Here is a 255616-nt window from a genome sequence, read left to right as displayed (position 1 = left end):
CTGATAGAGAAGACGAACATAATTTTAGAATTGGTGCCCTTGAGGTGAAGCCTGGCTATAACTTTAGCTCTGGTGGAGCTCACGGGACTGTTGAAACCACAGATGATTTGCTGGCTGTATGTGGCTCCAGAAGAACATTATTATGACGATATCACAGAAGCTCATGTGAAATGAAATGGATTGGTACATTGTAGAATTTGCAAGTTCATTGTAGATATTTACAATTCACCTAAATAACAAAGCTGCCACTTTCAGCATGTGTGTCGTTATCTCGGAGGTTATTATTGTTGTTTTCTGTAGCCATTGGCAAGCTCACAGCCATAGTCCACGGTCTACATCTGGTTACTCAGACTACTTTCTTACAGTCATCACAGTAGGAATTACGTCAATTCAGAAAGGTTTGGAGCTGCTGGTTTTTATTCTGAGGTACAGTGTGAGGCATACTGTTGATGTTGCTATGACCATTAATAGTGTGAAGTAGCAAAAATGTGAGGCTTCTGGTGTTAAAGCACATTTTTTTCAGTTATGTGCCTTTCATTGTGTATAATACACTCACATTAAGGACAAAGAGCTGGGGGTCGAAGACAGGCTTCGGTTTGTTACTGAGCAGCTTCACATAAGCAGCTGGAGGCTGAATGCCTTGCTCAGCAGCGTCTCAGAAGACATTACTAGGCTCAGGTATTTTTCTTATTTTTGTCATACATTCTGAGTTTTGTTTTGTACCTCTTGAAGCATTAGAAATCCACAAAAAGTGAGTCACTCCAAGATTGTGCAGGCTTTTGTAGGGATTGTTTTGGCCTAAAATGTAAAATTTCTGGGGCGCTTGGTGGCTCAGTGGATAGAGCGGTGCCCCATATACAGAGGTTTTATCCTTTGGTTTGATTCCGGCCTTGGCCCTTTGCTGCATGTCGCCCCCTCTCGCTCCCCTTTTCACATTCAAGCTGTCCATTAAAGGCAGTAAAAAGCCCCCAAAAATAATCTTTAAAATGCCAAATTTCTAAGAAAAAATTGGCACACGGCAACATTTTCAGGCATTGTCTTGTAACAAATTTGTGGGAGCATCTGAAAATTGCATAAATAGTTGTTTTTTTTCTTCATACAATTAAAAAAATAAAAAAATAAAAAAAAAACTTGTTTAAGTGAGCATAAAACCTTACTGTTCCGAGTTTATACTGCACCAACGTTACTACTAACAATGCATATTTAATCCAGCTCACCTCGAGTCTTTCACCACTTGCAATAGATGTGATTGCAACAGCCTCTGTCATGGTGATTTGACAGCCTTCTTACAGGTGTTTTGTATGAGGAAAGTGTTTGTCAAGCAATGACTTTTGTTTGTATTCCACCAAAATGTTGCTCATGGTGCAAAACAGTTCGCCCTAACTTTTGTGCAGAGCATCAGGATCTTTAGCAGTCATTTTTGTTGGTAAATGTGAAATGTTCATGTCAAACATGTCTGCATCTTTACAACCACAAGTAAGTGAGTTAGTTGACATTGTGTAGGGGACTGCTATGACGCTACACTGTGGATCAAATTCGCCGAAAAAATGCTGTGATCGAACAGAATTTTCAATGTCATGCAGAATTCACCGGTATACGTTGAATTTGAAATAGTCGTTGAGATCACAACATCCTGGAGGGGCATTACTGATTATATTATTACATGATGGACTCATTGGTTTGCTGCAGTGTGTTAGGATTAATAAACTCAAAACTTCAAATCAAAACTTTTTATTCTCAGTCAGTTCAGACACAGGTCATATTTCTTACAGCAAATTATATGACATATTTTGTCCCTGAGCATTTTTTCATTACATGTTTGCTCAGATCCAGCTGCAATATTGATTTTGCCCTTTGTGCCAACCACTGTCTGTGGTGAAGGTCATGCTGCTTATTGATTTTGCATCAAAATGTTGCCACAGGGTATCGGCCAGTGACTCAGATGAAGACATTTATAAACTCTGCTCATTTAAAATTCACTGTTGTGCTGTAAACCTCTAAAATCACCTTTGATGCGGAATCACACAAAGTTTTAATTTCAGGATCATACAAATGTGTGGAACTAGTGTGTTTGCATTCGTGTGTATGTGTGTGTCTGCACTGAGACAGCAGCCATATGAGGCTGTAAAGACACAGCAAAGTTTCGGCCCTCCACAGACATTTTTCATCAGTCTGGGCGAAACGTACCAGAGACCCTGAGTGAGACAGTCCTCGTCAACAAACATATATACTGTATATGTCTCAGCGAGGGAAAAGAATAACACATGACATCACTCCCGAGTCATGACACACAGCCAGGGAGGTCCATCGGACTAAATAGCATTCCTGTATTATGTGTGTGTATCACACCTGCCCTCGACAGCCTGGGCCTCTCCTGAGATGTCTGCCGTGATGCATTCAGATATTTTAGCATTCCCAGACTTAACTCGATCTCAGGACATTTAGCACAAATGACCTGAGGGATGGGATTTCCCCAAGATAATCTCTGAGGCGGTGGTGGAAGGCAGTGGATAAGCATTTGCTGATCTCCACTAACATCAGAAATACCTCAAGTGTCAAAACAATCCACGCTAACAAGGCTGAAATCTCACTTTCTGAAACAGGCACTGTGTCTTTAAATTTAATTATTTTTATGTTAATCTTTTATAATTTTTGCTTCTGAAGAGTTCAAATCACGGTCAATAACCCCTGCATCCAAACCAGTCAGACAATCCCCAAACAGCCGCTCTGATGTTATCACTGTAGCCAGAAAAAAGAAAAAAAGATGAGAACACAGACAAACTCTGATGCAACTTGAATGCAGTGTAGCACCACCATGACCTCTCTCTCCTCTTCCATACCAACAGAGAATGACTGGTTAGAACCAGACAAAGAGGAATTTCAACACTGCGGCCAAAAATCAGAGACCAGAGCAGAGATCACATTGCATGTAGATGTAGTTTTTGAGCTTACACTGATACCAGCCTCACGCTGACTGCAACGTTTCACACGATTGGCTAACAAGTGCTTATGCAACAGGGAGGACAGAAAACATTGACTGCTCTTGGAAATTTAAGAGACTCCTGCTCAAAGTCTGAGTGCTCTGAGTGCTGTTATTTGTACTGCTTACAGGAAAAAAAGAAGTTTACATGATACTTTAACCTTGTGATTTGTTGAGATTGACTTTACTTTCTCAATCAGAAGTGGTACATTAAAAAAAATATGTCAACATCAATTCCATATACAGACATTATCTGTTGTATTTAAACTTGTTTTACAGCTTCTGAAACAATGTTAATTAGTTCAAGTTTTCAAAGGTCGACTCCATCTGCTTTCTTTTCCAGATTTTTAAACGGAAACGCCCACTCAGCCATTAGCAAACAGCAGCGACATAGGTCAGCGGTCTGAAGATAATTATACTAATAATTGAAAGGTTAAGTTTACATTTTTGGAGTGGGGTGTTATGAGGTACTTACGCATTGTCAGTGTAATATTTTCACCACCTTACCTTGCCATCAGACAGCCCTTTCCAACAGGGTTATGACGCTATCGTATCGCCCTCATCAAAGCCACCAGAGTCCTTTGACAAAAACAGGAAACTTGCCTCGCAGAACATAGGATTTTCCTTGATTGCTTACTTTGCTAGTGTTATTGCAGCTTTCAGGTCTTAAATTACTTTGCGTCCACAGCAGTACTTTGCTTAGCTTAAGTGCTAGCTGAGGGTTAAGATCAGTAATACTCAATTTTAGGCAAGAGAGCCAAATCAAGGTCACGACAGGGTGCTGGGTGGCCCGCGGACCATCTGTAAATTACAATAGGATTTTTTTTAATGTTACTGTTAATGTAAATAAGGTGTCAGAGGGCACAAAAAGCATCAAAATGTATCAAAATAGAGCTTTAAAGAAAAAAAGATGGATTCCATGGATCCGAGGGAGGTCCAGGCTAAGCCCTGAAAGTCCTCAAATCCTAGAAATTGACCCCTGACTTTGTGTCACTTTGCAAAAGTGGTCCTCACGCAAGGCAAATTCAATTTCACTGGGTTAGAGGGATATAGCTCATTTGGAAGATTGACAACGCATAATTCTCAAATAAAGGCTTTGCTCAGTCACAAAGGGGCATATTAGGTGGACTAGGGGTTTATATGTAGCAGCGTCATCATGCAGGTTAGGTCCTGTGGGATACGTTTTTACAAAGGGCTTGGGTAAACAAGCATGTTAACTAAAAAAACAAGAAATTAAGTCTGTACAATAATAAATTCATTCATAATCATGTTGTGGTGACAGCACTGCCTGGATTATGTTGAGAGATGTGTCTTTGAATTAATGAAACACTACGTTTATGCACCGTGTGAGCTGATTCCTAGGAGGGTGGTTGGGATGGATGGTGGACATATTAAGTGCAGGACTGTGACACCAGAATCACAGTTTAAAACATCCAGACATGGTTAGGTTTTAGACAACAACAGCACTTTGGTCAAGGTTGGGGAAAAATCATTTCACTTAAATGTAAATAAAAACGTTAATAATAAAAAAAATAATGCTGCAGTCACTACGAGTGGATCATGCAGTGCGAGATTATCTGTTTTTAGAGAAAACAACTGAAACACAGTGAACATTTTTCTTATTTTTTCAGTATCAACATTTTTTCAACTTTCAAAAACATAAATAGGCAATGTAATTGGCAGCATGTTTTCCTCATATACTTATTTGCTGTTTCAAATGAGTTACATATGTAATTTCTAAGAGACATGGCACACTACTAGGAAGCTAAAAAGTGTTATAAAACCCTCAAAAAAAGAGAGAAAATAAAAATGACGGACATGCCCTTTAAGTTACAAGCGGAGAGGAGACATAGGCATCTTGACAGCAACATCCCCGGCAGCCATCTAATTCTGGCTCTGCACCGATCAACACCTAGACGTGACAACCTACAGGTTCATAACAGCACAAGTTCCCATTTTAGAAACTCTTGCCCACTCATTTTCCTTTGCTCTTTTTCCCACACCCTGCACCTCTGTTTTCTGTCTCACACTCTTTCTGTCTGTCCGCTCTCCCCCTCAAGCCTCCCTCTCTCTTTCTTGAACACACATATATACACAGGACTTTTCCTGTACTCAACTCCCCTTCCCAGCAGAGTGATGCAGCTTTGCTTTTATGAGATACCAGAGTTGGGCTTGCGGCAGGATGACTGACTGGCTTGTAGAGAGGACAGAGGAACCATTTTGTGCCCCGCCGCCTCGCTGAATCCCTTTTAAAATATTCATTCATAAACTCCTGGAGCCTTTTACTCCACATCAAACACTAGACCCATAGGAAAAGCATTGAGCTGATGCATCCAGAGAGGAAAACAAAAATACAGGGTAAACAGGACCACGGGTGAAGACCAAAATTAATCTAAATATTTATGCGCTAAATATACTCTGATATATTCATTGTGTTTTTAGGGAAATGATTTGGACCAAAAGTGAGTCAACAGGATTTGAATTTGGGAAAATGTGCAAAAGCTGTGAAAAGTGCTTACTCATTTTGCAGAGCAGCTGTGTTTATCTCTGTGAACATGTCCAAAACAATTAGATGTTTTCTTTCTTTTTTTCACTTTTTAGATGAAATGGCAATAAACGTCTTTAGAGTATATCAAGGTATCAAGAACTAAAGCATTACAAACTGTTTTCTTGAAGATAAAACTGATGAGACATCATCATATTCATCACCAAGATTGAGTTAGAAATCTATCACTTACTGTAGTTAATCTGAAGTTCTTAGAAACAACTGATTTCCAAAAATGAATTGCACCATTAAAAGTTAAGAAATGTTTTGAGGTATGAATAATATTAATATTTGAAATAACTTAATCTAAATGTCTAAAGACCAAGAAAGCAGGTGCTGTATAATCAAAAGCAAACTATATGAAGGAAGTCACAGTAGCGTCACAAACAGTAGTAAAACTGCTTATAAGTTTTTTAACTACTTATCCTTTGTAAATGGAATTACTACTTTTATTTCCATTCATATTTTGAGAAATGGGTGTTTGAGTTAGTAGTTTAATGAGTTGCTTGGTGTTTAATCAAAGTAAAATGTCAGTCATGACCTTTTTTGCTTTTAACTCATTGGGTACGGCATTTCCAAGCCAAGAAAAGTTTCCTTTAGCTGTTAGCTTTGAAGTTGGTAGTTACTAAGTTTAAATAGTGACATCTAAATTCTGTCATCGAAAGCAGTTTGTGCGGTGTGACACCTTGTGAGCTTAAGAACGCACTGAAAGCGATAATTTATTAGATGTTATTGGATGTGCGTCGATTGATGCTGCTGTGATGCACTGCAGGCATCAAATTCAAATGCCAACACTACAGAACAGCAGTGTTTTGGGAAAAGGTTTGTATTTATATAAAGACAGGCACCAGTTTGTAGGGGATCAGCCATCTCATTTCATCTTTTATTTTTTTTTCTAGATGGTTGAAAGTCACCTGAAGCACAGATTATCTTAACTTTATACCGTGTTAATTAACCCTCGAACACCATCAGTGTTCTGACATCAGTTTTCTTGTGCTGCATTTGGATGCCTTCCACTAGCATTTAAACCTCTGAAACCCAAGAAAACTGGTACGATTTGTTTTGGAAACACAGGCAAATGTAACTATTTTTTAGCATCTGACATGTAGCAACGCAACAGTTAAGACCTGTAGCAGCATAGGTTGTTAGTAGTAGTGGTGGTTGTTTTCATACAGCATTGCAGAATTACTGCTGTGTTGTTCATAAAGCTTTGCATGCTTGCCTGTCTGTCTCTCCTCTCATCCTCACTAACTTTGGTTGCTGGGCCCTCATTCAACCTTCCAAAATCGAACCAAGGTCAGAAGAGAGGCGTCAAAGCAATGTGATGTGACTCACAACTCTTTTGGTACATGTTAGGTGTTTTAAAACAAATGGTCGGCCTTTAGAGATGCTCATAGACCGATTTTGTTACCTTTGGACAAAGTTAGGACACTGTCTTTATGCTAAGCTAATGTATGTGGCTACTGGCTCCAGCGACATAAAGACTAGAGTGGTAACAATCTTCTCACCTTACTTACAGGCAAGAAGAGCATTATTAAATTTAGAGAGCTGGTATAACTGGCTCCAGTTTTTTTTGCTTTAGTGGTTAGATGGCATGATGTGTAAATTCCCTCTCAAGCATTTACTTTTTGTTTTTTGCGAGCAGCCATTTAACTTCACTGTAGTAGACTAGAAGTTTAATTAGATGACAAAGTAAAAATATAAAACAAACACCCACTTTCTTTCAAACACAGAATTGCAGTGTTTAATCTTTTTTTCGCACCGTGTCTCCCCACAAATTACTCCTCTTTACAGAGGCTTCTGTGACATCTCGAATGTCACCTAAACTAACTCTTCGGCTGTGCAAGTACAGAGTGCCTGGGCGGCTGTTGGATCCCTTTACAGAAAATATTCCGATTTCTGTACTGAATGTCACAACTAATAGACCCCTGCATGACGGATTTATGAGCATGGGAGCAGGCCAGGCGCAGAGAAAAGAAAGGAGGAAATGGGGAGGAAATCAGGAGTGATTGTGATTAAAGCTCGGCTCAAGATGAAAGGAAGTAATGCATGAGTGTAGGAGGGAGCTCAGTAGGGGGGCTGGGAACCAAATTCAGTTTTAAGCAATTAAATGTATGTGTGCAAATAAGTTTTAAATAAGCTGTGCATATGATGGAGACTTGTTTAGAAGTAAATGTTACACTTTGATGTAGTATTTGAGAAGAGAAAAGGGTGGAGGCAGTAAAAACAATGTCGGAGTTTTGGTGTTTTTTTTTCATAGTTCTGTGTTCCTGAAAGCACCTTGGCCTATTTTTCATCCACGGCGTCAACACAGTTTGTCACGGCAGGGGCACCAAACATGCAGGCTGCCAAAACATCCCATTCTGGATGGGGTGTTAGATTCCCCCCCTCACCCCTTCTCTTTCCTCCTCCTCCCTCCTGCAGACACCATAAATCACCCTACGTCTCTCCGAGGTTGACCTGCTGATGAACCACTCGCTTTTAAAAAAGTCATTTAAATAGCTAAAGCCAGGGCCACACACACATACGTGCACGCACTTCTGTGAGGTCAGAAGTTTAATATTTAATACCACTGTACTTGTGCAGCTACTTAAATAGAGGCAAATAAAAGTTGAAATCTGGCAACAGCAATGATCTGATGGAAATAAAGTGCTTAGAGGCATGTAGTTCATATTTCAATCAGAAAGTCATTTTCCATGCTTGGTTATGGAGACGATGTCTCATCAAATGCTACTCTATATTCAGTTTTTATGTGATGCATTTGACTGTGAGTGAGTATTGTAGTCTGGTGGGCAGGAGAGATTTGGCAAGTTTAGGCGGGTCAGCATCGGGTCGTAGCGGAGAGAGGATCTGAGATGGAAAGGTAGAAACGACAGTGAGTAAAAGTCATAAAAATAGGCACAGCAAGAGAGAAACAAATATCCAGTGAGAAATAGAGAAGGAATAGAAAACCAGAGGAGTGAGAAAGCAGACAAAAGTGTCCTGGGGCGAGGCCTGCAGGAAATGAAGTCAACACTTTTGGAGAAATGAGAATGGGAAAAGCAGCTGCGGGGCCGCAGTCCTCTGCTCCCCCAGTCTGCAAGGCCTCTGAGGGCCAACTTGACACATACCGCATGCCTAATGAGAAAAACCAGAAAATAACACTGTAGCTGATGACAGACTGTAATTAAATGCTAATTAGAGTTTGATTCTAGCTTTCCTTGTGCCGCGAGTGTTATAAACTGTTGATATAAGCTACAGCAAATCAACAGTGCCAGTGTCAAGGACTGCAAGGTGCTCATTGTGATTGAACTTACTGTGGGAAAGATTTTAAAATAGAGGCTTACAAGAGTTGAAATTTAAAAAAAAAAAAATAGATATGCACGCATTGCTGGCCGGGATAATTGGATTATTAGACTTTGTAGCAGTAAATCCTGGCTTAAGAGTTTCCATTAATCACATTCTGAGGTAAACACTTATGCAAATGTCAAATGTTTTCATACTAGATTACAGTAAAGCAGGTTTGCATCCTGTCTCTAGTGTAAAGGATTTTTTGACAACATTTTCTGCCCTTGATTCAAAATGTCCACAATCCAAAGAGGATTAAAAACACTGTTTGTAGCATGAAACAAAAAGACCCGACAAAGAGCAGAAGAATAGAGGGACGGTTAGGGTCTTTTCAGTTGAGGATGAGCCCACACAGATGGTGCTGGGACAGAGGGAGGACTGATTAATGATTAATCTACCTTGGCCACAACAGAGAAGATGCAAACACAGCCCAGGAGGAGAGCCACTTCAAACTCTGTCAGAGAAAGGAGAAACACAGGCAAATATGCCATCATTCAGCGTGCTCACTGGACCTCGTGCACATTGTATCCTTAAGTGATGGACCAGTGAAAGAGAGAGCTATTTAAGGCCATACAGAGACCATGAGAGTGAGCGAGGGGGTGGTGTGTGTGTGTGTGTGTGTGTGTGTGTGTGTGTGTGTATATGTATGTGTATGTGTTTGTGTGTGAGGGACATTGAGAAAAAAATTAGGCTTATGGTAACACAAATAATACAGGAAGAACTACATGTTCTCTGTGTATTCACTTCATTCACTTTTAATTACATTGCATTTCAGTTCAGTCTTACTTTCAAGTGGAAAAATCCCACACAATTATTATTTACTGCTTTAGAGTTCTGTTATTAATGTTCATTTAGCATTGTATTAATCTACAGTAGATGTGTGTCATTTGAGTTGCCCATTCATACCCTCTCACCTCATGATAATTTATTTCCTAAGTGCAGCTATGGTATGGTTGTGCAGTGGTGAGTGAAGCAAGTGCCAACCTGGTTATAGACTGTATGGAAATAATGGACATAGCCGCCAAGACTTCACTCATATGTTTGTGGACTCAGTTGTTTTGAAGCCTTGTGTTTGGAATTTTGTTGTCGCCATTTTTTTTGTACCAGGCTGTAAATGTGTTTATTTCTGCTGTAATTTGGGCATTTTAACATGGTTGTCCATGGGGATTGACTCTGTTTTGGAGCCAGCTTCAAGTGGACATTAGAGGAACTGCAGTTTTTGGCTTGAAAGTTGGCTTCACTTTCTAGCCCCACAGGTTGCTGCTTCAGTCTGATTCGTCACTTCATTGTCAGTAGTAGATCAGTTATCGGCCAGATGTGACAGTGACAAGCCACATTAAATTAAAGCAAAAAACAGTTGACAGAAAATTGATGGGCAGCTATTTTTAAGTTATTTGTTTATTTTTTTTGAGGGCCACCTAATAAGTGTTTGTATTTGACAAGTTGTGAGACTGTGTTGCAGATTTAATTCAATGTTAACAAAACTTGATAAAGGGGAATAACTGGTGGAAAAACGTGCAATTAGCACCAGTCAAAAGTAACAACACTATTTTAGGTATTGGACTCCATATTCATGCACTCTTACCTCCCTTGTGCTTTACAGTCCTGCAGTGGTTTTTGTAGTAAAGAAGATTTTTTCCATGAGAGATTGCAGTCCAGTAACATCAAGAATCGAGGGTTGTTACATTTGCAAATAATCGAAGAGAAACAATTCCCTATGTTCTTCAAGGAGTGAAAACCTAAGCCTAAAGCAATAAAGGTGAAAGGCTCCTTCTTCAGTTGTAGTATAATGAAGCCACAGTGGATTTTTTTCTTGTTACTGCTTCTGTATCATTCATCTGACAGCAGAGTTGCTACAGCAGAGCTGAGGTGATTACTTCTCGAGGAGATGGACAAATACTGAGAACAGATCATGATGTGGCCCTGCCAGGTGAAGACAGCAATATAATCTGGTGGGAGGGAGAGAAAGACTGAGGAAAGCATGCAGCAGTGGGGATATGAGGGTGTTTTGTGTGTGTTTGGATGTCGGGTGCTTGTGCATTTGTGTGTTTGTGTGGTGGTTATGGTGGTGGCGGAGGGGGGGTGTTCATATAACAGATTAAAATCAAAACAGAGAGACATTCAAAATGAAGCCGAAAGGATCAGACTCCAGCCGGCATTTGTGGTTTGATGGACTGTCAAAACAGTTTTGGTGAGATTACCCACCTGTCACAGGAATGCTGTCGTGGACGTTATACAACACTGATAACATAATAGGATTCCTGTTATGAATTTTAGCTGCGCCCTCAAAAAAAGGAGAGACACTTTTCACTATTATTTAGCTTGCTGTGTGTGTCTTAAGTGCACCTGCCAAACCAAGTTCAGCCCTCAGTGTGCAGCCCTGTCAGGACAAGATGCAGCAGAGCCTCTCACTGCTTACCTGCATGAATCCCAACAAATTGCGGTCTATTTTTGCTGATTTATTACACCTTTCCACCACTTATTAGATCATCACAACTCTCAAAATATTACTGCAGTCTTGTTTTTTTCCCCCCTCTCTCTGTCTCCTTCCCTCTCTCTTCTTCCTCTCCCTTTCCATCTGTTCTCACCGGTGGCTTTTGATCAAACGGAAGAAAAAGCTGCTAAAACCAACACACTCGGTCTGTCAGCCCAGCGTGGAAAATGCCAGACGCCGGCATCTCAACTCTCTATCATGTGAGCGTTGCAAGCGACTGTCAGTCATAATAAATTTACCTCAGAACGGTTAAAGAGACAGATGCAAAAAAAAAAACAGCTAATGTATAAATTGTGAAGTTTTATGGCACTTATAAAAGAGTAAACTGAACTTAGTGATCCATTACATGCCCTATTTAAATGATCTATGGCACATGGCATGTCCTACTCCACTTTTGTGTCTTAAACGGCGCAAAATCTGGCTGCACAAGGGGTAAAGGGGTTTGATTTAGTCCCTCAATTAATCATAGGTGTGTTTGGATGGTAACATGAATTCAAGCAGTCTTTCATGTAAGTACTAGCTTTTTCCATTTGTCAAGAATTTACATGTTCTACCTTTATCACTCCCAATACAACATCAGTATTACAACTCTCCTTTTCCTTAATTTAAAAACAGTATTAAGGTATGAGTGCGTGTGTGAGAGCGTTTGATATACTGTATACAAGTGTATTCAGTTTGAAACTAATGCGTATTGTCTCCCTAAATATATACATTTTTGTTTATACAACTGACCGGTTAGAGGCTATGCTTTATTTACAGCTGATCCATTGATGGAACCACTGAGAACTTAATTTAGGTACCATATGTAGCAACACATGATGTGATCTTGAATCAGCTTCTTTCACTTGCAGTATTTTGGAAGCCATGAAGCACATGGGTCTTCATACAGTCCTCTTCCTCGTCTGCGTCTTATCAGTGGGAGGGCAGGATATTAGTCGTGACACAAAGGTGTGTTTGAGTGGTTGCAGGTCATTTTATCGATGTCAGACATGGAGTGAATGAATAGGGAGGCTGACATAGGCCCTTTTGGATCCCTTGTTTGTGGTGTCGATTGGAGATAGAGGTGTACGGCAGATCTATACAGCAATACCAGGCTGTGTGTGTGTGTGTTTGTAGGAAGTTTCGTTAAACTCGAAAAGCCTCTGAGCTCCAGTGGGGTCTGAGAGATCAGACAAAGGAAACCTATGGGTACCCAGGGGACTCTACTAAAGCCACATTTCAAGCACAAGCACACACAAACACACAAAGTGACAGCTCAAACTCAGACTAGTTGCCCCAAATACACACACACCTGCACCTCGCTGTGCACTGGGTTGTGTAAGGGTGCTGGGAGCAGACATGTTGCGTCTGGAGTTCCTCTTTTTTGTGGCAGGTACACTGTAGCAGACACCCTTCTTTTCAGGGCAGTGAACTGTGACAGCACACACACACACACACACACACACACACACAGACAAAATACTGACTTGAACAATATCTTAATCCTCTATCTGAACGCTTAAAAATCCCCTTAATCTTTGCTGGCCAGGCCGACAGCCTATGCAAAGTGTGCCGCTTCACCTAACAAGATTGTGGTTACAAAGTCTGCAGCCAACAAGAACAGGATTTATGGTTTTAGAATCAAACATTCACCTGCAGGTTTTAGAGCAGCTATGATACGTGATTTTTTAATTTAAAAAAAGCCTGACATGAATATTGCACTGTTCAGATATTCGTTCGTTGAGTAGGTATTCGGTTTTTCAGTTTGGGGATTTGGATATTGTTTTTTGTTTTTGTTTGAATAGTTTATTGGATGGGTTAATTGTTTAAAGCAACTTCTTATTTTCATTAAACCAAAATAATATAGGATTTTTGTTCTGCATTGTTACACAGGCACAGAGGATATTTTACAACGCTTGAATGTGCACTTAGTGCACAAGCTGAGACAGTCACAGAACTCGTTGTCAGCTTGCATAACTTATGAAACATGCTTATAACTTAAAGTGCCGTGTCTCTCTAATGCCTGAAATTGAACATTGTTGAAATGGCCGCAGTGCCACACTCAGACTCGACACATACTCTCTGTAGACCTCATATTAGCGTAATAAAAACACAAAAGCCTATTGTAAGACTTGAGGACAATACCCTCCATGCGGTGAACTCATAAGCCACCCCCTCCCGCTGCAGTAAGCCTACATCCCACTGTGGCATGTGGTGGCAGCACACAGATCAAACTGGAGGTTCTCCGTGTTGAAATTCATAGAATCAGTGTCTCCTTCTCTCTCTGTGCTGCACTAATATAAATACACTTTAATCAAAATAAGACGCATTAAGCTTCCCATTGCGACACACAAAAAAAATCTGATCATAAAAAAGCTGCCTTGTAGTGAGGGGGTAAGTCGATGACTCGTGGGTCTGGGGGATTAGATGAGAGGTTCTCTGCTGCTTCAGAGGGGATTAGAGAGCATATATTACAGGTCAGTGATTAGAAACCGATGATCATGTATGAAACATCTGAGACAGACACTGGGGCCTTTACACTCTCCTTCATAACCCTTTGTGCTGTTCAGAGTTTCACCTTCCTGACAGCACTCACCCCTCTGTGATTTACCTCAGTCACCAAAAACGTACCTCACTGCAAAGTTCAGCTCGTGAAATCCAATCCTGCAAATCTCCCCTCTCCTCTGTTGCACGGGGATTATAGTATGCATGTTAGACACAAATGCAAACAGCCACGCATGCACACATGTATGTACACAAGTGTTCACACACAAACACACCTCTTCCATTTCAATCCCACTCGCCCTGTCTCTTTCAGAATATAAGCAGCTTTTACTTATGCAAGATGAATGTTTGCGTCTGATATTCAGATTACCAGCGCTTCTAAATATGCTAACGCCGGTCTATAACGGCCTATTCTTGGTGCTGTTTTCAGCAACCAGCAGCCGACCAACGCCAGGCAGACAGCTCAGAGACAAAACAATCCACTGTTATTAATGAGGACACTTTTCACCTCACTTAAAGAGGTAAATATACCCTCTGAATGTTAAACCATATGGCCTGCTTCACAGAACTCAGATCAGAGAGGATTCAGTTATTCGGTTTGACATCAGGACGGCCCTGAAATAACAACGATCGGACAGATTATAACCACCCGCAAATTGTACTTGACTGTGTCTGGTTAACAAATATCCCGAAGGTATCTGCTAAACTATGTGATTGTTTTAAAAGGGACCATATGAGGATATTAAGCAGACAAACACCTAAATTGTGACTTTTAGGTCCTTTATGCATGGAGCAATTGGTTCTTAGACAAGGTACTAAGGTAATCTGCTGTTGATGTTATTACTTTTAACATCATGAAGTACTGAGGATAATCATTTATATTTTAGCAATAAGCTACTAGAGGCCATAGTTTAAAGTGACTTTACTACATTAACAAACTGTTAACTAACCATATTTAGATATCAGCAATGAAGCACCCACGTTAATTTATTAGCACATCTATGCAACATAAATTAACATACTCATTATCTTACTGTTGAATTACTCGTCAGTCTCGTGCATGTCGGCACAAGATGAAGTCCTTTAGATTCCACCCCATGCATTTGCAGTATAGATTCTGTATGTTTTTTAAATTTAAGCTACACACACACACACACACACACACACACACCTACACCCCCACACCCGCACCCACTCACCCTCACACCCTCAGTTCTTACATGCACACAGTGTACTCTAACCTGTTGTTCTGTACTGAGCTGACTGTCTACTGTCTCAGGGGACAGTAGCAGCACGCCCCAACATTTGACATTGCGTGAGGCAGTGACTGCACACTTGACTGCATCTGATATTTCTGTTATACCCAGAGACCCCAGTGCCGAGGCTATACAGTTTCACATTCAGGTCTCTTTATTGCCTATCGGATTTCCATGAAACACACGTTCATCACAGAAATATGTCTCTCAATAAAATAGAAGCTATAGACAGCACTGGCAAAATGACACCGTAACTGAACTGAAACACAGTAAAAAAGAAAAAGATATTTTACCAGAAGTCAATCTTTACAAAACTGACTGTTGACAGAGGACTTAAAATGCTGACAGAACTCTTCAGAAAGGTGAAAGTTGCAGGGAGGACAAGGTGGTGAATGCATTTTATCCAGAACAAGTCACCTGATCTATTCTGAGGGTTTGCTTCACTGCACAAGTTAGCAGGAAAAAAAGCACAGATCGATTAAGAGTTGTCATACTTGTATTCTCTAAGGCGACTCCAAATGTCTCGCTGTTTGTCAAGGGCAGCGACACATTTAGTTAGCATGTACCCTACTTTTGCTCTGCTGAGTGCTTTGAAGGATAGCAAACTGCTCGGAGCACAATGCTCTCTGAGAATATGTCTTATGGAGAGAGCCATTATGACATGTTTCAACAAAGATATGAAAGACAGTCTTTGATACATTTGCCAATAAATTGTATTCCACTTATTTTTTGATGATGCTATTAAATTTTATATGCAGACTGCAGCTGTTAGCAGGCAAAATAACAATAAATATAACTAAAAAATATGGTTTTGATTTACTCTTAGTGTTCCTACCTGCAGCTACATACTGAGGCAGAGAACCGACAGTGCAGCTCCAGGCCAGGGTGACATTTTCACAGACACATGTTCGAAGATTATATTAACAGCAGATCCATCTTTTCAGCAGCCCACCGTCCCCACTCGCCCAAGGCCACATGGCTTCTTAACAATGAGAGGCCTATTTCAGTGCAGGGATGGTAATAAAACCGTCATAGTTGTTAAATAGGGCTGGGGTGAGGAAGAATAAATGTTGAGAAAAAAGCTGGTAATGATGATGGTTTTCACTGTTTTTATTATGAGCTCCAATAAGTCCTTGTAAATTGAATCAATTGAATTTGACAGTTGTGGACAATTACGTCAATGAGTGTTCCAGTAAAAATGCTGATGGAAAGATCTGCAGAGAAATGCTATGAGGGCAGTTTGAGTCAGATCAGTGTGGTTCTAGGAGGAGATGATAACAGGTTTGTGTTACTGTGAAGTTGGAGTTTGAAAATGTAGATGGTGTGTGTGTGTGTGTGTGTGTGTGTGCACATATTTTACTGCTATGTGATAAAAAGAAAGGATAAGACCATGGTTTGTACACTTCCTCTTTTAGTTAAGGAATTTTTGTACTTGTTTTGAACTTGCAGTGACCTGCACCCATGTGTTAGATGTGCATTTACAGTGAGTCCTTATACTTACAAAATATATTTCTGTCTGTTTCACCTATTTGGTTAAAGCTGCATTAATCAATTTTTTATATCCGCAATATAATGAATGATAACCTCTCAGCTTTAAGGAATGTTTTAGCTTCTTCCAGTTTATGGTTTTGGCTTTCCTGTTTTTGTTAACTGTTTCAACTCTTGTAGTCCAACATGTTCTCATCCGAACTCGTCACATGGTGCCACTATGTCGGTGACTTTCCGTGTCTACTTATAATGTTTGTGGTATTCTTTTGCATCAAATGTTTACGCTCCGGGAAGCCGTTACGGTGATGTCAACAAATGCACATGTGGTGGGATGAAGCAGCACTGTCCTTCTGTTCACACAACAGCGAGGACTGTCACGATGGTTAGGATTAGGCAACAAAGTGAAAGATGGTTAGGTCTAGGCAAAAGAGTTACATGGTATGGTGTAGAAAAAACACACGCATCCATGCGGGAAGCAAACTCGGGACTCCCACACCGAAGTAAGTTTGTGGGACATCCCCTCACCTCCTCACCCACCCTGTAAGCACACTCATGCTCCTTATATTACATAGTTACATAGTTTACATAAAGAAGAAATGATAATAGAATTTGAATATAATGTTTAATATGTGCACAATAAACTAAAAAAGGAAAAAAATAACAGAATATTAGATTATTAACTTTATTCACTAGGTGGTGTAGATAGAAATGAATCTTTTTTTGTTTGTTTGTTTTTCGCCAGAACCCTGCTGCCTTGAAAGTCTGCAAATATTGTACACAAGTTAAACTTAATTTATATAGCACCTTTCAAAACCTAGGTTACAAAGTGCTGTGCAAAAAGAAACAACAATACATCATAATCGGAGAAGCAATAAGCAGTATCAAAACTCAAAATAGAATACATGAATCACACATAAAAGCACTTAGAAAACAGATAACTCTGAAAGGCCTCATACTGTTTAAAATAATATGACGGGGCTGAATGATACATCACACAGCCACAGTCCACATAAATAGCACTTTTCTTGCTCTCTCAAGATCAAATAGAACCACAATCCTCTCATTGCAAGTGATTAGTAATAAATATTATTACCAACAGCTGGTACCAACACAGAGTCAAACATGATGTCATAGAGGTCAGAGTTCAAACTGGCTGGAGCCGAGGAGCCACCCGCAGCCTGGGTCATCATTAGTCACAGCACAGGAAGAACCAATTGACATTACTGAGTCATTATTAGTCTTTAAAGACGGGGTTATTTGAGGATAAATTGGTTAAAAGCACAATCGTCATCGCAGTGATTCGTTATGATGACAGATCAGTCAACCACACGATGATGTCATCCCTCTGGTGTTGGCTAAGAAAAATCCATGAAAAATGTGATGCTAAGGCTATTTTTAAGAGTGAAACATTTTTGCCTCATAAAAGTTTCAGGATGTTGCCACTAACAGCTTTTGTAGTCAGGCCCAACTTCCGTGTTGCAATGATTTGTAAGTTATTTTGGGGCATTATGGTTAAAAATACCTCCAAGTACAGACGCTCTCCTTCACTGTGTAAAGATGTGCCACAGCAAATCCAGCATCCTCTTTTTCCCAAGGCGCTAGCACGAGTTATGTTTAGATCTAAAGTTGAAGTCACACAGAGGTCACGACCTCGAGCAGACAGCGGGTCACAGCCTCGGTGACCTGTCTACATTTTCTCCGTATACATGTTATTATTCAGGTATGCAGGGGGGAGACGGGGATCAGGTTACAGTGAGCTACTCATTCATCAAGGCAGGCAGAGAGAGACAGTGTGGAAACAGAGACCACGGGATGATAAATATCAGCAGGAGCTATCTATGAACCACAATATTAAACACACAATGTGAGGGGAACAAAAAAAAAGATTTTGACAAAAAGTGCCAGGAAATGAGAGAGCGATGTGGTGAAAAAAGGACACGGATACCAGCAGAGAGCCTGTCGGACCTGAGACTTATTGGCACAAATCAGCGCCGTCAGCCCCCTGGCTTACCAACCACAAAACCTGCGAGCTAATTTATAGATCGGTTCAGGTTTTCCGTGACCGACTGGAACCTCTCGCTCTATTTTAAAACCATTTGGGAAACGAGAAGTTGTGTCTGCATAGTTATTAGCCCATTCTTTTTTTGCCATCTGGGTTGTAACCCAACCCTTTTTACTGAGTATTCATATTGAAAAGCCTTTATGGTCTTTTATCCCACTTTGTATGCTTAAGAGAGAAAACCCATGAATGCATCTTTAACTAAGTGGCAGTTTATCTGTAATGATCTCATGAAAATGCATTCACTTGAAGCACTTCTGCAGCAATGCGTTGTTTATTCCAGAGCATCTCTAATGCTTCCTCTCCTCCATACATTCAGCGCCTCTGAAAAGCTCCCAAGCTGCAGATTTAGTTGCAGGTATATGAATATTCAAGATCCCAACAATTTAAGCACTTTATGAATAATGCTGGCTGTATACAAAGCCATTTCCTGACTCACTGCCATTTGTCATACCCCCCCAAACCCCTCTGCCGTGTTTATTTTTCTCTTTCAGTCGTTCTCCATCTGCCTGTAGGGCAGATCCAGAGGACGGCTTCTTCAGGAAGAGAATAGACAGATTTAAACACTGCTCACTGTCCTGGCCGAGCGCCCGAGCCTCAGGATGACTTTAGGGGCTGGAATTTAAATCCCAGGATAAGGACAGAGAGAAAAAGGAAGGGGAGGAGGAATTAATGTCAGGTGAGTTACGAGGTAACGACAAAGATGAGACGCAGCAAGACGGATGACCAAGAGAAGAAATTAGGTGGAAAAGGCTTAAAAGCACTCTTAATGATACTTCTACTGTGTCAGTAGTTTTAGGGATGGCCAGTGAAATAGATATCTATAATTTCACAACTCAGCAGTGTTACTGAACTTATTTTGTGGAGAAAGCTGAGTGAATGAGAGAGAAGTTGAGATAGCCAATACCTGTACTCACTCCTCTTCTTCCTCTCTACTCACTTACCTTCCTCTTTTTTGTCCCCTTGCTTGGTAGTTCACACACTAAGCTTTCCAACCCTCCTCTACCTCTTCTCTCCACCCCTCAATGTCGTACCTCCACTATTACGGTGAATGCCCATCATAAACGACTAGAAATTCCTGCCTATTCATTGAGTATTAAAAGCGACTGATTTGCTGCACAAAGCATGATGGGATACCTGCAATGCGGACCAAGCCGGTGGCTTGACACTATGCACCATAAAGCTGAAAGAATTTTGATTCAGTCAAAATTACCTTTTACCAAAATCACCAGCAGCGTCTCTTTCAAGACCTTACTGTGTCACATTTTTTATGACATCCTAACTTCATACTGTATGTTCTATAATCGTTATTCTGTGCTGTTTTTGCAGTAACTATAAGAAATTAACCCACACATGGATGGATTACTGAATGGGCCTACCAGGCAAAGGCCCATGGGCCTAAAGTTTTTTTGGGGAGTCACTCAAATTAACATGTACTCACCAGATGAGAGACTCAAAATGACCATGACTGTGAACTTGTACCGCCTAGAAAGTGTACATGGGCTCATTTATACTACAGTTTGGGATCTGTGTCAGTCTGGCTTTCCATGCTTGTGCATTTCTTGATCCACACTCTTTCTTCTTCTTCTTTCCTCTACATTTTTTTCTTTTTGTCCCTCCTTTTCCCTTCTCCTTATATGTCTTCTCAAACCAGCTACAAGTGCATACTCCACCAATTAGACTGGAGTGTGAAACAAGAGACTATATTTTTTAACTGGGGCATGCGCTGTTTGGCAAGCCTGTAATGCATACAGCCTGTGCGGTCAAAATTACTGGGCTGCATGTGGACGTCCACATGGGGGTCTGTGCTGACAATGGTGGACGTGGGAATATGCAGGAGCTATAAATTGGGCTGCTGTCAATGTAGACACAGAGACTTTGTAGTTATTTTTTTGTTTTTTGGGTTGTTCCTTTCGCTATCTCACCATTCACAATTAGTTAAAAAAAACATTTTAGTTGTGAGCATCTTCTCCATTACCTCTGAGCACTGCATGGTGGGGGATAAGTGTATATAAACAGCACAATGAGAAATTAACAATTTTTGAGTATATTTACTTTATAACTTAACCCAATGTGCTTGGCTTGTAATAAGTATGACACTCTTTTTCTCACTAGCTCTGATTGTCTCTGCAAAAAGTTTGTAGCTTCCAGTCAGTTCAGTCTGTAGTCATGAAGCAAGAGGAAGCATTGTAGTACTGTAGTAAGGTTGTATTACTTTACATAAACATAGTCTGTGTTATTCTAAATAATCCCGAAAACACATGATTATCATGGGAACTGATTCTTCAGTAGAAAATAGTTCCAAGTATTTTGGGTGAACCAACCCTTTAAATTGATCTCAGACAGAGTTTATGGCTCCATCATCATCTCCACTTTCCCATAATGTCCTAACAGATGTACAGACATGTGTGCATACATACACATATGATGTATTGTACTACAAATACATAAACACACACACACACACAAACTGATATACAAGTGGAACCAAAAAAAGCATATTTACTTATATTCTGCACAAAAAATGTTTACCACTGCACAAGACTGTTTCCCTTTAGAATAATACAAAGCACATGTGGTTGTTTTGCTTGCAAGTGCAGCTTTGTGTTCTTATTTAGATGGTTTAGCTCTGGGATGATAGTATTACATTGTGTATACCCACCTGCTCTATGAATTCTAAAGCAGAATACTTTGCAGTTCCTCTGTGCGCAACGTTTCTATAGTGATGTGCATGCAGCCCCAAGTAATTGTCCTCCGGAGGAATTATGTATACCCTTAATAAATGTGTGTGTGTGTGTGTGTGTGTGTGTGTGTGTGTGCTGTCTCTAGGTAGATTCTTTTTAGCTAGTGGTCCCTTGCAGTCTCATTAAATGCGCTCTCTGGCAGGGAGTGTAGCGCTGCACATTCTCAGGGTGTGGTGGTGCCGGCTTAAATTTCACATTTCTATGAGTGTGTGTGCGCAGCAGTGTGTGTATGTGTGAATGTGTGTAAATGCATGTGTTTGACTGCTTATTAGCTCTATAGATGCCATTCTGCTCTTGGTTTGATCCCATAACCATCCAGTCTTTGGCCTTCCACCAAACTCTGGTTTTAATATCCTCAACATACACAGCACAGTTTTTTGACCTGCATGTGCGTGAATGAGTGTGTGTCTTGTGATGTGTTTATGTGCAGCAGGCACAGGTCTTAAAGTAAAAATGTGCAGCACGTTAAAAGGGAGCCTGGACATCAGTGTAAAGCACAAAGAAATTGAAAAAGCAGCCGAGGTAATTTGAGTCTGGAAGCTTTGTGAAATGTTGGCAATGGGGGAATTATTTAATAAAATCCTCTTCCTGCTTGTGAACCTCTATCCCAACGCTTTTTTCCTTTGTTATTTTCCCGCTCACGTCTGTTGAAAATCTTTCTCTCGTCTTTATCACGTTGTATCCTTCCCTCCTCTCTTTGTCTCTCCCTCTCTGTCTGGTTCACCTCAGTAGAAGTTTGTCTTTTTCAAGTGTCGGTGTGGAGACTGCCACTCTGGCGCTACTTGTTGGGAGCATCTGACAAAATAGAGCCACAGCCGTAGGTGTCAAAGGCCTGTGATGTCTGAAGCAGCAGAGTATAAAGCTCTCAGGGAGCAAGAAATACTTTGGCCCGTGACAGTGACACACTCACGCACTGTTTAGATAGGACAAAGTGACAATGCTCTGCATGCTAAAGCTGATATTCTCTGACAACGCTGGGTTATGAGAAAGTCAAAAAGTCACTCTTTTTCAGCTTTGAGTGTATCTGCAAAAAGTTCACAAAGTCAGTCACTATAGTCTGCAGTCATGAAACAAAAAGAAGGCTTATTATATAACAAGCAGCAGGGTTTTGTTGTGATTTAGAAATAATAAACCTCCCTTCCTAAGTATCATTGAGCAACATGTCAAATCTCTGCCAGAGCTGTAACGTCAAGCAAGTAAATGAGTAATTTATTTTTCTCCCAAACAACGAAGTATCATGTTACCAGCATTTTTATTTTCTTTTTGGAAGAGTTTAACATTATCAAATTAAAGTCAGTGTTCCATAGCATAACTCAGAACATATTACCTCTTTTAACAAGGAAAAATTTAACAAGAAGCGTCTTTTAAAAGGAGAATTATCTTGCCAAATACTCTTTTCATTATTTTAAATCTGAACATACAGTAATGCTTCAAGCAAATTAGAGATGCTCGTATATAATGGAACACTGTGTTTTGCAAAATACTTTTGCTTCCAAACTGTTTTGGCTTGTGAAACCATAAATTGAAGCAATGTCCCCCTTCGACCCATAGTCATCAGCTCTATATGTTTATAGGTTTATGACCAGTGTGTGACCATTTTTATAGGAAAAAAAAGATAGAAAGTATTAAAAATAATAACAATGGTAATATGGTAATAATAATAAAAATAACAATAATAACGTTGAGGAAAAGAACTTATTTTTTTCTGTTTTCTAATCTTCTCAATCAACATACAACTTCACATATCACCGCTTTGTCAGCAGACTTTTGCATCTATATATTACACACTAGGTATAACCCTGCATCTGCTGTTTATGTTTGGGATGACGCATACAATGTTGGGATTTCAACAAAAGCTTGTGGTCAGGTTTAGACAACAGAAGCATGTGGTTAGGTTTAGAGAGAAACATCATGGACTGGCTCTACTTTCATGCAGGAAGCGAACGCTGGCCTCCTAGGTGAAAGTCCAGGGTTAGCTGGACCCAACCACCACCCTTCCCGTCATCCTTATAGGGACCTACGAGCTCCTTATAAATTTCTGTTGTCATTCATTAAAATTTGTATTGTGTTCTTGACAAAATATTGGCATTTATTGAAAAACAGAAATATTTTCTTTCCATATATGCAGGTCTCTCTACAATTTATTACATTATAAGTCACTCTTAATGAATTCAGTGTGGGTGTTTGTGTGTTTGGTTCCCTTGAACTAATATACATATGTCTCATACATACACATGAGATATATCCACTTGTACTTTTGTTAAAGCAGAGAACGTTCTGTATTCAGCCATGTGTTAAATAAAAAACTGGTAGTTTGAATAAAAGCCAATTAATAAAAACATTAGGACCTACAGATGAGCTGGATTTGGTTCTGACCAATGCAAGTTCTCTAAACTAAGTAAATCTAAGCACTTGCAAGCTCATTAGTTTGACAAGGTCATACGTGAGGACTCAAATATGTTTAGAAAAGATAAAGATAGACACTGAAGTGGACTGCATGAGCGCAAGAGTAGTTTCTGCCAACATTTTTTTCAAGATGACGATCATTCTCTTACTACTTGTTTTTGACAGATTTCTGGGAGTATTATTGCAAAGGGATTCAAAGTTTAATGTAAGGATCACTATGTATAAAAGCATACTAAGTTGCAATTGTATTAGATACACTTAGCTAAGATTAATTAGTCTTATTATGGCTACGAAAATAATTCAAATATTATCAAAATTGCAAAATTGCCAAGTGCAATATCCAAATTGCAACAGCTGCAACTTTTTAATAAAGGTAAAATAATTATTGTTATTGAAATTATTATAACTAAATTATTATTATTATTAATGAAGCATTGTGGTGCTGCAGAGATGCCCCAGCCTACAAGTCGTTTTCCAGACAAAATCACTGATTGACATTTCAGCTCAGTGCACAGCTCAATTGTATTTGTTTGTGGTATTGGTGTGAGGTATTTATTGTTAATGCACGGTGAACATCCATTATTCGATCAACATCGAGTGACGACCCACTTCGTATGTATATGTAAATGGTTTATTCTAAGGTAACAAAAAAAACTTCTTATTTTCAGGTGATTATATACGGAAGATAATATCCTTGTTATATTTCATTTCTGCTAATATACATATATCTCCCTAAATCCTACACACTGGACCTATTAAATGTATTAAAATTGTTAAAAACACACATTTTAGATAGATTTCTATTAGATATAAAGCAAAAGTTAACTATGGTGTTATGAGATTAAGACATATACAGTGTCTGTGTGTGTCAGGAAGTGCAGTCTAGGTGAGTTGAGGGGTGCAGAAAAGGTTGGTGTAAACAACCACTGAGCAGCTGTGGCAGAAAGCTAACATGACTAAGAAGGCGAAGCAGTGATGTGGCGAGGCAACAGCAACAGGGCGCAAATACACACACAATTTGACACTCTAACCTTCACAACCACACATACATAAGCACACTTGTACTCGGATGTGAGCACTCACACTCACATACCAGGTGTGCACTTGACACATGGTGATAATGGCGTGCAGGCATGACTAATACACCGAGCCCTCACTGGTGAGAATAGGGGTAAGCCTGGGCATATGGACATCATCACTCACACCTAGAGAGCGAGCGATAGCGGTGGGAGAAGATCTATGGTTTTCGATGAGGACCCGGGCTCTGACCTCTCAGTGCCAGACCACATTACAGGCAATCACTTACTCTAAATAAGCACACCGAGGGCTGATTAAAGGAGAGAGATTGAGCGAGAAAACTCAGATGGATGTCTGAGAGAGAGAGCGAGAGTTTAAACTACATGAATCATTGTGAAGGTTGGGAGGAAAGAAACATCACACCTTCGTTAGTGGTCGCTCACTCATCTGAACCAAGAATCGAAATAAAGCAGGTAGCGCCTGATGGGACCAGAAAGGTGGTGTCCCAATTTATTTGACAGCGCCCTGGGCTGAGTCACCGGCATTTTAAACTCGCCTTTTATCTTCGGATCCGTCCTTTCCACAAAAGGGCCCCATCGCTCAGCGACCTCCCTGAATAAGATAAGCAAAGAAGATCAGAGCGAGATGAGCAGGGGAGAGGGGAGGATGAAAGGATTAAAGGAGGGGAAGTGTTAGATCTATCTCTATAGGAAAGGTGCTGTCATTACACGACGACCCCTACTAGGAATATTCAGGGTGAAGCAGCTCTTGCACCGCGGGGGCGTACAGGTCTAGCTTTGATTTGAAGGTGTGAGATACAACATACTCTAATAAGCACTCTGTATTTGAGAGCATTTTTGTATGCTCACACACCAGTATCATACCCCAAGAGATATGCTCAGATATAAATATTTAGCTACGGGGAGAACATGCTTTGCGCGACACTTACTCCAGCCGTGGATGAACTTTTAATAGTCAGAATCTGCAGATACAGAGTGTGATTTCATATTGATTGTTAACCACAAAGAGCACAGTGCAGCTCTGTGGATGGCAGTGTCAGTCAGTCTGTTGATCAGTTCTCTGCTAGACTGAAGTATCTCAACAACTGTTTGATGGATTGGTATTAACTTTTTAGATTCATGCTCCCCAGAGGACAAACCCCAGAGGACTTTGTCCTCTGGGGTTTGTCCTCTGGAGTCCTTGGGTCCTTTGCAGAAACGTACGCTGTCATCGTACGTTTCTGCAAATAATTGATGTTACATTGATATGTTTCATTGAACAGAATGAAATGCCTTAAGAGCAGCTTCGGACAGGGAATAAATACAAATGAATAAAACGATTAAAACAATTAAATGATCCACCCAACAACTCATACATAAAAACTAAACTTGCAACAGCAGTAAAAAAATATATATAAAGTCATAAATATCAAATTAATGTTTCTAAAGTGACATTGTTTTGGTTACATGTGTATGAGCTGACTTTGTTATCAGGAGGTGAAGAGGCTGTAGCACGAGACCTACATGTAGGTGAAGCAGCTGCCAAGCTGCAGACAACTGTGTGAGACCAACAACAACAAAACAAGTTGTTTGTTAAGTGAGACATTGCTGCATTTCCAAAACTGCAGTTCTGCCCCCAAAACTGAGTATTTCAAAGAAAACACTTTTCCTGCGATAATCAAATGGATTTTGTGCCTAAACATAACCACACATTAACCACAACCTAGCTGAAATGTAAAGAAGATCCAACATATTCTCTACATAATAACATACTAATGTTACATATCAGAAACATATAATGCTAACATTTATTTTGCTGATAGGGTTTGTTGATCTCCTGACTTTACCTCCTTCGTCACTATAAAGTTGACGTGTGTTTTTTTGTGAAATATTTTCCAATCTGTTTGATGAATTACCATGAAATCTCCATGACTTTGGTGATCCTCTGACTCTTCCTTTGGTGCCAACAGCAGGTCAAAGTTCAAGGGTCAAGGTTTCGAGGTTTGTTGTGCAGACTGGAAAATTCAGCAGTCCAAAACAAGACATTACAACAATACAGATTTAAGACATTAAAACAAATACATCGTTGAAATAGTATCAAAGTTAAGAACAGTAAAAGAAGAATTTATAAGAATGTCATAACAAAATACCTTTATACACACACACACACACACACACACACACAGAAAACACACATGCACATACACACACACTTTCGTAAAAGCTTAAGTGCATCTTCTTGTGCACGCTTTGTTTAATAGTGCAATAGCAGCAGGTACAAAAGTATTCCTATACTGTTTAGTCCGGCACCCGGGGGCCACAAACTGATGGCCAGAAGGAAGAAGCTGAAATTCACTTTTTAAGGGATGGGAACAATACGATACAATACAAAGTTTTCACTTATTCGATGAAATTTGTCAACAACTACTTGATGAATGGGCAAATTTTTTTTTTATCGAACACTCATCGTTGATTTCCTGACGCCACCATGACATTGACAGTTGTGTTTAAGTGAAATGTCTTGACTATTTGTGGATGGATGTTGGAGGATTTCAGACATGCTTTTGCATCTCTGGATTAATTGGAATAACTTTTGTCATGTTGCATATGCCAGCATGCTAACATGCCAAAATAAGGTCATGAATATGGTAAACATAATACCTGCTAAACATCTTAGTACATTTAGTATGTATGTTAGTACAGTATACTAAAGCTGAAGTACAGTCTCACGGAACAGCTAGAAAGAAGCCCACTCTTGTTCAGCACTGTGTTTGGCAGAAGAAGAGCACTGTTTGTACAAATTATGACTCGCATGACAGGTTGTGTTTTATATTTTGTATCATGTGCAGGATGACATCTGTGGAGAGGAATGTCACTGATCTGTTGTGGCAGAGAAGTTTGGAGAGAATTTAGACGGCCGTCTTCATCTCAAGCATAAAAAAAAATAGTTTCAGCCGACATCATGAGTTTTGAGTTATGTCAAATCTGCAAAACACCACAGAAAAAAAAGCATCCAAAGCCACTGCAAACAATGTGTGAGGGTGGGGTGTCCAGGGGCCCAATAACTTTCTGTAGATAGAATATTAACATTCAACTTGTTTTTAAATTGGATGTTACATTTCATGACATCTCTTGTCCTCAAACACAACTTTAGCATTACAGCATGACTTAAGCAGTCATGCTGTAATGAGGGTGATTCACTGTTTCCTCATTATCCATTTAGCTTTCTGCTGCTCAACCAATAAGCGCTGGCCTGTAAGTTTTTTTCCAGACAAAAACTAATGGCTTTAGTTTACTTATCACTACTATTATTTCTTGTATATGACACACACTCTTGATTCATGCAGTAAACCAGATTTTAATTTGCAGGGTAAACCTGAGGTTGTCATGGGAGCAGTGTAATAGACGACAGCAGTCCTAATAGGAAACATCATTCTCCTTCCTCGTGTTCAAGGGTGAGTCTTTGTTAGCCAGTCGGGCCTAATAGAGTAATTTCATTACTCTGATTCTCCACAATGCAATTGTGTTGTTAGTAGTTATGATTAAATACTTTCTTTTTTTCTGTGAGATAAAAAAGGCTTGTGCATTAATAGCTACAAATTTTATTATTTGTTGTGACGCATTTGTGAGACGTCAGTTGAAGTTATCACGGTTAACTGAAATCAGCAGCTTGTTTGTGTGTTTCACTCAGCGTTGTGCCTAAAACAGAGTGTGAATGTGCTCCACTGATGCACTGTATCTGCACACTCTAATATGAGGATGCTGTAAATGGCATACTTCTGCTAATGATGTGCCGCCTGGTAATGAGGGTAAACAAAGTGTTTCGTTTTTCACAGTACACCCACCTCCATGCAGTAAATATACACAAAGAGGTGCGTGGTGAGAGGGGGGAAAATAAGCAAAAAATATTAGCTGCTTAGTGGTTTTGTACCTGTTGTTTGCACTCACTTCACTTTATGTTTAAAACCTGTCTTACTTACCCATCTAATGTCACAGACTGTGCTACAATAGCAAATGAAAAGGGTTTTTTTGTTTTGTTTTGTTTAGTTTTACACATACTGTATAAAAGTTTCTGGCATTGTTGCCATGGTAGCTGCACATCTCTATGGCCTTATTATAAACTTCCTTTCATGAATCATTTGTAACGGTTAACAACAACAAAACAGGCATAAAACTATGTCAGTTGGAGTTTAACATAAATAATATACAGTAAATGAAATACATTTGATGAATGACTATCTTTTGTCTTTCGACTCTGAATCAATAATTTCACATGTAGAATTTCTTTTTTAAGAGCTATTGTATTTTGTTTTTACATGTAGTAATAGATTGACCTCTCATTTTCTATCTCACAATTCATTTTCCTACTTTACCATTTGCAGTTTTGGTTTTAAATAGATTGATTAATTAGTAATTAAGTTAAATGAGGTCCAGCGAACAGAGTCGATGTGTGTGGGGTCACTGCTAGCTCAGCCAACTCTCGCTCCCAGAGAGTTATAATACTCCACCTGGGCAGAGTCCCTGGCTTTTATCATCTGTGTGAGATGCACAGAGTTTTTCCAACGAAACCCATCTGCGTCATTGTTATACGCTAAGAGCAACAGACGTAGATTAAAGAGTGTGAAAGTCTCTTCAGGGTGGGTCGGAGGTAAAGTGGATGGAACCAGCAAACACAGAACTTTGACCAAAGAGAGACCGGTATGTGAGACCAGCAAACGCCGCTACCTCTCTGGCCACGTTTGTGGCACTGAAAGCAGGGTGTTTTTTTGCTGACATCCTCTGTGTTTTCCTAACCATAACCAAGTGGTTTTGTTGGCTAAATCTACTTGCTGATCCCTTCTGCACCAATGCAAAAGGCATAATTTTAGTAACACTGGGTTTCTGCCTAAGCAGCAATATATGACGAGTAGGTTTAGAGTTGTTGGTATTTAAAATTTGTTTTAAAATGAAATGTCCGATAAGATTTTAAAGTCAAAGATTCATCATTTACAGGATGTCAAGTTAAAAAAAAACTAGAGTAAAGAAATTGGCAAGGCATTCATATTTTTATTATCTATTTCAGTTTTAATTTTTTTTTCATTGATTGCATATTGTATTCATAAATATGTAAATCCTTGTTGACATACTTTGTACTTTTTAATGTAAGTACATCATTTTTGTGGTCGATATGGAAATATACAGTATAATTCAGTAAATTTATTAATTGAACAGAATTGGACTATGAACAAGTCCATAACTATTTAAGTGGCATGTTTGGACTCAAAATATCTGTACCTGCACTCACCCAACATCCATAACCTGCAGCCAAAATACTGAGCCACACCTCAGGATTAAGTGTCTGTTAACCTATGGGCAGGATTATCAACAGGATTATGTCTGTTGCATTGATTTAAATGTTAAAGAAGTGAAACCTGGAGAAAAGTGTTTCATAGGAGTTAGTGATGGAGACGAAACATCCCAATCTAATTCCAGTAGGTGGCGGGGGGGTCTGATAGTTATATCTGCTTCCACAGGTTTATCATTGCAGACAGAGAGAGGGAAGACAGGGTGGGGTGGCCGGGATTAATGTGCTCATTATGAGGAGGATTCGGCTTATTACAGTTTTGACGCTGATACATGTAATCCAGCATTCTGGTAATGAAGCTGCAGCCGACCTGATTGGCTGTTTTTAATTGCTCTAACAGAACAGAGCAAATACGACGGTCATGTCCTGAAGCTCGGTGCTGTGTGACAGTCCATATCCAGCATCTGTAAACAGTTAGCTGTGAATACAGTGTGTTTACTCCTGACAAAAAGACAATTAATGGGATTAGTTGCAGGGAATTTTGGGCAGTAATGGAATGAATGGGGTCGATTTATGGTCAGAGTTTTAGTTTGAGAAAAAAAGAAAGGAGAACACTGTAAGGGCTGTTTGGTGAATGGGCTGCTATTCTGTCAGTCTAGACGAGTTGAGCACTATGACCCCTTTTCCCCCTTGTTTTAAAATGTGTCTCATATCCAGATTGTAGCTAGATATGATTTACCCTGATTACATTTACACCTGGTGTTAATGTGTGTCCAGTGTCCACATTGAAATCCAAACGCTCTGTAAAGCTCAAACAATCGAACGTCACTCCTCTCATTTGCAAAGACTCAAAAACAAAATAAAAAAAGAAAGACGGTAGCCATCTGTGAAACCGAGCTATTGTACGAGCTTTTGCTCGCTTTTCGAAGCAGGAGAAGGGAACCATCTTTGGCAGCTGGAATGCTGAACAGATGAGTTCTGCTGCGTTGTACTGCTGTTATTTCTGCTGTCATCAGTGTCGCCACTTTCCAGAGGACGATATGGAAATTAGTCAAAACTTGTAGGAGAGGACAGTAATGGCGAGCTTTATGGATGAAGACTTGGTGTCACACCTTAATATATTCATAAGCTTTCTTGTTGGTAGCTTAGCTTGCCAACTGGCTAAAGGCTAGTTGTTGTATGTGGACTGAAAACCAGCGTGGTCTCACTCCCAGGGCGTCAAAATATGCTGCTTCGGCGTTTAGCATCTGTGGTGATGCACCAGGCTTTCCACCAACTCCAATGTACACCCATTAGTGTACTGCTAGACACTCAGAGAAACTGACATAGATGAAACAGCTTGAAAGTCCACTCAGGATGGGTGGGAGGACAGGTGGATGGGTCCAAGAAATAATAGACTTTGACCCAGGAGACCGGTGTTCAATACCAAAAAACAGCAGGTCAATGCCAGGTGTTTTTTAGCAACAAACGCAATATTTTCCCATCATAACCAAGTAGTTTGTTGCCTTTACCCTAAGTGCCAACCTCTTCTTACCGCCACGTTTGTGCCATTCAAAGCCAGGTGATTTTTCTTAGCAAAATCCACAATCTTTGCCTAACCAATACCAAGTAGTTTTGTTGCCATAATCTGAAGCATCAACCTCCTCTCTGCAAAAAGATACAACCCAAAAGGCTGCACCCAGTATCATTTTAGTAACGCCCAGAGCTTCTGCCAAAGACGCAGAATATGACAAGTAGGGATTAGATCACGTTTTCAAAATGCAAATGCATTTACATTTGTGTTCTGTATGGTTGCAATACGGGCCTGACCACCCTTGGAGGGGGTTTATCGATCAGATTACAATCCGTCAACGTATTTTGGGTGCATTTTCATCTGTACTGTCATCTGGTCAAGCACTAACTGATTGCAATCCTATCACCCAAAACACACTTTAATGCAATGTAAAAAGGAGCTCTTTTTCTAAAACTAGGGATCCTACTATTGTTTATAATAAACAAAAGCATTATAGTGACTATACAGTAAAGACATGAAAGGATATCTGTAAGAACCAAAAGTTCTCTTTTTTTTTTAATTACAAAATACTTCATGGAATCTTATTGGCATCACTTTTTGATATTATTATTATTATATCATGTAAGAACATGACACATCGACAGTTACATTGGCCACACACACAAAAAATGAATGCGATGTTGAAGAGAAAGTGCTGCTGCAGCATGTCACATCTGGTAATGCCCTCATGGTGCAGTTTAACAGCAGGGTGATAACAGGGGTGACTGTGGTGAAGGGGAGAGCAGGCAGTAGTTTATCAAATGTTGAGGGGGGAACAGCAGCAGCGATATGAAGGTGGTGCTGAGATTTGGAGGACAGTCGAAGCAGGAGGAGTAAATGTACTGTACAGGCGCATGAAGGCGGCGGAGGAGGAGGAGGAGGTGAGGGAGTGTGTTGAGATAACAGCGGTGATGGTGGGAGCAGGAGAAGAGTTTATCTGAGCTGCTGAATGTCCTCCATTGTTGAGGTCCCGGCTTGCTGGCCTTCACGCAGATGTGCTTCAGAGGACAGAGATGGGGATAGGGGAGGAATTTGACAATCTGCAACGCTATCTCTCAATCTTCACCCGCAGCTGCTACCGCCTCCTCCCTTTGCTCCGCTGGAGTCTGTGAAGCCATTTGAAGTGTCACTCAGTTGACATAGTAAGAACAAAGCACACACAAAAATGCAAAATAAGAACTAAAGATGTTCAAAATGGTTAGAGAGGTATTTCTATCTGTATTTTTGAGACAGATAAATATTTCTTATGAGTCATCCTTTTAAGTGTTTTATAAGTTGTAAATAAGTTCTTTACTAATGTCAATAGACAGCGTAATAGGTTCGGTATACACCTTTGCAAGGTAACCTCTGTATTTTTCAACCTTGGACCCATGTTTTGGAGATAACGTTTTTAACTGACCCAGTATTGAGCAAGACTGCTTCACCTGGCAGGTTTTTTTTTTTTTTTTTTTTTTTTTTTGAGGATCCATTCAAATGAACTGTAATTTTGGCGTGTGTAGAGTCAACACATTTTTACATCGAAGTGTTTCTGTCAACTTTGAAGTGTTTTTCCATTAACTGTTTAAATAGAGTCCGGGCTATCTGTGGTTAAATATAAAGGATCTTACTCTTTTTAAAAAATGGTCAATCCTTTCCACAGTTGTGTCAGATGCTTATAATAAACGAGCCTGTCAGTTTTCAAAAGAAAAGCACTTTTAGAAGATGAAAAAAATTGCTCGCAAGAATCACTCGCTCTCGCTCAACATAGGACTAAATTTTAGAAATTGTTGTTCCCATTAGTGACTTAGACAAAAAAACATGAAAAAAACAGTTAGGACTAGCAGTACGCCAGAAATGACCCCATCATGTTTCAGAAACAAAACTTCATTTTTCAATATCTAGAAAATAATTTGTATTTAAGAAACAAAGCCTAGTCATTTCACTTCAGCTGTCTCAAGTCAAAGTCAAGTATTTTATCATCGGTCGACAAAAAAAAGTTTCATGTCCTTTAATTTGGGTGAGTTCCCCACCTCTGGAAAAAGGTCTGTATGACAGCGAACTGACATCGTATTTCTGATTTTCCGACTTGTTATCAGCACATAAGTCCGTAGATCTCCATTACCGCACAATCATACTGATAAATATTTAAATTTTATTCAAACATGTAATTGGCACTATGTGGTGTCTGTTCAAAATGAGAAATTTATTAGAAAAACGTTTTCTCTTTGGATTGAGCATCAGGAAACAAAACACTTCTGTAACAGAACAAAAGAAAAGTTTAATTTCCTAAAACTGACAGCTTGAACCTCGGACTCACTGCACCTCATATGCTGTCAAACTGTTTGGAGGATATGACAAATCTCATTGAAAACCACCTGCCAGCTGAGCCCCTGTCCTATAATAAGTAACTTATTTTGTCCAGTTGCTATGGACACAGATGGCACGGAGCGGGGCAGCGGTAATAGACAGAGGAGGTTGGTGGGAAAGTGAATCCGTATGTGTGGATAAAGGTCTGTAACTGTGACACTGCAGTCACTGCTTTGGTAATAGGGTGGCTGGCTGGTAGGTAACAGACAGCAAATAAACATCAGTGTCAGTCATGGGGAAAATACATCAAAAATGGGAGGCAAAAAAAATATTTTCCCAGCACCAAAGAAGAAATAACAGTTTAATACAACCTGGTTTTGCCTATAATGCATATGGGTTATTATGAGATTGTACTCACCAAGTTATTTAAACAAATTCTCTGTCTTATTTGAAGAGGAAAATGAAAGGAAAAATATATTATCCCAATAACCTGTTGTAGATTAAGTATAGACTTTGAAGGGTGGATGGTAACACTACCAGTATTATATGTCCAAGTTTCCTTTAGTTTCTTCAAGCGGAATATTCATGTTTTAACAGGAAGTAGAGACTTTTGCCAACTGCAGGGAAGTAATGCTGATGCCATGCAGTAAAGTACTGAAAGACAGTTCCACAAAGTCCTTGTTTGCTATACAAAACAATCAATCCTGTGCAGCGATGGATCTTTATCAATATATTGGCTGAATCCAGATGTCCAGAAACCATGGCAGAGCTGCTGATAGACAGGCCTCAAATCTGTCTTAATTGTTGCTGTGGAAGTGTTCATCATATTTGCCATATTTCTTACGCAGGTTGATGCTCTGCTCATCTGCACCTGCAGATAAAAAGCTACAAATCCTATGTATAGGCTTGTTTTTGTTACTGAACATAATCTATTTCAATACAACCTATAGACTACATACATTCAAAAACAGAATTTTTTGCCAGTTAGAATACAATGCCTCAATATTTGAGACCTTTTTTTGTTTTTCATTCAGCGTTCTTAGCCTGTATACTAACACTGCACAGCCTTTATAGGGTAGGCTGCAATGATAAAATGCCTTTGGCTTCCCTCTATAGCTAATAATTCTACATATGTGGTTAAAAATTATCTCTGGCCTACAGGATTCAAGTAGGGGTTCAATACAATAATTGTTTTAGACATTCATAGTAAGTTTTTGTTTTTTAAAAAAAGCTACAGAGTCACTGCCGTATTGCAATGAAATGCGGGCATTTAAATCAGTGAAATCTGGTGAAGTCTGCATCCCAAGCGGACTCCTTGAAAGTCTACAGAAAGTCTGCTTGAGGTCCCATGTGGACTGGATAAATAGTGGATTTGGACAGCTCTTTGCATTCGTGGTCTTCCTGAAATGCGGCAGCAAAGTTGCCTTTGAGTGCACTCACTTTTGGTGAGTGTTTTGTGCCTTGTAGGACTTTGTTGTTGTCGTGTTTGCAGATCTCAGCAGTCAGTTTTGTGAGTACAAGGTTATTATCAACAGTGCAAAATTACAATCATAATAGCCACAAACCGACCTTCAAAGAAATGAACAAATGCAAATGTAACAGTCAAGCATTTGATTGAATGCCTCCTGGACGACGCTCTGGTAAACAAAAAAGATGTATGAGGAATTCACAGGAAATTGTGAGCGCCCATCGGGAAATCATACTACCTTCTTTGATTTGTTTATTGAATGGTCATATAATACCCTCTTCTCTTTTGGTCCCTATCACCTGCAGTATCTTTTATATTTTTTAATTATCACAGGCTAACTGTGGGTCGCCCCCTGAGAAATAATAAATTCACCGCTGAAGCTTTGTACCTTAAGCAATTAATATAATGAACAAATAGCACTTGATGTTCTCATGCCAGGAGATTTTATTTTGTTTTATCAACTTTTGTTGATCTACTGATGTATTTCTGATGATTTGCATGTCATGTTTGTTTTATCATTGTTGTACAGTACGTCATCATTTTTGCTTATTATTTACTCTGTATTATACACACAAATACATATGTTGTTCTTTATTCTATATTGTAAACATGAATATATACTGTATCTTGTTCTCTCTTCTCTTCTCTTCTCTTCTCTTCTCTTCTCTTCTCTTCTCTTCTCTTCTCTTCTCTTCTCTTCTCTTCTCTTCTCTTCTCTTCTCTTCTCTTCTCTTCTCTTCTCTTCTCTTCTCACTCTTCTCTTCTCAACTCTCTTCTCTTCTCTTCTCTTCTCTACTGTTCTCTACTGTTCTATTCTATTCTGAGCTTTATGTTCATTCACCCTGCACAGGATACAGTGTGGTTACAGCAAAACAAATGACTTTTCAAGGGATTTCACAGTTGCAGACAATTTTACAGATGGGTATATTGTCCCGTATTTAAAAATAAAAAAAAACTTACATGTGCTAGTTTGGGTGAAAAAAGGGTAGTGTATGACTAAAATCACGTAGCGTCTTTAGGTGTGAGACTGTGACTGTAGTCTTTTCAAAGCTGTTTTCAAAGTCCTCTAGTGTATGGTAGGCGGAAGGTGTAACAGAGGGTTATACTGCAGGGATAATAGCGTCTCTCCTTTCTATTATAGATATGAAGTGCTGCTGAGGGGATTGTGAAAAATGGGGAGAGAGTATTGTTAACTATCAACCAGTTTGAACAAAAAATGAATATACATGGAGAGATTCTGTTTTCTTCTTCTTATCCGTGCATTTATGAACATTTTACTGGTTCAACAATGGAGCCATTGTTCCTGATCTATCTGCTGTGATTTAAATGTAAACCAGGAAGCGCTGGTGTTTCGTGGTCCTGTGAGTCTGTCACATGGTGAGCACAGTTGTTCCATTTACACGCTGTGGCCTCAGCGGAGGATTAGCTGTACAATAACAGACCCTGTGTTACGCACACACACACACACACAGACAGAGGCATATCCCATAATGAGAGGAAAGGACAGATGAAGTGTTACCACCTGTTAAAGATCATTTCCAGTCTCAGCCTCATTCTCCCATCAGCTCCTCTTCCTTTTTTTCCTGGTCACACAGAAAAAAACAACTATTACCAAGTCACCTTGAGCTGCGACACTTTCAAAGACTGCCACGTCTTCTCCCACAATGTCAACTCTGACCTCCTGACAGCACGGCTGCTATTGAACTAACCACACAAGCAGGCATGCGGTGGCATACAAGACATACACTAACAATTGGATAACATCCCCAGCTGTCATGTCGCTTTCACCTTCACAGCTGCTCAGCCTTGGTGTGTACGTATTAGGCTAAGCCATGTGAAGCATTGTGCTTATGTCTGTGTGTGTATATGAATATATATATGCACAACCACGTGTGCTTATTGTGCTAGTGGCACATGTTTTTTAGCCTTGTTGCCGCAGCTATCCAAAGCAGATTTAGCAGTTGCCTTTGCGGTCAGGAGAAGCATGTGCAGAGAGTTTATTTGCAGAACACAGAGACACGCTGACCACACACACTAACAGCTAAAACGGGAAGAAAAAGGAAGATATGGAACAAAGAGAGGAGCAGATTGGGTGCTGGAGCAGAGAGGAGCGGGGCTCACTAAGCCACGCCGCTCGGCTCTTTAAGGGATGTGGAAATGAATATGAGTCTGCCACGTAATCAGCTTATCCTGGGACCTTGCTCGGCGCCTCCCTTACGCAACGCTCACACCATCTGAGAGCCTTTCATTTAGTTTTCATTTAGCGGGGCCGAGAGACTGATATACCACATCGACTGGCTCGCCACAGCTGTGCTCAGCCACATACATCCTGCTCTAATCACGCCTGCTGCTGTACGACTGTGTGTGTGTGGGTGGAATTGAGAAAGGCAAGGGGTTATGAGAGGTTGTGTGCGTGTGTGTGAATTTTTGCTCGAGTGTTTTTATTGTTCATCTGGAGATTGTGTGTGTGTGTGCGTATGTGCGTGCGTGCATGTGTGTGTGCTGCATCAGCTGCATCCTGCTGCTACAGCGAGAACGTCTTTCCATCTTCTTGTAAGGACTGAAATACTACATGCTTTTTTGACTGCTTCAGTGCGTCACCAACTTACTGCTTTAATAAATAACGAATAGGTCACGTTTAAATGTTTCTGCCTTTGCATTAATGCATTTATTTAGTTCAAACAATGGCATCATCACCAGCCTTTAAATAAACATGAAGTGGATCATAAGCATGCAAAAAAAACCCCGAAACCTACTGTTAGTTTATTATAGACAGGAGCAGTCAGATTTCCCCAGTTCCCCCTGTATGCATGATGTATAACTGGAAGTCACAAGACATCACAAGTCTGCATTTAGTGTCTTGATTAGAAATGGTTAGTTCTGACTTCGTGACTGTCCACCCGTCACTTCTTTTTGGCAGCAGTGTGGGTAAAAAGCTACTCTCATGGGATCTGATTTATTCTTGGCTCCAGCTGCCTTTTTCACTTTATTTTTTAATGAATTTAACTTTGCAGATACACGGTTTGCTCCTTAACCCACTGAGCAACCATGCTGCTTTGCTTCAGCTGCTTTTATGAAACTACTTAAAAACACATCTTTTCCAGAAGTCCAAATAAGCACTTTGTTCTCTCCATCTTTAACAGTTTGTTCAGCATAGTGTCGTCAACACCGTCTTTTCTATAGTGAACAACAGAGGTAAATTTAGGACAGTTGCAGCAGAAAATCGCACATCTTGGTAAGTGTCTCAACATTTGTTTTTTTTTTCCTTTTTTTATTTTGATGGGAAGGGGTCAACTGTAGTCAATGTGCTGAATCTGAAAGGTTACAATAAAGCTTTTCACTTTTAGTTCTTAATTACCGTATATAGCAACATATTAAAGTGCAGGGAGTGTATGTGCCAAGCCTCTAGATGTTTCTGCTGGGAACAGGCCGTTGAACAAGTCTTGAATGAGAGAGCATTTTATGTTGTAATTGCTGGAGTGGATAGGCAGCATGCTGACGGGGGGAAAGGACCGCTAACTTGTATTTATCCACTTAAAACATCTGAATACACTTTCTGTGCAGTGCTATGATTCATCATTTAAAACCAGCTGCCTCGTACAACCACTGTTTTGTCGACTGGCACAAGTCAAGGTTAGCGTTTTGTTTGGTCTCATTAAAGCGAGAATCTTATGAAAAAGGGAACTACACAATTTTTCTCATATGATGAAAAGTTGAATTAAAACTCTAAGCAATAAAATGTACCCTCGCTCACTGAAATATACTTTAACTTTTCTGCTGCTATTCTTGCTTGGTCTGGTATGACCAGTAGCTTGTGATGACTAATGGTAGAGAAGTTTTTTGGATAGATATTGCTGTGAAAGTGACTGTGAAACTTACAATCTCGTAACTTTCACTCTGTGGCTACTTTTAAGCTAAAATGTCAGTGTCTTGCTTTAAATGTTTGTGCCAAAGATGAATACTGTCTCACAACCCTGTCTCCAAGAGGTTCCATTCATACTAAATCATTTTCCCGATAATGACGAACCTAATCGCTGCAATAAGGCTCCTTTGTGCGGTTAGAATAGTGTGTTTTTAAGACGTACGATTGATGCAGACTTGCCTGGATCCAGACCTTTGAATCTGCCCAATCCACGAAGTTAGATATTAGATATCAGGACCTGAGGACCTAAATTTGACTATAAATGTGTGGTGGCAAATACTTATTGCAAGACCAGATATTTTGCCCAAAATAAAAAGAAAATCATTAACATTTTTCAGCTTGCCAGATATGTTAATTAAATCATTTGAATAGAAAACATAATTTGGCAGCATTACAATTCCTTCAAAATTTAAAAAATTGCAGCTGCAAATTAGCTGTCTATGAATGAAATGACTGGGAGACAGCGATGGCATCTGTATGCAGGAGTGAGTGAAACGAGTACATTTACTCTTTATTTAGCACAGCCTTTGATCATCTGTGGCTTCACACCTGTCAGCTGACAATACAGTACAAGCGCTGACTAATTAAATCACTTGTTATTTTCGTGTTCGTTATTCAGGGTCTGACTTTTTTTTTTTTTAATTGCATATTTTATTCACAGCTGGATTAACCCACTATGACCCCCTGGGCAAAAATGAGCTGTGGGCCTTTCTGCAATTTGTAATCCAGCCTTGTTATTTTGTTTTAAATTACAGGATAGATCTTTCTACCCACTTTCTCTAGACAGTGAGGACATTCAAGCCTGCATCCTTTTTGCCGTAGTCATGCTTTTCTAACAACTGTATTTGACCAAATAATACCATGTAATGTATGTTTGATTTGAAGTGCTTAGTGCATTATAGGAGTTATTTGGGGATATTTGTGATGTTAAAGTTTCTTGGTGTTCCCACTTTCCCTTAACTCACCTCATCTACTTCTACTTAAAGTTACATTTAGCCACATTTCCTAAAATGTCTTGAGAGTCCCAAGAGACGGGGTGTAAACTCACTACATTCAGTGAAACACATAGCCAGCTTACTGTGCTCCTTTCTTAAAAATACAACACATATGTCATATAGCTGCACTGCATTATGGTTATTACATCTGCTGTCAGCAGAGATTTTGGCCTCCGCTGCTTTCACAGTTTGGTGTACTTATCCTGTGGGTAATTGTTTGCAACAGGTGCAAAGGTGTGAAGTGTTTTCTCTTTGATTCTGAGGAGCTGAAACAATCCTACAGTATTTTGGATCGTTGCACAGGACAACGCAACACTTTGTGTTGCATAGCAAGCTATAATGCAGCTGTTATTTTACAAATACACTGAAAAACACTTAAGGAGACACATTTATTTTCAGGTAGTAGCGCTGAAAGGACTCAAAGTGCCTCTCCCTAGACTTTTAACACAATTTTGGAAAATCATTTGACATCTTTGATGATAACTGATGGATAACAGTGAGCTGAGAGAAAGGGACTTTAAGGACATCTTATAATGTCCCTCATTCATTCATTATCTGTAACCTCTTATCTAGGTATAGGGTTGCTTGGGGGTCTGAAGCTGATCCCAGCTAACATTGGGAAGGGGCAAGTTACACTCTGGAGAGGTTGCCAGACAGGGCTGACACATAAGCCAGCTTTACACAGCCTTTTCAAGGCGAGAATATAACACTGTTATGCCGCCTCGTCATTCTGCATATAACGTCTGATCGTGGAAAAGGGGCGACAGGGTTGTCTTGTTTCTGAGCTGGGACTAGACATAGTAATAGGCCTGAGGTCTGTGTAAAAAGTAAAGCCGCAAAGATGTGACCATGGGTGGGGGGGTGTGATGCTTTGATTACGTATTATGATGGCAACCAAACTGCGGGAGATTTCAAAAGCAACTTTTAGCAATTCACAGCTAAGAAGAACCGCAGTCGCAATTTGCCGCAAACTGGGAAAATGATGAGATTCGGTAGCTCCTTACCCTCCGAGCAGAGGACAAGATCAGCTGCCATATAACATAGAATGTATATGATTGTTATTGACGTGTTATGCTTTTGTTATTGTTTAGGCAGCGCTGCCGATGCATTTATCGCACCAGACGCTGACCCTGTTGTGTTAGATGTCACTCCTGTCATAGGTCTTTTTATTGCAGGATGCCACGATGCAGTGTATAATCACACACTGGAGTGAAATGATACCGCTGTCGTTTGGTTCTGTGTAAAAATGCAGCGGCGATACAAAGAGGGGACGTTGAAGTATCTATAGTGCGATGTCTGTGTAAAATTGGCTGTAGAGACAGAATGCCATTCACACAGTCATATTCACACCTACTGGCGATTTAGAGTCGCCAATTAACCTAACCTGCATGCTTTTGGACAGTGGGAGCAAGCTAGCGAACCGAGGGAAAACTCTTGCAGACACAGGGAGAACATGCAAACCCCACACAGAACTGCTGAGCCAGACAGTGGATTTGAACCGTTTGCTGTGAGACGACTAACCACTGCACCACTATTCAGCCAAAAATAATCACACAGATTAGATTTGCTGATGTCAGACTTCATTAGTCCTGTATATTTTCATTTGATCTGAAGTGCAATCACATCCTTCCTCATTAGAAAGCGTCTCTGTGTGACATAACACATGTCACAAATCTGCTGCCCGAGCCCTGCCTGTCACACAGCAGTGATTACAAAATGCTGAGAGTCCACACAGATCTTACTGCCTCCCTGTAAACTGCCACGTGTTTGTGTGTGTGTGTGTGTGCACACACTGTATGTTTATCTTGATTAATGAGTACGCCATCCTCGCATGAAGTCATGAATACCAGCGTTTCTCAATTACACACTTGAAGTCTTCCCTATTACCCGATGTGAAAACACAGCTGTACTTTATGTGAAAGTACACTGATAGATCACATAAACCATTGTTCAGTATGACGCCTCCTCTACCACAAACCACCATCACGCTTCTCTTCCAGTAAATGAAACTACAGCATTTACCATAGGAGATGTATTGCATGTGCATCATATAGCTGATGGCACTTTCCCTTAGATAATAATCTCGCTCTCTATACATGAAGCGCTGACGCAAAGACTCAGATGAAAGAGGATTAATTTGAGTGGAATCTCCCTTTTAAACTCGAAGCAGACACCCAGACTCATCCTCCATCCTCCGCTCCACCTAAGTGTGTCTGAAGCACACCCTTATGGTATGCTGATTGGATGTAATACAAAACCTGAGAGCTTTATTAGGGTTTGTTGGGTGTGCAGCCCAGACGAGGATTGTTTCAAGTGATGGCGCACCCACGTCTTGTCTAGAGGAGAAACAAAGACGCCTTTCTGCTCCCTGGGCAGTTTTCCTCACTCTGGTAACAATAGAGCCGTGCTCCCTGTCTCTGTGTGTGTATATTAGGCCTGTCTCTCAGCAGTGAGCCTCAAACAGATGGTTGAAATGCAGAATGTTGTCTAGTAAAGAGAAAATAGAGAGCAGGTATGCCTACCAAAGAAGCAACAACATAAAGTAGCTGAAGTCATATTATGAAGACTAATAAATATGCAGTCCCACTTTTTTGTTTGTTTTATGGTCCTGCTGATTTGTTTGTGCTTTAATAACAGAATGGAGGTTGAAGTGCATTGTTATTGGGGTTTTACACCAGGGGACTCGTTTAAAGCAAACAGGTTGAAGGTTGTGTTTGTTTGAGAGATCAAAGTACCTGTGACAGACTTTTACAAAAGCAGGAGTCAGGGGAAGAAATATGCAGATATCTTTATATCACCATATATATATATATTTGTTTTCACTGGAAACCGTTTGCAGGTATATTATTTATATGTAATTTTTGTAAAACTAAATAAATTAAAAGAAAATACATAAATAGAAATAGATAAGACTTTTAGAACAAAATAGATTAAAAAAAACTTGATGAGATAAAAATTTTTGTGGAGTTGAACAGTCGAGATAATAATAAACAAGAACTTGTATTTCTGGAGAAGTTTTCCATTTTTCAGGTGGACTCAGATATACACCTACACATTATTTGAGGGCCTGTGGGCACAGGTTGACAATATGTTATACAGACAAGATTGTCCTGGTGTGTATAAATTGGACCAGTCAAGGGTGGGCGTCAAGAGCAAAAGCAAGGCCACAGATTGAGATGAATATCAATTAATCAAAAACCATGGAGATGACCATAGAGAGAGGAGAGATGAAGGTGAAGAGGAATGAAAATAAAAAGATTTCAGTGCAAACACAGCTATGCTCTGTGAACACCATTTACCTGCCTCTAAATGTCAGCTTAGATGCCAAAACTAAATGAGAGTATGGCCTCCCATTTCATAACACTGTGTAAAAGCCTAATTTGGTGCTAATAGGCCACTGTCTGTTTTTATAAGCACTTGCATGCAACCACTAGAACTTTACAAGGGAGTGGTTTTCTCTAAGTGCCTTTGCAAGAAATGCAATTTTCTCCAAGAAGGGTATAGTTAGATGGGTGTGAGGGCAGTGGGGTGAGGGTGAGGTGATTTGGTGCTATGGCTCAGGGTGGAGTCAGTGTCCAATTCTCGACTTAAACTGTAATCTGTAACTAGGCACAAACATAACATTTTAGAACATAAACAGAAACGCGGAGCTTAGTCATGGTGTGAAGTTACTTTAGCACTACAGTTCCATCAGTTCAGGTACAACTCTGGAGAAGATTGTAGATGCAAGTTGTCCTGTGAGTTACTGCAGAGGTCTTTAAACTGTTGAAGCAAATTGTGGCATAAAAACTGTCCTGCCAATCTTGGAAGCCATGGGCTATCAGTCTGTTTCAGCCCACTCATGCAAATAAATGTTGGCATTGTATGTTTCTGCAAACCGCCTGACATTTGTACATTTCATACGTATCATATTGTTCTGAGGTCATGTAGCATATGAGCTATTTTTGTCCTCAGGAGGTGGAGGGTGTGTTAGATGGTGTTTGACCTTAAACAAGACGCTTACCTAGCTGTAAACCACTGTTCGAGAAAAACAAAACTGGTTTGTTTTTAGTGACTCATTGCTGTGTTTCCAGCTGCTTTTTAGTCCTCAAACATGGATGGGTTTTTTGGGGGCTTTTTTTGATGTTTGTCTGCGTTGCAGCAGCCTCCAGTTCCAGTCCGACTGGCGACCCTTTGCTGCATGTCATTCCCACTCTCTCTCAGCCCCCTTTACTGTCATCTCTCTAGCTGTCCTTCAAATAAGCACATAAAAGCCCCCCAAAAAAACATTATAAAAAGAAAAGCTGAATTGTCGTCAGACCTATAGTCAGTAGGTTTCGGCAGCCTCTAGGCCTGACAATCTAACATAGAAGTGCCAAAAACTGCAGTTTCTCTATTGGCCACTTGAGGTTGGCTACAAAAGTGAGTCAGTGCACACAGACCTCCATCGTAAAATGCTCAATAATGCTCCGACGACAAATGAAACCAGAAAACTTCCAAAGCCAAAATCTTGTCTCATTGCCTATCGATTCTGCGTTTATATGCAGATATCGCTTTATGGAGATCAACATACACGTGCAATAATGGATTTTTTGGCAACTGGGGGCAGCAGGAGCAATCAAGTAACATGGACATTCAGTCACAGTGATGTTTGTGTCCACCTGGCAAACTTAAGCCCAATGTTTACTTTTCTTTTTGCTCTGATTTGTCTTTTTCTAACTCCTAAAGGACATATATTGCTTTTAAGGTGCTTAATGCTTCATTAATTCACCTGTTAGGTGCTAACTTGGACTGTCTGTTGGTGGTGTACAGTGGATTTGTAGAACTTTTTGTGCTGGAAACAGCTGGCCTCTGTTGTGGGACGTAAAACCAAATCAATGAGATGAATGATGCCCACACACTTCATAGAGCCAAGGCTTTAGCTGCATGTTCGTTTAGCGCCTTTTTACGCGGAAGTCATTCAATCTGTTGTCAAATTAAAATATTGCTAAATGTAGCTTTAAACAAAAAAAGATGAATTTGTGATGCTTTGTTTCTTGCCCTATGAGAGATCTCATATTAATTCTGAACATTGCTGGTGAGGAAACAGTTCTAGTGCAATCACCAAATTATTAATCACACTGCTGTGATATCACACCGGTAGCTCCTCTTCCCCTGACAGTTCAGACTGCTGCTGGAAGGATTATGCTAAACCAGTCAGTCTGCGTTCTGTATTTATAGTGAAATGTTTTATATATACGAGCACAAATAGATAATGCAACATTATTGCTTTCCTTATCCATCTACGGTGGCATACCTCAGACATTATGAGCAGATAAAAAATGAAATTCATGACAGCAATGCCGTGATTTAACTGCTCGGAGAACAGTCTGGATTTGATTGTCTTATTTTGTGAACTCTGCTGCACAATCCACTGCCAATAAGAGGCTGACATCACAAGTGAGAGGTCTCTACAGTGCTGATCTTTTCTTTGAAGAACTTGGCATCCTAATATAGATGCATGTGATGTGTATTAGACTTGGTAATTCCGCCTTGATTTTACAACTAAAAGAGAGAAGAAGTGGAGGAAGGGAGGGGAAGAGACAAAGAGGAAGGCAGAGCATTAGAAGATTATCTGATGTTCTTGCAAAATGAGAGAAAGAAATATATTCATATTTTCAAGGAAGTAGAGGAATAAAAGATTATTCACATTCTAACACCCACTCTTTCCCACACTACAAATGTGATTTACAGTCAGTCGTTACCACTAGCTTCGGGTTATAAGAGAACTGGGGAACTCAGAAATGCATTATCATAAATAGAAAAGCGCTCTGCACCTGAAAACACAGAGAAGTGCCATTAAAGAACGTGTGAAGTCTCTGACATATCTGAATAACTAGCAATAGAGAAGCCAGCAGCACAATCAACTCTCATTCCTCTTCTTTATGAAATGTGTCATTGCGTACAACCACTGCTGCTCGTCTAAGTAATTGTTGGGAAAAAGGAGTAATATACTCCGACTAGAGGAGAAATGTGCAGAGCCCATCTTCAGCTCTCTGGATTATCAGCAGTCTCAGTCTTGCACAAGAGGTGGACGTATTTATTTTTCATGATGTTTTGGAGGTGAAAAGTGCATCGCAAAGCAATAAGTCAAAACAGGAAAACAGCAAAGCCTTTGAGTGTGTGTGTGTGTGTGTGTGTGTGTGTGTGTGTGTGTGTGTGTGTGTTTGTGTGTGTGTGTGTGCGCAGATGGCACCTTAGATGACGTTTCTTCCTTTACTTCAGTTTGTCAGTTTTTTTTTTCTCTTCCTTCATCTGTGAAATAAGCCGTGTTTCATGGACAATGTAAAGTTTAAAATGATCAAAAAAGTCCATCTGATGAACCTTATTAAGCTTACGAAGTGTTTCTAGCGATGATTGTAATGTAACAAAAAACTTGTGTCCACTCACAGGAGGTTTAGGGCATTTCAAGAAGCTCCAGGACCTGCGAGACAAAATGTATATAATTTTGTAAAGTGACGTCTATAAACTGACTTTGTCATCAGGAGGTGGAGAGGATGGTGGATGGATAACGCCTAAGTGAGATGCCTGCCAGGTGTTTTTTACAGAGACATCAGTGCGTTTCCATCTGAGATAGTGTCACAAAAAGCGGTGGTATTATACTGAAACACTGCTGCCTTTTCAGTAGGGATAGTGCCACGAAAAGCGCCTTTTTTTACTGAGACATTATTGTGTTTTCAGCCGGAATAGTGACATGAAAAGCGGCTGTTTTTTGCTCATTACTGCATTTTTAGCATGTAAAGTGCCACGAAAAGTAGAGGGTCATTCTTTTGGATCATTGCTACTTTTTTAGTTGGGCTAGTGCTAAGAGAAATGGCTATTTTTTACTGAGACATTGCTGCGTTTTCTGCTGGGATAGTGCAACCCAAACTGGGTATTTTAATCCAAAAAGTTGTTCTTATGACTAAACGTCCCAAAGAGAACATCACCTGACACAGAGTTGGAGAACTTACATGGCCCGAGAGGGCACGAAACTCTCCTGGTTGAATCATCAGTGCAGAAGGTCAGCAAAGGTGTTACATCTGGTTCTTTGATAGAAAGCTGAAGATACAACCCAGAGTACAAAAAAACTTTGAGGAGAAAGTAAACTACACTGTGATGCATTGTGAATCATCCATCACCAATCGTGATACTTTAAAAACTTTTGAAATTTTATTTCCAATCTACAGCCTACAATTTGTTTACAACTGCACCAAGGAAGCATTTTAAATTTGTTACAGTCCTGATTTGCACTTCTGCAGCTGATGCACGTGGATATTGTAGAATCTAGATCAGACAAACCTCACCAAACAAAACGTGATTTCTCAGAAACTTCTCAAAAAGTTTAAAAAGTGATATTATAACCCTTTAGGATTATTATATAACCTGGGAGAGTCCAAACTCTTTTGTTTACCAGCTGTTGGCCACAGCCTCTGTTTGGACAAGAGAAGTTCATTGACCTTCTCTCTTAACACTAATCGTCAGTCTCTCATTGCAACGTGAAGCCTCTGACATGCAGACTGCTCCCTGCTCATTTGTAAAATGTAACACCTGCATTTTTCAGAGTGAGGCTCTAAATAAGAAAACCCACCTTTTCATCTATATCATGAATCCTTATTTTCCCCTCACACAGACATCGTAAAACGTGCCTTTATGGCTTCACTTTGTCTTACAGGTCTACACATGTCGGGAGAGTGTGTGTATGTGTGTGTGTGAGGCAGGTAATTGTGTTGTTTGTGCTGAAAGTCCTCTCTTTGACGTCTAACTTCAGTGTGGTCCATAGTTCTGGTGACAGGTACATTAGTGCCCACATACTGGCTGCAGGGTGGGAAACTAAACAAGGAGCAGATCAATCATTTGGTCCTTTTGTGTGGAGCTTTAGAGAAATGGTGTTTCCCAAGTCCCCTTACCCTTTGTAGATTTACCTTTGTAAACCGTCCTTTTCTCTGATGTTTTCCTCAGAGAAACCCCCTGTCAAAATCACGTAAGGTCAAGGCTGCCAACACTGATGCAAGGCTTTTTTTTTTTTTAAACAAGACAAAATAGTATTTGTTAAGTACCGTTAGTGTTTGTTTTTATTCCTTTACAACTCTCATCACCATCAGGGGGGTACTACTGTGCTGTTACCAGCATATAAAAGCATCCACGTGCTGCATGTTTTGATACATTGAGCGGTGAAAAGTAGTTGAACTATCTTGCTAAAGCTGCTGTCACATTGCCATGTAGCAACCACCCTGACATCCGCCTTCCTGTAAGAGCGTACTTCAAAAAGGAAAAGTGTTTTTAATGGTCCAGGGCTGTGACGACAGGTAGGCGCTTTGGTGTGCGTCTAACTCAGTGCTGTGTAAAAAATTCCCCAAGGAAATTGGCATACACAAGACATAAGTAGCTGCATACCAAAGCAAGACAACATAAATCAGTGAAATTTCCATGGATTTATTCATATTTGGACAATAACCAGTAATCTGATGTTTGGTAAAAATGTCATCTCGGGCTCAGTTTTTCTTCTGTTCATATTTATAAGTTTTTAGCCCCGTGTTGAACAACTCCAGGTATTCAGAATATTTTAAGGATAAATGGTTCGGTTTGATACAGTACAATTGTGTCACAGTTTGGTATGTATTGGGCAAAAAAGTAGAAATGTCAGAGATATTTCCTTGATTGAAATATTTTGAATTATTATTATCCGTATTAATGTTATTATAATCAATGTATTTATTTATTTTATTTTTGTTTATTCATAAAGTATGATCTTTTTTGACTTTGAACAATGATGGAGCTAACTTCTTAGCAGCATATAAAACAAAATACACTCCTCATGAAGTATATAATGCAGTATTGTAGTTCTAAATAAATAAAAACAAAAGAAACAATTTTGTTTTTGAAATGCCAGATAAATGTTCTTGCTTTTCAAAAAGTCCAGTGGGGCCCTGACACTGTGGGCCCCTGGGCCTGTACCCGGTAGGCTTCTTCAATAATCCATTTATACCCCTTCTGTTGTGTTCGCTGTTGTGTGAGACACACAGAGCTTTCCCCCAACTCCAGTATAAATTCCATCCTCATCATTATTAGACGATGAACATAGTTTAAAGAGTGTGAAAGTCTACTCAGTGAAGTTATGAGGAGAGGTTTAAACTCCGAACTTTGACCCAGCAGACTGTTGTTTGAGACCAACAAACGACAACATCTGTTACGGCATTTGTACCACTCAGAACATGTTTTTCTCGTGAGAAACTGCTCCTTTCAGGTCTCATTCGTGCCACTGAGAGCTAAGTTTTTTTTTTGTGGCATCTGCAATTCTTTCCAAACCATATCCAAGTGGTTTAGTTGCCATAACCTGACTGCCAACCCCCTCTTACCGCCTACCCCTACATCAAGTTACAGCGCAAAGACTGCCCCGTCATCCTTTAGTAACGCCAGGGCCTCTGCCCAAGTGCCAAAATAAGTAGCAATGAGATCACATTGGGCAGATGGAATTGAGGTGACATTACAGACTAGTTCTGGTGCCTTTTCACAATTATATTTCACTAATAAAACAATTATACACTCAACTTTGGTCAATTTCACTCATCAACATCCAGCAAGGGACCAACATGCTGTATAACAGACGGTATCACTATTCAAATCTCTTGTGTTAAAGCCCCCCGACTTATAAAGGATTAGATATGCACAAAACCAAGGCAGTGAAAATAAATAGCTCACTTGATAAATACATCATTCAAAATGGCTCCAGCCTAAAAATATGATTCATTGAATCATTTATGGGTTAACAATCAAAGTTGTTCTGCAGGCATAAGGCAGCACGGCGGGACTCGAAACCTCAGACAGCCGCCTCAGTGAGCAGCTGAGAGAGAAGAGAGGGAATGTAAAAAGAAAGAAGCATTACAAAGATTGTTGTCTCCAGCCAGCCTGAAGATAGTCTTCTACTCCCTGTGCAGTGTTTTTGCAATTTAGGGTATTAGTGACCTGGTGTTTTATGATCCGAGACATTTGAGATATCGGTTACACAAACTATAGCCAGATAACACTGAAAATTGGTTCCATAACAGATTCTCGAGTAGAGAAAGAGCTGTGAGTTTGTGCTGTGTTTCTTTATAAAATGCAGATTTTTAATGCTTTGATTTGACTATTGGTTGCATAAGTTTGACTATGTATGCAAAATTCCATGTCAAATAGCAGGATTAGCTTCTTATTAAGTAGCGAGACCCGGAGCGGTTGTGATTAAGACGTCCTTCAAAGATCTCCTTCACACTGAAAGACAAGTTCATACGAGGTTTCTGAACTGAAAGGGGTGATGATAGAGTAAGAGAGGGAAGAGAAGGGTGAGGACGGCACGCTCAAGCAGGCAGAAGCAGAGAGGTGAGCGTGAACCATAGCACTGCGCTAATGTTTCCTTTCAACCCATTAATCTCTTGCTGGCCACGCCGCACAAACAGGGCCGGGATGAGAAGGGGGCTGTAATCACACAGACTAAGCTTGCCAGTGGCTGACTGACCGTCCCTGGCCTTCTGTCCGCTCCACGAAATCCAGAGTTGAATTCACGCATGCCAGCGTCTGCCCCGACAAACACAGCAGCACATGACTGCAGGTTCTGTCAGAAAATAACTGAAGTCACATTTTAAACTAGTGAATGGCATGAGGCTGCACCGGAGGATATCTTTTCACGCGTGCAGGCTTACTTGAGTATTCCTATACTTACTTTTACTCATGATAGTTAAAGTATATTTTGCTTATAATAAAGTAACATCTGTTATAGCTCAGCCAAGGAGGACACTGTTAATGTTAACACCTTGTGCTGTCACGAGCGAGAGCCTCTCGTCCATGAGTTAGATGCTTGTTTCCTTCTGCACCGTGATACATTTGGAGGGTGCCGTTAGGTAGAAATACAAACGTTCCTGCATGAAACTGCTTACAGCAAAGACTGTGGATTATCATGATTTCTGGAAAGAGACACTGCTGTTGACTTTTTGAATTTGTTATCGTTATTACTTTTTTAAAATGTTTGTACTCTGGACACTACAGCAGAGTGACATTTGGTTCCATTGTATTTGAGAGAAGGCAGGCATCTCTATGGCTGATATCGCCAACATTTGGCAACACACAACAAAACAGTCTAGACTGATAAGTACTACAGCATGTAAGAGGGAAAATCTGCAGGGTTTGTGTGTGTGTGTGTGTGTGTGTGTGTGTGTGTGTGTGTGTGTGTGTGTGTGTGTGTGTGTGTGTGTGTGTTTGGGGGACTCTAAAGTAACATTTTTAATGCAAGATTTGACAAATATGAATATTGAATATTTCACCACAGATTTTTTTTTTACACATATTTGAGCAATTGCAAAGGCATTTTCTTTATGTCTTGACATCTTTGTTTCCTAGCTAGCTGTCTTTTTACAGGCGCATTGCTATGTTTTTCGGTATATTACTGCCACAAGCTGTGTGACACCACATACACTGAACAAAGATATAATTGTAACTCTTGCTGATGTCAATATTCAAATGTTAAGCTCCCTTAAAACTTGAGTGGCCTTTAATTGTGACCATCCCAAGGCACATCTGTGTGGTGAGGAGGCCGTGTAATCGGCATCTTGATACGTCCCGCCTGTCAGGTGGCTGCATTGCCTGAGAAAAGGAGTGATGCTCACATGGATTCAAAAATTGTTTACATAGAAGAAGTCTCAGATCTTTTATTTCAACTTGTGAAAAACAGAAGCAAAAACAAAATGTTTTGCAAACTGAATTTCACTTCTCCTCAGTTCAAATGTGAACCACATGCAAACCAGTATATATTCCTTTTGATAACACAAGGCCTTAATAGATTGCTTCAGGCAGGAGTCATAGATTGTGTATGGCAGCAGCCCACCACAGAGGAGCACAGATCAATTAGTTGGAGGAGGGGTAAATGGAGAGCCTCTGCAAAGGAGAAAGCTGAAGATGAAGATGACCTGCAGGGAAAAGAGAGGAGAGGAAGAGCGTAGGAGGGTTGGATTGATGGGTGGACAGCGGCGAGATCGCCCACGGAGCCACTTTGTTGAGATAACAGAGTAGTATCAGTGCTGGGGGACGATGGGAGGGGAGGGGGTCATATCTCTTCCTGAATACTGGGGGCTCATGTGTTTCTGAATGTGTCTCTTTGATGCATATTCTGTCGATACATGTACCGTACCTCAGCAACCACGGCGAAACACATGCAAGAAACACGGCCACCACCCACACTCTTCTTTCCATACATGCCACTGTCCTGCAGTTGCGGGCTTCAAAGTCCTGAAGCTAACGGGATGGGACCACCACGGTTAGTTAAGTAGAGACATGATCCATGTCCTGATCACAGAGGAGGACAGGAGGTGCAGGGGGGGTTGGTGGTAAAAGGAGGCAGCTTCAGGAGAGAGAGGAGGTGAGGGTCTCACATGGAATTGACAGAGACAAAAAAAAGGAAATCAAGGGAGAGATGGATGACAGAAAGGGAGAGGAAACGACGGCATGTCTTCGGAGAGATGTTGGTCCCTTTTGAAGAGGACACGGGTGCTGCTCAATCACAGTAAACTTCAAAGCTCTTCATTAAAGCCTTGCCTGGAGACGGGAGCCCTCCCTCCCGTCTCCTCTCCTCTCTCCCCTCCATCCTCATCCTCCTCATCCTTCTTTTCTTCACTGTCTGTCTAACTCACCCTCTCTTCCTCCCCCCCTGCCTCCACTCAGCCATTAAAAACAGCAGGTAGAGAAGCGAGAGAAAGAGAAGAAGAGCGAGGAAGAGACAAAGGAACACAAAGGCAGAAAGATCAGCCATGCAGGCAACAGAAAGCCACGTCTGTAGAGTCGAATGGGCAATGTCTTTTCTTAGAATCTATCCCTCTTTTGTTGTTGCTCAAGCTCAATCAGCGATGTTGTCTTGCTCTTCTTCTTTTACGGCTTGAATGGTTGAGTCGGAGACGGATGAAAAGGTGTGCAAAGGCTTGAGTGAAGAATCAGAATAGAAACAGAGGCAAATGCTTCACAGTGTTTGAAGGCCCGCCGTGGCAGGGTGATGTGTCACATAACTTATCAGCTGTCACATAAAAAGGTGGTGTTCCCAAAAAGTCAATCTCGGGACTTAAGAATTGAGAAATTGATGTGAAGCATAAAAACAATGCAAAACAATCCCAAAAAAAGAGCTGCGTGCAAAGTTAATACCCATGTTTGATACTCTGACTCTGCTTTCAATTAATAATCAGCTGTTTTTTTATTCGATTTTTCAAACATAACCAGCTTGAAGTGTTATGTGTTCGGTGCGTTTGATCATGGCTGTCTTACATGCATTGAACACATCAGGTCTAATCAGTGTCATGATGAAATCTACTCCATGCCGAGAAAAGATTCAGGGAGCAGCACAGCTGATCATTAGGAGGAGGAAGACTGCACATAGAGTGCAATCCTCCTGAGAGCACACACTTCAGTCTGCAGATAGGGAATCCAAAAGAAAAGAAAGTGTCATTTTGCTCTGATTGGACATGCTCGCGTGGACATCTGTCAGGCGGAATAACAAAAAAACAAGCTTCCTTTGCAGGCAGAGACCCTGTCTGTCACAAGTGATGAAAATGCATCAGTAGCCATGATGGAGGTGCTGACAGAGAGATGTAAAAGAGCAGACAAAATCTAATGAGAGGATGATATAGCTGTATTGCCAGTAGCCAATTTTTGCATCACAATGTGGATGTTTGCTCGGGCTCTGCTGTCACATCAGTATTGTTTTGGATATATAAGATTCAAGCTTTTGTTGTCAACGCCGCTCATCAGAAGTACAGAAAGACCAGCATCAAAGCTGTTGTCAGTATATATTATCAATGTAATGCATTACAGCTGCTTCAGGTAACAGTTTTTATTAAAATATATTCACTAGATCTACCTGTATTATCAGCCTATTGTTAAGAAAAGAGCTTTTCAGTAGTTCAGGCAGACACAGAAGTTGTTTTGTAGTCACATTGATCATTTAATCATGTATAACTTCGACCTGTCTCTTAACAGTAGGTAGTCCGTAGAAAAGTTATCATTCTGTCAGCATATTATGATGCTGAGCATTGCTGCTACATGCAGATTTAACTCCCTCCATTTGTATTAAGTCTAAAGATTTATGTGAAGTATTGAACCTTTAGAGTTTTTTTTTTTTTTTTTTCAAATTTGCACAAATGTTCACTTGGACTCAACGATGAACTGATTAAAATTTGGTGGTCAAAGTCACTGTGGCCTTGCATCTGTCTCATTCTATTGAAAACAATACTTAAAAAAAGGTCTTGAGGGAGTTTCCTAAAATTTGCCACAATTGTTCACTTGAACTTGAGAATGAACTGTTTGGAATTTGGTGGTTGAAGGTCAGCACTCGGGGTCTGATCCTGGACTGCCCTGACTCTCCGTTTTATCAGCAAACTTTAGGATGCTGCCTATACACAGATTCACTGGTGAACCATCTCTGGAGCCACTCTCCTCCCAATGAACAATCAGTTCAGCATCAATCTCTATAAACAGATATCTGCATGCGTTATCAGACTGAAAACCGATGGCCTCCAAGATTGGCCTGGTTAGCCAATTTCTGAATCTCACTTCTCAATTCTAAACCTAACCAATCCAGCTACGGAAGACAACAGGAACTAGACAATCAGAATGAGTGTCAGGTGGGTCATGCCTTCACCATCTTAGGGAAAGGAAAATTCGGCACCTGGTTAACACAGCAGCGTCCAACAGAAATGGACATATTTGGACAAGAGGGTGGAGCTGTCGAGGAGCGAGAGGTGACTGACTCAGACTGTAGCGATGCCTTGCAAACATCCTGTCACTTAAGCAGCCCCACCCTTTAATATGTATAAATTTGGGCCTCACTAATATGTAAATGGGTGAGTAATAAAAAAAAAATCACCCATGGTACACTTGTAATAAACTGAAAAATTGGCTATAGAGGCTAACACAGTTTTTTGTACCAGGCTGTAAACATGTTTATTCCTGCTGTAAAGTTTGGCATTTTAACATGGGAGACGACGGGAATTAACTCTTTTTTGGAGCCAGCCTAGCCAGTGGCCATTCGAGGAACTACAGTTTTTGGCATTTCTGCAGTTTCGTCATTTTTCTGCCTCACAGGTTGCCGCTTAGTTCTAACAGAAAGGTCATTTTGATCTGATGGTTTGAATTGACAGATTTGTGCATTCTCAGATGTGTTTGGGGAGAAAGAGAGCGGGAGAGGCGTCTATGAAAGAGGCTCTATTGCCCAATGTCTTGTGGATGGTATTGACTGGTGAAGACGGGAGGTTGGCATCAAAGGAGTGAAGGCTGCGGGAAGTGGTGCGTTGGTCTTAGACTGTTTAAAATAAGGTGGTGGTGGAGCAGGTCAGTGAGGTAGGAGGCCGCCTGGTTATGGAGGGCTTTGTGATTATTGTTGTGAGTTTGTTTTTATAATCATTGGCATGTACCCGGGGTTACACTGCCAAATTTAAATGCTTCTTACTGTTTAAATGAAACGTTAAGAATCCCAACACTAGTTTCAAGACCGAAATGAAAAAAATGTTTGTATTACAGGAAAAGTTGGGGTCACCAACATTGGTGCGATTGTCTGTGGGCCATAGTTATCTGTACAAAGCTCTTGACAACATTAGGATATTTCAGTTTGGACCCACGTGGTGGATCTATATACAAATTTCCATCCCTGGAACAATGCTAGCGCGGCTTATAGAAATAACAGATCTGCAAATGTTTGCCTTGTGAGGTGCAAAAGCAAAAAGCCCCATTTTTGACTGGATCTTGACATGATATCAGCTATGGTAATTTGAATGCTCTAGATCAGGGATACTCAATTTGCTTTGCTTGGGAGCTACTTTGGGGAAATGAGAGAAGGCAGGGGAGCCATTATCAGCAGCCCCATACATGTTTACTTGGATTTTTGGACATTTCTAGCTTTAGGACGTTCCTGGTATTTTGCAGGTTTCTAGGATTTTAGGATGTCTCTAGGATTTCCGGACGTTTTCAGGATTTAAGGACATTAGGGGGCTGCTGTGAGGGGGTGTAGGGGATCCTCCACTGGAACTTATTTTGATAAACAAACTATTTTGATACTGTTTTATGCACCCTGGCACCTTATGTATACTTGAAGTACAAAAGCAATTCTCAGTGTGAATGACTTTATTTTTATTGTGAATTAGAAAATGGTTAGGGGGCCACCCGCCACCTTACGAGGTGCCACATTTGGCCCGTGGGTTGTATGTTCAGTATCACTGTTATAAACACTAGACCTTTAGAAAGCACAGCATCTATGAGGCCCAGCAGCTCCGCATTTCCTCTGCAGCTTTTAACCACAGGGAGGACTGGAGAGATCATTAACAGTCAGGGGGGAGCCCCAGCTGTTAATGATCTGTCCAGTCTGTCCTCACCAAAAACATCCTCGCCTCACAGTAGTAGCTTGTGGTGTGGGACACGCGTCAGTACATCCATCACCAGCAGATTAATGTGACAAAAAAATCCACGGGAGCCCAACTGCCACCAACTGCTGTAATCAGGACGGTGTCTTTACATCACTACAAATTAGTGATTAACATAGTAATTTCGTCATTAACAAATATTTAGTCTGGCTACCGCACAAGTGTACATCATCCCCTGCTGTTCTCCATCTAGATTTGACTTCAAAGACACATCCCCTTCCTTGCCCCCTGGTTTTAACATCCTGTAAAGATGATTTATTTGGAGATATGAGGCTTTCATCAAACAACTGTGCTGTGATTATGAGAACAAAGGCAGCAGTGCAAAGCCAGGTCTTCGAAAAGGTCTGCCGGAGTTCAGTGGCTGAAAAGTGTCTGCTTTCTGGGATGAATATAAAATCAAGCAATAAAAAAGACATAATAAGTGAGATTCGCATGTTATGACTTTCCTGAACCTTTTCATTGAAATGTATGTGTTTTATTATAAAGTTAATCATGCATCTTTCAACATCAAAACTCAACTTTCCTCTTCAGCTTTCATCTTTATGGTAACCATATGGATGCGTCTTAAATCATTTACTAGTCAGTGTGCTGTATATTTTTTGCCACACAGAATACTCAATGAAACGAGTGCAGATGCAGTCTGTGTAACGGAGCCTTAACACCACTAAAAACCATAATTCAAACCATCTACAAAAGTATTTCTGTCACAAAAAACGGAGCGTTCCCATGAGCTCCGAGCACAAATCCATATGACTTTTTGTCCCTGTAGCTTCAGATCTAATTAGTATATAATGGTTATAAACGTTCCCATCACGGGTACTCTAATCAAAAACAAAACCTCCATTTTCCCTCAATGGACCTCCAATGAGCCGGCTGCATTTAAATGAAATGACGGTAATATCATGTTGCAGGCTATAGCCGGGGAAGATGGAAAGTGTGTTGGTGTGTGTGTTGGTGTGTGTTCACACGAGGGTGCTCTGGGAATAGCTTGATTTCCAAATCCTATCAAGAGGAAGCAAGGTGGCACATTGGCATTCATTATCACTCGGCGTTTAATCAAGAAACTCTGTGATTAAGTGGCAAAGTGAGCAGCTTGTCGTTTCTCTAAATTGAGTTTGTCTTGTGTGTGGAAGGTTATATTAAACATTTCTGCTAGTCTGAGTTTTGAAACATACCCCATCAGCAATCATACAGTTTTATGGCAATCACTTTTTTGTTTCTGATAGTTTGTAGAGCACTTTTTTCCAATGTTGGTCGGTTGGTTTGGTCCACTACTGAAATGTCTCAACAGCCATTAGATTGATTGCCATGACATTTTGTCCAGACCAGTTGCCAGGAGGAAGTTTTGGCATGTAGTTTTCTGTAAACCACAAATATGTTACATTCTTACGTTTTACACGTGTCGTGCCAATGTTTGTAAAATGACTTAATAAAGAGGCAAGATGCCTGCCAAGCTTCAGACCAATTTTCCAAACCAAGAAAAAACAGCTGTAATTAAGCGAAACATTACTTGGAATTTCTGGCTTTCTAGGCACCAACATTGGTGTTTTATAGCAACCTTTTGCTGTTTTTTCAGCGGCTTTTAGGCCCAAAATTGTTTTTTACCAAAACATTGCTGCTATTCCTCCAAGGATAGTGGCTTGAAAAGCATTTTTTTACATAGACATCACTGCTTTCCCACTCAGGACTGTGCCCACCAAATGTATTTTAGGGCAAAAAATAATCTTTTTCTAAAACCCTAACCAAGTGATTTTATTGGCCTAAACCTAACCACACATTAGCCACAGCGCTATTGGAACATAAAGAGGCGATTGTATTGAATTTGGTCCCTGGTTCATGGTCCCTGGAGAATGAAAACTAGTGTAGAGATCCCTTTACTGTTCCTGTTGCACCACTATGAGGTTGACTTTTTTAAAATGCTTTTAAACACTCAACAACTGTTTTATGGTTTACGATGAAATTTGGGACAGACATTCATGGTCCCCTGAGTATAAATTCTACTGACAATGATGATCCCTTAACTTCTCATCAAGCACTTTCAGCACATCAACATTTTCACGTATACAGTGATATTTCTTATATCTGTTGATACAGAATTTGTACAGACCCAGTTTCAACATCCAGGACTGAAACATTCAGCCTATAACAAAGTGGCAAAAAGTGCAGTTCCTTAAATGGCCACTTGAAGCCGAGAGTTAACAACCAGTGAGAAGTCACAATGGCTATGTCCATTGTTTTCATACAGTCTGTGGTACACAGGTTTATGGTTCCCATGTATCTTAATGAACTGATGATGACCTGGCTTGACCTCTAGCTCAAACATGAGGCCTCTGAGGTATAGCAAACGTTAATGTACTAAAACACTGGATTAGTATTGTGATTACAATAAACATTGTTAATGTCTTATGTGTCTGCCAACATTAGATATTTGACATGATTTGAGGTTAAATATGTCCTCATTTGTTCGTTCTGAGAAGTTGTTAATAAATGGTACAAGAGGAGTATTTGTTTGGAACTTTTCCACATTCATCCACATAGCCTGTAGTTACACCTCTGACTCGTGCCAATAACTTCAAATCATGTCAGAAAAAGAGGGATAGCTGGATGTTTTGGAGCAGAGTGTTTAGATTTTATTGGCCCTCCATTTTGAGAGCATTGTTGAAATTAATACTTTGATAAACATGTTTTGTTAGAGCTAGGGAGTGGTCATCCTTTGGGATGAAACTATTATTTTACTCACAATATGCTTTGTTCACTCACAAGATGTAAAACTATAACATTTACCTTGATGAATGAATATTAATAATCTCATTATTCCTTATCTAAAGGCTAATTTAGTGTCTTGCGTCAACAAAATATGAGGTTATTAAAATGAATCAGTACTATCATGAAATTTAATTGAGTGTGACATGGGTGAAATTGGTTTCATAAGCACAAAAAAGTTAAATACGACATAAAAAGAGGGCATGAGGCCAATCTTGTGAGCTCACAAAACCATCTTGTTCCTTGTCCTTCATCTAGCCTTATAAATTACACTGACCTGCATGAAAGTGGACCAAAAATGAAACTGAATCAAGACGTAATTCTGCTCTTTGAAAAGTGTGCTTATCAAGCAGGATTAAGTTTTCTGTGTTCTGTTAGAAAGAAAGGAAAAATCTATTGTTAGTCTGTCTTGTATAAATAAAACAAAAACAGAGAAAATGCCTTGATAGTTGTTTGTCATCACCTCATATACAGTGTGTTTTTAAGAATCATGTTTCAGAGAGATGGAGGAGTCTCAAACATGCTGTTTTATGGCTTTTGATTGTTTTCTGCATCATGTTTTTCTGGAACAGAGTGCTGGAAAATCTCTTTTCTCATTATCACAATGTTTTAGCAGCAGCCATTACATTCCTCTTCCATCGCAAATGTGCTGTTCTTTATGGAGCAGCGATGACTTAATTGCTTAATGTTTGAACCAACTCAACAACTAACTTACAATAGCAGCCAGGCGTTGCACTCCTAACCTGAACCGGCTCTGTTTATACTTTCAGCCAAGGAATTAAAATCGTTCAAATTCCCCAGTGGATCATCCAAACTAAGCAAAATTGTTGCATAATTAGTTTATGCTTCCCTGCCTAATGTAAAAAGCATCATTAAGCTTTAAAACCTCAAGACCCAAATTACCTATTTTATACATGACTCAGAGCTTTTAAAGAGTGGGGCGGTAATAAAGGAAATGGAGATTAAGCCCACACAAAATTGGTACAAATTCAACACATTGCAGCAGTTTCTTCACAACATTTAGACATGATTTACCTCAAAAGCATCTTTGAGCACTAAACCTCTGATCCTAAGAAGTGCTCAGCTGAGCTCACCTGCCTCACAGCTCTGAGACTGCTTTGCTTTTGGGAAGGCCAGGAAATACTGCTCATGCCGTTATCTCCACAACCTCCTTTTTGACCGGTCAAACCCTAAATCCAGTCCAACAGAAGGACAGATTAAATCAGACAGGCCAGAGACAGGGGCTGTGAATGCCAAGTGTCTCAACGTGTCCTTATGCAAAGGTTCATATGATTTCTCAAGAAAAGTTTACCACATGGTTTGTATAACCGGAGTCAGTGTGACGTCACATGTTAGTTGGCATCTTCGTTTTGGGGAAAAGGGGATATGGTCTCCACAGTGGAAAATCTTGAGTGAGCTTGTTTTTTTTTTTATTATTTCTGGTTAATTTAACAGCCTTGATTTCCATTTTGATTGAAGAATATTTAGAGCAAAATGGGGTTTGATTATTTTGATGTCCTTTCTGGTGATTCAAAGCCAAGATATAATAGAAAATTCACCCTGATCACCTTGAATCATGCCATAGGTTGTCATTCTTGATACCACTACCTTTATGCTATCTTAAATGGGTAAAGTATGTGTACTTTCAATGAGCCAAGTCTGAGTGTTTTAGTTGACATTCATTTCTGTGTTTTAAGCCCTCTTGATGGACACCAGCCACTTTCTGTTTAATGTCCAGTTAAATGTACTTTACTGAGTGCAGTTACTGCATTTAAAGCTGTAGGGCCCCATACAGACAGCCGGATCTCACTCCAGGGCATCAAAAAACACTGATTGGTCAGTGGACATAGAAATCAGATATGGATGCATAATGCACACTTAAGCATCTGTATGAGATGCACTGGGCTTTCAACCAACTCCAATGTAAACCCGAATGCATCATTATTAGATGTTCAGAGCAGATGGGATATAAAGACTGAGAAAGTCTGCTTAGAGTGCTTGGGAGAGTCGACTCACGTGACTAACATCATCCACAATGTATTCATAATAGTAACCAAGTATCTTTGTTGCCTAAAACCAACCGCTGACCCCTTCTGCAAATGAAATGATGAACAAATCACCAGGCTTGTAGATAATAATTATGCATTGTTTGCTTTTTTTTTTTTTTTTGCATAATGAAGTTTCAGAATTAAAATAAACGGTTCTATACGTTATTCCACTCTTGTTACTGTTAAAAATATATCCATTGTACCCATGTGGGGACATCTTTGTTTTTTGTTTTTTTATTTAAAAAAACTACTTACTGTTCAAAGAAAATGCTTGCTTTTTTTTATACTTGTCAGGCCTTACTAGTCCCAAATTGCTAGGAAAAACTAAAAATGCATACCAAACAAAGGCTTGGGTCTCAGTGATGGAGGGGGCTCTTGCCCAAGCATCAAAATATGACAAGCTGGGATGAGATCATACTAGTACAGAAGTGGCTGCAGCTGTTAGAGTTGAGACTGAGGCTTGTGGCAACGACAGCGATGACCAACGCCAGGCAGGAATAAAGACTTGAGGTCAGAGCTTGGACCAAGACTTTAACTTCATCACACTATAATTATCACAGTTGTGTTTGCCAGGCCTGGCCATGGTGCATTGGCCTGGTGCAGTGCAGTGTTGTGTCTGCTCGCTGTGCTGCTGTACTCTGTGTTTGGGTCAGTGAGGTGCAACGTGTCCACCCCAGCCGGCCCGGGCTTAGTCTCCAGCCATGAGATCTTATGAGGACTGACAGCCTGTTTACCTTGGACGCCATTTCCTTGACGTTTCTGCATGGTTTGGCACTGACTACCAGTTGATGGCCGACAGCTTTATTGAATTAGCTCAGCAGCTACAAAGGCAAGGAAAGAAAAAAAAGAGACAAAGGAAAAGATAGAAACTGAGCAAAGGCGTGAAAGAGAGACGAAAAGGTTACAAAGTAGTCTAAAAGCTGTCCACTTTTATCTTAGACTGAGTGTGTTCTCTCTTCTGACATAAACACATACCAACCCCCTAAACAAAACACAAACTGCATATAAATGCTGGTTGCACTTTGACTCAAACTGGAGACTAAAATGGCAAACACATCAGCTGCACAGAGTGGAACGGGCAGATTGGGAAATGTTGGTTACTGCATCAGCTTCAATATAAATGGCTGCTCCTATTGGTTCCCTGCTGCACCACCCCCATGAATGGCTCCTACCCTGGTGGGACGTCTTGTACAAACTGCCTCTGGGCAAATATCACATACCATATTAGAACATAGTGACCCGAATCCTTGGAAAGAGAGTAGAAAGAGGAGCATTCACTTAAAACAACATATCAAGAACCAGAGGTAGCTTTATCCCATCGCTGATGATCAGCCTCCCCTCAGGTTAGATGCACATGGACACAGTTTGACATGCTAACACACTCATGCAGACACTTTTCGGAATATGCACTGATGCATGTTCAGTCTCTCTCCTCCTTTCTCATCCCCAATGGGGTTTTTGCACACATGTAGGCCTTTTTTTGAGTATGAACAACTCCATTGTGATGAAGCAGCCTGTAAAGTCACAAGTCAGTGTGGATGAAATATCAACAAAGAGAAGCTGATATTTTATGCATGTTACCTTTCCTAAAACAAGCAGCATTGCAACTCCTGAGGGGGATAAACACGTCAACTTCATCAACACGTTAGTGAACAAGCCGTGATGTGTTTTATGTGATAACTAACTCTCCCCGTTGAGAGTTTCTGAGAGCTTCATGTCGGCCTCACTGTTTTTTTTTATTTCACTCAAGTGTGAGATTAATCCCCATCGTTACTCTAATCTGTAACAGGGTGAGATTAGGGCACTAAAATGATACGGTGGAGCTCATAACCACATAAAGATTACTCATCTGCACATTGATAATCCCCTTAGACTTTAAGTAATGTTAAGAGAGCGAATGTGCTGCAGACTATTAAAGGCAGCCCTACATTTTAAATGTCCTATACTCTATTTATAGACACAGAGATGCCCTTTTTTTGAGGGCAGCTTCGCTGTGGGGTGTTTTTGGCTTTAGGGTAACCATAGTAAAAAAAGGCTTACCTTTGAATAATTAACAAAATGAGGCACTTTGTTGAAGACGTTTTTAAAGTAGTTAATGAGCCGTGAAGCAAGGCGTCTGCTTTCAAGTTTTTAGACAAAAACACTCAGTAATACATCCCAGAAGAAATCTCTGCTCAAATGTATTTACAGTATAATAAAATAGAAAGCCACAAACTCCCTGTAATTACAACAGAATGGCATTAGTGACACACTAATTGTGTTTGAAAGGAATAGTTCGACATTTTATGAAATATCATTCTTGTCTCTGTCAGGAGGCGATGAGCTTAGTTTAACGTATAGACTGGAAGCAGGGGAAACAGCCAGCTGTGCAAAGTTTATAGAGTCTGTCTACCACCATCTCTAAAGCTTAATTAACATGTTTTTCTAACCTGTACACAAACAGAGACATAAAAATGAAGTTGTTAATGAACCATGAAGCAAGACGTCTGCTCTCGAGTTTATACAAAAAAAGAAGCTGCCACTAACAGGTCTCCTGGGTCTCTTCTCAAAGCTTTATATACAGGCTAAAACAGAAGATATTTTATACCAGTAACACATAATGATCTTATATATAAAAGAAACCATAACTTATGCAGTGTTTGATAGTCATGCTAATATAAAAACGTTTTCTAGACATTTTGTGGAATATAGTTATTCACTTTCTTGCCAATAATATAACTCTGTTTGTTATGCAAAATGCTGAAAATAAGAGTCAAGCTGGCTTAGCTTGGGTACAGTTTATCATAAAGCCTGGAAATGGGGAATCAGGTAGTATGGCTCTGTCCAAAAATACAAAACCTAAATACTAGCAACAATTTTTAAGACAAAGCCAAGGAAGTTGTTTCCCCATGTTTCATATAAGGTGCCAAGATCCCCAAAAACCAAAATGGGTAAACAAAGTAGTTCACAAGAGTATGTTTGTGTTGGAAACATTTCCAATACTGAGAGGTAGCCCAAGTTTTTTGATATAATATACATTTCTATTCTGCCACCCATCTCCGGTTTGAAATTGAAAAATAAGCTCAGCCTTCACCTGCTTCTAACATTTCGAAGTTGTTTCCCCAGTCTTTGTTGTAGCTGCATTTCTTTTTCTTTGTGGTAGTGTCTGTCATATTCCACTTAAATGTGCATAGCTTGTGACTTTACAGTGAGTCACAATTTTCCCCGTTGCGTGTAGTATATACGATCTTGACAGCTTCAGCTGCACTTGACTAGTGTGCAGTTTGATTGACATCAAATGCAGACCCGTAATGACAGCCATTAGATAGGAGCCAGGGGTCAAATTCACAAATCTTCTCAGTACTAAGGGTTGCTCCTAGTGACAAAATTCTAAGAAAATTCTCAGAATTATATTTTCCAAGAATTTCCCTTCAGAGTTAAGATCCTGAGAAAGATAAGCAATATATATTCATAAAGCATCTTAGCCTGTTAGAAAGCTGCTAAGGTGAATAACTGTTAGGAGCAGGCAGGAGTGTTTTAGAGGGGCTTATGAGTTTCTTTAGCAGAGCAGCAAATTACATAAAGACAAAAAGGTGAGTGAAAAATTCTCCAAACACTGAATGACCATGAAAGATGCTATAGATTCATGCAGGGATAAAGTATGTGGTCTAGCTCATTAGAGATGCGGCCACATCTCCTAACCAATATTATTTAACTATAAAGAAATCGCAACGCTTAGACGTGTGACAACTGAAAAAATGCAACAGTGCAGTAATGATAACGTGGGTCTGTCTCGACCTTCCATCAGCAAACAAATACAGCACATTCACAGTCTCATATTTTGATGCACTTCTTTTAATTTTCACCGTTTCCACAACTTGCAGGTTCACAAAAGGACAACCAATCATATCTGCATCATACCAAGCAACTGGGTCAACTGCACCTCCTCACAAAGGTAAGTTTCTGTCCCTTCCTTGTTCAGAGTTTGTCTGAGGATTACCCTAAATCAATTCAAAGCAAAGACTGCTTTGTAAATTTTTTTGCCTGAATTAGGAGCGCTCTGAGAGTATTCGCAGAATGTTTGTGAAAACTGCCCCAGATTTTAGAAAAGCTGCAGTGGTTTGACTTTTGAAAACTAGAGCCAAAGAGGGACATATATACTCTTTTTTGCATCAATATTGGGATGTACGCAGGCTTTTTAAATATGGGAAAACCTGTAAAAAATGAGGGATAGACTGCTTTGTCACTGCCAGTGCACCAGGGCTGTGTACACGGCTCTGCAGTAGACGAGTACACTTTGTTTTTCTGGTGTTTTTTTTTTCTGGTGTGTTACATACAATATCACAAATGCACAGGGAAACAGGCTAATAAACAGTAGAAAGCAGCGTAGAAGTCTGTTAAAATGTTGCAGTGGATAGTTCTTTTTTATATCTGATACTTTTTCAAACTCAGTACAAACTCGTTTTTGAACATTGTTCGAGCACTGCATGGAAGGAGATGGACTTTTTGTGAGTCGTTGTCCCTGGAGTGAATGACGTTCGTAACCTTTCCGTTAAACAAAAGCCAGATGTTAGTGGGTGTTAGTGTTTTTTTGTCCAGTGCAAAAAGGCTGTAGTGTCACTGTGGGACATGGGACAAAATGCTGTGCAGTCCCACATAAAGCAGGATGCCTGGTAAACCTGGTTCCATATCTGTGTGCTAAGCTGAGCTAATTGCAGCTGCAGTTATACTTTATATTACTTTATACTTTCATCTCTCAGCAAGAAAGTGAATGAGTTGATTTCCAAAAATGTATGACTTATTTGTAATAACCATCCAGCCTGTCCAACCAAATGGGTGCAGTACTTCACCATTTACATGACTCTAAGCCTACAGTTTGTGTTGTCACTAGTTACACTAAAGATATGCTTTGGTAAATAGCCAATGTTAGATGTTACTTAACAGCCTAAAAGAAACAATGCGAGTTCAGCATCAAACCGCATCTTTTTACTCTCCAAGAACTGTCTCCAGTGCTGGAAAGCAACATCAGTATTTACTCTAGTTTTGCTTCTTTTAAAATCACTTCTTTTCTTTGCCGCGGAACATTGATTCTTTCCGAGAGCTTTTGATGGGAATAACGGTCATTTTCCTGGAGCTTCTCCCATCACTGTGTTTCTTACACACTAACTAACTAATTCACTGAGACTGTAACTTTAACACTATATCCATTGACTTCAGTGTGGTTTTGAAGTGTGTTCCCCTGTCAATAGTGTTTCCTCCCTGTTAATGAGTAGCACCCCCCATGTGGTTATGGTTAGGGCTAAGGGTTTGGGTAGGGTTTAGGTGGAAGGGACGCACATACAGATAGCTGGCTTATCTTCTTCATAATCTCCTGCGGCACACTCGAGCCTACAGTGACCACTATCGCCTCTCAGGCCAGGATGTATTATTACAGAGGGGCCTCCCCGTCACCTGGCTGCTTAGTATTGGATTTCTGTACAATACAATACAAAGGCATCGCGTACATGAAGTCAAACATGTCACTTCCTCAAACTCTGTTGATAGGGTTAGTTCATTTTTTGAATTATTTAAACTGAATTATATCCAGATCTTACAAAATGCACCTTTAACCAAACACACAAATGGGGTAAATTCACTCTGAATCACATTAAAGTGGCTGTTTTTTTTTCTAACCAGATAATTTTTTTTTAAAATCAATTTAGTATTTCTTGTAATGTTGGAAAATAGCTGATGTCTTAAAATTGCTTATTTTTTGACCAACAGTCAGAAAACCTCATGTTTGAGAAGCTGATATGAATAAATGTTTTGCGTTTTTTCACACATACCCCCTCACTTTAAAAAATTACACAATCAGCAGAAAAAAATGTTATTTTAAAACAAGAAAACACACATAGTTGGGTATTAGGCCACAATGTTTATTCAGTAGTGTTGTTTCAACTTATAGGTACAATACTGTCAGCTTTTGTAAGACTAAAAAAAAGTTACCATTACAGTCATCCATGCTCACAGAATGCCAGTCAAGTCGTTTACACCCCTCCTGTGTATACACACCCGCCACATGCTCGCCTTGAGCAAGTACATTTCCAAATGGTAGGCACTTTGAAGGTTTAAAACATTTGTGAATATACATTTATATATATTTATATATCTTTTCATATACTAATAAGCAATTGGACTCAAAGGTCAGGTCTCTAATAGAGAGAGAAAGAGAAAGAAAACTAAAAGAGTGAAGAAAAAGAGGAAACAACATGATGTGGCCATGGTGGAGGGGGTCTGAGAGGATGATGGGAGTAGAAATACTGTGAGTCTTTGGGTTTTTCAGTATAGTTCAGTACCTTAGGTGCTATGACACGAGACGGGGAGAAGTCGATGGACAACAAAAGGGTCACAGACTGATTGAAAGAACATGAGGGATGGAGATGTAGTGGGGTGAACAGCTTTATGTGGGTGTGACAGCATCTACTTATCTACTTCACGTTACTGTACAGCTTAAAAAGGCAACTTCACAAACCTGGTCCACAAAACACGTGTGGCTCTTCAGAGCAAGTTCATGTAGACGTAACATAAAAAAAAAACTAACTTGTTTTTGTTGTGAGCGTAACCTTTATTTGATGTAGCTACATGGCTATTTTGCGGCCTTATATTCTGTAAAACGCAGGTTTTAAACCTGGTAAATGACCTCATCTCTCAACTTTTTTAAATACCTGCACTGACCACTAAAAAACATGAGTAGCCCTCAATGTGAGTGTCTTGTCAAAGACAATTCAGGACTTACATTTTGCGTGCAGCTTTATTTATCAATTCCTCCCTCCCTATTGTTGCAGAGGTATGTGCCCTGCATGTGGTTATTTGGCCCTGGCCTAGCGTGTTTGTGTCCAATCAGTAGCAGGCCTTCAGTGAGCAGATTTGTGAGCCTAAAGCGTCAACACTGGGATGGGGACAATAACACCAAGCTACACGGGTGGCTCCATGTAGCTGAGAAAGAGAGTGAGTGGAGGAAGGGGAGGGTTGACAACTCAACTGGCCGTGCTCCAATCTGATTAAAAAGAAGGTGGGAGTGAGGGAGGTTAGGGTAAACAGTGCGAGGGGGAGGAGATGTTAGGGTGCTAGCAGAGTTTGGGTGCAGTCGCTAAACCGTAAGGGACACATCGAGGAGGGAGGCGGTGGCTACGGGCCAAAAACACCACAAGCCACAGAGAAGGAACTTCACCCCACGTACACTCAAAGCTGCAGGACAGCAACGGGAAGCAAAAGCAGTGAATGTCCAATGTGAAAGTGAATGTGTTTAAATAGAAAAAGAAGACAGAAATCAGATGCGAGATTTGTGATTTTTCCTTGAGCCCTGACACGCTTATTTTTATCTTTTAAAGACCTGTTCCTGGTATGTAAATAAAACGCTGTCGAAAAGAGAAAAAAGGCTACACTGAGAAGAGAACAAACAAATAAACAAGACATAATGAAACGCTCACGTTTGACTAAAAAACTGATGTGAGAGCAAATAATAAACATTGTAACCTGAAGGGAGAACATTTACATTGACCGTTAACAGCGTTAATATGAAGACCAAAGAGCTTCATCAAAACTACAAAGGCATTTTTTTTTAACATCAGAGAAAAGATAAATTAATGTAATACACCTTTAGAGATCAACAACAGACATGCTAGGACAAAATAAAAAGAAAAAAATGAAAGTAGGATTGATACAGAATAATTATATTCAATTATTTCCACTTTTAAATTTTTTTCCTTTACAAATAACATACTGCTACACTTAAAAGTAGTCAGCGACTAGAAACAGCTCCTTTTGACAGAAGACAGATGCGAGTAGTTTCTTCGCCTTTACAGATCCTGTTTTTTATTTTTTTCAGCCTTTTGAAATAATACACAAAATGTTTAAATACACTGAGATTTCCATAAAATGAGAAATGCTTGGTTTTCATTTTTTTTAAAAAGAAGAAAGAAAAGGTCTTAATTACAATACTCTATGCAAAAGCTTTCCTTTATGCTATTTTTCCTTAATCAAGAACGTTTTGTTGTTTCTTGTTGGGGTTTGAACAGGTTTGCTGTCGTTGTGGACTGTTTTTTTTCTTTTTGACAGTCACTTGCGATTCTGCCGATCTGATGATGGGAGGGATTTATGCATAAAACTCCTTGGTTGGGGCCTTCTGATAGGCTGCGCCCGAGGGTTTCCTCTCTCCCAGATCATAGCTGCCCTCATCCTTCTTCCTCATGCGGTAGACCAGGAGGAGGATGAGGAAGATGGCAAACAGGAAGCCGATCACGCCGCCTGCAATGACAGCTGCGAGAGGCAGACAGAAAGAGAAGATAACCATCAATACTCAGGAAGTCAAATCAATGTCTTCTGCGTGTCCTCATAAAGAGTTCAACCCTATTACTAATATTACTGAAGTCGTAATAAACATCACAAATGCTTACAATTAAGTTGCAAAAACAGACCAGTATTTCTGCAGGTAATGTTCTGCCGTAATTAACGGTGATTGCTCTAAGTAGCCTCACTTGTATAAGTACAAGAACTGCGAGGAGAGGAAGGAGTGAAACTGTGCCTAGACATGAGTGAGAGTTGTAACCACGTGATTAAGGTTTATAAAAATGCAACACAGATATGATACAGACATTTCAGGGTATGGGGGGCACTGGCGATTATCGCCAAACTGCTTTGATACAGTACTTTTTCACTGGGGTAAAAAAACCAAAAAGCTGACAAGCTGACGTCATCTTGTGACAGATTTCTTTTATCATCATCTGCTCCAGGCACTCAAATATTTGATGTCAACAATATTAATGCAAAGCCCCCAGAAAATTATCAAAATGTGGTAAAACCAAATGACAACTGTCCCATCTGAATGTTGAAATCAAAACAGTTACTTCATGTCATCAGGAAAACCCTCGATTTGTCTTAAGATACCCAAAATCAATCATTTTCTGAGGTCCGTTTACCTTTTCCTAATGCTTGTCCTGTTGGTGAGTTGAAAAGTTAGTGTTACGTTCAGGGGATATTAAGACTCCAATCCTTGATTGGTACACAGAGCTGTTTTGGCCCCAATGGCGGCTGATTCGACACGGTCTGTATTCCAATCAGTGACTGCCGACTGGGGCTTAACAGGAAGAAGCTGATGGCATTGGTTCCATTGCTTAACAGTCGCGCAAATAAATCCAATGGGGACAAACAAACAACAACCAGTCCAGCAAGGCTTGAACTAAATCCTGTTTTCTGCTCATGAACTGGCTGATAAATGTCATTGCGAGACTAAAATATTGACTAACACCCGGCCAAAAGGTCTTTCGTTTTTGATGAGTTCTTCTGGTTGCATGACTGTAAAAATCCTTTTGAAAATGAATGATAGCATAGCATTTTATTTGTAGAGTTTGTGGCAAACAACAAAGTTGTCACGGTATTGTTATATGTAAGAGGTTCTATTCTCATTTGATAGATGTTTCATCACTGTAACAGGAAGAAGAAACAGCACATAGTACTTTCTAGTGGTGCCAAATATTTATAAGTTAGACTTATTGTATGGTTATTCAAATAATCCTGACTTTAACCCTTTGAAACCTGAGCAAATTGGCTTGATTACTCACAAAAACATGGAAAGAAAAGGTGATGAGTGACTGAAAAACAAGTGACCCAAAAAGCAGCAAAAAAAAGTAAAAATCTTCAAATAAATTACATGAAATTAGCACAAAAAACATAAAAGAATAAGAACAGAAAATGACGAGAAAAACATCATAAAGTAAAAAATAATACATACAAATAAATATTTTCTGCACCATAATGTAAATATATAATTATAGTGATTATAAATAGAATTTTCTTGATTTTTTTTCCCGAAGTTGTTTGAACATTTTCTAATGATTATCTCATTTCAAGGTATGGCAAATTATTTTCTCTCACACAACTGCAACACATACGTGCTAGTTGGCAGTTGACTATAGTCTTTACATAGTGTTCAAGCACAACTTTTTGGCAGAGAGTCATACATCATGAGGCGACGCAACTGTTGGCCTCATCATTCTTTGATGTTGGTTTGACGTGTCTGAGCTCTAAAAGGGTTTAGATTCACCAAAGTCAAGAACACAAAAAAAACCTACAAAATGAGGCAGTGGTACATCAGCAGCTCCAGTGTTCAGCGAGGTGGAATTACTGTTTTTGTCAATGGAGTCTGACTTTGAAGAGAGCATAGAAAGGTTTCATATTTGGTTCAGTTTGAAATACTAAGGTCTTTGTGAACAGACGTGTTTGAAAAGCACTGAGCATATGACTGGGAAAATGAGACTTGGAATATACTGCATGAGTTGTGTGAGAGTTTGTAAACAGATGTTTAGATATAGTTATGCTGTTGTTAAACGTGAACCACATGACTTCAATTCATCAAGAATTTTCTGAGTTTTAGGATTTACTTGACAAATTCTACATAACTCGGGGTGAGTAATTGATTGTCAGTTACTCAGGGCGCCCCATTCCCCGCCAGCTTTGACCCTGACTCCCCACATGGGCTTCTTTCATTCTCCATACCAATTATGTCTGTATGCTCTTCTTTATAGCTTCCTAATCTGTTTAAGGTCTCTCCTGGTGCTAAAATCTGCCCTTCTCTCCACTTTATGTGTGCACATGTTGACTGTCTCGGCCTCATGGGTAAAGATTCTGGCACACAACCAGAGTTCTGAGAAGCAAAAACGCAACGTAAAGTGAATAATGAAAATTAGATTATGGGCAATTATTTTTATAGAAGTCATATGGGAGATGAAGAGTGATGGTTATAATCTAGAAGAAGGGTGAAGAGAACAAGGTATAGAAAGCAGAGATGAGTGTTGACCCAGGTATAAAGAGTTTTGCAGGCAATACTCTTTCTATCACAATCCTAGAACAATATGCAAAAGATGAAATGAGACTATCAATAGGCGAGACATGTGAGCTGAGCTCCCATCTAACTGATGCTGTCCTGATTTGTCCTTGTTGATGCTGTTTCTGCATATTGCCAACACCAGATGGATATCACAACAAAGTAAAACTGAGGTGCCAATCAATGTTTGCCTCAGACATGCAGGGAAACAGAGACGGCATCAGAGAGCACAGTGATTTTGAGTCAGATAATTTCCTTTCCAACCTCTTTCATGTATTGAAAGCGAGACACACACACACACACACACACACACACACTTGAAACACCCACAATGCTGTGAACTCTACAAGGTCCCACAGAGGGAAGCAGATGGAGTTTATTAAAAATAATTATTTTTGAGAAGTGGATTAGGTGGGAGACATTAGGGAAAATATTTCCTGGATTTTTCAACAGTGAGATGTTTACCAGAGATATGCTAATATGTAACGTATAAGTAGAAAATTAAAAAAAGAAATAAATTACGAAACATTAGATGTCAAATAAAATAAATGCTCCCAAAATCCATCAAGTAATTAATTGACGGGGTGTCAAAATAAAATGCCACTTTAATTATGCTCTAAAATATTAAATAAATAGTTTTACATTTTGGGAAATATGCTTAGCTAAGCATAAAGACTGGAAACAGGAGGAAACAGCTTGCCTGGCTCTGTCAGAAAGTAACAAAGTTTGCCTGGCAGCACCTCCAAAGTTTCAACGTGTTCTCATCCTTACCTGTCAAATTTTCGTGCACGGGCAGAAGCCCCAGTGTCACTATAATGATGCTGGGGGTAGCCTTTTGCATTATATCTTTAATTTAAATGGTCGGATGTAAGGTTTAGACAACATAACTTCTTTAGGTTTGAAAAAGACCATTTCTGATGCAAGCAACATCAGTTGAGTGACTAACTAATGACTAACGAATAACTTACATGACTTCAGACTGGCATGACAAAACAACTCAACATTTTAGATTCATGTGGGACACAGACACCGGTCTTCTGGGTCAAAGTCATGTGCTGTTTGCCCTCCTCCTACTCCTTCTAAGCAGACTTTCTTGCTCTTTATTCTGTATCTGTTGCTATGAACGTCTAATAATGAGGCAAATAGGTTTACATTGGAGTTTGTTAAAAGCACAGTGCGTCTTATACAGACACTGAAGGCTGCATTGTACATCTGTATCTGCAGCCACGGGCCACTGCCCAAGCAGCATTAATTGACGCCCTGGGAATGAGACCAGGCTGGAAGCTCAAAGCTACTTAACTGTTTCCAATCTTTTCAGCACATTTTCCAAATTGTAGAACTATTTCTTCAAGACAGCCTTCATTGTATCTGCACTCAGCGTCACAGAAAACTGATCTGAGCATTGATTGGAAACCTGCTACACCATCCAACTAATCTCCAAATATGAAAAAAGCACATTTAGAGCGCAAACCGGACTCTCTCTGTAACAAACAGACTCTGTGGTTTAAACTGTGTTTTTCTGATGTTCTGGTCACAGAGGGGCTCCTAACTACGGTGGCAGACACAATTGTGAATGGCCCCATCTAAAGCCAGAGTCTGTTCTAGGCTACTGACATTTCTTATTTTCAGGTGGGTTTACACTAAAGAAAACACACAGGCTTTTATTATATTTCATTTTGGCCAATACATTTCCCTAAATCCTACACACTGGACCTACTTTTTATATTTCCTCTACTCTTTGTTTGTGTATTTGCATGCTTGCGCCAGTGGTCTGGAAGAAATGGCATTTCAATCCCATCTATGTGTTGTATATATGGCAGAATTGAATATAAAGATTACTTTGACTATTTGACTTAACTCACTCTCCAATGTGGTTTGATGTCTGTCAAAGCATATTATGACACATACCTGCCAACACCTCTGTCCTCTGGAAGAGGTTTTCAGTGCGGACTTCAATGGCCTCCTGGGGTGAGCCGGGGGCACTAGTCGTACTAGTCATCTGGTTCCTCTGCATGTCCTCTGTAACTGGCACTGGTGCCTGAATGAAAGAAGAAAGAGTTATAAGAGAGATTGAGGTGCCTTTATTGACAGCTGACTTTCACTTTCTGTTCTCCTGGTATTTCTTTTCCCCGTTCAGAGGACTTTGGTTCTTTCAGATGTTCTGGCATAATCCCTTAACTCCTTCCTGGTACGATCATGACTGTTAATATTTAAGAAAAAGCTTGATATTTTTGGAAAAAATACTTAGTTGCTTTCTTGCTAAGAGTCGGATGAAAAGATTGATAACCACTCTCATATCTGAGAGTTTAATAGGAAAGCTGGTTAATTTAGCTCAGCATAAAGAGTGGAAACAGACTAAAAGCTAGCTTGCCTCTGTCAAAGGTAAATACATCTTCTTAACTACCAGCACCTCTGAAACTAATTTAGTAACATATTGTACCTCATTTGTTTGTACAAAACATCTATGCAAAATTTAGTTAAAAACTTAAAATTTGCACATAAACACAACAAAGTCATGAACACAACGGAAGAACGACTGCCCAACTCAGAAACTCCAACCTTTTGACGTCAAATGAACGCAGTATTAGCTATGCTGCATGAATCTGGCGTTTGTTTTTTTGTGGCTGATAAAGTAAATTCTCTGGGGTCTGGATGAGTTAGCTGATGGTTTCCACTCAGTACAGTATTTTGCTTTGTCAGCTAGCTAGTAATTTGTCCATTTGCTAGCTATTCTTTGTTAAAGAGCAAGACAATGTTAACTAGCATGAGCCAGGTAAAACCACAATGTTTGACATGCCAGTGTTTCCTCTGGGAATTGTCTCTAGCACTGGGACGCACAGACGTTATAATATAGGGCATTATCATTTATTGTCATTATCATCATCATCATTATCATTTCAATGAATTCACTGTTTATCAGACCAGAAGTGAAACAAGAATCAGCTGCAGCACCCCGCTGTGCTTCCACTTCACTCCCTGCTGCTTACAGATTACTTCGCCAGAAGGAAAAAGTGAAGTCCACTTAGTATAATGGTCTAGTGAAAGGAGGTGAAATAGGACCAAAATGGAACCTGGCCAGTGAAACCTATAGAGGCTGGCCAGAGAGAAAATAGGAACAAATCCAGATTGGCCAAAAACATTAGGCAATGAAAACAGCCAGTGGACCTGAGGGTTTTTTTTCTGTGAGTGTAGGAAAAGAAACAAAGTTTCTGAAATGGATCCGGGCCCATGTATCCCTTGCTTTTTCCAATAACACCAGAGAAGGGTGCAAAGGACCAAAATGGAACTGGGCCAGTGCATTTGGCTAAGGGAACAGTGACAGAGGAAAGAGGGGGAAAAAATGGAACTGAGCCAGGTAGGCTTGGCTTAGGGGGTTGAGACCTTGACGACTAATCCCAAACAGATGTAGTATCCAGTACAGTAGAGTAAGAGTGCATCCCACAGAAGTGAGATCTAGGATGGTTCCAGAATATGTGATTATGTCCGAGAGAGATGTAATCCTCCATAATTTGCAATGGAGCGAAAACACTGAGAATTGACGTGAGCACTTGATCTTTATCCTGAGCGCAGCCTCACGGCTCCTGGTATTACAGGGGATTTTGTGACATACTGGGTCAGCTAAAGGGACACTGAGGTACTGTGTTGCTTTCTGTTGAGTCAGGACAGCTACGAACGAGCCGCTGTGATTATAAATGACTATACATTACAATTTGTCTTAATTTATGTAAATGGTTTAGAGCTTGGATTCTCTTCCTGAATCTGGCCCAACCCATCCTGCCGGGTTCAGGTCAGGTCAGACTGTATTGTAGAGGAATTGCTATTCAGTCTCTATTTACTATTTTTGACATATCACAGTTTTTAGGCTGTGCTGGACATTCATTAAGAAAAGGCGCATGTCAGAGATAATGACATAAAAGTCTGTTACCACACTGAATTAATTTGACTATCTTGTATATCTACATCATTGTATTTTAATAGAGAACTTGCAGGAGCCCGGCCGATAAAACTGCATATATTAGCTCAGTGCATGTATACCATACTGCTATATATTTAAAGCAATAGGTAAAGTGGGTGTCAACCTGAACATTCTGGTGTGCGCTGCAACTTTAATTTACTTGATTTGTGAGGCGCTGGCTGGCACCCAGGAGAGAGGATTGGCTGTGCACAGGTTGTGTGTTTTGTTTTTTTTTTTAATTAATTGTGAATGTCAGTTGTTGAGTTGATTAATTATGATAACTATCTGTGGGTTTCAGCAGTCCCATTTCCCATGGCTCCCATTTACAATTCCCATCACAATTTACTAAAAATCAAGTTGCATTTTTAGAATGCTTTAGTCCGATCAGAAGTCCAAAACCCAAATATATTTGTAATTTATAGGAATTTAAAACACATAAAAGCAGAAAATCCTCACATTAGAGAAGCTGGAACACAATTTTGGGGAATGTTTCTTGATAAATGACATCATTAATGAATTAATGATATCAAATGTTGCAAATTAGTTTTCTGTTAATGAAGAAGTGAATCATTTTAGAAATGACATGATTTGATACACTGTCACTGTCACTGTCCACCAGAGAAGAGAAGAGAATTATTTACTCATTTTTTTAATCTGTCCTGCCCAGTCCATTTTGTTCACAGCTGTTTAAAAAAGGAAATGTTATCAAATATGTTTATGTTTTGGGTTGTGTAAGGCCATTTCCTATGGTCCAATATATAATGACATTTTTAAACTTAATTAATTTTTTTCCACTGTACAAAGAGCCCACTAACATCTGGCTTTTTAATGCAATAAGAAAGTGTAGAGTCAACATTCACACCTGGGTCAAATGACTACAGTGGTCATGGGTATTTATCACCTCTGGCTCCCAACAGCATAGATGGAAACACAAACGTGAGTGAGCACGTTCATTTTATGTACATCATGTTCATTTTACGTTCATGCAGAAAGGCATACTCGTCTGATGCAGAGCCGTGTAAACAACTCTGCACTACTGGCAATGAGATCTGTAGCCTATTTTTTGCAGGTTTACCCGTGTTTAAAAAAACCCACGTGCACACGCTTATTTTGGTGGAAAAGGGGTATTAGACATAAAAATCCAGCATCAGCCGGATTGTACTTCTTACCTCTGTTCTGAATGGTTTCCTGGGTGTGCTGTCTCTGGCCTTTTCTCTGACTGTGGCTGTCTCCACCCTGGGGGTGAAATCTTTGGTGGAGTCCTGGGTGGGTTCTGCTGCATTAGGCTCGATATAAACCATACTGACAGTCACTGTTTCCTCCATCACTTCTTCACCTCCACCTGGGAGAGGAAGGATAACGGTAAAATCAATTTAACAGAGTGTAAAATGTCAAACATGTGTGCTTACTTAAATTTAGTATAACAATATATGTGCCGGGACAATACATCACTAAATGCATAAATGCTGTTAAAATGTAAACTGTTGGGCTTACATGTTATCAATATTTCATGCTCACAGTCACATAGTTTGTCTTACTTCACTTCATGCTCTGTGGATTTCATTTTAATGCATTATTTACAGTTTGAATCTCCTATAGAATACAGAGTGGCAGAGCCGAGTAATAGGGTTTACATACAGTATTGGAAAGGCTATTGATCACAGCCGTCTCCTTTTACCGAGCTCGACCTTCTCTCACTGCAGTTATACAGCCCTCCCTGAAAGAAGAGTTACTTTTGACCAATGAATGGGTGGTTGTAAAGGTGCTTAAAGCAAGTAGAGTGAGGAGCTAATAAAAAAAGACATGTAAAATTTGCACACTTGCCCACAGCAGTCTGGCTGACAAGGCAATCTCAATTCAAATCGAGTGAGAGAAAGAGAGAGGTGGCGAAGAAAATAATAGACAAAGAGAGAGGAGAGACATAAAGAGAGAGGAGGGAGGAACTTTAGTGTGCTGGTAAAAGACAGAGAAACTCTGGTCACAAAACTTACCTGCAGCAAACTTGAAAATTAATGTCATCATGCCTCTGGGTAATTGCCTGCTGAGCTTGCAAGTGTGTGTGCGTCACTTCACCCAATCCTGTGCAAGTGTGTGCGAGTGTGTGTGCAAATGTGTCTTACCTGAGCCAGACCCTGAGTTAAAGTCATCATCATCTTCAGGGTAGTAGCCTCCTGAGCCTGTGTCATCCAGGTACAAGTCATCAGCCTGAGAGGAAGTCTTGGCTGCGTCTGCTATCTGCAAAACAACAAGATAACGAGATTTTGAGGACTCGTATCGGTTTCATTACACTTCTATTTATAGAAGTCCACGTGAAAGATTCAATTTTGCACATCATATCAACAGACCTTGACTGTTTCTGCATTTGCTCTTTCTGTATTCAACCACCGACGGCTAAATATGAATCATAAAGTCTAGTGGCTACGTTTTTATTTTAGCCTTAAATCGTTTATCACAACCTCTCTGCTTTGAGACCAGCACTTCACTCTGTGATTATTCCTTTAATGGGCAAACATAAAATCCTCTTGGGTAGCAATGCAAAGCTTGTATTATTAGTACATTTCAGATAGCACAGATCTTCACTAAATTTGATATTCTGAAACCTCAGAGACTGAATCTGTCTGTTGTTTTTGATGTAAAGTAAGAATTAGGGCACAGTGCAGACACAAAAGTTCAGCCTAAGAGATGGCCATCATCAACACGTCAGTCTGGGTTTTACATCTGAGCTATAAGAGCTCCCTGTCAAACAAGACAAAGACTCAACAGCAATGAAGGCAGCTGTATGAAGCTGTACTTAGAGTTCCTACAGTATTAACATCAAATTCAAGGGCTTTTCAAGGACCTTCTATACTCAGTTCCTTCAAATTCAAGGACCTGAGACAGCAGAGTTTGAGACATAGATCAAGATTAATTACTGTTACAACACAAAGATTTTTTAGAATGAGAAGTAGCCAGCAAAGCAGAGGCTCAAAGACAATTTAAAAAAGCAAGAGAGACTTTTCAGTTGTGCTGTGTAGGTGGCAGGTGAAACAATGACGGAACTGCAGGAGACACGTACAGACAGAAAATCAAAGTCTATTCACTAATGTTATGTTAAAAAAATCAAGAGAACTTCAAATTCTGTTCTTGCACAAAATATATAAATTAAAGCACTTGCAGTGACAAACTTTTAAGGCCATGATTATTATTATTATTTTTCATTTCATTCACAACTGAATTGATTTCAAAGATTTCAAAGACCTGTGATGCCTGACTTAGGCACAGTGTTGCTTTGAGCTAAATTCTAACTTTAGCGTGTACACAGTGACAATTGTTGCATTCAAATGGATCTTCCAAACTTATGTTTAGGAGGTCAAGAAAATAGTCTTGTGAACTCAGAGCTCCGAGAAAATGTCGAGAAAATGTTAAAACCACAACAAGGGCGTGTTCATAAGGACTATTCTCGTGAGCACAGTAAACACGACCCTATTTGAGCGCAGTATACGATACCATCAAAATGTTCAGCAGGTATGGTGTTTACCATGTTCACCATGCTAGTTTATTAGTATGATGATGATGACTGCTTATTAGCAATAAACCAACACACAAGTGAGGTTGATGGAATTCGTTTTACAGGTATTTGGTCATAAAAAACAGATCTATTTTTTATTTTTTTGGAAATGATAACATGTTACGTGACACTGCAACACATCTTAAAAGGAGTAATGTGTATCTGTCAGCAGTTCGAAGTCATTGGGCTACATTGTGTGGGAAACTTGAATGTCTGTACATAATTATGTGTCAATCCGTTCTTTAGATGTTGAGATGATTCACTGGATTCACTGGCTGTAGCCTACACTGTTTTGAGCATTTATACTTGTTAGCTGGTGTCTCTTTGTCACTCTGCACTGTAATTACAATGTCAAAACACTAGTTGGTCGTGGGTTTCATATGTTGAGTTTCTTCATGCACTTAAAACAATGGTGACTGAAACTAAAAATATCATCTTGGAGCTAATAAATGTGAAATAACAAGTACTTTACTGTAATTACTATTACTTGGGCATTTGTTCCCCGAATAGGTCTCCGCTCCTCATAGACTCAAACCTTTTTCAGAGGCAACATGTGTAGGAGGAAATGTGATGCTGTATAGCAGCAATTACAGTTGTAGTAGTCTGCATTGCCGCAGTTACATTTCCACGGAGGTATATTGCCCCATCAGCCAAAATGCTATTGGAATATACAGTATAAGATTGTATACTCACTTTTTCCTTAATACTTCCATAATCTACCAAGAAATACACCAACGTCTTCAACTACTACTACACCAAAAAGCGTACTTACTGAATACCTACAGTGAAGATACAACACAGAAGTATAAAATTGCCTTAATTGTGAACTTTGACTTGCTGTTGGAGCTGGAGAAAAAGTCAGGGCTTCCCCTGAAGTCATTAGGATTTATCCTTTGGGACCATGAATGACTTTATGACATTTAACGGCACTGAATCCAATATTTGTTGAGATATTTCAGTCGGGACCAAACCTGTGAGCAGGCCCACACATCAGCATTGCCACCCCCAGAGGGTGACTCAAAACAAAGTCATCACTATATGACTTAAATGATGTGTGGATAGCTGTCCAATCACAACGTGTCGCCCCTCCCACAGCATCATCGTCTTGACAACAAGCCTGAGTGGTGGGAATGTTTGTGTTCCGGCTTAATGGAGTGATTGGCTGAGAAGCCCACGGTTTAACAGAGCCTGTTTGTTTAAAAAGCGCCACCTCACATGGTGTGCAAATTAAGATTTTAACAAGAAATAAGATAAGGATTTTTTTTTTATTTTATTTTTGGGGTTTTTTTTGTCTCTTAAAGTGGATTGTGGAGTCTGACGCATGTTCGACATGTAAATATAAAACATGTAATATATAAAACAGCTGCCATACAACGTGTGTGTTTGGTACATGTAACTATTTATATGTTGTGTTGAGTGTGTGTGACTGGAATAGCTATAAACGCATCCATGGCAACATCTATTCAGCTCCTTTTCACCAATCTGTGGTCAGCTGTGCTGCCCCTTCTATACTGATAGTCCTGCTTTAGAGAAAGAGAGTACAAAAGAGAGACCCCACAATATATCATTCCTGTGTGTGTGTCTGTGTGTGTGTGTTGCACCTATTAAGCTGGTGGCTACAGTTCCAGGTCTGCTGTGAGGATGTTGTGCTGATAAACCCCGGGCTGAATGAAGTTGGATTGGAGAATATAACCAATTGGCATGACAGGAAATAAGTGTTTTTTGTCAACAGCAAAGGATAGACATGCTGTAAGAAAGGCAAAAAAAAAAAAAAAAAAAAATAGGGCTAAGAGAAATTGGCAGAAATTATGTTTGGGCAGTCTGTGTTTGGTCAGGAAAGAAGGACTGCAACTATCAGATATTTATAAAAAAGTCCAGAGAAATCCATAAACAAGATTTTTTGCCTTGAGATACAAATCTGATGACTTTAGACTCGACTTGGCAAATCAAAAAGGATTGTAACTCAACTTGAACCTAAACACCAATTACTCGTGACTTGGATATGAGCCTTGAATAGGTATGAAGTATAACTTGAATATACTTCACACCTTTCCTCAATCTCAAAGATTAAAAAGGATTTTTCTTTTTAAAATGTTACACAAATCAATTAATTTCCCTTCATTTTCTGAATCAACTAGCATTAAGACTTTTCATTCCCAGCAATTTGAGACTTCTAATTTCTTAGATCCACTTTATTTGAACCAAGGCAACAACCAGTCAAGTTGCAGGAGAGAACTTTGTAGAACAAAATCTGTTGCTGAATGTCAATTGGTAAAAAATTCAATCAGACTATGCGCTGTTTCTGGTTTAAAAGAGCCAGACTGTTCTGACTAACTGTTAATAAATTTTACAGAAAATAATGCTTCCTAATTTGTACATTTCCCACATTATCATGAGCCAGTAATTCGTGCATAACCCACATGACTTGGGACTTGAGTGTAAAGACTTGAGACTTAATTGACTTGCAAAACAACAACTTATTCCTACCTCTGCTATAAATTATGTAAACCGTCTTGGTTTTGCATTCCCATTTCACAAGGTTGCAGTTTCAAATTCCCATCCCAAACTTCCCAAGAGAATATCTTCAGATTGCTTGTTTTGTCTGACCAGCAGTCCAACATCCAGCTATATTAAGCTTTTAGAAATATTAACACATAAAAGTGGCAAATCTTCATAGTTGAAAAGCTGGAGCGAGCAAGTTTGTATGGCAATTTTGTTTGATTAATGACTCCAATAATGGATTGATTATACGAGTTGTTGCAGATTAGTTTTCTGTTCAATCACTTGATGAAGCAACAAATCATTTAAAACCTAGTGAAGAGAAAACAAAAAACGCCTTCTTTCAACTAACGTCCCTGCCGCATCCCAGCATTTCCAATTACACTCAGTATTCCACTGCAAGTGTGTTCAGCAATGCTTTTAAGTCATTGTATGTGCATATGTGTGTTTGTGCGGAGTAATGAAAGAGAGGCTTGGCACTCTCCATAACAAAGAGGCAGCGAGTACACACAGCTAACAACAGTGTGAAAGAGCGGAAAGAAAGACAGAGGCGAGATGAAACGGAACAATATCTCCGTCTCTCCTCTCTCAACTGGCTCTGACTTGTGGAAGAAAGGCCTTTCACCCCGAGCCGCCTGATCAAAGAGAGAATTTGTTCAAAGCAACTTTATCTTAACCTTTCTAGCCTTCTTGTCCTCCCAACCCCCCCCCCCCCCCCCCCCCCCCTTTTTACTGCATCAGCCTGGTGAGCCAATTCACCGGTCCATGCGCTCCACAGGTCTTTATGCATTAGTGATGTCAGCACAATGGACCAAAAGGAGGCAGATCAAATGGTCACAAAGAGCATTAATGAGATAGAGAGCCACACACACACACACACGCACATATGCATGACTGGACATGTTTTACAAATGTATGCATGCATCACTGATTCATTGATTATACTTACATTACAGTGAGCAATTAAGCACATAACTCCACACCACACACAGGAAATGCATAAAGAGTATTAACAGTGGAACTGCACCTCCCCTAGGGCCTTTAAAGATAGATTTCAAAGACATTATAATTATAATTAAAACACTTTCACCTGATTTGTTAAATGAATAAATGGATGATATGCATAGCAATGCACAAGCAGGTAGCTAATTATAGGTTTCTTTTTCTTTTTTTTTAAACCAGAAATCCTCTAAAAGCTGCAAGTAAAGATAACTTTCATTATCAATTAATGTCGTGATTATTTTCTCGAGAGATCAGTTAATCATGTGGTGTTTGTATAGATTGCAGCCAATAGTGAAAAATGCATATCACAAGCTCCCAAAGGCCATGATAATGTCTTAAAGGGATATATCGGATTTTTTTTAATGGGGTTGTATGGGGTTATTATTCATAGTCAGTGTATTACATATAGTCAATGTCGGTCGGCACATTCAGGAGTTTCGAGAAGTAGGCAGGATACCGCCATCGAAGTGAAGTAATTAACTGCTGTGGACATATTTTAGCCTCCTAAAATGTTCCACCTAAAAAATAGCAATTTAGTTCAAGTATATGCTATATTTAGAATATTTTCATGACTTTAGCTTGCTGTCAGACAGCTATATCCGACGAGGAACTAAAGGCATTACATCACTCTCTTTAAAACCAGACTCCATTGAGAGAAAAAGTAATTTAACGTCGCTGAACGTAGGAGCTGCTGGTCTAATGCTGCCTTGATCAGCTAGTTTTTTGTGTTTTTGTGTGACTTTGGCATTTAAAAGGTTTAGTTCAGTTTCACCAAAGTTACACAATAACATAAACAAACTATCTGATCAAGGCAGCAGGAGGCCAGCAGCTTCCATGTTTTGCAAGCTGAAATTAGTGATTTTTCGAATGGAGTCTGGTGGCTTTCATGAGAGCATAGATGGCAGCTGTTAATGGCTTCACCATCGAAAAGGGCCGTCTGATGGCAAAGTGATGAAAGTGATGTGATGAAAATATTCTCAATATAGAAAAAACTTTAACTGTTTTTTTTTTTTTTTTAAGTTTTTTCTCTCTATTAGAAAGGACAAATAGATAGACACTAAAAAAATTTGAACTTTTCCTTTTAAATATCTTGTTTTGTTCAGTCTATATTTGAAAACCTGAAGATATCCAGTTTATGAACATAGACTACAAACAAGGCCAGAAAACTCTGTCGTGAAGGAAACAAGATCCACCTACCAGTCCTCTAAAGCCCACAAATAACACATATTTAGTTGGTTTAAACCTTAAGACCTACGAAAGAACAAGTTTGCTGTTTTAATTTGAGAGATTTAGAGGTGCTGAATTTTGTAACCTCTGGAAAGAGTCAGGCTTGCTGTTTCCACCTGTTTTCAGTCGTTGTGCTAAGCTAAGCTAACCAGCTCCTTTTATTTACCATACGGACATGACAGTGGTATCAATATTATTTTCTAACTAAGTGAGTAAACCTATTTCCCTCAATGTCAGACTTATCCATTAATAATGACTATCAGGACAAGTCCCACCTTTTGTGTAACCCTTCAGTTGAGCACTGAGGTACAGAGATGTCTCTGTTTATTTCAGACTTAAAATCTGCTGACTCCTCTGTAATCTTCGTGTTTCAACACTTTGAACAAAGCGTTTGGATTAGAGAGGTTCTACTGTTTGACTTAAGCTGCAACACCAAATCAGCGCAGATCTGAGGCGAGGAAATGGTCTGTTTGACCTCAATAAACTTCACTGACTTTATCTGACACACAGGAACACACACAAAACTAGCAATACAAATTTCTTTCTGTCACTTATACATACCCACACACACACACACACACAGGCACACACTAACACAGCAGCCGATAAACGTTTCTCTCTTTATCAATCTGGTGACATTTACAGGTAGTCTCTGCTTTCAGCTCTTATCACAGACTCTGAGCTGAACCAGACATCAAGCAACTGACAAGAAAAGCAGAGTGGACCCGGAAACCAGTTCACTGACAGATGCACAAGTCCCAAGTTCGCTTCACTATGTCAGTTCTAGTCCTATAGGAGCAATTATTTGAAAAAAAAAATCCTGCAGGGTTACTTGTACAACAGATTCAGGGCAGGCAGCTTGTAAAATGGATTCAGTTGGAAATATCTAATTTAGCAACCTATCTTTTTATTTTTTGGTATGAATGTTAGATTTCCCATGATGGAGAACACTTTCTGAGTCCCATCAATTAAACAGCACAAGTCTATCGACTCTTCTCTCTAAAGGAACACAAACAGTGCTCCTTTCCTCACTGTCTATGTTCTTGCTCACTAAATCTTAAAGCTAATATGATGTTAAAGTTTTGTGAACCAGTGAAAAATAAAAACTTTAAGACCTGCAGTAACTTTATGTTTAATCTTAAGAAGTAAACAATTTTTAAAGCAGCCAACGATCAATGTAGTATAATGACAGCAGTGAAGGGATCCTTGAAAAAGCCCTCTGAAGGCTGTGTTGATGGTAAATTTAGCTTTGTTAGCTGCATGTACAGCATGTTATGATTACATTAACATGTACAGTGTTTTCTCCTCTGTATGCCTGCTTATGAACTAAACTTTATCAGTGAAAAATGCACACAGAAATCTAATAATTCACTGTTTTTTGCTAGTTTGCCTCCATTTTAAAATCATCTAAAACCAACAGGGTAGAGTAGAAGAGGCTAACAAATACTTCACTACAGCCTGTGTTCAATACAGAACGCTTTGCATCCTTGGAGCTCAAGCAGTCCGCCTTGCAGTGGACTAAATAAAAAAAGAAGGACTGAACCTTCAGAGAGAAGAGGCCTTGGAGCAGTGTAGCAGATGAAGGAGGAGACAAACATCAATGTTCAATGCAGTGCAGTATACATACACTAAAGCGCTCATTCTATATTAGCTCTGGTAGTTCATGGATGACTTTTGCACAACAGAAGTAAACAGTGGTAGCAAGATGGTAGACTGCATGGATTACCTGCATGCTTTTGTTCTGTTATTATACACGCCATACACCTCTCTCTGTCCTGTCAAATAAAGGCAAAAAAAAGACCAAAAATAATAATAATAGTATTTTTTTTTAGAAAAACAACAACAAACAAGCATGGCGCAACTATTAGTGAGACCACTTGAGCTTCTTTTTTCTGACGATTTCTCATGTGACTTCTTCATTTTTGTCCTCTCCATTCCCCTCTTTTCGATCATGTAGAATATGGTGTTGTCACATTTAGCTCTTCAGGTTGAGGAAAACTTGTGTTTTTGGTTTTAGCTGGGAAACCAACTTTTCGAAGTCCAAACCAATTTTTTCTTGGTCAAAATGCTCAGAATGGTTCAAAATGAGGTGCATGAACCGATATCCTTTCCTCTTTGTGTTATAGCAGTATCAAAAAAACAGTGATCCTCAGGTACCTAAATTAATAAGCGCGGGTGGGTACTGACCACATTCATAATGACAGTTAGCACTGTATGAAAAATCACAGCATACACATTCAGTTGAGTGATGCCTCTACCTGAACATTTTCCACCACGCAATGCACTACTTTGGCCATCCAAACTGGTACATCACTATCTAATAATAATGCTATACTTTTACTGTTTACATGGCAATCAGACTTTCAGGATTGTATTTTTATTGTGTCACCAGTACCTACAGCAACACACATTCATTAACGTAGCTCCTTACACTTATATTAAACAGACACATCGCCAATCTCTTGAACCCTAAAATAACACAATGTAACGTGGCCCTCTCATGTCAAAAATGCAAAATTTGCTGTCTGTCCCTCTCACCTGCCTTAAGACCCAGATTGATCGAGCGTTTGAGGCCGTAGCACCTTAAATTATGGAGTGCTCTGCCTGCATCCTTATGGTCTGCTGACTCTGGTTTCTTTTAAAAGCCAGCGACAGACACACCTGTTTAGACAGGCGCTGGTGTAACCTCTATGCACTAGGTCCGTATTTAATTCAGAATTTTTGTATTTTTTTGCGTATTGTGTTTTTTCGTCATGATTTGTTTTTCTTGTATATTGTACTGCCCTGCGATGGCACCACAAAGTCAACAAAGCAATGATACTGGATTGGATATTGGATGATTTTTTTTTTTAAAATGAGGAAAAAAAACAAGAAAAAAAAACTAACAAAAGACAATGAAAACAAATAAACAAACTGACCATTGATGACTTGGGTGTAGTAACATTTCTTTACTTTCTCTTACATTGTAAGAGCTTTAAAAGATGGGTTTGGTTTGGTGTTATTAATTCTTTCTGCTCATGCCTATGCACGTGTAATTATATAGAAAAAAATTGAATAACTTAAATTTGAAAGAATCTTCCTTTTACACATGAAGAGTAACTCATAAGAATGTAATTACGAAGTTAAATCATATTTCATAGACCTAACCTTAGAGCTCCTGAATCTTAGACTTTATTTAACATTTTTATTCTAGTTTAAGTCGGCTTTGGCATGGCCTTGTTGGAGCTATCCGACTCTTTTCATCATTAGGGGGAATAACTGGTAAATCCTTCCCAAGCACAGTCACACTCAAGGACACATATGGATGGGTATTTTGCACACACACACACACACACACACACACACACACACACACACACACACAGACAGCCTCATCTAACAAGCCGATCCTACACCGTCTGACTAAGCTCGGAGACGGTGAAAGGAGAGACACACAGAGAGAGCAAGTGAATGCGAGCGAGAAGGAGGGCGAGCTGCCATAATGAGCTAGTAGCGAGCGATGTATGCCCTCTATTAGCTGTGAGAGGAGCTGCTGTTACTGGCATGTCTGCCTGCTAATGAACTAATACACCAGTGAGAAAGGCAGCTTCCACACTGTCTGTCCGTCCGTCTGTGTCTCCCTGTCACTCTCTCCGTTTGACCCGTTGACCCGGAGAAGACATGAACACAACTAAGATTGGACAAAATGTAGATGACCGAGAGGAGGCAGTGAAGGACGGACTGAGGAGAGGAGAGTGTGAGATAAAAGAGAGAGTGGGGGTGGACAAAAAGTGTGAGGATGAGCAAAGAGAGAGGGGAGGAGGGGGGAGATATCCCACTGCTGCAGACAATCCTCTAGCCTGGAGGTTGCTCTGCTAAAAGCCTGTCAGAATCACCATGTCCATGCCTAGCAGGGCTTGAAAGGCGCTGGGGCTGCATGTGCTTACAGTGTGTGTGTGTGTGTGTGTGTGTGTGTGTGTGTGTGTGTGTGTGTGTGTGTGTGTGTGTGTGTGTGTGTGTGTGTGTGTGTGTGTGTAATATTTTGCATCTCCCTCTCCGTTCTGTACGAGATGAACGGAGGTGATGAGGGGATACATATGGAGGAAAAATGAACTAACCCAGGGCTCCTGACTTCCTACTGTTGACACTCCGCTCTCACTTCTAACACAACAAATATTAGCTCAACTCCAAGTCAGGCCAGGGGAAATAGTGTTCCTCAAAGGAATGCAGACACACACACACACACACACACACACACACACACACACGCGCACACACACACACACACACACACTTGAACATCTGCATGTCTATGAAAGCACCCACAGAACACACATATGTGCCAACACAGACACACACACACAAACCCTTATCCAACTCTCATATCTCAGAGGTGTGAGACGAATACACAGACACACATCATAACGCCGACTTCAGAGAGAAGAAAAAGGGGAAAATAAGTGCACGGGGGCTGGCAGACAGACAGGCACACAGACAGCGTCTCAGATCCTCCTTCGTTTCTGGTTCTTAACTATTTCCTTAAGTCTACCTCAGAACTGCAATGAGCTTAGGAAGAACCACAACAGAGAAACGCTCCTCTCTGTTTTCTAAGCACATTTACTTATAGTGAATATAAGGCGTTGTGCTTTACAACCAGGTCTGCTAATTCTCTATAATTAACAGGAAAATCTACTGCAAATCACTTGCAAACATGCCTCCTCTTTTCTTATATTTAATCAAACACGCTTACACTCCAATAATTGACGAGATTAATTGAGATGACAGCAGTTCAACGAGAAATTTCATAACTGATTTATCATTTGACTCAGTTATTGAGCCAATATTCAAAATATTCTCTGATTCCCAGTTTCTTTGCTGCTTAAGCAATATGTCAGCGTTTTGGGAGATGTACTTATTTGACTTCCTGTCAAGTGTGTGAGGAGAAGATCAATACCACTCTCATATCTGTATGCTAAGCAATGGTGGAATGAAGCGTTGGGGCGTAATTAGTTACATCCACCTCCACTGAACATCAGCTTCAGTTTGCATTTAGTCATAAGAATATCTATACTTACCCTCAGTTTCTGAGCCCTTTTTAAGAAATATTTGATTACGTTTTTAGATCAGACAGAACTTACCGAACACATATGACAGCAATATCACATATATTATAAGGGCTGAAATAATAATAAATAAAATAAAAAACAAACAAACGATAAAAAAGCTGCATGGTATACATACATAATGCAATACTACATAGGACCTTACATGTATATATTTCTCTCAGGGCTCTTAAATATTTCACATGTATCAGGGAATACATGCCCCATTTTAGCTGCACATTTTGCCGCCCCGTATATCCCTAACCAAAGCAAAAACAATCCATACTGATTGTTTGACGTTTTACCGCGTCATTGCAGCGAGCCAGGTCGGCTTTATTTTGTTGAGCGTCACACCCGTCAGCAGCGGCAAGTGTCGGGCGTCAGTTCATGTCACCGGCTTCCATTTAAAACGTATTGTAGTCTGTTGCTTGTAAAACTTGTAGTATGAGTGCAGCATTAGATTCACTGAGGTAAAAGATCTAAATACGGCTTCCATCACTGATGCATTACTAAGTATGAAGCCACAGCCAGGAGATGTTTCACTTATCTCAGCACGAAGGCTGGGAGCAGGAGAAAATAGATAGCATATCCTATCAGCACTTGTAAAGCTCATTTATTTAATATTTAAATGACAAGTGGTGTTTTTTTACAGGATGTTGTGTGTGCAGAGTCTTACTGTTTATTTGCCTCTACTCCTGGTCTTAATGCTACACTAAGCCATCCATCTTTAGGCCATGACAGCCAATAGGCATATTTCCAAAATGTCAGACTAAATGTGCTGCCGTCTCTGTTTTTTATCCAGCACTGGACCTAGCACATTTACGCCTTAGGCGAACTTCTCCTGGTAGTCAAAACAAGCTATTTGAAGATGTAACACTGACTAAATGATGAACTGATCATCAACACAAAAACTATGGTGAGGTGCAGCCCTTGGATCTACTTTACTACAGTCAGTTTTGGCGGCATGCAACCGGCTCTTTGCCTCTGTACTTGTTCAGTAGTAATATGAGAATTCGACATATGCAGTGCATGCTGTGGAAGCCTGACTCTGCGGAGAAATCAGTCCTCATTATCACATCCAGGCAAACAAATATCTGCATCTATGAGAGAACTCAATAATATGTGAAGGGGAGGGTGTGTGTGTCTGAGAGAGATGGAGAGAGCCTGTTAATCCCTAATTAACAAAGTAAAGGTGGCAGATTTGCCTGCTGTCTTTCACTTTATCTGTTCCACTTGGCCTGCCCGCAGATCCATACACAAGGTCAATACAGCAACACAGTCTAGCAGGCAGCGACTGTGCTCTGCCCCGTTTCACTCTGCCGTCCACAAACCAAACTTCCTCCACAAACCCACTACTCTCTTCCTCCAACTGCCTCTATCATGACCTGGACTTTATCACTGCGCAACAGACGGGACAAAACAGTAGAAAGGCAGAGAGGTCATGGACTGAAAGGGACATAAAGGATGTCCTCCTACTACAGCTGGAAGGATAAGGAGTAGAAAAGGGGGCAGAGAGAAGCATACGCTGTGTCCATAATTGCATATTATCCATTATACTTACCCGATATGTGCACCATTCAACATAATTTTGTGTACATGGGTAGTAGTAGCCTATCGCTGCTGTGCAGCGCAAACCTCCTATCTCCAAAATTGTTTTTTTTTTTTAAAAAAAAACACTGTGTTTTTAAAAGGATCCAATGGAGATAGGAGGTTTAGTCATAAGCTTTTTAAATACATTTCTTTAGTTGAGAAATGGTAACATCCACAGACGTAGAGGGCAACCGAAAGAATTAATTTATAAGAAAAAAAAGAAAGAAATAGTGGAATATGGAGATACGAGGTTTGCACCCAACATAACGTTACGTATTTTTTCAGACACTCTTAACTGTAATTACCATGTAACTTCCTGAGAGCCTCTGAGATACGTGACTGTGGTACCCCTTACCAACCCTCAGCTCTACCGGCAATTTAAAAAGAATTTATAAAAAATGCATTACTTGTAGGAAAGTGATATCTTCTACTTACACTCGAATTAAAGAGTTATCGAAGTTACAGATCTGTCTTGGTCTGTTATGAATGTTGTGGTCCACTGCAAGTCATTGCATAGAGTCCAATGTTTGCATACTGTATTATACCACTGAAAATTGTATATAATTAAGGTACTGTTGTCTCCATACTTAAGTTTCATACATGTTAAAAAATCTCACATACTTAATTTCAAAGTCAAGTCAAAGTCAGCTTTATTTTATATATTTATATATATATATATATATATATATATATATATATATATATATATATATATATATATATATGTAGTGTAGCAAAGGGGAGATGTAAAGTTGCAAAGTGAGCCAAGCTGCAGTTTCTGAAAATACTTGCTGTCACTCTTCATTTTCATTAAATGTTTTCTTTTAATGATGTCACGTTGCTTAACATAGAAACACGAGAGTCTCCAAGATAAGTGATCCTATAGTTTTGTGTTACTGCCACCAGTTTAAATAATTTCAATTTAAGCCGGGCTGTGATTTTAACTATCAGTTTTCATATATGTCAACAGTTGTCTCCCAGCTAAAGTTAGCCTCAAAGACTAGAACGTTTACTGTTGGTTTGCTTAAGTGCTAATCATCACCGTAATCATTCAGATTTTAAATCTTAAACACTAAATATGTCTGAAATTATTGGGGTGGCCCCTGGATCTGAGAACCTCTCTCACATTACCAGATAATCAACAGATATCTCTTCTGATTGTTGGGAGGGGTGAATCAGGGTGAGACTGACCCAGGACTCTGGTAGTCTGAGCCCGTCTTTAATTTCTGAAATATGCTGTTTTCCTATCAGTGTTTTATGGCAGCAATACAACCATATCCATAAGCCTACGGCGCGGTTGCTGTGCAGAAGAAGCCATCGCAGCTGCGTTAATCCAAAATTAAGCCAGAACACTAAATGATCATTGATAATACATTTAGCAATTTAGCAATCTTAATTGATGTTTGATTAATGTAGCAATGCTGTATCAAATGTCCTCTGGCTGGATTTTTCACCATAGCTATACACCGGTGGAGGTTTATTAGTATGACCTTTAGAGCAATCGTACCAAACTGACAAAAGACACACTTTCTCAGAAACAAAGTTGAAGTCATTAAAATTGATTGGCATAACATCAAGTTGTCCTGGAGACTGAGTTTTCTGTTGAGAAACACTGAACATATCATGTGGACAAAACTTCAAATGGAAATTGTTTAAAAAAACAAAAAAAGTTCTGCCTCTTTGCAATTCTATTGTGTCTCCCTGATGTTTGGAGAAGTGGACAGTAGGAGAGGAGTTACTGGAGAAGAGTTTGGTGGCTATATAGGGTGACAAATTGGCTCCCTGAATTCATGCAGCATCAGCCATCAACAGAGCAGACAGCTGCTGCCTTCACGGAAGAAGTATTATTAACAGCTGGAAACTCGATGGTGTTGTTATTAGAGTCAAAAAACAGGACAGGAGGGGCTGCCGACATCCAAACATTAAATTTTTTCCCACAGCACCTGCTGATGACTGTAAAAATTGGCTGGCAAGACAGACAGAAAAAAGGTCTCTGTGAGTCATGTATGTGGGCAGTGAGCATTGTTTGGAGAATGTAAATAAGAGCGGAGCAGGCACTAACAGCCACCTACAGGAGAGGATGTCCAAACTGTAACTCTGACAGGCCCGAAAAAAGTTAGTGTGTGTGTCTGCCTTTGTGCTCTTTGAACCCACTCTAACTTTTATTGCCCTCCCAGGGATCATAATAAGGAACTAATTGATAGTCTTTGAGCCGCGGGCAGAGGAGAGGGGGAGTTCCTGCAGGAAGTCAACACAAATCAAACTCTCTCTGAGCCCTTAAGGTCTGGAGCTACTCCAGCTGAGTTGTGGTGGGTAACAGTCGCTGTGTGCACGAGTGTGTGTGTGTGTGTGTGTGGGCGGGAGACAGAGACAGACAGAGAGCAAGAGAGAGGAAGTACGAACGAGAGCGCGACTGAGATAAAGAGAGAGCCATAGTCTGGGGCTGACATTTACGGTTTACACACCTACTTCTCTGGATGTCGCCTCCTCACTTAACCACATGAGTTATGCTTTTGAACTAATAACTCAAGACAGTTCAAACAGTGAGTTTCAGCTCAATGCAACATGCCAATATCCTGCCTATCTTACATGTTGACTTATAAATAGCTGGTGGTTATTGCTCTAAAATGACACATTTAATTTAGAGGCTCAGCACTGTACAATATCTTGTGGAAATTTCATCCTACCTCCCTCCTGAGTCTTTTCATTTTCTCTCATCCCCTGAAGGATTATATCACATTGTCTCTGTAGGTGAAAGCCCCCCCCCCATCTCAACAACCTGAGCACAAACTGGGCATGTGGGTGCATTCGGCTCAGATTCATATCGTCTCCTATTCCAAAACAAACGGCCGTCTGACATAGAAAGGCATACGCCACATTCCACAGGGCTCAAGCCCCTCCATAAGGGGGTTGGCAGGAGCCGGAGGGGTTTCCAACTCAAGCTTCCAGGGGTGTCTGCAACATACTGGACTGTGTGCAACTTACAGCCTTCCTAAGTCCTCATCCACACTAATACTCTCTCATTTTATAACAGCGTTTTTTAAATGAACATGATCTTGGTACACGCAAGCGTTTCAGCGCCATTTTAGTATTAAACTTTGTCTCTACTAATACACCTGAAAATGCAGATCACATGACCATTCATGTACACCATGTATGTTTGCACCAGTGTATACAAGAAGAGGATCGTCTACTTTGTGATTGGTTGCTTAGTTTCAGAAAGTACTATGGAAATGGTTAAAAGTCAGACCAGAGGCCAGATGCATAAAGTATGTGTATGCATAAAATACATGTATACGCCTCTTCTACACATATTCTGGTCTTTATGCATTTTGGGGAGGGCTGACATGCAGCAAAGGGCTGAGGTGGAATCGAATCCTGTTGCCCCATTAACTGGTATTTACGGAGGAAGAATATGCAGTGAGAATGTGCACCTCACCGCACCAGGCACACAAGCGGTTTTCGATGAAATAGCTGCGGCTGAAATGATAAGGATGGGATGAAATATAAATTGAGAAATGGATAAACTAGTTTTTTGTTTGCTACTTTCACTGATTCTGTTATTATTTTTGCAGGCTAAACTGCGCTCTGCTAACTGTCAAAGCGCTGTCCATCATCTGGAGGACGCCATGGCAAAAAGAAAGGAGAACCCACACAAGGAGGATGAAGTCACAAAAGGTATGCAGACATACCTATATTAGTTTGGCTTAACATGCTGTGGCTGATGAGACCCAGTCTAAAAAACTAAAGAAGGTGTCCGTGCTATTGTTTCCAAAATTCTCCGTTTTCACCTGCTCGGATTAAAACACAGCCCCGGAGTTCTCAAACTGAAACTGGGCTAGCCACGTTCTCATAGGTCTCTGTTTTAGGGGAGCCAAAATGCTGGAGTAGTGTGTGGACTTTAGGCATAAATGAAGCAATAATTGTGCGTTTTACAACAAAAACATATTAACGTGGATGTAGCCTAAAACTGAAGGTGGACCACAGTTAAAAAACAAATCTAGTGACAGTGTAGTCAATATTTTCAGTATGTTATTGTCACTGAATCCCATGAAAAGACCAAAACTAATAATACATTTATATGAACACAAAGTGCCTGCGTAGCTAAAACCTGATATAGCTTATTGGTCTCTACCACAGCACCTCATTGTTGGCCAAAAGCTATTACAAACACATCAATGAACCACACATTACAATAAACATGGGTTCTGTAGTTTATTTTGAGTCCTCCCCACATACGCCATCCTGCTGCTGTAAATACTCACAAGCACACCAAATGTGTATTTATCCACAGCTGAAAATAGTCACTGACAAAAACTCTGTTTACTCCTGAAATGTTTGCTAAAAACTACAGTACCAGCTGTTAAAGAAAAGCCTGGTTAAAAATAAAAAAAATATTGTTGACCAGTGAACCACAGACACGTAGAAGTCAAAAAGTCTTGAGTCTTGATTTTGGTCGAAAAAAGTCACAAACTTGTAGTAACAGATCAACTTATTAACTTCTTCCTAAATTCAATCCTAAATACTTCCTCAGTGTCACTCAGACATCCATCAGAAACAGAGCAGCGTGGGCTTTGCGTATAAATCCTCTTTTATTTCCCGTCAAATGGAAGTCCAACAGTAACTAAGCTACTGAGTTTCTTGGGCTCCTGACTGTTTTTGCACTGAGCAGGTGGCACACAGTCAGCTTTCATGCTGGGAGGTGTAGTTTTATATTGCAGGGCAGTTCTTGTGATTGCAAAAAACCTTAAATACTATCAGTTATTTCTCATTAACTACATAAAATGGAAATTCTCGCTAAAACATTTCTCTTTTTTTAATTTCCCAAATATCATTCAGAGAACTTTTTATTTGGGCGAAAGGTGAAAAGATGAGTTACTCTTTTGTTCCTCGTACTCTGCCCTCCGCACTATTATCGAAATGATGGGAGCAGCCTCTTACGGGTGCATTAAAACAACTTTATGTCCCCATAAAGATTAAGTAAGCGGTCTGAGACTGCAGGACAATCAAACGCAGCAGACCTTCATTCTGCTGCTCAGCGGACTCAACGTGTCGGCTGACTGACTCAGCCTGTCACTGCTGAGCTAATCCATCGACTCTGAAATATGACAGATCAGCTACCAATCCTCACTGTGCCGACATTTTCTGCCCACAGAGAGAGCATCAAAAGTAAAACTGGTGGCTGTGGATTTTTGGCTGACAGACAGAGCAGATGATGAAGGCACTAAAATGATGAACCATCATCCACATATTTTTTAGCCATGCTTGCGTCTTGGCTCCGGGGATGACAATGTGAGGTGGTCGGTTCATCATTTTGCTCCAGACTGAAATATCTCAACAACTTTTGGATGGATGACCATTAAATTTTGTGCAGACATTACTGTTACCATGAAGAGGAATCCCACAGGTTTTGGTGCTCCTGTGGCTTTTCTCTAGATTGACGGTGAGGTTGCCATTTGTGGTTTTATGGACTATCATAAAAATTTGGCACAGACTCTCATCTACCCCTCTGGATTAATTGCAATAACATCCGTGACTGGTATAATGCAATAATCAGCTCAAAAATATCCAATACTAAAGTTTATGACCAGATTCCTGCTGATTAGCAAACACTAGCATGATAATCCCATATATCACACCAAAAACACACAAGCATATTATATGAGCTCCTCAACCTGATACCATATTACAGATTACATATGAGCAAAAAATTAACATGCAATATGGAATTTATAAGAAATTTCTTATGATCAGCCAAACATTTACTTTAGTCCACCATTATTCTGCATATATGATTTCAACTTGGCAACTCCTGTATGAACATTTTTGTTGACTTTTTGAGTTGTTGTTGCAACATGAGGGGGGTGTTTACATGAATTTTCTCTGCTGTAAATGTATTTTTCTGATTATTCCAACACCACATGATTATCATTGTCATTGAGAGCATGCAACGTGCCAAACTAGAGCCTCACAAATCCACTGGTGAGTCTGTTGACTCTTTACCTGTAGTAAAAATTGTGTGCTTTTCTCTTTTATTAGTTTATTGTTGCATTGAGAATGCATAAAATCAGGACATACTACTTCATCATGACACTACGCCTTGAACTTTGACCCTCAACCTTAACTTAGACACACTAAAACCATTTGACAAGCTCATCAGAGAGGGAGGTCACCCTGGAGAGCTCTGCTATTGTTACTTTTACATGTATGTGGTTTTAACTTACATACAAAGTAGCTTCTAGCATATTCATAAAAGTATACATGCATTTCTAGGTCATTGTTTTTTCATAGCTGTCCATTTGTTGTTTGTTACCTCTCTGATTATTTGGTTTACTTCAAGAGTTCCTATTGCTATTAGCCTATATCTATATCTGGTCATCAGTCACTTGAATGCGCTGTCATCTGTCACTGTGGTTTCTGACAGCTGTCAATGAACTGTGTTTGTGGCTCAGTCCATGTGACAGATCTGCCACTATACAGAGGATTGTGGGTCAGTATAACCAGAAAACCATGCTGGCCTGTGTACTGCAAAATGTGAGCAGATCCAGTAGAACATCCTGGTGTTTTCGGCACACTGCATTTGAAAAACTATGTATCAGAACTTATTTTTTCTGGCATACTAAAGTGCATGGTAGTATGAGTATTGGAATGCACAATTAGTTTAGTTTCGTCTGTTTTCCAAAGAAAAGCAGCATGTCAAAGTCCAGTTTAAAAACTAAATCCATACATGAGGTGAACACTAGGAGCGGATTGGGGATTTAATTGTTACTTCACAGCTAACAAACGAGTAAACACAAATACCATGTAAACAGTACAAGCGGGTAGAACCATAACCCTGCCGACCGTAGCGTGCTTGTGAAACAGCACCACATGCTCCTCTGTTTTTTCCATCCCACAGACCAGTAAGACACAACATGGAGCTGCTATGATTTCCTCCTCCCTTGCTGTATTGCTTCCCAACAGGAAGAAAGTCAATTTCATGGTTTCCAAGAAAAACAGACACATGCTGACAGACCACTGACCGGCAGAGAGGGAACAATGGTGCCTGCCTCTCTCACCCCTACCTGTCCACTTCTGATTAAGCTAATGTGCCTAACAATAAAACATGCACCCACCACTGAAAATAAGTTAAACAAAAAAGTGCAACAGTCTTATCTCAAAGCAGCTTTTTATATGTTGTGAGTGCGTCAATGTAAATATCTGCAGTTTCTCATGTGCTGCAAAACTTTACATCTGATTTACTTCATCGCAGACCACTAAATACTTCACCACTCTAATTAAAGGCTGTCCGATTCTGTCAAGTGGCTCTCCGGAGGCCCCGATCAGATTTAACGTAAAGTTAATGTAAACCTTCTTCCTATGAAACTTCTCCCTGCGCGTTGCCAGAACTCATAAAGACGAGAACAATGTGGAGCTCATGTGGCTTCAACATGGCCCCTATTTAGAGAATACCTCAGCGCTGCGGTATCCAGCTTCATGGACCGTAACTGGCTTTCTTTCTGCCTCCTGCACAAGAAGGAGCTCTACAGATTCCCAGGCCTATGGCTCGGACCGATCCCTCCCTCTTCTCCTCCCTCCTGTACGCCTCCCTGCTTGCCGTCTACCGTTGGGAATTGGGGAAATTCCTCAGCTCCGTTAAACGGTCTCTGATACGCACGGGAAAGCCTAGATTCTTTGTCAGCTGTGAAACTCTAGACACTGGGAAATTGGCTTCACCTTCCAGTCATCTGTGATGCTGAGGAGGGGGAAACAGACAGATTTGCAGGAGCACGGCAGCTTTCTTCCCTCCAGACAGGAGAGAAATACGAAGCTTAGAGAGAAAAGCTTGAGCTGAGCGGTGTAGAGGAAGCGCAAACGCGGTAAGAGAGAGAGAGATTTAAGTGCGTTATATAAAAAACAGGTCTCATATTCGGTATCTCAAAGACTCCAGTAACCCAGAAGCACTAAGGCACAGTGTGGAAACAATCTGAAGTTTCTCCATATGGCTGGAAGTGATAGCATGGCCCATATCACGAATACCACATATCAGAGGCTCAAACCACTCGCAGGGACTCAAAATGGAGTCGAGTCATGTGCACACATGTGAGCAGCTGTTTGAATGAGAAACAAGAGCTGTTAAATGGAAGGAAGTTTTACAAACAGCTCAACTCCCAGCTGGAAGTAGAGATCCCAAACTGACCAATCACTAGTTGAATCTCAAAACAAGTGTCTTATTATTTGGAAAATAATTCTCCAAGTCACTAATTTAAAGGTTGCTGCAGTTTAAGGCAGCTTAGATTCAAGACTTTTTTAAATGTTGCTCAAGATTAAATTTAAGTCCAATTTTACAATAAACAAAGATGAAGAAAAAATACAGCATGAACAAACATGAATTAGCCAAATTTAATTACTTAAAAGGATGAGGACAGAACATAACTGAAATGTACCTCCCGCTTAATGACGAGATTTCTCTGCGACTTCGTGTTTCTGACTCTGCTTGTGTAATTTTACTGCCTTGATACCCATCATGCTACAAGAAGTAGTTTTTGCATAAAATACACCGAGCCTTGTATGCATTGCCTTGTACCAGTTGCAGATATGCCAGGAAATCCTGATAAATAGTCAAATTATTTATTTATTTTTTTAAAATAGATGTTACCAATTTTTTTTTTCTTAGCATTTTTAGGACTGTTGAAAGACTGATTTAAGACATCCAAATTTAATTAAGGTCTTAAGCATGCTTTTGAGCTGTTGCCCTCGTTTATGCAGAGTGTCCCACACTGCTGGCACTATTTAGCCATTGTCAACTGTTTACTGGCTGATTCAGCATGTTGAATTGGTGGTGAAGCTCGTGGGTGAGAGAAATCACTGATTGGCAGTTCAGCTGAGTGCACAAGAGGTAGAGAAGTGAGGAAAGCAAACAAACTTGTACTATTCAGTAATTTTTTAAAAATATATTATATTTATTTAGATTTATTTTTTTGGCTATTGAGCTCAGAAACAGTTGGTAATTGTTTGTGTTAATGTTCACTGGCACACAGTATATATAATTTCTTAATAACGAATACAGATGATCGCCACTTTCTGGTATGGAGTGTTATTTTCTTCCAGGCAGGTGCAGAACATGCGTCCTGGTTGACCGTTGGTCTTTGCAGTGTGTTCAAATGCAACTTTTTGGCTGAGACACAGGCGATGGCTGGTGACAGAACTGTCAGCCTTCTTCACCACCATTTCTTTGATGTGGGTTTGGTGTGTTTGGGTTTTATGACTTTCAAAAGATCCCCGGGAACCCTGTTTTTAGATATTCAAACCATGCCTACTCCAGATTCTGGTTTATGAGTAGTGTGTAGATGATCTTCCCACAAGATTTTATTCTGACATTTTTTTTTTGTTTTTTTAGGAAAAAGCAATCACCGTGATATCCCGCCTCTTAATTACACTTGTAGCCCTTTGCACTTAAAATATTTACTATTTTTGCATGCAAAATGACTGAAACAATTGTCAAATTAGTTGCTGGTTAGTTTTCTCTTGATCAATAACTATTAATCATTTCAACTCTAATTCAGTGTTTCTTCAAATAAGACAAATGAAAGCTTTCACTATGTTTTCATGAAAAAATACTTCATTTACCAACAAAAATACTGGCCAATTATTTTTGTGGGGAACCGTTTTAGCTCTAACATTAACTTTATTTCATGGCCATCCATTTAAGTTTACGAGGATGTTGAGGGCCCAGGGGAACCTGTGTTTGTATGTCATTCTTCAAAGCAGCTCACAGACTGAGCGATGGAGAAAATCATGCTAACAATAAAAAGAGCCAACATTTGAGAGCCCCAGGTAAAGGCAATTACAGCTGACACAAACAGAAACACACACAAACACACTCTGAGACCAAATTCTCATCAGTTTCCTCCTTTAATTAATCGCCACCTCCGGTGTCATGGAAAAACCTTTAGCCGGACTAAAGAGGTCCTGTTTCTCTCTCGCTCATATCCCAACGAATTATGTCTGGAAATGACAAACCCTGCAGTGCCCACTTAACCTGGGGAGACCATTAGCATCGTGACAAAAGCATGTTCTGTCACAAAGGTCTGGTCGACCCTCCTCCATTCAAATTCACTCTGAATATAACGTGAAACTAAGCGGGCGTCTGGCCCTCTATCGGCGCAGTATTCTCATTTCTCTCTTGGCCCCAGATTGAGCAGATTTCTGCCCTTCACCTGCATCTCATTAATACTCACTTAGCTTCGCTTTTGGCCCACAGGTGCACCGTATAGCTTTTCGTCTATGCAGAAGCAGGAAATTAATAGTTATGCTGCTAACTGAGCAGGTATTCTCCCAGGAGCTGCAGTGTATATTAGAGAAAGCAGAATAAAAGAGGCTGTATAACATCCCCCCATCGCTGCCTGTACAGAAGCTCTCATCTTTCAGGCCTGCTGTATGTATACTCGCCTCAGTGGGCAGGAATGTGTACATATGCATCCACCTCTATTTAAATGCATGTGTGGCTGTTATCTACCTCTCTGCTGCGCCAACAGGCTGCTCGCTCCCTCGGTGCAAGCGTGCGGGAGTTTGGTTGAGTAGCATGTGGCCCAGAACTGAAGCTCTGCTGTGCTCAGCGGCTGTCAGCAGCCGACACACAGACTCTCCTGGTTTAAAAGCCGGGAAGGAGGAATACTTAGAAAGGGTGCCAAGACCATCTGTAAGGGAGTGCGAGAGAGAAAACAGGTCTCTCTTTATCTCGTGTCCTTGGAACGGCCTGCTAAGAGGACAGGGGGCGGATGGATGGAAAATCTTTCAACAATTATTTGTGGAGGCTTAACCTCAAGCTTATAGTACAGTATATCTCACAGAATGAGTCGACAGATAATTAATTGCCAACCATTTTAATAACTGAGTAATCTTTAAGACATTTTTCACACATTTTCTGGATCTGTCTTTACAAAATGTGACAATTTGCTGCGTTTTTGCTGTTTTATAACTTTATAAGTTGAATACTTTTTTGGTTTTGGAGTGTTGGTTGCACAAAACTAGTAATTTAAAGGCATCACACTGGGCTCCAGGAAGTTTTGATGGATATTTATCACAATTTTTGGACATTTTGGAGTCCTTCATCGGATGCATTCATTTTCAGGAACTGAACTGGACATCCACCATTAGGACAAAGCATGGATGTATAAAGAGAACTGGACATAAAGTTTCATAAAGTTTTCTCAGTGGTGCATCAAGCCAAGACAAGTTAGACTTCTGAGCATAAAATTTTCTGGATGGATCTTCCTTCTATGGGCCTATAGAGCGAGCGCACTCCCAACTGCTTGGTTTCGGCCTCACTCAATGAATGACAGTAGAAAAAAAAAACTCTGGATTCTTTTAGCAGATACTGATTTAATTAACCGCTATCTAAGTGTTCACACAGGGAGGGTTTTGTGAAAAAAATATATGCACTAAATTACACTGTAAAAAGAAGTTAAACCAATTAGTGGTTTAACTTTACTAGTGTATAGGCAGCCTTAAAATTTTAAGTTGATTGAATTGGAGAAGGTGTGTTGAGGTAATTTTGTAATGATTCAACTTGTCTTCTCAAATTCAGTCAACTTAAAAAATTAAGGCAGCCTGGAAACTACAAATAGCTGTGTTTACAGTGTACAGCCGTCTCTTTCAATGCAAAAACACAAGTCTTGAAACAGACCTGGAAGCTGTAATTACACCGTTTGGCCAGTATGTCAAATTGGCTTTAAAGCCAAGCTCCAGTCCTGAGGGCTTGGAGAAAAAGGCCCAGCGGAGGATGTACTTCCTGCACCAGCTCGGGTAGTTCAGCCCGCCTCAGGAGCTGCTGATACAATAATACACTGCAATATTGCAGTCTGTTCTCTGCACGGCCATCACTTTGTGGTTTGCATCAGCTACCAAATGGGGCTGGAACAACGGACAGTCAGGACTGTAGGAAGGATAATTGATTCCAGCCTGCTCTTGATTCAGGACTTATACTCCTTCAGAGTCAGGAGACAGGCAGGAAACTTCAGTGCAGACTCTTCATACCCTGAACACAACATGTTCAAAGTTATCTCTCTGGGACCCACTACAGAACACTGTGCATCAAAAAAGCTTGACACGAGAGCAATTTCTTTGATAGGCCGTTAATGTGATGAAGAGTCAAATCAATCATACACTCTTAATACCATGCAATACCAAAACTGCCCCCTTTATAGACTAATGTAGACCAGAATTTGTCTTCACATACACAGACACATTTTTATTTTATTATCATAGTTGGTCCTCAGTGCTTTATATTCCATTTTCACCACATACTTGTGTTTTTTTCGGTATAGTACATTGAGAGATATTTAAAAAAAAAAAAAAAAAGTCTTAGCTGTGTGCACATGGCCATTAAAGTTGATTCTGATTTATATATGATTGATCAAAAAATAATTTGCCAGATTATTCAGTCATAAAATGATAATTAGCTGCAGCCCTTGCGCATATTAGTGCATAACATTTGCAAATGTTCAGAAAATTCTTTAAATAACTTAACTAATTTTTGCTTTAGCTTTGGTTACAGTATTTGCTTTATACACCCTTTGGTTAATGTTAGGATGCAGAAAACAAGGGGTGTTTTTTATATTCATTTGTGTTTGCACAAAAAAAACAGTTGTGCACCTGCAAAGTTTGGGATGTATCTTAACAAAGTTGACATGCAGATGTGCATAACTCTACAATAACGTGGATGCATGTATACAAACCCCTCACACTGTGGGAGGACTTGAATAAATAAAATCATATGTCACGTGTGTCAGAGCTTTTCCCAAACAAATATCTAGATCTAAACAGAGAGTTTTTTGTCAGACGTGCCACATGAGGTTTATAAACAGCCAGTGAAATGTGTGTAAAAAGAAGTAAAGCAGGGACTCTGAGATCTGTGTCTCTGCGGATGAGGAAGCCTCCAATTATAGACGGCAGACGCTCGTGTCCTCTGACCCCAAACTGCGACACTGATGCTTCACTGGTGAACATGTCTGCACTTGCTGGCATTTGACTTTGATATCTGACCACTTCCTCTTCATTTCTGGGAATGTCCAGCTCTACAAGCTGGCAGCATTAACTACTGTTGCAGTAAAATGTTGCCAAAATTATCCTTTAACAGCAGAACTATGAACACGTCAGCCTGCCTCCATCTTATTTCAGCCTCTGTGCAGGTCCTTTCCTTGAATTTGAGGTCAGACCTTTTGTCATTTTGCAACCAAGACTTTTTTGCCAACAAACAACTAAATGACTGGGTGATTTAAATCGATAAAAAATATGAAAATTGTGTGTTTTATTACCGATTTTTACATACAAGTCACAGGTAAAAAAGGTTGGAATCCTGGCTGCTGTATATGAACATTTCAAGTTTAGTGTTATTAATGCGTGTTTTGGATGCTTTTACGTTCAGGATATCACATGGATTGACTGTTTAGGTAAATAATATTTCACTTGCAGTAGAGAACACATTCCTATATAAATATAGCCACCATTATTCAACAGAAAAATACTACAAAAGCTTCACAGGGCTCCCGCCTGAGATCAATCAAGCTGTGTGTTATGTAAACCTCTGCTGTGCATACATACACCTGTGCCACAGGAAAACTGCCTTTTTCAGTAGTGTGCCTTGGATACACACACACAGACACACATCAGATAAACATGTACACAATCACACATGCGCTCCCACATGTTCATGAGCACACAAACATACAGACCAGGGAGCTTTGACCTGTGCATTGACCTGTCTTCATACAGTGTGCACATACATGGCCCTCTCGCCTTCTCACATACACATACTCACACACACACACACACACACACACACACACACACACACACACACAGTTCCATCAGGTTGTCAGTGTGTCAGTCAGTGCTCTGGAAAGGGATGAATGCAGTCTTTCAAGCCGCAGCAGGCCTGCAATATCAACCATTCCTGCACTAACACAGGTGCTGCTGCTGCTGGACGAGTCAACTGAAATGAATATTTGTGTGCACATGCAAATATAAAAGGTCTGTGTGTGTGTGTGTTTGTGTGTGTGTGCATCTGTGTGTCTGTGTGAGCTAGAGATAGGCAGCATTGGTTCCTTGGAAATGTGTCGAACCTTTTTGATAGTTTTGATATCCTTTGCAAAATACAGTGTCAGTCTCTCTGTTTTCTCGCATGCACATTCGACAGCTCGCCCGCCTCACAAATCTTGTGTCTTAAATGCATTCATCATTTATCATATATATGTTTATATGGATAAAGATAAAATAGTGAGTCCAATGTAATTGGTCCTAACTCACTCATTCTGTGCCGTTGTTGCACAACGTTACAATCCGTAACGATTCGACAGGCTGATCTCGTACATACTGAGCACTAAAAAAGAGTCACTCAAAAAAATTTGTGTGGTAATTTTGGCCCATCACTTGAGAGAGTGTGTGTGTGTGTGTGTGTGTGTGTGTGTGTGTGTGTGTGTGTGTGTGTGTGTGTGTGTGTGTGTGTGTTTTACCTCTGGAGCTGCAACAATTAGTCAATAGATCAGTTGGTCAATTGAAGAAAACAGCAAGCGTATTGAAGTTGTCAGTTTGATATTTTAAGACAAAAATGATTAATCAATTAATCTTGGAAACAATCTGCAGATTAGTTAATGCTGAAAATAATTGTTAATTGCAGGCAAAGTCATCTCCATGTGCTTCACAATTAATACCCACAAACATACAAGTACAGTATCATAATCACGTGAGAGGCACATGGGGTCAGTCAGAGCCCCATGTTCTGCACTGCTGACTGCTCTTTGTCAACAAAGTGCACATACAAACACACACACACACACACTACAAGAATGTGTTTTGTTTGAACCCTATCACTATAATTAGGTTGTGTGTATGTGTGCACATTTGTTCCATGATGCCTGTGGATGCTTTGTACTTGCACTCTTTGTTCTTGAACTGAACAGTTGTTGCAAGTATTGCCAAATGCCGCTCATGTAAATTACATGCTGAGGACTGCATGTCGACCAAACGTCTCGAGTTCAACTTAATGGGGAAAAAAGGTACAGCGTGGTACTTCAGACGTTCTGTCCTCAAGTCTCCCATTAGCTGCTCTACCTCTGGCATGCACATAATGTCTAGCGTAAAGGGGGGACAGCTAAGTGTTTTAAACTCAGTGCCCTTAATCTTGGAAACAATGGCATGCACATAAGGCTCAAGAGGGGGTCAAAATCATTAATCACTGATCATGTGCTCCAGACTTACAGCTAAGCTAATCAACTTGTCTTATGATAATCAAGGTGCAGGGTCAATTCACTTTTAGCCTAGTTGGGTAAATGAAAAACAGTTTGTTCCCTATAAGAGGCCAATTAATCAATCACTTGTCAGGAATATTCAGAACTTTTTTTTTTCCTTCCAAGATAACCTGCTATGAATTTTTTTTCTCAGTGGTTTCTGTTTTTCAGGGACTTCTAGTGTTCGGTGTCACAAAACGAGTCTCCCACACCTCACAGAGTCTGGTTTTCTCTATCACTTTCTCAATGGACAGGCATGGTTTCCATCAACTCTGCCTTTTAAAAGCGACACTGGTGTTATAAAAATCCCTGGGGCGAGGTGTGTGTGATTGTGTGTTTAGCATCATGTGTCTGCATTTGTGCTCACATACTGTGTTACATGAAAGCGCGTGTGCATGTGTTTGTTTGATGGATGAACTCCATAACCACTTTTGAAATGATACAGAGAAGCTTTTTTTCACATTTTAACGTCTCCTGGTCTGTTGTTGTGTGTCTCTAACCAATCTGTTGCCCCCCAAAAAACCCTGAACTCTTCATTGCCAGATCATTAACACCACAACATAAAAGCTCTCTGGAGGACTGAAGGGGTCAAAGTTTGCCACATGTCTTCCTCACCACATAAAATACAACATATATAGAGGATGGATTGGAGAAGGAGGGGAAGGCAGTTTGGCTATGAAAGCTCAACTGCTTGTATGTAAACTGCAAGATAATATGTTAGGAACGTTATATTTTTTGTGATGTAGAAGACAATGCTTTAGCAATGTCAATAAAACAAATAAAAGATACAAGCGCATTTCATGAGACATAATAAATATCTGAAAAGGGACACCCTGATAAGCTATCCAATGGCCAGACACAAAGCAAATAGTATTTAAAGTATGTTTTCTCGGTTTAAGAAAAAGAGAAAATCTTATCTACCCAAATGATAACAACAAAATGGTCCCAAAATATTCATTCTATCAGTCTAAGATTGGTTGTATTGAGTCTTATGGCAAGTGAAAGTAACAGTGCAGTGTAAATGGATTTTGAGGAAGAAGATCTCATACCCATATTTTTACTCGTTTTGGAATAAACTGAGTCTGCTTGCCGTTTCTATATTTGCATTTTATGGTGCTGTGTCTGCGTTTTTTTGTGCTGCTGCTACCTGGTTACTAACTTTTTATAAAGTCCTGACCTCATCCGCATGCTGCTTTTTGCTAGGTACTACAATTGTCCCAACCATAGCAAAATAATAAGAAAATTCAGGCAGAGGGCAGAGTCTCTGCAGATAAATGCACCGCCACAAACATCTGGTGAGTCATATGTGATATTTGAAAGAGATTACTCTTGTATGAGCCTGTATTGTTTTTTAGGAAAATTCTGCATAGTATAGAAGACATGCAAACAGACAAAACACGAGCAAGTAAGGACATCTTCACCAGTTTGACAGCACAAACACACATGCAGCATTTAACAGAAAAAGAAGGAAATAAATGACAACAAATACAGGAACAGAAACTTGTAGCAGTTCTGTTTATGGATGTGTTTTCTCACATTTAAGCATTTCTATTCTAAATGCTGGGCATGTGTTGTCCAAATGATAATGTCTTCTTCAGTTATGCTCTTTTTTATGTTACAGTAAACATTGAGCTCTCAGGGCCATAATGTAAGAGACAAACTGGGAGTTTTAAGTCAGATAAATTTGTTCCAGTTAATTTTTGATAAGAAGGTTTGGTTATTTGACATTCAGAGCATTAATAGAGCAACAAACCACCATTTGCTATGTAAAGATATGGTGGAGTGATGGCGTCCAGAGCAGAGAATGAAGTCATGCTCCCTGTGTGTGTTGTAAGCCGAGCTTCTCTGTGGTTTGTTGACAGTCCAGCAACGTGTGCATGTTAGTGCATGTGAGTCCTGTGTGTGTGTCTGACTGGCTAGCTCACATGGCGGCATCGTCCAATTGCATGATACCCAACATAGCTGCTATGTTGGGTGCAGAAAACAGCCACAACTCTGTTCTGTACATAACATCCGATCACAGAAAGGGGAGGCAGAGTGGTCTTGCCTCTGAGCCGAGACAGGTAACAGCCCTGAAACTGGGCCTGTGTAAAACGAAAAGATGTGACCATGGGTGGCACGAGTGTGACGTTTTATCAACGTGTTTATTGCGTGCAACAGGATTTAAAAAGCAGGTGTTAGCATAGCAGCTAAGTCAAAGAAGAAGATTAGTGGCTGTAAATATCCGCAAACTGGTAAAACAATGAGGTTCAGGAGCTCCTTACCCTCGGAGCAGAGGACGAGATCAGCCACCATATAACAGAGACAGTAAATGATTGTTATTGACATGTTAGGCCTTTGCTATTGTTTAGAAAGTGCTGTTGACACATATGTTTCATTTCATGCTAGAGGCGGACGCTTGTGTGTCACGCCCGTCATACCTCCCTTGATTGTGCAGTGTATAATCACACACTGGAGTGCAATGATGCTGCCGTCGGTTGGTTCTGTGTAAAAGTGCAGGGGCAGTATAAATAGAGACTTTGTTGCAGCCATATAGCGCCATCTCTGTGTAAAAGCAGCTAAAGATAGTCACATACAGCTCCTTCAACCAAAAACGTGAACTAGTTTGCCTGTTTCCAGTTACAATCTGATCTTATCAATTCCCATCATGTATTTCAGATGACATGAATAGATGGTTGGATTATAAATGTATGGAAATCCAGATAACCAAGCCATATTTCCATGCATGTTAATACATGTGTCAATTTATGCAGTTATCAGCATGCAGAAAAAAAAAAGATGATGTGCCACATTCCTCCATCCAGGACGCCAATCTCTCACTGCCAGCTCTGACAAATAGGCCTTTATCACCTGAGATGAAAGCCAGAGGGGAGAGAGAGAGAGAGAGAGAGAGAGAGAGAGAGAAGCAGATGGGGCAGAGGCATGTGAGGAGGAGGGAGGGGGGGTGAGAGGGAGGAGAGCGATTTTGCCGCTTTGTTGGCTGATCTGGTTCAATCCTTGTGGTGCAGCGATTGAATTCCCTTCCAAGCCTTTTCCTTAAGAGGATTTGGACTCAAGGGAGTAGGCAGGCCATAGGACTACAGTGTGAGGGGAGGAACCCGTGAGGGGATGATGGGCATGATGTGGGAGACAGGCATGGGTGCAGGGAGACAGAGAGAAGATTGGGAAACTGCAGAAAAATAAATAAGAATCAGGATAAAAAATAGTCAAGGATAAATCCTGCTCTGAGTTGAGGCAAACGTGTTATCACTTCTAGCAGGGATAATGTGTTGGCTATTTAAAGACGGGATGGAGGCAGAGATGTTGAGAAAGGTTAATGAAAGAAGTCACACACATTATAACTGTCAGGAAGAGGGGGAGCGTGAAAGAGAAAGGGGACAGTGATGATTTAAGGAGCAGATAAACAGAAGGAATAGAGGAGCAGAGGAAGGATGAGATGACGGGAGAGGAGCGGCAGGTGGTGATCTCTGATCCCATTATCCAGGGCTAATCCTGAACAGCAGTGAGCGTGTTTGCATGTGTGGTGGTGAACAAGTGTGTGTGCGTTGTTTTTGTTGTTGGCATGACACTCACTGACACATCAGGTCTGTCAGTCAAACTGAAGCCAGAAAAATTAGGAGCGAGATCTGTTCAAATGGGGCAAAGGTTCATTAAAAAAATGCGAAAAAGAGTGTGCAGAAAGTATCGCAATTGTCACTAATAGGCATCTATTCAGGGACACAAATTAGCAATTTAGCTCTACCAGTACTGTGAATCTTAACAGAAGTTTGGCAGTAGTTTTCGTACAACATACGCTTTTATTATGTTTTAACAAGCTATTTGTCTTCTCTTGCTGCTTTTTTTCCTCTCGTGTCTGTCTGCTCTCCATCTCACCCTCACTCACAAAGCAACAGACTTCTGACAGCTCGCTGCTCGTCAGATGAAGCGGAGTACGTCTCGGCTTTCGTCCACAAAATAATAAAACTTGGATGCAAACTTTTCAGAGTTTGAGAGACTGCAGATGCAGCCTGATTGGGCGAGCTGAGAGTGAGTGAGAGTTTGGAAGCCCTCGGTGCGAGTCCAAAGTGCCGTCACCTTCAGCACAGTGTGCACAGGGTATATTAATAGTCAGCTCGCCAGTATGTCTGCGGCACAATGTGTTTGTGTAACAAAATGTGCAGACTGATTCATAAACACACTGGTGAAATCTGAGTTTTTGCGTGGTTATGTTTATGTGAATAATAACCACAGAATTACAGTCTAAATAATTCAATTCTGGATTCAATTTTGATCTTTCCTGTTATGTTATGTTCACAGTAAAACAAACACTGTTATATAAAGAGCCCAAGTGAAATCGGAGCCTCCTGGTTCTGTTACAGAGATAAAAACACCTAAACACTATTTGTAATAATGTAAATAACTAAAAGTCCAGACTTAGAATAGCTTTACTCATGTGGTTCAGTCAATATGTTGAGATAAAGAGGGAAGTTTGTATAGATGCAATATATTATCTTTGTTTTACAGAGGCCCATTTCTAATTTGTATCTGCTTTTGAAGGGTTGCTCATCCCAAAATCAGAAATACACATTTTTCCTTTTACCTGCAGTACTATTCAGAAGTCTATATAGTTTTGGTGTGAGTTGCAGAGTGTTATATCAGCCATAGAGATGTCAACCTTCTCTCCAATATAATGGAACTAGATAGCACTTGCATGGTGGTGCTCAGAGCCTTAAATAAAATAATTGTGAAAAACTCAATAGCAATGCCTCTTTCCAAAAATCATGACCCAGTTACTTAAGAAAATCCACAGACTTTGTTGTGCGCAGTTTTGTGTATTTTCTTATAAAGAACCTACAACATCAGCCGTATCACTCTGCAGAGGGAAGTGTGCATCTACTGTCAGCTCACCTAGCAGCAGTGAGCTAGCTAACATGCTCAGCCAAGGAGGATGCCATTAATGTTTACATGTCACGCTGTCATGAGCCTCTCTTCCATTAGTAGATCCACAATTCCTTCTGTGCTATGATTTTGGGTCGAACTTTCCCTTTATTGTTCACTATTTCCCAAAAGAGGCACATCCATGGATGAGTTCAGTATTTTAGACAGCAGAGATTATAACTAAGTAGTTAGGAAATGCCTTTAGAGGGGAGTGTTGGTGGATACTATGATTATGGACATGAGTTACGCTGCCAAGCTAGTATAATGTCACCTGGGGTATAGTTTTTGTATACAAACAATGTATATGTATATGAAGTACCAGGTGGCCCACCACGGATTCACAATGAAAATATATTGATTTACACTGGGGATTATCCTGTACTTGAACAATGTAAGGGGTCAGAGTGCATAAAAAGTAGAGGTCCTCAGATCATCAGCCGGCTGATTACTGGGACCAATATTTGGCATTTAGCAGATTATCTGTATTCTTTTTTGTTGTAATTATTGACCACAAAATTAATAAAGTAAAAAAAAGTGTCAGCATGGGAGGAACTTTTACTTTGTAAAACCTTGCGGAGCTATTTGTATTTATTTATTTTTTAATTTAAATTTTCACTTGACGTTATGAAAGATGCGTTGCTGGGAACTTACTGCGTATGATGATTAACAATATGATGATCAATTTGCATTTAACATTTTCTTAAGGCATTTGAACAAAGTTTTGTGTTGGAGTTTGCTATATTCTGTGAGACTCCTAAAATCCTCCTTCGACTCAAAAAGATGTAGCAGGATTTAAGGACAAATCATTAGTCATTCAGTATCCGTATCGGCCATGAAAAACCAATATCGTCGACCCCTGATAAAAATCATGAAAGCAACACTTGTTTGTCAAACATAATTAAGACAGAAAGATCCTCAGACCGCAGAAAGACTAAGCCCCAAATGTTCCTGCGTACACTAGACTTGACTGGATTTGCCTCTTGGTAAAAATGACGAAGGAAAGCAAATGTCAAAAGGTTGAGAATAGGCAATGGATTTATTACACTGATAAACAGTATTAATAATTGTGAATTAACTGACACCCTGGCCTTCTGTCATTTTGCAAAAATGCCCAGCAGGCAAAGCAAGTTGAGTATCCCTGAGTTAGAGGATATCCCAGACGTGTTGTCAGGATTTCTGGCACAAAATGACAAAAAACAGAAGGCCATAAATCAACTCACGTACATACTGGTTCACGACCTAAGCAGTGTGTATCACTGCATTAATGATCAAATGAGGACTCCTGCCATCAGTGCATTGTCATGTTTGAAGAGGGTTTATCTTCTGGCTCTAATCCAGTCTGGGCCACTGGTGTCACATGATAATGTCAGATGACTGCTGTTGCAGATGTAGACATGCAGGTCATTATTAGTGTCATGCTTATATGTTAAGCCTCAGGGGAAATAAAAGAAAGCGAGTCCCCCTTTATTCAAACCAAAAATGTGATAGTGTAATTAGTGACACATTATCACAAAAGTTTAAAAACTTAAACTGTAAAGTGCTTTTTCTTAAAGGTCAGGAGCTAACTTCATTTTCAAGTCAACACGGCAGACAGCAGATTATTCTTCATTTATTCTTTGTCGAAACTGCTGGTGCAGAGGTGTTAAAAACAGACTGAGTGCTCCTCTGGGGCGATGCTCTGAATACAAGCAGTGCTGTAAAGACGTGACACATGCTTGAGGTGTTAAATGGTGTTATGGCCCGAAAATAGTTTGGATATCCACAATGATCCTGAAACAACAGGCATGCAGACTTCACGACTCAAGTGATGTTTAACTTATTTCAGTAGCTCCCTAACTATTGCAGCCTGTAGAAATGGAGCAATGTGGGCAAGTTGAAAAGCATGACAAAAAAGGGCAGCTCTCAGTGGGCTCGAATTCAAACAGTGACTAGATACAACGTGGGCTAAGCATGACTCATGTAATTGCACATTAATGATGTCTAATTATGGGTGCATGAGCCTGAGCTGTGTGCCGAACTCAGTGTAGGGTCCAGAACCACACAGGTTTTTTAATCTCTGGTCTCCATCAATGAAAACTTGAACCTAAAATATCTTCAAAAAAACACAGACATAAGAACTCCTTTCAATGTAAGGCTTTCTTGGCAGTTTCATTGGAGTGTTGGTTTGATTCCCACAAAGAGTTTTAAGTACTAAACAGCCCACCAACATAGAACCAAGAGCCAAAACTAAAGTCGATTATAGCAGCAATAATTTGCCCTGATTTGAACCTTGTAAAACCATGATTAGCTTAAACAATGCAGCCACTGAACTTCATTTATAACTTAAGCACTCATGGTATAGTCACACTTGTGTACCTATATGTACAACCTAAACTCCCGCTTTGGACAAAAACTTCACATTTCAGGCAGCGTGAAGCCACTGACCGCTTTCCACCGTAACACGGTCACCTATGTGGATTAACGGTGCTGTCGAGTCACCTGAGGTCCAGCTGGCAGATGCTGACGATTAGCCTGCTGTTGGCTGAGGAGCGCCTCAGACCTCTTAGCTGTGTTGTCCAAACTTAATGGAACTTGGCATGCAAACACTCACTGCTGCGACACAAGGTCTGTTCATTTAATGGTGTCAATACCAGTTTAACTTGCTTTTGTGTTACAGTATGAGCAGGCACGGCTTGCAGGTAGAGCTAAAACAATTAGCTGATTAATCTATTAGTCATACTACAGAAAAATAACACTTAACGGAATACTTCACCCCAGAAATGATCGTCTACATATCACCTACTTACCAAATGTAATGTCGAATAAGTCAACAAATCTATTTTATTCCTCCACCATGAACAAAGATCAAAAACAAGGGACAGTTCCTGATGAATTTTAATAAAAGAGGGCAATGTTTAACCACAGCAAAAGTATATCAAAACAGTTTGTAAACTGATGTTTTGATGTAGTTTTTCTGCTGTTAGATTTGGACACTTTTTTCTTCAGTTCATCAGAAATTCGCACCATTTTTGGATTGTGTTATCATTTATCATGTAACCACGCAAGAAAAACAACGTTATCTTCAGAAATTCAAGGTTAGACCCTAATGTGCAGGATTTAGATTGAAATATTGGCAGAATTGGAATGTAATATCATTTGAAAATGAGAATCTTTATACTTTCGTTACCTTAAAATGAGCTGTTTATATCTACATAGGGAGCAGGTCCCTGTCCACGGAGTCTGCCATGTTTCTACCGTAGCCCAGATAGGACAAACCACACACTGGCTGTAGACAGGGCCATTTCCATTTTCCCATAGGCTTCTATTGTTAGCGTCTACTCCACAAGAGCGGCGGAAAAACATGGATTTGTGATGTGTAACTGCTTTATTCAGTGTTTTTCCAGGTTTAAATCACTGAATGTGTTCGTTTTGCAGAGGAAGAGACGTCTGTGGATAATTCAGCTCCCGGTGAAAACCTCCTGGACGAAGAACACTGATGGAGTCCTAACGTAGAGTTCCTGCTTTCCACGCGGGAGAAGTTTCAGCTGAATGCAATTTGAAACCCTCACCGCTAAATGCCACGAAATCCTACACACTGCTCCTTTGAGACAGGGTAAGTAATTTATATACAAATGTTTATTTTTGGGGTAAGTAATTCCTGTAATCAACAGCAGATGAATTTTTAAAAAATGCTGTTTTCACCCCCCTTTTTCAAAATAAGTCATAACCATATACTAGACATAGTAAAACTCCTATGTTGACCAGTGATATATTATCTCGTAGACTGTTGTGAACATTAAGTTTGACTGCACAGGCCGCAGAAATCTAGGCAAAACTATTGAACTTCCCTCAGCTCATACACACGCCATTTCACCCATGCAAAGCAAATGTGATTTTGTTTGAAGAATGCAGCCCGCCTTTAGGGATCAAACACCAATCACACAAAGAGGACGCCATTATAATGTACATCTGTGTGTGTGTGTGTGTTTGTGTGTGTATGTATATGAGTGATGTTTGACAGGAACACCACAGCTCCGTCTGCTCAGTTTCTGTGTTGTTGAAACAAACAACAAAAACGCTTCCATGTTTTACATATGCAGACCAGCTGCTTGATGCTAAATGCATTCTTCTCTTATCAACAGAACAACAGAGAGCCCACAAGTAAGCTCCAAAATATGAGTAAACAGCTCACATCACTGTGGACGATATCCCCCAGGGTGCATTACACGTTGCAGCTCAGCTTTGATTAGCTTCTATTGGAAAGACTCTTCTGAGGAAGGCCTGCTTTTTATATTCCGTTAAATTAAAATAAGTTCGCACTTTTAAGAATGAGGTGTGCATCCCTAATGTCGAAGCCAAGACCATCTTGTCTTGGTTTCTTGGGAATATTTTGTGTGACTTTTTTTTTTTTTTTTTCAAAGAAGTCTTCTAGCCTCTGGCTCGTACTTGGAAATGATGGGGCAAAATTCTTATTCATGTTCCATCCAATGTAAATAATTGAATTCTGGCAACCAAAATAGGCCCAGTGCTCCAACCACAGCTCGGCTGCATTTTCAATCTTTAATGACTTTGTGGAAGAATAAGCTGAGACTTTAAAAGAGTGCCAATTTATCAAGACAGAAAACACACTTTCAACCAAGAGAACACACAATTAGCAAGAGCCCAGTGAGCGATTTTTTTGTGCCCCCTCCTTTAGATGCAGAAAAGATATCACTAACATAACTCCTGCAGCTAAAAATGGCTTTTAATGTGTTCGCCAAACCTCTGCTCCCTTGCTCACTACATAGCCTTTCCCAATTCTTTCCCTGTGCTGTAATTCTGCAGAAATGTGTGGTTTCTGAAGACTGAAGTCTGGCTTTCCTGAAAGGTCCTGAAACAACACAAGATACTGGCCGACTGGCGCTCCACCCTGTGCTGCAGGTTTTACTTTACTGTTGGGCTGAGCACGCTGGGGTCTCAAGAGAGCCATCATGAGTGGTTGTGAGAAGAGAAATCAAAAGACATGATCATAGACAGCATTTTTTAAAAACAATAAGAGACGGTGATCTCTGCTCCATGGTATGTGCATAAAACTTTGAAGACCGATCTCTCAAGTAAAAACAGACCGAGAAGTGCTGTGAAAGCTGGAGGGCCAGAGGTTGCGGTGGTACATCCCACACTAAAGAGGAGCCACTATCAAAAACCCGCCAGGCAACAGATGTTTCCAGCAGCTCTTGCACTGCAGGTCTAACAAAACGTGTCATGAAGCCGCCTGCGGTCAGCGAGTCGCACATAGCGCAGTGCAGCCACACTAAACAAGAGTGAAGGCTGCAACAGAAAGCAATCATCTTCAAAAAGGCATCTTCAATAGACTCTTCAGAGCCGTGTGTTGATGCAGTGAATGTGTAGGCAGCTCTGTCTGCTGAACGCAGATGTGGTGAGGTCAGTGGGGTTCATTAGATGCATGCTGTGAAAGCGGGATGCCACAATGTCACGAAAAAAGGAGCATGTGAAGCAGGAGAGAGCTGACATAACCACAGTTATAGGTTGCTGTGTTGCTGTTGTGCATTGCTTCCATCATATGATAAAAGCAGTCATTGTTTACAGCTTATTAAGCTTTGGCTGTAGACTGTGAGAGAGACCTTTTCATCAGAACATTCAGACCTTTGGTTAAAAGAGAATTCAGCAATTGATACGACTCATAAGACAAAGATTAAAAGAAAATTAACAGTCAAGCCAAGGCAGCTGAGGCCAAAATATTCTGGCTTTTCTTCTTAAAATGCAACTCAACAGCATTGTTTTCTCAGACTTTTCCTAGACTCAAACATTCATGCCCCTTGTTTCAAACACTTCCAAGCCCAAGATATTTTCCCAGACTTGGCAAAACTCCTTCAGAGCTGCTTTCTACAACTGTTTTCCTTGTTGTGCTTGTTTGTGATTTATGACACCTAACTGGGACCTTCTCATAAAAACAATCAACATAAGGCCTCATGTGTGAATGTGTTCTTGTTTTTCTTTTATATTTGTTTTTGCACAAAGCAAAAAGAGGAAAACAAGAACGCCCTACATGGGATTCATGAAACGTTTGCTTAAAAGCCACCTGAGTATATTGATGACATGCTTGATCTTAAATTTGGTGTGTGACAGGGAATGTGCAATTAGCATAGAGAAATATCCCAATAAAACCATATAAGGGCTGCAGATTTTAGGGCTGTGTGCAAACCAGAAACCAAAAAGTCACATTTGACAGCTGACATTAAAACCAGACAAAAGAAGAGAAGAAGTCAGCATCTGGTTATCAGCCACATCCTGCTGGGTCTGTGGGTTAAAAAGCAGCAGCGTGTCGGATTTAGTGGCATCTAGCGGTGAGGATCGCAGATTACAACCAGCTGAAACTTCTCCCATGTGCCAAGCGTGAACTTCCCTGTTCATTGTTCAGGAGGCTTTCACCAGGAGCCCAATTACCCGCAGACTTCTCTTCCTCTCCAAAGCAAATAGCCCAGGTGATTAAACCCAGTCAAAAAACCTGGATAAAACAGTTTCCCTTTATAAATCACTGTGTCTTTGATGATGTTAGGCATGTTGGAGATGGGCTGCTAGCCCAGCACCTGCTAATGTGTCTGGCTGTCTCCTCCGTGCTCCAGCTGAACTGAATTGACTGAATACTTATGATAAAGTGCATTTGCGAGTAACAAGTGATCTGAGGTAAAATCTAATGTGTGAGAGACATCATTATACACACGGTATAATGATTTCTTTACATTTAATTTATTCAATATGACTTCAGTTCATCACCATAACATCTTCGTTGCCAATTTCCCCTGTCTCAACACTGCTGGTGTGCATGAGTCAGAGTTTTTTTTTTTTTGTTTTGTTTTTATAGATCTCAACTTTTGCATGGAAGGATGCCTCTTTCAGGCCTCATTTTGTGTGTACACAATAGTTATAAATTAGATGCTAGGTGATTAAAACAGTAAAAGCAGTGACTAAAGCAGTTTCACATTTAAAAAATCAGTGTGTTTCTGATGCTCTGGTTGCGGAGCGGCTGGTAACAACAGTGGCAGACACAAAAATGCTATCTAGAGCCAGTGTTTGGTTTGTCCGTTCTATAAAAACATTGCAACATGGCAGTCTCTGTTTGTTTTATGTAGATACAAACTGCTCATTCTTAGGTAACGAAAAACAAAGACATTCTTATTTTCAGGTGATTTTACCCCAAAGAAAACATTACATTATATTCCGTTTTCTACCAATATATCCCCCTGAATCCTCCACACTGGACCTTTAAAATCAGGTCTGTAAGCATGCAGGATTCATGCATAAAGCCCAATGTCTCCATACTAACTGTCAGAAACTCCAGTGAGTCTGAGTTTGGCTTCAACTTCAACTATGACACTTAGAAAATGAAGAAAGCGTTTGTTTAAAAACTGTTTTAATGGTTAATTGAGCAGTACTACAGGATGAATGAGACGATCACTGAAGGAAACCAAAATGTTATGAGGCTATAATGCTTAAAGCTGCTTAAAGCTCCTCAAGATCCCTCGTTCTCTCTACATCCACTATTTAATTCTTTGTGATGAATCTGAAAAGCCCCACAGAGACTGAGCAGGGAAAGCCAGGAGCCTCCCGGACAGAGAGGATATCCTGCTGAGTCTGGAGGAGAGCGGTCACGCAGCCATTCCACTCACCCACCCAATCACTTGATTAAACAAATTATCATCATCAAAGTAATCAAGCTCAGCACCCTGCCTGCCTGCCTCCATTACACCATGAAAACGGGTTTAAGCGTAGCATGGAAACGATACGGATTAGAAGTGAAGCTATGACCTTGGATGGTGTCACTGTCGAGAGGGCTTATGTCTTTTCGGTGGGGTGGAAGTAAGAAAGAGAGGAAGGGTAAAAGCAAGAGACAGCCCAAGATGTAAAAAAAACTAAAAAGAGAGAAGCAGAGGAAAGCATAAAAAACTATTTTTTATTTGACACTAAATGTCTTTAATTGTTTTGGGAATATTCAGTGTCAAATTTCCAAACCCCAAGAATAATAAAGCCTGCAAACTAAACACAGTCAACCATGCAAAAATAGATTTCCAGTAAACAGGTCAAGGGGTCAGCCGTGTACCTGGCTGCAGACATGACACCCTCTGACTGGCAGCCTCTGTTTGTTTAAAGACCTCTCCCTGAAATTTTCCACCCATCAAGAGGGCTGTGTGGTCTCGCCCGTGAGGAGAGCGCCGGCAATGAGCGTGTCAGCGGTATTTGCATTTAAAATCAAAATGGATTCCATCTGACACGGTTTCTCTGGTCTAAAGCCTCTCTGGGCTGAATAATAAACCCAATCCCTTGGCGTAATGGAGGACTGACTGCTGGGGCGCTGAATGCAGCATCATGCTCTGCTGAAAGGGTTTACAGTCGCAGTTGAGATCACAGATGGCTGTTAACAGAATGCATTAGTAAAGATTAACTCGCCTGGTAGAATCGCCACATTAGTGCCTCTGATCATGTTAACAGCCACGGCACAGAGACACTGGGTGGTATGATAAGGCATGCAATTTGTCCCGGGGCTGCACACTTAATTGTGTGTGTCAAATTAACTGCCAGACATGATTTTTTTGGGAATATTGGCAATATTACAATGTCATGGAACATCCAATTAAGTTGCACATTGCAGATGTTGAAAAGATGCCAACTAAAGCAAGTAATGTAATTCTTAGAATATACTTTATTTTTCAGTCAAGACCCTGTTTTTCATGTTTTTGTGTCTAAGTGACCACAGGTGAAAACATTTTTAAGTTGGTCCATTATGGGGCCAGAGTGCTGCAGATAGAAGTAGCAAAGCGGTTGCAATGTAACCACTCTGGGCATGTTCCTGAGGTCAGTTTATGTCCATTAAAAGTTTTTGTTTTTGCCACTGACTGGCTCAGATTATTATTATAGGTTTCTGGCAACATTACTTTTTTTAAAGATTAAAATCCTTTTCGTTTTACCTGAAAACTCACCAAAACCACCAGACTCCATTTAAATAAATTGTAATTTTATCATTGTAAAACACAGTTCATTTAAAGCTGACAGAAAAAAATAAAACTTCTGAAAACTGCCTTGGTTCATCTTTCCTTTTTCCAACAAAAACCAAATTTGGTTTGGTTGATACAAGCACTTTTAGTGGACCTACATTTATGGTGGCTTTGCAGCCTGTTTCACCAGTTTTAAAAACAGTTGTCTCCATTAGTCACTTATACACAAAAACATGGTAAAACAGGGTTCAAGTTGACAAAATATTGAAATATTAGCCCATTGAATCATGCATGTTATCTCTAGTTTCCATTTCTGCAAGACAGCTAGTGAGCTGGAACAGTAAAATATTTAACAGATCAACGGAAAATTAATCAGCAACTGCTATTTTGTCATTTTTGCTGAAAAACTGAAGACAAATATTTGATGTTTTCAGCTGCTGAAAACAAAAATACTCAGTAAACTGAGTATTTTTGGCTTTTGGTCAGGCAAGCAAGACATTTAAAAGATAGTTCAGGAGGGCATTTTTCCGTAAGCGAAAAATCGTGAAAATAATTGGCAGATCAATCAAGATCCTAATGGTGCATTTAAAATTCTTGCTAGACAATGACAAAAAAAGAGAGTAGCATAAAAGAATAAAGGAATAGAAACAACATTAGTAGTTTACGGCTCCATTCACAGAGCACTGGAGAAGCAAAGTTCACAAGTTTGACTTTTTTCCACTGCAAATCATTTGGGGAAAAAAGTATTAATATATGCAGAAATCGCACCTGTTTTTACAGATTACAGACTATAAATTAGTTTCAGACTTGGTGTTAAAAGGGTTCTCAGTCTGATCCTCAGTAGCAAATGAAACTCCACTCCAAGTGTTTTCTTTAATTTAGAGCCCAGCAACGTGCTTTTATATATTTGCCCTCCTTTTGACCACCACTCTGTCTAACAGTGTGAGTCACTGTCTGGACTGTTTTGATGATGTGGTCACAGTTTAGACTTTCAAACATCGGATGTCTGCCACAACAGTACACAGGAACATCTGGACACAGATCTAGGTCTTTACATCATGGTTCCTCCAAATCAAAATAAGGAAATGAAGCAAACCTCAGCATAGTCAGTGCTCGCCATCGCCTTTGAAATTAAACTAGGATTAAAAACGAGGATATGAAAGCTCTGCTGAAGATGTTTGTTTTTGCCAGGAATATGGAGCGTTGGAGACAGATGCGCATTTTCCTGAGCGTATAATAAACCATCTTATTATTAAATTACAGGTTATGTGCTCATAAGGAAGTTATTAAAAGCTGGGAGTGTTCAGGAGTCTACTGAGACTCCCCACGTGGAGACAGGGATGGAAACACATCCACTTCCTGTTTTTTTGTAATCCATTACAATGGCAAACACATCTCAATGCTGAATATTCATGAGCGCTCAATTGCAGCCTTTAAAGCCACTGCTTTTAACTAAAACGAGATGAGTTTGCATGCATTTAGAGGAAGAAGCACCGTCCTGTGAGGGGAGTTCACTAATGAATTCCCCTCTCCAGCTCATCAGCTTCCCCAAATACCCTCCGGAGTCTCCCAGTTTTCTCATGAAAACAGCTCTAAATTAAGTGACTGCATGGAGTATAATTTGCGGTCGGTGATACACCCTGCATAGAAAGCATGATTTACACGCTTAAGTTCTTTCTGCGCTGTTTTGACTCGAGCTGGGGGGAAATAATGGAAACACCAGACATTAGAAGTACATTTTTTCTGCTCGGAGGAACGCCAGTGCAGATATCAATTTGGCGCCTTTTAGAGACGATAAAGCGTGCTCGTAAATATGTGTGAGCACAGATGTGTTAAATGTGCCGTGCCGTTTTCCACAGCAATCTTGGGAGTAAGATGGAAAAAAACCTAGTTGACGTCATGGCTTCAAATGTCTGCCATTTTTTTGGGTTAGTGTACAGATGGAACACATTTGGCCTTATGATCGTTGTCTCTTCAGCAGAACAAAGTCAAGCGAGAAAGTTTCACAAGCCGCGTTTGATTTCACTTCATCCTCTAACGAGACGACCAACAAAACCTGAACTGACCACAAGCCACGCTAATGATATTTAATACAGGAATTGTTTTTTTTTCTTAGTTAAAGTAACTTCAGCTTTACAATAAATTGCAGTGACCCCACAATGTACAATTCATCTGAAGATTTTTATGTGCTTTTACATCTCTTAACAGTATAAAATCCACCAAATAGAGCAACAGTAAGATTTAAAATTCAACACAGTAGAGCTGAAACTCTTGTCTACCAAAGAGGAATAACACTGACAAACTCAATATTGTTGATCTCTCATGGCGTACCTTCTCTTTACCTTGCTCATCTTTGAGAAATAATCTCTCTGAATGGCAAGAAGTGGAATATTTACAACTATTTGATCAAATCACTAGGTAACCTAACAAAGGCTGGTCTCACCCCCAGGGCTTCAAAATACACTCTTTGAGCAATGCCCCCAGCATCATTATAGTGATGCCTGAGGCGCCATTTAGCATCTGTGTGAGGCTTTCAACCAACTCCAACATCATCCCACCCATGTCATTATTAGGCGCTCAGAGCAACAGACATAGTTCTACAAACACAAAAGTTTGCTAATGGTGGGAGAATCTGTGTCACTCAAAACCAGGTTTTCCTCTCCACACACCACTGGCATATAGGGACATATTGGCATGAATGAAATACAATATAATAAGTGTTGTTTTCTTTAGTGTATAATAACCAAAAAATAAGAACCGTTTTGTTCTCCTTAACTTAGAATGAGCCATTTTTATCTGCATAGGGAGCGGCTCCCAAGATTATGGAGCTCGACATGTTGTTTCTACAGTAGCCCAGAACGGTCAAACCAAACACTGGCTCCAGATATAGTCATTCACATTTTTGCGTTTTTGCATCGCCCATCGTAGTAAGAAGCCCAACTGCAATGAGCAGCATCAGAGTTACGCCGTTATTTTGGATAGCAAGTGATCTTTGGAGAAAAACTCCTGAAAGTTTGGATCTAAAGTTATCAGAGAAAAAAAGATGACTTCACATTAGCAGGTGTTGGACTAGCCGCCCGCAGCGGCATGCCAAAGTGCATTGGAAATGCAAGGATTTTTAAGCTGCAACTGCTTTATTTGGTTTTTGATCAGTTTAAATCACCAGGTGTGTTTGTTTTGGAAAGGAAGAGACCTTTATAGATAATTTGGTTCACTGTTTAAAACTTCCTGAACATCTGGGTCAGACAAAAGTTAGCATTTATTAACTTATAAGAGAAAAGTGGTGAGCCTGTTGTGGACTAGCAGCCCATCCCCGAGATGCCAAACCGCATTGGGATTCACTGATATTAACATAAAACAGCTTTATTCTGTGTTTATAGCTCTTTTAATCGCCTGTTTATCGACCTCTGTGGATAATTCACCTCCCGATAAAAACCTCCTGAATGATGAGAGCTGAAGGAATGCTAGCCAGGAGAAGTTTTCGCTGGCTGCAATCTACAATTCATCACTAGACAACCCTATACCCCCCTAAACACACTTCACCTTTAAAAAAGTGTGAGCACTAAGTATTTATCACACTAACTATAGAGTGGAAAGTATGGGCACATTCCTCCAACTTTCACAAACTGTTCCCAAAGCAGTACAGTACTCACATACCAAACACCACTAGCAGCGCTCTGTTTACCACATGGCCTCGTCCCTTTCATTTCACCCCCTGCCAAGTTAGACACTTTTCACACCTCACACAGCAGAGCTCCAGACAGGTCCTGCCCGTCTTGGGAAAACCTGAACACCAAAAGGGAGGCAGGGTTCACACTCTTCCCCCACTTCTTTTTCCTTCATTGCCCTTTTCTTTTTCCTCCTACCAACTAAAACTGGAGGCAGTAAAAAAAGAGAAGAAGAAAACAGACGTACTGACACAGGGTTTTCCCCATTTCTCTTTGTCACAACCACAATCCCCTCCGCAGCACTCCTGCCAAGGAAGTTTCCATTTGCTAAGCTAATTAAATAGAAGAAAAAGGGGGAAGAAAGAGGGTGGGAATAGAGAAAGAGTAATGTTCCAGGTCTACTATGTCTAAATATTTTCATCTAAATTGCCACAAGCACATGCACAGGCTTTTATTGTCCACTGTTGCAGCCTCTGACAGTCTGTTCTAGCTATGGTGGCTGTGGCCCAACATAAACCAGTGCTGCTGTCGCCATTTTTTTTTTGCTGCAGCCACATCTCCCTAATGTGTTTTCCCTATGCCATGGTGGCTGAGATGACAGCGTATTTTATACACGTGGCTATAAACTCGCGCATACCCAGAGGGACATAAAAAGGCACGGATGCACAAACCAACGCATGCACAGTCAACAGAGTTTGACTGTTTGTGAGTCTTTACTAGTGTGCACAAGTTCCTGCCAAAGTGAGAGCCTCTTCCAACTCGTCGACAAGAGAAGAAGAGGAGGAGGAGGGGAGAGGAAAGCAGCTCCTTTTTAAACACACATACGACCTGCAGATGTTGGCAAATTCAATGCAAGCACTCACATCTTAAGGGAAGGGAAAAAATGGGGAGTATCTTGTGTGAAAAAAAAGAGAAATCTACTCTTTTCCCTTCATTCCTTCCAGATGCCTTGGAGGGAAATATAATGCCACTGTTCTCAGTATTGACAGGTAGCATCTTGACCAGAGAGATGTGGCAAGGGGGGTGCAATGTAGAGAGGGACAGAGAAAAAAACAACACGGGGGAGGCATGTGTGTGTTTATGTGTGTGCCTGCATGGTGACAAAACAGGAGTTCATGCGTGGACACAGATGGATTCAGGGAAAGAAGAGGAGGGGTGGTTTCTGTTGTGCTTTCAGTGGTCCAGCAGCCCCTGCCTGCTGCCTTCTGTAGAGTCCATTAGCGATTGCATAATGCTTGGCAGACAGGGACCGAGTGAATGCAACCCCCTGAAGGGTCGGACACCAGCGAGGAGGTAGGTCGCTCTGCAGAGCAAGAAAACTCGCTGTTCCCATGTGTGTCAGCGGCGGTATTTATTACGAAAATAAAAAAAGAAAGCTGTGGCTTTTTCACAGTTAGACAAAACGCAAGCATGCAGGGGAGCTCCTTGTGTGTCTTCAGTTTGAGGAATTCTAGGTTAATGCAAAATAAAAGAGCATCATTAAATATACAGCAGGGGAAGCTGCAGTCGCAGCGCAGCATCTGGCCTCTGCTTCTGTGTGGCACTACATCTTTTCATGCCTCTGCTCCGTCATTACCCTCTTATACCTCTGCTTTTATTAAACTCTTTATTTGGCCATTTGTATCCTTGCATATGATTCTTCACTTCTCTTATCCTTCTCTTTAATACAGAATGACAGAGAAGAGGGTAAATATTTTGTCCACTCACTGAAAACAGGCTTTTTATTTATCCAACATGAAGTATGCTGGAAATGAAGTGCTTTAAATGAAGCGTATTGCTTTTATCAGCAGAGAATGAGGAGAAAATTTCTGACGTACGCGCCTTATTCAGGCAGCAGAAGCTTTGTGTTGTGAAACAAACAGTGATGGGTTGCGTTGCCTTGGAGAGGGTGTCAGGAGGATTAAAAAAACATTAGGAGGAGAGTAACATGCTTTTAGGATCCATATAGCTCAGAGATCAGTCTACAGAAACAGAAATAATAGTGTGGGTTATTCATTGAATCTGTGAGTGAATGATGTGTATGGATTTTCGGGTTTTGGAGTATTTGTCTGGAAAAATGCACGAGGCGGCCTTCAGTTGAGAGGAAGGTCAGCGTTTGCGCCCGTGCCTTTCATTTCATTCCCACCAAATCAGCAGATAGAACGCCAGAAAATAAAACTGGAATATTGCTGTCGGATGGAGATAATACATCACTTACAATGCGCAGCCCTGCACCTTTACCCCTCCCTCGAAAAGCCATCAAAGGCTTCAAGTTGAAGTCTTGTATTTGCTGCTGTGGCCTTTTCACCCTTGAAATACTATAAAGGATTTTCAAAGGCTTAGCAGGTCTTCTTTTTGACCATTTCGGGGTAGTTTATCATAGCAATATGACCTCACTTGCCCTTATGAGAGAAGACTAAGACAGCTTTCACCCTGCATCATCTTCATGGATGGGATGAGCCCATAACAAATGTCCTAGACAAAAAAAACATGTGAAATCTTCTTTCTCCATTAGACATTACGTGTGATTTTGAGTCCTATTTCTCTCTGCCTCTCTCTCCTCTGCACGTCCTCAGAGGCAGCGCTCACCCAGCTCAAACCCTGCCCTCCTCTGAAGTGATTCTTTTGAGTCCAGCATCAGAGTGTGAGACAGCACTCAGAACCCCCTTGTAAATCACAGATGTAAAGGGAGGTGAACAACACCCACGCTTCCCACCAAAACATGACACAAATTACAGACCACAGCATCTGGTGAGTGGCGCGCACTAAAAACACGGCGGAGTGGGCTGAGCTATAAGCTCGGCCAAACTCGTTCACAAAAGTTCTTGGAAGCAGAGGAGTGGAAAACGTGACAAAAACGAAGACGAGTTTTAGAGGAGAGCAGAACTTTACAGTTCCACATGTTGACCTCATCTAATGAGAGCCATGATAACAGCACACCAGCGTGGCTCCACGGAGCTTTGCATCCTGCAAAACAATATTTTCCTTTAACTAGAGGCTTCAGCATGTGCAGAGACCTCACATGTTGCATTACTGTCAAAGCATTACTTTTAAGCAGGTGAGCAAACTGATGGGAAAAAGCGAAAACGAGGAACATAAATGGTTTCTAAACAACCGCTCCACTGTTTATATGACAATATAGCACAGGTGTGGTAAAGTCATTGTATTACAAGTCACAGTTCAGTCTCAAATGTTTGCAATCAAGTCCCAAATCAAAATGGGCACGTCTCAAGTCAAATCCCAACTCAAGACCGTTAAGTCCCGATTCAAGTCCCAAGACCTAAACATTGAGTTCAGGTCCTGAACACATTAGAATGGGCTGTTCACCAAATGTATTGCCTTTTAACAACACAGTAATAGTATATAAAATACACAAAAATTTTGAATTCCCTTTAAAATTTGTAGGGTGGTACCAAACTCCAAATTTTGCAAGTCAAATCAGATTTGGCTGTTCAATACGAATATTCGACAATTCTGTTTTTTGGGGGGTTCATATAAAGTTTGCAAGTTTGAATGAGGTTCAGCTGGACACTCAGTGTGACAGCGTATTTATGTAATAGAGTAAACAAGTTAGCAGCACGAATGACGGGTAATAAGTGCACAACAATTTTTTGCCAACACTAGATATTAACCAAAAGCCAGAGACTGTCTTTCTGAGTTGCTGTGAGATGTAAGTTCACCATTTCTGAGAAGAAGAGAGAAGATAATGTTATCTCAGAGCATTACAGTGCAGGGAGTCTCTTCCTCAGTATCATAAAAGTAAAGAGCGTTTTCTCTGCAGCAAAATCTGGGGACCAAAATTTCCCCAGAAGTACACACAGCACACTGACTAGCATAAAAAACCTGTAATGAAACATTAGTTTTTCGTGGTTCTCTCCTGAATATTTGATTGGATGCTGTGGGTTTTGTTCAAACCAAGTCAACCTTTTTAAATAAGTGTTGACTTGCTATTACTTAATAGCATTTATTGTTAGTTGATTCAGGTAATGGGGGAAAATGAATTGATTATTGGGACACTTTTTAATAACATACTATTTCATCTCGAAGTACTATCAAGTCAGAAGGCTCAAGTCCAAGTTAAGTCATTGGTGTTGTGTTGCAAGTCCTTTTGATTTTGTCAAGTTTTGGCTAAAGTCTTCATAATTGTGACTTGAGTCTGATTCGAGTCCAAGTCACATGACTCCAGTCCACACCTCTGCCATATAGGATTGTGGGTGACAGAAAAACAGTTACTTTATTGTGAAACAGTTAATTTTTTCACTGCCAAGAGCAGTGAATTTTATCTCATAATAATAATAATCATGCATGTTATGTGTATAGCCCTACAAAGATAGTTAAAGGCTCTTTACATGCTAATAATGAGGTCAGAAAAGCATTAACAGTATGAAAACAACTACAACAATGAAAATGGATGGGTGGGACTAATGGATCACAGATTACAGGCAGATTTGGGTGGGTTTTAAGTGCAGGTTGTGAAAGAAGGAAGTCTGAATGTTGTCAAAAGCAGAGTGTTACACAGTATCCCAGTGATGCGATGTGATAATTAAAACACACAGCTGTGCCTAAAGCAGGTTATCAACCACTTATCAACCCCAGTGCCAATAGTGAGAATCAATGGCACGTGTCAGGTTCTACTGAGGCCTTCAGGGTACGCAGATAAAGGGGAGGTAGATATCGATCCGGTTCAAGCGTGTGTGTGTGTGTGTGTGTGTGTGTGTCTGTGTTTGTTTTTGGAAAGTCATGGTCAAGCATCCCATGTTCATGTAATGGATTATCCTGTTTTTGGCCAAAATAAGGAGGATTTGGGGATATTATACTTGATGTGACCAGAACATTATCACCCTGTACTGTAATTCAATGCAGTATTGTAGTAACCGCTGCGTCCGTAAAACTTTTAATAGTGGACACTTACATAAAGATGTTTTATTTAATTGTTAAAGGCTGTGATTTTCTGGCATTATACTCCTGTAAATCCAGTTTCATGTATGCTCTATGGATATTGGGCCATATATAATTAGTCAGATAAACAGCCCATTTGTAGTGTACAGAAACACAGCTCTGGTGTGAAAAAATATCCTAGAAAACATGTAAAAAATGTACCCTGAGGGTGACCTCGTACAAAACAATGAGTCATTAAAACAACAGTGTCTGAATCAGCTAATCAGCGGCTTCAACAGAGGAGGAGGCACTGCGCCAAGCGACAAGTCACAACCCACAGAGAAACAACAGGAGGGGACAATAATGACAGGGGCTGCACATGAAAGTGCCAAAATCTGTCATTCCAACAGCTCGGCCAATTTGCAGGGTGATGCACACTCAGCGAGGAGGCACGACACTGATTTGAACCTGAAAGTAGATCAAGGAAGCAACAGCAACAGGAGACTTTTTCTAAGGCAATAGCCTTAGAAAAAGGCTGTTACTGATTATAAAAAGGGAGAGATTTTGCATTAAAGTTAGAATATAGCTTAAATGCACCCTATTATTTAAAATGTCAAAACTTTTCAATGCTTGCTACCGAAAAGAAAACTAAAGAGTGATACAATAATGATACAATTTATGCAATAATGCATCTATTCCAGTAGCTTGGCTTGTTCATAGCTGTCATAGGAATCAGATCACTGCACTGCTGCAGCTATAATGCTCATGTAGAGACGTTTTGTTCCCTAATGGTCAGTGTGGTGATTCTCTCCTTCATTTCAGATTTGATGTTTTAAAAGCGTCCCTCCAAATATGTCTTGCAATTATTTTGAAGCTTTAAAAGAAATGTTTGGGCAGCAAAACAAGCTCTTTGGATAAACTTTGTCCATAAAGGTCCCTTTAAAGTCTTGCTCCATGTTGCAAAAAAAAAAAAAAAGGAACACCTACAGGCAGAGAAAGAAGCATATTTACCTCCATAGGCTCCATTTATGTCATATGATTTAAAGAAAACTGTTTTAGGCTCAAGTCTCGTGCAAAGTGTCAGCAATAGGCCTGTCTTGCTTAGTTGTCAAACGCAGAGATTCAGACAGACATGACGACAAACTACAAATTAAACCGCTCTCGTCGTTTATTTCATCTTATTTTGGCAACGTTTTTGCACAACGTGGAAAAACACACATAGAAAGCAGCGAATGCGAGTGTTTTCGCAAACAAACAGCCAAAAAAAAGCAGCGAGTGGTCCATACGTGGACCCGAGTTTCTCCCCCACAGCTATTACCCCGTTTTAAGTTTGCTCTCCAACAACTTACCCTTTCCCCGGAGAGGAAGACGGTCAGCCCGAGGGTCAAAATTATCCAAACGTTCCTCATTATTCCTCTTTATTAATTAAAAACCGCCTTCTTGCGCGCTAAACGACAAGTCTTTCCCCCTCTTCTTCTTCTTCCCTCTCGCTTTCCTTGCACCCTTCGCTCCAACTCCTGCCGCTTCTCTCTCTCAGGAGTGGGATCCCACCGGATACGTGTTGCGTTTTGGTTATTCCTCCCCCCTCCTCTCTCTCCAGGCACTTCTTTTTTTCTTTTTTTTTTTTCTAGTGTAAATCGGACAAAATATATACAAATAAAAGCACGGCTTAATTTGCAAAGTCCCCCTCGCGCGCGCCTTATGCCAGTAAAAAACAATTCCGCACGAGACACCTAGCTCGCTCTCCTCTCTCCCTCAGCGCTCACTTGAAATAACGAGGACAAAGCGTTAAAGCAGCGCGAGCACGACTGACGCTCTGGGTGAGTGCGTGCGCTCTTTTCGGCCATGTCACCGCGAGACGGAGAGAGAACTTGCGACAAAAGTAGCCCCCTCAAAAAAAGGAAGCCGGTAATTACAGAGCAATCATAACAAAGCAATTATGTTGTGTATTGACGTGTTGTAAGTCCTTCTACAGATTAATATCAATTATTGTATTTTTTTTCTGCCGGGGAGGTCGGATAACAGACTAATTGAGCCATTTATCTCCACGTCTAGATAACGATCATTAATTGCGCCCTAATGAGGATTTCACAATTCCGCTCAGTCACTGCACTACATTACAATCAAGTCTCCTGTTTATTATGCAGCTATGGTATTATGAACACATCTGATTAGATGTGTTGTAGCTATCAAGACATCATGAAAGCAGTGCACCAGTCTCTATATATGAATTAAAAAGGCATAAAACATCATGTTAGAAATAAACTACACAAGAGAGTTAAACACTAAAAGAGTTACATCAGTTTTATGACCAGGAAGCCCCCCAGTCCCACTGAGTTTAGCCATTTATGGGCAAAGTCTCCCCCTGCTGGTATAAATGACTAACTCCCCCAATAATTTTACACCATTCCAAAAGGTGTGCTGAAATAGAGTTGAATAATATAGTAGTTATTTAATATATGTTTTATTTTTTCTCAGTTTCAATTTGTATTTGCAAACTAGCTGCAAGCTTTATATTATTAGGATTTAGGATTAGTTTTATCCTGATTTGCGAGTTTGTGCCTTTAGATAAATGTGTATCCTCTGTTCACCTTTTACAGTGGTGCATCCAAGGGGGGTGGCAGAGGGGTCAAGTGCCCTCCTGAAACAATTGCTGCCAAAAATTTGCAGATATGACCCAGAAGTCAGCAAGAAATCTCTGAAAAGAACAAGAAAATGACCTGAAAATTTGCCCCCCCCAAAAATCCAACCAAAACAAAACAAAAACAACAAAAAATGAGAGTGAAACAAAACAAAAAACATACAAACAAAAATACAAAGTAAGAAATGACCTGAAATAAATGCTTAAAAATGATCATCATAATTCTGTAAAATGATTTTAGATATATAATTATGAGAAGTATGAGTGCAGTTCACTGGACATTTTTCCTTAGTTTAAAAAAAACGTTTCTACAGCTACCAGCTATCTCTCTTTGTTGCTTCTCTCTTGTTCAGCGTGCCAATAATACCGTCTTCTTTGGTGCTCATGTTTTCAGTAAAATTAACTGAATGATGGAATTGTAGAGGATCTTACCAAGCTAACAATGTGAGAATTATGTCCATCTTGACAAAAATTTAAACATATATACATATTAGTATGCACAATCCAAACAGCTAACTAACATTAACTCCAGCAGGTAGCCAACTACTCGTTTATACAACCAAGGAACTTGGATTGTAACCGGGCCTCTAATTGAGACAAGCCTTTATTTAGCAAAATGTGTTTTCACACCGGGCTAGTAAAAGGAACTGGACGTTTAATTGGGACTAGTCTTTTATTTGAAGTTTTACGGTACATATAGTAACACAGTAGAACAGGACTGTACTGGTATCAGCTTATGCTCATCAGATAACTGGTAATATTAACTGTAAATTAAGAAACCAAAGCATACGAGTAAGCGATTCCTTAAACCTCATTTTGACATAGTTTTCAACTTCCATATATATGTGTGTGTGTGTGTGTGTGTGTGTGTGTATGTATGTATGTATGTATGTATGTATGTATGTATATTCCCTATATAGTATAGTAACAGTGTTTAGTTTTAAAGTGCCACCACAAGAATCCAGTGGCCCCATCTGGCCACCTCTACAAAAAAATTCTGGGGGCCTCACTGCACCTTTAATAATGCTTAAGTGTTTCTAGGTAAAAGATGAGGTCATTTTAATTGCTTTTTTTTTTTAACCCATTACTCAAAGCTAGCTGTCTCACTGTTACTGGTTGTAGCAGCTCCAGAGAAACCTATTCGTCAGAGGTTGAGTATTCTTCCCTCTCTCTTAAGAATCCACCATTTTCTTAATAAAACTCTGCGCACGTGATCTATAAAATGTCTGTAAGCGTGCACTCACATACCCCATTACGCTCCACAGTTAAGCTTTAAAACATGTGCAACCAATGCACGTTTTAGTGGCAATTTTGTAATTATCCAATTAATTAAAAAAAGGTGTGATTTCTTTTCCACATAGCAGCCTTCAAATGGTCCACTGATGACAAGCTCTGCCAGCACAATCTCCCACCTCGCAGTGAAATTTCCAGATCACTAAAATCCATTCAGAACAGTGGAAAACAGCATTTTCCCAGAACCTTTTGAAAACCACTAATCCTGCCCGATAACAGTCTGCCCTTTGTGCACAGTAAACCCTACAACTCCCCTGATCACAAGTACAGCCAAACTACATTCCTCAGGCACCATGTTAGCCACACATAGTGCAAGCCAGTTGTGCATTGGTGGTGCTCTCCCAAAATCTTAAATGTACCCATAATAATTTGGCTGAAATGTGAATACTCTACTTGTATTGGTGCTGTGGACTCAGGTATGTGCAGACACTAACTTCATGCTCAACTCAACTGCTGAGTTCAACCTCATATCACACCTCTGACATGGTTCAACTCATTAACCTTTAACACTCAGATGGAAAGAGATGTGAGTCGCAGCCAAATTAGAAAGCTCTGCTAATTAGTGTCAACGCTGGATTTCTCATTTTTAAAAAGATAAACTTTTAAGGATTTAAAAAAAAAGAAGCAATTTGAACCATTCTGACTGATTATCAAGAATATAAAGTATGCAGTGAGTTATCATTGTGCAGTTTTTATGTGGAAAATCAACTGTTATTCACCATTTGCAGAACTTCAGTTTCTAAGCAGATATTTTTAAATGGCACTTTAAATAACTTCAGTTTGATTTGTCCTTTGTTGGATTGTGTTTTTCACAGCAGAGTGTGATTGCAATCACTGTATAATGACCCTCACTGATGTTGTTCCTTTCCTGTCATGTTCTGAAACTGAGCTTTTGTAAGTTTCAGGGACAAAATGAGGTGGCACCATCATGTACGAGAACAGTCTATTGAGTATTTACTGAGAATTAAATGATGCTGTATTTAAAGAGAGGAGTGGTGCATTTTTTTAGAAAGATAACACTTTACACCACTGATCATTGGAGACAATCCAACTTGAAGTCACCCCATTTTGGGAAACTTATTTGCTTTCTTGCTGAGAGTTAGATGAGAAGATAGGTACCACTCTCACATTTGTTCGGTAAATATAAGTGGGTTTCCATTATTTTTCGAAATGTCAATAAAACCCAGTAATGAAATGACTGCCTTATCCAGTGAGTGATGTTATGCGACTTCTCCTCTGATAACTCTTAAGAAGCATGGCGATGGATGTTCAAAACGTGAGCAGGTTTATTTCTATTGCAGCCACCACACTGGCCGTCATTATTTCCAGTCGAAGGCGATGTAGGCGTGTTATGCGTGGGAGCGGAAACATATAAGGGATTTCTGAGAGGTGATAATCCACGTTTTTTCAGAGGAATTGTGGATTCAAAACTTCAGGATGATTCGCTCAACTTTTGAAGAGTTATGCGATGCGGTAACACCTCTTGTGGTGCCTGCTGCGCAATTGAGGGTTAATGAAAACCTGCCTTATGCTGGCTTATGCAGTGGTTAGTTAAGTTTAGTGTAAAAACTGATAATAGAAGAACAGCTAGCCTGGCGCTGTCTAAAGATAAAACACCCGACTACTGTCAGCACTTCTGAACTTGCATCTTATTTTTTATGTCTTATTTGTTAAATTCATACTAAAGTGTAAAAGCAATTCAGCATTATATGAGGTATTATGTGCAAGGCTTTTCTTTAGCCTTGACAAGTAATTTTCTGGAGTTACTACTGGTTGCCTGGTAAGTGGTTTTTGCCAACAAGTTGTCTGGCATAAAGGTCCCCATATATTTTGAAGCAGCTCATAAGAGTTTTGCAAATCTAGGGTTACCATCTAGCCATGACCCTATTTCCTGATAAGGAAAAAACTGAGCGTACGTCCCAGAACATTAAACTATTTCTTTAAATTGAGATTACGTCCAGCTTTTTGCTGTAATTTATATCGATTACAGATGTAGTCTGTGCTCCACAGACTCTAAACCCCTTTGATTATTCAGTCAGGCCAGCGAAAATGATCTGCTAACTAATACCCACGGCAAAGTGAAAGTAGCCACCAGGGGATGAAGACAAGATAAAAGAAGAGGAGGAGGGAAAGTAACAAGTCCCATTTGATTTTAATAATTTTCTTTGTCCTAATCAAAGTGTTCATCCTCTGTGACCACAACATAAACAAACAACAGAAGAAAAACTAAGCAAAAAAGACAAAAAAGAGGAGTAATTATGTAGTTATTTAGAATATATTTTGGAAACCATCCCCCACCCTAATACATAAGACTCTCAGGCCTGTTCCCTCTCCACCTCAGAGGGCTTAACTCCACTCCTGGTGTCCCAGATTAAGCAGCCAATTAGGGCGAGGCAAAGCCCCTTCTGCTAGCAAGCCTGGTCTGAGAGTGGTGTGTAAGTGTGTGTGTGTGTGTGTGTCATGTTACTGTCAGCCTGTTGCAGCACAAGGACTCACAATGACTCAGTGGTCTAAGGGACGCCTTCAATGATCTACAGTAACCACAAAAAAGGTGAACACTGATCAGGACGACAAATAAACTCTGTGTAAAGACTGCATAATTTGATTTCCCAAATACATATCATCCGACATGAATAATGCATGCAATGTGCTGGACTTCCTTCATTTTCATATGTGAAGTGAATATATTTCAGACTGTACTGAAAGTGCAGACCTTCAAAGTTGTTATGGATTTCATTATATTTTATTCAACAGCACCACCAGCTGGCAAATAAGAAACTGATTTAAATTCAGAGGCCAATCCCGACGTGTGTGTGTGTGTGTGTGGCACACAGGCAGGCAGGAAGGTGCTTCTGTAAATGAGCCACACATGAGCTACCTGAGTCTTTCTCTCTGTTTTTGACCCTGTGCTGAGGAAAGCATTTGGAGGACACACGCAGTGTCTGTGTTATTATCACGCACACAACAAACAATCTGCTACTCTCACACATCCACATCATTCAGTATCGGAGGTCACTGCTTCAATGGTAGCTGCAGAGCTTTTAGCGTTTGCGTGAGTGGTGCTGCTATGTCTGGTAAGGCCTGTTAACTTGTTACACATTAAAGATGACCTGCTACCTCGAATGTAGATGCCACGATGATCCTCACTATTGTTATTAACATCACTCTGTGGCTCATGGTCGTCATCCTCATTTCAGTTGTTTTTCTGTTCTTCGTAAGGTGTCAAGGTACTGTGATTGAACTGGCTCGATGGCTTGCCAAGAATCCCAAAGCTGATTCAAGAAAGAAAGAAAGAGAGAAAAAGAATGTAAGTAAGTCAGACAACCGAGTCATTTCTCTATGGAAACTTGGCACAAAAACATACATGAAATTAACACCATATCTCTACATATGAACAAAGAATTAGTCTAGGACTTGCTCTGCTCTTTTAGTTGATTAAAGATCTGGTTACATGGCAATATAGAATCCTGTTTCATACAAAATCCAAGATTATTTAGTTAAAACCAGACAGCGTCCTTTCACACAATATGACTCCTTGGAGACAGTGTTAATGGAGTCACGGAGAGTGAGTATCACTGCACATAATCACTCAAGTGTTCAGTTTTTCAAACAACTTACAAATTTCTAAGAAGTTGGGAAAAAAGGTAGGAGAAAACAGAAATGTTTCGTATGAAAGCAAAGAAATACTGCATCATTACAGGTAAATGTCAATACAAGTAGCTATTAGAAACACTCAAATATATCTTTAAAGCTCCACTATTCCTTACATTAATGCAGAATCAAATCACTGTAGTACCTGACCCACAAGTTGCTGAAAAGCATGCAGTTCAATAAAAACCTTGATATTATTCTTTTACAACATCAATAGGATCCTCATGGGAGTCTTTGTCTGCTGAATAACTAAGTGGAGAGCTTTTTGTTAACAAGTTAGCGTGTAGCACTGGGTCCTGACCTTTGAATCCATCCACTTCACTGAATTTGAGTTGACTGATTCTTCTGACATTGTGACATAAAACAGCAGTTGCTTGGTTAAAATAAAAATGACCAATAAGCACTGCTTATACCAAAAATGGAAAGCATCACAGAAAAAGAAGTAGATGCTGCTATCCAGGCTTTTCTAAAATAATATGTATTCTCTCACCCTACAGCATAGTTTGTTTATACTTTACTCTGCTCCGCTCTTAAAATCCCGGCAAAACAGGTACAGTACAATAGCATGGCTATGCATTAATGTGGACTCCTAAATACAATGTAACCTTTAAATTATTAATGTCTGTATGACAATATTATATGTATATCCTAGTGAGAGCAGTATTTACAGATAGTTGCAAGAAAGTTGCATTTATACGTAGCAGTTTTGATAGCAAACACAGCACGGTGTTGCACATGCTTAGTGAGTCAGCATTGATGAAGAAACACTGTTGGAGGGTTTTGTAACATTTACACTCCCTGACAATCTGTTTGGAATGGCACTTAATGTCATGGACCCTCCACGTGAACACGTAAATGGATGTGGGTAGGGCATGGTTCGAGAAAGGCCCGATGTCTCTGACATCATTAAGATAAGATAAGATAAGAAAGGATAAGATAAGATAAGATAAGAGATAAGATAATCATTTATTAGTCCCGCAATGGGGAAATCTGCATTGTTACAGCAGCAAGGTGTGTACAGGATAAGTAAGAAAAAAGAACATAAATGGTAAAAAATAAGGTGCCAAACTCAACAGCCAATTGCACATAGAAAATAATAATAACTGCACTTGTGAAAAATTGCACTTTAGTATAAGTCCAGTTGGTGTGTGTTGTCTATTGAGAGCAGTGCATGTTGTACATTAATACATGTAGCAGTAAATGTTGTTTTGGGTACGGTATTCATGGAACAGATACATCATATCCTTGTTAAAATTAAGTCACATCCTTCTGAGTGTCATATGTGACATATTGTGTGATGTTTTACATCACCTGACACTGGCCAGCTGCTGGTCGAGCTCCTCCGTCAGGGCCTTGGTGTCGCAGCACTCAGCCTGCAGTGGGCTCTGTCTCCTGACCCGGCTGCCGAGGAACAGATGGGGTGAGCGTTCTTGGGGCGAGGGCAGCAGAGATACCATCAGTGGGGATCGCTGATTAACTAAACTGCTGAGGGCCGGACGACTCTGTGACATTCTGGGGGAAGAGTCAGATCAAAGAGCAGGGCACAAAAAAGTCACAAATTTATGAACGCCATAGGGAAACATGCAAATAAAAAAAAGTATTTGTATTATACAGATATTTGTATGTATGTACTTTTTGCAATGTATACAGATGGCAAAAAGTGTCTTAGTGCATGAGGGTGTACAAATTCTTACAGAATTTACTTACTTTTGAACCTTAACTGCACATTTTTACATTAAATATTACAATTCTAAAGTACAGTAGTTTATTCATGCACTGCAGCTGTATAAGCATTTTGACTCATCCCCATAGTGCCATACATAACTATATTATTCATAGTGAAAGCTTAAACAAGTACCCACAACTAATTTATAAGTAAAGCTGCTATGGTAACCAAATTCTCAGTATACAGGTGCAAATACAAAAAAATATTCAATGTAATGGATTTCTTTTATTATCTTTTCCACATCTACAAGACTGCTGCAAGCAGTGATGACAGTACCCCAAATCATGTTGTGTACACCCTCCCTCGGGAGGAGAGTAAGCTCTGAGTCCAGCTTTTGATCACTGGGTCTGAACCTGACAGCAGGAAAAGAGCACTGGGCCTCTGACAGCTTACACAACTGCCAATCTCATGTCAGACACAGCAAAGCAACATAAAACAGGCTGTCAGAGAGCGTCCCTCCTATCGGACAAAGCTATGAATCTGTCGACATCAATCATCATATTCCAGCTGGAGGTTTGACATGACATCCGTCAAACAGACAACTCTACTGCCGCAGCCACTGAGTTATTTACTCTGTAAAATGACGAATCAGGGTCAGACTGGTTGAACATATTGATAGTTATAACAATAGAAAATATTAGTTAAGCTGGCTTCAATCAATATTTTTAAATTAACAACCTGTTGAACCAACAGAGAACTGATCCAAAGTGACACCGGTCCAGTTCAGCAGGGGACTGCAGTGCGCATTACATAGTTTCTGGGTGTCAGGCAATGTAACTTAAAGCAGCCAACAGCAAAGACTACAGTGTGAGGTGGAAGAATATATTTACAATGGGATGCTTAATTTATTAAGTAGTAGTCTTCGTGCCCTGACACACCAAGCTGACAGTCATCCATTGGTCAATGTTGGACTATTTTTGAGCATCTGTCACCATAGTTTTTGTGGTGTGTAGCGCACTAGTCGGCCCTTGACTCCTAAATTATGACTCCTAATGAATTAAATCACACTGATTGGCAGTTCAGTTCAGTGAACAAGAAAAACAGAAGTGATCAAAGCAAACATACTTGCTAGTTTGCTGTTTGCTGCAGCAACTTTTTTGGCTGAGACACTGTCCCCAATAGTTCTCTGATATAAGTTTGGTGTGTCTGGGCCTTTGGAGAGATAATATAAACAAAGGAAAGTTAGCCTTGATCTTTTCTAGTTAATTATAATTCATGTCATCTCAAAAACATGTCAGCAACCAACCTATCTGTTCTTCTCCACATCTTTTTAACATTACCTCAGAAATAATGAGGACAGAAGCTTGCTGATGTTGAAGATTGGATGTTTGGCTAACTCCTCTTGATGTAGCTATAGCTATGTTAGTTAGCGTCTTGCTAACATTAGCTAACTTTCAATGTGACTATATACAGCATAATGTGTCCATGAAAATTGTGACAACAATGTAATATGTTTCTTTTCAACTTAAACAAGCCTAGCCTGTAGCATATGTAGCTAAGGTTAAAGTAGAAGGGGAAGGTTGACTGAGCATTTTGGAGCACGGAGCGAAAAGTAGCGGACTTATGAGGGTCAAGTTTTGAGTGACTGTAGTTACCTAAAGCTCGATAGTTTTGTTTAGGTCGTTGTCTTGGTTTTTAAGTCTGCAAGTTTACTGTTTTCGTTCACCACTCTCATCAGAAATGTATTCACCAGCAGCACTTTTCAGCAAAAAAAGCTCTAAAAAACCCACCTGCCCGACCTTTGCTGCGCCTTAACGTGCCTGAGTGTGCTATTACGTCCCGTCTCCTTGGGGTCACCCTCTCCCGTCTTCACTGAACCATTAACATCAGCGAAGGTCACTTCTGAGTCCTCATCAGTTCTTCTCCTCACTGCCGTGTTGAAGGTGTCGGAGTACAAAAGACGCCCCACCTCCTCTTGTATGTCCCTCAAGTCCTTCCTGCCAAACGTCACCCAGGCCACAAAGCAGAAAAAGCTGTACAAGCACTAGAAGGGGAAGAAAGGACAAGAAGTGTCGCTTGGGGTTCTCTATACTCATAGTTAGACATCCGTCCATTTTGTTTAAGGAGTCATTCAATAATTATTTGACATGTTTTCTTTTTTACAGCCACTTATTCTTCTGTGTTTTCACAAGGTCACAACAGTTATTTCTATCCTAAAAAAGGTCACATACAGAGCAGGCAGTCAGCTGCTGCTGTTGGTGTGATATTTCTCTCCCCGTCCACCCACCTGGCTAAATACTGGGGGGAGCCTGTCAAAGCAAAGCACCTGTGTTGAGTCAACATCTCCTCCCACTAACTAATTCATTAAGGCCACCAGGCATAACCTGCACTCAATGTCGTTCTGTTCTGCTCACTGCCGTCTGTATTCGCAGATGGTGAACTGGCCTTCACTCTGGCCAGTTGAAGGCTTCATTTTTTACCGTGCAGATGAGGCAATGCAGTTTCGGTTGTTAAAACATGCTGGTTTTGCAAGGGAAGACTTTTCAGGTCAGTTACAATGCAATTTATCAAGTTTCTAAAAAAATGAGAGGATTAATTGGGCCAGTCCATTTGCAGTAAAGGCGATGATTTGTAGCTTGTTGTAGGAGTCTTAATGCACCTACCGCATGCAGCAGCCATTCTGTCCTGTTTGACAGCGTCCGGCCCCTGGGAAAACACACAAGAGACTATTATGTTGTGGCAAACTGTAATTGGATTTTATTGGTGGATGACATGACAATTTTAGATCTAACATTTTGGATCAGAATCTATGCTTTTGAGCAGAGAGCTATATTTCAACAGTTTTCAAAACTTTTTCAAGGGAGACCTGAGAGCAAAGCACAGAGCCAAGATACAACTGCAGAACCTATGTAGAAGACAGCAGGCCCGACCAAATATGATTCAGAAAATCAAGAAGCTAAAGAAATGATAAGAATAATTGTAAAGGACATAAAAAACATCCAGTTATAGGGTCCAAAGCCAATGAAAGAATATAACCAGAGACCATGTTTGCAGTTTTTTCAAAAGGTGCATAATATCCAAATCCAGTTCTAGATAGCGAGTACATCTTGGTATCTGGGATTAAGGTCCCTCAGATGCATCAAGACAAGAAGACACTTTCTGGGGAAGCACAAATTTGATACTAAAAAACCTGTGACTTTGGAAGATAACTATTTTCTTTAACTCAGACTGCTGATGCAACGTACTGTACTTATCATGTGAAAATCAGATGTTTATCAACCCATGTTAATGAGATTGTCCTTACATCTGCAAAACACAATGATGCATTATGGATATTTGTTCAATTTGTTTAAAAAAAAAAAATTAAAATGAAAATTAAATTTGCGGTAGAAAATGTATTAGTATTAGATGGTTCTTCACAGATCTTTCTTTGTGCTAAAACTGACAGCTGAGTGTTGGTGACAGCTTTTGTACCTTGCCTCACCTTGCAAACATGTAATAAAGATTAATTCCAAAAATCAACCCAATCAAATTAATATAAATCCTCCCTTATTGGTGATTTCCAGCATAAAGGTAGCTTTAAAGTGAAAATATCACAGAAGGACCAGTACTCGCTGTGTACCACGTGTTCTGAGTCTGAACAAATACTTGCTTGTGATATGACGTGTGTTCATGCTGTTCCATCCTCAGGTCCATGATTAGGCTGAAGTAGCAAACAGCCAGCTTCTTTTGAGCCATCGCTTTTTTGGCAGAGGCCCCTGTCATCAGCTTGTACTCTGTGGTGACGTCTGCACTGGATGGTTGGTTAGAAAGGGAGTGAGGATGTAGAAATACAGAACACAGGATGGAGAAAAGTGGATTGGGAGGAAAAAAAATTTAAAGAAACAGAGGTCACAGACAACAACAGCTTCTAATCGTGATTTTAAAAAAAAAGTAATACCATGACATTACAATGTAAGCAGTTATCACCAGCCTATACAACATATGATTGCAATATATAGTATAATAAGCAACACTCTTTAATTCTTAGCGTACTTACGCCATTAAAGACTTTGGTGTGTTCTCCAGAGATTTGTGTTCAAAGAAACAACTCAGATAAAGCAGAAGAGCAGTCAGGACTTCATCGAGCTCTTTACTCCTGGACACAGAAAAGCAGTTAGTATCAGTGCATGACTCATCGTACAATGCACAACACTGGGAACATTATGTATGTTTAAAATCATGTCTTTGTGTCGCTTACTTCAATACAGCCAAGAAGCAGAAGGGAATGGGAAGCGAATAATTCTCCTGTAGCAAACTGACGGCGACCTCTACAACACAGAGAGCTTTGTCAGAACAGGGTCAAAGGTCATCTACAAGCGGCACTCACTGGGTATAGATAAATGTCATTCTTTAAAAAAGTCTGCCGACATTACCGAAGTTTAGTTTTATTTTTATTCCATAATTTGGAATGATGATTGGTCACTTTACTCGTTATATACTTTGCATATTGTTTTGCATATGTTTTATTCTGTTTAATTTTCTCATTATGCATATAGATTCATAATATTCATCATAACATTTAGTTTATGCATTCGCAGTTACTGTCCACCACACATATTTTATCTCTATATTTTAATTCCACTAATTTATGTCTTAGCTTCTCTCTCTTGCTCTCTCTTTTTTTGTTTGTTTTGTTTTTTTGCATGATGTTTTTTGTGAATGTTCGATAAGCATTGTTGGAGTGAGCTTGAGATGCAAGATTTTCCATGCCAAATGTTTTTTCACACCTGGTTTCAATTTTTAGTTTCTTTTTAGATTAATATGATAACCTTAATCTTTTCAGCAATTACCGCTGCTCTGACAGGAGACAGGGAGGAGTACCTGACTTAGGTCATGCAGCATTTTCGTCATGAGTTCAACAACATAGTGACACTTGCGTTTAACATCGTCAATGGTGATGTGGTCCCTTTGCCTCTTCATCACTGAGGCCCTGTAAGCACTCAGATGAGCAGGACTCAGATGAGCAGGACTCGGATGAGCAGGACTCGGATGAGCATGACTCAGGCACTTTGTGATGCTTTGGCGCCCTCTACGGTTGACTGTGCAGATCTCAGCTAACCTGAGGAAAACAGCAGTGATGAACATGTGTAGGTCCATCTGTCAATGTGAGTAGCAAAACATCACGTGCAAGTTAAAAAAAAAAAAAAAAAAAGACTGGTGATTATAGGGATACGTTTCTCCTGCCTTTTGAGTGATCACAAACACAGATGAATAATGTAAGCGTATATTTGTATTTAACCCTTAGGGACTGTTTGGTGTGTTTTATGTGCTTCTCATTCTTCATTTTTCTACTATAAATCTAAAACAAAATTACTACATTCATACTGTTAAGTGTAAAAAAAAATTGCCATATAAACCCATTCAAACTGCAATTTTTGATCCCACAGCCGTCAAAGCAAAAAAAACATCATTTGTATTATTTCTGGATGTCATTCTGGGCTTTTGCCTTGGAATTTTAAGTTTTTGCTATTTTCCACTTGATGATGTCATCTTTACCATATTTGGCATATGGAGAAAAAACATGCTATTTCCACTTGGCACACTGACACAATCAATGTCTCTGCAAAGCTTTGACATATCACAGGCTGTGATAATTTAAATGATTTAATTTGCATGCAGTACATTAAAAATTTTCATCTTAAAACATTGTGGCACCACGAAAACAAAATTGGCATTTAAAGGGTTAAAATTCTAAAACAAAATTAATGAATTTTTGATATTTATGATTAGGACTGATGTCGGTTAAATTAACTCAATGACTGTAGAAAATGATATTAAGGGATAATAATTTTATGCTTTATTTTGAAAAGCACATTTTGTGTGCAGCGCATGTATGCAGACCCAGCCCTACCACTCTGATCGCTGTTGAAGATCGTTGAAATTGACATTAGTGTTCCTCCTTTTCCTCAAAACACCCTCCTCTGCTGGACCAGAACTGGAAAAAAAAGTTTTAAAAAAATTAACTGAAAACAGTTTCAAACTTGAGAACATGGCATTGTAAGATTCCCTTTGTATTTTCTGTTAAAATGTTTGTAGCTGACACAAGGACACTACTGACCTGTAATGGTTAACAAGGACTAGTGCACTAAATTAAACATTTCTAAAAGGCTCTGGCTTTGACAAGGACCACAGTTGTTGCCCTAGCAACAGTGGCATAGGGAATTTAGAAAGGGCCCCAGTGCGTGTAATTATGATGAGCCCTTGTGTGTGCTTGTTTGTAGTTATGCACAAAGTGGCTATAATCTTATTGTCCCAGCACAGGATCAAATAGAGACATGACCATGGATAACATCAACAAACATAGTGCCCAGAACTCATCATTGCATACATGTATATAACAGAAATAGCTAAGGAAAATACAAGTGTATTTGTTTGAATTATTAGTTTTTGTAGCTTACTTATAGTTTATGTAGAATGAGCATCTGTTTAAAAACATATTTTGTGATAGGTTGCTATTGACTTTTTTTTAAGGTAAATGGCAATCTTTGACAATTTGAAACCTGAATAGATTGGCTTTAAAACATGGAAAGAAGGCAGTGAGCAACTTAACAGGAAATCACCCAAAAAACTAGCACTTAAAATGGTAAAAAGTTACAAGAAAATAACCTGAAAATTTAGAAGAACAAACAAGGAAAATACAAGAATGAAAAATGAAAAAAGTGCTTAAAATTGAACAGTACAGACATATATATATTTATTCTGTGACATAATCTAAGTATATGATTATAATAATTGTAAATATATATATTTTTGGACATTTCTCCTTTAAAAAATCCTTTTCTCTCTTTTAAAAACTAATTTCTGAAGTCATTCAGTTTTTTTGCTCATTGTCTTTTCTTTCAGGTTTTTAAAGAAGCCAAACGTATTAGCTCAGGTTAAAAAGTTTTAAATGATTATGAAAGGCACCTGAATGCAGCACAAGAAAACTTACGTCGTCCAGGTTTCAAAGGGTTAAATTTATTGTGAACACAGGTATACTTTTGAGGTGATAAACTGAATGACTGCTGTACTGTCAGTAGTTTCTGCCCAAAATATTGTTGAAGGACCCACTCTCTATGGGCCCCAGTGGCCTGCGGCCTATAATTACTGCCTAGCAACATAACGTCTCGTGGTTGTTTGCAGGTGCAGCACGCGAGCTCGTAATTAGTTCCAGCCGCACTCACCTGAGAAACTCCACGGACCGAGTTTCATCACTCCACACCCAGCGAGCAGGAGGGGGTACACTCACCTGAAAGGTATGCCAACCAGAGCTTTGTTTGAGTAACTTTGAGATTTAAAATGTATATTTCTCACTGATAAACTACTACGACAGTTAACGTCAATGGATTTAAAATGGCAGCACAAACACAGGTAGTAGGTTAGCTAGCAGCTAGTTTGTCACCAAACAGAAAACTAAACTAAACGATATTGAACATTTTATTTTTGTTACACAATGTCTTCAAAGGTTTTGAAGGTGGTCCGTATTAATGGGTTAACTCACGTTTCTCTGTTCCTCCGGATATTTCGGCATTTTTGAAGTTAGCTCGTGCAGCTTCCTCCTGCCGTTGCTAATGTTGTAGTGTATCCAGGCAACAGCAGATGGAGAGGGAAGCAGCTGCCTTCCTGATACTTCAAGACGTCCCCTAAATTTATGAGAGTTGCTTACAGCATAATCATTTTCCTCCACAAAAACGGTGACACATTACTGCTGTTTGGGTGTCAGAAATCTCAGCAGTAACACATGGTTGAATACAGTGGATTTTATATGCTTTATATAAGTACTTCTGACTGTATGCAGATCCCAAGTGACTGTATTAGGATTAATGTTACTACAAGTACTGCAGTTAGGTATAAACTGGTGTACTTTTCTGGCCTTCTTGTAGAAGGTATACAACTTTGGTTAATCTGTTTTGGGACTGCACTCACAAAGAAATTTGAAAAAAAGAAAAAAGAAACTTCAATACGAAGCCTAAAAAAATATCGGTTTTAAATAGCACATCTGATTATAATTGGGAAAAAAACAGCATTGAGGCCATACAAGTTAAAATTTGTATTAAAAGAGCAAGGCTATTGAAACCATTTCATATATTCAGAATTGAAACGTTTTGATAAATTGTTTTTTTTTTTCTTTTTTGACAATACTACTTTTGAGATAAACTTGTCGGCTGTTTGGAGTAAGGAAGGCTGATTTCAAAGATTGTGATGTGTTCTGCATTATAAACCTGTTTCTGATTTTTACATGCAAATCAATACCCATACCAGTTTATTCTGAAACGGACAAAAGAAACATTGGATTCAATTAATGTCTCTTTTAATGTCGATCTTAAAAACCCTAAAACTTAAAATTGGAAGGCCATAAGAACTGTATGTGTGCTATATCAATCTATCTATTACATCCATATATCTGCCTAACTCTTATGACTTCAACTCTTGAGCAACATAACACTTTTCCTCCCCTTGCTTTGATTTTTGAATTTTTCAGCTTCTATCTTTTTTTGGTATCTCTGATGTAAATTCAGTTGGATCAATTAAGATTTATTTCTAAAAAATAAACAAAATTTTAGTATGTAAGAAGTGCATATTATCAACTGCTAATATTGTCAGTAATACACGTCTACTGTTTCAAAAAGGCCATGAACAGACATCTTGTTACAAAATAGATTTTATTTGGTCACGCATTTAAAACTTCATATGTTACAGTTCTTAGAGGCTTTATGAAAAATCATGAGTTTTAAAATGGTTAATTTTATTTCAACAGACCTTAATTAACCCCCAAAATGCAACTTTATCAAAAAAGATGTCTAAGCATTAAAAAATTGCCTCATACATGATGTGTTTGCAGTAAATGTCGAGGATCTGCTTCTCTAAGCTCTCTAAACTTGCAAGTTAGTTTTTAAATGCTCTTGGAGTGATGAGGTGTACATTTTCAGTCAGGTAGTCCAGCCCCCAGGCTCGCTGCCTGTCTGTCAGGGCGTCCTTCGACTGCAGCAGCTCTATATCAAAGCTTTTGCCTGAGGAGAAGCAATGCACCATTAAACATTGCAAATTAATCTCAGCCTTCATAGTCTAACATGTTTTCAAATATCACTCTCTAGGGTACCATATGCTGTCCGTATTTGGTGGTTAAGTTAAGGTTTTATGACAGTACAGAAACACACACTCAGCCTCAGCCATAATTGTTTACAACACTCACCAAACAGGCTCTTGACTTGCTCATCGGGCACGAAAAAGGGAGGACCTGAAAGACAAATGTAGTCTTAAATGTATTTTTTTCCCATCAAACTCATACAAACACACTGACTGACACAGTTATTTTAACATGCAAAATCGCTAATTATTTTAGTTTGTTTTAAAACCATGTTTTATATATATAAATATATATGGATATATATATATATATATATATATGTCTCACTATAAAGAATAAAATATAAGAACCTTAAAAAGTCTTAACAGGAACTGAATTCATTAATATAAAAATACAGCCTGCATTGGTATTGAATTGACTTAAATTACTCTTTTCCTAAAATTGTCATACATGGAAAATGGGCTTTCATTGATCTTTTTTTCTGATGTTGCATTATAAACTCTCTCAAATAATTGGTAACCTCTTTTTTTAAAAAAAAATAATTTCATAAATCCCTTTTCTGCAGATTGATAAACACAAAATCATCCAGAAGACAGGCCAGATATTTCCCACTTATGCTAGTAAACTAAAAAGATACTTTTATTATAATATTGTATTGTATGTTCATTATCTTCTATGTGTTATTTTTCCAAATATTGATGTAGATAATCTAACTTTTTAACTGGGCAAAAAAGTCATGTTTTAGTTACAATGAACATCTGGGCAAAATAAAATTGTCCTTGTTTTGTTTTGGTTGTTACAAAATTGGTCTTAAAATTAATTCTGAGTGGCATTAAAAAAGTCCTTAAAAGTCCTAAATCTAACTTGCCTTAAGCTGTAGGAACCCTCATAAAATATCTGATGTTTTAATACAATATGGACAGTTACCTTTGTATAAGTCAGGATTGTACAACAACGTGTCCAAAAGGTATTTGCAGTCTTTAGCCATCAGAGAAGTGATGAGAGCAGCATACCTGTGGTATCATGAGAGAGAAGGTCTTTAATTATTCATTGAAATAGATAATTCAAGAGGTTATAATTTCATTTTAGGGTGATAAGGTGTCACATTTTTCCAAATGATGAATATTATGTTTGAGTCTTCAAAAATTAATTTAAATGGAGGGTTCAGTCTCATCTTACTTTTCTCTGTCTCTTGGGTTAATGGCCACAAGAGATCCTCTGTCCCAAATTGCCCCAAACTGATCCTCAATGGCACTGAAAAATGGAAAAACCGAGTGTGTTAAACATTAACTTGTGCACTTTGACATTGTTAAAAAGGGATATAAACATGCACAGTTAGCGAACCTGGAGAAGTTGAACAGGTCACATTGATATAGGGAGATATTTCTCTCTGAGCTCTGTGGATCAAAAAAACATGGATTAACAATTTTGCCCATAAATATGTAAACACAACATGTTTTCCAGCTATTGTTCCAACATGCGAGTCCCAATAAACTGGACTTAATACATGAGATACTTATACTGCCATTTGAAAGTTATAACTCTGTCATGCGGTTATGCAGTGCAGGTATTTGTCAACCAAGCTGCTCCTCAGGATCAAATGTAGGTATCATTTAAATAGAGAAGTTTTGATACTACTTGGTGCTGGTTTATGTCAGTAGATACCTTAAAGGTACTGATACCCAGCCTTAGTATTCGGTCTGGATAGGCAAGGGAGTAGGAGGCTCATCTTTGCAGACCTGTAATGAACTCCACTTCTCCCTTACAATGTTTCCCAGTAAATCTGTGTTTCTTAGAAACTTTGATCCAGATTGATCAGTTTGATGTGGCTCCTACCTTGTAAACCTTTGCTCCAGGTAGTGCAGGGACAGGCTCCTCGCTGTAGGTCATGTTGTTCTCCTCAAAGAACTGTTTGATAGCCTTCTCGCTTATCTCCACCCCAACCACTGAATGGCCCATGTCTGCTAGCCTGTGATTCACACAGCAGAAGGAATTTAGGAGCACGCTGAGCAAATGTTTCATTACAGTATGTGTGTACATTTTTAATAGGAGTGCCATTGATATAGTTTGTGTGTTTTCATACCACTTCATGTCTACAGCTTTTCCACAGAGAGGGAAAAAGAAACGAACTCCTGTGCGTCCAGCAAGAACTTTATCAATGTTGTTCTCAAGCATCCTGTCAGAAAAAGAAAAACACACCCGTCATACCATGTAGTTTTAATAGTTAGTGTTACATCATTCCTCAATTTTCAACTCTTTAAAAAACACAAACACAGCTACTCTGACATTTTTGAGTGGTAATGTGCCTTTGCAGTTAACATAGTCTTGATTAAACAGTCATACATTTGGATTTTTTTTTTTTCCTTTATCCCACTGGGGAGGTTAATAGAAGTAGGGCCTTTACTTGTGTACATGAAGCTGATGGAAACCAATTCTTTCCTCCTGCCAGCGTTCCTCCCATTCTCCGAGATCCATGACACGATCTGCCTGCGGTGCCAGCATGCTGGTTAAGTTTGCCTGACCCCAACTACTGGAGGATAACACGGGGCAGAGAGACAGAGAGAAAGCAGAAAATGGAGAGAACAACGTTCATATATGTAGCTGGAGACAGAGGTGAGAACACGTTTCTGCACACATTCACGTATGAAACAGCTGCACAATTAATGCATGTGTGAAAACAATAACAGGCAAAAACACAAGGCTTTAGGGCACTGGTCCCTAACCTGAGGGTCCCAGCCCCCACTAGGGGTTGCCAAAGCTTCATGGGAAGGTTGCAAGGCCACTTTGATTTGTTGTTACAATATTACACAATTAGTATTTTTATCAGATATAATTAGCCTTAAGGGAATAAAAACAGAAGCTTTTGGTTGGACAAAGATTTTATTATAATTGAAACTGGAGACTTTTTTTTAAAAATGGAAGTATGAGTAAAAAGGTAGTTGAGGGGGAAAGGAGATGCGCAAAATGATTCCCCATCTAATGACCTTTTTTGAAGAAAAAAACACAAGTTAATGTACACCATACAATAACTGGTCATTTACGTAGAACCAGATGTAGCCATAGCAGACGGGACTGAGGATAAAGGTCGCGTGTGTGTAAACCGAGTCATCTGTGTCCCCTAATGTGGAAACACAATGCAAAACTGTAAAGTTAACTTTAAGTCTACATAATTAAGTCGGGAAGAACTGGTCCAACTTCAAAATATAAAAGCATTTGTATTAGTCAAGTGAGAAATCAAACTATGACGTCAAGGGGAAATTATCAAATAGATTACATAACAAGAAAAGAACTCTTAAAAATGTGAATACATGTGATTGCTGATATGCTGTTGAGATTTAAATCAATCAAATGAGTTACATTGTGCCCACAAGTGATAATATTTGTGACACATGAATGTGTCACGCTCGCGCCCGTTCACGCTACCTCGCGGGAGTCTGGCACAAAACCAACCACAGTACCTTTAAAAGAAACCCTGAACCCCGCATGTTTGTCAAACACACAGCCAGAAGCGTACCTTTCCTGAATGAAGACAGCTAATATTTGATCAGCAACACTCCAGCAGCAGCGTCGATCATGCAACTGTTTTAGTCGATACACGATCATGGAAATGGGTATTTATTTTCCTGAGCAGAGTCTGTCAGGCAGAACGTTTGCGTTACTTTTAGGCTGATGGGAGACGTTTGCCTTCATTTTTGTTTTTTTTACATAAAACTCTTTCTTGGTTAGGTATAGGGCAAATATTGTGGTTTGGGGTAAAATGACAAGATTTGCAGAAAGCTCTGACGGCTAATGTTTCCAGTAGGTTGATGAAAGTGGCAGAACAGTTTAGACGGCGTTGCCTGATAGGCGAAACTCGGGGAAAAAAGTACCACGTTACCCGGTTTTACTTCTGGTTTGGGAGGAGCCTGATGCTGCGTTCAGGTACATCGAGTTTATGGTAGATAATAACAATCGATATTACAACATCACCTGACTGAGACGCTTTCCTTGGGTTTAACGGTTATTTATATGAGCACACTGATAGCTTCAACCAGGAAAATAAAAGCACGCCGCTGCTCTATGAATGTTGCCTTTTATTGGCAAGTTTTTTCTAAGGGGGGACTAATTGTCTGCGAAGGGGGCCCTTTCCATGCAAAGTTATTAGGCTAATTTGATTTCAGACTTTATTTTACACGCAAAGTAATAGCAGTCAATCAATGAATCAGTCAGTTTATTTGTATAGCACTTTTCGTACAAACAGACTGAGACACAAAGTGACATGAATAAAAACAAGACTTTGTGATTAAGTAAAGCCCTAAAAAAATAGGAATAGTCATTAAAGCCAGGAAATGGGGAAATGCAGAGTCACCAGTGGCAGAAACCTAGAAATAGAAAGAAAAAATAATAATAAATAAGTAAATATAAAATGATAATAATAATAAAAGATAGATATGTAAAATGCTGTATATAAGAAGAGTAAATAAAGGGATAACAGTGACAAATAAAATAATAAATAGATATGTTAAAAATAATAAAATAATATATGAAGTAGTAAAACTGTGAAACAAACTAAAATGTATAAATAAATAGTCAACAGATAAATTAATAAAGTTCCATTAAAAGCCAAACCAAAGAGGTAGGTCATCACCTTACAATGCCACCTACTTGGTTGATTATAACTAACTACCAGGCTTAATTTTGGCCCCGTGGTCGTCCCTTAACCAAATTCCATCATTGTTCTTTCCATAACATAATTCCTAATAAAATGCTGTTAATGATCTGCCTGCGTGTTTGGATACATTACCACACACCTTTTGGGCTTTTATCTATGTAGGCCTAGCCTATATTGTACCTACATATTCTATTTATATATCATACTTACCCCTGTTTAATATCTTTTGCCCAGAAACCGGATTCTGATTCTGATTAATCCATAATTTGCAATAGGAGTTAGCAAATCAATGTAGAATCACCTCAGTTATCCTCGTATGACCTTGTCCAAATTTAACTGCTCTAAAAACAAATTCTGGAGCATGGTAATCTTGTTAAAGCTTGAGAGATCACTCTCAATTGGTAACTAGTTTTATTAAAGAAGAAAATTCAAATTTATGGTCCATTGATCTTTTTAATTGAATTATTTTTTAGCAGTTATTCCATTTTGATACTTGATGCAATCTTGCTTTCTTTCCCTTTTCTTTAAGTATGTTGAAACCACAGTCAGCCTGTGACAGCTGTCGCTAATCCCCAGAGAGGCGCCGGGGCTCAGTGATTAGTCTCGCGTGCACAGTCTCTGCTTGTCTTCACACCCGATTCGGTTCAGCTGAGCTGAAGCCAGGAGACGGATCCAGAGATAAGATATTCTTCCGTGGAGAGACAATGTGAAATCAGAGGGCAGGACAGGGAAGAAGTTGACTTAATCCGTCCACAAAACGGCGCAAGAGTCTCAGATATGCCGGCAGCATCACTGTGGCAGTAAGGCGCTCTGACACTGAGCTCTGTTTCCCGTCATATCATCATGTTGTACCCCATTAAACGTGCATAGGCATGGTAACTGGGGACTCACATAGCATGTGGAAGACACTCTCGACATTAACACGATATGTAATAAGAAAAAACTGCTGCCCAACATCGACTCTTTTCCTCGATTTATCTCTATGTGGCCTCCCCGTGCAGATCCCTAATGTGTGGAGCGCGTGTGCGTTTGCTAAAATAATGAAGGCTATTACTACATTGTACTTTATTTTATTTTATCCTGCGTTACATGGGTTATTACCATCTCTGCTGGCCTACAGCTGATAAGTCTTGTATAGAATTCAGCTGCTAAAGATAAAATATCCTCCTACATTGGAGTCCCTCATACAAAACTATCAACATAATGGTGGCCCATTATTTACACTGATATATCTGAAGTCATATTTTCCGCAGAGGTGACAAGATTGCTATCTTCAGCCACGATGAACAGCAGACTGTATTTAAAGGGGCCTTGAGAAATGTGACGCCCCTCCATGTCTGTTCAATTCCTGTGCGTAATTCGGTGTTTCCAAAGCGCTCCAGTTGCGCGGGGTCGCATCCAGATGTGTGTGTTTTTCTTTACGGTGCGACGAAGACGTCGAGGAGCCTCTGAACCAATCGCCGCCGCCTGGGGGCGGGTCGTGTGTGGACTGTTGTGGATATGGAAAATGGACAATTTAACACGCACATTCATCATTCATAACCCGACGGGGAGACTTTCTCTTGCACGCTGAATTGATTCGCAAATGCCCGGTCGTGGTGTGAAAAGGAAAATTACCAGAGAGGGGAAGAGCCTGGTTCGCCACCCGGTAAGGGCGAGCTCTCTGTCGGGGAGAAGTCAGAGCGCAGCGGGGATCGTACTGGGTGATTTCTGCTGTCTGTGTTCATAGGCTATGTGTTCATTGTAGATGCATCTGAGTGAAAACGGATGGACCGATGTGTCTGTTGAGGTTATAGCTTACATTCATTGTAGTTGGAGTTAGATTACACCTCATTTGGCTCTTATGGCTCTTATCATTTGGTCTAAAGGCATCAGTCACAACTGCAAGCTCATGTTCATAAAATAGGCTACAACGAGGCGCTTAACTATCCCCTGACATATGGTAACGGCACAGGTTGCGACGGTAATATTAGGAATGTGCTTTTGTAAAGTGCGTTTCCTCCCTTAAGGCAGCTACCAGCTCCTGGTGTATTGTTTGCATACGCTCAGCTGCGCACCTTTGTCACTCAGGCTGCTCAGATGTTGGACCGTAAGTGTTGGAGGCAGTCCTCGTTATCATACAAAGAAGCAAAACTAGGAGACCTTTTGTTGTACTGTAGCGACTGTGTAGAGATGAAATATCGCTATAAAGTCTCTATAACCTCAACTCACTGGAAGTGCAACAGGGACACTTTAATTCACCACTGGATTATCATGAGACTACCAGCCTTTAGCCTATTTGACAGGCGCAGCCTGTTTCAGTAAATCCAGGTGGCTGTTGGAGCAGCAGGGACAGATGATGTGCGGTTCATGGTGCTCTGAGTGAGAGAGGTGCATGCTGGATAATAAAGGAGAGCCCGGCATATCGGCGAATGAGAGACCTGGGAAATTTGGAGGACAGGCACGAGGGGGCGGCGGGACACTCCGCCTCATTATTTTTATAGACGGTGCGCATGTTTGCGCTGTGTCAGCCGTGTAACTTAATCATATTATAAATCGAGAGCGGGGTCTTCCCGCGAGGAGGAGAAGTTGGTGTTTTGAGCCTCTTGTGTCACTGGCGGACTGAGCTGTCAGCGCCGCCGGAGCAGGACGCTCAACAGTTCAGTGCGCAACTGTAGTGTTTGTGCTTGAAGGGGGACTGGAGGGTCTGAACCTCCCAGCTCAGAACCGGATGAACCTGCTGCACCACCTGCAACGGATCTCTATGTGATTCAGTTACAGGTAGGCTGAATAGGCGGCATGTTTTGAGGGTGAGACTGCGATATGTTAGACTAAGTAGCGTTCAAATACTGTAGCTGTGTCAGTGTGTGAAGGATGCGTTTGTGGACCTAAATAATTAACTTCAATTCTTATTCAGTTGTAGATAATTACGCATGATCTGAGTCATTTCTGTGCCTTATGTCAGCTCTCTGAGATTTGGGAAAATGTTGAGCACACGTTGAGATCTTTTGGCAGATGATATTTATCCCACTGCTCAGATGGGCTGTGGGCTGCACATTACTGTGCCACATCCAAGATTATTAAATAATTTTGTCACTTGTTCAGCTGTCATACTGTGTCTGAATGCAAGATAGTGTGAAGTAACATCACTTTAATTTTAAAGTACACTGTAAAGTATTAATATGCTTCACAGACATACAGATTGTACTGATGAAGATGAAGTGAACAAATCACAGACACAGTGACAGTACAAGGCATCTTCTCTTCAAGTCCTCAACCAGGCAGCACAACAAAATCAATTCTGAAAATATAAATTAAGTCTTTCTTAAGAGCTGTAGGGAATTTTCCATTTACATGAAAGGTATTTTGAAACACCTGACTAACGCCTTACATTAAACAGAAATACACCACAAGGCCGTGTCTTCTCAGTGTGGTCCAAATAAAGAATGCTTTGTTCTGGCTTCTGTTTGCCTTGGATACCTTGGATCATTCAAGCTATATTAGCTACCAGCTCAGGAAATAGCAGAACATTACCTGCTTTCACATCCTCCTAAGTGCTCCATGTATTAATGAATCCCAAAGAAACAAACAAGGCAGCAAGAGTTCATTGCAGCAATTAATTACAACTCTCTAGCTATTTAGTTTTTATGAAAAAAGACAGCGACTTCAGTGATCCCAAATAAAGTGCTGTCATTATCATGGATGCCCAGAAAAGGCTCTCTGGGGAGGCTGGATCCTGATGGCAAGCTGTACATGAATTTCATCTGATTTATGAAATGACTTTATTATAATGGCAACCCCCTCGTCTTAATGGGATTTTGCATTCACAATGGTTCAGTAATACCCTCCCTGCAGATTAAGAGGAGCACAAATCTTGTCTTGTCGAAGCATTGGCCAATACTGACAATATTCATATTCCAGATGTGGGCATATCCATAACCGCAGCATTCATTAGGAGGGCTGGGAGGATCAGCGTGTGACCTCTGACAGCTATTAACCCTGATAGGTCACTATGCATAGTAATCATGTATTCACATGCGCTTTTTTTTTTTTTACTGTGCCTGTGTAAAAATATGTAAAGTTGGAGAGTAAAAGAAGAGCATTAAGGATGAAAGTGATTAGTGTTTATTAGGGCTGTCGGCATTAACGCATTAATTGCAATGATAAAGATAAAGATCTGTATAATGCGTTATTCTTTTATAATCACGTTAATCGCCACTGACATTCTTGTTTTAAGAGGCTGTACCTGGCTGAGTTTTAAAGCTACAGTGATGATATTGGTATCATGTGAAACTAGAAGACCTACGTCACTGTACCAGCCATGTCATGCTAGCCTCTCGGGAAGGGGGCTAAACAACACTCCAGAGTTAGGCTAAATTTTGACAATGGGAAAACAGCATGGCCATTCCATAGGGGTCGCTTGACCTCTGACCATGATATCTGGATGGAAATGGGTCTTATGGGTACCCATGAGTCTCTCATTTACAGACTTGCCCACTTTATGCTAGTTACATGCAGTTTTTTGTTGTCATCTGATTATTAATCAAGAAAATCTGGTTAGAATTGCTTTAACCAGTCAATATGTTCTTCATAACTGTTTTGAAATGCAAAATAATGGAATCGAAAACGTCATCAAAAAATTCAATTTATTCAGATTACCTAATAAAATTCTGCAATAAATCTTAATTTTAAAAATTAATCATTTGACAGCCCTGGTGTTTATACAACTAGTGTTATACATAATGTGATTATAGAGAGGAAAAGCTTTGAAATCAATTTATTTTCCTCCTTAATCTTTTAAAGCTAAATACTGCAAAAACTCCTGCTTTGATCTCAGATGTCAGAGACGCTCTACTAATTGAAGCCCTGTCTGGAATGTGCCCCCTCTTCCTTATCCCAGGGTCAGATCGTATATCATCCCGTGTTGTCAAGGTCAGATTGTTTATAGGCCGATCTGATCTGAGTCCTGCGATAGGAATGCCTTCAGGCCGACGCCGCAGAGATAAGATGAGTTGCGGGTACACGATGCACTGCGAGCAGGACCAGTTAATAAGGCAGATGGATTTCACTACACGCTGTGTGTGTTGTCAGGTGCACAGCCGGGCACACTGAACACAGTGCAGTGCACTTGCTGTATCAGTGTCTTTTCCACTATATGCTTGGAGCTGCGTGCCAGTGTTAGCTATGATCTTCGTCCGTGTGATACAGCCCGGTCCACATGTCTTGTGTCGCGGTGTCTTGGACTGTACACAGCTTTGCCAAATCCAGAGCGCGAGCTTGAACCTCCTAATAACTGCTCCTACCCATCTTGTTCATTCTGTTAATTAGCCCTTGTGGCGTTGGAGTGCAGCATATTGTTGAGACATAATTAATCAACCCGGCTTGTAATTATGCTGGGTTTGGAATGTGTGCGCGGTTGGGAGCCTGGTTGCGTCGCAGGGCGTTCAGCTTGAGGTAAACATCTTATTAACCGTGTCAGAGTCCCTCAGCCCACGCAGAGCAAGTATTTTATTGTGTTTTATTAAGGTGGAGGAGAATGTGCTGGTATCCACATTATGAAAATGGCCCTGTAAAAGAACCAAGTTTATGGTCATTACGATTCCAAGGTGGTCGATCTAATGGAAAAATACCTCAGTTGCTGCTTGTGGACAGAGAGATTCTTTTTTTTTATCCAGTAAAAAGCTATTTTCTCAGCACAGACCAATATGCGTGTGTGTGTGTGTGTGTGTGTGTGTGTGTGTGTGTGTGTGAGAGTTAATGTGTCTGCTTATATATGCATATGGTGTGTGGGAGTGTAAAGAGCATCTCAATTTCAAAGGGCAACTAGTAGGTGAGGACAGAAAATAGAACATGGATCACATCCCTGTTGTAAGCTTTTAATGCAGGTTTGTCAGCAGAGACAGACCCTTTTTTTTTTCTTTTACCGCAGCAGGGTTTTCTTTGGTTTCGCCACAGAATGACTGATATGACTACAGACAGGCAGGCAAACTTTATATACCCAGTGACTCCTGCTCAGGTTGTCAGAAAGAAATAGAAATGCAACCCCGCTATTATGCAGCCATTTACATTCATGCCAATAAAAACACACAGGGCAAATGCACAAGTTCCTGGCTAGAGTCGCCATCTGGCCACCAAAGTAAGGTTCTCAACCGGAGGGTGGGGACACCCCAAGAAGTCAAGAGATGACAAAAGGGGAAGGAAAATGTAAAACAAGCTATGTCTCCTACAAAAGCTATTTTTTCTAATATTAGCCTTTTGCTTGCGAAGTATATAATTCCGTATCTTTAAGTCCTTAAAGTTATTATCTGTAAGATTTTCATGAAATCATACCCTATTTTTGATACAGTTTTTGTATATACTAGATTTTGTTGGATGTGGCGGAGTTCGCCATTAGTTAGATTAGAATCAAAGCACTATTAAAGGGCAACTTTTTCAGCTTGGACCTTATTTACAGATGTTTTTGTGTCTAAGTAACAGATGGAGACATTTTCTCTTTTTAAACTGGTCCAGTATTCAGCAAGGGGCAAAATTGGCCACACTATATTGTCAACTGCACTGTCAGTTTCTGTCCACTAAAAGTGCTCATTTTTGCCACTGACAGGCTCAGATTAGTATTAGAAGTGTCTGGCATTATGGCATATGACACCGACCCCACAGAGATAGGCCTTGTTGTTAAAGAGTAAGATTATTGTCTTTTTAACCAGAAATAGCCTTGAAATTGTTGTTGCCAAACCCACCAGACTCTGTTTAAATAAAAACTAATTTTATCATAAAAAACCCACTTCGTTCGAAGTCAACAGAAACTAGATAAAATACAAAACTGTCTTGGTTTGTCTTTCCACTGCTCCAACAATCACCATCTCAGGTTCAGTCAAAATAAAACCTTTATGCAGCTAGATGGATGAGAAGTAAAGCTGGCTCTTTTTACCCCGAAATTACTGTTTATTTAAATGGAGTCTGGTGGGTTTAGCAATGGCAATTTCAGGACAATTTCTTGTTAATAAAGAATGAACTTGCTCTTTAACAAAAAGATCTATCTTTGTAGCAACACTTTTCATGATGTTGTCAGACACTAAGATAAAGGTAGAAGGCAGAATAATAATAACCTGAGCCTGTCAGTGGCAAAAATAGTGGCACTTTTACTGGATGCACATTGGCCAGTACACAAATGCCCCAACTGGATATATTGCAGCCTGTTTTGCTGCTGACGGCTGCAGTACTCTCGCTCAACACAGGACCAAATTAAACAATTGTTGTCTCCATTAGTTACCTGTACATAAAAACACAGGGGGAAAGGATCCCGGTTTAAAATTACCAAAGTTAACCTTTAATTTACCATTGATGCAAATCCCAAATTTCTTACTGCTGGTACTTCACATTAAAAGCATTCAGCTGGTGAAATGAGGGTTGAGTTGATTAAAACAAAATAAATTTGTTTGGCTGCACTGTAAACAGATGCACAGTGATGCTTCTGCTGTATTTTACAATGAGCATTTCCTGTTTCCATAAATCTGGGACTTGTAGTATTAATATGCGCCTGACTCTTTAATCACACTAGCCACAATTCAGTGATATATTCAACCTGTATTGAGCAGTCCCAGCCAGAATGAGCTTCATTTCAAGGGGTCAGAGAGCAAAAAAAGATTTCTGCAATAACACAACGCAGTGCGGCTATCTTCTGGTCCACAGTCACACTGTCACATCTCTCAGGCCTGTAATGACAGACTCCAGGGTTTAATTTTAGCTCGACCGAGCCTTTCACCTCACCACAAGATTTGTGTTTTCTTCAGAACACTTCATTTTACTGAACTAATATGTCGCCAGCTTTAGGCCTGCAAAAACACACAAGCCAGATGTGTGTATAAGTATAGTTCAGACACACTCAGGCACACACAGCCACAAATAGTCACTGAAAGGACTGCCACCACTGAACACTAGTATTTGTACAGTGCAATCACTGAGGATTTGTGTCAGTGTATGGAAGTCTTCCATCATTCAGGTGTACTGTCATTATAAGCTAACTATACCATTTTGGAAATAATGGAAATATCATTTTAGAAGGCATTTGGCCCATCCAGCGTCAATTTACAACCTGCTCTATGTCAGTAGCCAAATCATTTCAGATATAATAATGCTGCTGCTGCTGCTGCTTCTCTTACAGTGGCAATGTCTACTAGCCGGAGAATGACTGTAATGATAGTGGATTTCATTTTGAGCGTTTACAATGTCAGTTGTGCTCAGCGCTGGTGCAGTGGCCAGAGAACAGCAAATTGAACAAATAAGGGAAAAGCCAATCTGTCCCTGAAAGGCAGACATCTCTTTATGAGAAATCTCCCATTTGGTGGAAGAAAAACACACACTGACAAACACTGAATTTCCTGCAGAAGGCCATCATTGGTGACATCCATTTCAGAGCACGTCAGTTTTCATTTTCTGTCAAAGCCTGCATAACCTCAGTTGAATAAGCTGTTGTGTAAACACAATTTAAGGGAGACAGATGGGATGACAAATTTCAATTCCATCTCCCTGAATGACTTAATAGTGCGCTTCTGTGGAAACCTCGCAGCAGGTAGAAACAGTTGAGGGAAGCCCGCTGGGCCCTCAGAGAGGAAGAGATCGAGGACAGGAAGTGAAGGGATTGGGTCCAGCTGTCATCCATGAAAAATATCGATCATTATGTCTCCCTCTTGTCATTCTCTTCACCCATGCTACTTTACTGTCCTTCATCTTCGCCTTTTATTCCCCTTCACTTGTTCCTTTCCGGTCCTTTAAAGCACTGACCTTCCCATGTCCTTCAAATGGGACTATATTCAACAGGAAGTCCAACTTGAGAGTAAAATTACATTCAGTAAAGAGGCTGAGCCCATTAAAGCTGTAACGTAACATGTCAGTCCTGTTTGATTTGGCAGCACCTGAGGGTTCTTGTTGTATCAGCAAGGTCCGCCCATAAGAGGGGAAACGAGGGAAAGCTTTCAGGGGCCCAGCAGCTAAAGGGCCCCATTGAGACCAGCAAAAATCATGTTCATCCTAAATATAAGCAATAATTAAAACATTATATTTCTGGACAAAATGTTAACCTTTACCTTTAGAAAAATAAACATATTTATTATTACTTTATAGAGTTGCAACAGTAAGACTTTCACAGTATGATGATGTCGAAAAATATCAGGGTATCATGGTATTACAGAATTCTTCTTATTATCAGTTACAATGACCCTTAAATTACTGAAAATGGAAGTTTTTTTAATTAATGTTTTATTGCTATAATTGAAACTTAAAACCATTTTTTAAAAATAAAGTGTGTAAAAAGTCTCCCTTTTGAAAATAACTGAAGTAAGGGTGAGATTCTCTGTCCAGTTGCATTTTTTCCAGTACCGTAGACAATCGAACATACACAGTATGATGTTTGTTTGCATACCACAGTATACCATGGAACTGGTATATCGCTGCAACCCTGTTATTTAAGCTTGATAGTAAATAATATGGTAATCACATATTAAAATAGTAGGAATAAAATGCCTGTTTCATAATGAAATCCCCCTTTCCTGAAAATGATGTCTTTTTTTGTATGGAACCTTTGTGGTAAAATACCCAAACAAACTGATCTAAACCAGGAGAGATCGGGCATGCACATGCATTGATATGAGTACAGCAGACATGGGTAGGACCATTTCTGTGGTCGGACCTGATATCAGCAAATGTGATAAGGCCGTGTCTCACCAAGCCGACATCAGAGAACTAGCGGCAACGAAAGCCCCCTAATGCATCGCCCTCATGTCGGCGTGTCTCAGCCAAAAAGTGGCACAAGAACACACCAAGCTGACAGCCAACCAGCACGTATGTTCTGTGCCTGCCTTAGAGGAAATACACTTCCATACCAGCAGATGGCGGTCATCTGTAATAGTCATTCAAATAGGGAAACGGGAAGACTGCCATTTCGCAAGTTAGCCAGTTAGCACATTAACAACACAACCCAACACTGAAAGAACAAAGCATATTTACTGTGCACCAGTGAACAACAACATAACAATTAGGAAATGTTTCTGTTAAGACCTAAATAGTAAAAGAAAAATAATCTTACGTTTCTCTTCTCATGCACTGAGCTTAATGGCCAGAGTGATTTCACTGGCTCCACAGCTAACGCTGATTCAACATGCCGATTCGCAGAGAAAAAAAAGCAGACGAGTTGACAGACAACGGGGGCCAATGGCGCGGGACACACTGCAGCGACGAGGGTCATAGACGCTCGCTGTCGGCCCAATGTGGGCAGGCGGACAGCCGACCATGGGCTTTGCGTGTCACAGTTTTTAAGGCTTTATAGAAAACACTCATTGAGCAGCTACTCTTTTTTTTTAAATAAGTACAACTAAAGAGCAACTTGAGTATCCGTTTACAGCACCGCCAAACAAACTCAGCATATTTTAATAAAGTCAGTCAATGATAATTGTAACAGTGATCTGATTTCATGCTGCACACAGCATGAGGAGTTCTCCATACAACAGCAGGGCAGGGAGAAGTTGGTTAGGTTGCTGAGAGATGTGCAGCCTGGCTATCACTGGAGTCTAATTCCATGGAAATCCAGAGGATTATGATTATGATTATGAGTCTGTTCAGCAGGAGAGTACCTAAAACTGTACTGTTGTTAAGGAGATGAGGTGAGGTGAGAGAGTTTAGTTAGTCCTGCTCTGAAGGTACGTGATCCACCTGCCACTTCCTATTAGCTGATTTTAATACAGTGTGCATTGTTACTTTTTTTCTCTTTGCAGTGTTGACACAATTTCTTTGCTTGCTCAGTAGACTCTAAATGAACCTATCTGGAAGTTTCTTTGCACTCAAGGCGAGAGTAGGATCAAAGAATTGTTGGCCTTGCTCATGTCTGTTATTAAGTGTTTTGTGCCCACCTCCTCCAGCCTATTTTTTTGAGGATGAAGCAGGAATAATTGAAAAGAGAAAAACAGTGCAAAAAAAGGTATTGTTTGTATGTGAATACCTCCGGTCGGCTTAGGTAGGTGAGGAAAAGGAGGAGGAGAAAGTAGAAGGGAGGAATGATGGAGTGCAGGACGAGTAGGCATTGAGGGTACAGATAGGTAACAAATGAAGGGAGGTGGAGCTGTAGAGCTCTGAATCTTGCTCTCACCTTTCCTTGAACCTTGTCCTTGCACCTCCAGGCCCCTCTATTCAATGAGCCTTGTGGCTTTTTTCCAGTGGTAGTCACCCAACCATGATGATCCATCATTGATCTGTGACAGAGGGACCTCTCTCATCACTTAAAGCCACTTATGTGTGTATGTGTGCATCCATACGTGTGTGTCTCCTTGCTGATTTGCAGCTCTAAGGATGTTGTCAGGCCCGGTCAGGTCCAAGCATGCCCTGGAGTTTCACTGGCTTGCATTCATCATTATTGCGCCTTGTCAGTGGCCACACACTGCCATTGTACGGTTTGTCCTTGCACACAAAAGTCAGATGGCAGGGACGAACACAGGCTTTCATGCACCTGGATCTGCCGGGCAATAAGATGATTTCTTTAAAAAGTATTTTTAAAAATGAGTAGTTTCATGCTCCAGTATTCTTTAATATTATCTTCAATGATTATGTTTAATTCTCATCTTCCTCTAAACCTATTACTCTTCATTGCCTCAGAAATGTCCCCTTGTCTTGTAATTTTAAAATCAATTCAAGTTTGAGCTGCTATTATCTGATCAGTTAAATCATGTAAAGGCTGTCAAGTGAAGGTTTAAAATAAATAAATGATGATAATCGTGTCTTATTGTAAAATAGCAGTTAAAGCATGGAAGTAGACACTCCTATTTTCTATCCAGCGGTAATTGAGAGACCTCACTGCACTTAAATCAGTGTAAATATCCTCGGTAGACTGCTATTTTTACAAGACAACTGCAGGAAGATGAACAAAAGCAACTGCGTTCAATGGCATTAGATTATATAAGGCAACGGAATAAATTCTTCACGCCCATCATCATTACCATCATCATAATGATACCCTCCATCACTTTTCTATTACACCTTCTTGCCATCACCATCAATTATCCCCACAACCACAAATCATCGAGACACAGCTCAAGCAGATTTCTCACCGGAGTGTATCCTGAAGAAGATTGAGGTCTAATTGTGTGCGTTGGTGGCAGGGGATATAAAGCACAGGGAAAAAAAATAAAGAAAGGAAAATCAATGCCTTAACTAAAGGAGCAAGTGAATTATTGATGAGAAGTATGTAATGGGATCCCAAGTGTCTATTTCTCCCCAACTTGGACTGTTTGCTGCTTAGGCTGCTACAGCAGTAGAAACATGGAAGGTGCCAAAAACCACCCACGAACATCTAAACAGGCAGATTAGCTAACCTGAATTATCTGGTGCAGTTTGGCTGACACTACCAACCGTGGTGGAGTTTGAATGAACTGGAACTTATATGAGAATATCAGAATAAATCCCACGCAGCTAAACTCCGCAAATGTTGCTCCATTCATTGGTTGTTTCTGCCTCTTGTGAGTGACAGGCTACTGTTAGCAGTGAGGCAGCTGCATTTTAAGTCCACAAACAATTCTACCTTTAATCAAAATTTTTCATCCGAGGTGTCACATCCAACAAGCTTCACCACATTAATTCTCAAATGGTTTGGTGTCATAACTATCTGTTCAGCACAGCTCGCAAGTCTTCTCTGTGTCCTGATAGCAAAGAGAACAACAACCCATCAGTGTTGGAGAACAAGGCACAGCTTGTTGTACACTGAGAATTTTTTCCACTTTCACAGGTTCGTCTCGATTTCAATTTTTTAAGGTGACAGCCCTGCAAAGTGCATGGATGTAGGGCTGCAGGCTTTTCTTTACTAATCAAATATGAATTAGGTTTTTGATTCATCTGGATTGTTTTCGATTTATCAAAAACTTTTGAAAATGGCATGATGGTAAATGTGACTTTTTAGATTTCTTGAATTGTCCAACAAGTGAAAACGAAAATAAAAGATATTATGCAGGATTTTCCCACAAATAATCCCTCTCAGTCATCACTTATGACCCACTAAAAGTGTGTGGTAGTGTATTTCTCTGCAGAGACTCTGCTCTCTGCCTGTATTTTCTTATTTTCTTCTTATTTTCTGTGTTTGGGATATTTATGGGAAGTGAGGTCAGGGCTTTATAAAAAGATAGCAACCAGGTGCCAGACTGTTAGCAACAGGCAGCCAAGAGGAACATCACTAAAAAATGCAAATATATTGACACTAAACGCCAAATACGAGTCTCTGACTCTGTGACTTTTACTTTCACTTTTGATGGTGAGCATGTTTTCATACGGTAATTGGCAATCCTACATAGGCTCGTGCACCTTTAAGTTTGCAACTATTTAAAAGACAAAAAGTCCTTACATTCGAGCACCAAGAATCTGCAAATGTTTGTCATATTTGATCTGTAAAGGACCTGTTTATCGATTCATTTTCTGTCGATTTTTTTCTGTGCAACAACAGCACACACACTTCATGTTTTTCCATACAGAGATGGCGCACAAATTTAATGCTGTTGTCATAACTCTACATTTTAACTATAGTTGTAGGATTTTTTTGTAGGATTAGTTGTAGCTAATTTTCAATTACAAGTTCTTAGTTTGTCACTTGATTCCTTTAGGCCCAAAAAATCTTTTTTTTCCACAGACTTGTATTGTGAAAAAGACATCTATAAATGGTGGCTACATTAATTTTTGCATCACAAACCATTCAAAATTACTTGTTTCACTATCAGGATTTGATGGATTCAGTTCGATTACATTTGGAAAGTCTAGAAGAGCCGCAGTATTAAATCATTTTGTGTTCACTCAACTTAGCCGAGCACTAAACCGGAAGTAGTGCGCTTGCTCTATGGGCCCAATGATGCGGAAGCAGTGCCCATTACCTAGGTAATTTTATATGTGGCAGTTGAGTGTTTTTGGCTTTATGCGCCACTGAGCAACTTTCATGGGAATGAACGGAAACCAGCTATAGCAGATAAACAGCGGTCAAGCTAAAAACAACACTCACTACGCATCATACAGTACATAGCTACAGTATACAGTCGAGTAAAAGCAGTTCAATTCACACATAAACCCTTATTTCCTCCAGTCCTTTGAGGTGGGGAAATCAGATGATGCATTGTTTACCCACAGCACCAGTGAGCTGTTTGTTTTTTGCAAGCAGAGAAGGCAGGCATCACTTCTGCCTGACTGGAGAGGAGGCAGACACGGGGAATGTGAATGAGAGGTAGAGGGAGAGAGAGCGGCCAGGTGAGACCTGAAAGCTGCCTTTGTGTGGCAGCTGGCAGTACGAACACTGCCCTTCACTGTGAGCCATTCTCCACACACACACACACACACACACACACACAGCAGTATACTGTACATGTTGGGGAGTTATGGGGGGATGTTTGGCTCAAAAAATACGAGGCTAAAAAACCGTTGCGAGTTTGCAGATGTAACAAAAAAAGCCTTCACTCATTCCCTCCAAGGTGAACGGACGTTTCAGAGCCATAGAGTTGCTCTGTTTTCCTTCTACGTTTCCAAATCTCCATTTCAGATGCTAAACACTCTCTTATTTTCTCCTTCACTTCACCTCAACTGTATCTGGCGCAGTTCAACTGGAGCTTGAAGAGCATGATAATATCTGGTCCTGCCTTAGACTATTCCAGAAGTCAGAGCACATCTCATATGAGCCTGTAGATATCCAGCTTTTTCACAGGAATGTGGAGGCCGAAGAGGGACAGAGATAGAGAAGAGGTGGACTTAATGAAGAGAGGGTTTTGATGTGTAGCTAATCAGGGATGGATGCCTTTTTGACAGTGCACCGAGTTGTACTTTTTCCTCACTTATCTCCTTATGAGCGTGAGCTGCAGAGAAAATTTGACAGTTTAAAATCCTTTACTGCCTGTAAAACATTACCCTGCAGTGCAACTTTATTGCCATTTGATTATATGTGTATTAAATGTTATTAGGGTTGCAGATTACACGTGGTTGTCCAGAATGAAAAGCAAATAAAAGCTTATACCCTTTGGACAATCAGAGGTGTTAGTTATAGCATCTCTTGAGAGAGCAGTTCCACAGCTAATCCTCTTGCATGTCTCTGTGTTGCGGCAACTCTGTCTGTGTACTGATCTGTATTCTTGTTTGTTTACTTCTCCCCAGGAGGGGCCCTGCAGACGGCAGTCGCGCCAGGCACCATGAGGCAGCAAGCTTGGCCTGAGAGAGCGGAGAAATCACCCTTCATCACTCTCAACCGGGCTGGGCAGCGGAGGAAATGCACACAGAAGCAGCAGCAGCACATGCCACAGCAGACACAGGCTAACACACACATCTGAGAGTACAGCAGAGAGCAAATGGGGAAGGCAGAAAGAGACTGAGAGAGAAGGGTGTCAGTAACTCAGATTGCGTCATTCTAAATGGCAAAGTGGACCGGGCCACCCTCAGAGGCAGTGATGTCCTTGTTAACGCATTGTCCTTCGTTAGAACCTCCTTGTTAGAAATCACAAGTCAGTCCCCCGCCCCTGTGAGGCTACAGAGCTGAGGGGCAGAGGAGAGCAAAACCAGAGGACGAGAGAGAGAGACAGAGCGGAAAAAAGAGACTGTGACAGGCCCCCATGCAGGCCCGTAAGAAGTATGTTCTGCTGGGCTTGTGTGCGTGCTGCTGGCTGGTCCTCTTTTACTGGGGTGGAGGAGTCCAGCTACGTCTGCTCCGCCTGCTGACACGCCACCGGGGTGAAGTGGTGCGCCCCTGGCCCAACTGGACCGACAGGGCCTTCCTGCCCCGCTATGCCCACCTGGATGAGCTTCAGACGGACCCCGGGACGGCTGAGTCGCCCCGCCAGCGCAGACAGGCGTGGTCCGCCATTTATAAGGACAGTCGCTGCCGCATGGAGACCTGTTTTGACTTCTCGCGGTGTCGCCGCAGAGGAAGGGAAGGGTTCAGGGTGTATATATATCCATCAGAGAAAAATGACCGCGTGTCGGAAAGCTACAGGAAGATCCTGACGTCCATAGGCGAGTCCCGGTACTACACATCAGACCCCCGTGAGGCATGCCTGTTCGTGCTCGGGATAGACACCTTAGATCGGGACCAGCTGTCAGGACAGTTTGTGCCCAATGTGGACGAACGTATCCGTGGTTACCCGCTGTGGAATGACGGGCGTAACCACCTGATCTTCAACCTGTACTCAGGCACGTGGCCTAACTACACAGAGGACCTGGGCTTCAACATCGGCCAGGCCATCTTAGCCAAAGCCAGCCTCAACACGGAACATTTCAGGCCAGGCTTTGACGTCTCCATCCCGCTGTTCTCAAAGGATCACCCGCAGAAGGGTGGAGAGCGGGGCTGGCTGGTGAGGAACACCATACCGCCGCGAAGGAAGTACCTGCTGATGTTCAAGGGGAAGCGTTATCTGACGGGCATCGGCTCAGACACCAGAAACGCTCTTCATCACATCCACAACGGGAAGGACATTGTGTCTTTGACCACGTGCCGCCACGGGAAGGACTGGGAGAAGCACAAGGATGCCCGCTGTGACCACGACAACCTGGAATATGAGAGGTAAGACGGGGGTTACATGGCCGGTGGGAAGGGCAGTAATGAGGTGATGTTAAACTGAGAAGCGAGGTGTGAGGGAGTGTGGCGCTATGCAGGGAGTTATAGGAAACAGCGTGTCAAGTGTTACGTTTTCATGGGAAATACACAGTGGTGTTGTTCCGTTTGACTTTGTATTTGAACTTTACATGCTGTTTTATTGGTCCTTTAGATGTCACTGATTTTCTACAAGCAGTGTAGCTTTTGGGTCCCACTGGCTATTTTTGTCTCTTTTTTTTTTTTTAACAGCTGCACAAGTTTTGCACTGTTTGGGTTTATGATGGTTGGCAGTTGCTTGTGAGATCAAAGATTTGAGAAGTCTCTGGAAATTTAGATTCAGGTCACTATTTACAGCAATTCTTGTGTTAGTGCTGTTAAAAGTACAGCTGAACAGTGGTTGCAATGTGCTCCACTTGTAATAGCTGACCTTGAGCTCCTCTGTTATTCAGAGTGTAAATAAATCATACAGTTTGTTAGACAAATAAGAGCATTGTGAAGAAAATGCAGTCATTTACATTGTGTATTTGGGTGTGTTTTCTGGTACAAGACCGAGGAATAAACAGCTGCAGCTAATTAATTACAACTGAAACTACACTGCATAAAGAGCTGAAGCAAAGGTCACCACAGAGAATGGCTTTGTGAAATCTCTGATTACCTCAGAGAATAAACCACTGATGGGTGTGTGAGGAGTGAATGATTATTCTTTTTTTTTTAATCAGACCAAGGTTTCTTGCTGTTGTTGTTGCATAGGGGATGAGCTTAACATTTGCACTTTGGTTTTAAATTAGTTTACTGATTAGATGGGGGATGGAGTGGATCAAATACATGGGGGGTGAGAGTCCAGCTACTTTTGCAACACTTGGGAGCAATGATTAATTATTAAACTCAACTAATCTGAGGAGAGCTAGATGAGGAGGAGTTACTCCTCCTCTCCAAAATAAACAGGCCTAGTGATACAAACCAGTAAAAACACTGAATAAAGCAGTTTCATGTTATAAATCAGCGTTTCTCAGACACTGTTTTGCATGTTGGAGACGGGCCGATAGCCTAGCACCTGATGTGTGCTCACCCTTTTTCTCTGATAACTTAAGATTCAGACGTTCAGGAATTTTTACCATGAGCCAAATGATCCGCAGAGGTCTTCTTCTCTTTAAAACTGACAGACAGTTTTTACTGGTGTGATATAAACCAGTAAAAGTACTGAATGAAGTCGTTTCATGTTAAAAATTCAGTGTTTTTCCGCAGCTCTCATTGCAAAGGAGCTTCCAATTACAGTGGCCTGTATGGAAATTGCGAGCATTTTAGGCTGTTGTAGAAACATTGCAATGCAACATGACAATCTCTGCAGATGAGGACTTGCTCCATATATAGATATAGAGGGTACGCGTTGACATCACTTCCCCCCGGAACATGCGCCCCTCAGTCGCACTGACAAACATCCGTCAACCTTGCAAAGTTTAGCAATGGAAACAGCAAAACCGGGTGTAAAGCATACCAGAATTGCAGCAATCCAATCGCTTCTCTTTTCTTCTCTTTTGAGCAGTCTGTAAAACTGCTTGTTGGATCTATTTGTACAGTCAGTTGCACAACAGCTCCTTCCCCATTTTAGATGGCATTCCAGCTAACACTGCCACTCGTCCTTCACTCAGTGGGCGTACCTGCAGTGATTTTCGCGTGCTGTGACGTCACGTGCATACCCTTTATAACCGACTAATTCTAAGGTAACGAAAACACAACAATTCTTATTTTCAGACGATATTTCACAAAAGAAAATATTCTTATTATATTATATTATATTACCAATATATCCCCTCTAAGTCCTACACACTGCTCCTTTAAGCATATGACCTTTTGCCAGGGTTTCAAACAGATTGTACAAAAGTATATACTGTACTGTACAATGTTTATTCCCACTTGAGCCCTGTGTTCTATACAGGCCTTTTCAAAGAGTGGTTTTCAAGTATAGGAGCACCATTGTTGAGTTAATAATGAAAAGCTTTAGGAAACACACCCATCTGCCTAATACATGTTGCAGAAGCAGCTTGGTAAACATGTCTCATCTTCCGAGTGCTTTCCTCCTACGGGCTTATTGGAGCTCAGACAGTGATTTAAAAACAGATGGAAAATAGATGCATGCACACAATAGGAACTTTTCTAGAGTAAAAATTGTCATTTACATTCTCTGGAAATTAATTGTAGAGGTAAATACAGAGGAGGAGGATAAAGAAAAGGGATTAGTTTAGTTTTATGCAAAGTCATCGTCTTCTATTATTCTATGCTGTGGTCTTTACATAGTTGATATACAGTAGAGGAGCTATACCGGCCTGTAACACAGCCCCTCTGTTTCACTCCTACTTACTTAACTTACACTTTGCAATGAAAGTCTCTGAAGCTGAAGTGCTGACAGAGCTCCTCATTATAAAGTCTGTGCCTGTCCGTTCGTACACAGATACCAAGGATAGTCTGATGGTGCAGAACACTCGGAGACAGGAGAAGATGGATTTCAGTGAAAGGGAGACTGAGAAAAAGGAGTTAGAGCCACACCGAAATGTCTATTAAAGTTTGAGTCGACTCCTCTGCAGTTTTACTGCAAAGCAAGAGCGATCAACATAGTCATTATTCCGTTATAAGACTATGAATAGAAAAGGGTAATTTAAGTGTTCAGAAGTTTGGGAGGGGATTAATTTATTGTCTAGTTCATAGTCTGAAAAACAGAATAAAGGGAAGTGAAAAGCAGCAGAGAATCGAGACAGATTTGGCTGATTAAAATTCTTCTATCTTTTCAGTCGTTTTTCTAACAGGGATACTTTTCCCTTGAAAGTTGTCTGAACATCTATAGCTTTCTCTCACCACCATATTCCACAAAACCCCAACTAAGTTTGCCCATGTGTCCTTGCAAATACGGTGGTGGGGAAAGTTTGGTGATGTGGTGACTTTTCACAGGTCTAGTCAGTGAACTTCTCAAACCCCTGACATGCCAGCTAGCTGAGAACATGCTTGCACTGGTCAGTCACAAAGCTCTTAGAGCTATCTAGTTAGTGACAGTTATTTAGTTGGCTTGTTAGCTTTGTTACTAACGGACCAATAATTGTACACATATTTGTACCGTCAGGTATTTGTACCACAACTGTCCAACCTCTTGGAACTTTTTTTGTGGAAAATTTCTTTCTCAAGTTTGCTACTGCAAGCTAATTGATTCGTAAGGGCCCGTGAAAATGCTGCATGTCTATTGTAAATTCATTGTTGTTCATTGTTGTTGTCAGTGTAGTCACATGGGAGGTGTGCTCAAAAGCGAGAGCGATGCTGTCACAACGTATGAGGTTTCCCAAGTGCCGGTTTTTCAGGGCGTGATGGCTGCTCCCTGAGAAAAACAAAGTTCAACCTTAAGGACACACACCTTATGTCATGTGATGAGGAACAACCCTTCACAGCTTCATAAACAGCAGTCTTTGATAAGTATGGAAGAGAAGTTGATTATTTCAGTGCAAGAGTTTTACATCTGACCCACGGACAACCTTTAGGTCCGATACACACTTAAAAAAACAACGGCTGAAAGTAGCTCCAAACTCTGGATTTCCGGTAGGTAGGCTGATACAGTGCTAGTTATGATGTCTTAGCAACATGAGATGCAACCTTCCTCTGTGCCCTTAAAAGTTGGCAGAGAGTCGGCAAGAGTAGCATCCAGCGTCCAACCTCGGGGTTTTCCAGGCAGTCAAAGACGCAGCATGTGACCCAGCCCAAAGTGTCCTAATTTGATCACTCGGGTGAACACTCAGCAGGAGGGCTGCAGCTCAGAATTATTTCATTATCAACTAATTTGCTGATCTTGACTAAAAGTTCATTACAGGAATGAAAATAATGAAAAATCAGAGCTTTTGGTGGTATTTCAAACAGCTTTCATCCCTTTTTCTGTCCCAAACTCCATCAAATGTCTTGCACGTTTGCTTGAAAAGTGGCCGAAATGATTAATGGATTGTCAAAATAATTGACGATTAATGTTCTGTCAATTGACAGATTGATTATTTGATGAATAGCTCCTCTAAGTGCTGTACATTCATTTAAGTCATAACTTCAACACAGGACCTCAAGTAAAGGCAATTCACATGTACAGTATATGCTTATATGCTAGAAAGTTTATGTTAAATTTGCTTAAATGTAATTAAACATTAATGATAAACGATCAGTCCTTTTTTAAATCAAGTCCTGTACAATCTTTTATTATTTTTTTAACCGCATCTTCATCACTGAAAGGCTTCTCCTTTGTTAAACAGACCAAAATTTTTTTGGCATTACTGCTAAACCCCAGTTTAAATCAAAGCCCCTGGGAGGTGGAAGTTGTTTTCTTGTGCTATCAAATGAATGCTCAAAGCAATAGGACTTTTCAAATATCGTTTACCCCGGGAACAGCGGTTCTGTGATGGTTCGGATCCGAGCACACTCTTTGCTCTTGTGGCCTGTAACTAGCTACCTTAGGCTTGTTTACATTGGGCTGGGCAGCAAAGGGATAGAGCTGCTCAACACTGTATGAATGAGCTCATTTATTCCACACAGCCCGCTACTCAGACACCCGGGTGGGCAGGGGGTGTACGGGGTGGGGAGGATAGTGGGGGAGGTCCCATGTGGCACTTTGCGGTAGATTTGCACTTGGCTCTGAGGGTGTAAGGGTGTGAATGGGGGAGGCAGTGAGAGGGACAGCTGCCGTTTGTAAGAAAAACACAAAAAACGGGGATGATTTTTTTTCCCTTCTCTCCTCTTTTGTATGAAGTCGCTTTTCTGTGGAAACAGGAGGCTTTAAGCCCCAGAGAGAGAGGTGTGAAGGAGGAATATGGGGTGGGAAAGAGACGGAAGGTGAGGGATCCATCTCTCTTTGAATCTCCCTTTGGGAAGAGAAGAAGTTGGTTTGGAGACTGTTGAAACCAAATGCACAAAAAGAAAGGAGGACAATAAACAAACTGTATGAGCAAGGTGTCTGTTTGAAAACCATATGAGACACACCCTCGCCTCTCCATCTGTCTGCTGACATATTCTCCCTCTCTCTTATGTCTTCCCTTCAGTCCTTCTATCCTTTTCTTTCACGCTTCTTTCTTCTTTTGCCAAAAATCCTGCACCTGAAAAAGCGGTATGCTAATAATAACAGTCCATGTCACAGAGCGGAGCGCGTGTGTTTTTGTGTGTGCGTGGCCATCACTGCTATAAATGCATGAGATTGTGTCTGTGTGTGAGAGACTGTCACGATCAATGAGGCTCTTAGAAGGTGGCACCAGGTTAATGAGCGCATGCATCTGGTACACCAGCAGATTAGCCCCGAGGGACCTGGACAACACAGCAACCAACGGACAAAGGGCACAAGAGGGGGGAGGAGGAGGAGGTAGGAGGGAGGGACTCTTGGTCAGACAGATCAATAGACCGTCGTGACATAATTTGAACATCCCACCCCCACTTCTTGCAACAAAATTAACAAGAGTTGTAAATTAAATTCTAGTAAAAACACAAACTGTTCTTACAAGACTTTTAAACAGTGAACTTATTTTCACAAAAATGATAGACTGACTAAAATTTCATCATAATATGATTATAAGAATAATAATAATAGTTTATTTTTATTAAGTTTGAGGTTTGGGTCACTGCAAATATGTTCTTCCCTTTGGAAGACAGTGTAACACCAGCATTGTGTGGGGAAAAAACAGCTACCTCAGTCATTTTCAGTCTGCAACTAATGATTGTTTTCAATATCAATTAATATGTTGATAATTTCTCCAGTTATTCATTTAATTGTAAAGTCAGAAAACCCCAATATATTAAGTTTACTATAATACCAGCAGAGGAAAGCAGCAGATTCTCACGTCAGAGAAGCAGTTTAACTGATGAGATAAACAAGAAAAATGGAGGGTCGTCCAACAAAAAAGTTGAGCTTGGCTCATCTTTTGCTGCAACATCATCCAGCCTCCTTTGGGTAATCAAATGTGAGCAAGTGCACATTCTTGGTTGATTAGATATACTAAGAGCAGCTTATTTCTGCTGTTCTGCTGATTGTCACAATGGAGATTAACATGACTACCTTTTTTAGAGTTGTAAAATTATATTTCCATTATTATACAACTCATTAAATAATTATTAAATGGTGCTGGGTGATACTAAGACCATTAAATGTCTTTTTTTGACTAAATACCTCAATATCAATATCATACCTATATTGTAGGTATAACCAGTGGTACCTCCACAAAATATTTACACAAAGTCATTTTTGATGTATAATCATCCGTGATGTGGATTTGATGACTAGGTAAGTTCAGAAAGCTGCATCACTTCACATAAATGCAGCCTTAAAAACCAGTAAAAGACAACACTTATGATATTACGATATCTAAAACTAAGAAGATATCTAGTCTCATATAAAGATATCTATATATCAGTGATGCCATGCGCAGTGTTTTTCAGCCTGAGAAGCCTTCAATCTCATGGAGTTTTACTCAAAATGGTCTTACTGGACTGTAATTTCGTAGTCTGTCGACAGTAAAACACTGGTCTGCTGACCACACACACCTTTAACCATCATATGAACGAGACTGCTGTCATACTGTAGTTTAATATCTAGTTGTCACCATTCACAGACTTTAATTTGCCATTGTAGTTCCTTACATATCACTGCTGAACAATAAGGCTGTAACTAACAATCATTTTCATTGTCGCTCCAACTGTTGATTTTTTTTTCTCCATGTATTCATAAATGTTTGGGCAATAAGTGTTTCCTAAAGTCCAGGGTGAAGTCCTCAAATTTCAAATATATTCAGTTTATTGTAACAGAGGAGTGTTAATTAATAAAAAAAAAAATACTTAATTGATTATCAAATTAGTTGCATATTGATTTAATAGTTAACTAATAGATTATTTGATTAATATTTACCACCATTAACAAACAATTAAAGAGTTGGTGAAAAAAACCCACATTGTCTTACTTACCTTTCTAGCCATGTGTTTACAAATAGCTGGATCCATGTGCCCAGATTTTGTGGTATTTTATAATTCATATTTCTGCCTTTACTCAAATACAGTGGAGAAGAATGGGATGTCTTTGTGGCCCTCACTGAAAACTCAGGAGCACATTTCTTTCTAGAAACAGCATCCCAGTCCCTCTCTGATCCGCAGACCATCCTATCACTAGGTTTCACAATTCATTGTTTGAAAAAAGCTTATATGAAATGTGTTCACAGTGGGGGTCTGCGGATTATCTTGAATTATCCTCAACAAAGACGCCTGTTCACCAAAACAAAGTAGTCTGCAACCCATGTTCAACCCATGCTGAGAAGACACACATTTACACATTCAGACTGACTGTTGGTGCAGGTTTAAACGGTGCCCGTCACCAACAAAAGACAGCACTGAAAAGCTGCCCTTCTATGTTTTTTTGCTGGACTGCTGAATTGTTGCATAATGCCCACTTTTGGCCTTATGAAACAATGATAATATCTCCATGGCTTTCAGCAGAATAGTTTTAAAAAACGGATTAAGTTTAAATACCTTTGTCCCCGCCATTTCTATTAACACAATTTTGCTCTTTTTAAAGCACGGAATGATTGGTAAATGGCACCCAAAAATCCCATTAAAATGTGCCATAGGGGAAAAAGAAATCTGAATAGGAACAGAAGGTGCCTGGAAATACTTTTCGGGGTCTATTGAATTTGGTGTGTAAGTCTGAGCGTGCGCGTGTGCATGGATTATGGATGATAGGAGAGAAAACAGAAACGAAGTCGCAAAGAGACAAGTTGGAGGTAGGACACAGTGGTACCCAAGGCAATAAGAGCAGCAAGACAGAAGGGGAGAAAAGGAGAATGTCATGTGATAAAGATTACAAAAAAAGAGGGGGGGAAGAGCGATGGATACCGCAGGCAACTTAAGGAAAAAAGCGAGAATGAAACGGGGCAGGAGGGAGGGTGACAAAGTGGGAGAGAAAGACAGAAAAAGAGGGGATACTTGAAGCGAGGGAGAAGCTGTGCTGCAGCCTAATGGCCTAGTTTCCCTCACTTTAGAGAATTCTCTAAGAAAGGGAGGAGAAACGTGCATTGTACAGTGAATGTAAATGAGCAAGAGTGTGAAAAACAGAGAGGGGAGGAAGAAAGAGAGGGATACTTAGGAGATACAAAAGGTACCACAGAAAACGCAAAGTTCTCAGGTTCCTTTTGGACCAACTGAGAACCAAGTGTGTGTTTTGGGGGTTGAACAGAGATGGACAGGAAGGGAGAGATTATAGTGACAGCGAGGACGTGTAATGGCAAAACGCTGTACCTCTCTGTTTGTCTAAACGGCCTTGGTGTTGGAAACTGATGGGTCATTATTCATGACCCTCCTTGAAGGAACTCAAGGTTGCTGAAAGAGAAAGTGTGAGCAATCAGACTTTAAAACCTGGGTAACAGTTCAGGATGAATGCAGAATGCTAATCAGACAGACTGCATGAGAGACCGATTTAATAATATATCGGCTAAAAGTTTGAGGGAAATGCTTGAGAAATGCTCTCATGCATGTGAAATTTGAACAGGAAATTTGCAGACTTCTCTGCTGTCATGTGCACGTAAAAGCAGGATAACAATTCTGATTTTAATACGGTGCTTGAAAACTGAATCAGAATTGGAAAGGAAAACAGCGTCATTGTTATCTGCTGGAAGACATAAAAAAGCCCTCCATTGCTGTGTAGTTAGTTCTTCCACACATGCACATTTTGAATTAATATGTGGGTGTGTGCATGCACAGTTGTGTGTGTCTTGGTCTGTGAACGCTATACGAAAGTGTGTGCAATTTGAGATTTTGGCCAACCAAATAAAAAAAACGCTGCAGCCCACTGTAATTAGGGCCTGTGAAATTGTACCTCTGAAGATGCTGTGGTCTTAGTGTGTGTGTGTGTGTGTGTGTGTGTGTGTGTGTGTGTGTGTGTGTGTGTATATGTGTGTGTGCGTGTGGTTTGTGCGGCCCGTCTCTGCTGTCTCTGTTTAGAATACTTGGAAATGAGAGGCAGCCTTGTGATTCTCTGGCACTTGTACACTCCTTCCTCCGCTCTTTTTCCTCCTCTCCAGCTCGTATCTCTCTAATCCCTCACATCAGTCTTCCCTGCTTCCACTGTGCTTTTGTGAAGTCTGGTCAAATATATTTATAAAGTCACAGAGTGCTCCAACAGTGCAGCAAAGGTTGTCCAGGGGGCATGAAATTAACCTGCTTTCTTGCTGGCCAATGAAGCTGATTGATTTTGGTTTCCTTTAAAGCTGCCATGATCAGCAGTGTCCAACATAATATTTTTCCCTCCATTGGCCCCCCCGGGCCACTAGATTAGAGTTATACTGGCCCCTTGTATATTTTCACAGGCCCGGCAGCCAAAAAATGGAAGAAAAAAGAACATTCTTTTCCACAGAAATGCTAGAGGGCTTTTCATTTGAAACAGAGACAGGAAGTGTTTCTGTTTCAAAGTGAAAAATAAATATCTTTTCACATCTGTGACGTGTTCTACAAATGTAGACATTGAAACTGTTGTGAAAGGTGAAATGTTTCTGCTATGATATCTATATGATGATCAACAGATTATATACATTGTCTTGTTTTGGCTGAGAACCGCACGTGTTACATCATAAAAATGGGGGACATGCCCAGTCTCCAGAGGAGTCAAAGATGAGTCACGCTGCTAACGAAGGCTGTGTGGCTGCTCTAACATGTTAACATGCCTGGCAAAATGAGAAGCAAGAAGTGCTGCGTCACACATGCGCTGCACAGGTAGGCAGTGTGACCCTTTTGGTGACGTTTCTTTGAGTTTTTAGGATGTTAATAAGACATCCATGACACGGCTACGCCTTGACAGACCAAGCTGATGGTCTGCTTTGGTCAGTCTCAGGCCGTTGATGAGCATCTGTTGCCCTATTTTTTTCGCTGTGCTCTGCATCGTTTGCACTAGTTGACCATTGTCGGCAATTTTTTTCTCCAGCTGGTTCCGCGTGTTGAATTGGCGGAGCCCGTTTGAGGGAAATCATTCTGATGGACAGTTCAGCTCACTGCACAAGAGCAGAAACAAAAGCAAGGAAGTAAGCAAATGACTTCAATAAAGAGGTGAGATTATTATTTTTTTAAGAAGAAAGAAAAAACAAGTTCTAATTGTTTGCGTTATTGTTCATTCATTGTTCATGCTGGTATGAAGAGTTTTTTCCTCACACACAGATACAAAGCGATCTGGTTACAATATCCTGTTTGGTCTCTTGTAGTCTCTGTGGTGTGTTCAAATGCAACTTTTTGGTGGAGACACAGGTGATGTGTGTCCGCCTATTGTGCCACTAGGTCTTTGATGTCAGTTTAATATGTCTTGGCCTTAAGAGACACATCCCATAATGCATTTTTTCCCCACGTGTATATCAGAAGTTTACTATACATTTCATCAAGCGTCTTGAAAATGCTGAATCTTGAATGAATGAAAGAATGAATGCACATGTGCTTACGTGACAGTGACTGGGCAGTCATCCTGCTAGGCATTAACTTTTACCGGCCCCAGACCATCAGTTACTTAGGACTCTAATCAATATTAACAATGGATCAAATGACATATCATGTTGGAAGGGTTGCTCATAGATATGAAACCTCAGAGAATTATCATGTGACACTGCAGTTTCCCTGAACTCTGTGTAACATTTTAGCATCTTTCATATTTTGAGCGTTTTGGTTTTACTGCCTGAAATCAAAAAATATTTGATGTTCATCACAGTGGGTGCAAGATCTTAAAGGGTTAAATATGGTCACAGGAGTCAAGGCAATATAACTGAATTCATTTTAAGACCTGCATCAATGCGGATTAGGTTGATTACAGAGTAAATTTGTATCTGTTTAGTACGTCCAGACTACAGTTTTATGTAGGCCATTTTATTTTATTTCTGCAAGGGATCTTATCGTACACTGTTATCGGTTTTCCATAAATTTTGTAAGGTGGACAGATAAAACTTAAGCCAAGGAATAATTTGTTAGGTTTGGGGTTGACCTAATCTGAAATTCCAGCATTTTCATTATCATTTTAGCCACAGCTATGGAAGAGACTTGATCTCAGATCCAAAAGGCATGTTTGCAAGGTCACTGAATCAATTTAACTCTCAGCTGATGGGAATGATTTCTTTGGCTGAAACGTTATCTTGGAGGAGTGCTCAGTATTGGCCGAGGTCTGCGCTCTCTGAGAGTCTTCCTCTGCAAGCTCCGCAGACTGCCACAGCTTTCATTTCTTAGTCTTGTGAAATGTTGTATTCTTGGTCACACGCAAGCCAGTCACAACCTGCCTGTCATTTCTCATTACATGTTTGTAAATCTTCATCCCCTCATTGTTCTCTCAACCACTGCTCACTCTTAGGAAACTTGAGTCATATTTCTAACCTCCGACTTCCGAAATGCTGCTATTTCTTTTGGAGTTTCTCGTCAGGCTCACGCCTTCCTTTTTTTTTTTTTTTTTTAATTATAGTTTGTCCGTCTATTCAGAGGGCATTCAATGTGTCAAAGGCTTGTTGTTTACAAGTCGCACTGGCAGAATCAGTGACATTGGAGCCACACCACCTCATGAGCTAATCAGTGACTTTGTTTTGTACAAGCTCTGGATAAAACACTGTTTGTTAGATCAGAAAATATATGACAAAATGCCTTGTGGACATATTTGCCACACCTTGGCTTTACCAACATTTGGGAAGCCTTAATTTTTATCCCTGCATTAAAAGTAACTGCAAATCTAGTTGCTGTAATGGACTCAGTGTGGCATTGTTGCACATTTATATGCACATGTAAGGGTTTTGGAGCATATGATAATTATAACTATATATACTATATACTATAACTAAGTCACACCTTCTTAGCATGTATCTCCTGCACATCCTCAACTCCCAACATCTTGTCCTCCTACTCTCACTTTTTTTGTCAAACTGTACTTTACCAAGTCCTCCTACAGTTGAGTGCAAGCCTCATACTATATTTCTGAGCTCCAGTATGTATAATTCATCAGCAGAGCCCTGCTTCTCTGTGAAGGCGAACTTTTTTGAAAGCACAGCTTTGTTTGTAGTGTTACACACAATTGTCTCGCACGCCATTGTGTTGCACATGGATGCACATATGCATGGTCACAGACAGTCCCCTTTTTTGCTCTGCCTTGCTAATGTATGCATTCCTGCTCCGACATCATATTCCCCATCCCCCCGACGCTCACCCTTCATGCATGTTTTGATGAGTCGGACAGCATGTGGAGGGTTAGGAGAGGAGAGATCTCACAGTAGATGAGACTCAAAGTGTCAAACAAGGTTTCATCTAATCCGCTCCATAAGAAGTGACATTCAGGAGCCTTGACCACCGAATCTGCGTAAGCATGTTGGCCTTTACAAACACCTGCACTTGTGATTCAGTCTCTGAACCGTGTAGTGATCGATTGAATTCATAACCATAAAAATGTAACAATTTCCAGTAAGGCACCTTAGTTAACATTACATAAATCATTTTGTAAAGCATTATATATAAGGTATTAATAGGAACATTTTTTATGTTTCCATTTGGTGAAAAAATCCCTTTGACTACTTGGACCATTCAACCACTTTCTCTGGGGAAAGGGTTGCAAGAGCTCTGGACAAAAATATGTTTAACAGTAATTTCCTTTTTTTAATGGTCCAACATTTTTAACTGCATTATTATAAAGTAGAACAGAAAAACACCATCCAAAGAGTTTTTGTTTGGGAATATTGGACTTAGCCCCTGTGTCCAACTAATTGTTTTCCCCGTGCTGAAAATGCCAGGCGCTCATTAGGAAACGCCCAGCTCAGAGCACATGAGAGCGTTTTGGAGGTGCACGGTTTTTTCAGCTGAGACGCTTTGTTTGTGTCTGGTTGTTAAGATAAGGAATATCCACGGAAGTTAAAATGTCTGCACATGGTAGAGTACTTACTAAAGGGAAGGCTGAAGCAAGTATGAGGAGGGCGAACCAACCGGCCAAGGGTTCATGAGAGGAAACATATGTTAATATGTAAAGTATGTTGACATATTTCTCCTCTATTGATGTTGTTCAGCACTTGTACGTTTAAGATGTGATGGTTTGTCTTGGTGGTATTGTGGTGGGTGACCCACCTTTTTTTAAAAATTGCTTATAACTGACCTACAAATGATTTATTTATCATTAACAAAGACATTGCACCAATTTTCTACAACTAATGCTTACATACCAATAAATATGACATACAGTTGTTAAGCTGCATAATAGTTAACATCTGATTTGTCAGTAGAGGCTGGCCTTCATTTTTGAAGTCTTTCCGTCCTAAAAATCATAAAGTCTAGTCATATAGTGCAGCTAACACAGTCCAGCTGCTTCAAAGGAGATCACCTTACCTGTAATATCCTCTGTCTGTCGGTTGACCTCGCTGTGTTCACTTATTATAGACATATGTGAAAACAGTGATGATTTAAAAATGCATCTCTTTGCGACTGATCTTCTCAAAGAATTTGGAAGCAATAGCAGCTCACAGGTCACAGAGGTATAAACCATGACTAGTGGAAAATCCTGGCAGGCATAAAATCCATTTATTTCAAATGATTTAAAGATCCGTTTAATCTAGGTAGACTACTGTGCAGTTACAGTCAGGGCTTTGAGTCTCACTGATAATGTGAGAGATTTGGCTCAAAGTTATGACTGTAGTTATGGCAGTATGTGTGAGTATTTGCATTTTTCACCAGAAACAGGGCACCATAAGGCTAACCAGAGCCAAATGTAATAACATGCAGTAACGCAGTGATGAGATTAAAACATTTTTGTACAATGCATCATTTTGGGGATCAAATCAGATTTAAAAAAAATGTTTTGACATCCTGAAGTATAACATTTGTGTTCTGAGTTTTTGCAAAAAAAGAGAATTTGCAAAGGTTCAAATCTGGTTTGTGAGGCTGTGAGGGTAAACGTTCTGAAAGGACGTCTGCACCCAATGGTCTTGACATATTTGGGTTGGTTTTGGGCAGCTGTGACTCAGGAGGTAGAGTGGGTTATCCACTATTCAAAAGATTGCTGGTTCGAGCCCTGACTCCTCCAGTCCGCATGTCAAAGTTTGCATGGGCAAAATAAACACACGTAACCACATTTGTTAGTTGTGTGTGAATGAGTGTTGAATTGAGTAGCAGGTGGCACCTTGTATCATAGCCTCGGCCACCAGCGTGTAAATGTGTGTGTGAATGGTTGGATGTGGCATGTGAATGGGTGAATATAGAGTGTAGTGTAAAAGCACTCTGAATGGTGTAAGGACTAGAAAAGCGCCATACAAATGTGAGTCCATCCATTTACCATTTTCATGTGCATACTGGGGGTTTATGGAGAACCAGTCTCTGAACCTATCATTTATCTTCTGACAACAATAAAGCCTCTGGGGACAGCGGCCAATATTTCGGGAGATCCAGCATAGCCAGTGAATATCTGGGCCAACACTTCCTCTTCCGTGTGCTGCTCATTTCAGATAATCTCTATAAATAAATCTGCATATGATTGCAGATACATTAGGGGAAAAAAGCTAATTAAATGCTAAATCTTCCAAGATTGTAGATCTGCCTCTTTTGCTCTCCACACGAACTGTTTACCTGCAGTCAAATGTATGTGGTCAATACTATGGCTGCCCCTTGAAAGTCAGAGACCCACAGTTGAATGAGATTTTTCCTGTGGATCCCAATTTTTGGGATGTTTTGGTCCCCACATATTGCTGCGGAGTGAGTCTTCTTGACTTCTACCCTACTCTTTGCAGATGCAGACATACAGGCTGCGGCACAGAGGGAGAGAGAGACCACACCGTAAGGTGAAGAAGTGCTGAATTTACAGCTCACAGTCTCTGGCTTTTGTTTGATGTCTAGTGTTGGCAAAAAAGGTTGTTACACATTTGTGATCCATTGTTAGCGCTGTTAGCTTGTTTAGTATCTTCCATGAATGCCGCTGTCACACTGAACATCCCAAGGAGCCTTTAAAGGAGACTGGCATAATTCTGAATCAGGGACAACACTGGTCAATACTACTCGAACTACAAATGTAAATCATAACACTTCTGATACCGAAATCTTGCACCGTTATCTACAGTTTCTGTGCACATATGCAGATATCCGCTCTCTTGTTTTCCACCACGATTCCAGTCACTGCAGTAAAGGCTTGTGCTGTTGGTAGGCCATGCTCACATGGGATACTGAGGACATAAAATGCTGAAATAAGACAGTAGTCTACTATATCTACAAAAACTTAGCAATAATTTATAAGTATCCAGGAGCCGCTGTTAATGGTTTCTAATGCCAGAAAAACAAGATTATCAGAAAAAAAAAAAAATGCAAAGGCGCGAGCAAGCAACAGAGCACCTGCTCTGTAAGAAAGCAGGGAGCATAAGAACAAAGTACATACGAATGGAAACGACTTTAGGAAACATTTAATAGTTTCCAGTTGATGAGGGTCTGGTCGTTCTGTTCCTTCCAGGTATATCTGGTTTGTGAAGATTTGCAGAACATTTTATAAATTTGCTTTTTGTCATTGTGTTCTTGTCACACAGTGTAGAATCATGGGTTGATTTTGATGGTTAATTGTTATGATTGCGTCCACTTGTATAAAAAACATTGGCGTCATGCTTCATACTAGCTGTTGGCTGAAAAGTTTTGTTCGCTATGATGACTCATGCTGGGCCAGTCTCAAGGCACCACCTTCTAATGTTGAAATTAAGGGGCTTAGTCGGAAAATTTATGACTGACAACTCGACATTTGCTTAATGCCACGTGCAGACGATATAAAATTCTCATTAAGACATTTTTTTCCTTTACTTATACCCAGGCTAAAATTTCTGAACCACACAGTAATTTTCAAGTAATGTAATATATTACTAAAGTCATCATTTTACAGACCTCACACGGGGAACAATTGTTCAGTCATTCTGCCTGTTTGGGAGTCTGAGGTTTGGATAAGGTTGTGCTGTACTATTTGCTGACTGCACTGCTTATAAGTAACACGAGTTTCATGTGTTTTTCACCACCAGCTCCTCATTTCTCAGTCACCTCAGCTCATGCTTTGTTTTATCTTTTAAATGGCGGTATATATTGAGTGGGCGGCTCCGATCTGTCAGGTGCCGATCAGGTTTCTTAAGGAAGGCCGTTTGGCCCCGGGGCTCCCTCACTAGTGTGGATGTCCTCTTAATGGGTGCCCATTCAGCGCCCTAATGGGCCCTTTATCAACCCCGACTAACACCACAGCGATCATAGCAGGAAAAGCCTCTGGCGACCTTGCTCGCTTTTGTCCGGGCCAACTGGAGCGTAAAAGCTTTGACAATGACAATGCAGTTTGGAAAAAGAAAGAGAGAAGGGAGACATTTCTCGTTCCTTATGCAGTTAAGGAGCTGAACCTCTGCTCAGTGGCCTGGATTTCAGTTGTTTACTTCTTTTTGATAGCATCTATTTGACCTTTGACCTCACCACATGCTGTAAGAGTCTGTGGTTTAGAGATTATGGAGGCAAGAAAGATGAGAGATGACTGATATCTCTGTCTATTTTGGTTTGTCAATGTTTGAGACATTCTGTGATATCTAGAAATGATAATAAATACAGAGGAAAAGTGGAACGCACATTTGTTTATAGATAATTACGTTTTTGAATAATGTTTTAAAAAACCTTACCAGTGTTAAAGATATTCAGAAACTCTCTGGGGTTATAGAAGTTCAAACCATAAATGTGGAGAAGAAGCCAGCAGCCAAATCATTACTTACAGACACACAGCACTCAGACCAGATTTTGCCTCAATTAGGCTGTCCCAAACACACTCTGAAGATTTTTTTCAAGCACTTCCTCACAGGACCCCTAAATTGCCTGAGATATATGGTGAAAAATTAGGTCAGAAAATATTGTGTAGTAAGTTTGCAATGAGATGAAAAGGCTTTTTAATAACAGCTTCTTTTTTTTCACACTCTTTGATGTTGAACTAAGCGCTCTGATTGGCCAGTCTCGAGATGAATGACTGATACATATTGATAATCCAGACCACTGGAGGGTTCAAAGGACTCTCTAATATATGCTGCAGCATCAGTGTTAAAATGATCTATGTACCCTGGTTTTTAATAACACACTGGGGTATTGGGGTTAAACCAGGATTTGGGTGAGTGCGTCTAAGCAACATCTAGTACTTTTAATTCAAACTATTTCTTAACCCTCCATGTCTCGAATGGAGTATTTGTAGCACTGTTTATTTAACCTCTTAACACCACCTCTCTCCCCATTTTTGTCTTTTTTAGGGGGGGGCAGGGGATCTTTATGGGGAGAAAGCAGGTCAACAGTATATGTTAAATGGAAGTGCTGTACATAAGCTGAATTCTGGGAACATGAAGATTAATTTAAGATGCAGTTCACTGTGTGTTTTTCTTGTCATAAATATGTAACAGCCATTGTGTTTTGGTAAGGCGCCTGTTTAAACTTTGTCAGTTTAGAGAGTAGCGGTTTGGAATATTATGATGAAAGTATATGATGACCATTCCCAAGCTTAATTATCTCTCATTAGTGGTTAGAGCCATTTTTGTGTTGATATCATTTGTTAGATGTTTTTTTTTTTTAAATGGTCAACTAGTGCCCATCTTGCAATAGGATCACTCCAGCTGCCATACACACCTGTAAAGTTTCGTGACGGCATTGCATGGTTGTGACATTTTTGAGTTAACAAAATCTGTCTGCAGACAGACGAACAGATGTATAAACACATGGCAAAATACTATAAATAGCTTTCATGGTAGTTCCCGCTACCATTGGTGTCACCAGGACCACATTTTGCCATGATGACAAAAACACACACACACACACACACTCACAAAGTGAAAACAATACCAGACATTGTCATGGTTGGCAAAACATCTCTGCAAAATACCACATAAAGACAAAAAGACTTTGAGGAACATAATAGAAAAAACATGCTGTGATTATGGTATCAAAAACTTTTGAGATTTGGAGATTTTTGTTCGAACTGCATTTTTCAGCATTTTGATGGTAAGCATTTCTACTCTGGAAACAGATCAGAAAACCCTTATTGTCAATATACCTATGAAAGCCACACATCATCTGAATACCTGATGTTTATTAGTTTGCGGTTGTAAAGTTTCATGAGGTCATTTTATACAGGGATATCTGTTTAAACAAATTGGTCTCACTACAATGAAATGACTATGAGGGCAAACATTGTCACACATAAATATAATTGAGCTCAGCTCGAGTCTCAGCTTTCCAGTCATACCATATTTATGCAATTCCAAAATCTGTTTAGGGACTCAAGGATGCAGAAGTATTCAAATACAATTGGTAAAAATAACACAGATGTACTGCATGCAAGAAAAATGAATGACAATAGCATACAGTGGGCCTGTAAAGGGGGGCCTCTTGAGTACCCATATTCTTTCACATATCTTGAGATGAAAATAGCCAGTCCATTTTTCCCTCCCCAGATTTAGGTTTCGTTTACATGGCAGTTCTTGCATAAAATGTTAAACTTTTGCTGCGGTTCGGCCTTTGGTTCATGCGACAACATCGTTTTGGGGGCAAATCTTTTGAAAACACAACCCCTTCTGTCGCCTTGTAAAATGGCAATGCGCAGATCCTGTGAGAACAGTGATGTTATGGCTCTACTTAGCACATGCGTGTGCTGTTATTCTGTGGTGTGTCAAGTTACACTGCCAGCTGCTGGCCTGGCATGCATACTACAGCATTTTTGGATGTTTTTGCAGATCCATGTACACAAGGCTCATTCTCACAATGTCAGATTTTTTTTTTTTTTAAAGCAAAGGAAATACATTTCTGTTTTTAGTAGGGCCAGTCTTGTCTAAACCTAGCCTAAGCCTGACCTTGGAGCATTAATCAAAGCCCCCTCTCAACAGGCTAGCATGGCATGGTTGGTACCAACAGATTCCTTACATCTTCTAGTTTCATGTGATGCTACTCAGTCCGCTACAGGCTCTGAAGGACATTCAGCCTCTGAAAGACTCCAGCGTCCTCGAGGAGCAGAAGAGGTTAATGAATGTGTGTTTCTCCTGATTTGTGAGGCATGTATCTGTATTTGTATTAGTAACACAAGCATGTGTTTCTATCTGAGTTCATTGTGTGCTTCTTCAGAATCTATTTGGGCTGACAGTACAGGCTGTCTTCTGCTTTCTCACCCACACTTGAGTAAATAGTTCAGTTCCACTTCATTGTCACTTTGAGTGAAATTGCGTTAGTATTGGATAACAGGCTTTTTGGAACCTGACCCGTCTTTCATGCCATTATCTGAGGAGTACTTATTGTACTTCTTGTGCTAGTATTAAAGGAGTACTTTGGGTGCATTTTTTAATTAATAAGTGAACGTCTTGGAAAGGGCACCTGTTGTAGCAGCCTGTGCATAAGTGGAGCACACAGTTTCTCTGAACCTCTTGACTTGTGCAATGTCAGGGAGGTTTTGAAATCAGACTTAAGGTACTGCTCCTGTTGTGCTGTTTAGCCAACACCTCTTTGTCCAACACTGCTGCTCAGAGAGAGGGTGGAAACCACTAAACTGTACAAAGTGGGCCTTACAGATGATAAAATCCTTATCATATTTCTTCTTTTCACTTCTACTTTTACTAAATTGCATGACAGAGAAAGAATAATATTTTTTCAGGAGCCTCACCTGCTTTCTTGCTCCCTTTTGTAATGTAGTAAGTTCATCACAAGTTGGAAAAGTGCGTGCATGAGTGTGCATGTGTGCGTCACTGTTGCCAAGCCTAACAGCAGACAATACGGTATGTGTGCCCCAGATAAGGGCTTTTATTCTGCTACCTAGCAAATGAAGAATGTGTAGAAGATCATGAATTACTCATGAGTTCTGGTGTTGAACTCTTATTTAATGATAGCCGTGCTGGGACCGCTCTGTACCTCTCGCCTGTCTCCCTCCTCATCACCTTTGATGAATGAGAAACAAGTCGAGAGGGAAGGAGTCAAAACTTCCCCTTAGTTGCTCTCAAAATGTCTTTTGCGCTGTAGTCTCTCTGAAACTGCACCATAGACACAAACCCTACAAGCCACTGTCGCACCTCAGAGTGTATGATGTATGGCCTGCTGTACCTCAGATGGCCTACTACACTGAACACTCACCTACAGCACACTACAAAACAGTCTTCCTGCAAATGGCACCGCGCCGAATATACACACACTTTGTCAGGTCCGCGTGTCGTGTGAAAAATGGGCTTTATGTTGCCTCCGCCTGCTCAACCTAAAAGTCTCTTCTCCAGATTAAAACCTCGGCACACTGAGCTCCTTCACACTACAGCGGGCCCTGACTCATTCCAATCCACCGCTCATTTCAGTCCTCATTTCCTTTACATTATACACGCCATTAAGCATATTAAGTTCAATGCCTGCCATTGCACTGTTCTATGCTCCTAATGATACAGACATCTGTGTGCATCTCCATTCTTCAGGATGCAGGTGCCTCAAGGCAGGTTAGGGGGAAAAGGAGACTGTCCTCCTTTAAAATATAACCATACTGTTAATATGTACAAGCAGCTTATTACGACCCATATTTACGTTTATTGGTAGGTGGTAACCTCTATGACAGGAGCAAAGGCAGAAGTCAGAGGACGTAGAATAAAGAGCAAGACCCCAGGAAGTGAAGTGAAGTGAAGGAAATTTTCATAGTGGCCAAAAGTGGAATTACACCATCCGAGTTTGTCACGAGGTGCCCACAGGCCCAGAAAGACTTTTTCCAAATGTAATTACATTGGGAAAGGGACATCTGTAAATCAGTAAATGATTTTTTGTGAACGTCAAACCCGTGTGAAACGACTCACTTCACTATCTAGATTTAAGCCATCCTGCTGGATAACATTTCAGAAAGTTAAAAGCTGCATGATTACATTTTTTTCGACCTTTACATGAGCCATCCTGTCATCCAGACTACAGACTGCAGTCATGCTAGCAGCTCTGTGTGGTTCAGCTGTGTTTTGAGCAAAATACATGCTCATTGCTCAAAATGGCAATGCTAAAACACTGATGTTTAGCAGGAATAATGATTGCTATGTTTGCATCTTGTCATGCTGACAACTGCTAATTAGGACAAAACACAAAGTACAGTGGAGGATGATGGAGTCGTTGGTTTTGCAGATTTAAAAAAAATTAAAATGCAACCTGATGGTCCAGCAAAATGAAAAGTTAAGGTTTGACTTGGGGTGAGGATCTTTTGTTGCACGTCATTCCTGCTCTCTCTTTTCTCTCTGTATCTCTTCTGTTACTATTGAATCAAGGTGAAATGCTCAGTTATTAGGACAGATGATCTTGGAACCATGAATTTTGGTATTAAAGTTTGAGCAAATAGATGTTGGCTAGTGAAGCAAGATAACAAATTCAGGGGAGCAGCAAAGTCACTGGGAATCATCCTCTGGGGACATGGAGTGTCTATATACAATTTCATGGCAATGTACAAAGCTGAGAGATATTTCAGTCTGGACCAAAGTGGCAGACTGACAGACCAAAACTGCTATTCTTAGAGCTACGTTGCTAAAAAATGAAACTGAATAAAAATGATATATTATGTATTGCTGCACCTCACACTCCACCACTTTTTTTTGGACTCGTTCATCTTAAGCCTGGTGTATTTATTGACCACTGTGACATGTTTATACCATAACTACTATTAGCTTGCTGCTGGCATCTACTATAACGACCTCTAACAGTCTGGTAGTGGCATTCAGTGTCACTCCCAACCTTTCACCCAGTGCCAAGCACCAGATTACACACATACACACCCCTCAGATGCCCCTACACTCTCTATTTCCTGTCTTTGCCGCCGCTCTTTCTTTCTCTCAACACAAGATGCATGTAGTCACACACGCCCCTGCTCATGTTTCTCGCTGTGTGCCCAGCCGGCAGTGCCCTGCGCGCCGAGCCCTGCCTCTATGTTTCCAGCTGTCCCCTGGTTATCACTCTCTCTGTCTCTGTGTCCACTGGCAGCCAGTAACCAGAGCACTCTGTCTCTGTCTCCATGTACTGACCTTCCCTCTCTTCACTGTAAGATGAGTCTCCACATGCTTCCCTTTTTTCCTTCGCTATGTTCTCTCGCCTTCCACTGTTTAATATCCTTTAGGAAAAGAGATTTTCTGCATCTTTTATTTTTATTGCTCAAATTTATTCTGTTGCTCCACTGTTGACTTTCATGCTGCTGCTCCCCCATCCCCCTTGACTTTCTGCCCATGAGGATGTAATGTGATCAGGTGCAGTGTGTGTGCGTGAACCATCTTGACTATTATTCACTTAAACAAGCAGAATATGTCTGTGTCCTCTCCCTTTTCTTCCTCTTTTCCTCATGTGATTTCCTCTTCATTCCTTAATCGCTCAATTGTGGGCCAGGTGATAAAAGCAGTATTTGAATCCTTTACTTAAGTAGAAGTACCACTACCACAAAATTAAAGTATATCATTAAATATCAAGAATTAGTAAGCATTGTGGCGAAAAATGTCTGTCGTGAGTGATAATTGTGTTTTTAATTCTTACATTGTTATTATTACAGATACATTAATACATAAGTTGCATTTTATTGTTGCAGCTGGTTAATTTGGAGCATATACTGAAGTAGTTAAGTTGAGTGGTTCCCAGTCTAGGGCAGGGTTGGAAATTAGCACCAGCCAAATGATGGTAAATTATACAATTGCCTGCTAGATTTGCTGCACTCACCAGCCAACAATGCTAATCTACTGAGTGGCTGCTAGATTTCTGAATTTGCAGGCCACAGTGGGGAGTGGACAAAAAAGTTCATTTCCAACCCCGATCTAGGGGTTAGGCCCCCTCCAGAGATAAATATAAGGCCGTGTCTACATGTATACAGATATTTTTTAAATGGATATTTTCACCTCTGTTTTTCAAAAGCAGTCTGTCTACAAGACCTTCATTTCACAGAATATCTCCATCCACACTAAAATGCAAAAATAACTCTAAACAGAGCACCCTATAGCTCACCTGGTAGAACAGGTGCCCCATGTACAAAGGCTGTGTCCTTTAGGTTCAATTCCACCCCGCCCCTTTGCTGCATGGGATCTCCTCTCTCCCCCTTTAACTCTAGTGCTATACTATTAATCAAATAAAGGTGAAAAAGCCACACAAAAAATCTTTAAAAGAAATTCAACAAGAAACACTCCCCAGCGTTACCTGTCTTCAGCAGTCTCCGCTCATCACAAAGGTAGTTCAGGGTGCAGTCTGACGTTACATTTCTCAAAACATAGACAGGAAGTCTCCTTACCGTGGATTCCCGTTTGGTACAAAAATGACTCAAAGATATGAGTGATGCTCTGGATGCGCGGAGGTTTCCCGTCTACTCCTCATCGACAACAATCAATGGTGGACTTTAAACTGCAGACGCTGAGGTTGACTAAATACCATTGGGCACAGCAGAGGGCTCCGTTCTTTGGTGAAGAGGTGCAGCAAAACTGAGTTTAAGTTTTAAGTAGATGTTAGTTAAAGCAGTTCTAACATAACACAGTTAGCTATTTGTTGTTATTTGCTCTTGTACATGATCGTTATACAAAGCAACAATGGACACATATTGAGGGAATGACATTTGACATCTATTTTACATATCCACACGGCTACTAAGTAACCAGAGTTCTCAAAAAATCTGTACCTTAGAAGATGTTTTGATAAATCTGTTTGAGTGACCTAAAAGTCAGTCATGAGATGATGAATGGGTGAGGAAAGAAGAAAGAAACAAAGTTCTGATACACATTTTTTTGACTTATTCTTTTTTCTTTTACTTTTGTTTACCTCTGTCTAATCTTTACTTTTTGTAAAATATTGAGTGCTTTTACTTCTTTTTGCCTTGAAAGCTACATAAATTATACCACTAAACAGCCATGCGGCCGTGTAATTCACTAACACATAGTTTAAAAATCGAAGTACTATCCCCTTTTCTCTCTTTATGATGCAAAGGGGGTGAATTTAGGTAAAATACAACATTGATTTCTCAATAACAATAAGGAGCAGAGAGAAAATGTGGATGGCATAAAGAAGCACATTGCACAAATGCGGTTGCAGCGGGAAAGATGTTTCTAATATTTTGTATGTCCAGTGCATAATGTTTCCTTTACCCGCACCCCCCCAGCCTCTGCTCGCTTACTATGCACATGCAAGCACTTACACACACTCTGTCACACTCCATCATGGCCTCTAATAGGGTAAAGGCTGATGGAGCAGCCAGGCCTGCTCAGCAGACAGTGGTGGAGTGAATCTATATTCAGTCTCTGCACTCTTCTCTCCTCCTCTGGAGCCTGATGAACTCAAGGGAATCCATGGAGCCAATAAACGTACCGTGATCTATTGAGGCACCCTCCCTTGAATGCAATCCATACTCCACAGGGCATGGACTGTTTTCTGTGTAGGCTCAGTGTCCAGTGGTGAACAAGGTCCAGCAGTTTTGTGGAGGTTTAGTGCATGTGTGCATGCATTAGTAGTTGTGTGTGTAACGGAGAGCCACTAAGTGAAAGCGACAGAGTCAGAGAGAGAAAAGAGAGAATAGATTAGAGTCTCTGTTTTCTCCATGTTGCAGCTATCGGTTTACCACAGAGCGACTGCAGCAGATGAGCAAGACAGAGTAACGACGTTAGTGTCCCATAAAATGCAACTTCCCATGAGAGTGCCCTCACTGCCACATCGCCTCTTAGGTTAATGCAATGATGATTAAACATGCGGCGCTTTATTGATCCCCGTAGAAACATTCTCTTCATTCAGAGGTCAATAAGAGTTACAGGACAGGTGTCAGAGCTGGCAGGATCTTCTCTCAGCACGGTGACAGCAGTGATTGCTACACCGCCGTGGACATTTCTACTTGATAGAAAAAGTCCTATTTTTGACAGGTTGTAAGGTTGTACAGTAACCCCTTTTTGAGGTATATTTCCGAGTTTCATGGATTTTCATTCCCCCTGTGGCTGTGAGGTGACTGACAGTGAGTAGTGAGTGTCATTTGCACATTGATGAAAACTCTCATCCCAGGTGCAATGGAATAACAATGAGAATGGAAACTATAAAAACTAAATTAAAATCGTGTGTAGTGGATTATCTAGCTTTGGCAGTTTTAATGCGTGTGGAAGTCAGTGAAGGGCTTCTTATTCGGATGTGATGAGAAGAAAAACTGGAAATGAGATGAGCATGCTAGGCACGAACAAGCACCAACCCTCAGGACTGAAAAATGAAGTCAACAGGAAAATGCCAAGAACTGTAGTTCCTGTAATGACCACGTGAGGCTGGCTCAGAGAGCGAGTGCATACCCCCAGATCCCCATATTAAACCTCACAGCAGAAATAAGCATGTTTACAGCCTGGTACAAAAAACAGTTGTGGTCTCAGTTTCTAATTTCCTGTATATGGGGGTGAATTTTTACATAACTCACCCGTTTAAATTAAGACTTAAAGTTGTGCATAATTTTAAGTGCCAGGTCAGGACCATCTGTTTACAAGCACAGCAACAATGTTGGTGAGGTCAGCGATTCCTAATCATGGGTCTGGGGACCCTCAGGAGTCCTTGAGGGAGTTCTAAGGGGTCCCCAGATTAATGGGGGAAAGCCTAGTTTATAGTCACCGTTTAATTCACTGTAGAAATGAACCCAGTGTGAGTAAGAGTCACAACAATGACTATTCTGATTACTTCCTTCACAGTTGTCTCCGCGACTGTCGCTGACAACTATATAATTCTGTTCTTAATCACATCTAACTACCAGACTCTCTCGAACGGGAGTCTGATATTTATTGTGTATTAATTTAGGGCTTCTTGACACAAAAAAGAACAACTGGGTTATGTAATGAAAGCATTGCACAACCCCGATTCACACAGTGTAGGCGCAGCCACAGCTGTCGCTATTTCAGTGTATTTTCAGTTCATGATAGTTAATTGTAAAGTTTTGGTTGCCTAAAAGCACTTTGTTCAGCCTTTGGTTGTACAAAAAGATTCTAAGGAGTTGGATATTCAGTTATTTTTTTCCAGTAAGTACATTTTGTTTTAGTTTGTTGTTTTGTTTTTTCTGCTAGGGTATCAATGGGTAATGTCACGGATGCTACGTGCATCATTTCATATAATCTGTTGGCTCAAACCTAAAGATACATTTTCTCTTGTGATGTCCAAACCATTGTGGCCACAGAATCGTGCAATTGAAGATGTTATACTCGCACTTAATTAAACTGTGGACCAGTTCAGCGGTTTGAGCTCAGTGTGAGCTCAGCCAAAAGACAGCAAAAAAAGCCTGAGAGGGTTTCGGTTGCAGTTTTGACACAAAATGTCCGGATTTCACTGGAAATCAGGCTACGATTGTGCAGAATGACATTTGATTTTGTGTGTGTGTGTGTGTGTGTGTGTGTGTGTGTGTGCGCGCGCGCGCGTGCGTGTGCGTGTGTGTGTATGTGGGCTACTTGGCAGTGGGTGAATAAATACTGCTATTAGCCATGGAGTACCCTCTTCATTCATTAAGCATATCATCAGACCTTCGTTTGTAGTGAAATGGTTTTGTTCAGTGATTATTGGCTGGAAACCTGCCATCGTGGTGCTGTGATTTTTCTTTTTGATTGGAGGTATCACTGGTGGGATTTGAAATTGAAAGAGAGAACCACAGAGAGAAGAAGCGTGCTCGAGGCAGAGACAAATTATTAGTTTGTTACTGTCTTTCTCTCTGTCTGTTCCCTCCCTCTGCTCCACCATTCCTCTCTCTTTCCATCTCCCCTTCTGTCTTACGGTAATGCTCCATTGATCTATGCTGGGAAAAGATATTGCTAATTCACTGAACCCTGCTCAGCCTCTGCTCTGCCTTGGGCTGATTGCTCTAGTTCATCCCTAATGTTCCCTTTCTCTCTGCTGAGCTTCTCTCTGCTCTAAACCGGCGTCCCAACCGGACACGTTTAACCCCTCAGCCTTGGAGTGCTGCGGGGTGGCTGCCGGCTAATGGCGAGGCGGACTCGTCTCTGCAGCAAGTGGCGCTAATGATGACAGCGCCAGAGAACAAGTGCCAAGTGAACTGAGTTGGTAAAAGTGATGATTTGATGAGCAGTGCTCTCAGCAGTGTGTGTGCATTGTGAAAGTTGTAGAGAGAAAACTTCTGCAGCAGTTTAACTTTCAGAAATGATTAACTACAGACAAATTAAATTTAACGATGACTCCAAACTTTGCTGCTTTTTTCAAAGTTTTTTATTCTCCGCCTCATTCTTTGGTGCTTTCATCCAGGGAACCATATAAGTGTATAAATATCAAATGAGGTCTGGGTTCAATCATGAAGCTGCTCATTAAGTCACAGGTAGCTCTTGATTAGAATCTGTCAGCTGCAACAAAGCTGTGATTGATGCGGCAAATCGTAAAAAATGCACAGAAGTGGAGAATGGAGGTTATTATTGCTGTGTTAATTTGAAACCAGCGACTCACGGGGAAATGGAAAAACAGCCAACTAGACAATAAGTACAGGTAAGAGAAGCAGTAACAACAAAAAATAATATGTTTCATAGATAAAAGAAAGAATATAATGAATGTCCAGGGGGGAAAAAAGTTTATTTTGTAGGCAAACATTAATTTTTTTGGTTTGTATGTGTCTGTACTTTTCTGCATTGAGGTCTCTTTATCTCTTACACACAAACGTGCACACACCAGCTTTAGGTTGTGATGCTCCCTCACCCTCTCAGATGTCTCCTGTCCCTTGCTCCCTCACTGCAACATAAGGATGCTCATTTCTACCCTCATTCATCATCTGAATGCCAGGTGGGGCATCCTCTGAAGCACAGTGGATACAATTAAACTAAACCCATTAGAATTGAGCCTGTGGTAACTTTGCCAAGGGCAGAGAATTAAAAAAGCATCTTACTTCGGAAAGCTGGTTTTCAGGTTTTTGCAGATCTAAAAAATAAAGGACATTTTTCTGTAGACCTTAAAGCCTTGGGTACCATCTGTTTGGGTTGTATTGATATTTGCTTTAAAGAAAAATGAAAATCTGTACACAAAGTACTGAGGGTACAAAAAAAACGAATAAATTAGGCTATATTGTTTCTGCCAGAATTCTTCATTGCAATGTACAAGGCTTATTGTGTTTGCATCAGTGTAGTACATCATGGCCTGATTTTCATCATATTCTCTCCAGCTGCCCTCGTGCCATGTAAAACATTATGTTCAGGGCTTCCACGGACATGAAAACCAGGAAAAGTCACGGATTTCCCACTCTTATTTTCCAGGCCGGGAAAAGTCAGAGTTAAAATCATTGAAAGATTCTGGAAAAGTCATGGAAGTGTGTTGTGTGCAATTAAAGTGACACAGTGATCTTCCATGCATAGCTTTTCACGTATTGTAACAAATGTGTTTGTGCATATTTTCTGAAATACGCTCATGTACCTTACCGCAAAGAGTGAGATGAAAAGATCGATACCTCTCTCATGGCTGTCTGCTAAATATGAAGCTGTAGTGCATCACCAAGACAGGAAACGGAGGCAAACAGCCAAAAGTAACAAAATCCACCTACATATTTTGGATATTTCTCCAAATGTCCAACTATTACTAAAATTGAGTGAAAATTAAATGTCAGAATATTTAATGTTTTTTGGTGTACAGTAAAAGTGGACCAAGAAGAACAAAATGGAAAATAATTTCATTGTCATGAGCTTAGTCAGAGCAAACCTTCAGTTGCCGGCGCTTTTGATGCGATTTCCATGACCCATTTGATGCTATTGAAGAGCTATTTAAATGTCTTTCAAAAGCAGGAAGTTGTCTTTGATGGAGCTATCAAAGGGGAAAGCTGTAGTGTTTATGTGAAGTGGTCGGTGTGTGGTTGGACTTTGCCCCCCCCCTCCCCAGAGAAATACTGAGATTCTTCTGTGCGTGTGTTTGGCGAGGTCAGAGAATGGTGTTTATGGTCCTACGGAGGCGTGACATTTTAAAAATGCTCCATGCAAATCTCTTTTCCTCTCTGTCTGTCATTCCTCTCCTCTTTCATTCAGTCCTCTCAAGTCTCACACACTGTATCTTCCTCCCCTCTTCTCCTCTCATCGTCTTTTTTGCTTCCTTCTGCACCTGAAAATGTAAATTTACATGGCTTTAAATATGCACATAGCGAGCGAGGTGTCAATCACCATTTTGTTTTCATTACATGTTCCTTATCTAGCCTCTCCAGATGTGCGAGGAGGATGACAAACTGGGGAGTCAGGAAGTATTCGTGCTGCTTTTGGCTACACTCTAGTTTCTTCCAGTGAGCTCTCCCCAGAGGCTGCGGTAGTTCTGCTCTTGTTTTCCGACCAAACGAAAACTGTGATTGGCTCGAGGGCTGTTCCCCGCATGCCAGTCAACTCGTCTGACTTAATTAACCACTAATCTCTCAGCTGTCAGATTCTGAGGCGGGAGCTGGAGTGACTTCAATCTCCCGCTCCTCTCTGTACCTTTTCCCAAGAGCTTAAGGGTCCCTGTGGAGAGCACCCCAACCCAGCCTGCCCCGCTCAATCCCAGACAACACCGACATCAAATACCCGCCGTCAGCCCGCTTCGACAGCCAGCAGACGTCAGCCACCCACAGGAAATTGAAAGCTGGGTTGGAGAGTAAAAAGGCACTGTAATTTTTTTCGCTAACATGAAAAAAAATAATGCAAGACAAGTCACCCGTGCCAGGAGGGAGTGGTTGATGGACAGCTGGAGAGCAATGTAATGAATTTCTCTCGGATGCAATGATGGGGGAGGGGTATTGATGTCAGCAATTGTTGCAGGGGTAGGATAGTTAGTCTAAACGTCATCCGAAATCTGAATCCATGACTTTTCCGTTTTTCTGTTGCTTTCAGCAAATTTTGCACAAAATAAGTGTAACTGATGTTTTTTTTTTTACTCCTCAAAGATTTCTGTTAACTCAAATTTTCCACTAGCTGAAAGATGAATGATGTTTTGCTGGTTAAATTAGGGCGCAGCACTGTGTTTACATGTTGCTCTCGGGCCAAAACAACTTCGGTTTGGACAAATTGTGCTGCTGTGTTTGACTTCAGAATAACAGCACAATGGATGCACTAACATTCTTTGGTCTCCACTTCACCTTCAAATTTAACTTTATTGTCCCTCAGGGGAAAGTTGTCTTGCAGCCAGGTGAAACATAGACCCAAACTTTACATAATTCATACTAAAATATATTTGAAAAAACATGGTAGAATTGTGTAAAACTCGTGTGAAAACCTACTTCTCAAGCTGACACAAAACGATGTATATCAAGTGACAGCAAACTTGTCATCCAGCCATCATCATCTAACTCTATCATCAGTGGTTAATTGGGCAATAAGCCATGAGAGGCTGTGGTTTACTGTGAATTTAGAACAGCTCAGGGGATTTAGATACTGTGCCACATGGCTCATTGTTTTTAAAAAAGAGTAAATACATGCAGTACAAATGTTTAATTTTAAAAAACACGACAAAATATTGAGTACTTCATTGATAAATCATTTTTTTCCACAATAAGCAATGTAGTTCAACAATATTTAGCAGAATGGTTGCCAACCAAAGCACATATGCAGTGGAAAGTGCCGCCAGCTCTACAAATCTGTTGCAACATGGAGCCTAAGAAGTTCACCCTCCAGGGCTCGAGTATACCTAATGACAGAAGAAAGAAAAATAAGTTCTCATCAGATTGCAGTTGCATCATAACCACACTTGTATTTATTATTGGCAACTATTGTGCTCACTTTGCCTGAGCTGTTGTCACTTGCCTGTGATAACATATTTGTTGCAGTGTAGCCCGAGTTACTAAGTTGCTAAGTAACAAAGCTGCACTGTGGCAAAAATAGAGTGACTGAATGTGTCCTAAAACACTGAAATGAGTTGGCATTTTAGCACTTCTGCTTCCTTCGTCCTGAAATCTATGGGTTTTTTGAATGTTTTTTTTTTATTTGATGTCTGAAGTAGTGTCTGTGGTTAACACAGGCCTAAGAGAAAGAGTAAGTAAATACCTCCCTGAAGCTTTTATGATGCTAAAAAGTGGCTTAATGAGACTAGAGAACATAATCACGCCGACCACGGCATACAGCCTTCTTGTAGGTGGCTACGATAAGTTGTGCGACCAAAGTATAGTTAGTTCATATCCTAACATTGAGTTTTTACTTGTAGCATTTGAATTTCAAGAGGCTCGAGTCCATGTAAAGTCAAGAGTCATTGGTGTTAAAGTCCAAGTCAAGTTGCAAATCTTTTTTTGATTTAGTCAAGTCGAGTCTAAATTAATTGAATTAGTGACTCGTGTGACTTGAGTCCACACCTCTGGTCACAGCTTTTAAACACAGCTCAGATAATAATAATGAAAGACTGGAACTATCTGTTTCATAAAAAAAGACTTTAACATCACCTGCTACTATGCCTGCTACAGTTACAACAGTATGTAAACTAATTATTCGCTCACATGGTCTGTTTCAAACTGGCGACAGTCAGACAGGAGGATGCCTTTCAGATCATGCCACAGACTGACGGTCATCAGCACCGATTTCAGGAGGTCACACTGAGACCAAAACATTCCCACAAGTTTTATTGACTGTACACAGCACTGAGTGCTGCCTCGCTTTTTCTCCAGTACAAACTTTATCTGTATAAGTTCATTTCATGCAACTGCCTCCTTTTTAAAATTCCTTGCTCGACTTTTTTTGTCCATTTCGTCGCTGACTTTGATCTTAGCATTCGCATCAGTCCTCTAGCTTCAGGCGATTCACTAGCAATGCACTAAAACATATTTGCATATTTGTTGGATATGCCCTTTTATGTGTGCTTGTACATAACTTCTACACCTTATGAGCCCACTAGGCAAGTTCAGTGAGAATGTTCGCTCCAATATGTTGCTCTAATTAGATGCAATGTGTCATTTTGAGTGCTCTCCGTGGGGAGTAGTATAAGGACTTTTGTAGTGTAGGCCACACATGCTGCACAAGTCTAGTTGTTTGTTTACTGGGTATCACTTCCCTTGAGGTCCCACTGCTGTTCCTTTAATTCCTCACACTTTCAGCGCCTCTTCCTCAGTCCCATCCTTGATATTCTCTCCCACACCCTCGTTTGCTTCCTCCTTCTTTACTTCCTCTGCCTGTTATTTCAAACCCCACAACTGCTCGTCATTTCTCCTCCACAGCTATTCCCTGTCTCCTTCCCTCCCCTCATGCTCGTCTCCTCCTTCCTTCTGGATAGACTGTTATCTGAGATGGCCGCTAGCTCATCTGTGGCCCAATTAGGCATAAACAAACATTTGGACATCTCCCTCCTGAGCCCCTCCCCTGTTGCTCTATTCTTTTCCTTCCATTTTTGTACTCGTACAAGGACAACACATGCGTTTCTTTTCTCCATTATAATCAGTGTTCTCGGTGACCCTGACCATCTGAGTGTTCGACAAAGTGAGCGGTATAGAAATAAAATTAGACAGTTAAAAGAGACTGAAATAAAGAGGTGGAACAAGGGAAAACGTGCAGTTTTACATAAGAAAGTTTTGGCAGAGGAGGAATAAAGTAGAAGACAATAAGGAGGGATTGAAGAGGAGAGAGATTTATCAGCAGAAACAGTGTCTCAGGAGCAGATGGCAATTGCAGTCTCATAAGTTTGCTTTTTTTCTTTATTTTTCCCATTTGTCTGGTGAATTTTACATACTGCAGTTACATAAACAACTTCATTTTTTCATTGAGACTTCAGGAAGCTCTGTGTGTTTGTGCTTAGTTATGATAGATGTGCGTGCCTTTTAAAGTATACACACATACAATATCTACTTTTTTAAAATTATTTGCCTAAACAGGGGGGCTCTGGAGTTTTAAGCAAACATTATTCGTACAGAAGCAAAGTTTGGGAACTGTTTTCACCTAATACATATTTGCCGCTCTACAACAATAGTGCAGTATAGCTGGGAGTTTATTTGTAACATACAGAAGTAATATGTAATGTGAAACACAAAGAGGCGTGAGGGCTGTCTGCAACCAGAGCACAAATTAAAACGCTAACGACGTGAGCATCCACACTATAGCATTCTGTAAACAGAGTCACTAAGCACACATTACAGCTTTGGATAATTCATGGAACTCACTGTTAACTGTCTTAATTTAAGGTTAACTGTGAGGGACTGTTAAGGGACCATTTCTTCTGTTCTTTTGCTGAAAACATATTACAGTGATGACTGTGGGTTATCCTGAGCATTAGAACGTTGTTTCTAATGCTCAATGTTTTGTGTAACACAAATGAAAGTCCATTCACTTCAGATGTATTGGGGTGGAGGCAGAAATCACACACACACATACACACACAAAGAGGGTAGTGGGATATGTGGACGTAAGGAAGCTGCTCTGAATTCAAAGACTGGCCGAGCTGAGGCTGCACTCAGCTGGGAAGAGCAGGGTAAACAAAGGAAGATCACTAGACAGCACTTCTGAGGAATTGTGTGTGCGTGCATGCTCAAATTCAACCAGGACGTTGTTGGACAATCCTGCTGTGGTCTCACTTCATCTTGATTCACAGAAAGACAAAACGGGTGGGAGAGAAGGAGGTAGAGAAAGTCAGGGGAGTTAGTCAGTGGGATTTCTTCTCTGCAATGTTTATGTATCATCTGAGAGCAGTTTATGAAGTCTGAATGCTGTGATCTAGGTAGTTTCCCAGCAGTGGACTGAGACACTAAATCATTGTGTTTTTCTTTGAAAGTGAGTGTGTTTATCTGTCTGAGTGTGTACTGATTTATATTTATGTTTCTGTGTACATTTAGATGTGCATTTAGATGTATATAAGCTTGTGTGTGGGTGTATTTGTGTGTATATTAAGGCACAAACACACAAACATACTCTGCGCCCCTCTCTCCCCCAGAGGTGCTGCGAAGATGATTGTGTCACAGCAGGAAGAGGCTCTCTCTCAGCTCCATGTCTAATTAACTTTACGCCTCATTTTGTGTGTGTTTGTGTTGCGCGCTTGTGTGGGCTAGATCGGCTGCGCATTGTGGCGTTTGCCAGTGCTAAAAATGAGAGCGAATTATTTAAAATGAATGTGAAATATTTAAAAGGAGACTGTAATATTGGCCTGGTATTGCTGCAGAAGATGGTAGGCGGAGGATTCAGCAGAAAAAGGAGCGATGGAGCTGTGACGAGTGTGTGAACCTCTGGGTTCAGAGAGGGAGAGAGTGAATTGGGGTGGTGTTATTTTTGTGGGGTGTTGATGTGCATCTCAAAGTGAACTTGCAGAGAATCACTGATGAAAGCTGTTGTTACTGTGTGTGTGTGTGTGTGTGTGTGTGTGTGTGTGTGTGTGTGTGTGTCAGTTTTTCAGTATACCAGATGTGTGTGCTTTGCTTTTAAATAATAAATCAGGTTTATTACAATCTTTACCCTTAAATTAGTAGTGTTGGCCATCATGCCTGTCTATACCAGTAACATTTTATTTAGAAAGTTGAACACAAAGTTCACATTTCAGGGTCAAATATATATAGTCCAAAACAGAAGTAGACATGCACGCAGTTCTGCTCCTATATTGGTTGGTTCACATATGTTTTTTGGCCCAATTAATATTTTCCATATATGCATGTTGAGAAGTTCCCCGTGAGGTAATTTTGTCGCCTGCCCATTTCCACAAAGGGCTGTGTGGTCACAAGTTTTGGGCCGTAGGAAAATTTAAATGTGACTTTTGCTTATTTTTGTTGGCCTGTGAACAATGTTGTGAATACATCGTTGTATACACACCCAGTTTATTATAGTAGCCTATAAATTGGACTTTTCCTTGGATGTTTCTGGTCGATTCGACTGTAAACTGGGAGTTTCTGTAGCAAATGGAACTTTCTCAGGGATCAGCTCAAAAGTTTATGACAACAGACCCATACAAAGCCACCTGCATGGCCAAAATCCTGCATTTCAGTCACATGCAAGGGGTTATATCCAGGTCTGGAAGTGAAGCCAATGCGAAAGTGCCTCAGAGCTGCTATATTTGTATTGGTTGATCAGGGGTGTCTCTACTGGTTACAAAAACAAGACAGATTGTATTCAATTCTACTTAAAAAAAAACAACATTAAAAAAACATTACTTCTCACTTGATGTATTACCTCAGTAAACATTACCCTAATGAGTTTGTCTCAATCACTAGTTTTCCTCAATACAGCTAAACATGAGAAAATAACAGCACTTTAATAGTCACATGACAATAACACAAAAACAAACAAATGACCAGAGCAGGTACAGTGGCCACAATCCTTACCGGCGCCATCGGATGTTCATTTTATACATTTTGGTCCCATTTAAAGAAAAATCTAAAAACGCAGGGTATGCTTTAGGGTGTGGCTACCTTGTGATTGAAAAGTCACTGTCACACCAGTGACCTCAGGTTCTCAGTCAGGTCCACCCCTCACCTCTCCACAGTGCCACCCTCCAGTTCAAATATGCTCAATTCTGACTCCAAATAACCAAAATGATGACAGACAAAATGCCAATTCAAAACAGTCGTCCACAAATCAGTGGGTGACGTCAGTGGCTACATCCGCTTCTTATAAACAGTGTATGGTCACCTGACAAGAACTGTTCCATTTGCTGAGGACAGCCTTGGGAAACTGTCAAACCTGAACCAAATAAAGTCTGTGTGGTCATGTTTGCTACTCTATTACACAACTGTAGTTTTGGTTCAAAGCCGTTTGCAAAGCAACGCATTACATAAAATGAGCACAACAGAAACTTCAGATAAGTCAGACCATTATGTTTAAGTCTATACCTTTATATATTACAAGAACAACAAAGTTAGCTGATTTTCATATATCTCCCATATTCAAAACAGTAGCCAGTTTTCTACCAGGGAGTGACTTTTGTTGTTAGCGCAACATCACAGTGATTTGGTTTATACTCGACTGTATATAATTCACACCTTCACTAAAAAGGGTCTTGGGGTTGCAGCTAAGCTGTCAGGCACCATATAGGGACAGATGTTTTAAAAAACGATGATAACCAGAAGGGAGCGTTAATGTGTTCATAATGGTGAACGCATGTGTCTGTGAGTGTGTGTGCATTTGTGGTAAGGCAAGTGGGAGGTCTGTCGATAGAGGGCTCACGCTGAGTGGGATTATATCCTCAGTGTTACTTACTGAGACACACACACACACACACACACATACACAGGCTTTACAATAACAACAGCAAACTCAGTAGGGTTCAATCATTCTGTAGGGCCTCCTGTTGTCACCGGTATATTTACTCATTAATCACATGTCCATTATGAATTCACAGTGCACCTCAAACCCCGAGTCTGTAACACAACACCAGCGTGGGTAACACGCACACAGCTTGCTCATTCTGATGAGACGCACACACACACACACATACACACACAAACACACACACACACACACACACACAGACACACACACACACACTTTCTCTGGGACACACAAAAGTAAAAACGGACAGAAATGCAAACACACACTTCCAAACACAAATAAACACACATTAGACTAAAAATACACAACTTCACATCTACATTCATCTAGGAAAGAGAGACAGACACACTTTCATGCATTTTTATACACACAGCACATACACACATACATATGTGCATTTATACAGCACATACATACTAATGCACAGAAGCTTTACAGGAAACATACTGTATAAATAATAATTAATAATATTATTAAAAAAAAACACTAACAGGTATAAACCCACATTGACAAAGGCATAATAATAACACTAATGAATGTGCATACTCACAAACTCACTTAGAAGGCTGGGCATTCACATGCACCGCACTCCTCTCGCTCAGGGGCTGCTGAATCAATAAAAGTAAGATTCAATCGCTCTTAACTTTCTGTCAGTGTTAAATCGTTCTGTTTTCTGCAGCAGAAGTCGAGTCGAGTAATGCTGCTGCGGCTGCTGTGCAGCAGCATTACAACTCGACATGCCGGCTCTACACTGATGTTATTCAGCCACATCTCGGGAGAATAACACATTAGGTCACAGTCAGTTTTCGCTGCGTGTGTTCCTGTCCACCCACACTGTACAGTTTAGTGTTCACCAGCACTTTATTATCATTATTAATGATGTTTTCAGTGCATATGTTACAAATATCACTTAGAAATTAGAAATGATGATAATTTCCTGTAGTATTTGAATGTGTAATCTGATCAATACCATTGATTGTCTGTGTTCGGTCGGTTCTGTGCATTGTCATGGATACGTTGTACAAAAACCAACTCATCAACCATTTGCAAGGCTGTGGGGTAGAGATGGATGCAAAAGTAAATCCTACATTTCTGGTCAGAAGGAGAAACAAACTTTGTTTTAAACTTTATGAGATTTGGATATCAACAGGTTTTTGGATACGTGTAAAAATCGCAGCACCATGCGTTCAAAGAGGGTGAAGGAAGGAAGGAGGGAGTCCAACAAGTCCACCACCGCTCGTAAACTTGGAAAAAAAAATCCTATTTTGATGCAAAGAGGCAAATGACAAGCAGCTCCAGCTGTTCTACTATGTACAATCTACAATGTAATATCTTTGTTTATTTAATATTGATGTTTTTAGCAGCATTTAACAAACACAATTTCCCATGAGCCCTAGACCGTAAGTATTGTGCAGATTAAATAAACAAGATATAACATAATAATTGCTTTAGAGGTACTGGCGAGGTGCAGGTGGCTCAGGGGTTAGAGCGGGTCAGACATCCACTAATCAGATGATTAGTGGTTTGATCTTCGGCTCCTCCAGTCCTCATGTCAAAGTATCCCTGGGCAACATACTGAACCTCAAATTGCTCTTTGTGAGGTAGCCTCTGCCACTGAATGTGTGTGTGAATGGCTCTATCAGACATGCAGTGTTTAAGCATTTAAATGGTCAGAAGACTAGAAAGGTGCTATTTGAGTCAGTCTGTAGGCTATTTTTAAGTAACCAGCTGCTAGCTGTAGCTTCAGATTTAACGTACAGAAATCGGTGGTACAGTCTTTTATGTAAGTCTCTGCAAGACAGCAAAGCAAACTTGTTGCCCAATATGTCTAAATATTGTTTAAATTAAAATGTGGTGCATAAGTCTTAACAACCACCTGTAAACCCTTTTACCCGTAGAATAACTTTGCCACCCTCCCTTGCTGATCTTCAATTTCACATTGCCTATACAGTAACCCCATGTGCTCCCAGTATATCTACACTCCACATAAAATAGATTTTTCTGTAGTGGAAAATCAAAGTGTTACTTACATGCTTTTTAGCAAAGTGCACAGCGATTTAGCCACATTATTTTTCCAGGTTGAAATGACTGTCGGCACTCTCCACCCACTCTGTGCTGTTTCAGCATGTAGTGACATGATTGATGTGTGTGGACTAGCAGCGGTTGGCATGGAGCTCCATTCAGTCAGATGCTGTCAATCGCGCAGAGGTCAGCTAAACCACAAGTGAATGGGCAAGTCTTTGTCTCTAAGGGTCGTCTGGTTTCCTGATTAGTTTAATCTGTTGAGATTTTGCAAAAATCCGCTGACTGTAGAACAATAACAGGCTGTTACTTACACCACGCCAGTTATTTTTTTGAAGGGTATTAATTGCTTGCTGTGCTCATTAGGTCTTTTTAAGTGAACCTGCATTTGTCACAAAAGCTGTCACTGCTGTCACTACTGCAGGCTGCTGTGAACCCTGCTAACTCTGAGCTCCCTACAAAACAACTCCTCATTTAACTCCTGCTGCTATACCATCAAGTTATCAAACAGACTCGCAAGAATTGCTTGCATTTAAAAACACAAACTTAATATTAAAGAAGAAGCTGACTGGGAAGATGCTGTCTGGTCGACAGCTGGCGCTTTTGGAAAACACTGATAATTTATTCTGTTAGTGGCCGCGTTTAACAGCCTTTCTGACAGGAATTCAGCTGTACGACATGCTCTGCATTTCCAAGTATTGTGTCGCTAGAGTGAAAATCCACCACATAGTGGAGGTTTAACATTAAAACAAGCATTACATTCATTACAATGCTTATGGTAGGGAACCATAAAATGAACACTTATCCCTGTAAAATTACCCCAAATACTGTAATAGAATCAGCCGAGCTGCTCTCCACTGATAGCATAATCGAGCCTTTGAAAGCAGGCCTTTTTTTTCCGTATTTACAAATTGAGGCAGAATTGTCCGAGATCACAGGAATAATATGAGATGGGTTAATCCCCTTTCAGAGTGGATTTTTTTTCCTCTCTGTAGGAATTATGTAGAGCCGGTGTTGTTGTTTGTTGTTTAGCTTGTTTACCAGCAACCATCCTGTCTGCCAACCAGCGGTCTCTCAATGGAATGTTCTGGAGAGTTACTGGAGCGGGGCCAGTCTCTCCACACTGCACCCACTGTCTCCTCGTCTCACTGCACCGAGAGCTGCACAAGCTGAGGATGGCACGGCCAATAAGGAAGCCTGAGAGGGTGTGGGACTCCTGAAGTGTCTGTGCTTGTTTGAATGTTGCTCTCTCAAAACCACTCGTCAAAACATTGTGCTTGCTTTGTCTATTGTGTTCAGTGGAGGAGAAGAAGTCACGCATTAGAGTTGTCACTTGACTGAAAGTACATATTTATTACTAGAATGTACCTAAAGCGGCTTTAATGAGCCAGAATTTAAATGGAAATGTTGAAGTTCAAGGTCAGTGCTTGAAAACCTGAGCTCACTCAGATGGCCGTTTCTAATAACCCTTTGAAACCTCTGCAAATTGGCTTGATTTCTTTAAAAGATAAAAAGTAAAAAAAAAAAAAAAAAACATGGAAAGAGGGCAATTGGCAACTAAAGAAGAAATTACCCAAAAATTAGCAAGAAAAGTAACTTTGCCCATTGTATGCTACTTTTAATGTTTTTTTTTAATTCCCCAGTATTAATATATGATCACTGTGTTGTTTGCTTTTTTTTGTTTTATTGCTGCCTTGTTCTTAAATGTTGCTTTTCTGAAAACCTTTCTGTAAAGTTGTTAAGAAAAGTGCTATATAAATAAAGTTTATTTATTTATTTTTATTATGAAAGAAAAACTATTACAACTAAAAAATTTTTAAAAAGAACATAAATGACCTTGATTATGTAATTATGAAAATTATAAATGTATAGTATATATAGTTTTTCCCAGGCTTTTTAAAAATCATTATCTAAATCTACTAATTTCTTGCAGTTTGTGAAACATTTCTTGCCAAGTTGCTTTTTGCCTTTTTCCCACATATTTGAAAGAAAATCGCTCCATTTGCTGGGAGTTCAAAGGTTTAAATACTTGTGAAAAGCGTCTGGAAGCAATGGAAAGTAATGTCACTCCAGGTTTCAAATGGTTAATACTTTCACCTCTTCATATCAACTTCAAATGAAACAATCTGAGAAGGAAAAATCACTCTTTGATTGAACTGCTTATAACGTGTGTCCACACCAAAGCCATCATCTGTGGCAGGAGGCCATATGTACTGTAGACTCTCAAACAGGGGTCCCAGGGGGTCCCCAGAAAAAATGCTACTAATTTATTTTCACTATATTCTTCACTATAGATATGAGCCCAATGTAAGTACCCAAGTAAGAGTCAAACGCATATGATTTTAGGAGAGATGCAGGAGACACACCCTCTCAGTATTTATAATGTGCATTTGTACCCCCAAGTAAATACATTAAAGTAGTTGTTGTTCTTTTATTTTGACAAAGTGCTAGAACATGACTCATGGATGCAACAATTTCTCCAGTAAAGTGGATGGTGGCAGTAACGATGCACAGATGTATAAGTAAGTACCATGACATTTCCACCATAAACTGATGCTGAAAAGGCACAAATTGTTGCACGAAATTTAACCAGAATGCATAAAATGAAGTGCTTGTCGCCCATCATTTCTTTGGAGATAAACTGATCTTTGGTGTAATATGTCCCACCAAGTGTTAAAACAAGAGTGTCTATTCTGATCACTTCCTCTGTGGTTATTTCCACAACTGTAGTTTGCAACAATAGAATTCAGTTCTTAATCAAATCAGAATCCAAAATCTTTTTAGATGGAGGTCCCTGAAGCAAAATCTTATCAAACTGGGTTCTGTGACCAAATGTGTATCACTTAAGGGGTCCTTGACACAAAGAAGATCGAAAACCACTGCAGTTGACTGCACTATGTTGAGGGCAAGTGCCTTCAAAAGTAGCTGAAGTGAAGTGTTAGACTTTTTCTGAATCCATAGAAGAAAAATAGTTTGCTAGAGGTAACTAGATGAGTAGAGAGTGAGAAAAATGTGGATTTCTGAGTATTTGGTGAGGACTGGCTGACACTAAGTGCTTCTAAAAGTAGAGAAAGGATCCTTAAATGGCTGCATCTCAAGAATGCTTCATCGAATCCCACAGCAATATTCATCAGATGTGTAGGATTGTTCAAACTTTACCAAGGATAGATTCCTTCATTTTGAGAATCTTCAAGGATGCCTGTGTGATCCTCAGCGCTCCTAACGGCACAATGCATTGGTCCCGTCCACTGACTTGGAACAAGAAAAAAATGCTGGTAAACTTTCAGTTATTTCACATGAGCAGTTCACCAAAATCTGTTTCTGAAAAGGAATTTGAGTCTGAATATAGACATCCGGTTGCTGAATCTTCACTTGTATTGGATTGGACTTTCTTAAAGCAAGGGCACTGATGCATTGCTTGTTCTTGGTCGTGCTTGTCTTTTGAAAATTGTGCAGAACAAGAGAGAAACAGTCATGTTGTTGAAGGAACAATATAATTTAAATGTAAGTATCTTCAGTGTACTCCATAAAACTAAAGCAAAATGAGCTAATGTCAGTACATAAATTGCTGTTCATCGCATAGGAAAGTTGAAGTTTTCATTGCATGGGCTAAATTTGTTAGCTTGCCTGCTGTTCTGTTACGTGTCCTCGTAATGCTCGTAAAGAAATATTGCTGAGCCTGTTAGAAGGACCCGACTTGGAGGCAGCCATCCTTCAGAAGAAGGATCCTTGACTTTGAGAAGCACCTCCTGTCTGAGCCTGATGTGGCAGAGTGCTGGTGTTTTGTATGAAGAGAGACTTTGAGTGCAGTGGAAACAATAGTCTGCAGTTAGGGAGCACAAACACTGTGACATGATGTTTTTTTTCTCCCTACACCACTTTTTTATGACTGCTGGTGTAAAATAGAATTTATTTTATAGATATCTGAGTTTCAAACACCCTCAGCAAGATGATACAGAAATACATACAAACCTAGAAGACATGAAAGGGTTTATTTCCAAAATGCTGTGCAGAAAATTGATTTTCATACAAAAAATGTCTGATCAGATCAGTATCTCTAAAGAAAAGTGAATCCAGATTCTAAATTTGCAAGTGAGTCTTAAAAACATTAATATTCATTTAAATTTTTTCCTGTCAATCTTTTTCTTTGACATCCTGTCTGTTTTTTAGTATTAACTTGTATTTTGAAAAAAAAAATAAATTCATCCAACATTCTTTCTTTCAAATAAGTAGTACTATAATATGTTTGTGTGTGACTCAGTGTTTGAAAAAATCCTTTCAGGAGGTAATAAGTGCAATGTTGCTGCTATTCTCGGAGGTCCTGAGGAGGAAGCGGGAGCATATGGTTGTGTTAGCACCAGGCTCAGTGTACGTCCAGGGAACTGACCTTTTGCTGTCCTCCAGGAGACAACATGCTCGTACAAAACCTCAAAGGCAGAGTGATCGCGTCGCACCAGGGAGCTGGTTAACCTTCGTTGTCTCTCATGAGCCACTGATGCTGACAGAGTTTCTTAAGGAGAAAGTCCACCATGAATCTGAATTTACTCTACCTCTGTGATCACAGATGGTTCATCAGAGCTCAATTTAAGAGAGATTTTGCTCTCTATGACGGGACGGACACTCAGAGAGATTGGTGCTGGACTGGGGACCGAAGGTTCAGTCAGCTGGCAGGAGGTGACCCTAACATGAAAGTGACGTGACAGAAAATAGCAGACTTATGAAACGACTGTGCAGTAATCTGTGTGGGCAGATGAGGGACTGTATGCAAATTGTTGTTGGTAGAAAGCAGAGAGGCTATTCTTTAAAGGTATATTATTGAGGCATTGTTGCTTACCATTTGTAGTCAGTAGAAGTAAAATAGAATCCCAGATTCACTGTTGTCTTGGGATGAGCTTTGTGCAAAAGTCATTTGCTTTGTTTGCATTTCTTTGGTGCCGTGTCCATGAATTTCATAGCTTCCTTTGGCATGTGTGCTGCCTACAGTCAGTTTCTACCTTCTTATAAAGTCCCATCTTCATGTGCACGCTGTAAATGTTGAGGACACAGAAAATCAGAGGAAAACAGAAAAACACAAGCAGAAGGTAGAGTCTCTGTACATAGATACATTTCCACATACTATCAGAGAATCATAAGTGATAACTGAAAGGGATAATGTTGGTAGTTTAAACATTGTTTCTTAGGAAAATTCTGCGTAATATAGGCAGCAGTTCCCAACGTTTTTGGCTTTTGAACCATTCAAATCAAAACAAATTTTGCTTGAGACCAATGCATGTCAGCCCAAAAGTGATTATCAGGGTAGTACTGAGTTGCAAATGTGTCATCCTCAACTGGTACATACCCAGTAAAAACTGAAACTTGTTCCTTTTAACCTTTGACAGAGAATAGTCAACTGTTTCCCCACCTTACACTCTTTATGCAAAGCTAAATAACCTTCTCCTGGCTTCAGCTTTTAATTTGTCACACAGACACGAGTGGTGTGGTATCGATCTCCTCATCTAACCCTGGGAAGGCAAAAAGCACATTTCCAAGAGTGTCACACCACTACTTTAAAATATCTCAGGCTCCTCAAACAATTTACACACATTGTTACCGAAAAAAAACCAACGTATAAACAACCTTAAACAGATTACACAAACACAATCAAACACACAGGAAGACAATACATCGGAGACATTCTCAGAGATTTGATGAGAAATTCCACGGAAATGCCGTCTGCAGGCAAATTCTCGACATTCCACAAATACCTCCCATAAAAACCTGTGTGTGTGTGTGTGTGTGTGTGTGTGTGTGGAGGCTGGTGATGTATGGTTGGGTCATTGCAAAACAAGTGAGGTCACAGAGCTGGACTGTGTGTCCAGCTCAATCGAGGTCATATGCTTCTTAGTTTACTTCATAACATGTCTGTGTGTGTCTGTGTGTCTGTGTGTGTGTGTATTGTTTGGTCAAGCTGTTTTGAGCTTCTGCGTGTGTGTGTGTGTTTTGTTGTGATCTAGATAAGCTGGCGACTCCGTAAGAGTCAGTAGTCGATAGTGTTTGTGCCTGGAAGCTGTAAAACTGTCTGAGTGAGCATGAATGCCATTAGACACATGCACATACCTATCACTGTTGCCCTCCAGCACACACACACACACACACACACACACACACACACACACACACACACACAGACACACTGACGCACACTCACAAATACAACTGGCTCCACTGACATGAGCTCTTGTGTCTGCTATTTTTCTGAGCAACCTGTGTTTACGCAGGTGTCACATACACAGTCACACAGACTCCACATGTCCATGCTTACATATGCATGTACACGCACACACAAACACACACAAACACACACACACACACACACACACACACACACACACACACACACAGATTTCAGCGCTCTTCGTCCGATCCCCAAGAATGCCTAAATTTTATTGAGACAAACATGAAGATGAACTGCAGTCTTTTCAGAGTGCATCACTGGATTTACTGCATTTTCTGACAATCATCTACTTCAGTGGTTCCCAACCAGGGGTCGGGACTCCCACAAGGGGTCACAAGATAAATCAGAGGGGTCTCAAAACACATTCCAGGATAGGAGAGTAGAAAAAAATGTTATACCAACAACACAAAGGGAAAATAAGTCTTCATTTGGCAAAGACTGAACAATAAGCATCATTGGTTCGCTTCTACACTGTCTGAACCACTCACACATAAGCCCAAATCCACACATTTCCTGTAGTAATCAGAGTAATTGAAAAGCCTAGCAATAGGCACGCTCTCCTCACCTCACGCTGAGCCATTTCTTAAAGGTCTTGGCCTCCTTCAACCCCTGACTACCACAGGTAATCACCTCCTTAACCTGCTGTCTGAGCCTGAAAACACACGTATGGGCTCATGTTCATGCACACATACTCTCTTGGAGTATTTCTCTGCTGCTGTCACGATTATACTTCATGGCAGAAACTTAGGCAGAGTAGTTTGAAATAAAGTTTTTCCTGGAACTTGTGGTCAATGAACGGGCTTACAGTCAACAACTTGGTGGCTGTCAGAATTAGGGGAATTATTCCAAAGGGGGGAAAGCAGGAAGGCAGGTGTGGAGAATACAGGTTTCAAGATTTAGGCGGCGGGATTAAGGATTCAGGATGGATTGTGATGGCTACAAAGCAGCACATGAACATGAGTAATTTTTCTAACATCGATCTAATTTGACGTGAAGGTGGTGTAAGACATGTCTTCCACCGGGAAAAATTGCTAAGCTAAAGTAGGCTGCTGTCATTCAGTGTTCTTACTTACACCTACGAAAAGTAATGCATTAAAAATCTTTTCTAATCCATGCAATTGTTAGCCAGAAGGCTCTGTTACATGACAGGAGCAAAGGAGGAAATCATGTCATGTAGTGTAAAGAGAGACAAAGTCTGTGTAGAGCCCAAAATCTGGGTTATGGACAGGTCAAACAAACACAGGACTTTGACCTATTAGACCAGGGTTCATTTGCTGTTTGAAACCAAAAGACGTTATTTTAAGTTGCATAAGTGCATCACATCATCATGTCCCGTCGTCACGATACATTAAAAATATATGTGATGATACCTAATCATCATGGTATTACTAATTTAACCAGTAGGGGCGCTATTTTTTAAGATATCATACGAATCATGTGCATAACTTTCCCTAAAATATTATTTGAACTGTTGTATGAGGATGTGTTGAATCAAATATACCCAGAAGTAGGACATGTTCATAACCCTCTGAGATGTACCATCTTCTTTTGTCAAATATGACAAAAAAACAGCCAAAAATGACAATAAAAAGACAAAATGCAAACAACAAAAAACAAAACAATAAATATCAAGTAACAGGACCCACAAAGTCAAGAGATCATATTCCAAACAGAGGTGGAAATGTGTCATTCAAGATTGTAGGAAATTGTTAGTGTCAGTGACAGTATTAAGAAATTATGTTATGACACATAATTAGACAAAATTATTGAAGTTTTATTCAGGAAAATAGGAAAACTTTATGTGCACTATTGTCTGAAAGTGCATTACACAAAAGAAATGGGGACGTCACTCAAAGCTAAAAAAAAGTAAGATAAGCACTAATCTTTTTTAAAAACATTTAGCTTTTTAAATAACAAATGTGGCTCCAACATCACAGTTTGACTGACGTAAGTTTTCACGTTTTTTTTGTTCCCGCTAGTACAAAATGGTGGAGTGCAGAGATATTTCTGTAGAATAACTGCAAAAGCAGAAAACTATGACTAATAATATTAAGTACTTACTGTACATTATAAGTAGTTAGTATGGAATTAGGACACAGCAATTATCTGGAATAATAAATACTGTGCTCAGGGGGAAGACAGACTCTGAGAATAAGCAGGGAGAAAGTGTCATTACAACACTGGCACTTTGAACGGAGGCTTTCATATAGGTTGAATTGTCTGTGTTAGTTTCTGTGGATTAAGAGCACATGTAGCAGCTTACAGGAGTTGGCCATTTATAGATCTATATTTTATGATGTTTCTGCTTCGTTCTGCTTGTTGGAGAGTTTCTGGACCAGTAGGAGAGTGAAACACTGATTTGTAGCTTTTACTCTTGTAACCAAAACATGCTTTTGCATTCTGATTACAAGACAAGTACAGTAGAAAATGTGAAAAAGATTATTTTCTGCCAACAGGAGTTATCACCGCTGCTGGTACAAAGAATTAAAAGTGGCCACATTTGATCTTAAGACACATACACAATGGTAAGGCATTTTCTTCTGAGCTGTAACTCTGCAGTTTTGCAGCCCCACCACTTGTATTTGTGGCCTAAATAAACACCCATGGGAGTTTCTTTGGGAAATATTGCTGCTGTCCTTAGAGCATGAAGAATTAGTGTTTGAAATACAAACCGCTAGGAGCTGCAAGGCCTGCACCACAAAGAAAAATATAATCCGCCACACTAGAGAATAAAAAAAAATAAAAAAATCCTGGGTTGCCTCACACTGAGGTTCTTATGTAGATTACTTGAGTATTTTAAGGATTTAATCAGGGGACGACAATGCTGCCATGTCTCGTTTTTTAGCGTCTAGCTTGCTAATCTGTAAGATCTCAACAGCGCATCACTCTCTACACAGCAACATACAGGTAGAGACAAACAAGTGTGAGCTCGCACACACACGCACGCACACAGATATGCAGATGCACCGATCTCCTCGCCCACACATTTGCCTGTTCATGTGCGACTCCCCAAGGTGGTGTCAGGGCCCTGACTGATGAAAACATAGCAGCGGTGGCGGTGTCAACGCCATAAAACAAAGGCTGCAGTGTAGATGAGCTGCCAGCCGTACCTCCAGTGATGGATTTTACCGCGAGCACATTTGCTGTTGAAAACAGACCATTTAGTCTCCCTACCACTCTTTCTTCTTCCCTCCCTGCTCTCTTAATTCTCCCACTTCTGCCTTGTTTTCTCACTTCCTCCATCACGGAGCCTTTTATTTGTCTTTTGCATTCGCCGGCCTCCTGTTGCCGCACCGTGTTTCCCCCCCCTTTTCCTCCTCTCTTCACACTTTTCTTTACAATTGCCTGTGCCCTTCAGCCATCTCCAGAGTTGAATGACTTGTGTTTATGACCCTTACAAAGGAACACATCTGTTCTCCGCCCATCCCACGCTGTCTGTTTCACTGTTGTTGGTCCTCTCTTCTCCCTGCTCCACTTGTCTGCACACGTCTGCAGCCAACCCGCCTCAGACTGTCTTTTGTCCATTCAATATCCTTCACAGGTGAAAGGGTCACCGCAAGCTCCAATATCCTCTAAACCCTCTCCAAAATAAGGGCTGTGTGTATCTAGCGAATATCATCCACAGGTGAAAAGTGTCAGGCAGAAAATTGTCAGATTTGGGCTTTATTTCAACAAAAATATTTTTTCGTCTAGTGTGGCTATAATATCCATTCTAGTCGGAGAAGGTCATTCAAAGTTTCCGCCACCCTGGAATAGTTGCAGATTGTGTTGTTATTTTCTGCTTTCATATCCAAACTTCACGCTCGTGCATTAGTCAGACAGATTGCTTAGTAATAACAGTCCGCATCGACAGATCGGTGTTAAGCCAGGCTTGATCATGACTCAGAGCTTCCCAATGGTTCTGAGTGCAGAATGCGGCTCTGTGAAATATGCAAAACCTCCTAAACCGTGTGACTATTAATAGAAGATGAAATATCACGGAGAAAGATTATGTTCACACCAGGGAGTCTCAGCAGAGAATTTTCCGCAACGATCTTTTGTAGCCCCACTCAACAATGCATAACAACCCCCAACCCCCCCCCTCTCTTACCCCCTTACAACAATCTGGGTTAATATCATGCAATTACAGTGCATATGTTTCATTTTGGTGTTTTGCAAGCAGAAGAACACAGAAAACGACTATGAATGTGGTGCATCATGAGGTTTCCATTCCTGTATACAGTACATTATTTCTAAAATGTTAAATATCTTTGCAGTCTTACAGAGTGCCTTCATAGCAGTGCAAAATTGACAATTATATAATGAGGAAACTAAAATATAAAAAAATGAAGTGATATAACAAGATCAGCAAAGGTATAGGTAAAAAAGGTATAAAGGTATAGGCGGATTTTGGTAGTTACGTTGATTTGCTTTCTTGCCAAATGTTTGCTAAACATGTACCTCTCTCAGGTCAGTGATAAATATAACAAGCTGATTTAAAGAAAAAGTAAATGTAATGTAGTAAATGTAAAATAATAATAAGAATCGTAATAACTTTATCTATAGTTATTTATTTATTCTTTATCTTCTCCAAAGATGTTAATATTTTCCTCTAAATTAGTATTAATTAATGATTGATGAATGATGATTGATGTGGTTAAAATGTTAGTCCTTTTACACATCCACCTAATGAAAGTACTCACCAACCGTAAGACCTCTACAAATCTTCCCAATGAAAAACTTTTGTTTCAGACTTTGTTTCCTGAATTCTGTTGACTTTTAAAGAGTGAAATAACAAAATAGGGTCAGAGTGGGTGTGAAGGGGAGGGGGGGGGGGACAGCAAGAGTCAAAGGGCGTGTGGACTCTGTGCCAGAGGCAGGTTGTGATGACGAATAGGCAAAAAAAAGATGTGGAAATTTGTCATATATCAAGGGTTGCATGTCTTCAGTCCAATAACCACTCCTTTTAGGTCTATTTTATTCCTCACCAACTTCTGAGAAAAGCATCTGACTCTTTTTGATTTTTTTTTTCTTAAACACTATTTTTATTTGCAAATTGTGAGGACATACATCAAGACACAAACACTTTTAAGCACAGTCACACACACCCAGACATACACACACATTCAGGAGGAGAGTTACCGGCAACCAAACAAAGTTCACGGAAACCATGTGTCTGAAGGACACAAGCTCATAACAGTACACAACATCCACTGTAGCCAGGGTCGGTGTAAACAAAATAAATAAAGAAATACAGGATTAAAATACATAAAGAAAAATCCTGATCCATATATACATACAGATGGAGTCAGACTGAGTCAAAGTCTTGCAAGAAGGGGCCCCAGGATTTTTCCCATTTATCTTGACATTTAAATGATTGAATTGCAGCCTCTCCATGTGCATAGCTGGAATAACCTCCTGCATCCATTTTCAAAAGCATAGTAGGATAGATGTCTTCCAGTCTTTGAAGAGGACTTTTTTTTCTATCACTATTATGGCCTTCATCAGGGTTGTTTGAATGTGTAAAAGGAGAATTTATGAGTCCTCGGAGCATCCAAAGAGAGAAAAAAAAATATACATATATATGGCTGTTTAGTTGCAAAATGCTCCATTATGTTTCCCAGCTATTGGCTAGCTTTGTCTGTATGCCATTTGGTGCTGTTCAGGTAGCATATATTGCGTTTAACAGAGGAAAACAATGGAAACAATTCTGATAAGAGCAATGAGAGTGAATCAGAACAGTGAAGTTATAGGCTCAAAAGTCCACAGTGCCGAGGCAAGCTGGAGAGTTGGATGATAATTCTGGGTGGCTTCATCATATTACGCAAAGTTTGATCCATTTTAATGTAAAGATGTTGATTACAGTAGCTTTAAATATTTTTTTTATTTTTATTTTTTACAAATTTGAACTGCTAAAATAGCCATATCCCATTTCTAGTTTGCAGGAAAGTTCCCAAAGAAATCACATTGCCTTTTGCAGAAAACAAAAACTTATTTGCGGGACACCTACCAGCGACATTCAATCATAAGTTTAGTCAATCCAGTTGGAAGACTCAACCCCGCTCATTTGACCGTGAAGGTTTATGATAAATGGGCACACTTTATGAATAGCGGCTCTATTTAGAGATGGCTCCATAAAACAAGCAGCCGTCCACTGTTTTATGTTTCGTCATAAAACCTAAGGTCAGTGCCGTTTGAAGTCCCAAAATGAGATTCATTCTCTATTTTAGCAGGGTGGCAGTTAATCTCTTATGACATAACGTTCATTAAGGTAGAATATAAGAAGCACCAGTGTTTAACCTGAGTCTGGGAACTTTACTGGGTGTGCTGGTTGTTTTAACATTAGGGGCAGAGAACATACAGTGGCGTGGCCTTTATGTTAACAGAAGAGCTATTTAGGTCTTTGTGAGGACATGAAAGGTGGGTTTTAAATTTATGACTGATGACTGCTCTAATGATCCTGCAAAATGCTCTCTCTGACTTTCCCTTTTGCTCGACTTCAAAGGGAGTCGCCACATGACAGCAATACCTATTGTGGACCCACCTGTGGATGGGCGTTTCAAGCACTATTAGTACAGCTGCTTGTCTATATGTAGCAGTATTTGTTCAGAGCTAAAATAGCTTTAATGACTGTGTGTGTGACACCGTGCTTCTAAAAGCAGCCCTATTGTCTCTGATGTAATGTCTGTTGTTGTCTGCTTGGCATAGAGGCCCATAGGTGGTCCAGCAATGACAGTGGTGCAGTTGATTGGATTTGTATGCCACTGTGTGTGTGTGTGTGTGTGCGTTTGTGTGTGTGTGTGTGTGTGTGTGTGTGTGTGTGTGTGTGTGTGTCTGTGCGTGTGTGCGTGTGCGTGAGTGTGCGATTTGTTGTTAATAGACTTCCCGGTGAGCTGCCAGTTGGCTTGTCTCATCACGAGGACAAAAATCTGGCAATTCTGAGGCAGCCAGGAAACAAACAAAACATTTGTTGGCACGTTCCTGTGGTTAAACAATTAAAGGCACACAATGACACATGAACACACATTCTGCATGTCTCTCGTACGTACACATGTGCGTCCTCACAGATGCAGCATTTCGTATGAGTTCCCAACACATTTTATTTTGAGCATGCAGCAGCGAAATCATAAGGGGGGGAAAACTGTCATTGATGTGTAAATTCACTATAAATAATTCCTCTCCCGTCTCACCCAAAAGACCGTCTTGGCGTGTGTTCGCTGCTCCTGCTTTCAGCTTACGCCTCTCTCTCTCTCTCTCTCTCTCTCTCTCTCTCTCTCCCTCCCTCTCATATCCACCCCCCCCCCCCCCCCCAACATCATTACTTATGAAGCACAGTAATGAAAGACTCTCATTTCCAGTGTTTTCTGAGACCCTCCGTCATCCGTCCTCCCTCGCTCTGCGATGGGCATATCGGATGAAGTATCCAGCCGTAATGGAAAATGAAAGCAAGGTTGTGGCCTACGCGCTCGCGCGGTGTGAAAAACAGGGGAAGTGGAAGAGTCCTCGCCTTGCTCTGCTCTATATTTATAGGCAGAAAACCTGATTTCAGATCAGTCACGCTAGACTTGCAGCAGACACCTACTGCACATCAGGGGAGGCGGGCAGGCAGACAGTCACTGAGCCTTTTCTAGTTGTTTCTTTCTATCCTCTCTTGCAAAAAGTGCATGCTGTGTTTTATATTCCGACTCCATAAACCTTTGCTTTCTCTCCCTGTTTTCATGTGCCCTTATTTATCTCTTGCTCGATTGTTATTTCCTCTTCAACGACGCAGAGTGCACTTTCCTCACACAGCAAAAGTGTTATCAAGTCATTTTGTTTACTACCTAATGGTCTTATTTTCTTGAGACAAATAGAAAAGATCTCTCAGCGTGATGAGATCAATGATGTAAATAGCGACAGGGCAATCGGTGCAGCATATATGGGCCCAGCAGCTGTCAGGGGGCCATGTAGGAAGGCGATTTTTTTCCCCATCATTTTGCACAATCGTAGCTTGATTTCAAATGAAATCCAGACATTTTGTGTCAACCAACAGTCTCTCAGGATGATTTTGCTATCTTTTAGCGAGGCTGCACACCACTGAATTGGCCTATAGAGCCCTACAAATGGTGTCATCACTTAGCATACTTAACAGGAAGCTACGTAGCTTTAGGCAAGTTTAGTAACGTATAGCTCACAAATTGGAAGTTAGCACCAGCCACCAGCCAAATTCTGGTAAAATATGTAATGATTCACCTATGATTTCCTTAACTCACCTGCTAAAAAAAAAAAAGGTAATCTATTGAGTGGCTGGTAAATTTTGGAATCCACAAGCCACAGTGGCAGGTGGAGAAAAAAGTTGATTTTAGATTTGGGAAAAGAAACATGGTAATGACGTACCTTAAAAGAACTCAGTGTTTAATGGGTTTCACACAGGACACAAACATAGGTCTCCTTGATGAAGGTCCTGTGTTTGTTTGACTCATCCATCACCCCAACCTGCCTCTTTATGCAGACTTTCGCTCTTAATACTACTTTCTTTTGTAATCACGTCAGTGCATTGGCCACGCGATCGCAGCCTTCCCAATGACGTCAGTTATTCACAAATTTCCATGCCATACTTGTCATAGTTAGTGGTGGGGTGTAATCCCTGACTGCTGCAACTCTCCACCAAATCAGCAAAATTTCTGTTGATGCTTTTACACAGGTTAGACCCATGGCTGCTGCTCACCACCAGAGACCACCAGGCCGCTGTGAAAATTAGAATTTGGATTTATCTGAGCGGGACGCCCAAGTAGAGCCTCTGTGCCATGGCCCAATAAAAAATGCTTGCACTGGCACTAATTTCAGTTATTTTACATTGCTGGATGGCATACGTTTTACTTGAAAGTTTTTTGGGATCATGTGTCATTTATTGATCATTCACTGTGGTTTCCCTCTCTCCACCTACATCCACAAAGCAGATGGCTTTGTGCACAGCATTCCCAGAGATGCTTTCTCAGTGTTTACAACAGCAGGACTCACATGACAGCAAAAAAATAAAAAAATAAGAGCAACAACTTGTTTTTATCACTTTCATATCTGTCCATTAAAAGCTACAGCCAGTAGACACTAAAGCTCACTAATTAACACATTATATCTTGTTTGATTCATCCATTAAAAAGTGCTAAGCTAAGCCAACCCACCGCTGGCTGCAGATTTATATTCCCTGTACAGACATTTTTTCTCTTTATCAGTTTTCTCATCTTACTCTCAGCAAAGTAGCTTAAATAAGTATGTCACCAATTTATGTGAAGCTCCTCACATAAAAGTAGGTTATATATGCAGTAGAAAGATGCAAATACTTTGAAATTAGTGCTCCATGATCAGAGAAAAAAAGAGAAAAAAGAACTGTGGCATCACTTTTATTCAAGAGAACGAAAACCAACAAAAACCAGAATGCAGTACGCCGCATCAGACCAGTAAACAACATCCAGGCACTGGTTAGATTGAGGGAAGTTTGTCACAGTCCATTTACACACACTACTCATGTTGTTGTGATAGTACGCTGGTTGAAAATAGACAGTGTCCCTTTAAGTAATAATGCATAAACGTGCAATTAATGAAATGACCAAAAGTCTGTTGACATGCAGGGAGGCTGTGGCTTTTTGGGCCTCAGGGATCTTGGCCTGCGCAGTGGTTGCCCACTTTGCATGAATGCTAAATCAGACTGTTTTTTTTTTGCAGTGTATCACGATGACTCAGTCAAGGCTCCTGGTAAACATCAAAATATCATTTACCAACTTGCCAAACACTTGAAGAAGAATCATGTTATGATTTCCACTTTTGTTTTTTTTACTTTTATTTTTTTCTTATCCTTGTTGTACCCTTTTTGCCTGCAGTACATCCAATCAAACCTCTGTCCACTGTCCTTAGTGTGCATCATTTCTCTGTCCTCCCTCCCTGTTCTAAGTCCTCTTAGGATCTATTTTATCCGTCTTTCTCCTCCCCATCTCTGTCTTGTCATACAGAGGCTTCATGGTTGTGTTCCTGTGCTGCTGTGCTTTTAGCCTAATGGACAGACAGCTGTGCTCCCATTTCTATATATAACTAACAACCCCACATGATGAAGTCTGTCACACCCTCTCTCGGGCTACAACATGTAGATGGAGCTGACCACTGTGTTAATGCCCAAGGAAAACTGTATGAGTGAGGATATGTGCTGCTCATGTGGGTTTTTGCTGTGATGACGCCTTAAGTACCCAAATTTATTGGGTAAAGTATTTATGTTTTCTTGAGGTTTTATGCTAAAAAAAAACCTGTGTTTTTTTTGTGATGTTACATCTTATGTAATCATTTTTAGCAAAACATGAAAAAAAAAAAAAAAAAGCTACATTAAATAGATTTAGCGAAAAGCATTTTGATAAGCCTAGCTGGAATTACTTAAAATACGGTATTTAATGTAGCCTTAATCTGCATAAAGCCTCAATTTTGTTATTACATGGATGCAAGACACAAAAAAAGCCTTTTCAGTCTCTGAAATTTCAGGTAATTTTCAAGGAAAAAAAGCAGAAAATTGAGACATATCTTTCTTCTCTCTGAAACATTCATATCAGACTTGAATCCAGAGTTGTTTACAGGCCTTGAAACCCATAAACTGAAATTTGTTACCTTCCCTGTATGCCTATCAGTTTTGTTTAACGATATGAACATGATTGGATGGAAGATGGAAATCAACTTTATTTTTTAATGTATTTACGTATGTCTGCTTTGCTGCAGCTCTGTATGTGTGTGTGTGTGTGTGAGTGTTTGCAGGAGCTGGATTGAGGTATAAGTAACAGTGTTAAGGGATCAGCTGGCGGTGGGGTCGTATCCGTTCAGATTAGAGAGCTTAGTCCTCCCGTCTCTGTGTAATTAACGAGAGACGGAGGGGAAAGAAACAGATAAAGACAAAGAGGCAGAGAGGAGAGTATGCATAGAGAGAGGTATTAAAAGAAACCTGCACACACACACACACAGGAACACACTCAGCAGAGGAGGGATTGTGTGTAATGACAGGGTGCCCGGCGGTCAGTGTATTTGTGTACATGATGAGCGTGTGTGCAGCAGAGCACTGAGTCCAGAACCAACAGCAGATAGGATATAAAAGGGTTGGACTGGATCTGCGGTTTGTCTAGCAGAGTTCAGGACCTCTATAATGTCAACATGGATAATATAACTGCAGGATGTCAGGAATGCAGCCACAAAAATCTGCATGGGTGCAAGGGTACACATTTGTAACATTTCAGTAGCAGAACAGTTGTTTTTAGATAAAAGGGGCCAGTTGATTTTGTTATAGTTGTATGTAAGTGGTTTCCAATCCTTTGGCCTTTGACCCCTAAGAACAAAGCAATGTCTAGTAGCAACCAGGGCTCTGTATTATTTTTAAGTGCCACAAAAAATGACCTGAATATAGATAAAACATCCAAACTATATTCATTAAATAATTCTTACATGTAGTTTTAGAAACATTTTTTTTCATTTTTCTTCAGAATAAGAAAAATATATTAAAATACTTTTTTATAACATGAAAAGGACTTTTAGATATTAGTATTTTGTCTTTCTAAAACTGTAATCGTAGTAGGATTTTATTTTTCAGGGCAGAAGTAGGCAGCACAGTGGTGTGGTGGTTTGCACTCGTGCCTGGCAGTGGGAGGTTCCCCGGTTGGGCACAGTTCGGATCTTGGGTGGGCGGGCCCCTCTGTGCGGCATTTGTGTGTTTTACCCGTGTCAGCGCAGGTTCTCCGGCTTCCTCTCACATTCCAGAGACATGCAGGTTAGGTGAATTGGGAGGAGTGAGGTGTTAGGTGTGAATGGCAGTGTGAACGGTTGTCTGTATATGTGTCAGCCCTGCGATAGTCTGGGGTGTACCCTGCCTCTCGCCCAGTGACGACTGGGATGGACTCCAGCCCCCCCGCAACCCTTACCAGGACAATAAATGAATGGCAGTAATACTTTTTCACACTTGTACAGAAGGCCCCAGCACCAGCGTCATGCGTTGTATCTTGACACAGAAGGGGTCGGCAGTTAAGTCTATGCAACAACACCTTTTGGTTAGGGTTAGGACAAGATTGTTGTTGATGTTAGTCATGTGAGTTGTTTGCAAGTTAGCTTGACTAAGTCCTTGCTTGTTGGATCCATCCCCCTTTCTTTAGACCTTCCCTAAGTGGATTTTATCACTTTTTATACTGTGCAATTGCTCTGAACGTCTGATTATGAGGCAGAGGGCTTTTTTGAAACCCTGGTGTGTCTCATAAGGACACTAAAGGGTTTATTGTGCAGAGTAAGACCAGGCTGCTGCCGCTGTCCAAGAACTTTGCCTGAGCAAAAAAATACACTTAAGAGAAATAACGTAGGGGGCGGCTGTGGCTCAGAGGTAGAGCGGGTTGTCCTCTAATTGGAAGGTTCTATCCCCTGAGATGTTGGAGTATCCTTAGGCAAGATACTGAACCCGAAATTGCTCCCAATGCTGCGCCATCGGAGTGTGAGTGCGTATGAATGGTTACTGAGTAACAGGTGGCATCTTGTGCTGCAGCATCGGCCACCAGTGTGTGAATGTGTGTGTGAATGGGTGAATGTGACGCACTGTGAAGGCACTTTGAGTGGTCGTAAGACTCGAAAGACGCTATGCAAGTGCAGTCCATTTCCCATCAGGAATTATCTGATCAAAGAATAAGCAAAAAAGGCTGTCCGATGAAGCATTAGCTGTCAAATTTCGATGTCGGCCAGTTTTCCATACATGAGCACTAATTGTAACACACTTGATACAGGCTGCATATTATGGTGATCTGAGTGCAGATAAACCTAAAAAGGTGGATTTCACTTCTTGGATAGTTTTATTTCAATTATTTACTGCCTGAATAGAGAAAAGTTAGATAGAAAACAGTTATTTATCCAAAAAATAAACCATTTTCTTGTTCATATTCTTCTTTTCTCTCCTTGCAATCATCCGTTGGCCACTGAGATTTATCTCTCCCCTCCTCGGGCTTTGCTGTATAAGGTGATAAGAGCAGATAGACACGGAAGGTGCGGCGCCTGGCGGCTCAGTGGGTAGAGCGGCGCCCCATATACAGAGGCTGTATCCTCGCCACAGCGGCCGTGGGTTCAAATCCGGCCTCAACACTTTGCTGCCCCCCCCCCTTCACACTTAAACTTTCCTCTCCATTACAGGCAATAAAAGCCCAAAAAATAATCTTTAAAAAAAAAAAAAAAGATAGACGTGAGAGGTAAATTGTGAAAAGTACATGGTGATAAAAGTTGAGCCTGAACTCATGAAGCAGGTGTGCATCAAGGGATTTCAGTGCTGTTTATGCAATGGTGCTAATGTAATTAGTGTTAATTTAAAAAGCTGACAATATGAGTTGCTGCCAGCATAATGACACTGTTGACAGATACAATACCAGAGAGTTTCACATGGAGCGAGGCAGCTGCATTAACACAATCCCGTCCGCTTGTTATAGTCACATGCCATGTGCTAATTGTATGTTCCCAGCTCATGAATAGTGTATGTTTCTCTTATTAACAACCATTTTTTGAATTAGCTTATACGACATCTTTAACATGTCATTGGGGAACAGGGTGAAAAAAAAGTAAATAGAGATGTCAAAGCAGGTTATGAAAGGAAAATACATATCTACAGAATTATTATTGTAACCGAAGCTTTTAATTGTCACTCCCGAGGAAACGACGACTCACTGTCGCAAAGGGGAAACAACAATCGGATCCAAATGCAAAGGGAGAAAAAAAAATCACTCCTTTTTAGCCCAGCACTCGAGCCCTCAACAGTAATGACTCTTGGTAAGCCGCGTGGCAGAAAATCCATTAGTGAGTCTGCTGCTAGATAGCAAAGAGACACAGAGGAATGGTGGCTTTTGATACAGCGAGGTCGACTGCACTGAAGGCATCAGACATAACTGCCTTGTCTTTTTTTTTCTCTGCAAGCCTGAGAAAGCTGGCAGAAGTTAGCCCTCCCTTTCTGATGATTAAAATCTGAAAGACTCTTGTGGAGCTCCAGGTGTGTGTTAGGGTCAGAGCATGGCTGTAGCTGCGACGAACAGGAAGCCAAGAAGTAAACGGGGACCAAAACTGTTGCCGTAGCAGCAGAATAGCAATGAAATGGTCCAAATGCCAGTAAGTCTCAGTCTGTGACATTTTAAAGCCTACTTTTAGCTTCAAATAAATATAAATGCATTGCATCTTTTAGTATTTTAAGATAAGCAGGGCTATTTAAAAATGAAAAAAAAGCATTTGATATGAATAATTGCTGTTGTTTCTTTCCCCTGCTAAAGAGAAGGCAGCAATGAGCTGACAGAAAGTCAGTGGAGAGAAAGATTAAGAACCAAATGCAACACAGGGTCCCCTACAGTTCTCTCTAACATTAAACATTCATGACTAAATGAGTAATAATAGAAAGTAAAGAAAACATATTAAGATAGTTTTTATAGATACAAAAAAATCTTTAAACCAGTGAGATGAGCTCAGACGAAAACACTAACAAAGAAATCTCTTGCAAAAAAAACAAAAAACAAATAAAGAAAGTGATGGCCTCTATCCAACAGGAGTATAGGGATGAAAAACACACATGGATAACTTAATTTCATACTGTGTCATCTTTCAGTGAAACCTATTCAACTTTACATCCTGAAAGCAGCAGTCCTCGCTGTCCATTTTACATTTCTTTGCTGTGCCCATGTCTGATGCGAAGCAGGAAATGTCAGCTGTTCAGTTTGCTTTTTGCTGTTTCTTTATTAAAACACTGTACTGTGTTATAGTGCTCTCAGTGTGAGGTGAATGGAAAGACTGCAAAGTGATCATGCTGGATTATGCAATATTGTGTGGCAGACCGCAGTATATTTTGAAAATCAACCCGATGGCTATTTAAAATTGGTCCGAGAGTCACGATTGGCCCCTGGCTGGACTTTGGATGTGCCTGTTATTGGACAATTGATGTGCAGATTGACAGTGACATCGGTTCATGTGAAAGCCTCATTAAAAGAGTGAGCAGAGCCCCGAGGATCTGGGCCGACAGTTTGAAGTTTAATACCATTTCAATGACAGTGTAGTACAATCCCATTGAAATGTCTCGCTGCAGTTACTCGTGTTACTTGTCCTGAGTTGGTCTTCAGACTCTTTGCTGGATCTATAAGCAGGAGAGCTCCTTATTTCCTTCTAAAAATAAATCTCATTTACCAGTTTAGGTGCGCTGGGACAGAATTCAAGATGTGTGTAATTTCATGCTGGCTCCTGTGAATAACACACTGCAGCTCTGTCCGTTTTTGGTCTCTCTAATTTTATATTTTTGGAAGCACCGTCTGAAAATACAGTAATCTACATCCTCCTCAGATGTCATTTAATCATGAAATCATCCTCGTGAAAGAACTGTAGTTTTTGTGATAGTCACACTAGATCGTCATCAAGGTGCTGAAAGATGAGGAAACGGAGAGGAAGAGTGAGAGAATAGAAGATGAATAAGGAGTGGTTGGAGGAGATGGCTTATCTGTCCATCTGTTATTAAGACAGTCGATGAGGTTGTGTGTGTGTGTGTGTGTGTGTGTGTGCGTGTGCGTAGGAGAGACAGCTATAACAGTGCAACAGCTGCAGGATAGGATTTAACATCTGGATGCACCTTCTCTTTCTCTTGTTGACTCTCCTCCCACACACACAAACAGCAGTTCATTTTCTTTATTGACTCCGGTATTACTGAAATAAGTTGAAAGATGAAGACAAAAGGGATGATGAGGTGGAGAAAAAGTCAAGATTATGGGCAGTGTTTCCTCTGTGTGACATCACCGAGACATCCTTCACAGTCATCCCTCTTTTAGATCCTCTCTCCCTATTTAATGTAAGTGGATACGAGAAGACGTCATTCCTCCGCACACTGAAACCTGAACTGTCTACTTAGCCTCCTGCCTTCCTCTCCATCTTGTTTTTCTAATTCTCTGCATCTCTTGTTCCTCTTTTTCCCTTCTATACCCTGTAATCTATAATTTGGTCTTCTTATTTTTCTCTCGTCTCATCCCTTAAACCAGTGCAGTGATCGCTGGAATTGCTTTCTGGAGAACCAAACAACTTAACACTCGACGCTGTGCTTCCTTGGGTCTTGTAAATCACTCCTCATATAACAGTGTTGCATCCCCTCATGTTTGGGTACAACAGCTCACACAAACATTTTGTGGCCTCAAGGACGTTCAGGTCTGACTGTTTCCTGAAACAAAGGCCTTCACTGTCGAAGCTGCATCGATAATGCTTGAAATGCTAGTTTGCTACAGTTTAACATCTCGGGTCCTTCATCATCTGTTTTTGAATGGAGCGAGTGACGGAGAGCGAGCTGTACCCAGCAGGCTGTTTTGCTGTGTAACAGTTACAAAGGGTCCCCCTGCAATATTCTTTTCATTTTATTCATTCATTCATGTATTTTTTTGCACTATTAAAAACAGAAAACAGGTAAAAAAGAATATAGTAAAACAGGTGCCGGAGAGGTTAGAAACCCAAATGGGCTTTAAGAAAAAGCTCACTGAAGGTAAAGCAATAAATTACAAAACTTTGATCCAAGCAATATACAACAGGGTTTGCAATAAACAAAAAATAATCAGTGATATTGAATTCATGGCCTGCGGACTAAATCTAGCCCATGATAGGGTAACATCCATTTTCTAATTCACAGTGAAAGAAATGTTGATTCATACCGAGAACGCTCTATTTTGAGTGTAAATGTGATGCCATAAAAAGCATGAAAATAGAGCTTGTTTGTAAAAAAAAAAAATGACCCTTGGGCTCCCCAACATAGGCAATTCATTTATTATGTAAACTAATAAATATTATTGGGTTTTTTTTTTGTTTTGTTTTCCTTCGTTTTTTTGCAAAAGTGGCCCCCAGGCACAGCGAGTTGAGTATCTGTGCACTACACGGTGTGTACATGAAACACTACTAATAAATATGTCCTGTAGAGCTCAAGTGCTCACACTTGTGCACTGCTTTGAGTCCTCAGCAATACACTCAGCAAGTGTCAATCAAATGACTGGTTGTCAAGGAAATCAAAGGACAGACAGAGACTCCTTGTGCTATACTGTCCAAATAATACTTCACTCACTGTAAAATACAGGAATAATATGTTTCTTTTTACCCCTCTGCTCCTGCCGCTGTATGACGGCATGTTTAGTGTAGCTTGCGGTCCAGCGTCTGACCCACCGCCTGCAGACAGAGCTGTAGTTTTGTGACTCTCTTCCAACCGTCCCTTCCCCCTGAGACCCAGAGGCTGCAGCAGCAGCTGGCTTCATACATATTTCTTCCTCTCTATTTATTCATCATTTTTCTGTCCTTTTTCCCTTTAGTACTGGTCTTTTATTTTAAAGCCGGGGAGAAACCATGTTATGTTATTTCTGTGGCCATGAATCATACTGTAGAAACAGTGTCATATTTCAAACTTGTTCTAAGTTGCTCTGGATAATGGCATCAGCAAAATAATGTAAAAAAAAAAAAAAAAGGAAATAGAGTTAAATAGAGTGTGCTCCATTATTTTAAAAATAGTCGTCAGAATCACGTGAAGCAGGTAGCATCAAGATCACTTTCCAATATATTTTTGGCCAGTGTGTGATTATTGGATAAGAAACAATTGACCTCCACCGACGCTGGCATGTAGGAAGGACTGTGGAGAAGTTTGGTGAACCAGCAGGAGTGAGTGAGCAGAACATAGAAGAATACACTTTTGCAGTCGAGCCAGGATGTGATGAAGGCCGTTTTCAGCAGCACAGAAGGACAGGGCTCTATTTTCTAGTAGAAAAAGTCAGTTTTTGTGACATGATTTACATACTGTTTGAATAAGAGATGGCGTTCTTCCCACTTGATTTATTTTTGACATTTGCATGGTTTCAGGCTAAGAGGGTTTCCCATATTTTAAATTAAAAAATCATATAAGTAGATTTTAAATCTACGAATCGAATAGCTGTGGGTGATGCTGCTGTAACTGTAGTAATTTTCTTATATGTTTTGAGTGTTTTTTAAACCAGTTTGTGGATTACAGTTTTGAAGCCTTTAATTTAGGGCTGTTGTGGTGAATACATTTCCTCTGCGATGATTAATGTTGGTTTAAGAGCACCATATGAGGTATTAGTGGTATTTTGGAAATATGGATTACTTCATTTATCCTGATTTTAGTGCCATATTAACAAGAGTTATTATTTGGCTTTATTACTTGTATTGCTGCTTTTTAAATGACAAAGTTTGACACAGTTTCAAAACAAATTCACATTTTTATTGTTGAATGTCGAACACAGAAGGGCAATGAGGCACAATAAGGGGTGCAGCGTGTTTTCAGCTGCGAGGCTTTGCTTGCCTGTGGTTGCTATGATACAGAATATCTCTGGAAGTAAAAATGTCAACACAAGGTAGAGTACCTGCTCTGGCCCTTGAAAATAATGTAAAAAATCAAAAACATGAACATAGTGGTTGTAGCAGGTTCTTGCCATCCCCCGGCTTGTCAGCAGTGGGGTATTGCAATATAGTGCCTACTCGAGTTTGGCATTTTGTTTGTCATTTTCTTGTTTTTTGGAGCCAATAGTGACCATATTTAGATAAGAGTGTGGCGCTGTGGAGGTGTGACGTATTTGTTCTGACTGAGAACCCGAGGACACTGCCATGGTAACAATTTGCCAATCATGCCATTAAGAATACCCTGCTTTATCGTTTTTGACTCTTAATGTCAGATGTCTTGATGTCTTGTAGACTTGTATCTACAATCTGACTTCTTTTTGCAACCAGTAAAATTGCTCCGTAATCCTTGGAAAGAGTGCAGCTTTAAGGAACTTCTGCATTGGCTTAATTTTTCAGACCTAGAAAAACCCCCATGCATACAACAGGTTCCTCGCCAGAATTAAAGCTGAGACCTTGCAATCACAGTATATTATACGCATCTTAAAGAGGCTGTAAGGTGAGCTGTGATATAAATCAGTTACTTCATTTCCATAGATTTCCTTGTGATTCTTAATTTATTCAATCAAAGGGTGAAAATAAAGCAATGGTCTCGTACATGATACACAGCGCAATTTCATTTCACTTTAAAGTGGCAGTGATGGTTATCGGAGAAGCTTATTGCTTTGGCCATGATTACCCGTACACGGATGTGTGTGCCTGCGTCATTATTACCGAGACAGTCGCTTCTGTCATTCAGGTCTTGTTGTGCTTGATGAGGTGTGCATGAGAATGAAAAGTATTGACAGATGCCTGTTAGCGCCGTGGCGGCTAATCTATAACCTTGGTCAACCACACACTTGTGTTCACGAACGGAAACACACACATGCATGCGCACACATAGCTGGAGCACACACACTCTCACTGACACCTGACCTTTACAGGAAGCAGAGCGGAGATCAACTGACCAGAAGCTGCTGTCAGTCAGGGAGCATCCACCCTCCCAGCTGCCTCCCCTCCATCCCTCACCTCTCCACTTTCACTTAGTCGATACTCATTAAATGGTCAGTGTTTAGTGCACACCAGGAATGAGTGTAACGTAAGTGGATAAGCAGAAAGAGAGGAAACAGGGAAACACTGAGTGAAAAGCAGTTTTGTTAGTAGAGATAAATAAGAGTCACACATACAGACAAAATGGAGGGTGAGAAGAACGGAGAAACAAGTCAGGGAGGGTGAAGCTGAAGAGAGGAAGGGCTCGGGACACGATGGGGTCGAGGGGAAGCAGATTTACTTATCAGACAATACAAAACGCACACACACATATAAGCAGTCGGTGACTCGGGACGGTGCCATCTTCGTAAACACCGCTTTGATGATAGTAGTATCCTGCTGAGCCTAATGCCTCGACATGAAGAGAAAGAGCCTGCTGTGCAGTGTGTGTGTGTGTGTGTGTGTGTGTGTGTGTGTGTGTGTGTGTGTGTGTGTGGGAGACACTGGGTGGGTGTGAGAAACTCCGTGGCCTGTGTCTCTATTTATGTCTCAGTATGAGACTCCAGCTATCTGAGACATAAATAGGAAAAAAAGGATAGCAATATGAAGACATCGAATCTGTGTGTGAGCGTCGATCCTGACTACAACTTCTCTTATCACTCCGCATAGATTGGCTCCATATTGGATGTTTAATATTTAACTATATCTGTCCTCCTGGGGGATCAGGGGATTGGAAAAAGGTGGGAGGAAACAGCATGTGCACAGATGTGCGCACACACACACACACACACACACACACACACACACACACACACACACACATACACAGAAAGCTGTGCTGACTTGTACAGATATAAGTGTAATCAGTCTTTCATCAAAAAACAAGATGTGCAATCAGAAGTACTCAAATGAGATGAAAATGTATTCAGACAACACCTAGTGTCAAAATATGATGTTTCTACAGCTTGTACACATGTTCCAAAAATAACTACATAAGAAACATTTAGTCCATTAATAGAGTAGATTCGTAGTCAGTTCGTCATGTTGTAGAAATGATAAATTATTGGTGGTTCCATCTTCTTTAATCTGCATTAACTATATTTTTAGCCACTTGGAGGCCACAAAAAAACAGCTGTAAACACAACAGTGACACATTTGTCGTGCCCAGCTTGTCAGCAAACAGTTATTTACACGTGTAGCAGGCACAGAGCAACATTAGCATTCATCAGGAGTCATGTTTGGTGCTCAGCAGATAGTGTACAGTGGGTTTAGAGCTTTTCCACTGAAAACAGCTTCCTGCTGCGCCTGGAAACAATGCTGATGAGGCTGTAAAACCAAAACAATGAGCTGAAAGAAAGCTATGTTGCTTCATCGCTAAGAGCAACCCTTTTCACATGCAGTCATTTTATCCATTGTGAATAGTACAATAATGATTTCAGTAGCTTTAAAGTTACAGTCCTCCTCCTCTCAAATATGTGTATTTCTTCTTTTTATGCCCTTTAAAATGAATGATCTTGACTTTATTTACTTGTACCTGTGCAAAGTTTTACAGAGGGTGATTTCTGTGCATTTCCCTAAAATCTGAGATTCAAACACATAGTGCGCAAGGTTGGTATGCCACTAATAAGAAAGCCCATCTCTGTCTAATACACGAAAGGATGGCAGATTCAGGGTTTTTCACTTAGGGAGAGTACATCTGCTTCAGGATTTTTTTTAGACTTTTTAGTCGGGAAAATCTTGTTAAACAGAATATTCATAAATTAGTATGTATTAAACATACTTTAAAATGTGTCTGAAGGGGGAGTTTATGGATTTGCTGATTTTTACATCAGTGTAGATTGAGTATCAATGAGTTAAGACTTTTCGAACAAAAACAAATTGATTCACAGATGTCTCTTGGAAGTTGCGATTGCCATTTTCAGTATTTCCTACAGATCTACAAATTCATTAAAGGGGAACAAAGTTGCACACTATAGAGTATATTACATTCTTAGATGCATGCTTACATCATAAATCAGCTGTTTTCATTCAAATATGCTGTTTGACACAACAATAATCTACCGGTATATCTGTTTTGTAATGTAATCTAATGTAATCCACACAATGCAGATATGGGCACATTCACAGTGAGGGCTAAAAGATAACAGTGATGTAAACTTCCATCCAGCGCACATAGCTTTCATTTAAACACCTCTTTATTATGCTGTAAGTACAGGTCCATGCGTGTACAATACAGCACTTAATACTGTATGCATGCTTTCCCACATTAATATGCAGGGAGTCTGGTGCGCTACATTCTTTGCCACGCACGATATGAAATGACATGCATGCAATCACATCCACATGAATACACAGTGAGTCATTGCTATTTAGCTGGGTTTACCTACGAGCCAAACCCCAATCACAGACACAGTGACTCAGTTATTCACTCATGCACATGCAAATGCTCCGATTTTTCTTGCAGATAAGCTGAAGAGGCATTTAAAGGGCAAGTTCACCCACCCACCTAGCTTGTAGAGAATAATATAACATCTGCAGAATCTTTTATGAAAACAAAGAAATTCAGTTTACTGTCATACTATCATACCAAGAAAATGTGGACATTTTCATATTTTAGAGGCTGGAATATGCAAATTCTTGGTTTTTGCTTGAAAATGACAGTTACAAATGAATTTTCTACCGACTTCAGCTCTCATGTGGATAAAACCAGTTCTCTAACACCCCAAAAACGTAGGCGCAGACACTTCCAGTCCACTCTCGCCAAAATTGTGCTAAATGTATGCTCTTATGTCTATCTTTCAAGTGTTGGTGGTGCTTTTGGTTGTTGGCGTTGGACACTGGTAATGTGTGGCTGAGTCACTCATCAAGATTATTCTTTGAGCAAAGCAAAGAATAAATACACAAGATTATTTTACCCAAAGTTGGAGAGCCTTGGGTTTTTTTTCCATGGTTGTCTGCATAAATTGGACAATCTCCACGCCCACATCAGTTTCCAACAGGATATCAGAAAATGTAATATCCTTATTTTTACTGAGACTTGGCAAAATCCTGGACAGCGCCACACATCCAGGTGACTCTTTTCTATACGCTGATCTGACAGAGCAGAGGGAGAGTGGAAGTGTGCTTTATGGTGAACAGCGATGGGTGTGACAGCAGGAATGTGAGATGCTGTCCCAGTCCTGCCCGCCCTGCACCACAGGGGGAATAAACACCCTGAAATCTTATTGAGTTAAAGATATTTAAACAAACCATTAGGCATCCGCCCAGTACCGTGAAAGATGGAGTGAGTAAGAGGTTAGAGGACATACGAGGACACCACCGTTAACGTCAGCAATGACATCAGTTCATTTACTCAGTTTTTGCCATATTTCATTTGCAAAACAGCAGAAGCGACTGTACCCAAAACTATAGTTAAATCACTCTACAGCTGGAGACCATGGATTACCAGAACCACCTGGGATGCCATAAACACACACACACTGCAGCCAGACTGGAGACGTGCGATTATAACACAATGCACAAGTTGAAGGAGCTGACATAGTCGTATTTCAGTGGAGTTGTACCCTTTCATGTGAGAAATTAATGATAGACTGTGGTGTGATTGTGGTGAACAGTGGTGGTTGAAGTACCTGAAAGCCATGCTTGAGTAAAAATACAAATTTCTCACCAGAAAAGACTTTGGTAGAAGTCAAAGTTAGAAATTAGAATATTACTTGAGTAAAATTTTTAAAGTATCTGATATATAAAAGCACTGATGTATCAAAAGTAATTTCATGATATTCAATTTAATGAAAGTCAAAGCACAACAATATCCTGTTAATAGAAGAGGAAGCTGTCAAAATTTTGATAATTATGAAGAACATTTTTGACACCTCCTTAAAAAACTTTTCCTTCCTTCCATTCCTTTGTTCATCTGTCCGTTCCCTCCTCTCTTGTTCACTTTGTAGTCAGTAACTTAAATGCTTAGGCGAAATGTATTGAAGTAAAAGTATACATTTTATTCAGGACATGTAGTGAAGAAAAAGTAAAGGCTGATTGAAATATTTAAAAATCAAATAAAGTACAGATACTCCCAAAATATACTTATGTATGGTAACAAAGTATCATTCCTTTGTTACATTACACCACTGGAGTTGTACCTTGTATAAGTACATGTGACAATCAAAGGATTGATTGATATACACAGACACATTCACACATAGACATGGTCATTTGAACTAGTGTAATAATACAACACATCGATAAGCATACAGACATCTACACTACAGTGTTTTAACTGTTTCCTGCAGAATCTATATGACGCACGACAGCAACAAACAAGCACGCTGAAAGGCGAGAAGATAACAAGACGAGAGGGGCCGAGTGAAGAGAGTCACAGCAGGCCTGGTTGTTTGTTGTTGGAAACAAAACACTGTTAAATGATGTACTTGTTCCCTGATTTAAGTACATTCTCTCATTAAGGAACAGCAGCCAGCAGGCTGGTCGGCTAGACAGACCAACTCGTGCACATGCACACTCCATGCACGAGTTGACTCCTAGTTATACACCGTCAAACACGCACAAATGCATTATGCACGAACACACAAACAGCAGGAACAGAGAGCGAATGTGGGTCAGACTAACCAGCTCAGTCTCACTACATTTGCAACGTACAAGAGGTCCCCACTGTCTCATATTAGATGCTGTGCATGCAAACACAGAGCTCTTGCATGCACAAACATAACCAGAAAAACATTAATGTATTCTCACTCCAGTGCGCCTAAACAAAATGTATTTGCTCAAGGAGAGGTAAATATATTTACTTTTGAATGCACTCTCAGTTGCTCATTTATCTACTCCCTCGGCTCAAACACATGAATACACAGAGGACTTGTACATCCTTACAGAAGCAATCTACAAAAATCATTTACTCATGCATAACTAAATGCATGTGTTAACCTAAATCGAAATCTCAGAACAAGATTTGGACACAAAATCCCTCCGAAATACATTGTGTAAATCTCTTTAACGGTCGTGACTGATGTTTTGGCTCAGAGATTCATTTCAAATATGCTTCAACGCTCCGTGCTGGAGATTTATACTGCCGCAGATGCACACAGATCCATCCCACGCACACGTGTACATGTACAGCAGTGGCAAAGCTCTGTCAACAGGTGGAGAAATATCAGCAGAACCATAGCCAAATAAGGCCGCCTTTTAGTAAACTGATGCTAGTGTTGTGTACAGTATGTGTGTGTCCGTTTGGCGTGTTTTGACACACGCTCAAACAGGAACATCCATTCAGATCTTGAGAGTGTAGCAGTGTTAATTGACGCCAACATCAGCAATGAAATCTCCAATTTTCTCATCCAAGGAGCAAAGAGAGGCCTGCGTCTCTTGACTCGAGGAGGGTTAAATAAATGAGTAAGTGAGTGAGAAGATTAATGGCAGGCATATTTTACACTGACGTCCCTTTTCTGTAAATAAACAAGCAGAGAGTTGGATGCAGAGTTGAGGGAGAGCTGAGGAGGAAGAAGAGGAGAGAGCAGGACCTAGAGGAGGGGGTGAGGAGCAGAGTGAACTCTCCCATAAGAGCCTGTTTGTTCTCCATCTGTTTACTCCACTGTGCAGTTCTTTACCATGAGACCGTTACACCACCCGTCCGTTGCTGTTCCACTCGGCCGATGAAGGCGAGCATTGATGCAGAGGTTTCCATTTGGCTTCTTTTTCATACAGTATGAAATATGAGTGCAAAGTGGCGTAGCTCAGCGAGGGTGACGTACAGCAGCAGCCAGTGGGAGCAGCGCACTCAAAATTTCTTACTTTGGCACCAGTTCAAACCTCCTTGTCTACAACACAAATCAATAGAGAACAGAGATTAGAGCATATTTACTCATGAGCTCAGTGATGGATATATTTTCCATTATACAGTAGCTATCTGTAGCCGTGCCAACGTGTCAGAAAAGGAGGGAGGGGGGACTTGGAAGATTTATTACTGCGCATAATCAGAGCTATTATGACTAAATATCAAAAATGGAAAGCCACAAAAGTCCTGGTTTATTTTATGTGTGACAGATGTTAAATATCATTTATCAAAAGAGTTGTGTGCCACCTAAGAGGCAGGCTGTTTATTTGATCTGTTGCTATCGTTTAGTTATCGCAGGAGTTCGGGGCTGGGGCTTTTCTGCTGCCATCTTCCACACATCAGTATATTGATTGTTGACATTTCAGTGGATGCTGCTCAATTTTTCTTGAAACTTCTCCTTCTTTTTTTTCCTCCTCTTTCTGCTTTTTTTTCTTCTCCTTCTTCAACAAACTCTCTTCTGCTGTATTGCTTTTTTAACTGGGTTCAGACACACCACCCGATGATTATTTGTTTTAAAAAAAAAAGAAATGACAGGTATTTCCATTCTCACAGAAAACTTGCATCTATGTTTTAACCTATAGTTTTGGGCTCACTGTTGGCAGCAATTTCTTATATCTTGGGTCAAGGGAGTAGGTTTTGTATTACCATTTGGGGGGGCAGGTATGAAACGGGGAGTCTGGGGACCTCTGGCAGAAAATATCTTTGTCAACCATTCAATTTCCTGCATTTTGGTGAAATTTCATGCATCAATTTGTGCCTTTTCTTCGTCATGTTATGGTGCAAATGTCTCGAGGTCATGGATGTATTAAAAAGATATGGATACAGCACAGTGGCGGGGCCCAGTTCATTCCTTCCCCCCAGTATGAGAGCACACACATCTTCCGCATTACTAGGCCCACGAGGCCTGCGCACTAGCAACTTACGGTGGTCGAGCATGACCAAGTGTACCCGAGCGGGTAACTTTGGCTCTTAAATCTACGCCTCTAGAGCTGACTAAACACATATGACATATGTATTCAGAGACATATCAGAGAGTTTAATGAGAAAATATATCTTTACAGTCAGAGGAGGTTGGTGTTAACTAAGACTACTAAGTCAAGACGATGATGAGATGGAACCCACTTCATTTCACACAAACTGTGACTAAATCAACATGTTATGAATTTAAAGATTTAAAGAATTTATATTGTAGTTATATTGTAAATAAAAAAAGACGAGTCCAAAATGTAGTTTGAAAAATGAAAACTGTACTTAAATCTTTTTGATTTTGACAAAAAGAGGAGATGAAATATTATAGACCTTTTTTTGTCAGTACTCGGTTGTAGCTCTTACTGTGGTTTGAAAGCACAGGACTCACTCTCACTCCAGAGCTAACCTCCGTCACTCCACTCAGCAGCCAGGAAACAAGACTCAGACAAGACCGAATAAAAAAGTAAAATTAGCACAAGATCAGGTCACATTTCACTCTGCTTCTAGTACATATTTCCGTGCACTTCAAGTGTACTTGAACATAACTATCGTGTTGAGTCAATTTTTTAGCTCTTCAGAAGAACTTGAGAGATTCATCTTAAACTTTAACCCTGTACCTGCTTTTAATAACAACTATGCCTCAAGATCTTTTTGCTGTATTCTGTTGAGTCCTGTTTTCTTTTTGCTGAGTGTAGACTTTTGAATATAAGACTGTTGTTCCACCGTTACATCGGCTGTGCTGTTTTTCCTGTTATAATGAAATTACATGTATAACTAAATGTTTTGTAATTGTTCTTCTCTTTCTCTAGGTTTGATTACCAGGAGCTCCTCCACAACTCCACTTTCTGTTTGGTGCCTCGAGGTCGACGCCTGGGCTCCTTTCGCTTCCTGGAGTCGCTACAGGTAATTATATATTATTCAATGTGATAAACACCACCAGCAATATTCATTACTGACGTCTGGTTAGCCTTGTTATCATGCTGTGCACCTGCACTCCTCAATGTTTGAGGCCCTGTAAATCTATCAGCTTCTTACCACATTTCTGCTTCCACTGTCAGTGTGAATAAGTTTAGTTTGTGTCTGCCACCGAAATAATGGCTCAACGTTTGAGAGTCCAGCACATAAATCAACCACCTCATTTGCACATATATAATATTATTGTGCACACTCAATATTTAAACAAAGTGTAAAGGGGCTATATCAGGACAATTTAATTAAAAATCAAAAATACATAACTGAAAAACTAATGAATTTAAAAAAATCTATTTTTAATCAGTTTTTTTAATCAAAAATACATAACTAAGAAATTAATAAAAAAATAGAAAATATATATTTTCCTCTCACCTGTAGCACTGTTATCAATCCAGATTGTTTTGGTGTGAGTGTTAGAGCTTTATCGGCCTTCTCTCCAATACAGTGGAACTAGATGAAACTCAGTTTGTGGTGCTCAAAGTGCCAAAACATAAATTTGAAAATCTCTTTACAGACATCATGACTTCCACCTTGTAGACAGCAGCTACATTTAGGAACTATCATCGGCCAACTGTATCACTGCTATGAAGGAAGTGATCATCTCCTGCTAGCTCACATAGCACCGCTGTGTTAGCTTATGTTACAGCCATAGACTGTGTATTTAAAGATAGACGAGGGTCAGAGTCTGCGCAGTAACGAGTCCCTGCCTTCTGACCAGTCGCCAGCAGCACTGCTAAATGCGAGCACACTGACGGGCACACACAGCTGTCAATTATGTCATCAAATCCCACTTTTATAGCAACAAATAACTGATTAGGACCAAACTTACCTGAAGAACGATCATTTGAACAAAAACCAGGGTGATGAGAACGACCTCAAGGGACAAAAAACGACTTTTTCTTTGAGTTTGGCCCTTCCCACATGGAGGCTGCTGGGTTTGTGATTTATACGGCTGTCACCGGGGGGGGGGTCAAGATGTTTTGGCCTCACTTTGGGGGAATTGTCATGTCGTCCATCGTTATATACAGCTCAGGTGAGGAGGACACCATTAATAATTACATCTCCTGCTGTCACAATCACGAGCCTCTCGTCCATGAGTAGATTCACGCTTCCCTTCACATGGTGTGTAGTTTGGTAGAAAGAGAGTAGTTCCTACATGAAACTGCTCAGAACACAGTCTGTGGATTATCTTGACTAACCCCACCGTGATTTAAGTAAAGAGAAACTGTTGTTCAGATTTACAAATGCTCTTTTCGGTGCTTTGAGCTCCACATGCAGTAAGTTCAATTATAGAGAGGAAGACATCTGTACTCGGCAACTCACATCAAAACTATGTAGACTGATAAATAGTGCTACAGGTAAGAGGAAAAACATGAATTTTTTAAGGTGATATTAACTGTCCTTTTAAGTTGCAAAAGCCTGACTAGCGCTTCCAAAGACTGCACATAAAAATTGATGTTATATAATACTGTGTGTTTGAAAGTGTAAATCATTCATTTCCACACAAGCATACAGTGTCAAATACAGTAACATAACACTGACAAGTGATGTTGATTTATATTCGTTGTAAAACTGAGTTCCTGTCTGAGCACTTCACGACTCTCTGGTTTCTCTGCAGTCCACATAAACAAACAGCCGAAATCTCCACATACTACATGCCAACACAGCAATCATCTTAACAACATTAGCTGCAGCATTTTCCTCTGCTTAACACTGTTAGCGACCAAATTACATGTTTCCAGGAAACAGCTCTGATTCAATGAGCTCGTATACAGTTCGGTCAACAAGGAAGTGCAGAGGATGCAGAATGTTTATGTTCCAGAGCCGCGGTTTATGTGGTCTTTTGGTTATCAACACCTTAATGGTCACATCTGCAAGTGGTTTCCCCCAGACCATTGTGTCGTGTTGAGTGCACATCTAACCATAAAGGCTTTATTTGCTATTTGCTCGGCCTTTTAAAGTAAAATGGGTCCATTAACACACACACACACACTCACACAAACACTGGATTCGCTTAAGTCCATCAGTGAAAATGTGCAAGTACACAAACAATGAAGAAACCACAAAGGCAGCAGAGCGAAAGGACAGTTTAAACCGGCCCGTCTGTTGTAGCTCTCTCGCTGCCACCCAAGTCGACAGTCTCACACCAGTGCAGGAAGCAGTAGTGGCTGTTTTTAGATTTGCCGTACACTGAACTCTCTGGCTGCTACAATGTTCCCTGGCCGCACTGCTCTCCAGTGTGTGTGTGTGTGTGTGTGTGTGTGTGTGTGTGTGTGTGTGAATGGTCCGGAAGCATCCGTAGGAGTGGCAGCCTGCCCCACCGCTGATGTCTGCTGAATGGACAAATCCACACACACAACCCACTTGGCTTGGCAGCAGGCAGCAGTCATGGTCCCTTTCTCCTCCTGTCTTCTTTCTTTGTCCTCTCTTTCTCTCTCCTCTCTGCCGTCCTCTCCCTCTTTTCCGTTCGAGGCACTTTTCGAGATTTTTCAGTTGTGTATTTTTTTTAATTTGGTGCCAGGCGAACCCACAAAAGAACTGGCAATTACCAGTACCAGTGTGGTAGGAAACTTGCTGCCAGCTTTCCACACAGACACACATTTGCACACACACGTTTACTCAAACTCCCCCTTTCTCTATCTCCCAATGCAAACAAACCAAAAACAACTACACAGCACACACAGGCGTTCTTATTACCCTACCTTCAGGCACGGAGGGCTTTAAATGTTTGAAACTCACCCTCAGAGTGCCTCATCTCTCGGGGAGAAGACTCAGGCGAGCCTTGGGCTGCATTTCAAATTTAGAGGCCTTGGATTATCACTCTGGGAGTCTTTGCGTGACCTCGTTGTAACCTGCGGCTCATTCTGACACATACACACACACATACAGGCCTGCCTATTTGTTCAAGTGTCCTTCAGCAGGTTTATTCTCGGATGAAATGCAGGAGCGTGGAAGCCCCGGTGGGCCACAGAGAGTGTTTGATCTCCACCAATTTCTGCTGCCGCTGCTGCTGTTCTCTGGTGATTTAATTAAAAAAAAAAGTGAAGAAAAAAATAACTCTGACCTATCAACAGTCCAGACCACAGTGAGTAGCAAAAGGAAGAGAGTAGGGATGGGATGAGAGTGCAGTGGAGAGAAATGGAAAAAAAGGAGTACAGAGAGAGAAACCGAGAGTGAGAAGGGGGAGACCAAAGGAGGGCTTGGAAAGCAAAAAAAAAAAAAGTGGAACAACATCAAAAACCTGTCAGCGAGCGAGGGGATAAGGCAACATCAAAAATCGACTTTAATAAAGCATGATGCCTCCACGTGCAACCGGTTCCTTCTTCTTCTCCTCCCAACCCCTCATCTCCTCTCTTTTACTTTACCTCCCTCCCTGCATATGTCCCCTCAGTGGTTGTACCCAATTAGCACACAAAGCGTCAGCCACATCTGTGTTTGCATGTGTATGAGTGACAGTCTTTAACAAACCTCTAGGGCTTCCTGGGAAAGGAGAGATACCAGCTATTACTCATTTCAGCCACCATATAGGAGTCCCACACACACATTCAGCTGCTCATACATTTGCACACAAGGGTATTGATCACATTGCCTGGGATATCGCAGTGCCAAGCAGCTGGGACTGAACTCATACAGATTGTATTATACTCATGCAGCTGTAGTTTGTCATGTTATGCTGTTTACTGCCAAAGACGAGCTGGCGGTTATCGAGAAGCCCAGAAACACTGCAGCTGATCACAGTTAAAGGAATATATGGAATTGTTTAGTTTGTTCTGCATGTTATTGGATTATCTGCTTCACTGTCTCTTTAAGACTCCCTAAATTTTACATGTGTGTCCAGGCGGCGTGCATCCCAGTGCTGCTGAGTAACGGTTGGGAGCTGCCGTTCTCTGATGTCATACAGTGGAACCAGGCGGTCATTGAGGGCGATGAGCGATTACTACTACAGGTAACACACAGGGGTCTTGCTCACGCTTATTTACAGGTGCACAGTAAGACAGACACACAGTGAGGATATCCTAATGGCCGGATTTGCCTTTAGGATATCTAGAGGTTAATTTATTAAAGAGAGGACAAGCAGGTTTTATTTCGGCACGCATCCAAACGTTGTGTTTCATTTGTTTTACAATAAATTAGGTCATCTTGAATTGAGAAAACCCCTCGAAATGCTTCTAGAAATGCAAAGAATTTCACAGAAAATGCAAATGAGCTGCTGACCCTGCAACCAAGTACCTAAAGTGAATTTAAAGAATCAATAAGTAATCATCATTCAGCCGTGTTTTTCAGTGGTTCAGTCTCACATGCATCTAACAAAACAGATTAGCCTCTATCTCCAACCAATACAATGTCCTCTTCACTAGACAGACTTCAAGTTTCACTCGCCCTACATGCCTGTAACTGTGACATGAAGCATATTTTATAAGCTTCAAGACATTTTATTCCTTTGTTTTATGCATAACTATAGTTATTACAGTGATACTGCCCTGAGCGCTGCCAAAACACAGATGACCTAAACTCATCGCTGTGCCTGAATGCATCCTGTGGAGCAGCTTACTCAGAGGTTGCATTATGCTCTCTTGTTTCCGTCACAACGTATCATTTTAACTGACATTTTTTAAAGTTACATTATTCAGGATTTTCCACAAAATAATGTATAGACGCATACATAAGTAATCATCACCCACTCTCAGTGTATGTGATGTATTCTGCAGAGACTCTGCCCTCTGTCTGCATTTTCTTATTTTATTCGTATTTTTTGTGTTCACAACATTTACAGATGTGTACCCCCACAGTGCTCAGGTGAGATCAGAGCTGTATAAAAAAAGTAGTGACCAGGTGCCAGACCATAAGCAGCACGAATCCAAGAGACACAGCGGCTACAAAAAATCACAAATGTAGAGAAGTGAAACGCCAAACCAGAGTGAAATCTGGGAATGGCTTTTACTTTGACTGTCTCTGGCGAGCGTCTTTACAAATAGTAACCGACAATCCTGCATACCGTTTACTGTGATCTGAAAAATATTTTATATTCTTTATATAAGTTATTTTCTTCTATTTAATGCATGTCACTACAGTCATTACAGTGATACAGCCCTGAGAGCAGACAAAACACTGATTACCTACACCCAAGTCAATGTAGACTCTGACTCATCTATTAATAATTAATACACAAAAGAAGGTTATAGATTACACATTTATAAGGGCATGGAGATAAATGATTAACAGAAACATCTAGCATGATGTCATTTTTAATGTTAACACTAAAAGAAGCACGTGAATGTTTTGGTTTTTTTGCCGTATCAATTCTCTTTTTCACCTTTTTTATCAACGCCATCCCAATTATTCAGCTTTTTAAAGAAATGCAGACACTTAGCTGCCATGAAATTTTTCAATGATAGGTAGCGCAATAGCCCACCTGTGCAATGGCTAAAGCCAGCTAGGCACAAATTCATGAGTGTGAAATAAGACGTTAGCCTATACCAATTTAAAATTCACTAACTAAACTACGGTCTCAAAACGCAAACAGCCTTCAAATGTTTCTGTCATTGTTAAAAATATTCACTCAGTGATGGAAAATCTTCCATTAGCATGACCTCTACATTGACTATGCAAGCAAAGTCAAGAGTTTTATAGCTGTTAAAGTACGGTGAGTAGCAACTTTTAAAAATTTTGTACATTTTTTAATCTAATCTTAATTTTTTTTTGTTGAACAATCAAAATAAACAAAGACAAATGTATGGATTTTTAAGGGAAAAACCAAAACTAATAATAATTACTGCTAATTGGCAAACATTGGTTACATTCCAACACAGGGGTCATACAGATGTGAAGTAGGAAGGGTGGCAGGTCCTCTGCCTGAAAATATTTAACATCAAACATTTCATTTCCTGCATTCTGGTGAAAATTCATGCACCAATTTGTGCTTTTCCTGCATCAATTTATGGTGCAATCGGTGCACCCCCCCAAAATTACACCAGTGTTAATGGGATAATTTTACTCTAAATTAAGGTAATTGTGTTTTTCTTTCATCTTCGTAGAGGTTTGATCTCAAATGTGCGCACAGTCAAAGCGATACATCCACTATGAAGGGCTACAAAGCAGGTAGAAAGAGTTAAAGTGAATTAGATGTGTACTTACAAAAATAATTCTTAACTTTGTTAAAACTGCTTAATGACAGATATGAGCAATGAGTGACAGACACTAGCCCAGATGTGGCTTCATCGCTTTGGCTCTCGATAACCTGTATCAAACGGTGTGGTTTCAGGTTGGAGCCCTCTCAGATTAAACACACATAGAGACCTTAATCCAGCTTCAGTTCAACAGCACTCACTCACTCCTCCTCTGTGTCTCTGCACAAATAAACACAATGAGCAAAGCCGGCTCACCCTCAGCTACAACCTTTATCTCTCCCTCACACAGAGTACATCGTGTCTCTTCTGCATTGATCTCGACCCATAGAGGACATGAATCGGCATTCAGCTAATGAACACCAACGAACAAGCCCCCGAGAGCTCCAAGCAGGGGAGACATTTTCAAATTAGGGCCGAATTGCACTGAACGAGCTGACCTCATCAGTGGCATTTCTGCATACCTGCAAAACTCTATAATATGCTCACAAATTTTCAAACTAGCTATGATCTGAGGTTAAGGAGTGTGCGATTTTCGCAGAGGAGGCTGAGTGGGGGCAGACACTTGAGACAACCTGACGACGACGCTATAGCGAGGCTGTCCTTCAGATGTACTTTGGGAAAGAAAGGGAGAACGTTCAGGATGGGGAGAAAGTGGGAGCAAGGTGAAGTAGTGGAATGTGGAGGAAGGTGTGCGAAGAGAAACCGAGAGACCAAGGACAAGAATTTAAGAAAAATAAGAGAGAAAAAGAGATTTATCGGCCTCTCAGCTTCTTTAACCGGCGCTCATTAGAAAATGTTAGCTGTGTGAAGACAAAAGGGTTTAAAGGAGTCAACCGTTCCCACTTTTCTCAGTTCAACATGGCTCTCTTCCACTTTGATTGAGCCGCTGAGCTTAACTCTCTAAGTGATTAAATCAATTTTGGTGATTCACTTGAAACCCCCGAATGTGGTCCTTACTAATTAAGGTCCAATTATCTGAACAACAGACCCCAAATCAGCTCTGTGTCAAATGTGTTTTTTTTAGGGGGGCAGATTAGGCAAGCACTCGATTACGTTCTGATCACTTAAATGCTTTTTCCTCCTTTTTCTCTTTTCTAGTCTATTTTAGGAGACACGGCTTACTTTAAAAAAAACAAAGTAAAGCTCTTTGTGGCTGTTATTCTCTGTACTTTTAATTCTGTCCACTGTCTGGATGTTTTACTTTTTTCATCTTTTGTTTTCAGGTGCCATCCACAGTGAGAGCAGTAGGGAATGAGAGAGTCCTGGCCCTCCGACAGAGGACTCAGATGCTGTGGGAAGCCTACTTTTCCTCAGTGGACAAGATAGTCCTCACCACACTGGAGGTTAGACTCAGCTTTAACACACAAAGGTCCCAATTCTTTGGGAAGTATGTGGCTGTAGAAACTTTATTGACACAGTGACAACTCGCAGTGTTAGTTATCAAACTGCTATAGCTGGTGAGTCAAACTATAAGCAGATTGGAACATGCTTGTACTATGTTTTCTGTACTGTGCTGTGTCTCATCTCTGGCATTTAATATTAGTCATCGAAGAAGGTGACGAAAAGACACTGAGCTGATAAATCTGCCACCAGTTAGCTCAGTCTGTTACTAACAGGACAGTAAGTTGGCACAGTTTATTCCAAAGACATATCAGCAGCCAAGTTGGAAATAATATTCCCACTGGCCTCCTACTTGTAGTTTCAATTGGCGGTATCAGAGATTTCTGACAGCTACAGTATTTCCCATTTGGTATAGAAGAGCCAGCAAATGTGGCAGAATGGCTCCAATGTCGCTACTGCACTGTCAAGATAGCTTGCTGTTGGTCAAAAGTCCACCTGTCAATGTTAACCAAAACTGACTCATTACAAAAATATTCATTGCAATTAATTTTTGCTTCAAAATCTAGGGATATTAAATGCTGGTGTTATTATGCTTCACCCCACCAAACGATAATTTCCATATGCTTACTTGCTACATTGAGTTTGTGAAGAAAACTCTTTTCTTTTGCATGCTTCAGCAGCGAATGAAGAATCAAAACTGGAAAAAAAAATCTTGATATATTGAAGTCACAGGCGACCACTTTTACTTTTTAACTCTCACACAACTCGTGCAGCGTAATCCAAGTCTCATTCACTGGAGAGAGCATAGACACCTGTCTGTGAGGAAATACTGAGCATATATATTATATATTATTATACTGCACAAGTTGTGTGAGGGTTTTTAAACAGATGTTTTGATACCGTTTATGCTGTTGTCAAACGCGGACCCCTATGACTTCACTTCATCAAGACTTTTCTCCTGTTTTTGGAGGCATGCGGGAAAAAAAAACAATTCACAGTAACACAGGGTAACTAATACTTATACTGATATACAAGCGGCCATTCGGGGAATGCAGAATTCCTTTTAATCTAATAATACCATCAAATCTTAACTTTGACCCCCCCTTGTGCCACCACTAGGACTGCTGTCTCCATTTCCCACAAATACTTTGGGATAATGTTGTTTTTGGCATCCGAGTATCGAAAAGAAACCTGATTGAAATGTTGTATAGCTCTGAATACTTTTCCCTTCTGCTACCATACAATTCTGCTCAGGAATGTGCAGCAACATCCAGTGAAAACATCTACAAAAAGAAGCTGTAAACACAGGTTTTCTGTTGAGCACAGCCATAGTTGCTACCTCTCTGCGGTTTACTGCCCGTGTGCTGTCATCAGTCCTCTTTCAGAAAGGCTTTTCACATTTGAATCAAACCACCCTTCTATCATTATGATTATGGGGTTGGACCTTGGCCCTGCTCTACATTTCTGCTCTTTTACTATCTAAGCTCTATGTTGAACTGCAGGTCTGTAGGGAGCATTTCAAAGCAGTCCACATCCGATCTGCCTGAAGTCTAACAGAAATCCCCTAATATATAGAAATGATATATCATTACCTTGCAAATATCAGTCTCAACCTGCCAGTTTCTGCCTCACTGCTCGCTATTATCAGACTGCAAGAAATCATCCTTTTTCACCGCTACAGGTCAGGTTAAAAAAAAGTTTCATCTTTGAAGGAGTCGTTACAACATAAAAAAGAAATAGAAAGCAGCTTGGGTTATTTTCCCTTATTTTTACAGCTCTAGCATCCAGTCTTGCTCATACATGCATCTCTCTCTGTCCGTCTTTTGTTTTTACCTTTCTGTCTTTGAAAAAGAGAAGAAATGTACTTCAAAGGTGCTCCAGCTAAGAGAATGTCATCTGAAGGTTAGCCCAAGGGTTAGACAACGCATGAAAAGGAATAAAAACCTCCTTGTGTGAGCAGTTTTTTGCACACACACTGCCAGCATCAATTTTAGTGCTTGAAAAATGTGGGGAAACAACAGAATTAACCCCTCTGAAATCTGAAGAAATCACACAGAGCGGTAGGCTGTGCACTCTGATGATCTTAAAGGCAAGTCTGGCAGCCCCCTAGTGTATTTGCTGCTGGGGATTTATGCTAGAGATAATAAAGGAGAGGTTCTGGAGGTTGGTGATAAGCTGCTTATATACATACAGCATGCAGAGGGGAACCTCTCCCCATGGGAGACAGCTGTGCAGTCAGCCTGAGGTCAGTGAGGCAGAGGGCTTCAGCAGCGTGGATGCTGCTGTTGCTGCGTGGACACCTCCTGTTGGTGCAAAATGGGAAGTGCACGGAGCATTTCATTTGGGATTGCTGTAATATGCAAACACAAGTGTGTCAGGTCTCAAATTGCAGTTTACATTAAGCTCCAAGACTCTCATCCAGCGGCTTAGAGGGGAGAAGTGAATGTGGTGCAGGCTTATACTAGATGAGCACAACAGCCACTTAACAACACAAACATGTTCTCTCTGCTTCTCACATGCAAGCCTCATCCAACGTTTTTTTTTTCCTCCACAGATCATTAAGGACCGCGTGTTCTCTCACATATCGAGGAACAAGTACATGTGGAACTCCCTGCCAGGAGGCCTGCTGGTCCTGCCAGAGTACTCCACTCACCTCGCACATTTCCCCTTCTACTACCTGGGATTAGGTAAACAAACACAACTTAATTTAAATGAGTCTGCACAACATGCAAATCCTGATTGCACATGGAGGATGTTGATGAGACTATTATGCAAGAACTGTGGAGGAAGAGAGATGAGCAATCAACACTCAACCAGCAAATCATAATCAAATATTTAGTCCTCATCTCTATTAGTTTTCATTTTGCAATCATGCTAAAAGACTATGCTACAAATGAAGGTTTGTTATTCCAGGGTCCCTACACATGTTTTTACCAATGACTTTTCAAAACTTTTCTATAATATTTTACTCTATTTCTATGACTGCATTTAAGTAGTTTAAAATGGATAGGCCTTTAAAGATGCATTATGTAACACTCACTTCCCGGGCATCTGCGGATTAGCAAACTACTAGCACTTGCTCACTAGATTTACAATGATTAATCAATTATTTGTCAACTAATGCTTTAATCACCAACTAATTTGAGAACCCATTAATCAGAATTCTGTGATTCAAGCTTCTTAAATATTTTCTGGTTTCTTTACTCCACTGTGACAGTAAACTGAAAATTTAATAACAAGACATTTTAGGATGTCATCTTAGGCTTTGGGAAACACTGAACGACAATTTTTACCATTTTCTTACATTTTATAGACCAAACAATCAATTAGTTGCAAAAATAATCATCAGATTAATCATTAGTTGCAGCCCTATTGCTAACTTTGCTCACTTGTGATATGCTTGAATTATAATTCTGACAAGTTTGTATTGCTTTATTCCTTACATGCATGTTTTTTACAAACATGTATAGATGCTGGATTTATCATATTTGATTGAATCACCGTATATTGATAGGCTCAGTGTTGTATTTAAATAGCCAACCTGTTAACAGCCAACTGTTTGATCTTCGGGCTGAGATTTAGTTGGAGACGACAGTCCGGTGTTGTTATACTGTATGACTGTGCTGCAGCAGCCTCCCACTCGAGCTAATGTTAGCTATCCATCAGCTGTAACTGTCATTGGCATCATTTAGTGATTTACCACACTGACAGTTAATATTCAGTATCTTCTGTGCCTCAGATCCCAGCGTGAAAGCTGGTAAATTCTCTCTAGACATGTATTAGGATTGCCAAAACAATATATATTCAAAACTTTTCCAAAACATCCTGTTAATCCAAACAGTATTCAGCCCTGGGAAAGGTTTTTCTGATTTTGTAACTTTTTGAAGAATTTCATAATTGTGGCAATCCTATTTAATTTTCCACTTCATTTAGAGCCACTCAGTGTACATTTTTGACGTTTTTCAGCCAACTCCAGCAAGGTTTGTACAGAAATTCGAAATCAAGGTACTTTTTTCAGCACTCATTTTATTTTCCCCACAACCATCTATTGAGAATTGTGCAAATTTGTCAATGGAGCAGCCATGTTACCAGGATCTAGTGTAGACTTATAACTAATAACTGGCTTAATAATTTAGTTTCATAAAAAAAAGAATAATTCTGTTCTCCTCTCTATTATATTGAAGTACATTTTCATGGAGCAAGTTTAAAAATGTCTGTTTTTTTTAAGGTTTTCTAGGCCTGAAATTACTGAGTGAAATTTAAGTACTTCAAGCACCTCAGGCACCCTGTTACTTAAATTTTTGTTTGTAAAAAATAGAGACAATCCTGATTAAATTTGATGCAATCTATATTGCCCCTTTTCTACCAAAATGTACGCATGTATTCAGATTCAAACACTGAAAAACCCACAAAAATAGGCGATAGTGTATGGAGCGTGGAGGCCAGTGAAATAATTGGTGATAACCTTTTTTAAATATCTGTCACTTATTCTGTCTCTCTCTCAAACTCAGGGTGTGTAGGAGCGTGTCCGCCCAGGTGATATGTTTCCATCGCTGCCAATCGGAGTTGGCGCCGATAAATACCTACGACTACTGCAGAGTCATTTGTCCCAAGAATTAATGCCATTGTAACTTTGCTCACTAAAGACAGAGTGTACATTAGTGGGTTTCTAGTCCAGTGGAAATGGGGCTTTGGATGCTTTTAGCAGCATCCGTCAATGTCGTTTCTTGATACCACCAGTGGGCAGCGCCAGAAATATGAATTTCCACAAACTACATAAGTCGTTTTAAATTGTTTTTATGATCCTTGATGGACAGATACAGATCATTTTATGTTTTTCTCATAACCAAGAACACCTAATAAATAAAAATAATAATAAACACGTAATGAACTCTCTTTTACCCTCATATTTTTTTTTCTTTGACCTTGTCCAGGGGTCAGTCCGGGTCAAGAGTTTACTGCTGTCATCCATGCTGTTTCCCCACTGATCTCCCAGTCTCAGCCAATCATGAAGCTGATTCAGGTGGTCTCCAAGTCAAAATACTGCTCACAGGTAAAGAATAAAATATTTTATTTATTTATTTATTTATATAGAGAGTTTAATTGATAGGGACAATGCAAATCGACATAGTACAACTTCAGCCTGTTAAGAACAAGCTGTAGTAACTGATGTTTCACACACAGAGATTATAGCTATTGCTAGTTTCCAACTCCTGTCCCTAATTAAGTAAAGAAAAAGAAAAAAAAGGTTATCGAGGTTACATACAATAACAGTTATGGTTAAAAAAAGAAGACAAAAAAGTATCAACATTTACATCAAGGTTACATAGAATTACAACATACAGGTACAGTAAAAAGGACAAAAGCACACAAAACGAAGATATCAAGGTTATTTAGCCACAAATTTAAAAAAAGCATACTATTGCCAAACCCATCAATTGATTGATGTCAGCAGCTAGTTCTGATCACTTTAATGCGTCTTAATCTTTTCCCCTGCCGCTCCAGATCATCATTCTCTGGAACAGCGAGAAGCCGCCACCCAGTCGGAGCAAATGGCCTCCCATGCCCGTCCCCCTCACTGTGACAGACGGCAGGAGGAAGGTGAGAGCCAGAGCCCCTCACCGCTCACACTAAAGCTGGCTCTGACGCCTGAGTGACAGCATGACAAACTGTCAGCCGCTCAGTCTGTTTATGTATCTCTTTCTCTCACTCTCTATCTCCGTTACTCCGCTCCTTCTCCTTGATGTCTATTTTTCTCTGTCTTTCTTCCTATCCATGTACATCTGACATGTCCACCGATCCGTGTGGCGTTCGGTTTCATAAATGTCACTCAGCATTTTCATCTCCATTTCAACCTCTGTCTTTTTTTTTCTTTTTTTTTTTACTTACTCCCAGGGCAAAATCTATAAAGATCCACTCATCTCAGTCACTCCACATGATCTAATGTAACATGATCATCTCTCACTCATTCTCATCATCTCTCCAAGCACAGGCCAGACAACACGCACCCTACAGTACGACCGTTAACTACTGTATTTCTCTCTCAGACCACCAGTCGGTTCCTACCTCACGTTGCCATAGAGACAGAAGCAGTGCTGAGTCTGGACGAGGATACAGTGCTGCTGACCAGTGAGGTGTGTGTGTGTTAGTAATAAACACACAGCAGAACTGCACACACATATGAAAAATCGATATTTCTGAAAAAGCACAACAGTATATAAGTGCTCCGTGTGTATTCGTAGGTGAACTTTGCCTTCTTGGTGTGGCGGAGCTTCCCTGAACGGATTGTGGGCTACCCTCCCAGGAGCCACTTCTGGGATCCCCTGAAGCGTGCCTGGGGCTACACCTCTAAATGGACCAATGACTACTCCATCGTCCTGACTGGAGCTGCCTTCTACCACAGGTACACCAACACACTGTAGCAAAGTATGGAGAAAAGGCCATTTAGAGCGTGTTTTTTTCTTATTTTGCCGTTTATTTTTTTTCATTATTATCTGAGAGGACCAGTGTGTGAGATTTAGAGGGATTTAGTGGCATCTAGCTGTGAGGATTGCAGATTTTAACCAGCTGAAATTTCTCCCAGTTAGTATTTTTTCAGTGTTCTTTGTCCAGGAGGTTTTTACCGGGGGCTGAATTATTTATTTAGCCAATCAGTAAACAGAGTCCTGTGACTCCTGTAACATGTTGATCTACGCTGCAAAGAATTTCATGTTTGATGCTTTTATTCTATGCAGACATTACGCAGATAATTGATGAACTTATATAACATAAGTAACGACATAATCATTTGATTAGTAACTATATTGTGATGTAATTTCTGTGTTACAAATGTAATGTGATTGCAGTAACCTGTACTGTAATGCGTGACTCCCAAGACTGTTTATAAATTGCAACAGCAACAGCAAACAATGACATTAATCTCAACATGAAAAGCAAAAAAGAAAAATCAAACAGAAAGAAACAGTATCGTGGATAATTATGGGTATGGTCGAGTGAGAGAAGAGGAAAAGGAGAGGGTGAATTACTCAGGGATTACTCAAGCTATTTGATTAATTCGAAAAGCCTGAAGTCGATACGTGCAGTGGCAGAGGGATGTGAGCTCTTATACAATATGAATGAAATTACTCCACAGGCAGGGTTCTTAAACAGCTATGAAAGCTTTGCCACATTTAGAGACAAGCTGGTCATTTTTTGTTAGCAGTTTCTATGAAGAACACATTTTTTTCTGACTTTAATGAGTCTTTACAGCCCATAGGTTAGGCCCACTGTTATCTACAAGACCCATCTGCATTGCCTCAAATGCCTGTTTGACCACTTAAACAGAGAAATGACGACGAGTTAATTGTTAGTCCGTTAAAACCCTAAATTTAGTCTTTTGCAGGCAAATGCTCTAATATTGTATCAGTAATTTGATAGCACAGCAAATGGATTTTTCTCAGTGGAGCTGCTTTGCGAAGGAAAAAACATTAAATCCAATAGGAAAAAGCAGCAACTTCCCAGAATCAACTGCAACAACTTACATAAAGTTACAGGGTTAATTTTAGCTCCTTAGCCCAATTAAAACACATTTTAAAATGAGGCAGTGACAGGTGCTAAATCTGACAAAATGTAACGCATAATTACCAGCTGAATAGTGAGCGCTGCACTAAAACCTCCTGTCTTAAAAACTGGAGGAATGGAGAACATATGCAATTGTACCACAGGGGTTGAGTTTGTTGTGCACTATAAATATCAAATCCCACTGGCGGTGAAACGGTTAACTTGTCCCAGATACATATCATCAACATACATCACACCATCTACTGCTTTCTGTTCCCAGACCTTGTTACCGCACAGGTGCAGGTTAGCTGGCCTCCACCTGTGATAAATTAGACCGTAGATCTCTTCATTGTGTGTGATGCATTTTTATTTTAGGTGTTTGGCTGATGTGCTTGTCTGAAAAGATTTATTGTCATATGAGCGCAAAAAAGTGGCTGAAATTGTATTAATGAGACAAAACATCGGGTTTGGCACATCGATGACAGATGGGACAAAATGTTCCTGCAAGATGAATAACAGAACAATGTTTAATACAACACAGGTGAGAAAAAACAGCTTC

The 255616-nt window shown here is 40.3% G+C and overlaps 4 protein-coding genes across 9 annotated transcripts; 1 reads left to right on the top strand and 3 right to left on the bottom strand.

The window, feature by feature from the left end:
• Nucleotides 1–67414: 67414 nt before the first annotated feature.
• sdc2 (syndecan 2) lies at nt 67415–130773 on the bottom strand. Its single transcript, XM_042506687.1, has 5 exons — nt 130312–130773; nt 78457–78571; nt 77506–77678; nt 74290–74419; nt 67415–69818 (listed from the first exon to the last, which is right to left on the bottom strand). The coding sequence occupies exons 1-5, from the start codon at nt 130369–130371 to the stop codon at nt 69655–69657; spliced, it is 642 nt and encodes a 213-aa protein (XP_042362621.1). The 5' UTR covers nt 130372–130773; the 3' UTR covers nt 67415–69654.
• Nucleotides 130774–135337: 4564 nt separating this feature from the next.
• On the bottom strand, nt 135338–145782 carry LOC121958278 (protein phosphatase 1 regulatory subunit 36). The gene is given in 11 exon segments (XM_042507166.1): nt 135338–136168; nt 137859–138059; nt 140013–140257; nt 140877–140919; nt 141866–142006; nt 142253–142351; nt 142454–142523; nt 143133–143314; nt 144107–144190; nt 145419–145483; nt 145736–145782. Coding segments are annotated over 11 exon segments (1437 nt in total). The 5' UTR covers nt 145766–145782; the 3' UTR covers nt 135338–135891.
• A 1098-nt stretch (nt 145783–146880) lies between these two features.
• Nucleotides 146881–150914, bottom strand: LOC121958039 (probable thiopurine S-methyltransferase). 4 transcript variants are annotated; one of them, XM_042506890.1, is made up of 9 exons: nt 150837–150914; nt 149727–149849; nt 149406–149498; nt 149159–149291; nt 148667–148719; nt 148502–148576; nt 148250–148335; nt 147428–147472; nt 146881–147245 (listed from the first exon to the last, which is right to left on the bottom strand). In XM_042506890.1, the coding sequence occupies exons 2-9, from the start codon at nt 149822–149824 to the stop codon at nt 147121–147123; spliced, it is 708 nt and encodes a 235-aa protein (XP_042362824.1). In that variant the 5' UTR covers nt 149825–149849; nt 150837–150914; the 3' UTR covers nt 146881–147120. The 4 variants fall into 4 exon arrangements, with proteins under 4 accessions (XP_042362824.1, XP_042362825.1, XP_042362822.1 ...); XM_042506891.1 differs by having other exon boundaries at nt 149727–149852; nt 150837–150909; XM_042506888.1 differs by lacking the exon at nt 150837–150914 and adding an exon at nt 150746–150815 and having other exon boundaries at nt 149727–149852.
• On the top strand, nt 149862–253968 carry LOC121958038 (exostosin-1c). 3 transcript variants are annotated; one of them, XM_042506887.1, is made up of 10 exons: nt 149862–149935; nt 167109–168507; nt 239887–239980; nt 243888–243995; nt 247401–247520; nt 250073–250205; nt 252453–252571; nt 253024–253119; nt 253566–253652; nt 253761–253968. In XM_042506887.1, the coding sequence occupies exons 2-10, from the start codon at nt 167561–167563 to the stop codon at nt 253938–253940; spliced, it is 1884 nt and encodes a 627-aa protein (XP_042362821.1). In that variant the 5' UTR covers nt 149862–149935; nt 167109–167560; the 3' UTR covers nt 253941–253968. The 3 variants fall into 3 exon arrangements, with proteins under 3 accessions (XP_042362821.1, XP_042362819.1, XP_042362820.1); XM_042506885.1 differs by lacking the exon at nt 149862–149935 and adding an exon at nt 153491–153621; XM_042506886.1 differs by lacking the exon at nt 149862–149935 and adding an exon at nt 154524–154733.
• The last annotated feature ends 1648 nt before the right edge of the window (nt 253969–255616 follow it).

The sequence above is a fragment of the Plectropomus leopardus genome, chromosome 18, assembly GCF_008729295.1.
Source record: "Plectropomus leopardus isolate mb chromosome 18, YSFRI_Pleo_2.0, whole genome shotgun sequence".
NCBI lineage: Eukaryota > Metazoa > Chordata > Actinopteri > Perciformes > Serranidae > Plectropomus > Plectropomus leopardus.
Note: the sequence above shows the minus strand (reverse complement) of the source record. Positions and strands in the feature narration are given on the sequence as shown.

Coding starts and splice junctions, on each gene's coding strand:
- LOC121958038 (XM_042506887.1), top strand. CDS start 167,561: ATGCAGGCCCGTAAGAAGTATGTTCTGCTGGGCTTGTGTGCGTGCTGC. Junction 168,508..239,886: donor GACAACCTGGAATATGAGAG/GTAAGACGGGGG, acceptor CTCTTTCTCTAG/GTTTGATTACCAGGAGCTCC. Junction 247,521..250,072: donor TAGTCCTCACCACACTGGAG/GTTAGACTCAGC, acceptor TTTCCTCCACAG/ATCATTAAGGACCGCGTGTT.
- sdc2 (XM_042506687.1), bottom strand. CDS start 130,371: ATGAGGAACGTTTGGATAATTTTGACCCTCGGGCTGACCGTCTTCCTC. Junction 78,572..130,311: donor TCTTCCTCTCCGGGGAAAGG/GTAAGTTGTTGG, acceptor GTTGTTTTGCAG/ATAGCAGACGCAGCCAAGAC. Junction 74,420..77,505: donor GGAAACCATTCAGAACAGAG/GTAAGAAGTACA, acceptor TCTTTCATTCAG/GCACCAGTGCCAGTTACAGA.
- LOC121958039 (XM_042506888.1), bottom strand. CDS start 150,807: ATGCGGGGTTCAGGGTTTCTTTTAAAGGTACTGTGGTTGGTTTTGTGC. Junction 149,499..149,726: donor CATCAGCTTCATGTACACAA/GTAAAGGCCCTA, acceptor TTTTTCTGACAG/GATGCTTGAGAACAACATTG. Junction 147,473..148,249: donor CAATCCTGACTTATACAAAG/GTAACTGTCCAT, acceptor TTTGTCTTTCAG/GTCCTCCCTTTTTCGTGCCC.